Genomic DNA, 288,358 nt, shown 5'->3' on the forward strand with positions numbered 1-288,358 from the left:
CATGACTTAAGAGGAGAGACTAAGGGAACTAGGTTTATTTATAGTCTGCAGAAGATAAAACTGGGGGGGGATTGAATAGCAGCCTTTAACTACCTGAATGATGATCCCAGAGAGGATGGAGCTGGACTGTTCTCAGTGGTGGCAGATGACAGAACAAGGAGCAATGGGCTCAAGTCGCAGCCAGGGAGGTTTAAGTTGGATATTAGGAAAAAACTCACTCTCTAGGAGGGTGGTGAAACACTGGAACAAGCTCCCCAGGGAGGTGGTGGAGTCTCCATCTTTGGAGGTGTTTAAGGACCAGTTTGACAAAAGCCCGGGCTGGGATGATCTAGTTGGGGCTTGTCCTGCTTTGAGCAGAGGCTTGGACTAGATGTGACCTCCTGAGGTCCCTCCCAACCCTCATTTTCTATGATTCAATGGTTCTATCATATATCCCTCAACTTGTTTAGTATTCTCAACAGTCTATTTCTATCTTTTTTAAAGATACTAAAATATCTTTCAACATTACACTACATGCCAGTAGTATGTTACCGCATGTCATGTCATATGATTGACCACTTTGATAATCAGCCAGATAAGAAATCATCTAGCAAATATTATGAGGTTGAAAATTAGTATTTTTTTTTGCAAGAAATGCTGGTGTAAATCAAAGGCTTAAGGGAATGGCAGGCAGTACTGTCTTATTTCTATCACTGTATGATGGGATGGCAAGCAAATACTTTATTGTCTGTTGTTGTATGGTATGAATTGAACTGAACCAATGTGGTATGGATTGAACTAATGTGGATGGCTGGTGAACAAAAACTGTCTGCTTTGTTTTCTACTTTTAAATTAAATGATAAATGTGACCTTAATTCTGCAATATGCTCAGTCTCTTATGAAATCATGTAAAGCAGGGGTGGCCCACTTGCAGCATATGGGTGTCACAGGTGCCATGGGTAGCCTCTGTGTGTACCACGAGAATGGGGAGGGGACAGCACAGTGGCAGATAAGGCAGAAGCAGAAAGCAGGGAGCAGGGAGCAGAAAGGAAAGCAGCAAATTGGGCAGGGAGCATAGGGACAGATGCAAAAAGCAGAGCAGCAAATCAGGCAGGGAGCAGAAAGCAAAGTAGATCAAGTGGAACTTGAGAAGGGTTCAGGGCTGTTTTTTGGCACATCTGCCCAAAAGGTTGGCTCCCACTAATTTAAAGTGTGCACAGAACTGATTAAATCCAAACATAATTGCTGGAATTTAGGGTTAATTAACTAATATAGCCTTACTTACCTTTTCTAGCTCCCCAAGCTTCATGTTCATCATTTGTAATAAGGAAATGATCAAATACCAGACCTCATCTGTTGGAACGGAACAGCTATGGCCGCATGTACACGGCACGGGATTTCACGTAGACAGCCGCAGAATTTAAATGTGGCTTTTTTTTGGTGTGGTGCAGTTCTGTTTGCACGACATGGCGTTCGTGTTTGCACAAACAGCACTTTCGAGCGAGTTAAGCCCCTATGTGCCATTCCCCGCAGATGTCAATAGAGGGAGTCAAATACCAATATACCCCCTAGAATGTCTTTCCTAATGCATTACAGCAGGAGGCACATGTGAGCCACCTGGGCTCCCCAGTCCCTGGACTCTCACTGGGCAGTCCTGACTGTCTGGGAGTCTCCTCTGGTCACCGGCACCCCAAAATCCTTGTCACTCACACCCACCTATGCTCATTCGGTCTGGTCTCTCTCTCCATCAGTACAAGATCACAAGGACCCCGTACCACTCCCAAAAGACAAGCCACGTGGGTGAATCCTTCCCTCCCATTCATTCCTTTCCCTTTCTCTTTCCATTCCACCATGGAATTTGTCATTAATATAGCGGCTTAATAACTACCTATCATAAGAGTATTGGGTGGGTGGGTGTTTGTTGCCTCCTGGTTGACAAGCGATTGCTGCCTATATAAATGTTGGTGGTCTTCTGCCTATATGTTGGTGGTCTTCTGTCTTTTTTCCCCCATTTTTTTTTTTTTTTGGACTACATTCCCCAGCATTCTCGACCTTATTGATCTTCTTTACAGTTTCCAATGGGAAAGCCTCCAGTTTCTGGGCCAGGTGCACTGTCTGTTTCTGTAGTGCACATATGACTTTTTGTAGGTGTGTTGTGAATATTTTTTATAAATGTTTTTGGAATTTTTTTTCAAACAGCGGCTTGCTGTTCGGCTTGTCCCTTCCGACCCCCCACGCCTAGCCCAAGAGGAATGGGCTCATTCAGATGTGGTGACGGTGCATAATGTCCCCCTCCTGCAAACCACTGTAGTAGACAGACAAACATTTTTTAAAGTGTAAAAGAAAAAATAATTTAATTTGGAACAAAGCACTCCCTAGCGGTTGTTCCCAGCAATGTGTAGTGCAAGACAATGTCGCAGAAGGGCCACCCGACCAGCCTCTCCTTGAGGATATTTCCTCGGTCCCTGTGCTGCTGCCCCACGTCTCTGTTGTCTTTCCACCACCTGTCGTGCTTCTTGTTCCCAGGAGTCCTTGAAAACCTGTCCTCAGCTCTCGCAGATATTGTGCAGCATAGGAAAGGGTGTTAGATTTTCTTCATCCATGTTGAGCCGGCATATAAGCCCCCTCCATCATCCTTTCAGTCGTCCAAACGCACATCCTGCAACTGCTGAGGCGGTAGTTAAAAACCACATCTAATATGACTACAAAGATAGGAAAGCAGCTCAGTTACTTGCTTTACCCTTTCCTGATTGAGTTCTAGAGGGAGTGGTAAAAATGTTTACTTAAACAGTATATTTTCAGAGTTTTTCTGCCTTAAAAAGTGGCTATGAAAATTGCACTGTGTAGCTTATGGTTCCATGAAAGCTCAGAGAAACCTTGCCTCTCACATGTTTCCTGGATCATCCAGGTTACAACATGACTACCATCACTACCAAAAGTGAATCTGTTATTTACATCTCTGCCAACCCTAAAATTCACCCCAGAACCTGAAGGCCAGGCTGAGTTCTTTCCTATTTTCACAGTCAATCATACATTTGAGACAAGTTTACTATAAGTGAAGTTAAGGTACAACTGAGCATAGTGAATCTTAACTTGTGATAATGCTCTTGGGAGATTCTGCCCAGCTCTAAATCACATATATGGAGGCAATCATGGCACTACTTCAATAACTATGAAGGCAATGTTAGTCCCACATGAACAAGGATCTGGCTGGCAGATTCAAGCAGGTTACTGCCTCAGCTCTCCCAGATGGGGAGTGGGACTGAGTCCAGGATGACAAACTAGCCTTCATTCTCCCACATGGCATTACAGCACGCTACCATTAGGCAGCTTGTACACATGTTTATTAAATTGTGCAAACCACACACTGTACATACACGTGCTTGCAGACCTGCTAGAGATCAAGGCCAAAAACATCGAAGTTGCTCTATTTAAAAGTAGTGTCATTTGCTATTTATTCTGGTTTGCTAATTTCTGCCTGACTCCATTTGCCTTTGTATTTTGCGTTTGTAATATGTATGAGATTCCCATCTACTCTAAATAAAGAACATCTGTGACAATTTTGAATGCTATTTCAAAATGTATTGTAATAATATCTAATTTATTCAAACTAATCAATTGACAATATAACCCTTCATTGGAAGTTTAGTTACACCAAATCATAAATCTATCATGTAACAGTATCTAATTTTGATAATGACAAATCACTTTTTCCAGTAAATTGAATCACTAGAGTCACAGTTTAAACATACCACCCCCCCCAAAAAAAAACAAACAACAACCTAGAAAGCTGTAATTGAGCTCCTAGAGACTAAGATGCAAAGTTACAAATAATAAGTAAAAACATTTCTGGGTCAGCAGCTTTGTTATTTATAAAATCCAGGTTTGGAAACACCTCAGAACACTAGCTCCTTGTCTGGGAAAATAAAGGACATAAAACCAAAGTGATATGCACAGTCATTTGGAAAGAGCAGTTAACTATAAAATATACAACACCAATAACGTAAATGCTTCACTTCTAACAGAAAAAAAAATAATACTTTTCCCCACTGTGTTGCTTGTCTATTTGTCATCTATCTGGTCTCCTGTCAAACCAAATTTGACCCCAGCATAAATTAGTGCTAACAGAGCCAACCCTAGGGCATGCAGGACCCGGGGCATATCTGGCTATGCAGGGGAAGAGGGGGTGGCAAGCAGCCAGACCATAGAGCTGGGGAGGGTGTGGGTGCACTGTCTGCAGGACCCCCCAAAGCATGAGCCAGGGGCAGTCGCCCTGATTTGCAGCCCCCCCTCCCTGCCAACAGCTCTGGGTATGGTACAAATCTTATTGCGTAGCTGAGCTTGCTTACACTGGGGCTGAATTTGGTTTAGCATCTTTATCACGGTTTTGATCTCGTTTCGAATGGAAATTCTGTGGAGCAACACCATAATTGGCTATGATACTGGAGTATAATATAATAATAATGATAATGATTGATAGTAATCTCTTGGGAAGGAAAAGCAGAAGAAAGTGTTTGGACAAGTGTTTTTCCACTGTACTGTGATCAGTGTTTTCTTTACCTGGATAATCTACCCTCAAAAGACTTCTACAGTCTCAAGGTTTGGGACATTCCTGGCTAGATATTATTTCCTTGACATTCCTGGCTACATATTATTTCCTTGACATTCCTATTTTATTACTATCTTTAATCACATTGAAGAGCTACAACATAATTTTACTTTATAATCTGGACTTGAGGGTTCCTATTCCCTATCCAGCTCTTCATTTTAGCCATCTGGCTTTTAACATCTGGGTCAGGAATGTGTTTGGCTGGCTGCAGTCCTGAAATGGTATTTACCATATGTATCAGGAAGAGTAAGTGAGAGCTTTAAAAGATATATGTTGTGAATCAATGTTTTGAGGAAATACCGTGGTTTCCACTGGAGCAGGTTTACAACATGCCCCATCCCTTTTGTTAAATAACAGCAATCTGCTTGTCCACTGGACCATGTAGCTGTGATGAAATGGGAAAATGTCTGTTGTATTTCTTAATTAATATTATGTGTGGCTCTGTTTCCCTGTTCATTTTTATATTAAGGTCATCTGAGTGACTAGAGTGAAAGCAACAGAAACTGCAAAGAGACTCTAGAGAACTGAGCATGACGGGCAGACAATAGTGACAAAGATAGGACAGGCAGAGAGCTGCAGTAGAATCAAGATAACAATGGATGAGCTGTCAATTTAGGGGAGAAGCTACCTATTCAAGCTAGAATGGGCTGCCTTTTCCAAGGCTAAGCTTAGGATCAAACGAGATCTAAACCCTTAAAAGATTCTACACAAACACAGGAGTTTGGGTGAGCTAAGCAAGGCTGTCAAGGATGAGTTGCCGAAAAGCTCGCAGTCTGTCATCCAGAGACGGAGACAGATGCTGTGAGCAAGGGTCCCTCTAAGCTGTACGTGTGCATGGCCATGCACAAGAAAAAGCTTTGCCATGCAGTAACTTTAATGCCGTGCACCCACCCCAGCCTGGCCACAGGTTGTTGCAGGATAAGGGTGGAGTGGGCACACTAAGATACCCGCGCACTCCTGGCCAGGATCACAGCCACAGGCAGGAAAGTTTCACTAGCCTCGCGGGGGCCATTCACCATGAATGGGGCCCTGGCCGGGCTGGGGCAGCTGCAGCCCAGCAGTTCATCCAGGGGCGGGTGGCTGCAGCTCCTGCCGCTGCACGCCCTGCAGGAGAGAGGGAGCACATTCCCCCCCCCAACGCCATACCTCTGGATGAGGCACTGGGCTCTGATTGCCCCACGATCCAGCCCGGCAGCCCCTCCAGACGCATGGTGCAGGCAGCCAAGTGAGGGCATGTGGCCCAGCTTAGCCCCTGATCTTTGCGTGGGGCAAGGGCAGGAGGGATCAAGGTGCAGTCAACCTGGTACTACCATCAGGCCCTTCTGCACAGGCAGCCTGGTGCTGGCTGCCCCACAGATCCTCTGTGTAACAGCTCTGCAGGTGGGAACACCCGTTGCAGGGGTACTGCAACTGCAAAAGATACTACTATTTTTTTTTCAACCTAGAATCAGGATCCAGAAGGAGCAGTAGCTAATTATGTGACAGCTGAAAATGCTGGCATCCACATATAGTTTTGGAAACATAACAGATTCCCTTATTAGAGACAGAATTACCTGTGGGCCATCTGGGCCTAAAATAAGGGAGAGATTGCTGAGGGTATTAGGAAAGTATCTTCACGCCCCTTTGTAAATCTATGGTGTGTCCACACCTTAAGTACCATGCCCTGTTCTGGTCCTCATGCTTCCAAAAGGATACAGAAGAGCTAGAAAAGGGCAGGGGTGTGGAGGGGCTTCCAGATGAGGAGATAGTAACAAGGCAAGGCCTGTTCAATTTAGAAAAGAGAAGTTTGAGAGGAGGCATGAGGAGGATTTACAAAAAACTAAATGGTGAAGGTAAAGTCAATAGGGATTTATTATTGACTAGCTCTCATCAGCGAAGAACTAAGTCACAAAATGAAACTACCAGATAGTAAGTTTAAAATGAGCAGAAAGCAGTTCTTTTTCACCCAGTGTGTTATTAAAGTGGGAAAGTCGTTGCCACCAGATGCAATGGAAACTGGAGAGTTCAGACAGATTCATGAAGGGATTGGACACGTTCTTGGAGGAAAGGGGCATCAATAGCTATCAGTGTTCCCTCTAAGCGGCTCACAGATCGAAGCGGCACACTCACAGACCTAAGCGGCACGCTCACGGACCTAAGCAGCGTGCTCATGGACCATTACACCTTAGAGGGAACATTGGCTGTGAGCATGGTGGGACAGAGACGAAGATACCTGAGCTAAGTGAAAATTGCAAGCTTTACACAGGTGTGCAGGCCTCCTAGTTTGGTTAAGATGGTGGTGAGAGGCATTGCACTCTCCTCTAAATGCTTTATACCTTTTAGGGATGTTGGCTGTAGCCATGTGGGTCTAAGGACATAGGTATAATTACTTGTTCTAATAAAAGATATCACATCTATCCAAAGAACCTTGTTCGCCTTATACATTTTATGCTTTGCTCCTCTGCCTCTCCTCCTGCTGGAGCAGTGCAAGCGAGGCAGACTGTCCTACCTGAGTCTGACACTGCAGTATAATGCCCTTGCTCAGAGACGCGCAAGGAGCAGGGCTGTTCTCCTTAAGCCTGTGGTGGGACCTGGGAGGGTTCCCATCGAGGGAGAAAGGCCCCTATCTAGCTAATCAGCTGATTTGTGGGATGGTGGGGGTGGGAGGGGACATTCTCCCAGGGTTGGGACCCTCCTTGGACTGTCTATAGCAGCTGCTGTTTTTTAGTAGCTGCCAAGGGCCAACTGACAGTCTGCTCCCTTCCCAGGCACAGGAGAAAGCAGGCTGTCAGTGGGTGCCTCCTAAGAGCAGGGGTAGCCCAGGAAGCAGCTCTCTAGTGACCCATGCCTGGAGAGCTCACCCGTGAGCTGGCATGCATGCTCCAGCTCTTAGGCTGTTTTTCTACGAGTAAGACTTTCAGATAAAGTTTTAAAGGTAATAATGAATGCCTGGCTATGGCCTAAGTTACTGCAGAGTTAAAGGGCATTTATATACTTTTTTGGTGGGGGGGTGCTTTAATTAGAGCGGGTCTGAGATCTGCTCTAATTAAAGTGCCTGGAGCATCTCATGTATCAGTGTCCCCGTGCTGAAAAATGGCAGCAGGGGTGATTTAACTGAAGCTCATCAAATGAGCTTTAGTTAAAGTGCCCCCGCCGTCATTTTTCAGCACGGGGACACTGATACACGAGACAGTGGATTCTGCAGGAGCACAGTAATTACCACGCTCCAGAACACTCAATTAATCAAGTCTGCTCTGACATGCTGTAATTACAGTGCATAGGAGCAGTCTTGCTGCTTGTGTATAGGCGCCCAAGATACCAAAAAACAAATATACTGCTGCTTAAGTAGGTGTTTGCATGTTTTTCAAGTATGGTGGGCTCCGTAAGAGAACAAAGACAATCAATTATAAAACAAAATATACTTGGGAGATTGAGAAACAATAGAGATTATAGCAATTACATCTGTGGGACACCTTCCTAGTTTCATAGTTTCATAGTCTGTAGGATCGGAAGGGACCTGAGCAGATCATCAAGTCCTACCCCCTGCCATGGGCAGGAAAGAGTACTGGGATCAAACGACCCCAGCAAGGTATTCATCCAGCCTCCTCTTAAAGACCCCCAGGGTAGGAGCCAGCACCACTTCTCTTGGGAGTTGGTTCCAGATCCTAGCCGCCCTGACAGTGAAGTAGCACCTCCTGATGTCTAGTCTGAACCTACCCTCTGCCAGCTTGTGACTGTTATTTCTAGTCACTCCTGGTAGTGCTCGGGGGAACAGGGACTCCCCCAATGCCTGCTGGTCCCCTCTGACTAGTTTGTAAATGGCCACTAGATCCCCCCCTCAGCCTTCTCTTGTGGAGGCTGAACAGGTTCAGGTCCCGTAGCCTCTCCTCATAGGTCCTGCCCTGCTGCCCCCTGATCATGCGGGTGGCCCTCCTCTGGACCCTCTCCATGCTGTCCACATCCCTCCTGAAGTGCGGTGCCCAGAACTGGATGCAGTACTCCAGCTGTGGCCTGACCAGTGTTGCATAAAGGGGGAGGATCACCTCCCTGGACCTGCTCGAGATGCATTTGTGGATGCATGATAAGGAGTGGTTGGTTTTCCTGACCATATCCCCACACTGTCGGCCCATGTTCATTTTGGCATCAATAATGATTCCAAGATCCTTTTCTGCCTCTGTGCTGACAAGAAGGGAGTTCCCCAGCCTGTAGGTCTGCTGCTGGTTCTTCCTCCCCAGGTGCAGCACCTTGCACTTGTCAGTGTTAAAACCCATCCTGTTCTCATCTGCCCACCCCTGTAACCTGTCTCGGTCTGATTGCAGCCTATTCCTCCCATCTAGTGTGCCCACTTTTCCCCACATCTTAGTGTCGTCTGCGAATTTGAACAGGGTGCTTTTTACCCCCTCGTCCAAGTCGCTTATGAAGATGTTGAACAGCGCAGGTCCAAGGACTGAGCCCTGGAGGACCCCACTGCCCACTTCCCTCCAGGTCGAAAATGACCTGTCCACCACCACTCTCGGGGTGCGGCCCTCCAGCCAGTTAGCGACCCATCTGACTGTAGGTGTTGATGCCGCAGTCCCCTAGTTTTTTAATGAGAATGGGGTGAAAGACAGTGTCAAAGGCCTTCCTAAAGTCCAGAAAGACTACGTCCACTGCTGTCCTGCGTCTAAGGATTTTGTGACCTGGTTGTAGAAGGCCACCAGGTTGGCCTGACAGGACCTGGCTCGAATGAACCCATGGTGGTTGCCCCTAAGCATGATCTCCCCTGCTGGCCCCTCATGGACATGAGCTATGATAATTCTCTCAAAAAGTTTACCCAGGATCGAGGTAAGACTAACTGACCTATAGTTCCCTGGGTCCTCCTTCCTCCCTTTTTTGAAAATGAGAACCACACTGGCCCTTTCCCAATCCTCTGGCATCTCACCAGAGCACCATGAGTGCTCGTAAAGCCGTGCCAGGGGTCCCACAATGACCTCTACTAATTCCTTAAGCACCCTGGGGTGGAGATCATCAGGACCAGCTATTTAAATACGTCCAGTCCCTCCAGAAGTTCCCTGACTAGCCCCTCACTGACCCTAGATCTGAGTGCGCCTCCCCTGGGGCCTATGGAGGCTTAACAAGCCATTCTGAGTCCTGATAAATCCCCAAGCAATGAAACAGACTGAAAAGTGTGAAGTCAAATAAAATGTTAAAGAAACAGGTATAATTAACTTTGTAAGTATGCCAACTCTGCATAAGGATTTTGTCCTGCCTTAAGTTTAAACTAAAGTAACTATGGACAAACAAAAAATCTGCAAGAATGAAAAAGATACCAATTTGGCTGCTGTCAGTTTTGCTGTGCTGAGCAAAACTCTGCATAATAGCAATGCAAGAGTCAGATCTTCCACTTGGAAGAATGTATACATCAAAGCCTAGTTTGGGTTATTTAAATGCTTGAGCTTAAGTCAATTGGATACATTTTTGTTCTTGCTCATATGCATGCAACCACACTGATGTAAATAGGACTGTGCAGATATAAACAACTGCAGAAATTTCACTTATTTTGTCTAAGCTAGAAACAAGCAACTTCTGTTACATCACTTAATTTGCGTCTCAATCAAAGCTGTTGCCCAGGCTTATAAAGTGCAAAGACACTATCTTGCAAACCTGATCAGTTAATGAAAACAAATTTTCAACTATATATAAAACTCAGTTATATACAAAACTACAAGATGCTATGAGGTGCATTAATTGAAAGGAAATTGAGAACTGTCCACATTTTGAAGACTGTATGTATAGCTGTTCCCATGTATGTTTGTATTCCTCACAAGGGTATCTGCCAAAACAGTCAGGAAATTGCTTACTTTTTCAGGCAAAGAGGTGGTACATGCATTTTCTCTCATGTTCTATATCTGACTACAGTTTGCAACCTCTGGTTTGAGGGGTGGATTGCTACATATTCTAACAAAGAGCCAGAAAATGTAGTTGACCATGGTAATATTTACTATTTAATGATCATTTTAATATGACTTCGATGTCGCTTCACAATTACTTTATTGTTAGTCTGCAAAGAAAATGTGTTTTTTTTATCAAAGGTGTGTTGAACTTTTTAAACTTGCAAGCAAAAGCAGTGAACCTGGAATTTTTTTGGAGCTGCCAACAGTCATGGACTCTTGTCCAAAAGCTGAATTAAGATCCTCTTTGTTATAGTATATCTGGCCCAGTTTTCAGAAGTGCTAAGCACCCCTCGTTCTAGTGGCTGTCACTGAGTTGCAAGCACGGAGAACTCAAGGCAATGTGTCATAGTCCTATTAAAATGTAAACACTTGCAAAAAATTAAATAAAAATCAAGCCTTACAGAAGCTTCATGTGTTCGTGTAGCTTTTTTCTTCTTTGTGAAAGGGGGAATTCCCTAGAAATTGGCTTGGAGATTCCTATAACTACCACCCTAGAAGTAATGCTGGAAGCAGATGATTAATTCAGTCACAAAAAGTATACTAGTTTTCTATGAGGACCCAGTGCTGCATGGAAAGTGGAACTCCAATCTGCCCCAAAAATTGGAGTCCCAATCAGATATGTTAGTTTGAGATCTCTATCGGGGTTAGTTCTGCAAACTCTCCTGCTTTCTTAAGACTATTTCCTCCTCCCTAAATAAAACACAGTCTCTGCTTCTCTCTTCCTGTCCCCTGGAACAGAGCGAGAGTAAAACCTTCAAAAAGGAGGAAAATAAACACGGTCTACAGGCCTTTCTTCTCTGCAGAAGGAGGAGGAAATAAACCCTTTAATCAGGCAGAAAAACAAAACAACAGTCCCTTTCATCAACGGATCAGAAAGCAAAGGTTTTCCACTTCTGAACTAGGTTCTCTTAACTATTTCAGTCTTCATGGAGACCTCTCTTATATCCTGGGTACCACAAGGATAGGGTGACCATAATACTTTGGGGATAAGCCAGGATGGGGGGTGCCCTTCCACCCCTGCAGCTTCCAGAAGTGGGTGCACGTGCACACACGCACACAATCCCAGAGCTACCCACACACTCCCCTCCCTCCACCCCGACTGTACTGTGCAAGCAACTCCACTTACAGCCCAGCAGAGTCTAGACATGCCCAGCTCCTCAGTGAGAAGCCGGGTGCACGTGAGCGGGTTTACACCAATCCGGGACTTTTGCTCCATTTTCTCCCAAAGCCGGGATGCTGAGACAGCCCCCAGAATCTGGGCCTGTCCTAGCTAATCTGGGACATATGGTCACCCTACACAACGAGGGGTTGAATCATGTGAAGATAGGACCCCTCCCACATATGGATCGCAGGGATAAGAATGGGGTCTTCGATAGAAATGCTAGGATTTGGCTTTTAACACTACAAAGAAAACACTGAAGGGGGCAGAAGCCAATTTTTACCTGACACTAATGACATTTATTTTTAACAGGTATATCTCAGTTGCTGTGAACTATGTAAAAAAAATGAAAGATATATGCAGTCAGTGCATACGGATCATTCTGTTGAAATGTGTTTTTATAGGCTATAAAAATCATAAATGCCACTGTATTTATCTGCGTTTTTGGTTGTAACCATGTTGGTCTAAGGACATAGGCAGACAAGGTTCTTTGAGTAGATGTGATATCTTTTATTAGACCAACTGAGTAATTGGAAAAAAAAATTTGGCAAGCTTTTGGGTGCTGTCATCCTTCTTCAGGCATGAGGAGTCTCTGCTGCCCCATGCCTGAAGAAGGGTGACTGCGTCCGAAAGCTTGCCAAAAAATTTCTTCCAACTACTCAGCTGGTCTAATAAAAGATATCACATCTACTCAAAGAACCTTGCCTGACTGTATTTATCTTTAACTTTTTAAAATCTCCATAGAATCTCCACATTGTCAGTTAACATTTACCGTGACTGTATTTATACTTAGACATAAACCTTTGCTCTGAGACCTAGCTGGAAAAAAAGCAAATAATAAAAAAAATATTTTTGGTTTCTCCAAATGTTAATAAGCAAAAACAGCACAACATACAAGGTATGCTGTTAATATAAAGCTAATAATATGTACTTTTTTATATTTGTATATACGGATCAACTTTTCATTCTGTAAGTTACTGCAAAATCAGTTAAGCAAAAAGACTGAACAGTATTGCAATTAAAAAATCACCCCATGTAAAAAATATAGCACATGACATTGTCATTGTCATTAGTGACAATATTCTTTTTAAAGAGCAGAACAATTCTCAGCTCAATTATTATGCACCAAAGACCTTTTTAAACAATAAAAGTATTATGGGCAGGCAATTATGGATATTTACATTTTTCAAAACTTTTATCTGTTGCATGATGTTCCATGTACCTAACACAACCCAGATGTAAGAAAATGCCAAACACAAAAGAAGGGCTGATAGTGGAAGAGGCTAGGGGAGAGAAATGATGTGCATTTGCTCTGTTGTAATAGTAGGCAACACGGCAAAGCTGCAGGGAAGAAAACATTCCAGTTGAGCAACATTTCTTTTTCTCTTCTAAGGTACCAATGTATAAATAAAACACATATTTGTAGGTAAGAGGACAAAGAACACATCTGAGTTAATTTTTAAGTAAATCACCCTGAGATAGAGAAAATATTTAGAATAAAGTAAAAAGATGTTACTAATTTGACTAAAGTATTAGCACTGTATTTTATACCACTAATATAGTGTATCAGTAAATCATACATAGGTAAAATCTTGTGGCATCACGATAGAGGATGTCACCAACTGATTTTTTTTAATGCAAAATAGTTATATCGGCTTGTTATTACGCAGCTGTCAGGGGTGCACGATAGAGATTTTGGGGGCTGATATGGATAGCCGATTTCTAAGGAGGCATATTGGCTGATACCGATTTGAGTTCTCATACCAGCCCAGAAACTTGAAGAGCTGTGTGCAGCTGGTAAGTCTGGGGTGTTGGAAGGGGATGGGGAAGGGAAGGGGCATGGTGGGGCAGATCAAGACCCCCGTGGTGCGGGAGAAGTGGGGCTGGGGCAGGGGCTGGGGCAAGCACTGCCCAGCCGGGGTGGGGCAGGCGCAGGATGGAACTGCGGCCCACTTGGGGGAAATGGGGTGGGAGGGGGCGGCTCCTGCCACTGCACACCACTCATCCAGGAGGGCCTGGGGGGGGCGTGTTCCCCTTGATCTGCGCAGGGCGGGGTGGGGTGCGGTTTGAAATACTTGTAATTTTTTTAAGATTTGCAACAAGATCTAAGCAATCATTCATGGGAGCAAAATTTGCCTGTGAAAATGCCCAGGTAGCCCTATTCTGAAAACTATGTACAAAACTTCTTTTGACTTACAGCGCTACCCAGAGAGGCCCAACAGGGTAAGATCTCAAAGGTGTTGAGTCAAGTATAGATGTACTTCCTTCTGCAAATTCTGCTGGATACCTTGTTACAAGGACGCAGCGTTCTGTGTCCTTGTAACAAGGTATCTAGCAGAATTTGCAGACAGAAGTACATCTATACTTGACTCAACACCTTTAAGGAATTTCTGTCCTATTTCATGCAAAAATCCTACAAAAGATACCTATTTCTGAATGATAGAGGCCTGTAGCAATCGGAGAAATCCGTATCTTTAAGAATGATACTGATTTCATAAGATGTCTGTGTTTATGACTTTCAGCTACCAGCCTAACATGCATTTATGTCAGACACACCTGCAAGCTTAAGCCACCTGCATTCTTCCTTTCATGAGTCCATGAAAGAAAAACTGTCAAAGTTATGCAAACACAATAAAGCTAAGCTACTTAATGGTGTCCTTAAAATGTTTTCTTATAGACCTATAGTAAGATTTGGTAAAGAAAATCACCCATGAATACTTAACTGAATAACTTTACAACCTGAATTTAACTCACAACATCAGGCAATTTCTTCCCCGTTTCCTAAACATGTTGGTTCATGTTCCATGATTTAGCTTTCTTTTTTCTGTATTAATCCCCCAGGCATGTTATTAACACTGTCAAAAGAAACTAAGCAATGGAATGACTCCATCAACTCCCAAAGCTGTCATGGAAAATCATCTCAGTCAGGTTTCTAATCAATACCCAAGGAAGGTACTTCGACTTTTTCATAAGAAGAGTGCAGCTTGCCAGAATAAACTCCAGGTCTAAAACCAAATCCCCTTAGGGAAGCAGCTCCAATGTTTTTCCATACACCTGAACACTTTGCACAAAAGAAGATCCAGAGCTGTGGCAAAATGGATGGAAAATTTAAATCTTTATAAGTCTCTCTTCTGAAAGCAACTCCCCCCTTGGAAATCTCCAAAGGAATCTGGTCCAAATGCAATAGTAAGCACTTAGCATAGAAGAACTAACCACAGTTCATTAAGAAAGAGGATGAAGGAAATGGAGGGGGAAGCTTGCCAGGGGAAATGCTTGAGGCTGGGGAAACAAATGCATTGCTGATATCTTTTATTTATTTAGAACATATAGTAATAAACACTGCAAAGGAAGCTCTAAAAGTTATTTTTTATATTCAGACAGACACACCAGACCTCACTACTGTCTGCCTTCCACCCTGGATATATATTTAAATAGCTCCAGTACAATAAATCAGAGGGTTTCCTTTGTTATTATATGTCATCTAGTGAAATAAACTGCTTGATTTCTTTCTTTTTTTTCTTCTCAAAAATGTTTGTTTGGAAGGTGCAGATGTCATGAGTACTGACTTACTGGGTAATTTATTATTTTAATCTTAAAAAAATACAGGAGGAAGGGGGGAGGGTGGTAAAGGGGTGAGGGGGTGCAATTATATCCCTGGAAAAAAATAAGACAGATTGTTTGTTACCAATTTATTGGGAAAAATACCATCCAGAATCAGGCTAAAAATACTCACTTTTAATTATTTACTTCTTTATACTATCATTATTTCACAGAGATGTGATTGTTAGAGTAAAGAAGAGAATACTAAACAACTAGCATGTCCATAAGAAGTTAGAGAAATTAACCAAAATATCTCCATCTCTATATTCAAACTGCTCCTTGAAAATTCCCACACCACAGGCTTCCTTTGCTGCTGCCAACCATGCTCCCAACTACCTCGGTATCAGGAAAAAACTTTAATTGCTGTGGTTCTACTGAACTGGACCAATCTGAACTGAAATGAAAGCTTACAGCAAAGTAGCTTCCTCTCAGAACAACTGAGCCAGCATCCTCCTCTCAGAATCCAGGCACTGCGCTGGTACCCATTATAAACAGATATGAACGATTTCTAGACAATAGGAAGCATGTAAGCAAGGGACAGAAAATTGTACAGCTTAGAAAGATGGTCTGAAAGGTATGGGAGCACTGGCTATATGTTGACGATTAATACCTGACACTGCTCACTGAAAAGAACTTGAGGCACAAACTTTGAGTATTTATAATTGTTAAATGATAATTTAGTTCTTAGAATTAAGGCGGAAAACACAAAGACCTGCAGAAAAAAAAATCAGAAATTCAAAGACGCTTCTCTGACTTGCACTGGATGTCCATGGTCTCAAGAACCCACTAACAGGCAGAGCACAGAGATGCCACAGCGCATTCAGGGCAAGGGGAAGAACCATCTTTGCTCTTCACAACCTTGAAATTCTCCTTCTAGAAAGAATTTTCAGCTGACCAAGTAGCAGCTATTCAACTCCTTTCCACTTCCACAATGATTAAAAAAGGTCCAAATGGAAAATTGGGCTTGCAAACTATTTTCAAACTCAAAGTACTCTTGATACTATATTAACAGCATGACAAGTGAAAGCAGGGACAACAGATGCCATATTAGTCAGGGGGGCACATGCCCCACCTGTAACCAGTCCTGCTGATGGGTCCCCCATGGCAGATCTTGCTGCCCGGGGGGAGTTCCCTTGCGGCCAATATCTGCAGCCGCTTCCAGGAGTGGCTGCAGCTGCTTCTGGGAGTGACCGCAGCGATGTGGTGGTGGTTGCAGGGGGGGCACCGATGCTCCCGCCTGTCCCCCCGCCCATTGCCTAAGTGGCGAGTGCGGTCAGTCAGGGGGTGCACTGGCTGAAATCAGGCTCACACAGGGGCTGTGCCTGGGCTCAACTCTGGCGGCACGATGCAGCGAGAGAAGGAACCTGAGATGAACTAGTCCAGCCCCGTCAAAGCTTTACAGGTTAAGGCTAGCATGTCATGTTATTCACTGTGTGAGCGCAGGTACAGGCTGCGGCTAGGAGATCTAAGGGAACAGACCGCTGGAGATGTGTACAGTGGACAAGGTGTACAGTGGACGTGTATGGTGGACGTGCACAGGTGATGTGTACAATGGACAATGTGTACAGTGGACATGGACAATAGATGTGTATGGTAGACATATACAGTGGACAATGTATGGTAGATGCATATAGTGAACATGTAGTGGAGAAGGTGTACAGATGGATGCGGACGGTGCACAGTGTGTGCAGTGGGCATGTACCATGGACAACACATACAAAGGATGCATGCGGTGGACGATGTGTAGAGTGGACATGTATGGTAGATATGTACAGTGGACAATGTGTATGGTGGACACGCATAGTGAACATGTAGTGGAGAATGCATACAGTGGACGTGTATGATGGATGCGGGCGGTGCGTGCAGTGGACATGTACCATGGACTACACATACAACGGACGTGTGCGGTGGACAATGCGTACAGTGGGCGTACGAGGATTTCTCTCAGAAGCGCTGCACAGCTCTCCAGCCACGCCTGCCTGCCCACCCACCCACCCACCAGGTTAACAGCTTAGGAGGCCACGTGTGGCAGCACCCTGAGGTGACTCCCAGGAATACGACAGCCTCCTTCCCTGGGAGCTGTACCCGGGAACAGCCAGGCCATGCCGGGGCCTGTGCGCGTAGCGTCTGAGGGGCCGGGAACGCCGCGCCGCGCCGGGCCGGGCCGGGCCGAAGGGGACGGCCCGCTCCCGGCTAGGCCGCACGAAGCTCTACGACTCCGCTACGCAACCTACAACCTCCCCGTTCCCCGCCCTGGGGCAACTGAAGAGAGGGCCCCACCCCTGAGGTCACTCGGGGGAGGAGCCCGGGGCGATTCCAAGGCGGCAGAGGAGGGGGGTGTCCGTTCGAACCCGACGGAACCCTCTCCCGCCCTTGGCTTGGCGAACCCCATCCCCCCCCGTTGGCGTGAGCAGCTTGGTATTGCCCAAGGCCCTCCTCCCCTCTATTATTCCACGTGCCCATGGTCCTCCGCCTCTCCGCTGCGCGCGCAGGCCCCGCCCGCCGGTGGCTCCCTCCCACTACGGGCCCCGCCCCCCGCCGTGGTCTTTTCCCCCCTTCCCCTTCCCGAGCGGTCGGTTCGGTGCCGGGTCGGCTTTCAAGATGGCGTCCATCATGGAGGGGCCGCTGAGTAAGTGGACCAACGTGATGAAGGGCTGGCAGTACCGCTGGTTCGTGCTGGACTACAACGCGGGGCTGCTCTCCTACTACACGGTGAGGGGCCGGGAGCCCGTTGGGGGGCGGCGGCGGCTGCCTAAACACCGCGCGGCCAATGAGGAGGGAGGAGCGGTGGGGGTAGCCAATGGGGAGCGGGGAGACACAGGAGGCAGCCAATGGCAAGACGGGAGACAGTGGGGGCAGCCATGCTGTGAGACACTTTTGGGGGGTGAATACGCGGGTACCGTGGGGGGGGGGGCGCGGCCGGATGCCACCATGAGGGGGTCCAAGTATTGGGTGGTGCCACTCCCCGCCCCCCCAAGGGGGCCTCGTTCCCCCTTGTGTGTCCTCCCTGCTGTAGTTCAACGCCAGGCTGGCGGCCTGAGGGGGGTGGGCGAGCCACTGCCCCATCCCTAGGTGACTGTAATAATGGCATCTCGGCGACACAGGTTTGAGACAAGCTACGTGTGGGGGGACAGGGACATCAGGACACCGCAGCAATGGTTCCCGCCCTGCCCAACTACACCCCTGCAATCCCAGAGCGCTCGTTTTAATTAGCATTGGTGAAATCCAGGGCTGTCCCAGCCAAACCGGGGCGTGCATCCCCGCTCCAGTCGAACTCGCTGCCTCCGTGAGGAAGGGAGGACGCTTTTGTGGCTTTCTTCTGACATGGTTGTTCGTCAAGTGGGCGATTGGCCTGGACTCGACTCACCAGCCCGTTTCTATCCGAGAGATCCAATGCTCTGAAATCGTTTTCGGCACGGTTGCAGAAATAAGGGGGAGAATGATGAAGTTATAGGGAAGCGGAGTTGGAAGGGACCTCCAGAGGTTATCTAGTCCAGTGGTTCCCAACTTTTTTACCGTGCTGCAGATCGGAAGTGACCGGCGTACTGCGGACTGGCAGCCAACCCTTTTCTATACTTGGTATAAAAAAGGGTTGGCTGCTAGTCTGCAGTATGCCGGCCACTTCCAGTCTGGCAGCCAACCCGTACCAGGCCGCAGCCTGGGAGTTGGGAACCTCTGATCTAGTCCCTTCCTGAGGCAGCATCATCCCTTTCCTCACCGTCCCATACAAACTGTAATCTAAACTATACAAGGCTACCATCAGCCTTGACGCAATGAAGATATTACACCCTAACCTGCCACAGGTAAAGTAGGGGAACTGTGGGAGCCAGCGTTCTGCTTCCATGAAGTGTCAGTATATGTTTAAGAGAGCCAGCATGTCCCCTGCTAGAGAAAGGTAAAACCCCCACAGTCCATACCAATTTGACCACGGGGTAAAATTCTTTCCTGACGCCGAATATGGCGATCGATGTGTTCCTGGGTGGAGGGGCAGGACCCCCTAACCAGCAACCTCTGGCTGTAGTCATGGTTCATGTTTTATTAGGATCTGTGTGTGTGCATGTAGAAATGTACAGTTTGGACTCCTGTAGTGCATTTCATTTATGGGTCTCTGGCTTCATAAATATCTAATTCTTAAGCTTTGTGACACTATTAGGTAGGAATGGCAAAGTATCCCTGATTATGCTTTGACTAGTTATTCTCCAAAGTCATTGTGGAGTACAGTGTTTCTTAATAATGCCTCAAATCTGCTTGGTTGACAAGTAAAAGGATGACTCTTCTAACCACCAGCCCTACAAAGTCAGCCTAGCATTAGGAAGTCAAGCAATCCTTTCTGACTACTTGCACCAGTCATGAAGGTCTCCAGTTTACTACAATAGAATACCTAGAAACTTGAATCCAGCTCATTCTTGTAGTTTGGTTTTAGAGCAGGGGTGATCAACCTTCAGCCCTTGGGCCATGTGAGACCTGGAAAGCCTTGGTAAGTCCCATGGACCAGATGCTATGGTTTGGGAAATGTGGTGTTGGGGAAACTGTGGCAGTACTGCCACCCTCCCCTGTTGCTAAATTTTCTAGCCACCGGTGTAGCCATTTTGGAGCTCTTTCCCCCCTCCTCCCCCCCCCCCCCCCGCTGTTCCTGTTTGGTCTGGGTCACTGCCCCCCTCTTCTTTCTCCCCCCCCCCCTTTTCAGGACTGTGTTGGCATTGGGCCATGCCCCCTTTTCCCCATGTGTCTGGATCAGGGCCAGGATGCCCCCTGCCCCCCTCTGGGAGCTGGTATGGGATCATCTGCCAGATCCAGCTGCAGACAGACTAGGCACTGCATACCTCTTTATGGGAGAAAAAGGTTGGGCATCGCTGCTCTAGAGTATTTAACAGGATTAAGGGCTTGTCTACACAGGGAAACACTTTGCATAGCTCTGTGTTGACACTTGTATCCTGCCATAAGAAGGTTGTTTTGTTTCAGGCTAGAAATAATGTCACCAAATGAAGTGTATTAGCTGTGCCATGATGTGTCCTGGAACAGCTGACCTGCTTCATTGGGTGCAATGCACAGTGTCTCTTGATGCTGCAGGACAGCATGTAACACATTTTTCCAGGCCCTGAAGGTCCTGGTCCCACATGCCCTAGGAGTTCCTGCACAGGAGCAGGCCCTGGGAGTGTCTACCTGATTTTCCCCTGTTAGAGATGGGCCCCAGAGAATCTTGTTGTGTCTCTGCAAGTGGTTTCCTATGTGCAGAGTTGCACTTTTGCAGAGTGGACCACAGGAAATCCTGTGCAGGACCAGGCCCCTCAAGCCCCTTCACCTGTGCAGGGTGGCTGGAGAGTGTGGTCAGCTCTGGACTTCCTGAGCTCTCTTGCCACAAAGCAAATAGATATCTGTTGCTAAATAGTGGCACAAATTGAATACTGCCTTTGTTGTAGCCAGTAACTCTGGGCATTTGTGTTGCAACAGAGAACATGGATGTCTATTTGCCTGGCCTTTGTGCTGCCATAAAAGTGTTTATAGTGGCACAAAGTTGATGAAAGGCAATGTCTGTTTCCACTCTGTCTATCCCACTTCTGAAGTGGATTAAGATATACTGCAAAGATGATCTCTTGCAGCAGAATAAGTATCTGCACTGGGATTTTGTTTGGAATAGCAGTTATTTAGGGACCTCCCTAAGTTGTGGTGAGACGAAGGATTTTTTTATGGCCTGCTTGTGGCACAGAGAGCCAATTCTGCAGGCATTTTGCAGCGGCCATGCCCCTCGCTACTGATTGGTGGAGGGTGCCTTTGCTCAGTCTGTGTCGCTACTACTTTTTTTTTTGGTTGATGTAGCGGGAAATAGTGGCCAATGCTGTTTTTTGCTGTTTCTGTGAAATCTGTAAAACCCCACTTTAGGTCGGTCCCTAGCCATAGTGCACTGTATAAGCATGCCCTAGGACCAGTATAACTTGTTGTTGTTAAACTGAATAGATGATCCATCTGCTTCTTGTAAATTTTCAGGATTAACAAGTCAAATGGCACTATTTGGTCAGTTCCTTATTTTACCAACTCAAGCAGTGGTCAGAGAGAAGTTCTCAAAATGGGAGTGGCAGACATGGAACTATAATCTACCTCCACTTCTGTGCAGTAATTCATAGATCCACCCCTCCTCTCTAATGTGCTGTGTACCAGCAAACGCTAGCAGTGCCTCCTGGAAGTATGACTGCAAAATATTTTTTTTCCCTTATGCTTATTTCTCACATGTACATGTTGTCCAAATATTTATCTTTTGGAATGAAATATCTCACATTCTCTGCTTGAAAGTGAAATGTATTGTTTTTATGAGAGTTTGAGTAGCATTCCTTTGGCTGGTTGTTTCCAGTTATGGGGATGAAAACACTTTTCAGATTATTAAACATGAAATTTAACCTCAACACTTTTGGGGTGAATTAATACACAGGCATACAAATCTCCTGTGGTGCTCTTGCTTGGAACCTATTAAACATTGTTACCTTAATGCAGTAGGAACATAATTTTTATTGTGTTTTGGCAATATATCTAGTGGGAGAGTCCTGTGTAATGCTGACTTTTTTTACTGAAGAGCATTGGTGATAGTTAATTTTGCAGTCAGCTTTGAGTGAACTTTCAGGCTAGGATTTTTAATTAGAAGACACTTTGAAAAGGGGGAGTGAGCTCTCTGTGAGATGAATAGTGACCTGTTCTCACTTCAGAGATGTTTTATCTTTCTTTTTCTTTCTTTCTTTCTTTTTTTCAGACACTACTGACAGCATGTTCCTCCCACTCTTTTTGAGGGAAACCAGAACTACTTTATTTTGTCTTTCTTCCTCCTCCCCTTCTCCATGCCTATTTTATGTTCATACAACAGTACTTTGGAAGAAAATCATGTTTTGAAACTGCTATAAATAAATCTAGACATAACTACAATCACAGATTATCAGGTTTCCTTTCTTCTTCACTTTTCCCCCTCTTCCTTCCTCTCTATAAATGTTAGGTTAATAGCAGTGAAAGTCATTGGTTTACTCTGTGCCAAATTCCATTGACATTTAATATTTTTTTTTCTTGGTAATGCATGTGTGAGAAATTAGATTTAATTGTCTGTTCCCTAAAGCCCAGCTGTTAATTTATGCTGTTTCAGTTGCATTTCCTAAAATATATAGCAGTTTAGTTTCATGTCTTTTTAAAATCAGCTTTCTAGTTTAAATTAGAATGCATTTAAATTATATCATGCCACTTTCTGATTAGTTTATGTAATACTGGATTAAAAAGCCTAGATTTCAGTGCTTCCGTGTTAGATAGCTGATTTTTGGCAGTTAAACTTTTGAGCCAAGTAGCATGGATTCACTCACAAAAGTGGAATAAGTAGATGAAGTAGTAAAGTGACTTAATATTTTTTATGTATGGATCTTTAATCTGGATGTAATTTTTTAAAAGAATTTTTAGTAGTTTTATACCATGTTAACTTTGGTCCCAAATTCCATTCAGCAAAATAGAACCATGAGCATTTTAGATGCTCTGCATTATACTTCTTTCATGACCCCTCCAACAACATTTGTCAGCAATACTGAAATAAAACCCTTCACCACTGTCAGATGCCTAATCAAACAGTTCCCTTTCATAGTGAATGAGAGCCAAATTGGATGTTGGCAATTGGTTCTCAGTTGTCAGCATAGTTTATATGTGCATTTCACTTTGCATTTACATATGAAAGTTTAATTCAATATCTTTCTGTTGCTTTAAACTCTAACCACTGGCTAATCTGCTGAAGAATCCAGTTGAGGTGTATAGAAATTTTAAAGTGGGAACCAATTTTATTCAGTGACTATAAAATGCTTACTAAAGTTTTTGTCAAGTAATGGGAGTGGGTATTTCACATCAGGAATCTAACCATGTTCTATTTTCCCCTCTCATTTTTACCAAAAAAAAATAAAAAATTTAATGCCAAAATCTTATGCACTGTTAAGTGTCCAGGAGCATAAAGCTTTAGCCCCCAGTTGATACTATTATTTTTATTTGGAAAAAACACTTCTGCTGAGGGAAATAAATGCATGTGGAGGTGGCCAGGTTTGACTGGGGAGAGACTGAAGATGAGACTTCTGGTAGATTGCTATTGCAAGTGGGAACTCTGAAAGCAGAGATGTTGTTCAGATCTCCTTGGAAAGAGAGAGAATTGAATTGTTGGCACATGTACAGTTTCCTGCCCCTTCAAATGCAGTTTCTCAATCATCTTGCACAAATCCTAACAAAGCAGGAAAACAAAACAAAAGAAGTCGCAACCTACCCATCTCAGCTGACATAATAGACCTTCCCTTTCCTGTCAGTAATCTGTTTGTGCACGGAAAACTCGACTCCGAGAAGATGAATTGAATAACAGCTGATAAAAACCTAACTGACTGACTAGATACAAGATTCAGGAAGCAGGCATTTTTAAAAATACTGTTCCAATTCATGCAAATGCAAAATTAAATCAAAATAGTGAACAACTATGTTCTTGGTAATTTTGCTTTATTTTGTTAAATAAAATGTGTTCTTTCCCTTCCCTGATTTGCTGCATGCTATACATACAGGCTAGGCTGCCTGTGCCACTTACAGTATGTGCATTGCAGATTGGTCACTTTTGTTTTTTATGTACCTTTGTTAATTTTAGGGAAGACCCCCTTTTCATTATTTTATTTTATTATCTTTTTTTCCTGGTCCCCTTCAGCCTATGTTTATTCATCTTTGCTACACTCAAGATTGAGCCATCTCCTCCTTTATTGTTGTATTCAACAGTGATACAATATTCTTTTTTCATTTAAGAGTTGTTGTTTTTTTAAATAAATTTTTGTGGTATGCTTTGTTGAAGATGATGACAATGCGTAGTGTCTTCTGGAACTCCTGGGAGGACTCCTAGATTTCCAATTTTGAAACAGTTTCTGAAATAGCATGTGGTACATCCAGTGCTCTTAGGCTTTGTTGGCAAGAAGTTGGGGAATGTTGGCTAAGGTGCTAACCAACTCGGAGCAGAATTCTTAAGTGCTTGTTTTTTTGCAGGTAACTTCCTGTTACTTGCCACAGTAGCTACTATTGCAGATACAAATTAATTCTTACTTCTCCATCTTTCCATATGAATGCACCCTGTGTCAGTGATCAGGATTTCAGGGCTGTGATATTGGTATTTGTTAACTAATATTCAACAGCTCTAGTGTTGAGAATTCACATGTGCTAAAAAGTTGATTTAGTTTATGCTAGAGTTGTTCAGAATGTATATTAGCTAATTCCCCTTCAAATCCTAGTCCAGGCAGTGCCTTAAATTTCAGTCACAGATAGTATTTTGTACGTCTTTAGACTTTTATGCTTTTTTCCCTTGATTTTAATTATACATATTGACTTGACTTTTGATGTTTCCAAGTGGAGTAGTTTTGCTTTTTGAGTCAGTTCTGCTGCAGAAAGAAAACAACTTACAAACTTCAAGTAGGTATGTTAATTGTTGGAGACCTAAGTTGCAAAAAAATTCAAGATGTTAAAGTTGCGATAAAACAGTGTTTCTAGGTTAATTTTTAAACTATGGCTTAACACTAATGACTTGGCATTGTAGTTGCCTTCGCAGAAGCTGTGTTCACCTAAATAATGGAGCAATTCTTGCTTCCTGAAAGCAAATGTGGTTGCTTGTTTTTTCGTATGTTCTTTCTGCATATGAGGACAAAATGTGTTTTTTAGCAACCTTAGGATAATTGCTTTTTTCAGTAACTATGCAAATACAAATTGGTGAAGAATTTAGCTCAACAATAATTTAAATGGCCCAAGAAAAATATCCCAAGAAATTATTGCTTAACATTTTCTTGAGATTTTTACAAAAATCTCATCTGATCTGTTGCTGACCTTGATTTTTCTTGCTACTGTGTTTGTAAAATCAACATTGACAACTTTAAATTTTGCAAGCTTCCCTCTTCCTTCTACCCCCATCTCCCCAAGTGTGGGTGCATATACTTTTTAGAGGCAGTATACTGCAAATTTTCAGTCAGTGGCCCATCTTTTCCTCAGATGCAGTTTGAGGAGAGAGCTGTCAAGTTGAAGTTGCTTGTCTCTATGCATGGGTGAAGCAAGGATTATGAAAGCGGGTACAGATGGTGTGGTGCACCATCACATGCAACAGCGCATTTGTCTCCAACTAAAAAAAAAACTAGGTTTACTAATAAGCTAGGGGCCCAGGGGTTGGAACAAAAATGAATATAAATTTATTACAATGCACTTAAATTTACTAGAGTATATTTTATGTATTAAAACACAACAGACTAGGCAAAAATAATCAAAATATGTTAGTCCTTCTCCCGTTGGAATTAAATGGACGGGGGCTACAGTGGACAATAAGCTGAATAAGAGCCAACATTCCCTTGTTGCGAAGAAGGCTAACGGCATAGTGGGCTGCGTTAATAGGAGTGTTGCCTTAGATCGAGGGAAGTGATTATTCTCCTCTATTCTGCACTGCTGAGGCTACATCTGGAGTCCTGTGTCCAATTTTGGGCCCCCCACTACAGAAAAGATGTGGGCAAATTGGAGAGAGTCTAACAGAACAACGAAAATGGTTCGGGGGGCTAGGGCCCGCATGACTTGTGAGGACAGGCTGAAGGAACTGGGCTATTTGGTTTGGAGAAGAGAAGACGGGGGGATTTAACAGCAGCCTTCAACTACCTGAAGGGGGGTTGCAAAGAGATTGGAGCTGAACTGTTCTCAGTGATGGCTGATGACAGAACAAGGACAAATGGTTTTGAGTTGCAGCAAGGGAAGTTTAGGCTAGATCGGGGCGGGCAATTATTTTGGGCGGAGGGCCGCTTACCCAGGTTTGGCTGGCTGTTGAGGGCCACATGGGTAGCCCTGTCCCATGACAGGTGCCCCACCCCTTGACAGGTGTGCTGCCCCCTGGTCACCATCTTGGGACCAGCATCCCAGGGCCAGCACGGGTGGGGCCCAGAGCGGGGCACAGGCCGGCAGGGGTCTGTGGAGCTGGGCTGCGGGGACCTGGCCTGGCTGCGGGGACCTGGCCCGGGCTGCGGACACCTGACCTGGCTTTATTGAGCCCCTGCTGGCCAGGCCCCCATGCTCCTGCTTCCCTGCTCTGGGCCCCGCCAGCGCTGGTCCCGGGACACCGGTGTGGGCCCTGTGCTCCCACTGGCTCCCCGCCCACTCACACCCAGTGCCCCCCAGCCCTGTGGTACAGGTGGGGGGGCAGCGCTCAGCCCCGACCCGCTGCTTGCCAGCAGGGAAGAAGCTGGTGCTGAGTGTAGGGAAAAGTGGCTCCTCACCTGCCCCATGGCCGGTGCTCCTTGCTGCAGGCGCTCACAGCCTGTGCAGGTCTGTCTGGAGCAGGCACAGGCAGGCTGTGAGCGGCTGCAGCGTGGGGCACTGGCCATGGGGCGGGCGAGGGGCCACTTTTCCCCGTGCTCAGCACCAGCTTGTAACCCGCCCCACTGCCAGCCTGGGATGCCAGCCATGGGGCAGGCAAAGGGCTGCTTTTCTCCGTGCAAGGAAGGAGCCCAGGGAAAAGCTGTGTGTGGGGGGGGAAGGGGTTCTTGTGGTAGAAGCTGAATGTCTACATAACCTTAGTAACCATTGCATCTTAGCTGTACTTAGCTAGCTCTTGATTCTTTGCAGAAATGAGTTGGGGAGGAAAAAGACCTTGCCTCTATCTGGCACTGTCAAAGGTGTTTTGTATTTTGGGAAATGGATGGAGACACTGGTTTTCTTTGCAGATGCTTGAAATCACTGTAATCACCATGAAATAAAATTGTCAGGATTTGGAGATATGGGCCTTATCTGTGACTTTTTTCTTTTTTTTTTGCCTTGCTATTTCTCTAACTTCTGCATATTTTTGGAATGCTTCAGAGTATGACTATAATCCCCATCCACTCTGACAAGATGGAGGAAGAGAGAGAAGTAATTAAGAAATGCATCACAATCTTTTGATTAGCTGCAGTAGTATCCTAACTGTAGATGTACTTACCTACAGCTACCAAAATAATCACTTGACTTCTACAAAAAATACATCCCTGGTTTCTTAGCAGGAAGGGGAAACTGAATGACAAGGATCTTGGTTTTAATGCAGAATTGAGTTTTTGTAGTAAATTGTGCTTTTCTAGAGCGAGATTGGCAACCTTTTGCTGACCAGGACTGAATTTTGTGACCTGGCCCCTGTAGTGGGCCCTAAGTTTCACTTGCAGAGCAGCCAGCTACCTACTTTTACCCTCGCTGCTGACTGCCACCCCCATCCTCTCAACATCAAGGGTAGGCGCAGACAGTATAGCAGCAGGCTCTGCAGAGGGGATGGGCAGTATGGCACAACTGTCACTCATCCCTGAACCAGATTTCTTTGTGGGTCAATTTTGGCCTACAGGCCGTAACTTGCTGACCTCTGCATTAGAACAGAGAGTTCAGCAAAATGCCAGCACCTGAAAGCCAGGATTATCAGTCTAAACCATCCCAGCTAAGTGCTTGTCTAACCTGCTCTTAGAAAAATCTAAGGGTAGAGATTCCACAGTGTCTCCAGGCATTTGTTCCTACGCTTAACTGCCTTTATACTGAGATGGTTCTTTCCAATATCTAGCCTAATTTTTTTCTTGCTGCAACTTAAGACCCTTACTCCTTGTTCTGTCCCCTGTAGCCGCATAGAATAGTCTTCACAGCTGAAGGGTGGCTAGAGCAGGGGTTGTCAACCAGGGGTACATGTCCCCCGGAGGTACTTGGAAAGGGGCTAGCGGGTATGCACAGGCAGGCAGGGATGGAGCGCCACCACCCAGCACCCCATGCCACCGCTTCCCAGGAGCAGAGCTGGAGGGGGCACAGGGTGAGGGGCAGCGGCTTCCCTCTGGGCCGTACAGGTGCCACCTGGATGGCCGGACCCTGGGGTAGGGGGTGGAAGCTCACATGCGGGGGCCACTGCTGCTGTGTGCAAGCCCCACCTGCTCTGTGTCTGGCCACTGCCACCCCCTTTCCCCACCACCAGAAGTGTACCCAGAAGGGGTACACTCCTTTTTTTAAAAAAAAAAAAAAGTCTGAAAACCCCTGATATGGAGGATGTAGACTATATTATCAGATTTTCCCCACCACCAAGGTTTCTCTTTTCCAGACTACATAATTGCAGTTTTTCTAAACCTTCCTAACTTTCATACTTCCTAGACCTGTAGTCTTTTTCTTGCTCTCCACCAGACTTTGTTTTTTTTTAAATTTGTCTGCATTTTGAAGTGTAGTTCCCAAAACTGGATGCAGTACTCCAGGTAAGGCTTTATCAGTGTTGAATAGAGTGGAAAAATTACTTCTGTTGACTTCCAAGTTATACAACCCTTCATACACCCCAGTCTGCTATTGGCTTTTTTCAGCTTGCTGCTTTATGTTCAGTTTATGGTCCACTGTAAGCACTAGGGTTTTTCAGCAGTACTGTAGCGTACCCAGTGGTTCCTCAGTTTGTTTGTGCTTTTTTGTAACTTAAAAATTTGTGTAGGACTTGTCCTTGCTGAATTCTATTCAGTTAATTTCAGACCGTTTCTCAAGGTCACTCTGAATCCTGACCAGAGTGTGTGTAGATCCACCCAGTTTGTTCTTTGTAATGCTGACCTTTTTGGGTGATAGCCCAGATTTCCTGTAGCGCACTCTTTGCATGATACCTACTTGGAGATCTTACTTGTCTAACAGTTAGACATCTAGCCTTTGCCACAGGAGGGTCACCATATTGGCTAAGTTTGACAAGCTCTTCACCAGCAGATGCACAATTCCATCCTAATGCAATACTTGCATTTTAATTAAACATTCAATCTACAGACTTCTTGCTTGTCCCATCTACCTCCTAAAAAAACCCAAAAAACTCCCTTGATAGGAAGTCCCTGCTGCTGGCAGCATGTACAATGTGGTGCTGAAATGAGGCATATTTGATCTTGGGATAGACGTGTTCTTTAGATCATATTCAAAGGCTCCTTGTATCACCCCAGGAGTACAGCCTCCTAGAGGGCAGAGCAGTGATTCTGACAAAGCTAAGCTCCTCCAACAAATTGCTCCACCATTCAGTACATCTATGTGTAGCATAGTGAATGCAGCCAGGGTGTGCACTGATGATTTGCAAAGGTTACTTTAAGCAGTGTTGTGGGGGGTGGGGTCGAATTAAGATATGACAGCACACCCTTGGTTTAAGTTCTGATGAACTTGATGTTCTGGAGGAGTAGATGCTGGTCAGTGTTAACTGTGTTTGAATTTGACTTGCCATTAGATAATAAAAATGTACTTATTTCAGAAGAACATGACCAGATTGAAATCTGGTATACTAAGATGGGAGGGGAAAAAAATCGTAGCTTTGATTCCTGCATGAACGTCGGAAGCCTTTCTGCTGTTTGTTATGGTTTCCAATCACACTTGCATTAAAAAAAATACAAAACAAAAACAACCTGTTGTTAAACACCCACGCAAATAGGAGAAACTGTATACGGCTTCAGTCTTGAAAAGACGCCTGCGATTGCCCAACTGAAGTCATTAATGACTTCTAGATGCTTCAGGTTAATTAGATATTACGTTAGATCCTATTCGGCCAATGCACGTGTTGGACTGCTGTTGCTGAGTTCTGGTGAAATCCATCAGATTCTCACTAGTAGCAAAGCAATTTGCTGACTTGGGGCATTGCTGTCAATATAAATAAACTGGAAAACAGTCATAGATTCTCCCATGTCTTGTTGTATCACTAGTGGCAGGTGCTATAATAGCACAGCTGTGTGAATGGACTTATTCAAGAGTAAAAATCTGTATGACATGCATCTGTTATGCATGTTAAGTGTCTGCAGGATTGGGGCTAGTATGAGTTGTTGGATCCATTCCTTCATTAAAGGCATGGGCTGTCCCCTCCCCAGCCTGAAGCTTTAAGTTCCTCTTACTTCTTCCATACCTGCACCTTCCCTCCCGCACCCCCTTCTTTTTTTGACTTTGCCTGAGAAGGCCTGACTGAGGATTTGGCTGTCTGCTGCTGCCTCTTGAATCCACCAGGGGGAGCTGCATCCCTCTGTATTGCTCTTCTCTCTCTGGGCCTGTAGCTTATGAACCAATTTTCCATCTGGTATCAGTAAAGTGACCTTGAACAGTGACAGTATGTGTAAAGTATAAATGAATTGCTTCTGGAGAAAGCCACCATTTAGGCAGTACTAAAAATAGAGGGTCTAATGCAGCTTCTTCAGCGACTGACTTGTTATTTTCCTGTTATGTCCTCTTCCACGTGCCTTTTTTTTTCTGTTAGAGCAGTGCTGCTCAGCCTTTTGGTTTCATGGGCCAGGGGAATGGGGCAGTCCTGGGGCACAGGCTGGACTGAGCCCTGCATTTCAGGATTGGGCCCTGGGGTTGGCACTACCCCCTCCCTCTCCTGAGCACAGGGGGCAGGCTGTGGGGCCTGGTCCCACCCCTTCCCACTGGGATTGGGTCTGGCGGCCTGATGCTGATCCAGGGCGCCCGGCTTGGGGCTCCTCAGGGGTCTAGAAATTTAGCAGTGGGAGTGGCCCTTTTTTTCTGCCGCTAAAGTTCTGGACCCATGGGTTGGGTGACACAGTGCCACAGACCAGATCAGGTCTGCAGGCTGGCGGTTGAGCAGGGGTGCACTGATAAAGATTTTTTTGAGGGCTGATGCTCGATTATTAATGAGCCATATTGGTCAATACCAATCCGATTGCGGATATGCAGCCAAGCAGCTTGGAGAGCAGTGTCTGGCTGGTAAGTTTGTTGGGGTGAGAAGGGAAGGGTTATGGGGGACAGATTGAGGCCCCCATGGTGGGGGAGAGGGTGGGCCTGGGGCAGGTGCTGCACAGCTGGGGCAGGACACGCAAGTGACTCATCCAGGAGGTTCCAGGGGGTGGTTCCCACTTCTGTGTGAACCCCTGGGGGTGGTATGGGGGGCACGTGCCCCCTGGATCTGTGTGAGGGGTGAGGGCTGGTTGCTGCTGCAGGCTGGGGCTGGGAGATGACGCTGGACTCTTCCCTGGGTGGGGCTGCACTTGGGGCGGGTGGTGGTAGTGCTTGGAGAAGGGTGACTGCCCCGAGCACAGCCCTAGCCCAACCCCCCATTGGGAAGAGCCCAGCGCTGTCCCTGGCCCCAGCCCACAGCAGCAGCCTGCCCTTGTCCCATGCACAGATCCAGGGGGCATGTACTCCCTATGCTTCCCCCCAGGGGTACACGCAGCAGTGGGAGCTCCCCCCTCCCTCTCGGTGCCCCCCTGGATGAGCTGCTCACAGCTCTGTCCCATGCCCTGCCCTGCCCTGGATGGGCAGTGCCTGCCCCAGCCCCACTCCCTCCTTCACTGCGGAGGCCTTGATCTGCACCCTCCCCACACTCCTCCCCTCTGCCCCTTTCCCCAACAGATTTACTGGCTGGATACTGCTCTCCAAGCTGCTGGGTATGCCATGTGCATGCTACAGCTGTGCTCATGTATGTGGCATTTATCAAAAACGTTATTGGCCATCAGCCAAAAAAAAGCTGACTGCTGATTTTAATGTCTTATTTTCCTGTTGTTGGTGCCGACATGATGTAGACTGATGTATTGGTGCATCTCTAGGGTTGAGCACCGCCAGGCTAGAGCAGTAGTAATTTTAAGAGAATCTGCAAAGCAGTTAAGTTTAATATAATCTATAGATGCAATAGTGCTTTGCAAAACTAGTAGCAATTGGCTATCTTGGGATCAGGGGAGGAATAACCCCCACCCCCAAACTTCAGAATTAGTTTTCGTTAATCTCAGTTGCCATGAGATGAAAGGTGATTCTCTAAAGCTTTAAAGATACGTGCTTTTTCACTTTTTGAGACACCAATTTCCAGTTGTGCAAACTTACTAGTGATTTTTGTATGCTGGATGTTTTGTGGTCTAGTCTTCCTTCCTATTGGGTTTGGTAGACGTGGACATGTTGCTTGTTTAGAAATGTGAAGGCCATGTGAGAGCGAGTATTTTAATTAGTAAATGTCCAGCAATTGAACCTTTCTCTGCCTCAGTTGATATATGCCTGTTTTCTTAAGCTGAAGAACCAGGGTTCAAAGCTTGACTCTGTATCAGAGATGTTAATTAGAGGATTTGCTTCATTACCTACAGTTGCAACCACAAGCCCATTGTATTTCCTCCAAATATTCTGGTTTTTAATGCTTCCAGGATTTATTCCCACTGGTTGCTTGGATAGTCTTGTTTTGGTACACAAGTTTACTACCTGGGCCCTGCTTACTCCCACGGTTCTGTTTCTTTCAGTAAATTGATCTACTCAGATTGCATCACAATGTTTGAAACCTGGGTAGACACTGTAAATTGCCTCCTACATAGACTGATGCCAGGAGCAGTGCGGGTGTTGAAGATGTTGCTGCCTTAAAACTAGAAATGTGTCTGTCAGGGAGATGAAGGGGAGAGCCTCCTACTCTATCCAGTGCCCCCAGGCTGGGCTAGTAATCTACCACTTCAGAAGTTTTGGTGAGCTGTTGTGGGCTGGGTCAGCACCACAACTCTCCTGGCCCACAACAGCTTACCAAAACTCCCTAAATGACCCCCCAGCCCAAATAACTGTCCACCTGTCTTGGAGCCTCCTGGCTAATGTACTGGATTTAATTTTTTCACATCTGTTTGGGGAAGTGTAAAGTCAGGGAGATTTGATGGGTCAGGGTGCCCGGGCAGCAGTTCAGCAGCAGTGGCAACACTGGCAGCAGCAGCCAGAAGGAACCACTGCTGCTGGGGCTGCCAGGAAGCAAAGTCTGGCTGCAGCACTGCCCCAGTCCCATTGCGTGCCTGGGGGTGACAGGACTGGCTGCATGTGTCCCTTCCCCAGGCTGCCCCCTACGCCTGAGCTGGGTGAGGCTGAGAAACCCACTGCAGGCTGGAGAAAATCTTTTGGCGGGCTGTATTTTGCTTACCCCTGCTCTAAAGCTAGGAGTCCTGGGTTTCAGTGAGAAGTTTCCTCAGACTGTCATGACTTGATTGCTATACCGACAGTTGAGCGAAGGTAGACCGATTGTACCTGCCTGTATAAATTGGCTATTTTGGGAGCTTGTTAAAGGTTCTTCTACGCAGGTAGGCTGTAATTATGTAAGGTAAGGTATAAACTTAGTGCTCTGGTTTTACCAGCATAACTCCGGGTATAGGCTTTGGAAGAGGTCTAAGCTAAGGCAAAAATCCACTCATTCTAGAGATTTTCACATGGGGAGTTGTACTGATTATCAGTTTAACCATAATACATTAATTAAACTAGTCCAACTGTGACGCTTCTCCAATTTTGTCCAAAAAGATGGAGCTTGTGGTAGAAGGTAGAGAGTCTTCGCTGAGACTGGTGGGAGTGGAAGAGGCATAGTGCAAAGCCAGCGTTCCTGCCAGTGAACATTCCCAGCCCAGTTAAGCTTATGTCTGTGCATCTCCCTTGTTTCAGTGGAGTTGTGTACTGGACTCTGTCTCTTCCTTTGAGTGTTGTGTGTAGCTTGAGGTGCACTTTGTCATTTCCTAGATGAGCTGCAGCCTTACTCTGTGACATTGCCTGTATGCCAAATGCTCAAACAGCTAGTTGCATTTTATAGCTGCTGCTTTCTTCCTTTCTTTTATAGGGACTAACCATAGTGGGGCAGGCTGATTTCAACAACCATATAAAACTCAAATCAAGAATGCTTTACTCTTTCCCCAAAACTATATTAAGTACTTGATATCAGTACTAATTAAGTTTATTAATCCAGCTAATCTGTTTTCTCTTTCAGTCAAAGGACAAAATGATGAGAGGGTCCCGCAGAGGCTGTGTGAGACTCAGGGTAAGTATTGTCTCATAGTTTTTAACATCACGCCATGGTCACTGTAGCCCTTTTGGATAGAGCATGGAACTGGGGTTTTGAGATCTGTGACCTATTCCTGATTCAGCCACTGGGCTGGCAAGTTACTTGACCCTCTCTGTTTCTACATCTGTAAAGTTTCTTGTTCATGCAGTGCTTTATTGTCTTTCGTGAACAAGTAGGTTTGTGAGGTTGTAGGTGTGTTCTTGTACTGTAAATCACATTTTGGTTTTCACTTACTTTTTTTTTTTTAATTGGCTATGTGCCCCAACACTTTCTAAGCCTACAAAAAACTGATGCAGGGATGTTTTCTTTCTGATGTGTCCTGATGTCTATAACGGTGCCACTTGATCTACTACCTCTGGTCAGTAACTGTGCTACTAAATGTCTCAGAAACATCAAGTGCCAGGAATTACTGATTGGCATGAAGAAGAAGAAGTAGACAAAGATGAACAAAAAAGTGGGGGGTGGAAGAAGGAAGAACACACTAGGCAAAACCATACTTCACCTCATCAGTCAAGATTTCTATGAACTGGGGACAGGGAAATGAAGGTGGCTGCATTAGAGGAGTTGAGGGTGTCCATGAAGCACTTGTGTTTTGAAAGACTTGCCTGGACAGAGAAGAAGCAGTGCTGAAGGGAGCCTTTTGAGTATCTATATCTCTGCAGGCACACTGAAAGTACTGCAAGGTGGAGACATAACTAGTTGGATCATTATGCTCAATGAGCAGTCAATATCTAGCTGGGAGGAGGTGTCAAATGGAGCTCCCCAGTGCTCTCTCTGGGTTCCAATATTGTTCGACATCTTCCTAAATGATTTGGATGGTGAGATTGAGTGCTTGCTTAGCAGATTTGCAAATGACACCAACTTGGGTGGATTTGCAGACACTCAGGAGCATAGGGCTAGGATCCAGAATGATTTTTGGGCCATCTTTCCAGTCTATCCAAGTCAATCTGGTGAAATTCAGTGAGAACAAGTGCAGAGTCCTGCACTTGTGACAACATAATTACATGCACAAATACAGGGAAATGACTGGCCAGGATACACTACTGCAGAGAAGGATCTGTGGGTTACAGCTGCATATGAGCCAAGAGTGTGCTCTTGTTGCCAAAAAAGAGCTAATGGCATACTGGGCTGTATTAACAGGAGCATCACTTGCAAATCCAAGGGAGCTGATCTTTCCCACTCCATTTGGCACTGGTGAGGCTTCACCCACCTGGAGTACTGTGTCCATTTTCCGGGCTCTGCACTTCAAGAAAGATGGGGCAGATTAGAGTCTGGCAGAGTGACCAAGATCAGAGACAAGGGAAGCATGATTTATGAGGAAAGGCTGAAAGAATTAAGTTTTATTTAGTGTGGAGAAGCAAAGAAAGAGAGGATTGATTAATTAATAGTCTGCAAATACATAAGGGTGACTAATAACAAGATAGAGACCACAAACTGTTCTTGATGGCCATAGGGACAAGACTAAGAGCAATAGCCTGAGACTGCAGCAGGGGAAATGTTAGGTCAAAGATAAGGAAGAATTTTCTCACTATGAGGGTCTTTTTAAGCATTAGAATAGGTTGCCTAGAGAGGTGGTAGAATCTCCATCCTTGGATGTTTTCGGGTGCAGGTTAGATTGACAACTAGAAGGTTGAGAGGCGACCTTGTGGCTGCCTTTAAGTTCATCACGGGGGCACAGAAGAGAATTGGTGAGTATTTATTCACCAAGGCGCCCCCGGGGTTTACAAGAAACAATGGCCACAAGCTAGTAGAGAGCAGATTTAGATTGGACATTAGGAAGAACTTCTTCACGGTTCGAGTGGCCAAGGTCTGGAATGGGCTCCCAAGGGAGGTGGTGCTCTCCCCTACCCTGGGGGTCTTCAAGAGGAGGTTAGACGAGTATCTAGCTGGGGTCATCTAGACCCAGCACTCTTTCCTGCTTATGCAGGGGGTCAGACTCGATGATCTATTGAGGTCCCTTCCGACCCTAACATCTATGAATCTATGACACTTGCCTGGGATGGTGTAGTCAGGGATGATCCTGCCTGGAGCAGGGGGCTGGACTAGATGACCTTATGGGGTCCCTTCCACATCTTTTTTTGTCCTACAATCCTCAGAGTTCACCACATAAGTCCATTTCTCTCTCCTGCCAAGTAGAGTTGCTTCCCTGGTCCCCTCTATTTGTGCTTATCCCCATCCCTCACAGGACCTCTGGTACAAGCAGCAGTACCTTGAGGAGCTGAAGGGGCAGTGAGCAAACATGTAAAGGGATGTGGGTTGGGGAGAGTAGAAGGTGCAGGAAGTGGGCCATTTGTGAAGGTCTCTACTAGCATCAGTAGAGGTAAGAGGAGTTATTCTGCCTAAAGTGGCGAGCAGATCTTTGTTCCAGCTCATTCCTTGCTTCCGTTCTGTTCCCTTTATATCTAAGCTTATAGGTGAATGCTTGAGGGGCCTACACTTGAAGAACATTTTTGGATAATCTCTCAGGTCTCACACAAGGAGGCCACCAGTCTGAGATATGCATCTGTAGCTTAGTTGCATGTTTTGGACATTCTGGTGCCTCTTCTGGGCCGTTGAGAAATCCCACCCGTTTGTTCTGACTGACTTGGCATAAACCAGGGTCCTATAGATGAGGCAATGCAGCCCCGATCATGTGCCAGGAAGCGCATCTGAGGCATTGAGTCTACCAGTGGTTCTGGGGCATATACCAGGGGCTACTCTAAGTGGGCTGCGTTGCCTTGTTTTGGAGATTTTGTGCACACCTAGTGGGAGTGAACATGAAGAGTATGCTTCTTGGTTGCAGTCCTGTGCACAGAACATAGGTAATGTAGTACACAACTTATCTCAGCCCTATTGGTTTTTCTAATTCTAACGTTTTTAAAAGGCATTATGCATTTGAACCTCTGCATCATCAGCCAGAACTTGGTTCTTAAAAGTCCTCATCTTGAAATAATATGTGCCTGGAAGAGGAATTCCTTGGAAAAGCCATGTCTGCTAATTCTGTGTCCTTGGGGCAATCATAAAACTGTCAGTGAAGAGACCAGTCACAGCAAAATTGGTCCCTTTACAGAATGTCATTAGTTCACCTCCAAAGAGTGCTAGCAGTTTTTGCTCCATCTCACGAACTTGTAGTATCAGCTGTTCTAAAATAATGTCTTTCTATTATGCTTTTTTACCATTTTTTTTTTTTCCCCCCAAGGTCGCTCCTTTTAGAGTTTTCCTGAGTTACCATATTAAAGCAGTGTATTAATATTTTTCTTTCCCCTTTCTTTGTCAGTCAAACTTCTGTCTTGACAAGAGGCGAGTGCTTCATGATGCCAGAGGAAGGCTTGAGCAAGGGGAAAGGGTAGTAAATCTGTAGTTGAGTAATGTGAATAAAACCAAATGATTGATATTATTTTACTTTTTTTTTTTTTTTTTGAATCATGCAAAATTTTTCTCTTTGGATTTTACTTATTTTATTCTCAGTGAAGTAATTTTACATTTGTTCCAGACCTTGGGACAAAGTCAAACCAGGTCCAACTGCAAGGCTCCAGGGGAACCTTGGCGGCAGTCAGCTTGTGGTGTTGGTGTGCTGGAGAGATGTGTGTGTGTTGTCACACTTATTTCAGGCTTTCAAAATATTATGGTACACACTTTGAACAGGCACATCTAATCCACAAATGAGAGATTAAGGGTTTTGTCTAGTGGGACACTTCGCTAGATTTGTGCCATCCAGAGATTGACCTTGATTCCTACAGTAACGAGATGAAGCATCTTCTGTTCTGTGGAAGACCTTAGCCTGAGTTCCCTGTCTGCCGACTTTCTCTACGGACAGGGAAATGTCTATGCATCTTCCTGCCTACTCCTCTGGTTCCCAGAGTGTTATGCAAGGTGACACAACTTCATTCAGTTGATCCTGCTGCCTAAGGCATTTCTAGTCACTGAACCTACTTTTCCTGTCCCTGTTGCAGGGGTTATGGAAAGCAGCTGTGTAGCTGCTGATCACTCAGGACTCCAAGTACCCAATTCCACGTGAACTGGGTACTGCTTGAAAATTGCCCACATGGAATGTGCGTACGAATGTGAACTTGGAGGAGAGAAAGCAGCTACTTACCATAGCAACCAAAGTTCTTCAAAATGGGTGTTCATATGTATGTTCCGCTGCCCACTTTCTATTGCCTTTTCTCAGAGTCCAAGACCATTTTATTTAAAGAAAAAAACAAGGCCTGGAAGAGTCCTAAGGAAGTCATCTAGTTCAGAGAATCACAGGAAAAATAGTCATCTAGTTCAGCCCGTTGCTCAAGGCAGACTCATCCCTGTTTAAACTATCCCAGTCAAGTGTTAGTCTAAACTGGATTTAAGTTTCCAGGGATGGCAATTCCACAATCTCTGTAGGCAGTCCAATCTAAATTTCTCGTGTTTTTGTAATTCAGTATTGTTGTTCCTTGCCCTGTACCCTTCAGCTGCAGAGAATAGCCTGTTGCATCCTCCTGATAACCACTGTTAGGGAATTTGAAAACTGATATCAAGTTGGGTTCCCCTCCCTTACCCACTAGTCTTCTCCAGACTAAGTAGTTCCAGTTCTGCTAATCTCTTGCAAGCTGTTTCCTAGACCTCTGATAGCCTTTTTGTTGTTGTTTTCCTTTGAATGCATTCAGATTTTTCTTATGATAAATTTGTCCACGTCTTTCTTGTAGTGCGATTCCTAAAAACTGGATGCAGTACTCCGGATGAGGCCTCATCAGTACTGAATAGAGCAGAAGAGTCCATTCCTGTGACTTTCCTGTTTAACACATCCTAGTTGCTTTTGCCTTTTCTATCAACAATATTATATTGATCTCCAAAGTGTCTGCTCCCTACTCACCTCAGTGTCCTCACCAAATGTACTAGGGAGTACATTTGGACCTTCTCCAAATTAACAAAGATGTTACATGGTAGCAGACCAGGACAGATCCTTGGAGAACCCCATTTGATATCTCTTTTCAGTTGACATTTGAGCTATTGATGACTAATTTTAGAGCACAATGATCCATCCAGTTAAGTGCTCCCCTAAAGGAGAATCCATCTAGATTAGGGCTATCCAAATTCTGAGTAGCTAAGGGCACAGGGCAGGTAGCAGAAACTGGAGAAGGGATGGAAGCCCAGAAATCCCAGGGGCAGCAGCAGAAGTGGTAGCCAGGTTGGGAGCCCATGGGTTGGGTTTTAGCCCCTTGGGGGCTGTATGAGGTCTGTGGGCCACCAGTTAAACAGCATTCATCTAAGTCTAAACTGTGCTTCTGTAGCTTGATGATGATAACACTGTGGGGGACAGTATCAAAAGCCTCACTAAATTTGAAAGTACAATTTTATTCACAAGCTCATCACTTTGACATAGATGGAAATTGGTTTGGAAAGCATGACCTGCTCCTGATGCATGCATTTTGACTGGTTCTTGTCCCCTTGTTACCTTTATAAGTGCTTAGAAACAGATTCTGGGGCTTTGTAGTTGAGATGGAAACAAGGAATGGGAAATGTGCACTGTCCTTTATTGACTTTGCAGAGCATGAGTTGGATCAGGGTGTGGGCATGCCATCTGGTTACTAACGTGCTATGTTGCACATGAGCCCATAGCAGAAACATGTGCCTGGGCAGTGTGCTTGAAGTTCAAGTTAGTAAGGTAAGTATCTTCCCTCTTAAAACCAGATGTAAAAAACAAACCCAAGCTTGCCGTTGTCCTGTTTCCCAACCCAAAGTGATCATTCCCTTGCAATAGCTTTCAAAATCAGAGGGTTGGAAATGTTAGAACAAGTCAGGTAATCTGACTAGCTAATTATCCTAGTACTTTTGCAATATTTCAGATCCATCCAGAGAGTTGTTTAATCCAATCCAAGGTTGGATCCAAGGTTATATTTGAAACTGCACTCCATCTTGAGTGTCACAGGAGGAAAAATATTGTATTTGATATCAACAAACATTCATTCTTTATTCAAGTTGGTAAGAACCACTTAAAAAGCATGCTATGTGTGTACCTTATTCTGAAGGCAAAACTCCTTCTGCTGGGCAGTTAGAAGCTCTTGTGCTTTTTATTTCCGCTGTACAGTATTTGAAACTTGCAAGCTGTATTAGAATCATAAAAAAATAGAGTTGGAAGGGACCTCAGGAGGTCATCTACTCCCCAGCTATATAATTTCAGTCAAGTTTTTGTCTACCCAGGTGTCAAAAACCTTCAAGGATGGAGATTTCACAACTTCTCTGAGTAAACTGTTCCAGTGCTTTACTACCCTCCTAGTAAGAGTTTTTCCTAATACCTAGCTAAGCTTGTCTTGCTGCAATTTGAGACTGTTGTTCCTTGTCCTGTCATCTGCCACCACTTAGAGTCCAGCTCCATCCTCTTTGCAACCCCACTTCAGGGAGTTGAAGGCTGCTATTAAGTCCCTCCTCAGTCTTCTCTTCTCTAGACTAAATATGAGAAGAGGCTGAGGGAACTGGGCTTAACTCATGTGCCTCAGCTCTCTAACCGTTTTCATTGTCCTGCATTGGACTCTGACCAATTTGTCCACATCTTTTCTGTAGTGGGAGGCCCAAAATTGGACACAGTATATCAAGTGTGTCCTCACCAGTGCTGAATAGAGGACAATAATCACTTGCCTTGATTTTTTTTTCTGGCTACTAATGCAGCCCAGTATGCCATTATCCTTCTTGGCAACAAGGGTGCATTGTTGGCTCTTATTTGGTTTATTGTCCACTGTAACCCCCAGATCCTTTCCTGCAGAGCTGCTGCTTCCCCAGTCAGTCCCCAGCCTGTACCGGTGCCATGAGATTGTTCTATCCTAAGTGCAGGCATTTGCACTTGTCTTAACTGTAAGTCATGACATTTCTTCTGGTCCAATCCGTCAGTTTGTCTGAGAGGCTCTCTGAAGATGCCTCTCACATTTTTGCTTGGGTTTGATGTAAGCAGCATTTTGAAAACTAGCTTTCTAACCAGTTTCTATCCTTCTGTTATGCTAGTTGAAGACCTGAAGTTGGTATTCAGTCAAATGTTTAAAAGAGTAATCTGGTTAAAATCATAATAGTAATAGCAGAGTCCCAAAGCAGTGTCTCCTTTTGTGCCAAAAGGCTTTCAAAAAGGGAACTTGGCAGCATCCAGCAACGTAAGCCTTTCTTTCTAGGCATTCAGTGGTTTTGTAAAGACAAGTATGGGATATAGTGTAGAACTCTTGTAGTTTCTTCTGCACGTCTCTCTTCAGATGCGAGTGACTTCACGTCTGGGAATAGGGGGACAGGGTTCAAGGAATTTCACATGCTGACTATTTAACTAACTTTCTCTGTGGTCAGGCAGTTGGATGAGTTCAGTGAGTCTTGGATGTGGGTATTTTTGCATCTCTGGTTCTTGCCTCTCGCCACTACTGGCGGTGTATGAAAGGTGTATACTCTGCTGCTGCTCATGGTGTACTTCCCTTTTGGACAAAGCAATCCAAAGTCCAAACCCCCTTTCTGTGTTGAAATATCAGCTTCTAAACATCTAGGTGACTGGATCAGTCATTTCAGGGAAGGGGATGGGGGAAAGAGAGATACCTTTATTAAACCTCATTCTGTCCTTCAGCAACTATTTATAAAACCCCATATTTCGTCTACCCCAAATGTCACTACTATCAACTAAACTAAAACACTCTGACGTTAATTAAGACAAAGAGTTCCCCAACATAGGGCTTTCTAAATACATAATAAATATTCTCTCTCTCTTATATTAAACAAAAATCCATAATCCCACTATTTAAAAAAAAAACAAATTAACCCAGAAAACACGCCCCTCCCCCATCCCAAAACAGGTTTACCACAGTTGATGTTGCTGTGCAACTTCTGCTTCACTTACTAAAGTATAAATATTTATAAGTCACCACCTTACTACTTAAACAACTTGAGAGAGAGAAATTTGCTTAATCACGTATTGGGAGACGGAATCCAAGCTGAAGGGGTACAGCCAGTTCATGTGAACCTTCATGGCAGTGTAACAAAGTAGGAGTCAAGTACCTAGGTCCATCTTTTATTTTATATATAAAAAAAATAAATAAATATGTATAAATATTTATATATATTCCTCTCAGAAAGGCCCACCCAACTTAAGGTCAGTTCTAAGACCTTCCTTTCTGTGGCTCTATCCTCACCTGACTGTGTAGGGACATGATCTTGTGCTCAGGGCCACATCACCCAGCCTGCAGGATTCCCTGGGGTCCAGAAATTCAGCAGCAGAAGAGCAGTAATTAGTGTTGCCTCCACTCCCCTGCTGACAAATTTCTGGACCTGTGGGGAGACCCATAGCCTGGAGAATGTGGTCTTATGGCATGGGCTGGAGGTTGAGCACTCCTGGCTTAGCATGTTTAGTAGAGATGAGATTTGGAGGCTTCCCCCCTCCCCTCTAGTTTTTTGTTCCCTTTTAGCCTTTTTTCTAGCATCTCTTTTCTTCCTTCAAAGCAGTATCACTTCTCTGTCTTTTTTTTAAATTCCAGGTTAGCTAGCATTGACTGTAGGGATGGCTCAAAGGAGATGCAATGTTAGCAGAAAGAAAAGCTTCTGAGATCTGGATGTTGCCACAGAGGGATGGATTCTGCAGAATGAGGTTTGGAGGGCAGGTGCAAGTTTAGCTGCTAGACGGTTGCAGGGTAGGAAATGGTACATGACTATGACATAACCACTTTGCCTTGATCCACCTCTAAAGTGACTGCTATTTAAGGGCAGCCTTAGGATTAGACTCTTGAATGGACCATTTGCCAGCTTAGTCCAGGTTGAAGAGTGATGATTTGATTCTTCTTGCACTGCAGCTGGTTGTGTGGTGCTTGCCGTAAGCTGAAGGCATAGATTTGTTCCAAAGATTACTCACAAGGTAGATGCTTGAGGATTGTAACTTGATGGCTTTGGAGCTTGAGGGGAGATTTCAGACCTTGGATAGCTACTCATAACTTTCACTGACTTCATTTGGGTTGTAAGGTTACTGGCTGGTTATACTCCCATTTGTTGGGAGACTGATTTTGCTTTCTTTTTTAAACCTTATTCTTGGATTTGCTGTTATTGTGGAAACTTTAGTTTGTTAGACTATCACCGGAGACACAAAAGCTTTTGTATGTGAATGAGTTAGAAGTGGGTGATGAATGGTCTCTGCATAGTGATTGCTAAATGCTCCAGTGACAGTAGATCAATTTCCAACTTCATTTGCTTATTCTATAACTTAAAATGGCTAGATAACTTCCACAACCCAAGTTCTGCCCTTGAAGTGACTTGTGCTGTTTGGGCTGTGCCTTTTAAAGAAGTCTGTAGCAGTGTCTGTCTTCTCTCTCAGGATATTGGTAAAAAATAACTACATAAAATCATATGTGTGAGTTGGAAGGAAAAGCGTAAGTGTCTTATAATAAACTCGTTTAGTTAACTTTTTCTGCACACAAAATTCTCTTTTGTATTAAAGATGCAGACAGGGTTTGTGTTTCCAGGGTTGCTGAAAGTACATATATTGAATAATAGGCAGAGAAATGAAGTACTGATCAGAATGGATAGAAAAGGAAATCTGAGCTGTAATTTCAAGTGAAGGGGCATGTAAAAAAAATTAGATTGATCCAAATATAAACTTTAGAGGAGATGGTGCTGTCATCTACTGCAGTACAAGTGGAAAGTAAGGGCAAAGGACAATGTTAATCTACGATCCTTTGAGGAGGGAGAATGAAGGTTGGAGTAGATCTGTAGGTATTTCGTCGTCTTGTGCATTGAGTGGCTCCCACTACTCGGAGAACCAAGGCAGTGGTTCAGCCAGGCTGCTGAGAGAGCTCCTCAGGGGTGCCATGATGCAGGTGATGTGGTTTCCATGGCAGCCAGGTATGTGTCCACTCCTATATTAACCTCTGATGCCAGTCCCCCATCCTTCCTGTCCCTGCTGCCCCACATGCTCCTCCTGGGAATAGATGTGTTTAGGACAGTTTCATCTGCCCTGTGTGCCTCTGTTTCTGGCAGATGCTGTGCAGGGTCAGACCAGGGAGGGCTGCAGTATGACCCAGCTCTCCTGCTTGGTTTAGGGTTATCAGAGAACCATAATGAGGCAGGAGAGGGGGCATATGCTGCAGGTGCTCACAGCTAGGCTGTGCAGCAGGTGTGCATGGCACTTTACCTATTGGCAGCATCACCCAGTTGAGAACCGCTGAGGTAAATTGAGCCAGCGCAATGGTTGTTCTCAACTGGGGATGCTGCCACATGCCAAATGGTAAAGGTCTGCTCTGACTTCTAGTTGAGAACCACTGCACTGGGGAAATCTCACTTGGGGGGGGGGTGTATGTGTGTGCATAGAGGTGCAAGTAGTTGAATACATTGTAAATGGCTGAACAGGGAACTCCAGAAAAGACTGGGGGCAAAGAGAGATTCACAGGCAGTGGAAGCAGGGGGCAGCCACCAAGGAAGAATATATCTCCCTGGCGTGCTATTGTAGGGGATCAGTTAGGCAGGCCAAGGCAGGACTGGAGCTTAGGCTGGCTACAACTATCAAGGACAGTAAAAAGTCCCTCTACAGATGCATAGCAAACAAAAAGAAGGCACAGAGTAGCATAGGGCCCCTGCAGGACAAACCAGGGCAGTTGGTGACAGACAAAAGGGAAAAAACAGAGCTATTCAATGAGTTCTTCGCTTCAGTATTCCTAAGTAGTGGCCAAGACAGTTCGCCCAACTTGAACATAGATGGATGTTTGGGAGGCACTAGACTGCCAGCGGTTAGTGCTGACTTAGTTAAGGAGCACTTGGAGGGGCTGGATGGGTACAAGTCAGGAGGCCTGGATGACCTTCATCCAGGGGCGCTGAGGGAGTGGCCAGTGTCATAGCTGAGCTGCTGTCACGGCTGTTTGAGCACTTACGGTGCTCTGGCCAGGTCCCCGAAGACTGGAAAAGGGCCAACGTGGTGCCCATTTTTAAGAAGGGGAGGAGGGATGAGCCAAGTAACTTTTTAGGCCAGTCAATCTTACCTCTATCCTCAGGGGGAAAACACTGGAAAAAATCATTAAAGAGAGCATTTGTGAAGGCCCAGCAGGGGAAATGATGCTGAAGGGAAACCAGCATGGGTTCATCATGGGTAGATCCTACCTGATGAACCTTATAGCCATTTATGACCAAGTCACACACTGCCTAGACACAGGAGCCAAGGCTGATGTCATCTGCCTGGACTTTAAGAAGGCCTTTGACACAGTTTTGCATCCTTTTCTCATAAGGAAGCTAGCAAGCTGTGGAGTGGATGCTTACACAGTCAGGTGGGTGGCCAAGTGGCTTAGGCACCGCACCCAGAGAGTGGTGGTGGATGGGTCGTTTTCGGCTTGAGGTGGACAGTGGGGTCCCACAGGGTTTGGTCCTTGGACTGGTGCCATTTAATATCTGCATCAGCAATTTGGACAAGTGTGTGGAGAGCATCCTGTCCAAGTTCGCAGATGACACCAAGTTATGGGGCAGAGTTAACACACCAGAAGGCAGGGAGCAGATACAGTCCGATCTGGACAGGTTGGATCAATGGGCAGAACGCAATAGGATGCAGTTTAACAAAGACAAATGCAAGGTGCTCCACCTAGGGAGGAGGAATCCCCAGCACACCTATAGGTTGGGGGATGACCTCCTCAGCAGCACAGTGGCTGAAAGGGATCTTGGAGTCATAGTTGAGTCCAAGATGAACATGAGCCAGCAGCGTAACAAAGCCACTCACACCTTGTGCTTTAGCAGATGCATGACCAACAGATCAAGGGAGGTGATGCTTCCCCTCTATGCAGCATTGGTCAGGCCGCAGTTGGAGTACTGTGTCCAGTTTTGGGCACTGCACTTCAAGAGGGATGTGGAGAATCTGGAGGGGGTTCAGAGGAGGGCCACTTGCATGATTAGTGGCCTCTATGCAAGACCCTACGAAGGGAGGTTGAGGGATCTGGATCTCTTCAGCCTTCACAAGAGACGGCTGAGGGGTGACCTTGTAGCCACCTATAAGTTTATCAAGGGAGGACAACAGAGATTTGGAGGTGCCCTATTTACCAGGGCACCCCTAGGAATAATGGGTACGAAGCAGTGGAGAGTAGATTCAGGTTAGACATTGGGAAGAAATTTTTCACAGTAAGGGTGGCCAAAATCTGGAATGGGCTGCCAAGGGAGGTGGTACTCTCACCTAACTTGGAGGTCTTCAAGAGGAGGCTAAATAGACACCTGGCTGGGATCGTATGATGTCGGCGCTCTTTCCTGCCTGAGACGGGGTCAGACACGATGATCCTTTGTGATCCCTTCCGACTCTACAATTTATGAATCTATGAAAAATGTCTTTCTATTTTGCTAATTAATGGCTAGGATCAAATTGGAAGAGGCAAAGTTAACTAATTGTACTATCTAATAGTAATGCTGAGATAATTGGTCTTTATTAAAGGCTGAAGACCATAATTTAAGTTGTTAGCCTGCTTACTTTTAACATTTTTTTTTAATGCATCATAACCAGGGATCAGGGCTTTTTTCTGATTTAAAAAATTGCAAAATCTCTGATTTTTTTTTGAAGACCCAAAAATCCATGATTAAAATGAAAGGTTCCTCACTCCTTTTTCCCCCCTCCCCTCAGGCCCCAGTCCCCCCATCCCTGCCGGAGGGGCTCCCAGCTGCCAGGGCTACAGGGCCAGGGACCCAGGTCCACAGCCCCCTGCCCTTGGCAGAGGTGGCAGCTGCTGCATTGGAGTGGAGCCTGGCTTTCCCACCCTGCTCCCTGCCTGCTGTGGGTTTGAGTGGGGGGGTGGGGCTGGCTCCCCACTGCTGTGTGCACTTCTGGGAGGGCAGGGGAGACCTGTGCCCCCCAGATCTGTGCACAGGGCAGGGGTGGGCAGGGGCTGCCCGCTGTGGGCTTAGGCTCCGCCCTGCTGCCCTCCCCTGGGGTTTCCGCAGCCCAGCAGGTGCGAGGCGGCGGCACAGCAGGAAACACTGGAGCCTCGCAGGAAAGCTGCTGCTTCCTGCAGGCTCTGCGCTGCCCCAGAAACACGTCTCCTGCCCACGGGACTGCAGTGAGGGACACGACCCTGCTGCTGCCATGTGCGCAGGGGACACATTGCCAGGGCAGTGCAGAGCTTGCAGCGGCAAGGAGATCGCTGTGTGGTCCCACTGTGCCCTTCATCATTGGGTCATACCTGCTGGGCTATGGAAGGCAGAAGGGTGGGAGCCTGTGCCTGCACCCACCCCTGCCCCATGCTCAGATCTAGGGGGCAGAGGTCCCCCCTGCCTCCTGGGAGTGCATGCAGCAGTGGGGAGCTGCCTGCCGCAACCCCACCTTGGTCTCTGCCGGGCCCCAAGCCCCATGCACTGCTGGGCTGGACAGCAGCCCCAGCCCTGCCCAACTTCCTCCCTCCTTCCCCAAGGGGGCTTCAATTCCTCGCTGGCGTGCCCCCCTGCTGTGCCCACTTGCCCACGGGAGTTGCTCTCTAGGCTGCCAGGGGCCATGTGCATATACATGGCGCCACCTGCCTGACTGCTCCCCTCTCGCTTCCTCCCAGCCACTTCATCGGATGGCACCCTGCCAGCCTGCAGAGAGCTCTTTGTAAAAGTGCAAAATCTGTGGGTTTCTCGGCTAAAATGAGAAATCTGCATTTTGCTCCAGTAAAAGGGGAATTCATGTTTTTCTGTGGGCAACGGAAAACTTGGATCCCTGATTATAACAAGTGCTGCTGATGTATTGTTCCTTGGTTTGCTTTTAAAGCATCACTTGGTGTGCAGCACAAAACAGAACAGGGCTTATTTTGTTGTGCATTGCAAACTGTTACCGGAAGAGCAAAAATAGGTACAGTATATACTTATTCAGAAAAATTCTGACGCCTTTTTGTATATTAAAAACGCTTGCGTTTCTGGATTGAAGTATGGAGGTGTTTAATGTTCGGCTTGATTCCTTTAGTTGCAAATGGCAAATATTTTCTTTTACATTTTTGTCCTCTTGTTAGAAGCAAATCAGATATTCTAAACTTGTCAATGTGCTTTACATTCTGGTCGTGTAGTGATAGAGTGGATGCTGCTGATGTCACTGTTTGCCTTATCAGGATTTTTCCTCTTTGTTTCACAGGGAGCTGTGATTGGTATAGACGATGAGGACGACAGCACCTTCACAATAACTGTTGATCAGAAAACCTTCCATTTCCAGGGTAAGCTGAAAGAAGAGGTTCTCTTATTCTTATAATTGATCTGCCTGCTGATAGCTATATTGTTTTGTTGTTTGGATGATATGAAAAAAATGGCAATTGAACTGTTTGAATGAGCACTCGGGGAACATTCTGGATCTAGGGGTGCTGCAGGTTAGGCAAGGATTTAAATCTGCAGTGGAAACATATGTGCTAGAAAAGACTGTAGCTTTGGCAGGATCTGACAATTAAAAATTTAAAGGATAAATCAGTCAAGGGGGAGAGAATAATGGGTTTCTGCTGACGGGTTGTTTTAGCAAAACCATTGCTGATCTTCATTGTCAAGATATGCCTTCCTGCATGGAGGGAGTCATCAGACCGGTGTGGAAGGTTTCAGTTTGTGTTAATGTAGAACTTGAAACTCCATTGTGAGGAGAGTAGAGAGAAAATTTGACTTAAAGGTGGCGCTTTGCTTCAAGATCTACAAGTTTGCTTTCATTTCATCTGCATTTCTGTGTTTTGTCTGCCAGTCACCATTTCTCTGCTATTATCACTTTATTCACATTTACTAACTCCAATGCCATCTGCTACTGCTATGTTTCGTCATTGCATGCTATGGTTCACCGGTAGAAAGGGTAAGGTACTGTATAATCATTCTTATTGCTGCTGCTACAGAACCCCTCTATTATTTTTAACTGCCACATTTGGTAAATACTGTAATATTTTCTTTCTTCTGACATAAGGCTGAAATTGTAGTCTTGTCTGTCCAGTAGACTATCCTTCAACGAAATGTCTGTTTGTCCTTTCTCTTGTTCTACTATTTCTCTGAAATAGCGAGTTAAGAATTTTATAACCTCTATAGAGCTGAAATTTGTATATGACTCTCTCAGGGGAGGGTGAGAGGTGAACATTAATTTGGTAATATTCCAGTTAGTATAAATGATAAATTTACAGTGCTAAAGCATTTATTGTGCTATGTACACTTCTGCAGATTAATGATTGATTTGGGTTCACTAGCGCATATTTTGTTGAAGTAGAACACTTCTTATGTATTTCCATTATATCTCTAATGATGCACATTAATCATGCACCATATTATCACTGATATGTGTATTTCCTATGCTACAGTACCTCCTAAATAATGCTGCTGTACTCTGGTTTCTCACTGCATTAAACCTCATAAATGTTGCTTTAAAATGCAGTGCTGACTGCAAGACTTAACTCCTCTGTTCTCAAGGATGACTGATAAAATGCAAGGGTAAGCTAATTGCTTGTGCGGAAAACTATGTCAGTATTCTGGCAGTCTTTCAATGTTTATGAAGCTAAATACTAATGTATGAGAGCTTGATGCAGGTAAAAGCAGAAATCTGGAATTCTCTCATCTGCAGTTACTAAGGGAACACCTCTTCAGCATTTCCCTCATCTGCAGCAGTCCTTCCCTGTGGAAGGGGAGCAAACCCCTTGAGAGAGCCATTATTGCTTGATACAAATATTGTTGTCGTGAATATTCCTTCAAGTACAAACACTCTCCTGCATGCACTAATTTTGTCATTCATATCTGTGCTGTAGAATCGTAATGTCTTGACGTGCATGTTGATTTTTATATTATGTATTTTTATTCAGTTCAGGATCTGCATCCAGTACAGTGTTTTCTATATTGAAATTACTTTTGTGCTTGTCTTAGTTTTGTGAAGATAGTAATACGGTGAAATTTACTGACTAGACTGATGTAAGAGAAAATAATAGTGTATAGTCAAGATCTAAGTGCTGTGAGGTTAAAGAGTAAAACACAATCAACCTTATGGAAATAACTTCATTTGTTTAATGTTCACTAAAGAGGTGCAATTTTTTTGTAGGGGATAATGTGTGCATATACATGTCTTATTTAATAAATTAAATATTTTGGTATTTAAAGATGTTTATTTTAATTGGGAAAAGTTAAGGAGGATTGCATCACTTACGAGTTGTGAAGCCATTGTAATTATGTAGATTTCTCTAAATGAGTTCTGAAAATTTTTATAATACCATTTTTTTAAGCATGCTCACATGATACAGAAGAAATCTGTGCTATGTAAGACATGCAGTATTTATTATGTTGGCCATCCAAAAATTGCATGCTAGAGAAGATTTACTTCACAAGCTGCTTGGTTTTCATTTAGGCAAAAAAATATTATTCCTTGAATCAGGAAAAGGAGGAAAGAAAGCAAAGTAGCGGTTTCAATATATTAACATGTACTGTTTCTACTCTCCTTTTCCCCCCCCACAAACCCAAAACAACTTGTAAGTGTTAATTTCAAAGCCTGATCACCCAGATCTAATTAGGGAGTCTCCTGTTCTTAGTGGGATGAAGCTCTTCACTTAGGTGCTGAGTTAACAGACCTTACACTGGTGATGGAGCGCCATTCCTGTGGGCAAAAGAAAGAAACCTTTTTTTTTTTTCTTTTCCTTGTGTAGACTGGCTTTCTCATATGGTTAGGTACAGACATTCAAAACGCCTGAGGTGAAATCGATCTGTTGCGTGGTTTTCTGCAGTTTAGATGGGAAACGCACACATTTGCCCTTTGGTGGAGTGCCAAATCTTAGACTGGGTTCCGCCATTTTAAACCAGGCTGTGTGCCAAACTTCTGTTCTGTTACTGGTATAGTGATTGCAAACTGGTCTTACAGCAGTAAAAGTGCAAGTGAGGCAGGCAGAGGTGCATGATTTAATTGCAGAGCCTTGTGATCCATTATTTTTATATAGAGAGCTCTATATGATGGCATGGCGCTCCCTCTCACACCAGCTCCTGTCTGCTGGGCCATGGAGAGGGCTTCCCAGAGTAGCTGTGGACAGGCTGCAGCCCTGCATCCCACTGTGGGTACAGAAATCTGGAGGGGTATGTGTTCCCCAAGCTCTCCTGCTGCATCACTTGTACCCACCCCCTGTCCTTGCCTTGTTGCCTGTGCTCTGTCCCCACCCCCACAATAGACTTACCTGGAGGGAGCTGCAGGAGCTTCACCACCCTGCCTGGTTGCCATGTGCATGTGTGCACATGCACGTAGCATCCCACTCTGGCCAGCCCTTTGCAGGCTGGAACTCAGCCAGCCTGCAAGAGCAAACCTGCGATTTCCCAGGCTTTTCTCCTTTCAAGTAGAAAATTCACATTTTTTCTGTGGCAAATGACGAAAACCTGGATCCCTGATCATTACTCATTTGGTATAAAACAGGGGTGGGCAATTATTTGGGCCTGGGAGCTACATAGAGAGATTTGATGAGTTATCACGGGCTGGGTCAGCACCCCACTTCTGCAACAACTCACCAAAACTTCTGGCCAAGTGGATGGAAGGCACATGAGCTGGAGCTGGAGCCCTGCATGCTGGGGCAGGAGCTGCCTTGCTGAAGTTTCCTTTTCACCCGGAGCAGTGCAGCAGGAACAGGAGGAGACGAGCTGCTGCTGGAGACAAGGAGAGCAGAGCAGCACCCGAGAGCAGCCCTGCCAGTAAGCTGTGTGTGGCGGCCCACACCAGTCCAGCAGGCATGGGCTGGAGCACAGTACTGGCTGCCCCAGGTGGGGCTGTGCCCCACGAGCACTGCAGGGGCAGCTGTGGGCCAGATGCAATTAGCAGGCACCCCCTGTGGGCCAGATCTAATCAGCTGGTGGGCTGCATCTGGCCTGTGGGCTGTATATTGCCTACCCCAGTATAAAGGAATAAAATGAACTAAATAAATGTTTTGTGAAAGCATAAGGGGCTTGGCATTTTTTTTTCCCCAAGTGGCTTTGACATTGGGAAGGCACTAACCAGATTAGTTTCCTTTCTAGTGTGCCAAAAACTTTTTTTTTTTTGTTTTTTTTTTTGTTTCCTTTTCTTTTCTTAAATCATAGGAAAATAGGGAAGTAGGGCTGGAAGGGACCTCCTAAGGTCATATAGTCCAGATACTTGCTCATGGTGGGATCATCCCTGACTAACCCATCCCAATTAAGTGTCTGTCTAACCTGCTTTTGAAAATTTCTAGGGATAGAAATTCCACAACTTCTCTAGGTAGCCTATTCCAATGCCTGACCGCTCTCATAACTGCTTCTAGTCCTGTCCCCTGTGGCCACAGATAAAAGCCCATCTCCATCCTCTCTCTAATCACCCTTCAAGTATTTGAAGACTGTTATCAAATCCCTGCCTACCGCAATTCAGTTTTCTCTTCTCCAGGCTAAATAACTATTTCTTTCAATCTTTCCTTATAAGCAGGGATCCGGGTTTTCTGTTTCCCATTGAAAAATGGAGAAAACCATGGATTTCCAACTTTTATCGGAGAAAATGTGGATTTTACCTTTCAGCAGAGAAACTCGCAGATTCTCTGGTTTTGCAAAGAGCTCTGCAGGCAGGCACAGTTCCAGCCTGCAAGAGCTGATTGCAAAAGGGGTGAGAAGTACCCAACCCTGCCCAGAGAGGGGGGAAGCACAAGGCTTGAGGCTTTTTGTAGTCTCAAGGCTCAGCTCAGTCTCACTGCTCGATCCTGAAGCTTTTAAGTTTAGGTAAGTGGGGGTTGCTGGGGGGGAAGCTGGCTGGGGGCTGAGGGAGTGGGGAGGTGTTGGGGGAAGCCCTGGGGTGCCCAACTGGCTGCATATGAACTGCGAGCTCCTACTGGGCTCGGCGCCTCCCCATGCGGCCTCTCTTAAGGGCCGATAGCTCTGGTCATGGTCCATGTGTATCTGGCTGGGCACTCTGGTGGGGAGCGGGAAGGTGTTTAGGAAAGCCACTGTGCCTGTGTGGGCACAACTCTGCAGCTGCACGGCTCCTCAGACAAGTGGGGCATGGCAGTGGTGGGTGGGTGGTGGCAGCAGCTGCTTCATGCAAGCTGCCCACCCCCACCTCAGCCAGGTGGCATGTGTGCAGCCCATAGAGGGGCACCACTGCCCTTGCCCCCTCCCCTCCCCCAGCTCCTGGGAGCAGGCACAGACACAAACTAGCCCCCGCACATTCTCGGTCTGGTCTTCTCCCCCCAGCCCCTACCCTTCCCCTGCATACACATTTACCTGTTGGGGTATGTGTCTGCATGTGTGGGTGGGTTCTGTTGTGGGGGGAGTGAGGGGCAACAGCAGGGCTGGGGATGCTGTGGTGGGGAAGTGAGGGGGGAACCAGCAGGGCCAGGGGAGTTCTGGTGGGGCTTTTATCTTAATCATGGATTTTGAGGTTTTTATCAGAGAATTTGCTATTTTTTATCAAGGAGAATCAGGATCCCTGCTTATAAGGGAGGCCCCTAATCATTTTTGCTGCCCTTTGGTAGACTTTCAAACTTTATACACTTCTTGAAGTTCGGGGGCTGAATAGAGCAGGAGAATCGCTTCCCTTGATTTGCAAGCGATACTCCTCCAACCCAGGTTTCTGTTGGCTTTTTTTAGTAAGAGCACACTGGCTCATTCAGCTGATGATCCACTGTCACCCCCAGGTTGTACTAAGTCCATCTTTTTATTTTGGGCGGGGGGTAAGTAATTTCTAATCTCCCCAGTAGTACTTATTTGGCCCCCAATATAGCCTGTTTTTAAGAGTCTGGTCCAAAGACTGTAGAAGAAAATTGGAAAGAATCTCATGACACCCCATTTGGGGTTTTTTTGTTTGTTTTTTGTTTTTTTTCAGACTAGTTCTGTGAAAATATAACATCCTGAGAGAATGTGGTAGAAGCTGAACTAGTAGGGCTGCCAGTGGTGCTGTTCAAAGGGGCCATTTCTTAGTTTACTACATCTTGGTCTTGGGAAGCTTTCCCACCCCGGTAGTCTAAATGTTCCCTCTCCTAATTGTAATTCCCTTGTTCCATATTGTACAACACTTTCCCACTTTAAGTATTCACACCATTCAGTTATTTGTAAAAATGTTGCTCTGGCCACCATACCTTTTTGTGGTGTTACCTTTGGCCAAGCTATGTATATAAGACAGTCACTTGGAAGATCTGTTCTTCAAACCCCCATGTTACTTGGCTGGGTTTTTTTTTAATGCCTTCTAGAATGTCAGTGTTTTTGAGAAGAAATAGCAAGAGCAGAACACGGCGTTCAAGGTATGTTCTAGCCAGAGCAGTGCCGCCTCCTTGAAATATGACTTGTGACTGCAGGCTACAGACATCATTTGGTTTATGGGTTTTTCTGTTTTTGCTGACATGCCACCCTAGGTACAGCTTTTATGTTAAGTATTTGAATTGTGGATTTTAAATCTGGAGGAGGATCCATCAGTTGGCTCCCATTTCCTCTGAAATATATCAGCTGAACAACGGCTGCTACAGAATAGTTTCAGAGCTGGCATTTGCCAGATGGGCTTTGTTGCTGCTGTTTAAGTAAAGGGCTAGGAGATCAGAGACAGTCCAGAACATTGGTCCAAGCTGGGCCTTGCTTTTAGTTTTTACTCATTGGCAGGTAGCCAAGGACGGGGTCAGGGCTTAACCTTTTCCTCCTACAGTAATGATGTGCAACCTCTTCTAGTCTGCGAGTGGTATGGGGTAGGAAGGAAACGTACTGTATTTGTAGCTTCTTTCACTTGAGGCTATCTGAAGCCCCATTTGGGGGGACAACGGGGTGTACAGTGAGGAACCGTCTTAGGCTGTATATACCACTTCAAATGGTCTGGGAGAATTTTCCTGGTAGAAAAACATACCCAGAGATGCCTGAACAGATTTTAAAATTATGAGCCTCTGAAGAGCAGAGAGTTTGCAGTACTTATGCTGTGCAACCAGGGGGCCCTGATGCACACTTCTGGGTGTGCTCTGCAGGCTCCGTTGGTCTGCCTGGAGGCACACATGGCAGCAGTGCACAGGGTAGTCCTAGATGGCCGACCCAGACTGTGCGGGGTCAGCTTGTGTCTTGCTGTAGTGCAATGTGGGAATTGCGAAGGGGCTGTGTTCTGCTCCCTGCTTGGCTGGTGCAATAGAGTCAAGTGAGCAACAGTCTCCCTGGGGGGGTGGAAGCAAAGCATCCTGGGATGTTGGGAGACTGCTGTGGCTTCTCTGAGTGGAATGTGTGCAGGCATTTAGTATCCCAAGAGAAACTGTGTTGCAGGAATGATTTTTTTTTTTTTTAACCCTGGCTGTTGCCAAGCTTTTTTTTGCTGGAATCGCTACTTTTGCTTGGAGTGTGGGGAGAGAATCTAGAACATCTGTACACTTTTAGCTTCTCCTGGGAGAGCACTGATGTTAATATATGAATGCAGAGAACTTTTGCTACCGTGTGGCAGGGCTGGGAATCTCAATTTGATGCTTCTGGGAATTGTAGACCATGGGCTCATGGGAAGAGCATTTTAGGGATTAGGATACATCTAGCTGTTAATAGTAAAGCCTGTAGTTCTAGTAAATGAAGACAAGCTGAAGGTGTAGAGGTTTGAAATTCCCAGAAGAATCACTGAAGGCCCCTCTGTGCCAGTAAGGAGGGGAGGGCAATCCCTGCAGAGGGCATGGAGGGTTTTTGAAGGACCAGTAGGTGGCTTAAAGGGTGGGAGAGACGACTCCAGTATCCAAGTATGAAGGATGGAGGCAGTGAAGTCCCAGCAGGCCAAGGGAGTTGTGATGATTTTGTTCTCAGTTGTGGTCCATTGTGGAGGAGGAGGGAGCTTCTGGCATTCTTTTCCAGCATACTTGGCTGCTCCCAGCTTCTGCCTTTTTTTGTTACAAAAACCTGTGTTGAGCCCTGCTATTGAGGGATTCTGGTTCATTTGCCTCTTGGGCTCTTATCCTTTGAATATGTCATCATTATTACTTTATTTAACATTTTAGGATGGCTATAACCATAAGATGAAATGCATTCATTTCCAGATTTTTTTTTCCCATTGTTTTGTGAACTTTCATTATTCAGTGCTGATCAGTAGCATTACTCATGCTTGTCCTGGGGGAATAGATGTATGTTCTTCCTCTTCCCTTTTCCACCCATTCCCTGCAAGAAATTTAGCTGTTGGAGGAAACTTCCAGGGCTTGTGAGAAGGCAGACAAAGCTTTTTGTCCGTTTTTTTTTCTACTTAGTGATCTGTCGCCTGCCCTGTGCATTTCAGGGTGTGGTAGACAGGAAGTAGAAAGGAACATATGCCTAGCATTGCTGATTCCTGGCCATGAGTAGTGTTAATTGTTAAGAAAGTCATAGTGCAATGATAAGACCAGAGGTGTTGAAGGTATACTGGAGAGAGGTGAAAAGAAGAGCAGGAAGAAGGCTGGGGGAGGAGGGTTTGCAAGAAAAAAAGCTCAAGTAGAAGCAGAGACACCACAGTTGAGAGAGACTGGAACTGAGGAGGAGGTAGAAAAGATGTTGTAGGTACACAGAGCCATAAGATTATCTTCTGACAGACTGGGTGCAAACTCTTGGGTTCCATTTCCAGCTCATCCACAGACTTGATGCCTTCCCTTGAGTAAATTGTATGATTGCCATTTGTCTTGGTTTGCCCAGGAAGATAAATTATAACCATGGAATCAGGGATGATACTGAGTCACTTTAGAGGTAGAACATGTTCTGATTCTAGGCAGATGGGTAAAGACAGATTGAAAATGCTTGTTTGTTTTAAGCTTCCATCCCTGGAAATGTACTCAAGGGGCTGCTTAAATTTGAACACTTTGAAAGCCTTTCTAAATTCAAAAAGGGGAATTGGAAAATGTTATTGTTTTATTTTTTTTTGTCTTAATACTGGCCGCACTTCCTATGGGGGAGGTCTACTTGGTCACTTTGAGAACTGAAAAAAATGAAATCAAGTGAACTCTTTTTGGGTAAGGCATCTTCACTAGACATGCTTATTTATTCCAGTTTCCTTAGAAAGAAGATTTTTATTTTAGCAACTTTCGTAAGTTTCATTAGAACAGATCTCTTCTAACACGTGTTTTAATTTACTACTTGCATATGTTGAGTCTGTATATTTCATTTTTTCCCACATTAAGTCGGAGGTCCTGTTCTTCCTGGAGAAGTGATGAGATCTAGTAAACTGATGATCCAGATATAGGTACTGCTTAAGGAAACATCTGAAAATAAGTTTAGTCTCCTTTATTAGTAGACGCTTGTTTGCACTGCCTTTTTTGGTCCAGTTAAGTGTTCCAAAAGGCCCTGGCCTACCACAAGTACCAACAGCCGACATTACTAATTCAGCAGTTTGAGGAGCAGGATATCGTAGCTTAATTAAAATAAAACATTCAACTTCCCATAGCTAAACACAGTAAGTAGGACTACTGTTCAGTAGTAAGGCTCTTCAAAGAGATTAGTGTTGTTTATTGTAAGGCTTTCTGACTTCTTTTTTTCCCTCTCTGAGCTAGCTTTTCCATTTCTCAGTGTTTCTAGGAGGTTAGTACTTTACTAGTCGACTCTGGAGAAAATGTTCCATTTACTTTAAATTGTTCTCCCCTTCACTCTCAATCTAAACTTGACATTTTGAACTCATTCTGCAGCTGGTATAACTAAGTATGGGTGTGGGGCAGTGGGTAGGGAGGGAAAGGGAATCATAGGGACCTAAAGGTCGTCTAGTCTAAGTTGCCTGGACAGATTTAGGATTTGTTGCTCTTAAATCTCAAGACTGAATTCATTCTTGAGATTTAAGAGCAACAAGGAATTCAGTCTACTTACTTTGAATTACTGGCTCCATCTGTCTATCCTTACATGTCCTGATTCTCCTGCTGGAGTGCTAAGACGAGGGTCTCTTATTGGGTAAGAAAACTTAAAAATCCCCCAAACAAAAGCTTTCTAAACAAGAAGTATATCACCCAAAAATGTTTAAGCCTAATGGTGAAACTTTGTCAAAATTTAAGTTCTGTATGACTAGGACTATCTGGAGCGGAGCTCTGTTAACTTTTAACACTAAAATATTAACATGTCTCTGCCCTTCTTACTTTTGCGCTTAGACTATTAAAAATGTGAGAAAAGTTGCAACCAACTTGTTTTGGGCAACTATAAATAGGCTACCTACAAAAATAGTACTCTTAAGTGCTCTCTCCCATAGGAGGGAAATGGGGACTTACAGGTATTAGTTAGGGGTGCACCAATTATTGGTGGGCTATTGGATCAGCACCAATAAAAGGAGAAATGATGCTTTTGGCTTTTTTTTGGTAGCTAAGGCCGATGCGTTATGACCACATGCCCAGAGCATCCGGGCAAGCGTAGTCCAGTCTCTGTGCCCTGCCTTTGGCCCAAGCCTGAAGCAGACGACAGGTGGGAGGGAGCGCTGGGGAGTGGTCACAGGGTGCTGCACTCAGCAAGAAAAGGACCATTACCAGTTCCTCCTGCTGCTGCTGCCACTGCCTTTGCAACGCCGCTCATGCAGCAGGGGCCCGAGTGCTGGGGTGCCACGGAGATATTGGGCGCTGCACAAGAGCCATTCTGCTCTGCTGGGCACCTTTGCAAAAGCAGCTTCTCCCTGGTGGCCGCAGGAGCCTGGGTGCACGGAGACCCCCAGTGCTGAAACGGCAGTGTGCTCTGAGCTTCCAAATGCGTCTAGTGCTGCTGTCCGCATGAGGGTGCACCCCACCCACCCAGGATGGCAGCACAGGCTGCACGAGGAGTGGGGCTATGGGCAAGAGGGTAACGTGCATGGGGATAAGGCAGTCACTGCCTTCCTCATTGAGGACCGAGCAGGCAGGAGATGGGTGGGTGTGTGTGAAATGCAACTCAAACAAACAAAAACGTTTATTTATATCAGTAGTATACAATGCCTTGCACTATTACTAAATATCAGTTATCGGATCGACACTAATATGATTGGTTAATCATCAACTATTGGTATTGGCCAAGGAAATATTTATCGGTGCACATCTAGTATTAGTGAATAACTACTTGTCTTCCTGGAAAATCTGCCCTGTCACTTACTAATGCAAAGAATCTACTGATAGACGTAGCATTTAGAACAACAGATGTACTATTCTGAAGAATATTCCATTATTAAGCTGAGTTTCCAGAGCATAACGTTTGGTATGTGGCTTAACTATACATTCTTAAAGGAGAGTGGATGGATCTTAGTGACTGTTACTGACTTTGAAGAAGTCATAACATCTTCAATAAAATTTGCAGTAAAATTGTGGTAAACTGGGCTTATTGGAGAAAACATGCCTTTTTATACAGCATCCTGTTTTTAGACAAAAATATAGTTTCATCTTATACAATAGCTTCATAGAAGCTTCATTTTATAGAGGAAGGATTGTATCTTTGGAAATTAGTGCTCCCAAAGAAAGGGATCAACTTGGATAATGAATACGAGCTCCCAATACTGATGTGGTATCCAAGAGAGCAACTATGTTCCCTAGACTTAAGGCAGTGTTGCTGCCATTTTAAGTGAGTCCTTTAGTGGAGTATCATGGCCAGTTCAGGTCTTCACTACTCAGAATAAGTAACAAGCTGGAAAAAGCTCAAAAAAGAGCCAAAACTGATTTGGCTTCTGAATTACCATGGCTTAGCTTGCGCTGCCTGCAGGAGTGTGTGGGCTCGGAATGATGTTTAAACAGATCAACTTGAAGATGTAAATGAAAATATTGGTGGACTACTGCATTGCAATGACAACAGGAATATAAAAAAAAAAAATAAAGCAAAATGTTTGCTGCGCTGCCTTGTGGGAAGTTATCAGCCAAGCAGGAAAGGAAAGGGATTAGTGGTCATGATGTGGATAAGGAAGTGGCTTAAAGTGTAAGACTATTTTGTTGAAAGGGGAGTTAGCTGACAAGAGGGTGGTTACTAGTGGTGTTCCTTAGGGATCAGTGTTGAGACCTATCCTGTTTAATGAGCAGCCTTGTTATTGGAACTATAGGTGTCCTCATGAAATGTGTGGATGACCCTAAGCTGCAGGGATATTGCCAAAGTGAAAGACAACTGCTCTCTGGTCCATAGGAAGTTCTAGATCAGGGGTGGGCAACGTCTGGCTCCATTTCCCAGCAGCCCCTGCTTGCATCACTGCACTAGCTCTCCCCGGTGCTGTAACAGCATGGGGCCAGGGTTCCCATGGAAACTGGCCCCAGCAGCACCAGTGCTCTGCTGCACTGGGTGACAGTGTGGTCCGGAGCTGGGACAGAGCTGTGACCTGCCGCCCCGGGCTGGATCCGCTGTTTTGCTCACCCCGATCTAGATCATCTTGTGGAGTGGGGTATGAGAAATTAAATCAAATTTAGCAGTATAAAGTGTTAGAGGATTTTTTTAGCTTTTAAACTTTGGTTTTCTCTGCCACTCTTGCAGTCACTTTGTTGATTTGTGGTGAAAGGCAATTAAGGTTACTTCCCTGGAAGAAACAGTACAGTCTGCTAGCTTACAGAATGTGGGAGCTGAGTTTGAACAGGAATTGAGTTTTGTATAGGGGGAACACCCAAAACCCCTGCTCCAATTTAGAGCTCCTGGGCATAAGTGGTGCAATGTTGCCATCTATAACTTAGAACATGCTTAGAAAAGCAGTTGATCAGGTCCTGTGATACCGGTGCCTCGCTGTGAACCACACATGCATGCAGCTCCCTATAAACTGGAGTAACATTACCAAAGCTCCTGTGATGTACTGCACCTGTGGTGCCTTTGGGGCATGGTGAATAATGTATATTTAAAAAAGCATTGCAGAAAATCAAAGCAAATGTGTATTTAAAAAAGTATTAAAAAACAGTGTGTGTGTGGTATAAAAGCTTTGAGAAGCATCATGTGATGACCATATGGTCGTTCAGGTTAGCACGCAGCATTTGTCATTTGGCAGAGATGGTGCTGGCATTCTCATATGTTCACATGTGCTTGCACACACGGCTATGACCTGATGTGAAGGTCTGCTCAAAAGGCAGTGTCTAGGCCTACCAGTGTGGACTTAATAGTGGAACGGCTGCAAAAGCATATGGAAAGGAAACAAGAATATTTGTAGGGCTCCTACTTGTTTGTCTCTGTTACTGAATGTAATAACACGGGTGGGAGGAATGTGAGCATCTGTAGAAATACTTGCGTGGTCATTTGAATGTCTGAAAGTCTTGTTTTAGAGATTGGGCTGAGCGGCTTTGAGGCAGTATACAGTTTGAACATGGACAAACAAGCATTGCGACTTGGCATGGGCAACCTTTTCAGAATATATTCTGCATAGAAGAATATTGGATGGCCTGTTGAGATGCATACAGGCAGGCTTGTTTTTCTGTATGCGGTAAAACCCCTACGACATGGAGCTCCACCACAATTATGGCCATTTATCCCCTGCCCTGGCCTGCTGAGGGATCGGTACAATTCTTGGCCTGCTTTTAAATAATCTCCTTGCGTCCATTGTGACAAAACAAAGGAAAACAATCAAACAACCCCCCTCCAAATACCCTCAAATAAAAATTCACCCCCCTCCAAAAAACGAAGAGAAAATGCTCAAGAAAGCTAGCTGTTAATCCTTATGGAAGTTATTCTAGTGTCTTAAATGAGGAAGTGAAACTTTTTATTTACCATGCTAATTTGATCCACACTTCAATAAGGCACCAAGTACCTTTTTTAGAGTAAAAAGGTGTTTTGGGCATGACACCAAGACCAGTATAATGAAGGAGAATGACTAAGAATACCAAACTAGTATTGTTTTTGAATGTAGGTAGGAGGTTTTCATAGGTCAAGCTGCCAATACTACTTGATTTCTGTCCTTTTTCTGTCAGTGTTTCACAACTGTTCATCAGCTTCTGAACCCTAATATGTGTACAGTCTGTGAGCCTCTGCTTTGCATGCAAGAGCCCAGCTTCTGCGCCTCATTTTCAGGAGCTTTGCGTCTCCTGTTTCTCCTTACTGACTTTAACGGCAAGCAGATAGACTATGCTGGGGCATAAGGGAGCATACTGGTCATATAACAGGTTTTAATGTTTAGGGGACTGAGTTTTTTATCTTCAGCCTGACAACAGGCTAGGAAAGAATGGACTAAAAAGTTTATTTAGGCAGTGGAATTATTTTATTGTACGGCTGTCATAGTTACTTCAGTTAACTTTTTGTGCCACAGTTCTTTTGGTTTTAAAAAGCTTTTCTCCCCCTTTAATCATCCATCTGGGATGCCGTCACCATGAAACACAGCTTTTTTCTACCTTGGAGAATAAAATATTTTCAGTTGTGAGATCAGTGGGACTTTTGCCACCAACTTAAATGCAGGCAGCATTGTATCCCCGGCAGTGGAAGGGGATTTGTTTATAAACACGCAGCACTTGTTTGAGACCAGACTGCAGAAACTTGCAGAAAGATCAGTGGGAGTTATGCCTGAACAAAGGATGCATAATTGCTTCAGTTGACTCTCTGGGTGTAATAGGCTTCTTTCCTGAGTTGAGGAGACAGCATTACTTGCAGATAGAAAAGTCAGTTAGTAAGTAGGTCACAAAGGATTAAAATGAAACTTGTATGGGCACATTTACATGTTGCCGTGCTTTAGTACTTCCTTTTGGAAGTACTATAGCACTGCGCAGTATGGGCAGTTACTGCGCTGTGCACACAGCACATGGGTAGATCTCACCACTGTGGGAGTGCACCATCTGGTAATCCTGTGTAGACTCGTATGATCGCTGTGTTGCTATAGTGCGCCATACAGTGACATAGTGTGTTGCTACATTGCCATAGGGAGATGTGTAGAGGCACCCTATTTCACTCTAAGGGGCATTATGGTATTTATAAGATGCTTGTTAAAGAACTCATTTTTTTTTACTTTTTAATGATCACAGAGGTGCTGATTTTTGATATGGCATGTTTGTAGATCATTTCCCCAAGTGCCATCATGTGTGATCTAGAAATGCTAACTGGAAATGTTGTATAATCTGGGAGAGATGTTGGACTGATCTATCTGACCTTTGGGTACCAGCAATCCTGTGATGAGAAAAATATGCTGAATTTCTATATTCCATGTATTCATTGAATAGGTGCATGCCATCTCTTGACAAAATAAGCAGTAATGCTTGAGTTCTAGGGTGAATCTAAAAATGAGATCCACTCTGTGGTGTTCTGGAAATGGATACAGGCTGAGGGCATTTCATTGCTATATCTTGTTCTTTCTTGCTATCCCTCTGCATCTCTTATCTAGCTCCTGAACTGGGTAGGGGAAAAGCCACGCTTTTGTATTTCTCTTTGTATTTGACAACTCTTATATCTGCATTGCCTGCTAACTGCCTGAATTTGTGCGTGTGGAACAGTCACTCCTTCCTGTCTAACAGACGAGTCATGGTTTTTAATAAGGACTTTTTCTTTCTCGTTGTAGTTTCCATCCTTTTCCCTGTTAGAATCCTTGTTTCTTCCTTGTCCATCCTAGGGAGAAAAGGAAACGGCAGAGGGTGAATTTCAAATTGATTTTTATATACATATAAAAAAGATGGCTCCTAAATTTAGGTGTAATATATTGGGTTATTTATTGAGATCTTGGTGTACTTGAACTTGTAAGTGGTATGTCTTAAAAAATCTTGTTATGTTATGATTAAATTTGCAATTGCTTTACAGTGGATATTTTGTGCATGTGCTCCTCTAGAGTTGCAAATAGGATTGTGACTGACTTGAGTGCCCCGTGGCTGTGTGCCTGACACGTGCAAGATGTCACAATAGATTTAACGTGCCTCTTTTCATAGATGTTCTGTAGACACAAATGAGGCATGCTGAAAAGCCTGAGCATATTGAAACACATCTTATTCTGTTCTATAAATATTAGTTCCACTGCTGGGGGAGTTAAAATACTTTGATTTATTTCAAGTATTATGACTGAATCTCTCACTTTACTGCAGTGATTAGAAATTTGGAGATTGGTTTAATGTGGGTTTAGTAGGCTTCATATATATGCAATAGCATATCTTATCATGGTGAAATTAAAGTTAATATCTGTGGATGCTTAATGAGGTAAGCACATGCTAATTTCTGAACTAAGTCTGACTGTAATTTTTTTTTTTTTAAATGCCTGTGTGCCTAATATGCCTGAAAACCTATCAGACTGATCATGCCTATATTGTATCTACACACTATATTGGATTCTTAGGACATACTTAGTTTCCTTTTCAAGTTAGTCTAAAAGATTTATGAAACAGTTCATAAGTACCTGAACTAACACTTCAAATGATGTTTATTTTCATGATGATGTACTGATGATGCTTGTGACTTTTTTTTTTTTTTTTTTGACCTTTCCAATTATGCTGTTTGCTACAGACAGCTCAGTAGGAATCTTTTTTTTCCATGTCTGGAATAACTAGACATTGTTCACTCATTTTATTTTTATGATGCTTGATTACTTGTAGAGTTCAAAGATTAGCTTTGGGATCAGCTGTATTTAAAATTACTTATGCCAAATTCATAAATTAAGATAACAGGTATGCTAATGAATAACATGTTGACATTAAGTTAGATATTGTCAATACAGAAGCAGATTGGAATAGTGTTTCAGGAAGAATTGGATATCCCTGAAGACTACAGTAATAAAATGGGATGAAATTTCACCATAAAAATGCATGATCCTGAACTTGAGGACTAATGACAAGAATTTCTGCTGTAATCTGGGAGCTCAAAATTGGAAGAGCAGAAGAGAGATTTGAGTGTGAATTAGTGCATCACAGGTTGAGTATGTGATGCATCTGTGAAATTGAATCCTAGGACAGGTTGGATAAGGTATTTCATAACATAACAAAGTATTAATACCTTTGTACAAACTACTGTTGAGACCTCACTTGGAAAAATAGATTTCATAGACATTAGGGCTGGAAGGGACCTCGGAAGATCATCGAGTCCAGCCCCCTGTCCAAAGGGCAGGAAGTCAGCTGGGGTCATAGGATCCCAGCAAGATGAGCATCCAGTTGCTCTTGAAGGTGTTCAATGTAGGCGCTTGAACCACCTCTGGTGGCAGGCTGTTCCAGACCTTGGGGGCTCAGACAGTAAAGAAATTCTTCCTTATGTCCAGCCTGAAATGGTCTTGCAGTAGTTTATGACCGTTCGACCTAGTCGTCATCCCTTGGGGCGCCCTGGTGAACAAACGTTCCCCCAGATACTGGTGGTCACCTCTGATAAACTTATAGGTGGCCATCAGATCACCCCTGAGCCTGCGCTTTTCCAGGCTAAAGAGCCCCAGGGCTCTCAGCCTGTCATCGTAGGGTCTGCTTCCCTGACCTCTGATCATGCGCGTGGCTCTTCTCTGGACTCTCTCAAGCTTCTCCACATCCTTTTTGAATTGTGGAGCCCAAAACTGGACGCAGTACTCCAGCTGTGGCCTCACCAAGGCCGAGTACAAGGGGAGAACGACGTCCCGGAATTTGCTTGAGAAGCATCTATGGATGCAAGCCAGCGTTTTGGTCGCTTTACTAGCCGCAGCATCACATTGCAGGCTCATGTTCATCTTGTGGTCAATGATGACCCCCAAGTCTCTTTCTTCCACAGTGCTAGCCAACATAGCACTGCTGAGCCTATAAGGATGCTGTGGGTTTTTTTTCCCCAAGGTGGAGAACCTTGCACTTATCAGCGTTGAACACTATCAGATTCTCATCCGCCCACTTGCTGAGCCTGTCAAGGTCAGCCTGGATCACCCGCCTGTCTTCTGGTGTGGATGCTTTGCCCCAAAGTTTGGTGTCATCGGCGAACTTGGCCAGTCCGCTTCTGACTCCAGTGTCCACATCATTAATGAAGATGTTGAACAGTATGGGTCCAAGGACAGAGCCTTGGGGGGACCCCACTGGTCACAGGACACCACGATGAGTGACTTCCATCAATTACTACCCTCTGGGTCCAACCCCGGAGCCAATTTTCCAGCCAGTGGATCGTGGTGGACCCAAGGCCACAATTGGCCAGTTTCACCAAGAGGTGATCATGGGATACTAGATCGAAGGCTTTTTTGAAGTCAAGATATATGACATCAATCTCTTCTCCCTTGTCCAGGTGATAGGTCACCTGGTCGTAGAAGGAAATGAGATTGGTCAAGCAAGACCTACCCGCAACAAACCCGTGCTGGCTATCCCTTAAGATGTTGGCGTTTGGCCTGTCCATTAAGGATGGCCTCTTTAATTAACTTTTCTAAGATCTTCCCCAGGATAGAAGTCAGGCTAATGGGCCTATTGTTAGCCGGATCCACTTTCCTCCCTTTCTTGAAGATAGGCACCACATTGGCCTTCTTCCAGTCTTCGGGCACTACACCAGAGCGCCAGGAGTTTTCAAAGATCCGCGCTAGAGGCTGGGCTATGATGCTCGCCAGCTCCTTGAGTACCCTGGGGTGAAGATTGTCAGGACTGGCTGACTTGAAGGTATCCAGCTTCTCAAGATGTTCCTTCACGAGGTCAGCATTAATGGAGGTCACAAATGACCAACATTGTGTAATAGTAATGTTAAGAAATAATAATGCAAACAAGACTAGGTGCAGAGAAGGGCTCTTAAATGATCAGAGAAATGGAGAATGTATCTAACAAGAGCAGATTTAAAAGAGCTTGGCTAGCCTAGCAGAACGAAGGCTTAGAGGGTCTACTGTTGCCTTTTTATAAAGGCACTGAGGAGGAGGGGTGTGGCAAACCCTGGAAACCAGCAAAAATATAAGCTAAAGGACAAAAGTGATCTTGCGTTAAGTGTACATATTGATCATTGATGCTCTTGGGCTATAAAATAAAAGATTTCCTTTAACCTTTTAGATAACTGAAGTTCTGGAACAGCTTTTCAAGTAGGAGTACTAGGGGGAAAATAGCATAATTAATTTTAAGATGGCATTTGATCTATTTATGTCGGTGTATGCCATGAAATAGGACTGGAAGGTACCTCCTGGGTTCCCGAGTCCCATGTTCCTATCTGCAGTCTTGAAATACTTACCTGACACGCATCAATGCTGACTGAATTTTGTGTTGCAGTGTGCAGTACAAACTCATTTGACTAAATGTCAAGATTAAAGGTTTGACATCTTTGACAATTTCCCTCTTAAAAATTGGATGTGAATAATGTATCAAACCTGGCAGAATGATTGGCCATAAATTGTTGTCTGCTTTTTGTATCTAATGTACTTTTTCACATAAATTGTTCTGAGTGTATTAGTTAATCCCTCTTTGAATGTCTCCATTGATTGTGCTTCAGTGATCTTTTGGCAGCTGTTCCATCCTAAATTGCTTTTACCATCAGGAAGCTTTCGTTTGCATCCAATCTCGGAGGAAGCCATTTCGATTTGATTTGATATCAACTTTCTTTGTGCGTGTTCTGTGGAGAATTGAGTTGTTGAGTTATCTCCTGGTCTGTCGTAGAGGATGGTACAGAGGAAGAGGTGCTCATCTATCAGTCACTGTTGGCTAGAAAATATGTATGCAGATTTCTTAGCTGACACAGGGGTTTGTTCATAAGGCTGCAGAACGTAAGTAGTGCTAATCAATGAAAAAATGCCATTTGATGGCAGCTATTGCAAAATTTACAGTGGTAGAGACCTAATCTGTATTAACATCAATAAGTTTGACTTTTTTTTTGATTGAATTGCAGCTACAGTTCATATGAAACTGAGCAATCTTGATCAGCAACTAGTTGCTGGTGCTGGTGCTTGTCTTGCCGTGTCCATGCTGTATCCTATCCCTTTGTGAAGGGGTCCAGAGACACTAACTGTTTTTCCTGGTATACGAGGAGAAATTCTAATTTTCTTCTCTTCTCTTCTGTCTGAACTCTTGGTGCATGGTGAGGGGCAGGCCAGATAGAAGCAGGGATAGATGCCGCATGGGGAAGGCAGGACGTATGTTAGGAAAACTTTTATGTTTTGGACTGCATTGGTTATATATTTAAAGACTTTGCTGTCTTTTGTGGTTGCATGGGTTGTGGGGGTGGGGGGGGGGGTTGCCTCTCTTGCTCTGTGATCTTAGTGTCATGGAGTTTTACAGATCTGTGGCTTCATCCGCGATAAGATTTCCTAGACTGTTAATAAACCTTACATTACCTTGATTGTGGCAGAGTGACAGCTTTGTTAATGGTATGGAGGATACAACGAAGATTGCACCAGAAAGATGATCCAGTGGTATACCAGTTAAAAATGTTTGTGGGTAACAACACTTGGGGAGAAAATGCGTTATGAGCTTCTGTTAGCTTTATGTATTCAGCTGTCCAAAAGACGCACATGATCCCTTTTTCAAGGTGGGAAGGGGTCTGACTATACTACTTGGTCACTTTTTCTTATATATATATTTGATACTACAATTTAAAGCTTTGAGAAGTTCCCCACACTTGATGCTTTAAAGTATTGGGTAATTCTGCTGTTCAGTCTTTCTTGCCTAGCATGTTCACTAGGGTCTTGTTTAAGAAGAGTAAACTAGATGAACTTCTTGTCTTTTTTCCACCAGCAAGTAGGATTTCATTTTCAAAAGTGGGATACATTTTCAAGGGGATACATATACATATGTGTGAAAGGGGCATTGAAGGAAAAGCTTTCCATCAGTGGGTGTTATGCTAGAGAGGTGTGCTTTCTTTACTTCTACCCTTTTTCCTTGCATCCCACCCCCTTAATCCCCTCTTCTTTTTTATTTTCTTTCTTTCCAATTCTGATCACTGATGGTGCTGGTCAGCTGACCCAATTCACTAAAACAATTGGCAAATGAGCAATAAATTACAAGTTGAACTATAGGACTCTCAAAGCAGCTCCTACTCAACAAACGTGTCAATATTTATATTCCTATTCTTGTGTAATCCTGCTGAATTCCTCTCCCTTTAGTTTTTTGTTTGATAAGGGAAATAACTTGTCAGCATTTGCCTTCCGTGTTTTGATAGGCAAACTGCTCTGGATCTTCTTATGCTCCTGTCATACAATCTTGTAATAGTTCTGAGAACTTTTCAGAAGTCGTCCTTGCTAGTGGTGGAAATGATTTGATTGGGGTATCAAGCTCATGCTGCTGCCTTCTGCAAAGTGGTTTGAATATGTAAAGAAAGCTGTTATAGAGATTTAGTTTACTATCATTCTTGTATTGCATCTAGTTTAAATACAAATGAGCGCTGGCGTGCCAGTGCAAATGGCATTGCAACCTTTTCTAGGCTGTCCTCTTCTATTAAGATGCCTGTCCTGAAACAGTATGTCAAAGTTGTCAGAGTCCATTTTTGGTAAGCTGCTTATTAAACTGTGTAATTATTGTAAATAGTGTGTCTAAATCATCTGGGAATTTCAATAGGAAGCTAAAACTAGAAGCACGTGCTTGAACTTTTCAATGGCTGTGAGGCAGGAGATTTTATACCTAACAGTTGTTGATAGCCTAGTATTTTTGTATAGCCCCTTGTTCCTGTTTCAAAGAGTATAAGGGACTGCTAGCAAGCATACTCTAAATTAAACAGAAGGTAGGGCAGAGAGGTACCATACTCTGCCTTTTGCCTAACTTCAGATTAACATGGCTAACTATCTCTACCTCTGTAGAAGAAAGGTTGCTTTAATGAGCTTTCAAAGCATTGTACAGACAGCAACACACTCTAGCCTTTTAAAATTTTAAATCACTCCTGTACTGCTGCTATTACAAGTAGCACCCAATTACTGTAATAAAAAGATGCTTTTTTCCAAGTACTTTGTCCATTAGTGTACTTTGTGTCCCATTAGTTTCCTTTGTTTGTGTAGGCTGGTTACATTGTTAGGAGGGATACACATTTCCAAAATAGAAAATGTCATTAATACTTCCGCAGTAGCCAAGGGCTCAAAGTTGTGTGAAAAAACTGAAAATATTTTGTTTTGGCTGAAGTTCAAATTAATTGCTCTGTGGGGAAAAATGAAAGTTGCAGGGTAAAGCAATGATCTGATTCAGAGTTAAATTGGCAAACTGTCTAAAAAAAAGTCTAGATTTTTTTACTACTGTGCCATTTCCTGATTTTCTCTATGGCTGTGTTGATTAGCTAATGACTGTAGATACTGTCTTAACGGCATACCGGGCGAGTCTTGGTGCTGATGTGTCTGAGGACCTTAGACCTTTCCATTTGTAGACCATATGAAACAAATCACCCAGCATCTGATTTCTGCCTCCAGCTGTCACCTCTATAAACCGCTGATGTTCAGTAAAATTCTATTTGAGAAAGAAATAGAAATACACTTTGTGGAGAATGTGAGGTAGGATGAATAAATCTTTTCTATTTGGGTATGGCTGTGGAGGGCAGGAAGGAAACAGAGCTGAGGCCAGCCATCTTTGGCACGTTAATTCAGAGTTCAAAAGGGTGAAAACAATGAGAGCGTGGGGTAAGAATGGAACAGTGAGACTACAGCACTGTGCGGATGGAGGATTCGTTTTTATGTATTTTTTTTTTTTTTTTTTTTTAAAGATTGTGGGGTTTTTTGCAGTTCCCCATTCATTAACTGAAAACAATTGGAATTAGTTGCCATCATAAAATCTGCTGTTGCCTTGCTTTCCTTCTGTGCTTACCCTGACCCTTTCTTCCAACCAGAGGCTGCTGCCCCGCTGTCATCTCGCACAAGAAACTTTTTGAAGGTAGCACAGTAGAGGTCAGTCAGTACCAGAGAGGTGCTAATTACTGGAGACTAGGCATAGAAAAGGGAGAAGCAGCAGTTCAATATTTCTGAACTCTTGCCCCCCCCCCCCCCCCGATCCTTAAAGGCGTCCATATCCTTGTGTATTGCATACCACCCTTGCTTAACTCTTCTCACTTGCCATTAATCCTACTTCTTACCTCTCAATAAAAACATATGTAGCACTGTGTCCCTCACAGGACTAAATCGCTAGGTAGGGGCAGGGCACTGTGTGAATGGACCTATTGGTACATGAAGATTGTTAGAATATTTCATATTCAAGTAATTCCATTTAGTGAGTGATGTCCACAACTATTATTCTCGTATAAATCTAATAAATGGCAACTTATTCCTTGGGTACTTACAAAGCAGGAGAGCAAAATAATTGGTTTTTTCTCTGTATTTATCAGAATCTTTTAAAGTAATACTTTCTTACAGTTATAGTGTCCTGATTTGAAAAGCACAGGCGACTAAGTTCACCTATTGAAAAACTAGCTCGGGTCAAACTGATGCAATTTGATGTCAGCAATGCCTGAAGAAGTGCTGAAAAACAACTTCCTAATATAGGTTTATATGATGAAGCAGCAAAGTATTTTTTCCCCTCCTTTTTGGTTCAGATTCTGCTAACTGATCCTTTTATCCTGTATATGACCTTTCTCTTTTTTTTTTTTTTTAGTGTTTAAATAAGGAGTATTTGGAAAAGAGTGCAATCCTGATCCTGCACCTGGCAGTCTTCCCTGGGAAGACTCTTGCACATAACTAGAGTCCCAGTGACTTCAGGGCAACTCTGTAGGTCAGAAGTTGTGTCCATGTGGATCTGTTGCCAGATTGGAGCTTTAACGTTGAGCCCTATTTGTTTTTTGGGAGGACTGTCGGAAAAGATGTTTTAAAATAATTGGAATGGTGAACTTGCGAGCTTGTTACTATATTGGAAAATTTCAATCAAAATTAGTGTAAGAACTGAAGATATTTATGACCTGAGGTCAGGTTCAGCTGAAAAGCAGCTTCCATTGGGACCCATCAAGTGTCTTGTTTGAGTAACCATGTCGGCATCTATCCAACAGTAGGTACAGTGCCTATTGTTTCAATAGTTATGTAAGCCGGAAAAGCATGGGGTTTGAAGCTTGCTGTGAAATTCTTCTGAGATAACTATCTTAGATAATACATTGAGAACATCAAATGTGTGTGTTGGTTTTTTTTCATTTCTGTTTATAAGCCTTGAACTAGACATTGTCCTAAATGGAGTATATCTTGAATACTTTTGCAGCTCGAGATGCTGATGAGAGAGAGAAGTGGATTCATGCTTTAGAAGAAACCATTCTTCGTCATACCCTTCAGCTACAGGTAAGTTGATCATAATTCTTGAACAAGATCAACAGCATATGATTAGAAGGAGTTTTGGATCTATAAGATAATTTTTCATAAGCTGGCTGAAGGATGAAATACCTAGATATCTACTTTTAAATCTCTGTAGTAATAGATCATTTTGAGATTTTAAACTTACAGATTCAATGCTGGGAGGAGTGAGGGGGAATAAGGGATGCAGAAGATAATTGTGTAAAATCTCTGTATTTCTTTGACTTCATTAAGCATCTCTGAGATCTGATAAATATGACAGTTAATGCTTTTTTTCCTTATTTCAAATGAACCTGTTTGGACTGGATATTGGTGGTTGCATGCATACCTATATTCACTGCTTATCTGGGGAAATCTACTCGGATTTCCTAATTTATTATACTGTACCTTGAGTAGTTTGTGACGGTCTACCTAGACTGTATCATCTTTTCTCACATAACTGCACCTTTCCTCCCAGAACCAGCTGGGAAAAATTGGGGTATGCATTATACTTAAGGAAAAGGGCTCCCTGTGGATCAGGAATTTTTTTTGCGGTTGGAAAGGGGTTGGAGTGGTGGCAGCATTAATATTTACAGTTTTAGGATCCATGGCGACTTTTAATGCTGCCACTGCTCCATTTCCCTCTTTTGGATCTCCTGCCCCTCCACCATGTGGTTCCAGAGCTACTGTGGGACCTCAGAGCTGACACAGTGGGTCAGGCCATGGCTTTAGAGACCCCATGCCTCTGGTACTTGCCTGTACTCCAGGGTAAGTTTTTCCCCTTTCCTCTCTTGGGGCCTTCCAAAATAGGATGGATGTTTGTATTCAGGAGGCACATCTGTGTGTGGGGAAAATATTTCTCTTCAGTACCTAACAATTTTTGGTTTTCAGAAAAGAGGTGGACTTTAATCTCAAGAGCTAAAACTGGGTCTTGAGAGATCTAGGTTCAATTACTGGTGTTAGCACAAGTTTCTTGTGTCATCTTCGGCATATTGCTCAGTTGTTGTCTTGTCTTCATGGTTAAATTGAGTACAACATTTTATTCCAGCTCATGTTTACTAAGGCTGCAAGCTTTTCTGGATTTTTCTCTTATTGGATTTGAATGTTGCCTAGCGCAGGGGTGTCAAAGATATGTCCTTTGGCGTGGCCTATGGGGTCCTGAACCAGTCCTGCGTGCTGCATGTGGCGTGTGAGGCTGCTCTGGTGCAGTCTAGCCCAGGGATTGTCCCTGTGCCTGTCATCTGACCCATGGGGCTGAATGCATTTACCTCTGACCTAGCACAATGGCACCTAAATCCCTTACTAGTCTTCCCTCCTCTCAACATAAAAACATAAATAATACCAGTCATTTAAATATTTGTATATGATTTGTATGTCCCAGTCAGGAACTAGAGCAGGGTTTGGCAAAGTATGGCCTGTGGGTTCAATCTGGCCCACCAATTGATTTGTATCTGGCCTGTGGCTGCACCCCGCACACTGTGTGGGGCTGAGCCTTGCCCACTCCTGCCAGGGGCAGCTTGTGCTGCACTCTTGCCTGCACCCACCGAAGGCACCGCCCAGGCCAGTGCATACAGCTTCCTGCTGCTGCTACCCACGTACTGCTTGGCTCCCCCCACCGCGTGGCTCCTTCTCCTGCGGGGAGAAGAGTGGGGCAGTGGCAGTCGTGGGATGAGTGTGAGGCACCCCATGCCCAGCCAGGTGTGGGGGAAGCTGCTGCTGGGCAGCTCCTGCTCCAGTGCATGGGACTTCCCACCTTCTCTATCCACCTGGCAAAATGAGCAGCCACCTGTAGGCAGCTGGAGTGGTGCAGCAGAGTCAGGAGGAGTAGGAGCTGCCATTGGAGGTGGGGGGAGCTGAACAGTACCTGGGCGGCAGCAGCAGGAGCAGCTCCACAGGGGAGATGTGCGTGCTGGCTGGGGCAGTGCCATCCCCAGGCACAGGGTGGGTGCATGTGGGAGTGCAGGCTGCTCTTTGCAGGAGTGGACAGGGCTTAACTCTGTGCAAAGCGCTGTGGGGGCCACTGTGGGCCAGATGTGGGGTGGGGGCTGGAATGCTGCCTGCGCCCCTGGCCCCCCTTGCTCCCACCCCAGCCGGCTTCTGGGAGCTGGCATGCAGGCAGCCCCCCACACATGTACACGCCCGCCACAATATAGGAGTAAGATTTTATTTTGCACTATTATGCAATTGCCTCTTTATACACTATTCAAAAAAACATAAACTGTTTTTTGAAGTAAAATTAAAATATGTTATAGTAGGTGTTTGATTCACTTTTTAGGTATAATTTGTTAAAATTGTATCTTCTGAAAGATTTCTGTGTGCAGCCCTCCACAGCTCATGAAGAGGCCCACCAGCTGAAATAATTGCCCATCCCTGAACTAGAGCCTGGTGATGAGCACTGTTAAGAGTTTTATTAAAAAGGCTATTATGAAAAGGGGAAATTTTTATATGAAGATTGAGAGGAGAGGTTTCGAAGTCATCAGGGCAGTAGAAATAAATAGTCCCTAGCCAGAAGGTTTACATCTCAGGTAACGAGGGACAGCTTACGGGAGAGTGAAATCCCATAAATATTCAGTCTGTAAAACAAGTTTGTCTTCTCCACAAGCTTAACTGTTGTTTTATTGGCAGACTTTTTTTTGGTGTGGATGAGACCAAACTGATAAATGTACATTCATATTCAAAGGGTGCTTGAGATGAGCACATATGTAGTTAAGTTGGTAATCCATATATAAATATCTGGCGTGGTGTTTTTCCTCCTTACACTGACTGTTGGGAAATAAAGACTAGTTGTAATAATTGTTTTCCTCCTTCCCAAATAAGAGGAGGATTGCAGGTGATACCTGAGCACCGTGCACAATATCTCTTCTTTTCTAGCTTACTGGTAGAAACTCCTGTTTGGTACAGAAAAGTGAGCGTTTTAAACTCGTCACCACATAGTATAGATCTCAACATCTAAAACAGGGGCATCACGTTCATCTGGCCCTGTGGTGTTTGTGGTTTCATTTGGGGTTTTTTTGTGGTTTTCATCTTGTCCTCAAAAACCTTCTGGCTGTTTTTTAAAGGCATCACTGCCACTTCTGAGGTGCCAGGATAACCCGGACCTGGCTGTTTCGGTCTAGAAATGTTGTGTTGCTGAAAGGAGGGGATACGAAGAGCCAGGCTTAGCGTCTTTCTCTCCCGTGGCAAATTTTCTTTCTTCGCTTCCCATGTGGGGCCGGCGGCGCTGGGGCCGGGCGTGGACGAGGCGCTGGCAGCGCGGTGCCCGGCTCGCATCCACGTCCCACGTGCGCTCGGCTTGCCCTGCGGATCCCGGGGTCTCCAGCCCGGGTCCTTCTGGCCAGGGCACGGGGAGAAGCGCCCGAGGAGCCTCCGGCCCGGCCCAGCCTGGCCCCGCCACGTGCGGCCGGGACTCTGTCGGGCTCAGGCACGTGCAGCCCCGCGCGGGGCGTCTCCCGGGGGGGCGGGGCGGGGCGGTGGCACCTGACCCGCGGCCAATCGGGCGCCGCCCTGGTTGTGACGCGAGCGGCGGCGGCCTGCGGGGAGCGCGCGGGGCCATGGCCAGCGTGAGTGCGGGCGCGGGATCCCCCTTCTCCCTCCGGCCGTGCCCGTGCGGGGCCCGGCGCCTCCCCGGGCTCCGTCCCCGGCGGGTGACAGCGGCGCGGGACGGCCGGCAGCCCCGGAGCCGGCTCCCGGAGTCCTCCGCCTCGTCCTCTTCTCGCTTCCCCTTCCCCTCCCGCTGCCGGGCGGGTGTGGATGTGTCGGTGTCTCGTCCTCCCTCCGGGCCAGTGCCTCGCAGCGCGGCGGGCTCCGTTGCAACGCTAGACCTCGCTCCGCCGCCTGGAAATGGCAACTGGAGCCTGCTCCGGTGTCTTCCCGCCCGCCCTCGGCCCCTTCTCGCACCTAGGTCTTTTTTTTTTTAATTTGAAAACGCGCTGCCGATGGGCCGGGGTTGCGGCTGTTGCCACGCCAGCGTTCGCCTGTCAGTACTTTCCTTTCCTTTCTGGTTTCAGCTGCGTCCCAGGCTTGCTGGTCTGGTCTGGGGCTGCTCAGCCTCTGGCGGGTGAAGACGGGGAGTCTGCCCGGCGCGGCTCCCCACAGGGCAGGAAATTTAGGCAGTGGAAGAGCAGTGGCAGCGCTGCCCGCCCCACCCTGGCCAAAATCCCAAGCCCCTCCAGGTAGGAGCCATGACCCTCCCTCCAACATATGGCCAGACCATGTCCCTGTCCCTTCCCCATCCCCATTGGGGCTGGGTCATGCTCCTGCCTCCCCATGGGGCCAGGCTGGACCTGGCGCAAGTCTTGCCCCATGCAGCTGGATCGGGGCCAAGCTGCCTCCTGCCCCCCTCCATGTGCCGGGACAGGGCTGCTGCTGGATTGGGGCCACCGGTGGGAAGGATCGGGCAGTGCCCATCTGACCTGCTGGATAAAAATGTTGAGCACCCACCCCTGGTCTAGTCAAATGTTCCTGACCCATATATGATTGTTTGCACTTGGAACTGAGCCCGGTAGCAGCCCACTTCTCTGTTAAGGACGAAAGAGCCTGGAGGTGCCCAGAACTTCCCTTCTCCACGGCACCAGCTGCAGCTCGCAGTTCTCTTGATTTCTCTGCCACTTTCTTGCGCTGTTTATTTTTAGTCCCTTTTCTTCCTGGTACTTGTTCTGGTGGCCAAAGCCGAAGGGCCATTCTGTCAACTGTGTGAATCCCTACCCCCAGCTTGGCAGAAAAGTAACGGACAAGAGGCAAAAGGGGTGCTGTTGCTGAATAAGGGAGTGAGTCACGCGTGGTTGTATCTTCCGTGCTGTGCAGCTAACCAGCAAGAATTGTAGTAGGTAGCAGGGCATGAAGGCTCAAAGGAAAAGGGATGGTTGGTCTCCCAAACTATTCCAGGTGAGGGAAGACACTGAGGAATGTGGTAAGGCAGAGGAAGAGAATAAGAGACCTGTTCCTGTCATCAGATAGATTTGAGCGGGCCCAAGTCATCAGCCAAGCAGTTTTCCAGGAATTGTGTTCCTTTGAAAAAACCTGTCGGGAGTTCTGCTCTGGGTAAATGACCTCAGCTTTAAAATTGAGGTGCTAGGACAAGTAGAGAGAGCTATATTCCCAGGGCACCTTCTCATAAACAAAACTTTTGGTGATTAAAAAGATTTCATGGACGTAGCCAAGAAACACTAGAACCTTGCCCTTTTCTCTTCCTCGCCTGCTTCAGAAGCATGGCAATAGGCGTAATGCAATTCACAGAAGTGGGCTGCTGCTGGCTTTAGCTCTGACCATCCAAAGACATTCCTCTGTTCAAGAGGAGCTTGATTTCCGAAAGGCCAAAGAAACCCCAGCCTATCACAGCAGTCTTACTCCTGTGGGCAGATCCTGTCAAAGCCTTGGAAAGGTCTTTTTGAGAATACTTATAATACTGTTAAGCTATTGAAACAGTTCTACAAATGTTATCCAAAGGGCACGTAGCTGTGGCAAGCCATGTACAACTCTTATTTTTGAGTGAGGAACTTCTTTCCCAAAGCCTTAGAGTGCTGGTTTTCACCTTTTCTAGACTTGAGGTGCCTGGGAAAATTCAGCTCTTTGTTTTTGCTCTTTTTTTATGATTACAGAAGAGAGAGTAGTTTTCCTGTTGCAAAGAACTCAAAAGTTAGACCAGGTCAAAATGTTTTTGATGCTAAGGATTCCTGTTTGAAAACTCAGGACTGATTTTGTAAATCATGTTTGCATGCTTAATAATGCCTGGCATCCTGCAGCACTCTTGAAAGGATCTCGAGACACCCAGGATTCCCTGGCACCCTTGCTGAGAATCGCTGTGTGTGTGTGTGTGTACTTGATCAATCATTTTGTTTTGCGGATGGAGTTAGGAACTCCAGTATTGGGTTTAGATCCTTCTAGAGCAGGGATGGGCAACTTTTTCCAGCTGTGAGCTGAAATGGCCTACCTCAGGTTAGAGGTGGGTGGGTGTTAAGACCCCACGACTGCTGGCGCTTGTCCCTGTGGCAGTACAGAGAGAACAACTGAACACTGCCAAAGGCCCATGTCTGCAGGTGAGATCCAGCCACTGGTCCTAGATTACTAACCCCTGTTCTAGAGAGACATGTATATGTATGGTATGCAGTAGACTTGGATCTCTTCCTTAGCTTACTGGTAAACTCCTTTGTTTCATACAGAAAAGGTAGAGTTCTAAACTCTTGACCACATAATATCGATCTAAAATGGGCATCAAACTCATCTGGCCCTTTTAGGGTTGGTCCATAGGCCTGATTTTGTTTTTTTTCCACCCCCCTTCCCAGCATTCTGGATCCAGTGTGCACACAGGACCTGCTGCTGTGTCCAGGACTGCACTGCATGCACACAGGTCCAGGGATATGTACTGCATGCAGTGCTTGCTTCATCTGGTCTGGGACTTGCATACGGGTCAACTCTTGAGTTGGACAGGGAGTATTGGAGGTGCTGCAGGCTGGATCTGGCCCGTGCACTGCATCTTTGACATCTCTCATCTAAAAACATCCAAGTTCCATCCCTTTTTACTAAGAAGTCTTCACAATCTGAAGCGGTCTATAAATGGGGAAATAATCTGATTGTGCTAGGTTCCTAAAGAAAATCATATTTCTATCAGCTGTAAATATAGCACTTGGTCTATGCTTCCCTCCCTCTCTGCCCCCTCCACCCACAAAACAATCTTCTTTCCACAGTTTGTTGCCCGATAGGTAAATAGAGAAATAAAATAATCCTGCCGCTTGAGCCTTTCTTGTATGATCCCATCAAATATTGCTGGACAGTGGTCAAATCTGAAAAATGAATTTGTTTTCTAGATCTCTACAGGTTTTCAGTGGATGTATTCCTAACATTTTGATAATTTAAAATCCTTTTGTTTTTCAGTTTAAAGACTACCATCTGTGTTAACAATACAAGCTTACAATATTTCATAAACAAAATTAAATTTGCTCTGCAGATTGTCATATTTCATCTTAATTTTCCTTGTCCTTGATTTGTGTATCCAGTTTGGTGAAATACTACACTTTGGTACTTGTGTTTCTCCCCAGAATGACTCTAATTGAGCTTAATACTAGCGACCTTTATCTTCCTGTCAAAATGGTTTGCTGTTGATTTTCTTGGATTGATCCTATTCTTGGTTTCAGATTTTTTTTGCGGAACTAATTTGGTATTTAATGTAGATTTTTTTATTTTTTTTTTTGTAATGGTGACGCAACACCTGTCTTTTAATCAGCTTTCCTCTTAGCATTAAGAGGCTGGAAATCAACAATGATTTCTTACCTAAAACCATCACTATAAATATTAAACTGTTCACTTATTATTAGTATTTGACTCATGAGTGCAGTAGAAAGACCACACAATAACCTGTACTACATTTGTTAATAACTTAGCATCTTCAGCAGAAATCTTCCCAAGTTCATACAGTTTCGACGCAAACAAAGTCCTATTTGTACTGGTTTAGCAAAAAAAAAAAAAAAAGCTGATAAGGCTAGATCACTTGCTACAGTTAGTGTCATTGCTTGCTGTGCAGACAATTTTTGTTTCCTTTAACAATGCAGGAAAATACAAATTTTTACATAGCTGTAGCTATAGAATTGGACAGGTTGTATCCCAGCAGTGGAATTGCAAAGAGAGTGTTACTAGTGGCAGAGCTTACATGATTATTTCTAGTTTGTATCTTATTACATCAGAATATTATGAGTACTGACTTTTTTTTTTTTTAATTGGCACGATACAGGGACCTACTTGGGGATGAGGGGGGCAGCTGCCATCTTGTCTGCTAGCTTTCATGCCACCCTGCCAGCTCGTGCCTGCCTACTGGGAAGCCAGCATTTTACTTTTATGAAGGGCTTTTTTGTTATTATTGATTTTCATGGACAATCCCTTATTTTGTGGTTTCTAAGAAACTTTTAATTAAGTAGGTCCCTACTAATAAGGGTTTCCTTGATGTTTGTCTTTCTTCCCACCCCCCACCAAATTCTAAAAGCCAGGATCTGGCTGCATGCTGACCCGATCCTGCATGGGGTGATCAGTGGGCCTGATCTGGTATGCAGGGACATGATATCTGGCCTACAGGCCCCCTGAAAGTTTGGAAATTTCGCATTAGCGGAGTGGCAATTAACATTGCCACTGCTTCCCTTCTGCCAAATTTCGGGACCCTTGGGAAACTCCATGGGCCAGGGGTTTAGCACCCTTGGACTAGCTGATTCTGTATGAATCTTTCATATTCACTCATTCCCCAAAATGTTTCTTTTGAGCAGATCCTTTTGCCTTAGAACAGTTTTCTGGATCAGACCTCTAGTTTTTGGTTGAGTTCAAGACTTGACAAACATGATAAATCTCCTTCCTGAATCCAGTGTGTGTTTTGGCAGGAGAGAGTGGACCTGTGCACCATAACATGTGCAGCCTGTACACGCTAAACTAAAGGAGTCGTTGCACATTGTCCTCATCTTCGGAAGACCCACCAACTGTTGGTGTGTTTTCTGTGGCAGTCAGATCTTCAAAAGAGTCAACTTGTATTGACAGAACAATGCAGGAGGGAGAATTGCATTCTAACGTGAAGATTAGCATGCCAAAAGAATACATAAAAACATAATTTGAAACATATATATTTTTATGTCTGCAAATTAAGATGCTTTAAACTCATCAACAGTCGGGGCTCTGCTATTTAAACTTTCAAGTGTTTGAATATGTAGAGGTCTTCTCTTAGCATCTCCTTTTCTTTAAAAAATAAATAAGTAAAAAATCACTCTGGTTACAACTGAGCGGCCTTTTATTTTTGCTGTAGTAAAAATCCAGTAATGAGTGCTTACCTTCGTATTGTGCATCTGTTGTAACCGTTGTCTGTCTGTCCTTCTGTTTCCTTTCTCCAAGTTTTTACGTGGTCCTGCCACATATCTTTATCTTTAGGCAAGGAATTATGACTGATCTGTCAGTGAAGTGTCACTTGGATTCAAGGGCCAGTATAAATAATCCAGGAGAGATTTGATTTTTTCTGCATTAATTATGGTTAGATTGAGCTCCCTGCAGGCCTAACTCTAATCATTAGAGTTTTGTCTGTACTCTGGTAAAAAAAGAAACCAATGCTTTGCCAACCTGCTAGTCGGTTAAATGAAAAGTAAAAGGTTCACATCCTGCTGCTTTTTTTTTTAATTGTACGTTACATACATGGTAGGTACTCGGCTATTTAAACCGAGGAGATTCCTGTATAAATAGGAAGGGAAATGTTTAAATGCAAAAGACCGTGTCCATCACAAAACTTGAATTTAGACAACTTCAATGTACATGTGAGGGAAGGCATCTTGGTTCCCATGGGTTATATAATAGAGCAGGAAGGGAGATAACACTTCTACATGGTGAAATCATGCAAGTTACTATACATGCAGAAGACGTTAAAAACACTGAAACTAATCTATTTAAATTTCCCAGCCGCTGTTCTGATGTCTGTCCTTTTTTTTAACAGAACCGTTTCTAATAATGAGAAATAAGATACAATATTCATGTTGGTCCAGTCTTTGGCATCTTAGCTGCAGCAAAAGCTGTAGCTTTTGATTTGTCTAAGTACCAATTTGATTGTGAAAATGGCAGTCATCCAACTGTCGGGCTGCTTGACTCGTCTCTTAAGGTTAATAGTATTTTATAGCATTCTGTTTGGTCCCTGATGCTAGAGCATGCGGAGGTGAGCTAGTGTTGTGTTTCTTTTGTCCTTTGACTAACATAAAGGAAATAAGTTACTACAAAGTGATCTAGGGTGTGAAGGAACAGCACGTTTCATTACTCCACATTAATGGCTGTGTCTGAGGTAGGTCACTTAGTCAGGGGCAAGCTCCATCACAGGTAAGGATAGGGTAAGAGTGTGCAGACAGGAAGTTTCCACAGAGCAGCGAACATGCTTGAATTCACACCGTTGCTCACTTCACAGTAATTTGTTTGTGCAGCTGTAATAAAAGGAATGGTGGAATTATCTGCATAGAATAACTGACTAATCCTTTTGGAATCGTAATAAATGCATTCATTACCATGTGCCATAGGAGACGTGGCAGTTGGTGGATTTTGCAATGTTGTACACTGCATTACTTGCAAGAAAGTAGAGGGGATCATGTGGTTAGTGTTGCAAAATAATGCCTAGGCTCTCATAACATGCAGAGAGATCAGACTGCTTTCATTAGCAGTTATGAATACATTTGTCATTGCTTGAAAATGCTAATTATGAACTTGATTTTCTTTTTTTTTTTATATATATATGTAGGGTGTGGATTCAGGAGTGGTTCCCAGCGTTCACGATTTTGATAAGAAACTTACGGAGGCAGATGCGTATTTACAGATCTTGATAGACCAACTGAAGGTATGTTGAACTAACTTTTCCACACCTACAGAGTAGATAGTGGGAGCTCTGCTCTTCGAGTCTCGGGCCCTGTTCTGAGGACAGCTGTGGGGGGGGACTTGCCCAAATACTTCAGATGTACAGTGCAGATGCAGAGAGAACCTTGTTATGCTTCAGGAAAGGCAGGAGAGAGCAAATGAATTAACTGAAGAGAGTCATACTGTGATGAATCTGTCAAAAAAAAAAAAGAAAAAAAAAAGGTGTCAGTCACAGCTTCATCCTCTCCTCCTTGGCTTATGGTTGAACCATAAAAAGAGATTGTTTGGGAAAAGTATGGGCGATTCCCAGCCAAGAAGATAAAAGTTTTGGTAAACTGGAAGGGAAAACGCAAAATTTAATTTTTCTCATTTTTCTCAGTTATATAGTGTAAGTAAGATTTGAATTGGTAAATGAATAATAAGAAACTTAAGTGGTTTTTAAAAAGAATGTATTTTTTGGTAATTGGCAGAGAGATGTTAAATTGAATTTAAATTTGTAGTGGAATTCTTAGAATCATCATGCTGCCCCTCAGCTTGAGTTTTCTTGGATCCTGCCTCTGCTGCTGTTCCAGTTTATAGTGCTAACTATAGTTGCTATCATCTGAGGAAACTTTGCCCTGTTAGTGTGTATCTTGCTACGTGATCATGGGTAACTTGTAGGAGCAGAACACACAATCTTTTTGCTTCCCATTTTGTGGTTTGTTTTTTTTTGAGCTTGCGTGGAAAGATGAGGAATTACAAAGTTAACTTGCATAGCACCATGCTGTTGGAAGCAGCGGAAAACTTCTTGTTCCTGCATAGGGTATTTTTTCTTATGACCCAGGAGATTAAAGCTGACTTCAGATGGTCTCTCTTGCCGATTTTATTATTGGGCAAATCCTGTGTGGAATCATAGTAAGAATTTGGTTGGGTGCGTGAAGGGTACAAGTTAAAGGTGAACCTGGGTAGTTGGATGAGGTGCAGCCAGAACAGAGGGCTGGTCCAGGACGTGGCTTGGTTGCCCTTGTGCCAGTAGGAGCTCTAAGTGTGGAACAGGCAGCACTTGGTTGGGTTTTTTTTAAGGACAGGGCTAATGGAAGAAGAGATAGAGAGAGAAGACTGAAGTTGGGGCTTTTTAGTTCCTCTAATACCTTATTAAATATGGTACTGGAAATAAATATTGGGAAATAAAATGCTAACACTTTTCAAGCCCTCCTACATCATCTTTTTTTTTTTTCCTCTTGAAAGAGGTGTGGAGTGGCAGATACTTAAAAGTACATAGGCCAACTCATACAACATGCAGCCTGAAGACTAAAAACAGTTTTTTGGAAATACAAAAATACAGCCTTTTTCCATCTTCTCACTCTATAGGTTATGAACGAAGCTGATCACCCTAAGGTTTTTTTTGCTGGTGAATTTTTTTCCTGAATAATTTACATTCCTCCAGAGAGAGGGTGTATATTCAAATGACTTATACTTCTTACACTTTGGACAAGCTATGCTTGTTTAAGTTAGGGTTAGTTTAGAACTCTTGACAAGGTGCTCTTCTGAGTCCAAATGTCAAAAGATCAAGCATTATTTAAATGTAAATTGGATGCCTTAACGTCCTTTTAAATTAGCAGGAGCAGGTAAGTGTTAAGGCTAGAGTTGTGAGAAGGCAGGGCAGGGCAGCACATTGGAGATAGGTAAGTCTATGCATCTCTGAACTGGCTGTTTCATCACAAGTTATGATAAATGGGGATAAACAGAGAAGATCACCTGGGAAATAAAGCAGGATTACCTTTCGATAAAATCCCTTCTGAGCCATTAGTGCATCTTTAGATAGATTTCTGAGGTCTTCACTTTTAACCAACTAGATCTGGGATTTTAATAGCGCAAGTCCCTTTCTTATCTTGCATTTGACCTCGGTTGTGTTAAGAGTCACAGATGTTTTTCTTTAATTGCTTATGCCAACTAAAAATTAAATACATTCTGTACCTTTTGGCTGCTTTCAAATATAATCTACTGCTTGCCTCCAACAGCTGACTCCAGCTTGTCTAGTTATCTTTTTCAGCTTGATACCCTATCTCATTTTTCTTTTATGCTTAAAGGTAAAATTAAATTTGAGGTAATAGTATTTGGGAGACTGCTTCCCAATAGTAATTGGGACACGAGCCCTAGCAACATCAATAACGTTTGGTCCCTGTTGGGAGAGTGCTCAGCAGCCTAGGTTAGGATTGGGACTTGCAGTGTGTTAGGTGTTTTATAGACGTTGTGATGCACAGGTTCTTTGCTTTTGAAGGTACTTCAGTCCAAAATAAGAGTGAAAAGCATGTTGCCTTGTTGGAGTTGTTTTGAAGAATGTCTTTGTCCTTGGAAGACAATTTGCTCCTTTTATAGGATCCTAAATCACATCAGGCTTCATTGCCTAAGATGAGCTAGATGGGAATTCCCTTTTATTACTTTACTTGGCTTTTTAATCAAGCATGGAACAATGCCTGCCTGCATATTTAGGGGCTGCTCACTGGTAACTAATTTTGGTCTGTTGCAAGGCATTGTGAAATGTTAATTATCATAGCGCACACACTCTAAAAAGAAATTAATGTTGTAGATCATGTTTATGTGCTCACAGGTCTTAACCACTTGTTAAATATTTTGCGTTGTTTTCAGGATTGTAGTTTCAGCCTGATTGACATGCATGAAAAACAGCAGTCACATTATTTTTCAGAAATGTATCTTTTTCCCTTAGCTGTTCGATGAAAAGCTTCAGAACTGCAAAGATGATGAACAGAGAAAAGCAAGTACACTTTTTCTTATATATCGCTTTTTCCTTTTTGAATGTTCATTTGTTTTCTTTTTGTTTTTCTTCAGTCTGATATAATCATGCATTGTCTTAAAGCTTCACTTTGATTTAGTTTCTGTATCTTTTAAAAAGAACATAACCTATCTTTCTTATAACTGATTGATTGTTAGAAGTTACCTAAAGTAACAGGAACATTTTAACTTTTTAAATAGCATGTATATGGGATACTTTTATAACAGAAGTTTCTGAATCGTTAAAACCAGTTTTGGGCTGCAGTAAATGGTTTGGTTACCTTCTTAAGTGCATAAATGCCTTTTTTTTTTAATGATGAAAAATGTCACTAAAATTTGCTGAAATAATAAGATAATCTGTTTCAAAAGCAGATGCTGCATGACTACAGTGTATACCTGGCATGGTTTTCCACTGTATTAGCAGCACACATTTGGAGCTCTCCAAATTTTACAATATTAAGAATGACTGTGCCTTACCTTTTGATCAGTCTTAACGCATCCTTTCTAGTTACCTTGGTGGTTTTTTCTTTCTTGACCATACCTCAACAAAAGGGGTGTTTGGGGTAGTGAAGAGGGCTATATTAATTTAGTAATTGACATGATGGTATTTTTCATGGCTTTCAATTTTCATGCAATGTAGACTCTAAAAGAGATCAAACCCTGAGTTTGAAAAAATATCGAACCATGAGTTTGCTTGAAAATTTTCCTTAAACTGGCTTATATTCTTTACCCTATGAACTGTCATTCTGAAAGCAAGGGAGAAGGACTGAATACCTGAAGTCTCCAAATCTTTAGGAAAGATTGAATATATTATTCAAACTTCCTTTTTTTTTATAATGGTTAATTATTTTAAAGGGGGTGGGGGAGGATTGGAAACGTAATGTTTTAAAGTCTGAAAATAGGCATTTTAATGAGAAGTCATTATTCCATTATATTAATGTGGAATAATGTGAAAAGAGTCGGATTTTGGAACGTGTTTATTTTATCTCATTTTTCCTCTTACCCCAGTCTGAAAAACAAGCTGTTTGCTTAAAGTATTGTTGGCAATTTGAGTACAGTTTGATGCTTCTTCTGCAGGTAGCAAAGAAACTTGCTGACTCTGCTTATTTTATTTCTGGACATAATTATATATAAAGGATGTGACCTTGAATGTATTCTCCCTGAAGTCTGGTTTCTCATTATGGCAGATTATTTTTTTTTGTAAGTCTAGGTCTTCCTAAGATCTCTCCATTTCTTGGTGGTGTGTTGTTGTCTGTTTGTGTTGTGTTTGAGTAAGCGTCTTCAGTTCAAATATTCATGACCAGCCTCTGGACAGGTGACTGAAAAACCAGGACTTGAAGGTTTCCTTTTTTTTTCAAGTTTTAAGTAGAAAATGGTTCCTTCATTTTTTACCTGTATTGAGATGCCCTCCTGAATCTCAGGAAATGCGTTGGCTTTTCCTGGGGACATTAGAAGCATTTGGATCGCTGCTGATCCCTGGAGACTTCTTCACAGTTCGCTCTGTACTAAACGGATGGGATTTTCTTTCATCCCAGCAAGGCACCACTAGAACAGACATCTTTGTAATTCTAAAGATGAGGCTTGTTTGTCCTTCTTCAGTGTTAGTTCACTTAATCCTGTCTGACCAATGCTGTTACTTCTATAGATTGTTTCTTGCTCGCTTGAAACAAGAGAAGCACTAAAAACAAACAAAAAACCCTTCTATTGACTGTCTCTACTCTAAGCTAAAACACTAATTTTTTTTTGGTTGCAAGCTTAGTACTGCTTCAGCAGTTTGCCCCTCACCCATGCAAACTCAAGCCACAGAAGCCTATTATGATTGACATGACATTGTCCTGTGCACATTACAGCCTTCACGCCCATGTCACCCTCTGTAAGTATGTCGAGGGGCAAGGAGAAGTACCCTAGGTTTTTACCACCACACAAAATAGTCTTTATTAGACCAGACTTGTGGAACAGCTTTTTGCCTTCATGGCCCAGTGAATGAATATGACTTTAGCTTAGCTTCCTAGGTCCAGATGCTGTTTAGTAGGGCTGTTTTGCTATTTTTGTTTTGTTGTTGTCTTTTTTTTTTTTTTTATTCTAGTTGCCTGTTTTAAGTTGCCACCCTTCCCAACGAAGGCTCAGGGCACATAAACTGCACAAACAAATACCTTTCTGTGATACTCTTCTACCTCTGTCATCACTAATAACTACTTGTATTCCTGGACCAATCCATGGAGCCATAAGATGAGCTATTTTCGATTGTAGGCCATTTGGTTATGCAGTATGATACGATTTCCGAGATGCTTGATGATCTTTTGGGCATTTCTGAAGCATGGAGGGGTTTCAGCTTGGGGAGGAAAGATGGTCATGATGAGCATGGCAGTTGTCATATGGTCTCTATTAGCAGAAGTCCCCAGTATACTAGCACTTGTAGAACATGAAACTAGTGCTGTATCATCAGATCTCGCAGTCTTATGGGCAGGAGATGACAAATGACTAGAACAGCAGCTCCCAAACTGGGTTGCGACCCCAAGTGGGGTCACAACATCAGCAGGTGGGGGTGGGAGGCTGTGGATTGGGATTGAGGGGTCGTGCTGAGGAAATGGAAAAGTTTGGGAAGCACTGCTCCAGAATAACTGTATGGAAGAGAGGTTCATGGAGCTGTGAGAAGAGCCATGCCCATTGGAACCCAGTATTTGGGGCCCATACTGAGGCACATCTGAGTTGCTCTCACTGTAATCTAGCTATCCCAGACTTGCAGGTCTGTGGGCCAGCAGTTTGATGTAGGCAAATTGCTGACTTTAAGAATTGTACTGCAAACTTCCACCAAAGTGATTTATTCTCTAGTTGTAGAATAAGATATGCCTGAAAATTGTAGCTAGAGTTCAGAGAATTGCACTTGGGGCCACTAGTAGAATATATGCCAGGACATGGTAGGCCATTTATCCTATATCTTCATGGGATCTTTCGCAGGAAGGTGTCATAAGAATTGCCATTTACTGGGAAGGACCATAAGCCTAATGTCTATCTTGTGTCTCACACTGGCAATGCAGAGGCTGAGGAGGACAGTGACTAGGGCATGTCTGTAATCCACCACTGCCCTCAAAGCCTATTTTCAAGATCCACAGATTTTTGGCTGAAGAAATTTACAGCTTTTTAAGGAAAGATTTTAAAACAAACCTAACTACTGTTTCTCTTGGTACTTAATTTTAATCACCTGGTCAGCTGGAAAGCTGTCCCTAACTTCTCTCTCCCCTCCCTCACCCACTCCACCCTGCAAATAATTCTCTTCAGACTGAGATAATTTCAGGTTTGGGAACAGCATAATGATTTTTTTATAGTAGGCAATTCATGCATACCATCCTTAAAAATGGGGAAAGTTATCCTACAGGAGATTATTTCCTATCTCCCTTCTAGAGCAGGGATAGGCAACTTTTTTTTTCCAGGTGTGGGCTGGAATAGCTCATCTCGGATTAGAGGTGGGTGGCTACTAAAACCTGGCAGCTGCTGGTATTCAGCCTTGTGGCAGCACAGGGAGAACAGCCACAGCTGAATGCCACCAAAACCCCATGTCTGCAGGCAGGATCTGGCCACTGGAAATTTTGAATGAAGGTGCAGACCTCTGAATTGTAACTGTGGGTAGTCACATACTTTTGATCATAGTCATCTTTTGCAGACCCCTTAGACAGAGTCTTCAGATCCCTGGATCTGCAGACCACAGGTTGAAAACCACTCAATAGATCTAAAATCTAAATTGGGGGCATGAAACTCTTTGGGCCCTATTTTATCATTCAGTTTCTGTGGTATTCTCTTGTCAGGTTTCCCTGTTAACATTCCCTTGGGAAAGGGATACAAACATCTGGGCACAATGTTTACTAGATAGTTTAAAGCTTATCTGCCAAAGTCATACAGGTCATCTAAAGCGCGATTCCATGCTGGCAGTCTTTACTACAACTGCAGTATTTATGGCAAATAACGGGGTGTTTTAAATATTATTTTGTTTATTTAAATCAGCAGCTTCAGATACTGATGCTTGGGGGAAGCTTAAAGAGAACAAATTCTATTAAGGTGTACCAATTGCATTTCTGAAAGTGATGTTATGTTCTTTGAGTTTTCAGTCCCTTAGGTGCACATTAGCAATTAGCATATGGTGCTACTTGCGTAAGGATGCATAATGAGGTTGTTCTGAGACCCACAACACTGCATTTTCTGATTTCGTTGTTCAAATTTAATATGCGAGGTCTGACACGTTACATAATATGGCTGGATATATGATGTTCAGTTGCCCTCGTAGTTTTTGTCTCATTTATCTTGCTAGTTTAATTCACAGTTGGATATTTGTCTTGTCTGCTCCAAAAATGCATTTTTCTTTGTTTATACTACAGAAGCTTTTAAAATATTTAATTGCTATAATCTTTCCAGTACTTGGCTAAAATTAGTATTGTTCTAGCTTAACAGGTAATAAGCGAGAACTACAGACTAATAACTCTTCTTCTAACTGTGTTGTTAAAATATATTTATCTTCACAGAAAATTGAAAACCTCAAAGAAACAACCAATGTAAGTTAAACTTTTTCATCCATTATGTAGCTTTTGCATGTGAAAAATCGCATCCTTCATCTTGTTTAAATCTAAAATTAAGATGTTATGAAAAGAAGACACTGAAATTTCTTGCAAACTGAGACTTGAGGATATTAAAAATGATCAAATTTGGTTTTTCATGTTTTAACTTTTTTATATTACATTGCAATGAAATAAAATGGATAGTCATTTTCAAGTGGAAAACTGAAACAATCTGTGCCAAAGCCAAAGTGGAAAATTTTATTCTGGTTGAAAACGTGTTTCAATTTTGTAAGCAAAATTAATGAATTCTCATTGAAAAAACTAATAGCTTTTACTTAATTGGTATTTTCTAACAGGAAAACACTCTACCAGAAAACTTCCAAGTAGCTCTGGAATCTTTTAAACAAGGAACACAAGATATATCTTATATTAAGTTGGATATCATAGAAAATCCACTCTGTTTTCACGTCCTTCCCCACTCTTCTCTCGGACCTCTTATATGAATTGGTGATAACTGGAAACTGGAGTTGGGGACCCAGGAGGGTCCATTTCAGTCCTGTGCTCCCTCTCTGGTTATTAGGGGTGCACTGATTAAAGACTTTGGGGGGCTAATACTGATGGTTGATTATTGGCCAGCACTGAGCTGATATGCAGCCCGGCAGCATGGAGAGCAGTGTCCAGCTGGTAAGTCTGTTTGGGGGTGGGGGCTAGGGCAGGGGCAGGCACTGCTCAGCTAGGGTGGGGCTGGCGGCTCCTGACACTGCGTACACTCCTGGGGGAGGCACAGGGAACATGTGCCCCCAGATCTGTATACGGGCTGAGGATGGACTGCCTGCTGTGGGCTTGGGGCCAAGGTTGCTCCATCCTCTTCCCGACGGCTGCGCCCAGGACAGGGTGGGCATTGGCAATGCTTGGGGGGGAGCTATGGCAGATTTTGGGGTGACTGTAGCCTCCACCCAGTGCTGCCACCACCCATCATGGCCTGAGCACAGCCTCTGGGAAGCAGCTTTAGCAGCCCCAGCCCTGAGCATGCATCAGGTAGCCCACCCTTGCCCTGTGCACAAATCCAGGAGCACATTATCGTTCCATAGTTTGTAGGGTCAGAAGGGACCTGAACAGATCATCAAGCCCAACCCCCTGGCATAGCAAAAAAGAGTACTGGGATCAAAGGACCCCAGCAAGATGTTAATCTAATCTAGCTCTCCCCCATGCTTCCCCTGGGGGTGCAAGCAGCTGTGGGAACTGCCCCCCCGCACCCTCTGGATGAGCCCCATCCTGTGTCCTGCCCTGTCCCAGGCCCACTCCCTCCCTCACTAGCTGCCTTGATCTGCCCCCTACGCACCTTCCCTCCCCCACATTCCTTACCCCCAACTGACTTATCAGCTGGACTGTTGCTCTCAAAGCTGCCGGGCTACATGCCTGGCCACATGCATGCTGCAGCTGTGCACATGCACATGGCATTTATTGACGACATTATCTGCCATATCAGCCAAAAAAGCTGATTGCTGATAATGTAAATTTTCCTTTTATTGGTGCTGATTCGATGTGGACCGATGTATCAGTGCACCTCTACTTGTTGTTCCTCCAGCCTTTCTTATACTTGCTTCAGAAATTATTAGTTGATTGTTCCTCCCTCTAATTTTATTTCTATTCTCGGTTAGTCCATTCTTGTTATCCTCTGTTTTTTCCTCTTGCACTTGCCACAAATTACTTAAGTCTTTCATGATTGGGTCTTGTCACTTGAACTTAGGCCAAATCTGTGGGATTTTACTCTTACACTCTGCCCTGTCTACTTCCATCGCTTCCCACTACTAACAGTGCTGTCATGTTCTGTTGTTACTCCTGCCATCACATCAATCCCATAGTAACCTCTCTATTAGATGCAGCATCTTTCTTCTCATCCCCCTCCATCCTGTGCAATAACTGTTAATGTTTCTTTCCCCCCCCTCTTCATGTTTAGCTCCCCCTCTGGTACTACTTTCCTATTGTTGTATCTTTAATCTACTCAAGTTTATAAAAGCTTATATTATTTGCTCCTTGTATTCCTCCTATAACCTTTGTCCCTTCTTCCCTCTCTTATCCTGTCTGTCTGTCTAATGAAATTTGCAACGTCTTTGCAGGGTTTCCTCACCTTGCCCCTGCCTCCCAAATTGTGCATTTCCATAGATTCTTCTTCAGAACTTGATCTGTTTATAGTTTCTTGAAGGCTTGAAATTGGCTTCCATTTTTCTCCCCTTTTCTTTTGTTCCTGCTCCATCAGTGTTTTACTGTAAGCTATATTGCAATTGTTTCGCATGGCTTTTTTAACAGTAAATTTGTGTCCCTTTAACTCATTAGCCATACTCTTATAATGAAAAGTTCTGGCATCAATACATTGTTGATAATATTGTGTATGTACTGTTTGTGGTAGGAAGATACTGAATGTTTTTGTTCCTTCTCCTAGAGCATGGTAGAATCAATAAAACACTGCATTGTGTTGCTACAGATTGCTAAAGTAAGTATGCTGTTAGCTATTTTGAACTTGGAAGGGAAGCTCACAAAAGTTGCGTGTAGTTTTGACATGGTTTAAAATATTCTTGTACGTTGGTTCATACTGCTAGTTACTGCATACATAACTTGGTAATTTAGGTTAAATCCAACAACTTCAGTTACTCTAGCCCAGAGGCGGGCAGTTATTTTGGGCGGAGGGCTGCTTACTGAGTTTTGGCAAGCGATCAAGGGCTGCATGACACGCAGCCAGAGGCAGATAAAATTCATTTTCTAATTTTCGGGGGGGGGCCCTGCAAGCTGGATAGAATGGCCTGGCAGGCTGCATCTGGCCCGCGGGCCGCATTTTGCCCACCCCTGCTCTAGCCTTTGTGCTTTTAGTCGGTCAGTGCTAATTCTGGAGTTTTAAACATCTTTTGTTCCTTTTTAGATGCAAAAGTTTTATTTCATAACTTGAGCAAGTTCTCCAATAAGAGGGTGGTTTACTTTGTTGCAAGAAAAAAGCATTTCCCTAAATATGATAGAACCTTGCTCGTTGCTTCATGAAGCTTGCATTGCATTGTTTCTGGGTTGATTCTCAGTACTTTTTTGTTCCTTTTTTTTTAAAGGAAGTGGCAATGTAGTTTTAATTAAGGAGGTGTGTTCAAACGTTCTCCTGGGTACAGATTTCCTAACTGGTGTTGGAATCCTGGTGGTGACTTTTGCTCAGGTGTCTGCCATTGTTAGCTTATTGAAGAAGCTGATGGCCAGTCCAGTAGGAGCGGCTTGCTGTAAATGATGACTCGGTTATTAGAGTCATCTATTACTGTACCTGTAACAACCCCAGCTTTGTTTCCTGTAGGCTCAGTGTATTAACTTGCTGCTTCACCAGCTCCAGAGCTGCAGTCCCAGGTTACTCATTGTGATGCTGCTTTGAGCTTAGCTGCATACATGTTCTTTGTTCCTTATTCTTGGGATAGAGAACAAAGTGAACAGAAGTCTTCATTCAGCCTCTTATTTTCTTGAAAAGGCATCCATGGGTAACTTAAGTGAACATTTAGGTTTTGCAAAACTAGTCTTTAAGTTTAGTGGCATTTTAAAAATACAAGAATAGTTTTTGTTTTGAATTAAGCATCTTGCAGTGTTTGCAGTTGGGTTAATGCAGCCTTACTTGCCATGCAGATGATCCTGAAAGTAAGTGCAAGTAACAATGAAACCGACCCCTTTTCTTTTTTTATGTTCTTTAATGAAGTATATAGCAGCAGAGGAGAAAATTGTGATTACATTTTAATTTAAAACCCGACTTGGCAAACTTTTTAAGGCTTTAATGTTTGTTAATTGCAGAAATAAGATGGCAGTTTAAAATGATTTGTAGCTTGACGGCTTATGCTTTTGAAACTAGAAAATTGCGTTTTGTGAAAATAAAATACCAGGGGGAGAGGCTGGTATTCACATCACTTGCCAAATTATGCCTTGGACCTGTAGAAAGAAAGTTGTAGAGGTGTGTTTTGGTCTGCTTTTACATTATACTTGGACCTTGAATTTACAACAATTGTCTACTATATTGTCTTATAGTAAGCATATATTACTTCTAAATCCCCATTCAGCAAACATTTGAGCCTGTTCTCGAGTATATGTGTGATGGATGTTTTAACAACCAAATTATGCTTATTTTTCATGAAGCTCTTGGATGTTCTAAAAAAAAATAATTTTTGTGTAGAATAGGGCTGATGTTTCATCTTCAAATGTTCTGAACTAGTGCCGCTTCTGGGCTTGATCTTAGGTTCCAAGTGCATCTGGCAGTATTTGGAAAGTGGGTAGAATTGATGCACCTGAAGCTTCTTGGGATCAGAGCTTTTGTGTTTAAAATGAATCCCAACAAATGGGGTCAGTCAGTCAATCTGATCTCATGCTTGCAGTTTTTTTCATACGCAAGCATGAGATCAGATTTTATGTAGTGCCTTTATCTTTGAGGTGGCCCAAAGCACTTTCAGAATGAGATAAATGTCACTGAAATGGGCATATGCTGTACTGCAGTCATAAATATACCACAATGGAAAAGAGGACAAAATAAGCCTTTGCCCCTTTGTGCGAATGACCATTGCCGTTGCCAGCCTCTTACTACTGTATAGTGTATGTATAATGTAGCTCTGTAGCTAGCGGTCCAGCAACACCAGATACATTTACATTTACATTTACAGGGAAGCAGAGGTGTTTAATTTAATAAAAACCATGTTCTTGATGACTGAAAACTTAGACTTTTTTATATCTTTTAGCAGTGTCTGCTTAGGCTTGTCATTTTTCCCATCCTTGTAATGATGTTAGTTATGCTGGTATTTTGAAGCAATTTAGCAAGTTTCAAAATAAAGCACCCATATTGAATCTTGATTTAACCAATGTATCAGTGTGTTTTAGTTTTTAGAGACACAGTTGTTCGACTTGCCATTTGCTATCTCCTAAGATCATGTTTATAAATGAGTCCTTCATATTAATGTGTTTTTTTTTTTGTTGTTTTTTTTAAAACAAACTGAAACTAAATCTCAGTGGGAACAAATGACCTGTACTGCCCCCCTGTCAGGTTTGAAACCAGACATCTTTTCAGAGATGTAACAGGAAGATGCACGTCAAATAATATATGTTGAAATCCAGAAAGCTTATTGCTGAATAAAACTTTAAGCTACAAATGAGAAATACAATATTGTGACTGGTACTATGACTTGACACTAAAAATTAGAACTAAATTTATCTGGTTGTCTTGACTGATACTAGACTATTTGTTGGTAAATCACTAATGCCATACCCAACAATTGTGATTTTCCTTGCTTGTTACAGGTGACATTTTCAAAAACTCCGAAGTGTTACTTAAAATGTTCGTTACATGACTCTTTCTTCAACATTTTGTACCTATAGGCATAGTGCTTAAAGAAGCTAGTATGGTTCAGTGCCAAGCAGTTCGCCTGTACCATGTTCAGATGTCAGTAGACTTTTAACAGTGTGCTTGTCCTCTACACAGTTAAAGCATAGGCTTTTTTTCGGTGCAGAAGGACGTGTGGATAATGTCTTAGGATAAAGAAATAATATGTAGAACCAGTTTTCTAAATGTGTTAGTTACTAATAGAATGTTCCCGAGGAAACGTATAGTACGTGTAATTTTCACATAACATGACTGATTAATGATAAAAGATTCATGTGTTGATATTTTTAACGTTTTTCCTTAAGGACCAAAATAATGAGGAGAAGCACGCAGATGGACTGATAGTAAGTTTTAAATCTAAACTTTTATCTCCCTTTATTTCTGCAGAACATGTGAACAGAGACCTGAATTTCCACTCATTTACAAAATACTTTCTCCTTTCTCTTATTCACTGCTCCAGATGTCTTTACAAAAAAACAACCACCTGTTAATGTTTTTGCCTTTGTTGACCATCCATCATAGCCTCTAAAGGGGAAAAAAAAATTATAACTGTTCTGCTAATTTAAATGGCAACATTATGAATGTATCTGTTTACATTGATTTTTAAATATCTAGTGTGAACTGGTGTTATGGGAAATGATTGGGAAATAATTTGTTGTGAAATCTGACATTTTATACATAGTTGTTCATGGGCTATAGGAAGCTGGGTGTCTCTCTTTCAGTATTCTGCATCTGATATACAGCAGTGGAAAGAAAATGTCACATTCGTTTAATCCCAATCTCATTTTTAAAATAACTTATTTCACTTTGGTTTTAGTGGAACAGCAGACTGATTACACTATAGCTTGACTTTCTAAAATATGGAGTTTATTTTAATCACAGCTGACACTAATTTCAGAATCCTAATATCTTACTTCCTTGGAACCTACTCCTGATGTGTGTGTTTTTAACATGAAAAAATTCCAGTACTCAAGTGACAGGCATTCTGGTAACAGTTAAACTTGCTAAAGCAGCAGTGCAGCTGCAGTACAAACAATAAGAAAAAGTGTAACTTAAGGGTTGTTAATACAGCAGCAGAACACACCAGGCCTTTCTGCCTACATTTTCCTGTCTACAGTTCGGGACTATATCTGATTAAGACTGGCATTTGAATTAAGAGCCATGAGACCCTCGCAAGTAATTCTATCTGTTGTTCCTTCCCTGCCTGTTTCAAGGGTAAGAGGGGTCAGGCTTATAGTGCTGTCTACCATCTGTGTTGGCATGGCATGGGGGGGGGACAGGCCCTGGAGGCTTGAGCATCAGCTGTGAAACTTCCAAAACTTAGTTTGAGCTGTTTTAAAAGTGTATCGTTTGTGACTCTCTGTAGTCATGTTGGCATGTACAAGGTCTGATGAGCTTTAATACATTTCCAGAACTCTTGATGCTTTATTTGGAATTGAACTCATGACCATAAAGTAGATGCAGAACAAAACTGGTCACTTTAGTTGTTAAGGTAAATATTTGTCATCTGGTAGTTGGGAAGATGCAGTGTTAAAACGCAAATTAAGATATTGCCTACAAAAATCCTTGCCTCTCTTGCATATTTCTTCAGCTGCTGTGGCTTTTTCCCTCTTTTCCAACTTTTTCCCTCAAATTTAAGTGCTCATATGGGATAAAATGATTATACTGAAGCTTGAGATTTTCCTCATGGGCAAAACAATAAAGTTTGTTGGCCTGCTTCTCCTCTTAGCATGGAGAGAGCTCATTTTTGGGTAAGGAAGTATATTGGTTATTATGCTCATTTACTAGTTAATGATTCTGGAGCTGAGTGCTAGTTATCCAGGAAAGGAAACGTGTTGACCTGATCTTCAGAGTGAGAGTGTATGTATAGACTTTGTTTAATAAGTATTGTAAGCATAGCATAAAAAGAAATGCATGTAGCTGTACAGGGGCAAATCTTTCTTTTTCACTTCTATAGGGAAAATGAGTCGAATGTTGCAGAACAGGTTATACTTTATGGAGGAGATTAGACTGTGAAATTGTACATAACAGCATTGTCTGTCAAAGGCAAAGAATTGTTTAGAGACCTAGACAGTTGGTTTCCAGCTGTGCACCTCCGTGTGCTAAAACCTCCATGCAGGCATAACTTAGAGCACGGGTAGTCATGGGTCGGCACATGTTACAAGTGGAATGGGCAGCCTCTGTATGTTGCCCATGGCATTGGCAAGGGGGCAGGCAGCACAACACTGTCCTTTAACTGTTGTTGAGGCAAGTTTTATGCAAACAAAAAAAAAGTGGGGGTGTTAAATCGTGTTCAGGTTTGAACTTAATCTGATGACTTCACGTATGGAAAAATACTCTATTTCTGCTTAAGTTTCACTCTTGTCTTCCATCAAGTACAACATTCCTATCAAACCAGCAGTCTTACAGGGTAGTGAATATAGAGGTAGCCTCAAAACTAAGGTGTCTCATGAAGTACCTTTAAGATGTGAACAAATATAACTTGAAACAATTTTAAAATGAGAGGGCGATTTAGCATTCAGAAGCCAGAATTGGACACTATAGCAGTCAGATATAAGTGAGCTACATCCAGTGCAACTTCATACAGCGTTAAGCAGTGGTAGGTTTTTTTTTCCATTTAACCATAGAGGTAAATGTATAATAGATCAGAACATCTTATACTGGTATTAAGTCACAGCAGTATAACCTTTATATCTGCCCATACCCCTAAACTGTACTTGCCTCAGACAGTTGGTCCAGGGAGATGGTACCTGTGTTAGTTTTCACCTATACGTGTAAGCTTTCCTTTAGTAAAGTCCTACCCATGATCATGTAGTATCATTTTTTCTATACTTACCCGATTCTTCTTTGTAAGTAGGCAGAGACTCCATTAAGTGATTTATTTCTCAATCTCTTGAACTCTTTGGGATAAATTTTATAGTGTTACAGTTTTTTACTTTATTGTTTATCCCATCTAGTTTGTGATCTGTCAAAATGATGAACAGTGTATCACAGCAGAATGGAAGTAACACTTGTGATTGACTTAAAATAATTTTCCTTTATACTGACGAGTAATACCTAGTTATTGGTTGAATGCATTGTTCCTGTTTGTGCCACTGATTGGTAAATAATATCTGTTGTTAACGTAACATATATACACATGCTATCAGTAATACTTCTGCAGTCGTGTGTATGCAGTGAATGGGATCAAGTGAAGAGGGATTCTCAGGCTAATAGATGAATTTGAAAATATAATTCCCATAAACAGTTTTAACAGTGGGTATTTCTGAAAGTCATTACAAAGGACATTGTTACTAAATCCTGTCTATAGTCATTTTAAACTTCATAATCTCTGCATAGCTATAAAACTAAATGCCTACACAAAAGCCTTGTCTCATAAACACTAAAAATTTTTTAAACAATTTTGAGCATTATAATGGCACATTGTACTTCCATTCAGATTAAGACTATTGTAAGCCTATTGCTGAGTTTTAAAATCTTGGCTCTTTCAAAACAAGCGGTGTTGGCATATGATTCAGATTTTCCATGTAGGTGTGCAATTTTGTATACTCAATTTTTTCCGAAGAAAAAAAGCCCCATTTGCTGAGTTAGCAAATATTGAGTGTTCTGATCAGGTTTGCTTGAAAATTAGCATGTATGCAGCTCTAGGGGAGGGAGTTTTTGTAACAGTCAGGATATTTCACGTTGACTGTTTGGTATGGGGTGATTTAGCTATTGAAAAAGGACAGAGAGACACTGGAGTGACTGGATCAGTTTTTCTGCTTCCATGGCGTAGTCTCTTGAAAGTTCATGTTGCAGGTTTTAATTTTGATACAGCTGGTTTGAATGGGGAATTGAATTGAATATTGAATTGATTGCTATTGAGAAATTGTAAACTAGATGGAGGGAAGAGAAGGGGGAAGATAAAAAGAACTTGAATTCTTTTTAAAAAAAATAATATTTTTCCATATTACAATTGACTGCCCTGCCCACATACCCCCTCGGTACACTGGAGGACTGATGCATTGATTTCAAAACTTAAGTCATAGTAGCAGTTTGTACCTGCAGTGCTAAGAGATACGGATAACTGTCGTATCTTGAATTCAGTGACATTAACATGACTACTAAACATAACTAATACTCCTTGAATGTTTTTTAAATTTAGATGGGTAAAAAAGGGAGGAAGGGAAGGGACGATTTCTTTAGAGAAGGTTGGGAGAGAAGCCAAAGCCATAGTTGACGTGGATCTAAACATGAAAAGAAATAACCTTACAGGATATATAAAATCAAGATGATAGTTAATTACCTTGGAAGCTTATTTAATTTTTTTTAATCGGTTTCAAAACAAAATGAGTGATACAAAGTTATGCTAGGTTTAAACCTACACATAGTAAGGTAAAGGTAAACTTCTATGTTGCTTGCTTGGTTAAAAATAGGGATAGGATAGTTAAAACAGAAAATCAAAAAAAGGCAAATAAGCATCAAAAACTGCTATAAGCAGCAAAAGTAGAAGCATGTTGTTTCTTATCCTTAGTATTTCCTATCCTCAGCAGCAATTTTCCCTCTAAGGTGCACCTGTGCGCGACCACACACAACTAAAAGTGTGGCCGTGCACAGCCTTTTCAAGGTCCGCAGCAGGAGAGGAGCTGAAGCTCCTAGGTGAGGTTGGGGCAGGCTTCGCCGGCTCCGGGGAAGTGCTCCGCTCCCCCACATCAGGGCCGGGGAGTAGAGTACTTCCCTGGAGCTCGAGCCAGTCCCCTGCCCCAACCTCCATCCCTGCCTTGCCTTACCTCGGGGAGGAGCTGCTGCCTGCCCCAGTGAGACTCCGCCGGCTCTGGGACACTGCTCTGCTCCTTGGCCCTGACGCCACGTGCCTCCTCGCTCCCCGAGGCGATGTGGGGGAGCGGAGCAGTGTCCCAGAACTGGCGGAGCCTCACTGGGGCAGGCAGCAGCTCCTCCCCGAGGTGAGGCAAGGCAGGGATGGAGGCTGGTACAGGCTCCGCCGGCTCCGGGGGAGTGCTGCACTCCCCGGCCCTGATGGAGGGGAACAGAGCACTTCCCCGGAGCCGGCGGAGCCCACGCCAGCCCCTGGCTCCGGCCCCCAGCCCTTAGTCCCCTTCGGTAAGTGTCCCACATGGGACCGAGGCGGCACGCTCACAGACCACTACTCCTTGGAGGAAACATTGCTCAGCAGTAGTGCTTGCTTTGGTGAGAAAACGAATTAACCTAATACAGATTCATTGTGCGGTATTCCAAAAGTGTTTGCGACATGGACTGCCCTATGCACTTTAATATCTAATTAGTAACAAAAATCATAAGTCAAATAATGTGCTTCTAAACATTCAAGGAGTGCTGGCTGTTCTGTAACAATATTAGGATAGTAAAGCAAGTAAAAAAATCACAGAAGTTTGGCTCAAAATCCTTTCCGTTTTAGATTTTTTTTTTTTTTGTAACATTTATGGTGTCATCCAGTATCTACTCATGTCAATGGAAGGACTCCCAATGACTTGCATAGGCTCTGCATTGATGTCATAGCAATCTGGGTTTTCAGAGTGCCTGTGTTGATGAGGTCTGTAAATTCATGGAAAAATGTGTAATATCATGTCGAAGAAACAAAATTGCTGGACAGTTTGTGTTCTAAAGTGTTTCCTTTAAGAAGTTTGGCACTAAAATATCACTTGCTTTGGGGGGAAAATTAATTGATGATATTTAATGGCTATAGGTTTAGCTTAAATTAAATTATCACCAGATCTTAACACTTCTTTTATATTGCCTTAGTGTTGTCTAGAAAAGGCTTGTTCTTCTAAAAGTTTTCTCAAAAATAAGTAAACTACTTGGCTTATACACCTTGCTGTGTAACTAGCTCCATTTCCTCCTTTTACACACAGCAGCCGCTAACAGGAGTCGCTGAGAAGCGTAGACTTTACCAGACAGATCTATACCACATAGTTTAGTGTATTTTAATTGACAAGTCCTTGCACTAAATATTAACATGTCTAAAAATTTCTCATGTCTTCAGCTATCAATGTGTATGTCGTCTATCTGGGGAATGTGCTGTCTGTCTTCTGGGCATTCATGTGTGGATCGTGTTTTACTGTGCTTTTAAAAAAGGACTTTAATTTTGTTTCTTTATCTCAGAGTACTATTAACCCTGTTGATGCAGTGTATCAGCCTAGTCCTTTGGAACCAGCAGTGATCAACACGATGCCTACCCAGTCTGTCATACCTCCAGGTACAGTATAGAGAATGAAGCTTTAGTAGAGAGATTCACGAGCGGGCATATATGCAATTAGCTTACCTTTTAGTTTTATTTGATTTACTACTTTCTAGCATGTGTGGTCTGAAAAACTATTTGTTAGCAAATTACAGCTAACCTTTTTTGGGTGGGAACATGGTTCTGTCAGCCATGTACATCTTGGTGCAAGTTTGCAGGCTTGCAGACAAGATTATGGAATTCATAACTGTTGTGCTTAGACATCCTTAAAACAGACTTCTAGAAATACTCTCTTTTAACCAAGCTGCATCTTTAGCTGTATTCACTTCAGTTACAAAAAGATGGTCTCAAATGACTATTTTTCAATTTTTGTAAGTTGATCGTGTGATTTAGTTATCAATTTTGGAAGCTTATTTTCTTCTGTTTATTCCTTTCTTCCCTCTATTCTGTCCCTGTCTCAAACCAGTTTTGTGCCTAATTTTGATTAGTGTATTGTTTTTACAAATCAATATAAACATGTCAGTTATAAAGAAATTGTGCTTTGGGAGAAGTAAATAAACTGTGTAGACAGTTATTTTTATTGGCTTGTGAAGCTAATAAAAATGAAGAATGGAGGAAATTAATATAATTTTCCTTTTTGAAGTGTGGCAACTTCTGTTACAGACGGGCTGCTGTCAAAGTTGATGTAAAGTTGCTAAGAGTCTCTTAGCAAATCAGGGCAAGGGCTTTGGTGTCTGTTCAAGTGTTTGGGAGTTTTTAGCTTACATATTTTAATATCCTTTAGAACCTTCTCAGTTGTGCAAATCAGAGCAGCGACCATCATCCTTGCCAGTTGGGCCAGCAGTAGCATCACTAGGAAATCAGACTCCAACACCAAATAGTACAGGTAAAGTTCTGTGGTGACTATCTTATCTTGAGTTGCCTTTCCTTTTCTAAAAGGCAGTTGAATTGTGTAGTACTTCCATTTTTGATGTGCCTCTATAAGAAAGGAAGAGCTCATATTACTAGAAAGGTGTTTGTATTTTTTTTCCAAGTCTTTTCCTGTACTAGGTTACACTTTACATCTGCCTCACTGATCACCTTATCAGAACTTTCACATTAAACATCTCCAGCATTAACATTGTAATCAGTGTGTACCTTTTAAATTATCTCTGCTTGCCTTAACCAAATAGGCTTTTGGACTATTTTAAACTGCTTTCAACTAAATTTCTCACATGTGGCTTTCATGCTGGGAGTCTGCTTAGTATAAATTCATTTTCTCTGCTGCATTGTTGACTCAAGCTATTTGCTTCCCTTATTTGCTTCTCTCTTTCTCTCTACATCTTAATGCATCCATCTCTGTACTATTGCCTGACTTTATGGAAATAGTCAACCATGTCTTCATCTTTCTTCCCTTTCTGTGACCTCTAAAGTTTTTTCCTCTGCAGTTGTAACATTTCACAGAGCTGTTGTCTACACTTTATTTACTTTTTACATACAAAGGATCCTAACCAAATCACTGGCCAACTTTAAGTGACTGCATGAGATCAACATTCATTTCGGCATCCATTCAAATTGATGTTCCAACCTCTTTCAGGTCTCGCCATAATAACCTGCTCCTAGCTTGTTTTACCTGTCCCTAACTTTTCCCCTAATCTTGCCACTATTAACATGAGATTTCTACAGCACCTGTATCAGGAGCAACCTTTCCATATTATCTTGCTGATTTGTACTAGTCCCAAAAAAGTAATGGTTTTCAGACAAGTAGTGTATTTCTGATTTAGTATATAAAAGTCTTAACAATTCTGCTTAATTACTATATTCTAGACTTATAGTCAGGAATACCTAGAACTTCACAGGAGTGATACTCTTGAGTTTCCCAAGGATCTAAAAACTACCTGCTCTGTTGAAGGTGGAGTAGGCTGTCCGCAACACTAGTCAAAAAGGAGTTAAGAACGCAGCTTAATTCAGCACTGGAACAGCAGCTAACAGGAAATAAGATATGCTTTCTGTTTCCCATTTCTTAATGAATGAACTAGCCATTGGGATTTCAAAGTTGTGCCAGTATTCATTTTTTAGTTAAGTGTAATTGTGGTCTTTACAATATCTAATTAGACTTCTTTAAATTTGAAGTGGTAATATGCAAATCATTTATGATGTAGGCTGTCACTGACTTCATGAAACTTAATATTTAAGAAAAAATAAAGCTGTCTTGATTTGTTTTTGTTTTTTTCTTTCCAGTTGCCATTTGTTCTTCCCTATTTGTTCTTACCTCTTTTTGTCTCCATTATGATCAGAAACTGTAAGGAGTTGTCAGACCTGAGGTCCTTGTAGTCCAGGGGTGGCCACAAATAGCACGTGGCAAATCTAGGAGGAAGCAGGTAACAGCAACAAACAAGGCAGGAAGCATAAAGCAAATCAACAGATCAGGCAGGGAGAAGAAAGTAGAATAACAAATTGGGCAAAGAATAAAGCACGGAGCAGAAGGCAGAACAGCAGTTTGGGCAGGGAAGGGAATCGCAGAGGGGCTTACCTTGTGGCATGCCTCCCAGAAAGGTTAGCTAGCCCTGGCATAGTCAGTGATTCTACCCACTAGTTATCAGCATCAGTTGTCAGAGGAAGCTGTTAAGCATCCAGAAGTACAAAAATGCAGGATAATCTGCCTGTCTCCATCAGTTCTCAGCCTTCTCAGATTAGTTTGAGCTCAGAAGTACAAAGTTTTACTATCCCCTTTGCAAAATTGCTGTTAACTGTAATACTAGATATTCTTGATTAGTAAAGAAGCCTGAATCCTTCACCCCAATTGCTTCCGATGGTTGTTTATGCAACCCTGCAGTTACATTGTGGAAGAAAAATATTTACTTGTATTAGGAAACAGAACAAATGACAAAGCAGGAAGTTCCAAATAAATGCAAGAAAAAAGTTGCCTACCTTTTTTGGACCGTTCATTATTTTGTATGCTTTTATCATGTCCCCTCTTATTCATCTCCTTTTAATGAGAAAAGCACTAATCCTTTTTTAGTGTCTTTGACGTCTTTCTAGGCCTTGATCATTCTTGTTTTACCCTTCTCTGAATCGTCTACTCCTGTGGTGTCCATTTTGGGATGAGCTGGCCAATGATGTACATGCTATTTTAGGTGAGGCTGCACCATTGATATGCATCAAAGTTGTTAGGGTAATCTTAGACTACCATGTGCAGTTTTTGGCTCCACAATTTAAAAAGGACATGGAAAGGTTAGAGAGTTCAGAAGTGGGTGAGAAACAATAAAGGATTGGAAGGCAAGCCATGTGAAGAGAGGTTGAAAGAAAGGAGCATGTTCAGCTGGCAGAAAAGGCAATTAAGGGTTGGGGGGGTGGGGACATGATAGCAGTTTTCAAATATCTGAAGGGCTGTAATAAAGGAGAGAGCACACCTTTTGCTCCGTTGCTGTAGAGCAGGACAGCAGTAGCTTGAAGTTGTGACAGTAGGTTTTAGATTAGACATCAGGAAAAACTTCTTCAGCCAGGTAGTTAGGAGTGACAGCTTAGGAAAGTTGTGGAATCTCCCTCGCTGTAGGGAAGAGCAAGATGAAAGACTGGGACTTCCAGAGGGGATAGCATTACAGAAAGCTGAATTTTGGCTTTCCAGTTATGGGGTATGATGTGGGAAGATGTTTCCTGTCCCCAGAGCTTTGGCTTTTTCTCCAGGCAACGAGCAGAGCTCGGGTGCATTACAGGGCTGGGAAAGAACTACAGCTGGGGTAGGCAACCCCTGGCACGGGTGCCAGAGTGTGATGCTCAAAGGCATTTTGCTTGGCGCACGTGCCTCTGGGTGGATGGCAGGGAAGGGGCAACAACAAGGATCAGGCCCCTCTGGCTCCCCTGCCATCCAGCCCTGGCAACAACAACATCTCACAAGTTGAAGTTGCAGGTGTTGTTGATACTCTGCTCAAAAATGTTGCCAACCCCTGAACTCCAGGCATCAGGGTATCTTTGTTGTTTGTTTTTGGGGTTTTTTTGGGGGGGGCGAGGGGGGGGTTGTTCCCAGTCTCCCCTCCCCTCCCACCAATCCGCCTGAGGGATGGTCAGTCTTGGTTGCAGCCAAGGCTGGGCGTTTCGACTAGGACGTACCAGTGGTTCTACTGGAACAAAAACCCAGAGATTTCTGGTTAGAGGGCCTTGCCCCCTCCATGCAGGGTCAGACTAATTCTCGTTTTTGGGGTCTGGAAAGAATTTTTGCCCCAGACTGGCATGGATATGGATGTGGTGGGGAAAGGGGGAGCATTGTCCTTTTCCCCGGGTCTCGTGTAAGCACAGCTTTGACAACGCCCTCATCCCTCTGCTTCATTGGTGGCAGGTTAGGGTGGTTTTGTGTGACTTGTGTATGAGTATAAACATGGTGGTGGTGTTGCTTACTGCATGAAAGCCAGGCTTGCATCCTTCTTATAAATACATTTGCACGTGGAACAAGGGTTTTTTATTAAGCTGTCTACAATGTGGACAAGCTAGCTGGTTTCTTGATGATACAGTTTATAACCCTATGGCATATAATATTTTTTTCCTTCTGCAATGCTTTACTTTGCTTTTGTCAACCTGAAATGCCATTTGTCCTTGTGTAGCCCATTCATTCAACCTGTGCAGGTGCTTAAAGCTTCTCACAATGTTCTTGTTATGTTTAACTTAAATAATCTTGCTGCCTCTTTATAGGTTTCTATTCAGTTTCCACTCCAGTTTACTATTATGCTAAGTCCCATTAGACTTAGTCTGGGAAGCACCCCAGTGTTTCCATTTTTTCCATGATTAAAAAAAACCAAACAAACAAACAATTTAACCCTTTCCTTCCTGTTTCCTAGCTATGATTTGGATCCATGACTGGGTTTCTCATCCAGTGACAACTTAGTTCTTTTAGTAGCTTCTTGTGAGGGACCTTGGCAAAGGGCCTTTGCAAGTCTAAGTGATACTGACTGGTGTTTCTTTAACTACTCCTTTATTGGCTTCTTGGGGGAGGGGGAATCCAAGAGGTTAGCAAGACTTTTCCTTCATAGAAGCCATGCTCATTAGAGCCTACTATGTATTATGATCGAGGTAGAATTAAAAACTATAGTAGTATTACTTAAACCATTATGCCAGGTGCACTCGTAGGCTTTACTGACTTTTAATTCCCCAGCTCACCTTTGCAGGCTTTTACTGAACAGCAGGTAGTATTGGCCATTCCAGTCACCTGACCAAGTGGTTTGTGTAATGCTTGCATGTTCTTTTTTTATTGCGTATTGTTTGTCCCAGTATACCTACTTTGTCCAGGTTTTGTTGAAGGAAAATTATTTAAATTGGTACTTGACGGTAGACTCCAAGATCCATGTTTTGGGGAGTATACATGACCTGACTTCTTTTCAAGGAGGCTAAATACATGTAATTCCTTTAGACCCAGGGGTGCTCAACCTCTGGCCTGCAAGGCAAATGCAGCCTGAGGAGCCATGGCATCTGGCCCTGGGAGCTCCCCATTTGTTAGGAAATTTTGGCAATAAGGGAGCAGTGGCCATTAATACTGCCACCCTACCTCGCTGCCAAATTCCCAAGCCCTGTGCAATGTGTAGGAGCCTGGTCATGCCCTCTGGACCCCACACACCTGGATCAGTGCTGAGCCATGCCCCCTCCTCTCACAGGGCTGGGTTGGGACCAGGCCAAGCCCCCTTTCCACTGCATGGCTAGATTGGGGCTGGGCTGCCCTCAGCCCCCCCTGCGTAGCAGGATGGGGTGCTGCTGTGCCTGCCCTGATTGCCAGATCAGGTCAACAGGTAAATGGGGCACTGCCCAACTAGCCTGCCAGGGAAAGAGTTTGAGTACCGTAGCTTTAGACTCGCTGCAGATCAGGTCATGTGTCAAAGTTCAGAGTTGGATCTCAAAGGCTTAACTTCAGGCACACAGGCTTTGGAAAAACGTTGGCCTTCTCTCCCCCAGATGTTGTGTGTAATAGTACGTGCCGGATCCTTCTGTCACACGTTCTAGATTCTCTTAGTTGATCAGTCTCATTTGTCAGTTAAAACTGGCTAGGTTGAAAATCGGCAATCTCTTCCAATTTCTAGGAAGCGGACAGTCGGCACCTAGCAGCAGTTTAACTTCTCCAAGCCATGTCAACCTGTCTCCAAATACAGTTCCAGATTTTTCTTATTCCAGCAGCGAAGATGAATTCTACGATGCTGATGAATTCTATCAGAGCAGTTCCTCTCCAAAGCGATGCGTGGAGTAAGTAGGTGGAAGAGCACAGTGCTATATTTTGGGGGTTGGAAACCTGTGGCCTGTGGGTTGGATCTGGCCAGTGGAGCCATTCTGTCCAGCCCATGGAGCTAGAGGGAGGGCTTCTGTAACTTTTCAGTGGAGGGCAGGCACTGGGGAGAAGCAGCAGCCCTGGGGGAGGAGGAGCAGTGACTGTGGTTCTAGCAGCAGTGGTGCAAGCTGGGTGGGAAGTGGCTGCTAAAGGAGCCCACCAGTGCAACGTGTTGCTGACCTCTGCCTTATTAAATAAGTGTTGTTTTCAGATGTCAGGGTTTGCTGGTGTATTAGCAATCCCCAAGCCCTTCCTTGAGATTTGATGGTGTTTATAGTTTAAACCAGACTACCAGTGGAGTAATTAAACCAGGAAAGGAATTCCAGGCTGATGCCTTCGTTAATATTTTTGTCAGCTTAGTTGTCTGTTTAGGGGTTTAATATTTTTTCCACATTGCTAGCCAGCATAACCATACCCAAAACTTCCATGTTGACCAACCATAAATGTGAATATCTAGGAATGATTCTTGGAAACAAGGAGGTGTTTCATAATGATTAATGTATAATAGTTTTTACCAGTTGGGGTAATAGTTAACTCCATAACCTTCACCACTCATTTACTCCATTTATTCTTGCTATTTGGAGTGTTAATCAGGGTTAAGTAACTTCAAGAATTGTCACACTAAGAAATAAGCCGTGAAACCATCCCTTTTGGGCATTTAAATAGAGTTGCCTTGCAGGATACAACCTAGGGCCCCCTTTCTGACTTTACCCAGCCATTAGCTTGCGTTTCATTTGAGTTTTAACTAGCTTGCCAAGCTGCTCAGAGCACCACAGCTTCTCAATATTCTCATGTCTAAATTTCTCCATAAAAAATCTTTCTCAAGTAATTAAGCTCGATGTAACTACTTAAATTAAATCATAAGTGTCTGGCTTGAAATAAATTGTAGAATCATGAGAACTTGATATATCCTTTTGTAGTTCCTCAGGGTCTGCTGCTCTCCTCACTCACAGCAGCACGGGAAGTAGCCTAAAACGCCCAGACACAACAGAGTCCCTTAATTCTTCCATGTCTAATGGGACAAATGATGCAGGTAAGAGACTTGTTTTATAATATTTTTTATAAGAAAGCACTGGCACATGAATCTGTACTTAATTGAATGATTAATAGACTATCCTGCTGCAGCTATTTGCCCAGAAGGAGAGTTCTGTTTGTCTCCTGTTCTTGTCCTGTATTTACCTGCATGTATTCGATGATGGGATCTGTGATCTCCTCTGTGTCTTTCAACAAGGCCTTATCACATCTCATAGACTTCTTTATTCCTTAGACTGTGTTAGGACGTGGATCAGTTCTTTCTGAAGGTTGTATCTCTTCGCAAGGGAGGGGGGTTGGAATTTGTAGAAGTGCAATGATTGAGATCTGGTCTTTCCCTTTTAGATCTCTTTGATCCTCCCGATGATAGAGATGATGATGGTGAAGGGGAGTCAGTGGAAGAACATAAGAGTGTTATCATGCATCTGCTTTCACAAGTCAGGTTAGGAATGGATCTAACGAAGGTAAGACACAAGTGCAGTACTTGCACATAATTCAGGTTTTTCGTTACCATCATTACAGTATTTTACTAGCTGAGGGTTTTAATGATTGAGTCTTCTGGTAACATTAATGCTGTTGCAACTACGTTGTTCTGCTAACTAGCTAAACTACTTAAGCTTCCTACGCGTTACTTTTTTATGCTGTTTCTTTACTGAATTTGTCCCTCGTGTTTACCAGGTGAACTATGTTGGTATACCATTACAGAACTAGGGAGTCCCCGACAGCTGCTGATCACAAACCAGACTCGATTCTTGTTAGTTTTGCTGTTGCCCACCACACAACGGGGGGGAGCAGAGATGTGTGTTACCTTGGTAACAGTCTGGTCAGTTGTACCCCTGGTGAGACCGAGTTAACAAATCCCTGGTCTTGTCCACCCCTGCTGTTTTGTTGTGGGTAGCAGCAAAACTAGCAAAAATCAAGTCTGGTTTTTGTCAGCAGCTGCCCATACTTCCAGGATTCCCAGATCCCCAGCTGACTGTCAGGCAGGCAGCCAGCCTGGCGAGTTGCTTCCAGGGAGCCTGGAAGCGCAGGGGTGGTCAGAAGCCTTGAGGGTAAAGGAAAGCCTCGGGGTGCTGGCTCCCAACTTGCTGGATTCTCGCGGTAGAGGAGCTGGGGCAAAACCTTCGTTGCAGTCCTGTGAGGGGTCTTTTGGAAGTTGTAGCGGTCTCGCCTTGCATTCCTCAGTGGAAAGTTCTTGTTGGGATTTTTCCAACTAGCTCTCCATGATCTCTGGTTTTTAAATGATCCCCATTTGTGAGCCCCCAAAGTGCAGCACAGGGATACAGTAGGGAACAGTGTATCCTGAAATGATTTTATCCAAGCCTGATGTTTGCTTGTGTGTTCATGGCGCACACTTTGTGTTTCACAATAAGCTTGAGGAATAACTTGACTCTAAGAGCAAATTTGAAATTTATGTGCAAATACCTTTTAAACATGCACAGGCTACAAGTATGGAAGTGACTGACTGTTTACATTTGTTGTACAACTCTGGCTTTGTTTTAATTCCTTTTTGTGAAAATATTCAGTTATCTTTCTTGCTCAGTAACTCGTTAGGTTGGTTCATTTTTAATCCTTTAATTCCCTGTTTATGATGGGTTTTAGTGACACTTGTTTAATTGTAACATTATTTGAAAATGCCTTTCAGTTGGAAAGTAAGGGAGGAGTTGCCATCAGGTCTTCCAGTGAAGCAGTGATTAGCGCGGTTCTGCTTTGTCAGTGGACATTAGGGAACAGCTCCATCGTATTTCAGAGTCCATTGTCCAAAGCTGCTAAGCACTGAGCAATTTACTCTTGTTAAAGTGTTACTTCCCTTTGCTTTTGTTCATACTGCCAGTCACTAGGTAGACCACTTGTACTTCTTCCCCTTTTTCCAGAAGCTGCTTTTAGTTTTGCAGTGCCAGTATTGCTCCTCTTAACAGCACGAACAAAACATTAAGAGGAAAAGGATTTTTAAAATAACTGAGACTCCTGTTTCACTTGCCATCAGGGCACAGTAAACTAGGCAGGCCTTCAGACCCTCCTGCAGATCCTGTTTCAGTCTGGTTTCCCCTGAACAGCAAACTTTTTCCTTGACAGGCTGATTTTTTTTTTTTTCTGTTTTAAGTTGCTAGTGCATTTTTGTTCTCTAGCGTTGGCCCTCCCTGGCAAAATAAACCAGCTTTGTGTATGTTGCCTGGAGCCAGAAAGTAAACCCTTCCAAGCTAATAATTTAGCACTGGCTCTAACAATCGTAAGTATTAACCAAAAGGTAGTTAATTCTAGGAAAGGAAATAATGCTCTTTTTGTTTCCTCTTTACACCTGCTCTTCTCCCACTTCCTTCCCCATTAAATTAAGACAGAATATGTTCATGGCAATAACCAGATCAGACCAGTGCTTGTTAAAGATCTGCTCCAGTTGTCCGGATATTGAGAGCTTGTGTTTCTCATTTAGCAGCTGTGTGACAGTGTGGCTTCCTCATTCAGTCGTTACAGTGCAAACCCCTTGTGCAGTGTTTTGTCTCCCAAGTACTTTGACTGCCAGTGCAAGCCTTGGCAGTTGCAAAGCTGTCAAAGTTTTTGTGCAGACGCTAAAATACCTAACTTCTGACAGACTATTTTTCCCTTCTCAGGTGGTTCTCCCAACATTTATTCTGGAGAGAAGATCACTTTTGGAAATGTATGCTGACTTCTTTGCACATCCGGATTTATTTGTGAGGTATTTGACTTGTGTGTCACGTTAATTGATTCTGATACTGTTTATAGACTCCGCGGTATGTCAAGAGATCATTGACTGTGTTTGAGGAGCATATTTGTTCTCGATCCAAACTATACAAAACACTTGTAGGTATCGTAGACTCAGCCTGCTATTCAATAAAATAACTGCCCTTTTCAGCTTAAGGTTAAAAAAAATACTTAGAGCATGAACATTAGTTTGTGTTTCAGACAGCTTTGACTTTTTCTTGCTGACACTTTTTTTTTCTTTCTTTCTCCTCCCTTCTTTAGTATTAGTGACCAGAAGGATCCAAAAGACCGAATGGTGCAAGTGGTTAAGTGGTACCTCTCAGCTTTTCACGCAGGAAGAAAAGGATCTGTTGCTAAGAAGCCTTACAATCCTATTTTGGGTGAAATCTTTCGATGTCATTGGGTATTACCAGGCACTGAAAATGAGGATGACATGGTTAGTTTTGTGGTCAGTTTGTTTTTTTCTGCTTGGAACATAGTAGTAACTTCCACTCTTGGTTACCTTATGGACTAGAATGCCTTGTGCAAGAGGCAGAACTCGTACAATTCTTGGCTAACGAGCGTTCTCCCCTTCTCCTCCTGTAGGGCAGATTTTTCAGACGTCTCGCGTTACACACTGCATGCAACTCCAGGAGTTTTTCCTGAGAATCCTTTATCATGCAGGAGATGTTGTTCATTATTTGTCTTTGCTTAAAATGTGCATTCCTTGTTCTCTGAGACATGGCACTTAGGTCTAATCCCTTGTGGGCTGGCAGCAGAGGGTTGGTTTCCAGGAATGACTCCACTTGTACTTGAGCAAAAGCTGGTCCCCCAATTTTGTGACCAAAGCTGGAGCAAACTGGGAAAGAGCAGTCTGTGCCTGCTTTTTTCTGTGCACAGACCTAAGCAGGAGGATGCTGCACATGCATAATATTCAGAGGCCACAAGTGTCACCTTCTCAGATCCTTCACTCGGAGTCCTTCAGCCTGGGAAAATCTAAGCAGAGGGGTGCAAATACAGGGATTCTAGACAGTAAAATGTGATCTCTGAGGTTACTTGAGGTACTTACCTTCACTAGACTAGCTGAGACGCCTCCAAAACTTTTATTGCCACATCCTTGGTAGGGGAGTGTTGAGTGGGTCCATTTTACAGGTGGAGAGCTGAAGCTCTAAGACTGATGCACTCAAGGTTTTATGCAGGGAACTCTGAAAGTCTAGATCTCATTTCCCCACCCGCTGCTGAAGTCACAAGGTCCTTCTTTTTGTTCCAGTATGTAGCCCTCTTATATGCGTCAACAAGTATTATTAGGCGTGGTAACGAGACCTCTCAAGTAGAACTTAATGAGAAACCAAATAGGGTTAGAAGGCTGTTTAGAAATTGGGCTTTACCCAACTGCTTCTGTGTGTCTTTGGTTTCACCTGTCAGGTTTTTTTTTGTAGAATGATAACTCTAAATCTGATAGACTACAGAAATTGGGATGTCCTTCAGAATTCCAGGGACCAGTGTAAAATGTTCAGGCTGATTTGCGTAGATGCCTAAGATGGTGCCAAGTGCTGATTTTTATTCGTTTATTTTTTGTGGAAGCTGAAAGTGTCCAAAAAATGGTCCCCTGTGTCAAATGAAGTTAACTCTTTGCTTGTTTGCAGGAGCCTGTGTCAGAGGGACCAATCCCTTGGGTCAGCAGAAACACTGTAACATTTGTGGCAGAGCAGGTTTCGCACCATCCTCCAAGTGAGTTGATTTAAAAACTCGGTCTTAAACATCTGGCCAGGAACTGATGAACAGTGAAGCCAGTTTTGACTTTTAGCCTTGAACAGATATTTTTTGTTAATGATGGATGAGTTTCTTAAAACTGAAATATTCTCTGTAGATTATTCTTCTGGGGGAGTGATGAATTCCATACTGACAACTAGTATCTCGATGTAATATTCATGGTCCCAACACTAATTTTTGGTTATTTTAAATATCTTGCTCTGTTTTGTTAACGCTTTTCTCCCTCCTTAAGTTTCAGCATTTTATGCCGAGTGTTTTAACAAGAGGATACAATTCAATGCTCATATATGGACCAAGTCAAAGTTCTTAGGAATGTCTATCGGTGTCCACAATATCGGGCAAGGTATGTATGTGTATAATTGAAAAGCAAACTCTAGACTGTGAAGAAACTAATCCAAGAATGTTAATACATTTTGCTGGGAAGCTATAATCTTACCGGGCATGATGAGTATGCTTTATTTATCATTGCTCTCTTTGCATAGTATCGTTTGAATGCCAGTCTCAGTAAGCAGCCTGTGGTACTGGGTTCCACTCCATTCAGTTGGTCCCTGACTTGCTCAAGGCCTGGACTCCAGTGCTTTGAATATCCATGACTTACCTGTCCTCTGTCGTTTGTGGGCGAGTGCTTAAACACCTCCAAAATCAGACCATTACCCCAGTTTTTCTGAGATACCTGTTTGTTAGTGTTCTAAATCTCAATACTGAAAGTGCTGCTGGTCATAGTAAAAAAAAAAAATCTCATCTTTCGTAGGGTGTGTTTCATGCCTGGACTATGATGAGCACTATATTTTGACTTTCCCCAATGGTTATGGAAGGCAAGTAAATGCTGTACCTATTTTTCTTAAAACATTATTGGAATTGCATTGAGCCACTGGTTTGTGTGGTTTTTAACAAGGCCCAATTCCGCTTTATCATTGCAGATCGATTCTCACAGTGCCATGGATAGAGCTGGGTGGCGAGTGCAATATTACTTGCTCAAAAACGGGCTATAATGCTAGCATCACTTTCCACACTAAACCGTTCTATGGAGGAAAGAAGCACAGGGTCACCGCTGATATTTTGTAAGGCTCCTTTTCTTGTCCAGCTGACCTTTCTCTTTATGGAAATACTGACAGTTCTTTATAGAAAGGGAAGTTTAGATGGCTGTGTTCATTATGTAGCTGTAGCAAAAGATTGCTTCCAGTCATTGTTATAGCAGGGGTGCTAATTATGGATCACCAAACTCATGTGGGGATCTCAAGTTAGGGTGTGCTTTAGCATGGGGGAGATGCTGCATTAACGTGAATCTACTCCTCCCCTGCTCTAGAGTTGTTCCTGGCCACTTCTAGCTAGAATAAAAAGATTTTGGCCATGTTCTTGAATAGCCCTTTGTATTTTTATTTCTTTACCCTAGGGTTTTTGCTGCCATTGGGAGCATTTTTTTTCACTACCACTCCCTAAGAGAACTTGTATTTAATGTATACTGGTCTTTGGATTCCACCCAGATGCTAGTAAATGTTTAATTTGTAGTTGAATCTGGATTAAGATAGACTATGTATGTGAGGCTCTCTCTGTTAGTTTTTTCTATCTTCCTTTTTTCCCCAGTTTGAATCATAGCTGAAAAATTAATTTTTAAGCTCTTCACTGCAGCAACTGTCTTTTATTTTGTGTTAAATCAGAACCTAGTATAAGGAAGTCCACCATCTTGATTTGGGGCCCATACTATAATACAAATTGGAGGCAGGAGGTGAGTTTGACAGGGGCTGGGTTGTTAGTTTAGGCCATATTTAGCAGCTTGTATATGAATGAACTCTGTTCCAATACTGTCAGGCTGCAGCTGGCATTTTTAGAGAGGCCTAGGAGACTGAGATTTAGGTGCCAGACTCCCTCTTCAGCTTCTTGGCAAGTCTTCCCCTGGTGCTACTTTCCATCAGATGTTGGTTTTGTTTGTAGTTTTTTGGGAATTGCATTTAATCTCATTGGATGTGTAGATTGGGGCACTGTTGCTGACAAGCTGCATGCACAGTGCAAGTCCTATCTTTAGCTGATAGATCACACTTTCTCCTTGAGAGGGTAAGATGTGCAAGTACATTTCCACAAGTTAAAAAAAAGCATAGATTGTCTACTCACTCCTTTATCCTAGTAGCCTCTCCCATGGCTATTCATGCTACATGCTCTTCAGGCCAGAGACTGTCTGAAACATACTGTGTTTTTGTGCATACAACACTTCGCAAAATATAATATGCACCTTGTTTTTGAAAGGCAGAATGAAGAAAACATTCCAGTATTTAGCTGAAGATTAGGCTGTCCCTGCTCTATTCAGCTAGACTCGCCCTCCTCTCCCTGCTTAGGCTGTGAATAGGAGGGGAGAGACCAGGAGCAGCTGGCAAACAACAAAATTGCCATAAGAAAGGTTAGCTTGATTAGTGGAACATCAAGACCATTAGAGGAAGAGGGCTCTTAACACCTGTGGAGTAGAGACCAATGACAGGTTAAGTCAACTGACTTCCTCAGCTGCTGAATAGTAATACCAGCTTCTGCACTGTAGAGCAGGATCCAAAGCAGGGTGCTTCTCTCCTGGGTAGAAATCACTTTCCTTGCTTAACTCATGCACCTCCTTTTGGGCAGGCTGATTTCTTTGGGTGGGAGGGGCCAAAGGTAGGTGCGTGTTAGATGTGAGAAATAAGGGTATCACCTAGGCTGAGGCCCTCACCCTGGCTGGAGACTTCAGGTGCTACTGTGATATGAACAATAACATTCATCTTTCCTTCCATTTAGCTACCCAAATGACAAGAGATCCTTCTGCTCCATTGAAGGAGAATGGAATGGTGTCATGTATGCAAAATATGCAACAGGGGTAAAGCAACTTCTCTTGTTTTCATTGTCTCACAAGAACTGTGCTCCAGTATTTTCATGGATGGTAGACTGCAAAATGCAATGCAGTGTCCAGAGGGGCTCTTGCAGAAATTTCTCTTCTCCTCCTTCTATATATGCATTCAGCTTAGTGGGTGGAAGTGTGAGGAGCTGATGAACACTTCAGTATACCTTAACCACTGCAACAAAAAACTGTTTCAACAGAAGTAGTGGGACCCTCCTATGAAGGTGAGGAGAGATTGCAGGAGGTGCCAAATGGTTTTGCATCAGCTCTTCTAGAATACGTTACATTTATTCTTCCATCCAGGAAGAGCACACGCCAACTGCTGACACTTCCTTAGCCTGACAAAGGGTTTTTGAACTCGAAAGCTTGCTTAATAACTATTCTCCAACTATTTGGGTTGGTCTAATAAAAGATATCAAATTCACCCAAGGAACCTTGTCTGCCTATGTCCTTAGACCACCATGGCTACAACCTACACCCCTGCTTAAATTTATTCTGACACTTCCTGAAGGCAGCTGGGTCCATAGGGTCACGCTGGTGAAAACTTGTGGCACCATATTTGGCTGCCAACTCTCAATGCATCTATTGTCCAGTAGTCCCTGCCCATGGGCTGGCTCTTAACCCATGCTTGCCTCTGCAGAGTAGCTGATGCACTTCAAGTTCGTGCCCAACTATTTTGCATTTTTGTATTCATAATTGAGCTGTGGACCTTGCACATCCATCCTCTACCAAAAACCATTAAGAAAAGTGTGCACATCCAAATGAAACCTAAACAAGTACCCTAATTCTTTGTTTTGAACAACTTTTATCTTTAGGAGAATGTAGTCTTCATAGATACCAAGAAAATGCCTACAATTAAGAAGAAGGTAAGGAAACTGGAGGACCAAGAGGAATACGAGTCTCGCTGGTAAGCATTTCATAAAGCTGATGCAAAAGACTTCTGGCTAGTGCAGGGGCAGGCGATTACTTTGGGCGGAGGGTTGCTTACGGAGTTTTGGCAAGCCATCCAGGGCTGCATGACAGGCGACCGGGGTGGATGAAAATTAATTTTCTAAACTTTTTAGGGCCCCGTGGGCCGGATATAATGGCCTGGCAGGCCGCATATTGCTCACCCCTGGGCTAGTGTGTAGTAGACTAAGATTTTCTGAGAAATAAAACTATATAATGACCTGAGTCATGGACTAGATCAGACTAATCAGCACTATGGGACTTGTTCAGTAAAATGGAAATATTTAAAACTGGACCTTCATTTCCCTACTTAATTTAATTGCATCAATGCATTAAAAGGCTTTAGCGTAGAATTAAGATCCAGTAGTAATGCAGTAACGTGCCTTGTAGAACTGTTTCGTCCCATAGATCAACGTATTTAAAAACCGCTTTTTTGTTTAAGCCTATGGAAAGATGTAACTCACAACTTAAAAATCAGAGACATCGATGCAGCTACTGACGCAAAGCACAGACTTGAAGAAAAACAAAGAGCTGAAGCCAGAGCGAGAAAAGAGAATGAGACATCGTGGGAAACACGGGTGAGCTTTTTAGCAGTGGAAACTTTAAAGACTTGTGTTTGAATTAGTCATGTTTATTACATCATGACTTTTTTCCACCAAAAAAATCTTACAGATGTAATTTTCCCCTTCCCTTCTTTTCTAGTTATTCCATGAAGATGGAGAATGTTGGGTTTATGATGAGCCGCTATTGAAACGACTTGTTGCCAGCAAACACTAGGTGTTTTATAAAACCCCTAAAACATGCAAGCCTTGGCTTAGTGAAGTTTACATCTGATACCAGGATAGTCATCACTTATCAAGTATGGTCTTGTGGAGAACCTGTCCCCTCCAGTAACAGTGGTTCCTATCTCAGGGATACTGGACTTACTGATGCAGATGAACAATTAAAACAGAAAACTTCTTGACTTAGGACAGTAACTTATGTTGGAACTTTGCCATTCAAATAGTGCATTCAGACTTCAGAGGCAGGATGTCTGAGCCTTTTTTTTTTCCATGCTTCAGAAGCATAAATAATCTGGGCTGTGGAGCATACACTCTGTATAACCACTGTGAAGGACATGACGACATCTGGTATCAGTTGCATAATATTCCTGGGTCCTGCATATATATATAAATATATACAAAATGCAAGACTTCATTTAAATCCAGTTATGTTTGCAATGTGTAAATATGAGGATTCCTTTGATTTGGACAGTTTATTAGACAATGTTCCATCAATGTTACCTACCACCTGTATGATAAATCAAAACCCCCTTGGCATTCCAGTGTCTCACCCAAAATAACTTTGGTATTTTATTTTAGAGAAGAAAAATGTAACCATAGATTACAATTTACGCAGTGCATCTCAAAGCTTCATAAAATAGATTTTTCAAACTTCTCTTATGGATTTGTATTTATTGATTTCTTAATAAACCTTTACAGCAAGATTGTTTTGAAACTGAGCTATGAGTTAAAAAGACTTCCAACTATTCAGTATATGGCAAACAATTTTTGTGAAAAATTAGCATTGCTGTTTATATAGAGAGCAAGTAAAACTTCCGGAAGAACACAAGTCACTTAAGAATGGGATTTAAAGGAATTTAGCCTACAAAGTCCTCAAGGTGCTTTGAAAATGGTACTGAGCAGCACTTTGATTTTTTTACCCCTGAGCTTTGCTAGTGAAATGGAAAAGCTGGGCATTAAGTGTTTCACATTACCCCCTTGCACCTGGAGAAGACAGTGGGAGTTCCCAGCACCTTGGTGCTGGCCAGAAAAGCCACTGGAGTAATTCCAGTGCAATTTATTTAAGAGGTGAACAATATCAGAGTGACACTTGTTACTCTCTCAGCTAGTCTCTCCTCGTACAGACTAGTCTACTACTGTACAATGCTAACATGGTGCCTTTAAATGTATCCCCTCTGAACTCCAGTCTTGTCAAGTTGAAGCCATGCAAACGCTTCTGGTGCAGTAAATTAGTATTTAAGTTTACACTACTCTACATCTACCAGTTGGGAGCTTCGGCAAGGGAAGACTCCATCTTGGAGTAAGGGCAGCACCTTGCAGTCATGGGGGAAGTAGGACTGGGAGGGATGGCGGGAGGTCAGCTAGTCCAGCTGCACACTCGAGGCAGGATCATCCCTGACTAAGCCAGCCCAGGCAAATGTCTAACCTGCTCTTGACAAACCTGAGGGATGAAGATTCTGTAAGTCTCTAGCCAGCCTCTCCCCATGCTTGATTCCCCTTCCAGCTCCTACTCTGCAAGTTCTTCCCCATTTCTAGACTATACTTCCTCTGCTACATTGAGGTCATTGATCCTAGTCCTGTCCCTTATGGCCACAGAGAAGAGGCTCATCTTGCCAAATACCCAAGGATGATTCCCAATAAGATGAAGTACTTTTCCCTGCCGCAAAGGGAAATCTTAATCTCTTGGGACAAGAACAGTCCACCTGACTTACATTGAAGGTGCTTTCTTCCCCCCTGGTTGGTAGTGGAAGACTTGTAAGTGATGAACTGATTTGACCACACTCCTGTTCTGAAGACAGCTACTCATAGGTCAGGTAGTAGCAATAAAAACCAGCTTGTAACATGCATTGGTTTCACTTTTCTGTTCTGTAGCAGCAGTTGCCATTCTTTTAGTAAAATTCACTCTTGTCCATACTTCAAGGTGAGGACAGATTCCCATAACTAGACTGAAAATCTTACTTGATGGACGATCTCCAATCAAACAGCTCTTGGCCATGCTCTAAATGATTAACAAAGTTCACACTTACAATATGTTTTCTGCCAACATACCGCTAAAACTTCTCCCTCCACCCCATCTTCTTCCTTACTACTTAACAGGGAAAAGGGAGAACTGGCAACTGCTGCTACAGTTACATTCTAATGAAATTTAAATACTGCAGTTTAATTTGAGCTGAAAAAAAAATTCATAAATGTAAAATAAAGACACAGTGGTAGATGCACAAGTACCCTCTCCAGTCCTCGTAGCATGGTCAGAATCATGCACTGAACACAGCGGCCCGGACAGAAGAGGTTTTAAAGGTCACTGTATAACTTAGGGCAGGTAATTTGCTGAACTGATATTCTGTACTGAGAAGAAAGACTTGACTTAAGAAAAAGACACTTAAAAAAATGCCTATAGAGATGAGATTACTATAAGGAAAATGTGAGATCCAAAACAGTGGCTGATTTACAGCAACAAATTCTCAAGGAATTTAATTTTAGCAAGGGTGATCTTGCCTAGTGTTGTTATCAGTACAGATTCATTTGAGACCAAATGAATTCCCTCAAATTTTAAATAACTTAAGCTACACATAACTGCAGGGCAAGAGGACATTTATTTTAATATTTTATGGTACGGGAGAACAGTCAGAGTGGATGTGTAAGCCTTGATGTCCTTGATACAAGTGATGTTAGCCATCAAGGAGGATGGGGGTAAGAAAGCTAGCTGAGGTATTTCATCACATGAAGAGTTCTGAATCTCAGAGACAGCTGTCACTTCCGAGTCCCCTTCATGTTTTCCAAATCCAACCACCTGAAAAGTTCAAAGGCCAGAGCATTACAAAGCAAGACAGGGCTGGGGCTTAAAGCTTTTGTCACTTTTAATTTATGCTTCCTTCTCTTAACGTCCAAGGAAGATGGAATGGAATTGGGCTGTTGGCTGTCGGTGCCCATACGCTGTCTCTAGGTTTGTGTGCAACTATCACAGTACAAAAGAGTCAGTTAGCTTGCATGCTTTTTCACGGTCATGAGCTGAAAAACACAAGCGTAAGTCTAAAAATGGTTGCTGGAAGCCTGCTTCTAGAGGGCAGCAAGAAAAAGCTTCAACTAAAAGCCCAGCGATTATCATACATTGAGGCCCTGGAGGAAGCCAGTCCACTGTGGAAGAAAGTCCAAGCACATACTCACATGAACACTGAGCACTTTCCTCTCGCTCTTTCTGTGAGCCTGGAACCAGGCAACCAGATCTGATTTGGTAACAGACTTCAGTGCTTCAATCTAAACCACAAAAGTTGCACATTAGGTTGCTTAAGCAATTCCCAACACACTTCTGAACATCATCTTCAAGATCATCCTACCTGCACAGGGAAGGTTTATAAAAGCTCAGATGTTACCATTTGGATTATGCAGCGTTCATGCTGGAGCACAAGGGGTTTCAGGACCTGTGTGACTACTGGGCAGACGGAGCCTGGTGCCCAGATGCCCCCTCCCCACTCCACACAGTCTGAACTAGCTAGGGCTATATACAGCCACAGCAGTGGGCCAGCTGCTTACTACAGCTGCCAGAGGGTGCTGCTTCTCTGATCAACAGCAGATGAGCCCCCATTGGTCACAGCAGCAGCAAGTCCCCTTTGTAATAAAAAGCTGCAGCAAACAGCTGAGCAGCTTATTCTTAACTCAGCAACCCCTGCCACAAACTAATCCAGGTTCTACTGCACTGGTGACCTACAACGACATTAAAGCAATGCCTTCAGAAAGCAAGCTGAATAGGAGCCAACAGTGTGCTCTTGTTGCCAAGAAGGCTAGCAGCAGAGTAGGCTGCATTAGTAGGAGCGTTGCTGGCAGATGGAGGACTGTGATTATTCCCCTCTATTTGGAACTGGTGAGGCCCCACATCTGGAGCACTGTGCCCAGTTTGGGCCCCCACTACAGAAAGGACATGGACAAATTGGAGCAAGTCCAGCAGAGAGCAGTGAAAATGGTGAGGGGGGTGGGGGACATGACTTCTAAGGAGAGGTTGAGGGAATGGGGTTTTTTTTTTAGTTTGGAGAAGAGAAGACAGAGGGAGTGAATAGCTAGTGACCTGAAGGGTTGTTTCAAAGAGGATGGAGCTAGACTGTTCTCAGTGGGGGCAGACGACAGAGCAATGGGCTCAAGTTGCAGCAAGGGAAGTTTAGGTTGGATATTAGGAAACTCACTGGGAGGGTTGTAAAACACTGGAACAGGTCACCCAGAGACATTCTAGAAGCTCCATCCTTGGAGGTTTTTAAGGCCTGGCTCGACAAAGCCCTAGCTGGGATGATCTAGTTGGGGGTGGTCCTACTTTGGGCAGGGGGCTGGACTACATCAGTGTTTCTCAACCCATGGGTCACAAAAATACATGGAAAAGGTTGCGAACAAACTTTAAAAATGGATTCTTCTTTAAAAGGAGAAAAAGAAACCCCAGGTTTTCCTTGCAGGCTGGCAGAGTTCAAGCCTGCAAAGGGCTGCTTTGGGCCCCCCCTACCCCACAATAGGGGGCTGGGGCCAGCGGGTCAGGAGTGAGGGGCATGGGCCATCGATGTTTACAAATGGGTCCCAGTACAAGAGAGGTTGACAACCACTGGACTAGACAACCTGAGGTCCCTTCCAACCCTAATTTTCTGAGTCTGTTTAAACAGGCTTAGACTTTGCTTTCAAAGTTATGTTGACTACCTCACGAGCAAGCCTGTCGAAGAGATACTGCTGAGTCACCACTTCATGCCAGTTCCTGTCCACTTCTTCCCCCAGATGGGAATCTTCGCATTCTTTCAGCTTTATTAGTGCTGTGACCTGTATTAAATGAAAATGCCACTTCTCAGCAAATGAACCGAATTCAGATCCAGAAGGGCAGGTCCAGCTGAGGCTGCCATGTGCTGTATACTTCACAACAAAAGTGGATGTGCAAGTTAGAAACTCGGGACTGAATAAGGCCATTGCCTCAGCCCTGCCCAGGGTTTCCAGCAGGAGAAGCATCAAAAACTCATCAAGGAACTGAGGGTTAGTTCAGCTGCCAGCAGCATCTCTGCATCATTGCCACTTTCTCCTCCAAGCAAAAGTGACCCTAGGCACCTTCCCTGGTTATTGCTCTGAGTAGGAGATCTCCGAGTCATTTTACCTGAGTGCTGAAAGCTTCATCGCTTAAATGCTTAATCTTTTCTTCAAAGCAGGAAAGGAATTCTTCTATCTTCTTGTCAACCAATTCAGAACTGAAATAAAAGCAACAGAGAACGGGATTGAATCGTTTGGGGTGGAGGGGAAGCCAGCAATTGTGACTATTCGATGCCAAATCTTACAAAGCAAAGAGCAGCAGTTACTTGAGAAACATTTTGACCATTTGGTGAAGAGTGAAAATGTTGGACTTAACATCCCACCTCCTGGCTGAGGGATGCTACGCACAGAGCTTCCTCCTGAGCAGCGCGGTAACCTGGCTGCCAAGAAAAATTGTGGAGTAAAGCAACAGTTTCATCAACCAAGGGACTGATGATCAGTAGGGTATTATATCGGGGCACCTAGAACTAACTGCCCTGAACTCCTGGTGTTTGGATGTTCCCTGTCCCCAAGAGCTTACGGTCAAAGCAGCACAGAGAATGCAAGAGCAAACTTGCTAGACTACAATCTTCTGAGGAGGAAGATGCTGGTGTATTGCAAAGGTCTCAAGTGCTCCTCACCCTCCTGACACTTGAGGCCCCTCCGTCCCTTGTGAACTGAGCAACACCCTATTTCAGAAACTAATGATTACAGCACTTAGCTCCCTACCGTGGGGGCCAGGGGAGTGGTTAGGCTCAGACAGCCTGAGCCTGCCCTTACCCACTTCTCTCCTCCTCGCACCTGGAGCCTGAACACGCCTTTGTTTGCTTAGCTCCTCACTTCTAATGGCACCTTTAATGGTGGAGGTGCTAGCGTGAAGTCTAACTGCTCTTATAAGTTTGGGACTTACTTGTACTTAGTTGCTTGTGTTGCCACAGTAACAGAGAAACCAAGGATGCCTGAAGTATTTCTGCAGGTAGGGTACACGTGATAGCTGAAACCAAAAGGAGACAAAAAGTCATTTCCCAAGCACAGGCCATTTTATTTGCAGTGCCTAATGACCCAATGAGGCTCCTGGCAACACCTGGAGCAGCAGTTTTAGCAAGCAGGTGGCTGTTAACTATACTGACATTTAAGTTCTTTCAGCAAATGGACATAGGCGAGGGCACTCTCTTAATCCCTTTCAGAGCTCTGCAAATGTTTGGCAAGCAGGCAAGGGCAAATAGGCTGTGGGCACTCCCAACACGGGGATCTCTCACCCTGCAAGAACGCCCAGCAATCAGACTTCTGGGCGAGCAGGGTTACAGCAGCCACTTAGGACACGTCCGCACCCTGCTGGGTGAGCCTTGGCACACTGACAAGCAGGCAATGCCCACTCACACCCACAGCCAGACTAGTCCGCTGGCCCTGAGCACGCTGCCAGCAGCACCTCAAGCTCTTGTGCTACGTGCTTGGAGCTGCTCTGAACCAGCGACTCTGCAAATGCACAACGTGGGCACTGGCTCAGCCAGGAAGCTGCTTCGATGTACCTGCAGATCACCTCAAGGGGTGTAAATGGAGGATGATGCTGTTGAAGTTGTGAAGAAGTGCATACTATCCCAACAGCCCCCTTGGCTTGCTTCAATGATCGGGGAAAACTATACAAGTGGCTGCTTGGGAGAGCAGGAGGGAGATACCTTCAAGGAAGTCTACTAAGGAGGAGCGTGGCTGTGGAGCTCCCCACCAGGCACATCCCACTTACACTGATCACCTACCCTCTGACCATGGACTCTAAGCTAGAAGGACAAAACCCTGCTGACTGGAGCTGGGTGTTTTCGGCTGAGTAATCTGACCAATTCAGCAGCCTGGCTGGTCACAAGGTTGCAGTTTTTATAGGACAAAAACTACTAAGTTGAAGGGTGCTGCTGACTGTGGCTGTGATCCCCAAATCCCCCAGGAGATGAAGCTCACTACACAGGATAAAGCAGCTGAACTTACCCAAGGGTTTGCTTGGTTCGCAGGAAGTCAAAGCAAGGCTCCTCCATGTGCATCTGAAACATGGATGATTTCAGTCAGACCCATTTCTACCTGCAGCAGCAGTTATCATCAGACCTAGCACATAACTGATCAAAACGAGTAACAGAGGAAAGCCACTTAAATCCCAATGGATCCCCCCTTCCCATTATACCACAAGGGACAAAATGCTAAGCCTGGACGACAAAAGATCCTGGCACTTGAACCAGGTTTTGTAGGAAGCAGCTTACATCATCGGGTTCCTCAGCAAAACACCTGGCTAGTTCTGTCCTGGCACTATGTCACCACACAGGTGGAGGTGCTCACTACCCAGAAATCTAATTAAAGTGGGCCACAGCATGGATGTCACCTCTGTGCTGCGGCCTCTTGACACCAAGTGCTGTCTTCCTGGCAGGCATTATAAAAAGACGACTGCTGCTTGTACACATCACTAAGCACTGGACATTTCCTTGGATAGATCGACACTTACCACAAGCAGCTCCATGAGGGTGTATTCTCGTAAACTCCTAGCCCCAGACTGAAAAAAAATAGATATATATATTCAGTGAAAACAACAGGAATTATTTAGTGCAGCTAAGAGCTACAATCCAAATCCCAGTAGGGACCTTTGAGAAAGTGAGCCAGTACAGGAGGAGTGCAGCATTATGTATATTAATTTCGAACAGAAAGGCATCCAGATTTCAGGCCTTCCATGTATCCTCATTTGGTCCTGCTTTGAGCAGGGGGTTGGACTAGATGACCTCCTGAGGTCCCTTCAGACCCTCACTTTCTGTGATTCAACAAGCAAGGAGGAAGGTGACAGTGCTGCAAAAGGGTGTGGGGGGCACCCATAGGAGAGAGAGAATCACATGCATCAAGTGGTTTCAGGACCTTGGGCCGCCTCATTCATGGGGGGATAGCAAAATTCAGTGTGCTTTCTATAAAATCATCACCGAAGGACTGTTGTATACTCAGGACAAGCATCAGCAACTGCCACAGGGAAAAAACAAACAGACATGCCCATATCTTCATCCTAATACCTGATAGTAGACTGTCACTTCTGAGTTGGCATCACCTTTGTTGAGGGCTTTCACCTTACAGAGCAGGTGTGTGTTTGGCAGGTCCACCACCCGGAACTGGACAGGGCACGGGTGTGCGAGGGGAACGAACTGCAGCTTTCTGAAGAGAGTCCAAGCAGCGAGTGTCATACACCTGCCCATTCCTTGACCAAGGCAAACCACCAGTCTCACAACACAGATGCCCCAGGAGGAGTCAAACTAGTCTCCATCCCTCCTCAGGCCACAACAAAATTAATAACATGTCCCATTTCACCTGCCACCAAGTCTGAACCCCCAAGGCAGATTTGCAGAAACTAGTGATGATACAGTTACAATGTTTCTTCTTGAACAGGAAATTCCAAGTTTCCAACCATGTCCCCACCCAAAAGAAGAAACCAGTTAACCGAAGGGCATAACTTTGTTATCTGCTTCCCAATTGGAAAGAAGGAAAAAAAAAAAATAAAAAATCAGATACTCACTGAACAACGCAATTCAAAAAGTCCTTCGACTCCTAGGAAATGAAGCATAAACAGTTGAGGAGAATGGGTTTGTCAGCCCCAGTATGTACTCCACCTATGCCCCCACCAGCCCTGCCCTCCTGCTGTTACAGCACCAAGTCAGTCCCTTCCCTACAAGTCTAGTCCGTTATGCTGTAGAAGGGATCGGACATCTCCCATCCAGTATGTTACTCAGAGGTTTTAGTCTCTCCGTGTGGAAGCCAGAAAAGAAGAAATTAATGGGAGAGAAATGGCTCTCGGAGAGTGGGACTGTAAGCAGGTCGGGGTATGTGCAAAAAGAGCAAGAGGGAAGGGCCTGTCTTGCTCGAGAGGCTGCAAGTGCTTGGAGGGAGCATGCTGTGCTCCAGTGATGGGAGTGCCAGCCAACACGAGGAGGAGCAGCAGATCTTACAGCAAGTGCTGCAGGCAGAGAGTGTCCACAATGAATTTATTTCACTCCCATGCTGCCAGGCTTCACACAAACGCATGCAACAATGTCACAGCGCTGGCTGAACCCCAGCTGCCTCCACGATCCATGAGCCCACAAAGGCAAGTTGGTCATTAGAAGAATCCCTGTCCCCAACAGGACACTGGGAAGTTTCCCCCCCAGACTGACAGTCCAAGGACAAACATGACCAACTAAGGGAAGGTGACAAGTACAAAGTGAAAACGGGTTTGTTCAGGTCTTTCCTCCTTCCTAGCCACACAACAGCATGTGATACTGCGGGTGGGACTTGCCCTCGTCATACCTAGGTTTTAATAAAGGCCTGTTGGCAAGGTCAGACTCCTGGCTGGCCCTGCAGCTCTTGGGTAGAAGCCGTCACTGGCTTCTTCAGGAGTTTTGTGCAAGAGAAGATAGCAGGACTGGGTCTTGCACAGCTCCATTGCAGTCTGACCTTGCCATGGGCTGTACTTCCACTGGTGATTTTAGGGAAGTCATCTACAGCTGCACCAGCACAAAGGCACCCCAATGGTACACAGTAGGAGCACACTTGCAAACACATCAGGGGCAATGCCCTCAACTCATCCATTTCTGGAGCTTAGAGATAAGCTGAGTGTGCTTAAGCAAGCGGGTGAAGTCAACACTACCAATGTGTGCTATGCTGCACCCACAGCATTAATCAGGGAGCTGCACTTGGGAGAGAGATCCCCAGAGCTGCCAGTGCAGGAGGCCACAGGCTGGTGAAACGGCATCACGCCTGGAGTTAGTGGCAACTAAGCACAAATAATGTTATAAAACTTGAGCCCTGATCAGTGAGCAGAGTCCAAGCTTCATTGGCTGAGGTGTGTACTTACTCGGCTTGTGAAGTTTCCTTGTACCAGACCCTCTACAAAGAGCTGAGACTTGAAAGCCTTGACAAAGGCTGAGAGCGATTCAATGGAAAGGCCTTTCATTAGAGTCTCGTATTTATCTATCATTGACCATCTGCCGTGCTCCAAAATCAAGAGACGCACATCTCTGCAACACAACAGAAACAGAGTATGCGTCACCCAACGGGGATGCAGAGCTCCGCATACCTCTCATAACATGCCCGGCATGAATTCCAGCACGTCCTCGCCAGCAGCCCCAAGTGTTGGGCAGCCTGCCTCAAATCCCAAGTACCCCAGGTAACCTGAGATGAGACGCTTGCTGCGCCAGTCGCTGAGGATCTCAGGAAGGTTTTAAGCCTGCTCCCCAGGACAACACTCTTAAACTGCCCAGAATATTCCCATCACATTTATAAGTATTGTACTCCAGCCCTGGAGACCCCAGCATTCGTTTTCACCACTGACTGCAAAATGTAGCACAGCAAGTTGTCACTAAGGATGCACTCACTTGGCTGCTAGCAGGCCATCGTGACAACTGAGTTGAAGCGGAGAAAAGTCCATTCTTTACCACCACCCTAAGCCAGAGAAAGGCCCTGTTATCTCCCCATGGACACTTACTTGGCCAGCGTCTCCGGTTTGATGAGGACATTAAAGTAAGTTTTTTTCAGCTGCTCCGTTATCATCTCAAAAACAGCTGGAGTAAAACTGAAGTCTGACAAGTGGTCAATGATTAGCTGAAACAGCAGCTAGAAAGAAGAAGAAATGGTTTTGAGCAATTTTAGCCCAGTATTTTTTTTTTTGCCAGGAGGACTAAAGTGAATTCTGTCATACAAAACAATAATAGTTTGGGGACCAACACGGCACCCAAGGGAATCTACCATTTCCCTTGAGATTCTGCTAAACCAGAGGTAGCAAATCCCTGGCACGTGGTTACCAGCTGTGGCCATTTCCAAACTACAGAAGTATGGCTAAACAGAAGGCTCCAAAGCCTGTTTCTGAGTGACTGTAGGATGCAGCAAAGTTCAGGAAGCAAGGAACATGTCCAGCTACACCAGTAACATGATCCAATTAAAAACACAGCACGAGGCCTGAAAGGAGACATTCAAAAAGACGTTAAATTAAATAATCCAAATATCATAGCGATGGTTAGTAATACTGGCTGATGTAACCACATGCATTGAGCTGCTGCTTTCCTAGAACAGATGTATATTTTTGTTACATTTCTTAGGTAAGTTGTAAAAACAAAGCAACCCTGTCAGTGAAGACTATAAAGGAAGGGGAAGAGAAAACAGGATGGTGGATGCAGCATTCAATGATGGTGAAGAACAGAGTTAAGAAAGAAACCCTTCCTTCTACTTCCCCACAGACATAAACCCCAACTGACTGACACCTTCCAAATCCACAAGAGATCTGGTTCAGTCCAGTCCCAAAAGGTTTTAGTGAAATAAAGAAATGTAATATTTATTAGAATATTAGCACAAGTCAGCTGCAAATATAGGGCACAGGCTAGAGGGAAACTCAAGAACTCAGCAAATTCAAGATGACCTGCTGCCAACCCGTGTGCCACCCTTCTTTCCCCAGCCGGTACAGGTAAGAATCTATGAGCCATCACAGGCAGGCAGACTTTGGGATAAGTGTTGTTTTTTTGTGTTTTGGGGTGTACACAATAAAAGGTCAAGCCATAGACGTGTCTCTTTTATCGGTAGCTGACCTGCAAATTTACCTGTAATCCAGGCAACAACACATGCCGGAAGTGACATGGCAGCCTCCGTGAGGCACACGGCAGATCAGAGGAGACAGGCAGCACAGCAGCAGTCAGGGCAGGAAGCAGAAAAGCAGATTGGGCAGGGAGCACAGGGCAGGAAACAGAAAGCAGAGCAGCAGACTGGGCCGAGGAAGGGGACAGGAGTAGCACTCCAGAAGGGCGGAGGGCTAATTTGTGGCATGCTTGCCAAAAAAGGTTGGCTCCCACTGCTAGGCATTTCTCCCTGCGTCAGAGCAACAACACAGTAATGCAGTGGTGGCTTATGGAAGCTAACTGAATAATTTTCACGTTAATGCCCCAGCTACGTTCTGAATTTTCATGTTTAAGAATGCAGTGAAAGGTGAGAATTCATCTTTTTTCTGCGTTAGAAATTCAGACCATTTGCCCTACAGACACGTAGTAAGAAGGCATTGCAAAATAAGAGCAAGACCTGAACAAGTGAGAACGGAAGAGCAGCTCATGAGGGCTCCTTAAACCTGTGAGGTTTGCATTAACTGAAATGCCTGCTGAATAACTGAAAGAACTCTACTTCATGAAACACCCAACACTACAGCCCCCGAGAGGAAGGGCTGAACCAACAACCATCTCGGTTCTGTGGCCCTCAAAAGGAGCCCTCCCCCCCACGATGAAATAGTTCTGATGCTTCTGGAATAAAAGGCCCATCCAAGCATACCCCTGTGCAGGATGGAGTGAGCTACACGCAGGTGCACATGCGCTACGAGAGTGCAGATACAGGCTGCCTGCTATCGTAAAGCCCAGTCCCTTTGTTCTGCGGCACTGGCATGGCCCTGTGTTGGGGGAGGAAGGGAGCAGACATCTGGTTATGGTGACTCCTGTACAGTAGAAGAAAGAGAAAAAGCATTCTCCGGTGGAGGTGGAGAACACTGAACACGGCACAGATCAAAGAGCCCAGTGTGATGGGGCCCTTTTCTATACGTTTTCCTCTCCTTCACATTGAGGATTTCGCCAGATGACAGACCCTGGCCCCACCTACACACAACACCTGCCGTCAAGTCAGGGGAACCACTCACACTTTGTACTGTCCGGGGCTTTCACCTGGTTATGCCTGGTCTGTGTTTGACTCGAGTACTTGACGCAGGCAAGCCCTTCGTCTCCTTCCTGCCAGTATTCACAACAGCATTTCCAAGCCCATTTTGATACATAAAGGGGCAAGCACTTGTTAACCTCCTAAGAATCTTAGCAGCCACAAAACATACTCCAGTGTTGTCGCTGCTGTTTTTTCTTTTAACAGTTTGTTTTAATTCTACCTCCTCCTGCAATGTTCAACTAAAACAGTCCTCAGTGACAAACAGCCAGATAGAACAAGGTATTCTGGTTCATTATTTTTAGTTTATAAAAGACAAAAAAAAGGTTTTATAATTTAACCTGGAACAAACTGAGTGTTTCCCACTCTGTCCAACAGCTGAAAATGCAGGCACACAGAATGTACTCATCTTCCCTCCTATTGAAAACTGAAACCCAAAGGCAAGATTTTCAAAGCTGTTACGGTTTGCAAGACTGAGTTTTTATAGCAGAAGCCGGAGAAACCTTAGGTACTATTGAGAAGTAGCAGGTGTATGCTGAAAGAGGATGTCCAAAAGCACATTGGAAAGTATCTGCAGCTCCTTCAGGAGCTCCAGCAGTCAAGAGGGTGGGCGTTTCCCACAATGAAACTTCTCAACAGGTCTGACTCTGCTGCCGTAGGCAGGAAGTACAGCTGAATGTATGGGACTACGAAGAGCATATATAAACATATGCAGAAACAATATGAAAGTTGCCCTGTTTGGGGCAGAAAAGGTAGGAGGGAGAACAGCAAAGTACTGATGTTAAGTGTTTTACTGGTTTCTTGCGTGTATCATCAAATAGAGGATGCCAGCAAGGCTCCCCATTGCACCTGGATCCAAGGCTCTTCCATACAAAATGAAGCAATAACAGCAGAGCTTTTATTGGACTCTGTGATTCTCTAGCTCTCCTCCCTTTGCAGGCTAGCCAATGTTTTGTCTGCAGCAGAATGGTTTTGCTGGGTTTTACACCTGGGACTGGTAAGAGAAGCTGATGGAGGGAATGCTGTGATGGGAAGAACTAACAGGTAGGGCTACTAACACTGCAGTGTTTCCCGACGGTGGTTGGGCTGCGAACTCTAGTCTTGCCTGGAACTTTTACTTGCACCTGGATCCCCTCTGCCAAGAAAGCTGTATCCTCCCCTCCACTCCTCACAGCTGTACTTGAGGGTTAAGTCTCCGCCAAGAGCCATTCTTACCACAGTGCCTCCTGGGGGAGCTCACTTTGCTCTTGCACTCAGCAGGAAGACTATTATGTACATAAAACCGTTACTATGAGACTATCAATAATCAAAGTTTACAGTCAAGGCTGTGAATGGTTTCTCAGCAAAGGGTTGGTCTATAGCAGAGGGGTCAAACTCGCCTAGCCCCACCAGCTGAATGGAGGGACACAGGACTGGTCCATGGGCCAGACTGGGATCCGCACCGCATTCAGTATCCCTGCTAGCTGTTCTGGGATGTGCACCACATGCACTGGATCTAGCATGGAGGGGCAGAGTCTAGGGTCTGTGGGCCTACTAACCCAGAGTGGCTGGAACAGGCACTGCAGGCAGTGTGTGTCCTGGGCCCTGCCCGCCAGGCTGGTCTGGGTCAATTCAGACCCAGGGGCAGCACCGGGGGCCAGGTAATGGCTCTGTCGGCTGGATGCAGCTGGCAGGCTATACGTTTGACACACCCAGCCTATAACAAAGACAATGCATTGCTCATACTTACAGGTAGTTTGTGATTAAATCCTTTCACTCGAATGATCAAACCATGCTCTCCAGCTACCAGCTTGTATTCCAGTTGAGCCACATCCGCTTCATAGGCAGGTTCAGCAAGGTTGTGGGAAAGGATGTTTACAAATGTATCAAACAGCACAACACTGCATGGAAACAGGGGCATGAGTGGGTGCCAAAAGCAAGCAGGAAAAAATACAAAAGCAAAACCAGCCTCAAACTCATTGGCTTGGAGGGAACACAACAAGATGCCTAACGGGAAGGAACTATTTCATGGGATAACTTAAGACATTATTTAAGATTTAAACCATAAAATGCAATACAAAAACTCCTATTTCACCAGGAATTTAGCCCCATGCAACGTAAATAATCTGAAAAGCAAAGCTATGACCCTCTCTTCGTTAAGAAAACCCAGGGCTGACTACAGATTATTTTGGCAATAAACTAAAAGATATTTGCACCAAAAAGAAAAAACACTTGACTTTAAAAGTTGCATTGGGGAGCACATAAGTAAATGTTCTCCTGCAGCTTTAGTCATTAAAAATCTAATGAGAATAAAGAATGTATATTTTAAACAACATATCAGTTCTCAGTATAATTTGAGAAAAACACACTTTAACATTTTGTGCAAAGAAAGATTCACAGCTTTTGTCTGAAGGAGAAGTTGCTTTGATGGAGATTTGATAGCTATGTAGAGATTGTATTACGGTAAGAACGTTTCTTTTAATCCAGCTGTACATGCCACAGAAAACTAGCAACAAATGCTGTGGCTCTAACCAATACTTTCCCAACTAGGGATCTGGAAAAGTTTTTCAACAATAGATTCATAGATATTCCAAAAACACTGTCTGTGCAGATAGCTCCTCAGGGACTTTATTGCATAGCACTGCTCAACCTGATGGTTAGGACCCCACATGGAAGGACACAGCATTGCAGAGCTGTAATCAAAGCCTGTGTATAATTGCACATATTACAGCTAGGAGTCATGCCCCTTTCAACACAAAACTCTTTACAACAAAATTCCGCTCCAATGGATTCCCTGCTATTTCTGTGTCCCTTCCCTTGGTAAAGTCCCTTTTCCTCCGACAACCCCTGTCACACAGACAGGCTCCCCAAACTCAACAGTAAGAAGTGAAATGCACAGAACCTGGCGTTCTAGCTGCAAGTTGGGGGGTTTTGTTTTAACTACACGGAAGTTTTAGCTGCTCTGCAAGAGAGCGAATAAAAGGCAATCCTTACTTTTCTGCTGACTGCTGTATCATTGGAGAGATCAGATGGAAACGTACGTATGCTGAAATAAAGAGACTGAAATGAGCAACTGCTGAAACAATGGCAGTTGGAAGCAGAAAATGTCTTCACACCATTTTTCATCTCTCATCAGTACTATCCTGTTGCACTTAGAAGCTGACCCCACATTTTCAGGTTCAGTTCTAGGGGAAATGTTTTCCTGAATATAACATTGCAACAGACAGGCCTTGAAATGCACTACTGCCCTAACAAAAACCTCACAAGAAAATTAAACAACAACGAAATGAACCCATAGGAATAACTGTACTAAAAATACTAAAATTGCCCAAGGCTCACTGTACTGTCTTCAGACTAAAATCCCATGTCAGCTCATATTCAAGATAGACATTTTTTGTTAAATGGAAACTGTGTAAAGGGAGGCCCTTGCTAGAAGGGCAGCTTCGAACTAGTTTTCTGACAATGAATTAATGCCTGCCTCCCCTCCAGTGCAGCAGCCCTGGGAACCTTCCAGCCAGGAGGGAGCACGGTGGCACACTTTTTCATTGGGAGGAGGCCACGCTGCCTCCTCCCAATGAGAAAGCGTGCTACCCTGCTGACCCAAAGGTGAGCAGCCAGCAGGGCCCTTACAAGCACCATGCAGGGTCACTTGCGCTGGACTGAAGTTTGAAGAACATGTGACCTTAAGTGTCACCTTCCAGGCCCGGCCGACTGGCCCGTGAGGGTGTTGTGGAGGGTTATCTGCTCCATACAACAGTACCATACCGATCCAGTTACAGGCTGAACCCTGCGTAAAAGCAGACTGATTTTTATAGTTTTTGATAAAAATGAAAGTTAATTTATAATCAGAATAACGTGGTATTCTGAACCACAAAAATGTGGTTGCTTGGCTATGACAAATTTTTACCTAGGTTAACCAACATAAACCCTAATAAATCCTGCCTTTCCCAAAATGCCAAGTGCATGTTAAAAAGAAGCAGAAATATACATTACAAAAACATGCAATTATTTTACAGGAGTCACGGGCAGTGCGGTGCACGGTATAGGGACAGACAGTACCTAGTCACATGCAGCTGACTGAGACAGGGACGTGATGCTGCTTTAGAAGCAAAAGCGTCACAAGCTGCTTGCTCGCCAGAAAGTAATGTTCTGCATTTACTTCTGAAGTGTCAAAAGGTGAGGTACAACAAGAACAACTTCTAAAAATACACAGCCCCTATTTCAAAGAGCTTCCATCTTCAAAAGTTAAAAAGCTGTTCCACTCAAAAAGTCTCTCTCAAAACAGCAGCTTTCTTCCCTGGGTCCCAATGATCCCAGATGACAATTCTCTCACTTCATAAGAAAAACATAAGATTTTTCAAACTTGGGTGGGTTCCTTCATTCTTACAAACCAAACCAGATTTTGTTTGCCAAATTCTGCCCTCAGTTGCCGCTGTGATATATTTGCATCCCATTCTGAGCAGATTGCTACCATGTGACAGTAATTATGGATTTTAAAGATCACTGCATTAGAAGTATATTACTACCCTTAAGAGACAAAGTCAGGGTTCATCTACTAACCTAAATATTTCCTACAAAGAAAAACCCAAGACCAGTTAGTAAAACTGCCAGGTCCTGATAGCTGTCCACAGACAAAAAGGTGCTTGAAAATCTGTGCGTCTTTCCCTACAATTATGAAAAAAACCCGTTCAATTCCTTCTCTGCCTTCTAACACAGAACTCTGCAAGCTGCATTAAGCAGCAGTGGAACGGAAATATCTGAAACTGAGACAACGTAGCGTTATGTGACAAACTGCCTGAAAACTGTAAATCACAACTGAATTAGTTACTCGGGTGATTGACTGCCTTTTCAGGGTGCTTGTACAAGTGCTAACTGCCTAACAAATGGAACCCAATTCATGACTGCAGCCTCCAAGCACTGCCACAATACACTGCTCATTAGAATGACTGTAGGCAAGTGGCATTTAGATTTTACAGACATCCAAACCAAAATCCAGCAAATAGCCTAGAGAATTGCACGCCCTCAAAGTGTTACCTTTTGAAATACAGACACCAGCACACACTGAAACTAGGGGTGCCAGAAATGATGGAAATAAGCACATTTTTAACCAAGTAGCTCAGGGGGAATTGATACCACAGGCCAACCTAAAAGGGTTAACACAAAAGCTGCTGTTTGCAACTGAAATGGCAATTGGAGCAATGCTCTGTGCTGTTTCGGTTTCAGAGGAAAGGGAAACAATAAGCCTCCAGTCTGAAGAACATGCCAGCCCTATTTAAGACCGCACTGTTGCCTAGCAAAAAGCTTCCCTTGCTCATTACACAATAGAGCAGTTAACAAACATTACCTTTGGGAATTTTGAATTTATCATCCTTCCTGTACCACAGACAGCCTTGCTGCGTGCTCAGTATTTTGACTGGATATTCTGTCTCAGGGCAGTCGGGTGCCTTCAGAGCAAAATCGGTGGCTAAAGCAAAGAACAGCCGAGTTACTATATTTCATATCCACAGCCACTGATGCGAAACCGCCATTGTCAGAGGGGTAGGCAAACTGCTCTTCTCTCCTGCAGATTGCTAAAGTACATTCAGTAGCACTATCTGGGCCCCAATTTTAGATCCAACACCCAAACTCAGGCTCACGACCAATCCTGAAATGAAGTACAGATGGGCTACTATGTCCAATTCAAGAGATAAAAGTTTTTTATTCTTTTTACACCTAGTGACAGATGCAGCTATTTTAAAGAGTTTGTCATTGTCAAAAGAGCAGCAAGCCAAAAAATTCCCCCTTAGAGTAAACCAAGTTCTGGTACACAGCAAGCTAATACTGTTGGTCCAAAATTAAAACTTATAAAAGTCAGCTTTAAGAGGAATTCAGATGGATATTTCTGCAGTCTGACTTCAACAGAGGGAAAAAACCCTATAACACCTCATCTCCTCAAAATGACTACTGAGGAAGTGTGACAGTCCAATCAGATACTGGCATCTCATGTACCTATGTATTTGTTTTCTTCTGGAAGGTGCAAATCCTCATTTAACTCGAAGTCACTAGCCCATAGATCACTCCAGTATTTGTCAACATCTGTGAAAAACATGAATTTAGTCAATTATCGGGAGACAGGCGTAGCAAATCAGCAGCTCCTGCACTGACTCCTAGAAAAATTCTCTCCTCCTTTAGACAAGTCTGTCTTTGTGCCTATCTGCAGAATGATGGAAGCTTCTCTCCTGATGCGGTGTGGTGCTCCTTACCACCCTTCTGTACATCCCATTTTAGGACTCCCTCCACCCAGACTTAGAAAAAAGGAGTCATATTTAAAAGCAACTTTAGGGTGTGCACTTCAGCACTGCAAATTACCACAACTTGCCCTTGCCTCCACTGGCTATATTTTCATCCCTATTCAATAGTTATTTGGAGTGGGGAGAAAGGGAGGCTTTGTGATCCCCCTTCTAACACCCCCAATGCTCCAAAAAATATTTTAATAAAAGGATCTTTCAGAGGCAATGCTTCAAGGTGGAAAAAATAACTGTACAGTAGCATGAGGTACCCAGGTCTTTACTGCTCCATGCTCTGGGCAAGACAGCCACAGTCAAACGTGCACGTTCTCACTCCTGCAGGCTGCACACTGCACTGGCACATTTTTAACAGCCTTGAGGGCTTTAAATAACCTCTGACCCCTTCTAGGAAGGTCACTTTACCTTCCACATTGTATTGTGTGCCAAACCATTTCTCCTTTAAATGACACTGTCCTTCATTGGCAGCAGACAACAGAACAAGGTTGGCTCTCTGTGGGTACAGCTGGTTAAGGGCATCAGCAATGATCTACAAAGAAAAAAGGCAATACACCTCAGTTCTGATGTAAAACTTTCCCTGCACCTGCCAAAGTCTTAAACTTATTCTAAAAAAGTACAGGATACTCAAAGGATTCTTTTAAAACCAAGCTATTTGCTTTTGGATTCTAAAATTATTGGAAGCTACCCAAATAACCTATAAAACCTGTGCAATACAGTGCAGTTTTCTGAATTTCCCCATCTCAGATGCATTCAAAGCTAGATGCACCCCAGAGAAATACGCAATGATGTGCTTGAGCAATTCTGCGCATAAAAATGTGTGACCCTACATAACTTTATAATTTTGTATAATTTAACCTGGGCGGGCTCTATGCCTCCACCTCCACGGGGCTCCTGGCTCTCCAGCTGGGAGCCCCATGTGGAGGCACCTAGCACAGTAGTGCATGACTAGACAGCTGGTGAATGGGGAGGGGAGCTCCTGCCTGCAGGAGGGGGGTCTGTGGGTAGGCATGGGGGTGTGTGGGGGGTTTGGGCCCCTCTTCCACAAGTCCACTCCCCATCATGGTGGGCAGCAACAGCACCACAGCAGCAGCAAGTCCTCATGGCCACAGCAGGCAGAGCCCCCAGTGGTGTGCGGCTCCGGCTAAGTCCTGGTGGCTGCGCATGGTGGCATGGAGCCCATCAGGCCCAGCTCTCTGGCACGGGCCCACAGGCCAGACTAGGCTGACACTGTGCCAGCACGTGGAGCTCATAGCACTGCAGGCAGGAGCTACGCACCATCGAGCTGGGCTGGGCCAGCTCCGTGCCTCCATGTGGAGCTTCCAGCACTCCAGTGAGAAGCCCCATGTGGAGGAACCAAACCTGCCCGGGACGATGGTACAAGGCTCCCATCTGCAGTGCTGCAAGCCCCATGTGCTGGTACGGAGCCAGCCTGGTTTGGTGTGAAGGTACACTCCAGTGGACCAGGCTGAGCAGGCTCTGTGCCATCGCGTGCAGCCCCCAGGACTCAGCTGAAGCCACATGTTGCAAGAGGGCTCTGCCTGCTGCGGCCATGAGCACCCTGAGATCCACTGCCTGCTGCTGCCGCCGCCACCAGCAGTGGCAGGAGCTGTACACCATGGGGAGGATGGGGGACACGCACCTGTGGCTGGGGGGGGCCCCCAACACCACCCACAAATCCCACACCCACCCAGACAGGGTTTTTGGCACAGTTATTAAGGATATAAGATGAAAAGTAAAAAAAAAAAAAACAATTAATTTAGCATAATTTACAATTTTTCTGCACATAATTCCCTGGGGTGTAGCTAGAAGGCAACTCACTTCAGGCTTGTATTCAAACAGAAGCTGGTCTCCTGTCAGGAAGTCCTCCTTCTGAAACAACTGCATATTTTCACAAAGGCTTTCCACATAATCAACAGGATCAGTCTGCAAATAAGGAAAATCATTTCACACATCACGCAACTAACACAATGGTTTTTTGCAGAGCAGAGCTTGTCTGCTGTATTTGCTGAGCTTTACTTTTGGTTACTGAACCTAAAGGCGAGGCCAAAACTGCTCCTTCCTCATTAAGCTTCTCCACAGCACTGAAATGTTACAAAGATCATCATTTTTTTTGTTTAAAAAAGGATCCTCCAACTTTCCCAGAAGCTAAAAAGGAGGACCCATTAACCCCTTATACTTGGCTCTTTGGCTATCAGACTGGGGAATCAGTGTCTAGAGAGGGGTGGTTTTCTGTTGTGCTGGTGGTATGACTGCAGCTAAATTCTGAACAGCTGGGATGTAAGATTTGAAGGTCTTTCTTTCCCTTGTGTGTCATTTTCTTTCTGTATCTTATTGATCCTCCCCTATATTTCTCCTTCTGTTTTCTGTATAGGAATCTTAGCCAGCCAATTAAATTCTGCTATGCACACAACTTTTACATTTCAAATGCTTAAAAAAAATCTTTTATTAAGCATACAAAAGGAAAACAGTGCAGTGGTTGCAGTTACAATGAAGTAACCCAATCAGCAACTCGAAGTTCAAAGGTTTAACTATGCAACCTTGTGATCGTGAACAAGCGTTTTGTTAACACTTCATCTCTTGTTGAACAAGGTCATCCCTAACTCTCAAGATTACTCTTCTGCAAACTCCCCAAAGCACAAGTGTAAAGAAAGATCTGTTCTGCAGGTGACATAATGCATGTACGCCTAAAGAAACACTCTTCTTCTTCATATATACACCACAATTAATGGACAAAACCTTTATAGAAAAATAAGACAAGGTTTCTGCACCAAAGAATTAATCGCTCTAAACAGGGAGGCAGGGGGCATGATATTTTGCTTTTGTTAAAGGACATGTTCACAAGTCTAACATTATTCTATCTGTGATGTTAATTTTTCAGCTTAACCTTCTTGTTTTGCCTTATCTCATCTATGTTTTCAAAGTCACATGTTATCAGGGCCATGTAAATTCCTAAGCTAAGTTATGTAGCAAAAACTCCAGCAGCAATCTAAAAATTTAAGACTTTATCTTCATCAGATACTTTATAGACATGTACCTGTTCTTGATAATGAAATTCGTTAGCTTCAATCTTCTGTATCTCTTCCCAAATTCTGTAAAAGAAGAGTTTTTCCCATCACCTTGATACCTTTAACAAGTGACCAAGAAACACCATGTCTAGGTAAGACATCACAAAATGGAAATTAATTTAGTCAGTTTCTCACAATAATTATACATCTATAAGATCTGGAATCTGGTGAAAGTGCAGTAGAAGTACACACATAAATCCTTTTTTAACTGGAAATCTCAAAGCATTTTAATACTGTCAGTCAGCTATCATTACTGCTGCAAGTTCTTATCTCTTTTCATACAGAGATGGAGATATTAAAGCATAGAACAGTCAAGATTAGACAGCAAAACCAGTTAAAAAGCTAAGAGTAGCACACACGGAATTCCTGGCTTCTTGTCACCTGCCTTGACCACCATGCACCTCACTGCAAAATGCTTAAGGCTCAGGGTTTGGGATGGAGAGAACTCTACAACAACTCCTAAAGCAGAGAATTTTCCATTTTCCATCTGTCATTGTGGACACAGCTACATGCAGATTGATAAGTATTAGTATATATCAATTTAGTTAAACCAGTGCAAAAGGCTGTTATTTCACATTAAATGGGTTTAAGTCAATTAGGAACGGCTTTACATCGAACCAAACTAAAAAGTCCACGTAAACAGGGGTTAGCACAATTTTAACTGCACAAGTTTAAACAACAATTGAAGTTAAACTGGGACAAATTTCCCACATCAACAAGGATTACACTGCAGTCACTCACCTGGATATAATCTCAGCTAAAAGAGCTGTTCCCTGACTATTCACCCTTTCAATTTTGCTACAGCACGGCTGGCAAGACTTAGTGACATTTCACTGCTGTTCATCACACTGCCTTTTTATGGTGACCTACAACTCCTCCCTTTCCTTTTAACGATGATATTTTCCACCAGTGTCACACTGTGTTCACTTTTCTGATATGTACATACTAGAGAGGAGATAACACACACCTCTAGCAAATAGGGGAAAGCTCAGAAATTTCTGGTGCAACAATGCAGACCACTGGGTCTCATCCACGTACCTCTTATCTGGCCCTCTTTTCTGTAACATCTTCAGGTACTGAAATACAACATGTGCAACCTGAGGGCAGAAAGACAAAACTGATGAACTACTTTGATACTTGGAAATAACAGACTGATATGAAGTCCAAGCTGCAGTGAAACTTACCTCATAAAAGTGCTTGTAGCCTTCATCAGTCAAAGTAACAGAAATGCTGAACACAGAGTAGGTGGAATTCTGTTCAAATCCTGTCTCACCATTTCCTCCATATAATGCAAGAGCCCAAAACCTATTGTAGAGTTAAACCAACTATTTAACATTTGGTTAAAAACTTTTCTGAAGTTTAAGCAGCATGACTGTATCATTGCTCTAGCTTATTTCTGACCAGCTTAACAGCAAGCCCTTTCAAAGTGAACCCGAAACAACCTGTAACCAGGTGTCTTTTTACCAATTCATAAAGCACAGGTTTAAGCTCTCTGAAATTCAAAATAAGAAACAGACAGGACATTCAAGCAGGGTAACTCAACTTCATGATAAGTATTTGGTATGAACCAAAAAAAAAAAAAAAATCAATGATGCTGAAACAAACAATAACTGCCAGTCACCTGCTGGTACTGATTATGTGCTTCTGGCTTTTTTTTTTTTTTTGGCACAGTATCGGAAACCATTGCAGGGCAGGGAATTGCTCTGAATTCAGGCCTTTGCAGATAAGAGAACCTGATTTTTAATTGTTTAAAATACAAGTTGCAATTTAAGTATGCAGTGCCTATTCTCAAACATTTGAGATATTAAAAAAATATTTCAGCAAATTAAATTTCAGAATTAACTTTGCCAGACGAATTCCCTCCTCTGACAAGAATTGCTTGTGAAGCCTTCAAGTTTTCAGCTATAGGACACACAGCGCTGGTTTTCGATTCTGGAGATACAAACAGTCCAAGCACAGGAGTATCTGGCACTATGGAGAAATAAGGGTAAGCTCCAAGAGCATCTTCAGTATCTTGGCTCCTGCAAACTTTAAGCAGCATCACTGTAGAGCTTTGTCACTAAACCTTACTAGATCAGAGAACTATTTGCCTATCACTACTTTACAATAAAAGCAATATTTAGAGTATTCTTGAAGAAAAATACGTACTTTTTCCTAAGAAAGGAAAGAACACTGCCTTTGCCTTCATGACCTACCAGCCATGAAATGTAATGAAGTGGCTTCACCCTGTAAAGAAAAAAATAAAGTTAAAATTCCAAGAGGTAAAAGCATCTTTCATACAGAAATCCCAAATCACTACAAAAATAAACTTAATTATATTCCATCTTGACCTATGTTACCTTTAAACAGCAACATCAAGAAGATTAAATCTAACTGACTATACAAGGGAATTTAGGTTTACAGAATGCAGTGAGCCAATCATACATACAGGCTGGGGAGTTCCCCCCCTTGAAAGCACAGAGGCAGAAAGGGATCTTGGAGTCATTATTGACTCCAAGATGAACATGAGCTGCCAATGCCAGAACGCAGCCAGCAAGGCCAGCCATACCTTGGCATGCACTCAAAGGTGCATCTCAAGCCGGTTCAGAGAGGTGATCCTTCCCCTCTATGCGACACTGGTCAGACCGCAGTTGGAGTACTGAGTCCAGTACTGGGCACCGCACTTCAAAAGGGATGTGGCCAGCCTGGAGAGGGTCCAGAGGAGGGCCACCCGCTTGGTGAGAGGGCAGCAGGACAGGCCCCATGAGGAGAGACTGAGGGACTTGAACCTGTTCAGCCTCAGCAAGAGGAGGCTGAGGGGGGACCTGGTGGCTGCCTACAAGCTCATCAGAGGAGATCAACAGCAAATAGGCAGAGCCCTTTTCTCCCCAGCACCACCTGGGGTGATGAGGAACAACGGTAATAAGCTGACGGAGAATCGGTTTAGGTTAGAGATCAGAAGGCAATATTTTACAGTTAGGGTGGCCAAAATCTGGAACCAACTTCCCAGGGAAGTGGTCCTCGCCCCTACCTTGGGCAAATTCAAGAGGAGGTTGGAGGATCACCTGTCTGGGGTCTTGTGAACCCAGCATTCATTCCTGCCTGTGGCAGGGGGTCAGGCTAGATGATCTGTTCAGGTCCCTCCTGACCCTAGCTACTATGATACTATGAAACCAAAAACTAGACACGGATGTTAACAACCTTTGCATTGGTTCTTCCCCAGCTTCTCAGTTAAATCGATATAAAACAGAGTTAACAAATGTGACCTCATTTACAGAGAGGTTTGCATCACCTTGCTATATACACACTTTGAGTTAAAATAGTCTGAACTGTAATATAAATCATTTTGAAAGAGCCCAAGCTATTAGCAAGATGTATAGACATTCACTAAAGCCACAAGTGTGCCATCAGTAAGATGCAACATCATGTTACCTGTAATGCTGTTCCTGAGGGGGAAGTGCCCAGGTGATGCTCAGTGAATGAATTTTTCTGATCGGAACAACTGTACAGGAAAAAAAAAGTACTAACTGTAAATGCAAAGGTGTTAGAGAGAAGTAGGAGCAGCAACCTGCAATGGGCAAGAGATTTATTAAATGAAAAACACAACACTGGGGAAGTTATACAAAACTACTTATAGCAGAAGCTCAACAATGGTAAGTCAATCTTCTTAAAATTTCAAAGCAACAAAAATTCTGCACTGTGGTATATTCAATACTTAAAAAGAGGAACATAGTTCACTCACCTCTGTAAAGCTTGTGAAATTCTGGTGTGTCAAATGGTTGCGTCAGATGGCCAAAGTTTGGTTTGGAAAAACCACTAGTAAAACATAACAAAAATCACAGCACAATTACCACTCACAATCCAGGAGGACGAGAACAAGCCCCCATCATTGTTAAGTGATGGAAACCTTAAAACTTCACACAACAGGATGCAACTCTTACCAGGGGCATATTCCAAATACCACCGCATCCTGATTAAAAGTCAACGCAGTGTTCACTAGTCCCCAACGACCCCCAAATGTCCTTTCCTATTCCCCAAGTTACTGGGACATCATCTACTCCTCATTTTATCCACAGCACCAAACATCGCAAAAACTAGCACAACACCGGAGACTAAGGCAGGCCCCAACTATGTGGGCAGGGGCTGCTGAGAAATGGAGTCACTACAGTCACAGTCTTGCTGCTGGAGGTGAGGCCAAAGAGCTTTATAACCTTGACCTGGTCCTGCTGTCACAGAAAGGTAACAACTGAACAGTCTGGCTGATTTCTACCCACAGAAATAGTGAAATAACTGTGCTGGACCTGGAACCGTGTGATGTATGCCAAGCTGCAGAATTCACCAAAAGTGGGTTGCTTTATCAAGGGTGAAATGAAGCACATTGTACTTGTCTTCAAAAATACAGTTTGATATTTGAGTGGAAGCCACTGCGATGCCACGAGGAGGGCCATACAGAAGTAATCTTTGCACTTCAGCAATACTGAGGCCAACAATATCTGCATTTTAGGGTCTGGTGATTCTGATGTTCTGGACTGTCACTAAATCAGGGGTGGGCAAAATGGTGGATCTGGCTGGCAGCCGGACACCATTTTCCAGCAGCCCCTGATCGCGTGGCTGGGGCCGGTCTCCATGGAGACCCCAGCAGCAGCTGCACAGTGATAGCACAAGACTGGGGTTGCCATGGAGACCAGCCCCAGCCACGCTGTCAGGGCATGCATGGCAGGGCAGGGATCTTGTGGCAGGACCAGCCCAGTCTGGGGCCAAGGCAGAGCTACGATCTGCAGCCTGCATGCTCAGGGCAGGAGTGCACAGGCTCTGCCCCTGCTCCAGACCAGGCTGGCGCCGCTGCAAGGAGCCAGGGCAGAGCTGCAATCTGCTGCCTGTGTGCCCCTGCCCGAAGTGTGCAGGCTGAAGATTGTGGCTCTGCCCTGGCCCCAGATGGACTAAGGTGCCCCTGCCACATTCTCCCAGGGCTCCAGAGCAGCCCCCTGCCCTGCCACAACAGCTGGGGCCAGTCTCCATGGCAACCCCAGCCTCGCACTATGACAAGGCAGCTGCAGCCTCCATGGAGACCAGCCCCAGCTATGTGGGCAGGGGCTCCTGGGAAATGGAGCCCACTGACAGCTGGATCCAGCCTATGGGCTGCACTTTGCCCCTGCACTAAATCCACATTACTACCTGCATTCTGACAGCAAGCAGACAGCGCAACTTCACAAAGAAGTTTCCCTGTCTGTGACCAACTTCAGCGGTATACAGGCACTGTCCTTGATGGGTGGGATCAGCTGTGCTGAGATTTGTCCCAGCCCAGCTGATCTGCTTCGCTGGACAACACAGACATTGCCTGCTGTCCTGCAAGGTCAGACCCCTGCCACTTCTGGCTCTTCAGGAACCCAATCCTGTGGGACAACTACAAAAGGGGAAACCCTAGCTTCCCTCATTTGCAGGGGTGTGCCTCAGGAATCTCCCAGTAAGGGATTCTGCAGGTGCCTGTATTGTGTCCTGAATCCCAATTCAGGGTGCTCCTCTGCAAATGGACATCTCTCCTCCATTTGCACAGGTGGACTCCGAGTCAGGGTGTAGCAGTTCAATATATATGCTCAGGGAATCCTATGCTGAGGGAGTCCTGGGGTATGCCTCTACAAGCTACCATGGCTGTAGGGACCCAATCCTGTGCACCCCAAAAATTCCCCTGAAGGGAGCCCCTGCCAAAGGCAACTGGACAGCACAGATAGCTCTAGACTTAAGGCAAGCAGATGTCCATCACAAAAAAACAGCACAGATGTTTACCGCCTACTGTTCAGGCCACCATTCTGGGCATTTGTGGTGTGACAAGGGGCACAAATGTCTCTTTGCAACCTTCTACTTCCAGCAAAGTTAAACACTTGAGCCCAAATATGAGTAAGAGCACACTGAGAAAAGAGGAAACTCACATTTCAGTAGTTATCTATAAGCTATGTTAAGTGTAAGCAGCAAGAACTCATGTAAACGATTGCTACATTACTTAATCCCTCCTCCCCCACTGCCCCTTCAATACCCAGCAGGTAAAAAGAGTATCTTCATTCTACTGCCCCTCTCCCTCCAATAGACAAGTCAACATCACATCCTATAACTGATACATTATCAGTCCTTAGCCTATTACTACTGACAATTTTTTTTTTAAACACAGCATAAATCAGTTAGTCAGCAATCTATAAAACTCAACAAAACGTTTAAGGGGAGAGGGGGTTCTCAAGAAAATCTTCAGCCACAACAGGTCAATTCTGTTTAAAATCTGCTTTTTGAAGGGCCACTCTTGATGAGTTCAGCCATATTAAAGGTAACAAATTTTGGACAATGTCAATTTTAGCCAGCAAGCACAATGTAGTGACTCTGGGTTGCCTCAGTCTGAAAAACCACAGTCACTGGAAAATGACAGCGTCTATCCACTGCCACACCTGCATTTTGGTAATGATTCCTGACATTAAGTAAGTATACAAGGTTTAGAATCTTTCTAATACAGATTATAATTCTTCATCCAATCACATCAAGCAACAAGGTATAGCAAATGCCAATCAAGGCTAACACTTCACAGCAGTTTAAAGGCTAAATTCTTCCTAGGCAATGAGATTAGAAAGTTTGTATTTTGTTTAATGCCAACCTTTAACCTTCAAAGTTAAACGTTATCCTCAGCCAGGGAAGAAAATTTCATCAACACAGGTAGCAATACATTCAAGGAAGTCAACACTTCTGAATGCTGCATAAATGGAATTTCGTAAGTCTGCAGTATCATTTTACAACTTCACAGAATTATAGAAATTAAGGTTGGAACGGACCACAGCAGGTCATGTAGTCCAACCCCCTGCTCAAGGCAGGACCATCCCCAGCTAGATCAACCCAGCCAAACTTCTAATCAGGTAATCAGAAAATCTTACTTATTTGGGATCTCCGAGAAGATTTCTGTCACCCATTTTTCCAAAGTATCTAGAGTTTCTGTAAGGGAAGAAGAAATATAAACCTAACTATGGATCAGGTCTTGATCTTCATATGCTTCCTATAATCTCAGGCCAGATAGGACTGGGATTACAAGTAATGGTATCTAGGCTACACATAAATGATAAAACTTCAACAGCTTTGGAATCTGCAAAATCCATAGGATGCATTAGACAATCCTAAGCACTATACTTATACAGAAATGTGTGATGCAAGCCAATGTAGTCATGCCTTGGGTAACATAGTACTGTGTGTCAAGTGAGGAGCATTATTTCCCCTTTCTTCCTTATAGAAAAAGGAACATACTATTAAAAGTTAACAGCTCACAAAAATAATGGATTGGAGAAAGCCTGGCTAGCTACTGGTCCTTCCACCAATGCTTTAAGTGCTCTGGCTGAACTGATGCTAAAGATAGATCAATCAGGATGTCATTTTATAGTGCCTCACATCCCACAAGAAATCAGCAGTACAGGGTCATTTCACCAATGAAATGCTGTCATTTCCCAACATTCTTACATGCTAAGTATAAGCCAATCAAAAATCCCAAGGCTAAATCCATTCAATCTTTTCAAGTTGATCTAAGCTATGTAAATTGAACCGGCAAGCAAGTGAACAGACATTCACTTTTGATTCCGGAAATGCAACCACAGGCCTGCAGCAGCCCAGGCCAAAAACCAGGGGCTGCTAGAGCACGCCTCCCTGCTCTGCTGGAGCAGACAGCTTGGGCCAAGGCTAGCCCACCCACCCTGCGAGGTGGGGTTTGCAGGGGATGCTGGAGGGACTGAGAGTTAACTTGAATCTGGAGGGCATCTGGGACAAAAGTTCAATAAACCAAGTTAACCTAAATCAGTTGAGTCCAATACTACATCCATCCATGTTTATTTTAAACTGGTTTTGGTCCTTTTGAAAACAGTTTATGTGCACTTTCTGCTGTGTTACAGATTTGAACCAGTTTCTGATCATGTATAATGGTTTGTGTGTAATTTCTGTCCCTAGTCGCAAATAAAAACCCCAAAACCACAGAACTCCTAGCATCTATACAGAAGTAGAGCCTCCATATTAATATTTCACTGGAGAGAAAAAAATCTGGAAACATACAGGCCCTAAGGAGAGGTGAAACAATCAGACCAAGTTTCAACATTTTCATCCCTGAGAGCATTAATATTTCCACACCTGATATTTTCACAACTGATGTTACCTTTGGACTGGACAACCAAAGTCATGTAGTGAGCAGAGTAATAGTGCTGCCAGAACTCCCTCAGCCTGGTATAGGTATCAATATTATTCATTTTGGGCTTATGTTTGAGAGTTTCTGCATTACCTGTAAACATTTAAAAAAAAATGTTTAGGAATCTGAATTTGCTTATTCCAGAGCCTCATACACCTAGTTTTTTTGAACATGGGGCCCAGTGTAAGATTCCTTGTGCACCCAAACTCCCAGTTAAACTAATAAGAGTTCTATATATACAAGAGATGCAGATCAGGTTGAGTGTTTTAACGCCATGGAAATAGAAGAAATGTTAAGAATGTACAACCAAGGGGTATGAACAAACATACTTTGTAGTGGCTTCAAAAGGAGAGGAGGGAGCTGCTGCTAAGACTGTACAGCAACTGTTACGCAGTAATTAGTATCTGTGCATGAGCCTGTAGTGCTTCGAGTGTAGCAAAACCAATCCCTCTAAACCTGCCTTTTCCAGGGTCACAGCTGGGACCGTTTGCTTAGGCTCAAACAGCCTAACATTCTCGGCAGCATTCCCTGCCCTTCTGAAACCACTATAAATACAGGCTTGTCCATACCCAAGAAATTTTAGCATATCAAAGCCTTTGGGAAATTTAGGGTTAAGGGAACACAGACTCTGAAATGATACTTCTTTCTACTTTCTTACTGTTTATACAACACTTGAGAGTTTTACGAAAGGTCTGAAGAAAAAGCAATTTGGGCATTTTTCACGTCTACACTGTGTACTGGAGAACGCTTTGCGTAGAACCGGTTTTGTTTCTCCTGCTCACAATGACTTTCATAATAGGGAAGAGAAAAGCACTTGGAGAATAATAATAAAACCTACAATTCTAAGATGACCTGATCTACAACCTGCCCTGCCTTATAGTTTATGCAGAGCAGCACAAAAGGGGCTTGCTGACAATGGACTCTAAAAGGAACTGGACCATCTGGGAGGGGAGTGAATTCTCCCTCCGCCCATCCCACTCACAAGGGTGTGGAATGACAGTGAAGCCATTCCTGAGCTGCCTCTACAGATGCAAGGAAGATCACATGGCTTTTAAAAACTCTCCTAGAAACCATCCACAAATACATTTTTTGCATGTCCAAAATGCAAACTTCATTTTTCAAGGACTCTGAATGAAAAAAAACAACAAGTAAACAAAACACAGGTGCCTTCAAGAACAATCATAAGTTACCACAAATCGCAGCAATTTGATTTTTAACATGAAATGGGAGCTGAGCTAGAGTGAACAGCATCTTAAGTAGATGCAGCACTTTTTGTCCCAAAGTGTACTCAAAATAGTAGCACAAAGAGCTCAGAGCTAATTTAACTAATTTCAGCCAGAATTTGGGGCAATACCACAAACTGCCATCATTAAGACATTTTACGACTTTTTCCTGTACCACATATATTTATTTAACCTTTTAGCAAGGGAGAGCTTACCCCAAAAGAATTTCTTCATAGGATGCCCAGGTCTGGCAAGGCTTCCAAATAACATCTCTTTTCTGTTTGAATCAGAGGGCCTTGCTAGCTGATACTCTGTTCATTTAAATAATAAACACTGTATTAAACATCAGGATGCGAGGTAATATTCTAATGAAACAAATATCAGCATTCAAGAGGAGACGCAAAGTACATGGAACAGCTCTGGACAGGCTCTTTTAAAAGATGCACGAAAAAGCAGCAAATAGTAAAACCATATCACTGTCACTAAAGCTCAAAATAAGAAAAGAAAGACCCACTTGGTTATCAAGAAAAGCCAAAGAGAAGATAAAGGGGAGAGAGGGGAAGCGGCATTTAGTACCCAATTCTGTGATATCTTTAGTGCCCTCATCCCCCACAGAGCTTAGTGGCAACGAAGGGCCATCATCATCTTTCATAAATCAGGACACTAAGGAAAAATGACTACAGATTGTGTTAAATATAACTTATTTCTTTCAGTATATAAAAGTTTCTCTCTCAGCTACCCTGGAGCTCCAGTAGGGTTATGAATGGAGAACAGAAGAAATTCCTGAATTGTCTTTATTAACATTTATTAAACTCAAAACCCCCAAGAAACACTGAAAAAAGCAGTGCTTTGAAAGTTCCAACTGCCCCACTTAACCCTTCTTTTCAGTGAAAGAGATGAAAAAGCTTGGGTTCATTACTAGATTCAAATTTAAAGGTTGTTCTTTCTTAACGTGCCTTTACAAGTGTACGTACCCCTTTCAGACTTTCATTCTATGCCTCAGTATCAAGTGAAGGCATCAGACATTTTTGCTTCTTTAAAGAACATTGTTAAGGCTCTATTTCACTCTATACAACTGGCTTGTCTTGGACAACTGAATTAGCAAAACACTTCAGAAGTGTTTTTCTGGACTAGGCTTACTGCCATATTGATAGAAACTCAAACAACTGTGTCCTATTAGAGAACAGTTTGGACTTCATTACAATCATGCGGAAAAATCACAAATGAAATTAATTAGCTATGCTTAGGGAAAACAGCATCTACCTAAACTCAGCACTTACAGTAAGGGGTTTGGCAATTTTGTTACGCCCAGCTCCAAACATTTATTTTGAAGAATTACGATGAAAGCACATGCAGTTAAAAGACAATTATTCTTACCGCTGTCCACAGCCTCAACTTCCCGGTCAATCGCATCTCTGATCATTAATGGGTGAATGAAGAACTGTGCCCACCTAAGAAAGAAATACCAGGAAATTTAATTTTTCCCCTATTTATATATTAGCAGGCTATTTTCTATAACAAAACATATAGAAACAAACCACAGAAAAGCACATAGGTGACACACATTACCAATGCCCAAGATCAGATTTTTGCAATGATTCAGGAAGAAAATTAATAATCCTAGACTTTATCATCACTAGTTCTTTAAGCTTTTATAGGAAAATAATGCATATTCTTTCATCTTCTCAGCAACAAAGGCAATGCCTCTGCTCTTTGAAGTGGACTGACGGGGGGCAGCCCCAAGATGCAGGATTTTTTTTAACCTGCCTTAATATCCTAAGAATGATTCTACAAGACCAAACAAGGGATCTATCTAGTCTGGTGCCTATCTCCAGCAGTAGCTGGATGCTTCAAAGAAAAATGCAAGAATTCTTAACTCTTCATACTGGGGAAACAAAATGAGCATAGGGAAAGTTTACTCCTAACTCCAGGCAACAAATTGTTAAAACATGCCCTAAAAACATAAGCGTTTAAACTCATTAACGTTTTATTACCTGTATCTATGAATATTGCTAGCCAACAAATCTCTGCTCCCCTACACAGAGAGATGGATAATGGGCAGGCAAGGTAACAACATATGGATGAGTATCGGATTTTTAAAAATTACCTTTAACACATCCCCTTTCCCCTCTACGCGGCACTGGTCAGACCACAGTTGAAGTACTGTGTCCAGTTTTGGGCACTATACTTTAAGAAGGATGTGGATAACCTTGAGAGGGTCCAGAGGAGGGCCACTCATACAGTGACGGGTTTGCAGGCCAAGCCCTGTAAGGAGAGACTGAGGGACCTGGAGCTCTTCAGCCTCCGCAAGAGAAGGCTGAGGAGGTGATCTTGTGGCTGCCTACAAATTCATTATAGGGGGCAGCAAGGGATCAGAGATGCTCTGTTCACCAGGGCGCCTCTTGGGGTAACAAGGAACAAGAGTCACAAACTGACAGAAAGCAGATTGAGGCTGGATATCAGGAAGAACTTCTTCACGGTGAGGGCGGCCAGAATTTGGAATGGGCTTCCAAGGGAGGTGGTGCCCTCCCCTCCCTTGGTGATCTTTAAGAGAAGGCTGGATAGGCATCTGGCTGGGGTCATGTGACCCCAGTGCTCTTTCCTGCCCAGGGCAGGGGGTGGGACTTGATGATCTGTTGAGGTCCCTTCCAACCCTAGCGTCTATGAATTTATATATCAAAAGCTAGCAGGAGCACCTGTCTACTCCCTCTGTACATTTCATCATTCTATCGGGTTCTTCTTTCCTCTCCACTAAGTAGTTTGTTCTTTGCAATCTCTCCTCACGTGAAAATTCTTAATATTTGAGTTGCTTCTCTTTAGGCCCCTTCAAAACATCCAAAAGCCGAGCGGATAGCCATCCTTAAAAAGCTAAATCTTGTGCTGTTATGTATGCTTTAGGCTCTGTGAAACCAGCAATCCTAAGGGGTGCACATTCTAGGGCAGAATTCAGCTTAAGCACCATTTTAGTGGCTTTGAGAAAAATGCTTATTTGCAGGGTACTCCTAGGAGGCTTCTGGGTATCAGAACTATTTCATTTTCACTTCTTACCAGGGACTTTTCCCCTTGTGCAGGAAAACAATGTTTTCACACATCCCATGTCATTCAATGAGCAATCTGAATGATATTTCTTGTCACAGAATACATCATTTATTGAATAAACTGGAGCATGTTAACTCCATTTTTTGATGTTCTACATGACAGCATAAGAGTCCAGGCTTCCACCTCCTCCCATGGGATAAAAAAAAAGGTAAGTTTATACAGGAACATATTTAAAAAATACAAGTCACTGAACAATTCTAGGTAAGCTTCTTCTCTCCATAGTTAACAAAAGGAAAGAATCAAACACAAAAATATGAAGAACCATAGAATCCAAATTTTCTAGATTAAAAGAAGTGAGGTCTACCCTCTTCTCACAGGAGGTATGTATATTAAAAATACCTACAGTATTGTGGGAAACAGACGCTACCTCAAAAGGTTTCAAAATATTCAAAGCCAAGTCACGGACTCCTTGCACCCTAAGGATCCCCTGTTGCAGGAAAAGGATTTTAAAGAAGTGCAGCAACAGGAGGATCATTTCACTCAGGTCCAGATGAGGCAATGAAAAATTATACAGTCTTCTCTGACAGACAAAGACATCCATTAATCTATTTTAAACCAAACTATGTAGTTATTATTAGGTGTGATTAAGTTACCTGTCAAGAGCTTCTTTGAAGTATTTCCTTTGTACATCAAATTGAAAGACAGTCCTTTCACAGTCAGTGGAAGCATTGTCACTGCCCCCATGTTTCTTCAGAAATGCATCAAAGCCATTCTCATCTGGATACTTCAAACTGCCCATAAATACCACTGGAACAGAATCAGCCAAATTAGAGATATACACATTTGTAAATTACAACTACAAAAATGCACAGCTCTCGCTTAAAATGAGAAGTAATTAAATAGAGGTGACCTGCTCTTCCACTGCTTTGCACTTACCATTGCCATTTTCCTTTATGAAAAGTCAATTTACCGTGCAAATCGATCAGAATAAAAATATTTCAAGCCCAAATGGCACAGCTGTAAATAAGTACTCCAGGCAGGCTGTGGAGAAACATTTCTACAATAACTGCCCAGTCTAAGACAAGCTGAAAGAACGAAAAGCTTCAGAAATGAGGAACACACTTGGTTTTAGTAGTCTTTAAAATTGGAGCTTGACTGAATCTAATACCAATAATCCTGTATATAAAGTGCATCGATATGCCATCTGTGGGCTTATCAACCATTATATTATAGAGGAAGGCCAACTCCATTACAGCAAGCTGAGAACTTGCTACTCTAAAAAAAAAAAAAGTCACCATTTCTGCATGTGCAGCCTCTCAAGAGCAGAGGGACAGATAGAGAGGAATCTACATTTTGGATCATGCAAGCAAAGGAATAAATTCCCCCCCTGCCCTGCCCTATCTAAAAACGGAATAATTAAGTTCAGCAAATATTACCAACTTTTGTTAGGAATAAAGAGTGACCAAACCATGACTCTGATCATGATCCAAATTAAATGCTGGAGGCTGCAAGTGAGAACAGTGGAAAAAACCCTGGTCATACCCAATTCACTGTCCCTTTCAGCATCTACTGTGCCACTGTGTGACAGGATGCTGGGGGGCAAGATGAAACTATGGTTTGACCCAAAAAATGGCAGCTCTCATGTTATGTTCTTAGGTCTCTGTTACTTCACATTTAATTCAGCTGGTTCACTGCACCCATTTGAGAAAGTAAAGTGGAAAATGCAATTTAAAAGAAAGAATTTACCTTGGGAAAATGGCCCATGGCCTGCTAGGCACGTGCCTAATGCTCACATCATGAATGGCCAAAGTAGCTGAGAGGGTTTCAAGTCGGTCAGCATTCCTAAGAACCGGGTCACTCAAAGGGAAACAGACCAGACCTAGTACCAGCCACTGTCAGTTCAAATCAAACCTTGGGCAACACTTAGGCTGTAAGCTGCTACAATCTGCCCCTGTCAGAGGGGGTACTTCTTTTAATTTGTGAAATGTTACCCATGTACAGCAAAAAATTCAGGAGGGCATTTAAACAATTTCCATAAAAAATAATTACACATTCTTTGCTTGCTGGAAGGAACGAACGAAGTATGGAAGAGATGCAGGAATGGGATTTAAAGGAAAAGGAAGAAGGAATAGGGAGAGGAGTGAGGGGACATGGGAAAGGGGATGTAAAAGCAGATGACAGAGTGTGCCCAAGTCTCATATATATGTTCTTCATTAACCTTCAGTGCAATCACATTTGGAGCACAAATGGACTCTTTTGCAAAAAAGACACTGGTCCTGGAAGCCAAATTCTGGTGTAGCGTAAGTGAAATTGCTTACACTAGTTCTGAATTTAGTTGTAGAGTTCTGAAATAGCTGCTTTGCATCCATAATCTTCCACTGTCCCAGTCACTGCTGTCCAACAAGGAAGTCAACTACTCAATCACTCTTAGATGTGACTAGTTCCTTCAGATCAACATAAGCATTTTAGTAGCAAGCTGTATAGAACCTTGCACTACTGCTCCATCCATGTGCTGTGTGTGTGTTGTGTACACACTAACTTATCTAAGCAAATGGTAGGAAAGTGTCAGACACTGACTAGCTGAAATGGAAAGAGCAGTTATACATTTTAAAAATGCTGCTGCTTCTTACCTAAACTAAAAATCATACCTTTTACAGAAGTAGAAAAGAGTGAAATATAAGCAGATACATACTGTGCTCCAGAAAGTGTGCTAATCCAGGCAGATCTTCAGGATCAGAGAAACTACCAACAGCAACACAAAGGGCAGCTGCAGACTAGAGAAAACACAACATTCACAGTGAGCTATTTCTCCAGGAAAAGCATCATCTGACCAGTAAGGGGATATTTCAAAGCTATCATACATTTACTCTATTCCCCACCTGGTACAGAAGAAGTGGACATACAGGCCACTGACAACGTGAAGAAAAAAACCCAAAAACAAAACAAAACAGCACTTCACTAGAAGAGGAAGTGCATTAGTCTGACCCAGCTCCACAGTGTCTGTATAGATCAGGCGCTTCAGCGGGGCTTTTTGGCACTTTTATCTAATAGCTGATAGAATCAGCTTTAGGTTAAAGTGACAAAAGCCCCTGCTGAAGTGTGTGATCTATACAGATGTTGGGCAAGCTGAGTCCAACTAACACAGTGCCTCTTCTGGGCACGCACTGCGCTCAGTATGGGGGCATGCCGAGCTGAAACTAAAGCGGTTTATTGGTTGGTTTGTTTTTTTTTTGTCATGTCTGTAAGTAGTCACAAGGGCTACATTATATTCCATTCTGAGGCAATCACTGGGCAGGCCTTGCATCTGAGAAACAGCACAGGCTCTCCTCTGGGTAAGAAAGATAGGGTCTCTGCATAAAAGTGATAACGACCATAAAAGCTCTAAGACAGATTAGGTAGTGACACACAGGAACAGAGGACCATGTCAGAAGCAGCGCCCAACCAAGAGCTACAGAGTTTGTAAACGAGCAGAAGTTCTCCATGTAACCATTTTTCATTTTATAGCATTAATACATACCTGCTTTTCTGTACAGCCCCTCTTTCTTGTCTCTTCCTTTTCTACTAGTTCTTCTAATTCACTGTCAGGGTCATTGAGTTCCTCTCCATCATCATTTTCACCTTCTTCCTCTTCCTCCTCATCGTCACAGTCCTCATCATCATAATCCTCCTTGTCATCTTCAATTTCTGCCCCAGAGTCATCATCCTCATCACTTTCATCTTCTGATTCATCATCATCATCCTCTCCTTCTGAAGACAGTGCAGAAGGAGCACCATCCATGTTATTTAAATCCGAAATCAATAGTGCACTTAATCCATTTTGCAATTTGATGTACCTAGGAGAACAATTGTGTGAATACTTGGACATCAGTTGCTTCCTAAAACCTCTGAATGGCCAGATTTGGGAGTTTCCAGATTTACCATAACTGTGTGGGGCTCCTCAACAGAAGTAATAGAGGACAACCATGAACTCTGGCATAATTTATATCTGTACCATACACCAATACAAGCTATACCAAAGTATCTAACAGACATGTGGCTTATCCTAGGACAGGGGTGTCAAATATGTGGCCGAAGGAGCAGTTCTATCTGGCATACCAGGCCTACAGTAGAATTAAAAATTTTGGCCCCACTAGCTATGGCTGTTGGCCGTAAGCTTGGCTTGCCACTGCCCCGGACCAGTCCCTTACACCCAGGACCACCAGCATACCCCTCCTGCCGTCAAACCACTTGCTAACTCTGGACCCACTGCTGCAACCAAACCCCTTGCTGCCCCCAGACCATTCTTGTGCCCCAGGCTGGATTCAGCCTGCAAGAAGCCCCAAGGTGAGCTTGACATCTCTATCTGAAGGGATGCTACCACAGCACCTCAACACCAGATGGCAGGAAAACATGTAATAATAATCTGTTTGCCTTGAGAGAACTGCAGACAATCTATATCAGTAAGAGTTTCCTGATAGTTTTCAGGGGTAACACTCCAGCAGACCAGGTAAAGTCACTTGGTCTGAGGGTTTATATAATCCATATGGGACAATATTACACCAATATAATTCTGAAAACACTGATGCAAGACCAGGCCCTGAAATCACCTGAACAAGATGAAGTTTCATACTAAAAGTAATCTTGAGTTTTTTTGGAAGAGGAAGAGTCTCCCTGATATGTTTTTACAGCACCTATAACAATAGGCATCTTGTGGACAACCACAGCTCTTACATACTATGGGAATACAGGAAAAAAATTAGCCTACCCTTACATTTGTACCATTGACATGATGTGCCTTTGACTTCTGTAAGAAAGTCTCCCCGCACATTAATTCCTATAACATTAACTGCATTCAGCTGAGGATAAATGAGGCCCAACTCATTTATTGCAAAGCCTAGAAGGGAGGTGTAATATTATTAAACTTCACTGTGTTTTATTTTTAAGCGAATAAGCTCCTTTTATAAGCGAATCAGCCAGACCTTTTTGAAAGGTTTATGAAATATGGACTTGTCAGGTGTCCAATCAAGTAAAGGCAGAGCACATTATTTGGCAAACTAAAAGTGGAACCAAAGCACGAGACGAGTTTGACGAGCACTTTGAGAAAAACGGAAGTACCTAATAATATTAGTAGAAATCAGACTGATATTTTACTGTGAGGTAGAGGAAAAAAACTGAGCTTTTACTTTGCACAACTGTATCTGAACTATTACATGCTGCACGGGGGGTGGGGGCAGCAGGGCTTTACGAACAGAAGGTTGGGTTACCTTCCTTAGAAAAATACATCCAGAAAGAAATTGTTTCTATGCAGGCAGACCCATGCACCAGAGTCCCTCTAAAGAGGGATCTAACACCCTTCCAGGTGTATTAGGGTTTTCCAAGGGTCTGCTCACCTGTATTAGGAATGAGGCCATAACCATCCCTTTTTAGCAGCTCTTCCACAATCCAAGTCATTGTTTTCCTCTAGCATGTCTTATTTAAACAGTATCCACAGATATACAGGGAAAGTGAGGTTGATCTGTGTAAAATATCACTTGTCCCGCCACAACTTAAAACTGCCGCTGCCTCAATCCAAGTGAAATAATCATACTGGCCATCTTGCTATTCTAGAGGTGACAAATCTGTAAACTGCTGCCATGACACATCTTCTCAGTACCTGTGCCCTGGACAAGGCATCTTAAATTATACACTGTGACCAAGAAGTTTGCTTCTATATCTTTCCCAGATGATTCTCATGTTCTTCTGCTCAGTAGCCATAAGCCTTTATTGTGATTTAACATATGAAAGATCAAAACTAAACCTCAAAAGCCCAATAAGTTGCCAACTACAATTATTGTCAGTCTGGAAAGGGATTCAGCCATACTACGCACAGCCATGACAATGGTCCTATTTCTCAACAAATGGAGATGTCCATCCTTCATTCAGTTTAGTGGAGGCAGTCAGGAGATCACAGCAGCATGAGAGACGTTTTCCATAACAGAACTGCTTACAATAGTTTAGTCTGCTTGATAATAATGTCACATATATACAAATTTGGAAAGCTGTTTACAAAACTTTAACTATGCAACTGCTGACCCTACAGCATTTACTCAGAAAGCAAGCCTCATCAGAGCTTTGGGATGACTACAGTGCACCCCTATCTTCTTCGCTGCTGTAGAAAATTAGCTTCAGCTTTTTCATGGTCCCACAATGTGTAGCCATCTGCTTCCAATTATGTTGGTTTATCTTGAACAGCTGTATATTAGTTTTCAAAAGAATTGTGGAGTCGTGTTTAATAAAAGCCTGTTTAGCTACTGAAGCCTTTACATCTCCATTTTCTTGCTTTATTATAAATAAGTAACAAATGACACTTTTTTGTTACTCATGCCCTAACTCTCTCTAGGGACTGAAAAGATTATGTAAGAAGGCAGAGAAACAGCTTCCGTTAGCAGGGCAGCAGATAATTTAGGCATCTATTTCAAGGTGACTAGCTTTCAGACTCCAGAACAGAGTTAAGTAATGCTGAGTAGAGAGGACAGGCGAGACTGGTGTCCTTTACTTTTTCCACGTTTTACTCTGATGGAAAGGGACAGAAGTGTAATCAATACATGACTGAACACTAATTAGTATGCAGAGCATTGAGTAAAGCCAATCACTGAACCCAAAATAAAGAGCAAGGATAGCACATATTGGTTGCTTTTTAGAAGGGTTAGTTTTTCGGTTTTTGTTAGTGTCCACACAGAAAACAGATTAATAAATGAAAGTAAAGTTCTTGTTTTAAACAGGAACTATGGTCCTCCCCGTGATGTTTAAACTGGAAGCTGTGCTCTCATGACAAGGTGTTTCCTCAGGTCAGCCATACAGAAGCCGGCAGGCTAGAGCTGTTCCATGCAGAAAACTAAAATTCCAGCACCGATACAGGTTTCAGACACTTGATGTCTTGTCTGCTATTGCATTTCTTGGTAACAAAACAAAACATCCAAGTTCAAAGCATGTTAAATGTAACAAAGTAACTGCCTTTTTAAAGTAATGAGTAAACACCGAGATACATGTGAGTTTAAGTTAAACGTTTACAGAATGCTTTAAACATCCAAAAACAAGTCAATTAAATCCAGCAATAAGGCTAAACCGGAAAGCAAATCCTGAGGCATGCCATATACCAGAGCATGCAAACATGCCTTTTTTTCCCTCTCCCAGGTTAGATTAAAGTTTACTTTTAATAAACTCCACCATCATCAGAACTCCTTCTGTAAGATTAGTGTCAATGTAAGATTGAAAGGTGCAGTTTGATAAAGAGAACGGCAGACTCTCTTGGAGAAAAATTAATATTATGTTAGAAGGGCTAGTGTACAGACAGAAACACGAATGTCTGAGTCCAGCAATGAAGAGAGCATGTGTTCTGCTAAAACGTCTCAGATCCTTTGCTTGCAACACATGTTTGGCATAGCGGACGGAAACGTCAAGAGTTTTATTTATTAAGGGTAAAATTTCAGAAGTGCTTGGTACAGTCACCGTTCTTTCCCTGGAGGGAGAGGCAAGGGAAGCGCAGGATTTTCACCGGTGGAACAGCACATACATGGCGTTCTTCCATCAGACTTGCCTGACAATAAGTGGGACAAAAACTAAGCAGGAAGAAGGACAAGACAGAACAAAGCGGACTGGCAAGGGAACGGGCCAGCTGTTTTCCTACGCCAGATGATGCAGCCTCTCCATGCAGGCAGCAGGAAGGTCACTTCATTCGTTTTCATCGTCGCTGCAAATTCAGAACTCAGCCGAGAGTTTAGTACGAGCCTTTTTACTCATCAAAAGGCGACAATATTCCCTGACATTTTTTTGCCTCTATTCTTCACAGAAACCCATCCAGAAAAAAAACAAAAAAACACTCGCTAGCCGGCAACCCCTTATTGATCAACGGGGCTGCAGTCGCAGGCCGCTCTCCAGGCTGCTCTGACTGGAGCCACCTCATTCGGGACAGACGCCGGCTTCCCCCTATTCCCTCCGAAATCGGGAGAGCGAGCGCTGCACGGTAATTCAGCGGACGTATGAATGGTTCGAGACCAACTCCCTCGGAAAGGAAAACGACAACCTTGCTACCTACGCGGTCACCTAAAACGAGGAAAGGACGTGGGTTTCACATGACGTGGGGGCGTCCAACACGCTCGACACAACTCTTGACATTAGTTAAACCGTTATACTTGTTCAATCGCACCCACGTCCGACGCAGCGCCCCAGAGCCCCCCGGCCTGCTCTTCAGGAAAACTCTGTTCTGCTTTCAGAGGGGCTCCCGGAGCCCGCGCGCAGCGGCGAGGAGCGATCACGGCCCCCTCTGGACGGCGTTCGGAGCCGCTGCGGACAACTCACCTTGCCTCTCCCTCCCCTCGGGAAGGAAACCAGGCACTAATTCGCTCAAACGCCGTGTGAGGAGCCGGACCGCGTTTCAGCCTCCGAGCGCTTTGCTCAATCGGGGCGTGAAGCAGCTCCCACGCCCGTGCCCTCGCTCTCACCCGAAACCCGCGACTTGGGGGGAGGGCAGCGGGCACTTCTCCGGACGGGCTCCGCGGGGCACCCGTTTGGGAAGGGAAGGGGGCAAGCGCGGGGGGACTCACCTGTACTGCTTGGGGTCGCTGGGGGACTTGACGATGTCGGGGTCGCCCAGGCCGGGCCCGGGCCGGCGGTCGCCGCCCTCCGAGTCGGGCTCCGGGAGCAGCCGGCCCTTGGCGTCGCGGCCACCCTCCCCGGCCTGCGGCGGCAGCTCCGGGCAGCTGCAGCTGGACGCGGCCTTGTTCCTGCCGGGCATGGCGGGGCCGGGGCCGGGGCCGGGGGGCGGCGGCGGGTGGCGGCGGCCGGCGAGGCTGAGGGCCCGCCCCGCTCGCGCGCTGCTTCCCGGCGTGCTCCGCGCGACCACGGCCCAGAGCCTCCGCATCCACAGCGGAAGCGCCGCCCCCGCCGGCCGCCTCCAGCCGCACGTCCTGCCTCGCGCGCGCCTCCTGCGGCGGGTGCTGAGGTGCAACGGGGTCCGCCAGGCCCCGCCCGCCCCCGCCAATCAGCGCCCGGCCCTGCGGGTCACGTGCCCTCGCGGGGCCAATGCCAGCCGCCGCCGGGGTGTGCTCGGCCCCGATTGGCTAGCGAGGGTGCTTGTGACGTAAGCATGGGATGAACCATAGGGGTTCGGGAGCTGGGGGGGGTGGGAAATGCGTGACCTGGCTCCCTTTCAGGAACAGTGGGGCCGGGAAGAAGAGAGCAGAGAGCGATGAAGGGTAGGCTGCCCTCCACATCCTCACATTGGTCTGTTGTTTTTAAAGTTTATTATACCGCTCTCCCCCCCTCCCTGCCTTGTGTTGGGCTCGTCCAACCCCCGCTTGTGGGGGCGGGATTTCTCGCCCCAGTCTCTTTTAACTCATTGGTTCAAGGAGATGCTTGTCATTGGTCGCCGAACCAATCAGCTGACGCGAGGGCGCTAGCGAGGAAGGTTCCATGTGGGCTAGAAGGGGGAGGAGAGTCCCGCTCCCTCCCTCCCCCCCACGGCCCCGGCAACATGGATCGGCCCAGACTGCCAGGGGCCTGTGGGTGTGGAGGGTGCCTAAGTCACTTAGTTCCATATAGATAGGGGTCATCCATATCAAGTTTATACTAGAGGATATATATGACTATATATATATATAACTATATGGGTCATCCATATCAAGTTTATAATAGAGGAAGTATATATACAGCTATATTTAACTATATATAGCTATATAGGGGTCATCCATATGAAATTTGATAGGGGATGTATATAACTATATATAAATAACTATATAACTATATATAGCTATATAGGGGTCGTCCATATCAAATTTGATAGGGGATGTGTGTGTATATATAGATATATAGATATAGATATATAGGAGTCGTCCATATGAAATTTGATAGGGGATGTGTATATATAACTATATATAAATAACTATATAACTATATATAGGGGTTGTCCATATCAAATTTATTATAGAGGATGTGTGTGTATATTTATTTATTTATTTATTTATTTTCAAAACAAAACAAACACTCAGGCCCAGGTTCTCCGAAGCTATTTTGGTGCCTAACTTAGCTTGAAAACGGATGCTTTGCTATCCGAAAGCTTGCTAGAAACATCACCCTGCCTCCAAGTTGGTCTGATGAAAGATGTCAGCTCGAACCAAGAGACTCTCACTTCTGTCCCAGTCGTTCTCATTGATTTCGGTGGGAGGTGGGTGCTTGAGCACCTCCGAGGAGTCAAGATCTTTTCCCTGAAGAGCCGACTATCCAAATGGCGCCTTCAGAGCTCATATGTGACCACTGTGTTGGGTGGGCGTATGGGTGGGGTATTTATTTCCCCCCTTTTTAAAGGATTGTTCAGAAGTGTTTCCCAATCACTCAGTATTTTCAAGAGAAGTCTTAGCTGCGCAGTCTCATGCAGCCTTTGTGAAGCCTTCGAAGATGGCAGAGCTGTGAGAGCTGAACTAAGGGCTCGGGGGCTTTTACAAACAGGAGAATGCAGAAGATGGAGCGTCAACCCTAGAAGTTTTGGTTCAGAGATGATACCTTGTATTAGGCCAACTAAGAAATGGCAAAAAAATTATCTTTTTCTGCAAGCTTTTGGACACATGCACCCTTCCTCAGGCTCAGGGAAAATTAAAGATGGTAAAAAGTCCCCATAGGTAGAAAATAAACTTCATTTTTGCACAGAGGAAGCTGCAGGTGGAAGTCTGTTCCTCTGGGTCCACCCAAGTGTCTTTGTGAGTTGCTTTTTGATGTGCAGGTACGGCAGGAAGGGTGTGTGTGCCTGAAAGCTTGCAGAAATTTTTTTTTTTACCTTTTATTAGACCAACTAAGAAATCACACACCATCTCTGAGCCAAGAGTTCTAGAGTTTTGCATTTCTTTTTGTCACAGATCAACATAGCTACCAAATACATCCCTGAAACATGGAAGATGCTGAATTTTAGCCGATTTTGGATTAAAACTTCATTGCTGAAGAACAAGAAAGATGTCTATACCTCCCCACCTTTCTGCCATCTGACACTACCAGGGCGGGAATCCTGCCTGATCTGCACGTCAAGGAGCAACTCACAAAGAGACACTCTCATGCACCCAGAGGAACAGACTTCTACCTTCAGCTTCCTCTGTGCAAAATGATATTTATTTTCTCCCTATGGGAACTTTTTACCATCTTGACTATTCCCTGAGCCTGAGGAAGGGCGCATATGCCTAAAAGCTTGCAGAAAAAGATCATTTTTTTGCAATTTCTTAGCTGGTCTAATAACAGGTATCACCTCTGAACCAAGAGTTCTAGCATTTTGCATTTCTTTCTGTCTCAGACCAGTGCAGCTACCAAATACATCCCTGAACACAGAGCTCGGCACTTACCTTTTTTAGAAGGTTTTGTACTCAACAGTCTGCCTCATTTAACCACAAGGTGGAACCCAAAGCACATGTATAGCTCGCTACATCCATGACACTTTCAGCTTTTCAAGTAGGAATATGTATTAAGGGTGACAGTCCAGTACTATATAGTTTTAAGAAACCTCTTGAAAAGCTCTCGAGACATGAGGCAGCTCTCCTGTTTCTCACCTTCTGAGGCCACTATTTATTTAATCTGTATCATTATTATTCTATTCCGTAATTCTCATCCTTCTGTTGAGAGAGGTAGCTAGCCATACTAGCCTGCAGAAGGCAGGGCAGGGTGGGATCTTTGTAGTCTCTACAGTGCTAGCTTGACCTGCCTCCTGCTATTCTTCTATAGAGGTGGGGTGAAACAAGTCCACCTCCTCCAAACCCGGCTTGTAGTTCTAGGAGCATTAAAATGTTAAATTAATAATTTTTGCCTGGATTTCCAACCTGATGGAACCCCATTGGAACTGACTGTCCAGGTCCATGGCAGGGATTTGAAACAAAGCTTGAATATTTTCTGAACTGCACCCCTCCTTTCACAGTCAGCTGACCTATATCTTTAGGTCAGGGGTGTCAAAGACACGGTCCACAAGCCAGACCTGGCCCATACAGCCCTGTCATCCAGCCCCCAGTGCTGCCCTTGGGTCTTGAGTTGACTCATAGGCAGCAGGTGTTGTGTGCTGGACCCCCCCTGCATGCAGGGACACAAGCTGCACATGGTGCCTGTTTGGGATGGGCTGGGATCCACGTGGTACACAGAGCCCACCCTGGCTAGTCTGGGGCAGGTGCTGTGTACACTGGATCCACTATGCAGGGGGCAGAGGCAGGCAGGGGGGAACGTGGGTCTGATCTGGCCTGCAGGGCCAGTCTTCGCTCTTCATATGGCCTGTGGACCAGTCCTACACCATTCATCCAGCCTGCAGAGCCAAGCCAAGCGCGTTTGCAATCACTGCTTTAGGTAAGTTATAACCAGTGCTCCCTGGGTTTGCATTTCTTTTCCTCTTGCCAAGCACTGAAGACTTCACGCTCCTAGGACAGGTGCTCTCCAGAAGATCAAGCTCTAGCCACAGCAAGCATTGTTTTACTAAGTGAAGCATTGCAGCAGAATGTAGGGCAAGTCGGACCTCATAACTGTGCCTCAGCATGCTTTCAGGATGTGCTGTCCTGCTTCACCTGCTGGGTCTTGCTCTGAAGAATGAGTCTGTTCCTTCTAAGCTCAGAGTCCTGGGGCGCAGCTGCAATTCTTTTCTACGGTTTTCTGGAAAAAGGAAGCCTTTTAGAGGAAAACATAAATATGTTTATTGCAGAGGGTAGAAGGGGAAAAATGGTGTTTTTCTGTCTCTTCTTCCTGTTATCTAAGACCACCCTCTTTTCTCACCCAGCCTTGCCATGTTTCCCCTCCTTTCCCCCTCAAGATTTAAACTAGCCTATAAAGATGTCTTCCCAGGATGGACCATATAGTAGAATGTCCAAGTTTTAATTTTACCATTTTTCTCTAATCCAAAGGGAAAAATTCCATTTTGCCAGACAGAACAGGTAGGCTGATAAAGGAAAAAAATACCAGCTGCTGAGATCCTTGCTGATTATTGTAACTGCACTGTTGGACTTGCCATTCCAAAAAGCCCTTGTATGCTTCTGTCAGCCTTTGGCATTTCTTCATATTTTTGCCATTATCTAATCAACCACTATAGAGTTAGAACCATTCTGATAACAGTCAGAGTAATAAGAGCCCTACTCCTGCTCCCATTGCAATCAGCTTCCTATTGACTTCAGTGGGAATGGGCCCTTAATTATCTAGGAACCTTATTTAAATGCTCTATAAATAAAGTCTCTTGTGACCCTTGTAGCTCTTATTTGGAGAAACTGAAGATGGTCCAAAGCCAAAACCAACCAGACTGATTTCCAAAGGGAATTTATACATTTGATACAGCTTGGCACAATAATTCTCTTCTCCGCAGACAACACCACAAAGAATAGAGGATTGTACAAGCCTGGGGATGGGAACAGATAGCAGCAGGACACTATCTTGATCTTCACTGCTAAGGGACTTGGAACGTCATACAAAAAGTATGACACTTCTGGGACCTTCACTAAGGAAATTTTTTTCCATCCCATAAAACTTTGTTTAAAAATGTTCTTCTTCCAAATTAGGATGAACCTGGGACCCAAGAGAGAGCGCACACAAAAGACAGACCAACTTCATTAAAACAATTCCCAACAGCTCCAGATTCTACACGGATGCATGTTGTCTGCTGATGTCAGAGCCATGCCCTCTGTCTCCTGTGCCTGACTCAAACACCTCTCCATGGGGGAAGCTATGCCATAGGTGTGCCACAGGCTGGAACTCTGTAGGCATACCTTTTATCTTTTCAGAGGTTTCCTTGGTTGTATTCTACAGGACGCTGTAACAGCGATTCCTTTGGGATTTATCATGCTAGAGAAAAAGTGCCAGGCATATTGATAAAACAAAATATATTTTTTCTATAATAACCACAATAAATGTTTCATAGACTATGGGTTTAAGACTTTAACACATTATTTTAGGCTGATTATATTACTTAGCGTGTGAGCTGCCTGACGCACAAACATCTCTTTGTTCTGCGTTTATGCAGCACCTAGCACTGAGGTCTCAATCTGTGAACGTGGCTTCTGCGCCCTGCCAGACATAACAATTCAGGTGCAATTAATCTGTTAATTCTGCCATAAATGGTTACCCTGCTGCATGTCCGATGAATTAACGGCATAACAAAATGGGAAACCAGCCACAAAAATATTCTATAAAAGATGCGTAACAGTTTTTGGCTGATTCCCATTGTGCCTTGCATGGCATGGCAGAAGGCACAATTGTTGGGATCAAGGATCAGATCCGATCATACCATTAAATGAACATGTGAGGGGTCATAGGTACCATTGTAGGACAAAGTATTAAAAAAAAAATCAGCTGCTCTGGTAGCTCAAGAGCGGCGTTCACGTTCAGCACTCATGCTTTGGCTCCAAATACTTGGGACTGTTTGAGATGCTGCCACTCAAGGCTAAAAGTCCAACTTTTTCTTAAGTCCCTTCATACAGTTAATAGATCTACTCTTGGGTATTTGATTGGAGGTACAAAGCAACTGCAGATCAACATTGTGCAAGGTGGTATGTGAGGCACAGCTGGTGGGGTGTGTTCAGGTGCTGAAGGAAGCAGTGGCCACAATGCTTTACAGTCCAGTTACTCCATTTATGGAGCAGCCATGTGTAAGAACAGCTCCTGGAGGTGCTCTGGCTCAGGTGGAGATTGTACCGGACTCAAATTAGAAGTGCTGATGTGACTAACAGCCATTTTTATCCTCTTCTGCCTGGATTCTTAACTCCTTAGAAGCATGGCACAACATCTAGCCCCAATCTCTTGATTTTCTTGGTAGCCTGTGTCAAGCAGAAAGGTATTCCTTCTTGCTTCCCCAGGCCTGTTTTCTCACACAAAGCAGCAGAGTTCCTTTCCAGCTAGAGGTGCACCAATACATTGGTTGACTATCAGATTGGCACAGATAAAAGGGAAATGCACATGATCAGCTATCAACATTTTAGGTTGCTGTAGCTAATAATGCATCCTGATACCTGGACACCTGGGTTCCCTTTCCCCTGTGGGGCTGGGGCCCCCAGATGCCTGGGTTCTCTCGGGAACAGCAGATTTCCACTTGCAGGTGAGCAGCATTCTAGCCTGGAAGGGGTCCTGCTTGGGTATGCTGGGAGTGAGATGCAGGGGGTGCCACACACATGTCTATGGTCAGGAACACAGCCTGGTAGCATGGAGAGCAGCTTCTTGCAGGTAAGTCTATTGACGGGAAGGGGTGTGGGGGAGGGAAGGGGTGTAGGGGGTGCAGATCGAGGCCCCCACCGTGAGGGAGGGAGTGGGGCAGGGGCTGGGCTTGGGGCCAGGGGCACTGCCCAGCCAGGGCAGTGCATGGGACCTGGGGTCAGGGTGGAGAGAGGGATAGAGCCATGGGCGTGGGTGGGGGGCGTCTTCCTGCTACTGCATGCACCCTCCCGGGGAGGCATGGTGGGGCATGTGCCCCACCATATTTACGTGCAGGGCAGATGTGGGCTGCTTGCTGCAGACCCGGGGCTCTCCACTCTGCTGCCTTTGCCCTGGGAGCCCTGCACCAGCCATGTGCCCCCTGCCCACCCAGCAGCAGTGGAGGCAGCAAGTTGTGCCTCCTGCTGCTGGGCAAGCAGGGGGCATGCGGCCAACATGGGGCTCCCAGGGCAAAGGCAGCAGGGCAGCTCACAGTGAATGAGCTTTAGTTCAAGCACCGCCGCCACCAGTTTTAAGTGCAGGGATGCTTTTAAGTGGAGCAGAGCCAAGCAGGGCGAGGGCAGATGTGGACTGCTTGTTGGCGGGCTCAGGGCTCTCTGCTCTGCTGCCTTTGCCCCAGGATCCCCACACTGGCCACATGCCCCCTGCCTGCCTAGCAGCAGAAGGCACAACTTGCCACCCCCACTACTGCCAGGCGCATAGAGGGTGCGGGGCTGGTGCAGGGCTTCTGGGACAAAGGCAGCAGAGTGGAGAGCCTCAAGACCGCAGTGAGCAGCCTGCATCTACCCTACACACAAGTCTGGGGGGGCACGTGTGCTCCCCTTGCCTCCCCCGGGGGTAGGCACAGCAGCAGAGAGCCGCTCCTCCATGCTCCCTGGATGAGCCGCCCGTGGCTCAATCCTGCTCCCTGCCCCGCTGATTTAACTAGAGTAAATCGGTTATCAGACCAGCATTAGCCGATATAGTTGGTTAATAATCAGCTATCGGTATCAGCCAAGAAAATATCGGTGCATTCCTATTTCCAGTACATTGCCCTCTCCTGCCTTTAACTCCTTTAGGTAAATCACTAAACTCCTTGAAATCTAGGCTTTTGTGAATGTAAATCAAGATTCTGCCTCCTGCTCTGTCAGATGACACTGGGTTTTTTCTTCTCCTTCTAACTCTTTTTCTTCCTGATTGTTTTTTTAATGAACCCTGACATTTATCAGACATCGGGCTGCATGCTGGTGCAGTATGTATGCAGCAAAAGGATCTATAATAAAAGAACATGCAACCTTCTCTGCAGGAGTCATTTAAAAATACATTTATAAAACTGTTACTCAGTAGGGCAACTCACACAGTAACACTAGGTACACTTGCAATATTTATTATTTTTCACATTTTAGATGCATACAATATATCTATATATATATCTATATATATATAAAAAAAATAGAAAGTATGAGACTTTCCAGGACATTTCACAAACACATCCATTTTCCCACAAAGTTTCTGTCTTTAGACTACATAATACACCATCACATGTGAACAGATAACACGTGTTCAGAAAAGGTGGGGGGGTGGAGAGAGATTTCTCAGACAGAAAGGTCACTAGCAGGAACAGGGCTGCTGCACAGGGGGCAGGTTGTCTGTGAGTCGCATGTTGTTCCCAGAATAGCCTCGGGAAGGGTCAGAATCTATACTCTCTGACATCTTTTCACATATGACGTCCACTAGGCGCTCAAAGACCTGCCTCACATTGATGTTCTCTTTGGCACTGGCTTCAAAATAATCAAAACCTGCAAAGGAAGCCCACAAAAAAAAAAAAAAAAAAAAAAAATCAATGAGACTGATTATATCAAGATTACTTGAAGTAAATGTAATGAACTGTTTAAATCGCCAACAATTTGCGTGGTGTTTCTCCAGTAGCTGGGAAGCACTTCAGAGCAACAGTATGCTCAGGCAGATTTGAAGATGCTGGTGCTTAGCTGAGTCCCAGCTTGATGGCTGGAAATGGCACTGAGCCCATCAGCCTAATCAAGGCTCACAGGCACGAGAGTTTTTTTCCAGAGCCATGCTAAATACTTGTTCAGATCATTATGGATCTAAATGGATCTGGTTTTCCTCATTTGATGCACATGCAGAATTTCTCTGGATTTAAACTGAAGGTGAACAACGATGCTGAAAAGAAAAGGGACAAACTTGTGCTATCCGATATGTATGTGTACCTCAACTGGGAGGAGTGGAGGACATTTTTTAAGAGCATCTGTTGCTGTCTAGAGGCAGCAGAGGCCACCACGTGGAGCACTGGACTGCGACTCAGGAAACAGATGCTCACTCTCCCATTCTTCGGCTGACCGGCCTGTGTGGTTATTGGCAAAACATTTCACTTCTCTGTGCTTCTACTTCCCTTTCCTTACTATCTTTATCTGTTTATATCAGAAGCATCTCAGGACTGGGATTGTCAATATGGGTTTGTACAGCACCTAGCACTGTGGAGGGAGGTTTTAGTTGGGGTCTTTTAGCATTTCTCTAATACAAATGGTGATGATGCAGCTGACAGGGAATTTAAAACCTAACACTAGGAGCTTCCGACACAGAGCTAAGTAGCCTAAAATTCCCCACAGTATTACCCTTCCTGATCACAGAACAGCAAGGCTGAAATCCTATTGAGTTACTGGAGGTTTCAGGTTGTTATCCTTTTTTGTGTGGGTTTGTTTGGCATGTCCAGTTGACACCTTGAACCCAAAAAACAATCTTCCTCAACACCATTAAGATTAGCCTTCCTGTTCGTTCAGGAAATTCTGTTCCTGCATCAGGCCTCAGTGCGTTGCCCCAAAGAGCAGAATATTAAATGCACTGAACTGTGAAGTGTTACCAACTCCATCAGTCTGGACAAATCTCGTTTTCCTCTCCCTGGATCTTCAGACCAGCCATTAATTTAGAACAGCGAGGGCCAAACTTTTTGGCCATTGTGCCACAAATTAAGCTGACTCAATTTGGAGCTCTAGGAGCCTGGCTGTAGGGACACAGCAGCCAGCCTCACCCCACGCTGCTATGGGCTGGTCGAGAGCAGTGTGGGACAAGGTGGGTGCACTTCTCCGCAGTGGCAAAGCAGCCTGCCTCACCCAGAACTGCTCCAGGTCAGCAGGGCAGTGCACACAGCAAGAGGAAGCCAAGCCTGACTCCCAGCCTTTCCAGCTTTGAAATGGGAACTGGGCATGGAGACAGCCTTCACATGCCAGGTTCTGGCCCATCCAGGTTTTAAATCTCTGCCCCTGATGTTCAGCTGGGCAGTGAGGAGGGAGTGGGGGGAGCAAGAGGAAGCCAGAGGGGCTGCCAACTGGGCCATCTTTTCAATTTTTTCGATGCCCCCTGTTCAGTTGGACAGCAGGAAGGAAAGGGGAAGCAGGCAGATGGACAGCACTACCTGCCCTCAGCTCTGATGCCTAGGAGCCAAGCAGAAGGACCAGCATGGCAAGCCCTTGCCTGCTTCTCACACTGGTGTGAGAAGCAAAAGGGAGCAGCTCCCCTCCCCTCTCCCACCCGTCTCTGGGATAGCGGGGAGCAGCTTCCCTCGCCACGTCTTCCAGACCAGTGACCTTTTCCGTGGTTCCATTCCTCCTGGTCCCCAGGAGAAAGTAAGCTGGAGGAAAGTGTGAGACAGTCTTCCAGGAGAAACTCTCTTTGGAGACATTTAACCTGGTTGTTGCTGGGTTATTTTTCTCCCAGAGGGCATGGCCACTTGAACACACATGTGCATTTCCCCAGGGACAAATAGTAGTGGTACATAGTTGTGCTGCTGCTACTTGTTCCTGGGGAACACCCGCGTGCATGCATGCTCTGGTGCACAGCCAGTTGCCCTGGGTAAGGCAGGGAACAACAATTCTCCCACTAGAAAATGGACATCTGTACCTGGCCTAAGTTAAACAATGCTGACTTCTGGTCTCAAGCAAACACTGACCTCAGTCAACATACAGAAAAATGTCTTGATAAAGTCATGTTTTTCTCTTCTTCCTGAAGCAGACTATGTTTTTATATGTTGCAAGGCCTTAGCAGAGAACTAGACAGGGCCTTTCAAGAGCATAATTAGCTTGTGCTTTTCTTTGACATGTGGGATACATTTCTTCTTATTGCATTTGACAAGTTCAAGGGTAGGTCAAGAGGTGGGAGTATCGAGTCTTCATTAGTTTTGTACTGATGTAGTCAGTTGTTATGGAGACAGACGATGTGAGCATGTGTGCTCGCACGCACATGGTCATGCATGTGCCCATGGATGAGTTGACACAATGGACATTTGAAATCTCTCAGATGTAAAAGATTCCTGGTGTAGGAATCAGGAGCTTTTTGATATTGCACAGGTTGGCGGTGGTAGTGTGGAGAGGGGACCCAAACATTAAAATATGGGGTAGCAGCTCAAGTAGATCTCTGCATTGGAGTCTCAGGCATTTCTGATCTAACTTTCAGTCATCAACAGCTAAATTGCCCTTGCAAAATCTGGAGGCACGTATACATTAACAACTGCATGTTTTACACAATTTGCAAGATAGGTACCTGTTTTGGGAACATTCATATTTTCCCAATGCTGAGAAGGTACCGAGGCGCTAGAGATGAGAATTGGGCCCTGCTGTCTTTTGTGAACTAAACATGAATTTGTCTGTTTCATTACTACTGTAAATAGCGGTCTGCTGCTAATGTAATGATAATAATGGGGAAATACATTATTTATTATTTGTACGATGGCGACACCTAGACTCCCCAGTCGAAACTGGACTAACCACAGTACAGACAGAGAAAGAAGCTGGAAAGGATCCAAGGGCAAGCAACAAAGATGATAACGGGCTTGAAAAGCAAGCTGCATAAGGAAAGGCTGAAGGAACTAGGTACATTTCATTTGGAGAGAAGAGAATTGATGGGGGACATTATTGAAAGGCTTCCATAAGAAAGATGGAGAAACACTGTTTTACCCTACCACAGAGGTCAGGATAGGTGAGAGTGGTTTTTAACTGCAGCAAAGCAGATTTAGATCTAATCTGAGGGAAAAAAATCCTAACTGTAAGAGCAATAAGACAGTAGAACAGGCTGCATAGGGAAGTTGTAGAAACTCCTTTATTAGAGGTTTTCAAAAGAAGGTGAACAAATTTCTGTCTATGAGAACAGTACATCCTGCCTTCGTGCAGGGGTCAGACTTGATAAACCTCAAGGTCCTTTCTAACTCTATGCTTCTATATAAAGACATGGCCCCCTTTTCAAAATTATAGAGTTGATCATCTACCTTGTCCTGTAGACACATATATCCATGCTGAATTTGGCCGCTTCCACGCATACAATTAACTATTGTAAGTGTTTTTGGCAAAGACAGTCTTTTTGTTCTGTATCTGCACAGCTCTTAGTGAAGCAACATCCGTGCGTGGGACGTGTAGGCCCAACAACAATACAAATATTCATATTGAGGTTAGCTCATAACTGATAAGCTCGCTCAAGGGCACACATTATGCTAGCAACAGTGCTTGGAATACGACTCAATTCAGCCCCTGCTTCTAACAAAAATACGACACTCCTTCCAACTAATAACAGAACCCACATTACAGACCTGAGGATTAAGAACTGTATGAGAGTTTAATAAAACCAGGGATTACGGCTATTCTCGTAAGTGCCCTATGAACTCTCTCTTTCCTGCAAACTAAACAAATACCTTCTGCCCTTCTGCGAGGGTTTCCTGAAAAGTGTTAATTGAAGTCAGTTTTAACAGGGTTTACCAGATGGCAGGGACTTCACAGTGGCCGCTGACAGACGTGGAAAAAGAGAAAGGGAAAAAAAACAAAAAGGTGCTTTAATAGCTGATTAGATAAAAGCACCAAAAAGCCCTGCTGAAGTGTACAATCTATACAGATGTTGGGCGAGATGGCTCAGACTGACACAGCTCCTCTTCTGGGCATGTGCTGCACTTGGTGCAGGGGCATGAAGTAAAGCGCCATTTGTTTTTGTTTTTTCCACATCTGTCAGCAGCTGTCAGAGATCGTGGGCAGTACAGTTAAAAACTTCACACTCCAGCCCCAATTCCTTAGAGGTTTGTATACGTGCTGACCTTTAAGCATGGAAGTAGCTCCATCAAGCTCAATGGGACAACTTGCATGCTTTGAGTTAAGGTCATGCATTTGTCTTTGTACAACTCGGGCCTTACTGTATTTGATGCTTGCATATTTTACTCAGAATGCCATGTAGCATGTACTCGGGCACACACTGAAACCAATTGTTTGTGTTAAGCAGAGATATAGGAAACAATGCAAAATAGATGAGAATCTGGGCTGGATAGCCTAGGTTACAACAACGGAAGAGGAGAGAGGCTTTAATGTGTACCTAACTGATTGGCCAGATGTTTCCCCTTCTCCAGAGGAACAATTCTTTCATCCTCCATGTCACACTTGTTTCCAACCAAAATGACTTGTGCATTATCCCAAGAATAGGTCTTGATCTGAGTAGCCCTGGGACAGGAGACAGAGAAAACAATTACCTATTGTTGCTATTGCCAAAAGCAGGTTGTATACTAGAAACTAACATTTATAATAATTAAAACCAAACCAATAATCAGCCACAGAAAAAAAAAAAAGTTTGAAAAAAAAGTTTGAAAAAAAAGTTAACAAACAAACATATAGGGTAGCAATGCAATCTACCTGAGTTAGGGTGGGTTTTATTTTATTATCTCTAATTTTGTATAAAATCTTTCTATATTGACAAAGTTCACCTTTATATATTTAAGCATTGTGGAAACTGAATAAAAGGATTAAATAAATCATTTCATTTAGTACATTTTAGGGAAATTAACACAATTTGTTAAGGTAGTTCTTATCGTGGTTGTTTATGAAGCCACAGTGATTTATATCAGCTGAGAATCTAATCCCTAAAAGGCTACATAATAGCTACCAACCACCAATCAAACAGCCTCCCAATATATCATAAAAGCTATGGCAAAAATAACCCTATATTGCTTTAAAAATTCAGTATCTCTGGACAAATAAATGATATTTGCTTGCTACCACTCTTACTTTTTGATAAAATTAGTTAATAAAGGGAATGAGGTAGATGTAATTTTTTAAATTTGAGTACAGTATTTAAAACTGTTTAGAAAAGTTATGCTTGAAAATGCAAGTCATCTTGGCTTGAGTAGGAATCGCATCATACAGACTGAATGCTGGTTAGACATCTGTAAATTAACAATACAGAGAAATGTAGCATCTTGGAAGAAATGGGGCTCAGTATGAGATTATATACATCACACACACGCAAGATTACACAATCACATTATTATGCAAAGAGAGGTTGACTGTATTGTGCAAATTGCCTTAAATAAATAGTACATTTGATTTGCACCTGTGGAAATTAGTCCAACAAAGCCCAATGCTCAAGTTCAGGTTGATTTTTCAAAAAGCAAAAATTAAAAAGAATTATGCACTTTGAGGCTTATATGCTCTTCCTACACTGTAGGAAATCAGCATGTGATGTTTGATTTACATTTGGTTTTTACTGGCATCACCTTTTACTATCTTGACACAGGTTGTTTTAACCCTTTCTTTTAATTGTGTTCAAGGCTCATACAGCTGATTCTTAAACAGAACATGCATGTCACAGGATTAATACTAGTTAAAAAGATGGCCATGCTGATGTCCTCACTGACATAATGATGTGGACACAGGGATTGGAGAAAGAGGTACTGGCACTTTCTAAACACTTTGTTCTTGCATCTGGCTGGTAGTATGAAGGACTTGTTTACATTGCATCCTAAATTAATGCAGAGTCATTAAAACCCATGGGGACAGGCTCATTCAGAAGTAAAGTGGCCTTAGTTCATGGTAGCTTAATCCTCCTTGAAAGCAAACACTGACTTTACAAAGTTAGCTGTTTGGTCTTAATTTTTCAGAGTGCTCCCTTCTAGACAAATCCTAAAACAGAGGATCTTAAAAAAGGGATCTGTGCAATCTGTCTTGCACTTTTGTGCTTCTTACAGGCTGGTCACAATATTATCCCTTGGTGCTACTGCTTCAACTCCTGGTTTCGCCATGATCAGAGCTGAGGCTCAGTCATGTAAATAGAATTAAATGGGGAAAGAAAGAGTGGAAGAAGGCATCTGTCCTGTGTCGTAGCGTATGGGGTTGCGAAAAGCCCCTTGTACACATTTACTGGGAATTCTGTAAAAAGATATTTCCAAAATGGGATGTGCAAAAAACCTGTTCCTGTTAAAAAAAGTGAAGGAAAGAAATATAACTTCCTGTGCCTGTGGACTTTGTACCCATGAGCTGGTAGAAAAGCAAGAGTTAATGTAACTGAGATGTTTCAACCTTACTAACTATCTAATCCAGCACACCAGGGAAACATCTGTATTTCCATGATTTGAAAACTGCTGTGCTATATTTGTGCTGAATTCCAGAAATTAATGATGGAGCATAGTGCTATGCTTCATGCTTGGGAGAAAACGAAAGTCTCAGGTTCACGGTTGCGTTGATGTATCAGTAATCTCATTAGAGTTCCAGCTTAAGGAACAAAAGGTAGTACTTTTTGAACCTGGCTGTCATTTCCAATGTAAGTTATAGAAGACTAAGGATTTTTTCCCTTATCTAATAACATCTCGACTGTCTGAACCACAGTTTCCACAGCATTTGCCCTGCGCATAAAAAAGGTTTCTAATGCTATGACTCATTTGAAATGCCTTTTTTTGATTTACAGGTGCAAAGCACTAAATTTATCTACATATAAAACTAACAGGACAGTATCATCCAATTGAACCTCTCAGAAATCCTAAAATTGTGGCTGGAGCCAGGCAAAGAGATCCACCTGGTGAGTCCATCTCCCCCATTTTATAGGAGCTGCATTGTGCTATTCAGTCAGCAGCAGCAGCTCCCTTTTTTGGCATAATGGTTATTCCTGTTAACCAGAGTTACAACCTAGTTATTACTGTGGAAAATGGGTCAGTTGTTCCATAGCTAACAGCTCATCTGTATTGTTCTCATCCTGCAACAGATGAAAGCTAAGCGAAGGTAACTCTAGCAGACAAACCTGAGAAAGGATTAAGGGGGGCCTGGCCTACAGAAAGTAAAGTCTAGATCATTTATCCCACAATGTAGCATTGGTTTTTCTGTGCCATTTTTATTTTCCATCTGATTTCTACCTAGATGAAAAGTTTTCCTTAACATATCACTAATTCGTCTTGCACACCTCCTATCCACCAACCATGCACCGCTACAGCCTGGGGGCTGTCTGGCTGGGCAGCAGCTCTGGAGAAAAGTACCTGGGGGTGACAGTGGACAATAAGCTGAATATGAGCCAGCATTGTGCCCTTGTTGCCAAGAAAGCTGACAGTATACTGGGCTGCACTGGTAGGTGTGTTGCCAGCAGATCAAGGAAAGTAATTAGTTAGACCTGTGCAAAGCGGCAAGCATTTGCTTTGGATTTGGCCGACTCAGAGGGACAGTGATTCAATTCGGAGATTCAAATCGCTGTCCCGATTCAATTCAGCTGAATCAGATCCGAAGATGCGGCCATAGAAAAAACAGGCAGCAGTCCTCGACGCTGGACACGGCTGCCTCTAGCTCAGGGGCGGGCAAAATACAGCCTGCGGGCTGGATCCAGCCCGCCAGGCTATTCTATGTGGCCCACAGAGCCCCTAAAATATTTAGTAAATTAATATTTATTTGCCCTGGCTCTCTGTCAAAGCTGGCTGGAGCCAGGGGCAGTATGACCCAGAGGGAGCCCTCAGCAGGCTTGAGCAGCCCAGCCCCACCCACCCCCAGCTAGTTCCCTGCTTTCCTGCCCCAGCCCCACTCCAGCACCAGTGGCTATGGCTCCCAGCTGCATCCCCCAACCATGGAGCATGGGACTGCGCTGGTAGGGGTGTGTATTTATGTGCCCCATGCCCTCCTGGACTGGTGGCGGGAGCAGCTGCGAGAGCCGCTGGACAAGCCACCACATGAGCAGCTCCCAGACCAGCGGTGCGCAGTGGCATGAGCCACCTCACCCCCTCCCTGGGCAGCGCTTGCCCCAGCCCAGGACCCAGCCCAGCCCCAATCCTTCCCACACTGTGGAGGTGTTGATCTGCCCCCCCCAGGGCCCTTCCCTCTCCCTCCACCCACCACAACAGACCTACCAGCTGGAGGTAGCCGTGTCCTGTCCAGCGTGGTCAAGGACTGCTGCCTGTTTAGTCTATGGCCGAATCTCCAAATTGGCGCCAAATCTTTTCCAAATCAATTCAAAGGCTTCTGATTCGATTCAGACCTTTTAATGGGTCTCCTGATTCAGATTCAGCCACCGAATCGAGCCAAATCTCTTCCGAATCAAATCACTACCAAAGCTTCACACAGCCCTAGTAATTACTCCCCTCTTTTCAGCACTGGTGAGGCCACCTCTGGAGTTCTGCATCCAGTTTTGGGCCCCCCACTACAGAAAGGATGTGGACTAATTGGAGAGAGTCCAGCAGAGGGCAACGAAAATGGTTTGGGGGCTGGGACACGACTTACGAGGAGAGGCTGAAGGAACTGGGCTGATTTAGTTTAGAGATGAGCAGACTGAGAGGGGATTTAACAGCAGCCTTCAACTCCCTGCAGGGGGTTCAAAAGAGGATGGAGCTGGACTCGGTGGCAGATGGCAGAACAAGGAGCAATGGGCTCAAGTTGCAGCAAGGGAAGTTGAGGTTAGATATTAGGAAGAATTTTCTCACTAGGAGGGTAGTAAAACACTGGAACAGGTTACCCAGACACAGGTGGAAGCTCCATCCTTGGAGGTTTTTAAGACTCAGCTAGACTAAGCTTCAGGTGGGATAATCTAGTTGGGCTGGTCCTGCTTTGAGCAGGAGGTTGGACTAGATGACCTCCTGAGGTCCTTCCAGCCCTCATTTTCTATGATTCTATGTTCATGTGAGCAACTCAGTTCACATACATCTTGCAAGGAAAGCCTGCACGTAAAGATCCTTTGACTAGAAACAGTCTTTGCAAAGCCGTCAAACTCTTATCATAATGATCTTCAAGTGTATTCATCAGAGTCCATAGAAACTAATTAACTGAATCAGATAAAAGCATACCTCCTAATTTATAAGCTTCCAGTTTTCTTCCTTCAAGAAAATAAATTGCTTTTTTCCCAAGGACCTGCAACAAGCTTTATACAAAATCATTAAAACAAAAATCACAGTCTGTAGCAACTTGCACGCATCCTGTCAATCTTTGCTAAATCTTTTGAACAAAAAGGGAGATGCTAAAATCATAAACAGAAATAGCACTTCTAAAATAAATTAAAACACTGTTTTCAAAGAGGGTTACAGGGTTACCTGGATTTCAAGTCAGCTGGCTAGCAGAGAATTCTTGAAAGTTTTGGATTTATTCCCACTGCCTGAGGTGTCAGCCAACCAGCTGTGTCACACTGCCTTTATGGCAGAAAGTTTCATTTACATTACCATTTATTCACTGTGTTAGGCCATTGGCATCACTCCCCTGGCAGAGTATACATGGCACTTAGAGAAGATAATGTGTCCCTGGGGGCCCACTGCTACAACCTTCAGTGATTTCAACAGGGTAACAGCAGGACATAATTGGGGGGATGAATTTGGCTCTTTGCTTTTAAATGCTCTCTGGCACTTGGCTAGCTTCAATAGGAGTTGAAGTGCTCCGCCCTCACAGGCTACGAGTGTACATCTTCACTTTGCACAGCATCATGCCATAAGGAAGCGCTTTGTGTCCTTCTGGACACCACATGATGAGAACAGTTGATGAAGGTAGATGATGTCTTGGTCCTTAACACATTTAATTTTTCCCCCCTTTTACAACGTGTTAGTCGGAAATCCAACCGTCACATCTTTTTTGGCGGCTCAGTATTATGTGCACTCCTCATTCCCATGGCTTTCAAGTAACAGTCTAGTAAAGGGCAGAGACATTAGTTGGTAAATAAAAATCACTGGAGGGAGGCAGAAGCCTTGCACATGTCACCTTGGTCTTGGAGCTTCACCTTACAGGGGCAGGCAATTATTTTGGGCGAAAGGCCGCTTACTTAGTTTTGGCAAGCCATCAAGGGCCACATGACAGGCAGCCAGAGGCAGATAATTATTAATTTTCTAAATTTTTTAGGGGCCCTGTGGGCCAGATAGAATGGCTTGGGGGGGCGCACCTGGCCCACAGGCCACATTTTGCCGGTCCCTGCCTTAGAACCAGCGTGACCTCCCCGAAGCACCACCAGGCACAGGGCAAATCTCTGACTCAGTTACAGCTTACCAGCTAATGGCAGGAGGACAAAGCAGTACAATACTGATGTTTCCTGAGGATTCGAGTGCAACCTGAACTGAAGCTCTCTTTGGCAAGGAGTGAAGACAGTCTGCCAATAAGCGGAGCAATTGCAACCCCACATATTCCTCCTCTCTGTCAATAAGTCATGCTTCCTGACCGATATTGCCTGGCCTGGGTCCTCCAGACCCACTGGAGGCAACTACTTGGAAAATAGAAAACTACCAGCCAATGTAATGGAAAGGAGAGGCAGAGCAGAGGATCAGGAAGGAGGGGAATAGAGCAGAACTGGAGAGAGAGGACAACTGGGGGGTTATAGAAAGAGGCTTTGTGGTCCTCAATGGGTACAGTGGCACTCTTCTGTAACAGGGTGGATTTGATTTAAATCAAATCGATTTAAATCACTGGCCAGGAAGCCTCGATTTAATCACTGTTTTCTATAAAAAGTGTATTCTTGTTGTTTGATATCCTTTCTTCATTTAACTTCTTGAAACTTTTAACTTTTAGAGAGAGGTAAGGGCTTGACTGGTGTACACAAACTTGCAGAGAGACAACAGGACTGATGGGTAGGTAATCAGGTCTGTTCTCTCTCATCTCCATACACTGCTGTTAACAAGGATGTTATCTCTGGCGACATGAATCCACAGTTTGAGAACTGAAACTAAGCATCACAGAGACACTTAATGGCTCTTCTAGACTGAGCACTGAGTCCTATTGGGTGGGGTGGTTTTCTTTAATCTTTACTAATCTAGAGAGGAGCCTCTGGGAACTCCATAAGATTGGGCCCCTAATATAGACCAGGGCCTGTTGTAACCTACTTGTAAAATTTCTAAAAAGGTTACATGAATATATTGTCTCAAACAGTATATACAGTAAAATCTCTGTTATCCGGTACTTCACCAACCAGAATACCTTATTAACCAGAATTTCAGCGCAGCGCCATGCTGAGAGTGGCGGGATGCACATGGTGCTTTGCCATGCCACTTTGCTTCCCACTACGCTGCTGAAAGCAGTGGGACGTGCATGGTGCCATGCTGTGCTGCATTGCCTCCTGCTGCACAGGGGGGGTGAGGGGGGGAAGCTCGCACATGGCAGCTGCTGCCGCCACCCACTACCCTGTGCTGCCACCACTTTGGGTGCAGCCACTGCACCCTTCCCCCCTTGCCTGCGCCGCGTCCATTTGGAAATTCTGTGTCTCAGGTAACCAGCACTTTTAGCTTACCAGCACCCCCATTCCCCACTCATGCCAGATAACAGGGATTTTACTGTAATTAGAAGTTATAATCCCTATTCCATGATGATAACGTTGAGCTTTAACAAATCTTAAATTAAAACAATCTTTATATAGGTTTATTATTTTTAAGAAAAGCATCTTAACAAAAAAATAAAAAAAATATGATGAAATAAAAATAATCTGATTTAAATAAACCATCTGATTTTTTGTTAGTTTTTTTTTTTTTTTTAAATCGTTGATTTTTATCCACCCTGGTACCAAATCAAAGAAAGGGGTAGGCACCAACTCCCAGAAAAGAAACGTTTTTTGTTAGCTCAAGTGTTAGTGGCCCATGTGTGTGCAGTTAAAGAACAAGGGATCTAACTCTAGCTCTCTGTACAAGCACAAGCAATCTGTCTCTCAGCAGAAGCTGTCACTAGACTAGCAGGCAGCACCACTGACTTGTAAAACCTCTCAGACCAGGTCTTTACTTTTTGCTAGCATAGCTATGTCAGCTAGGCATGTGAAAGAAACTGACACCCTCTAGCTAACTTAGCTATTCCAGCAAAACCGCTGTCAGGAACACAGCTATGGAAGGGAGCTTTGGTCTACTTAGCTTATGTCATTTGGAGTGGCAGTATACCGCTAGGTATAACATGCCTGGTGCTCAAGTGGCAGAGTCGCCTCTCCTGGCTACTGCCTGAACCCCACCTTATTGCCACTCTGGCCCTTTTGAGTCCAACCCTGATATTTCTCCTGCCACACCTTGATGTTTAGATTTAACAGGGAGGCTGTCCCTAGAAGGACAAAGGGTTTGGGGAGGTAGGCCTTTGTCTAGGTGGAGGCTCCCCGGATGTGGCCCACTTTAGCTGGGTCCTTCTGCCTCAGGCCCACTGTAACAGGACTCTAGTCTCACCCCTCATGGGCCCTAGTCTCGTAGGCTTGTGCCCCTAGTCTTTGTTGTCTGGTACCACAGTCCTCCAACAAACAACAACCAGCCTTCTCAACTGCTTGGATTTCTGCCCCTATGCAGTCCACTGGGACCTCAATCCAGGAACTGCTTTATGCTGAGTGCCCCTACAGCACTCCTGTGGCCTCCAATCCAACCCTTCCAGATGTATGCGGTCCTCCAGTATTAAACAAAATGAAAAAAAACATAAGCATCCACTTCAAAGAAAGGACTATCCACCCAGCACTAATCCCACACCATGGCAGTATTGCCACACTGGCTCAAAGCACTTATTTTTCATTGTCCAGTGGTTCAGGGGCTTCCTTCGTGCTCTCCTGAGGAGCCAAGAGTCCTTTCTCCATGGGCAGCCCACTGGTCTGTTCCCTTGACCTCTGCTTGCTGTGGCTTGAAAGACCCAACTCCTAATCTTGCTGCAAGCTGGAGGCTAGGGCTGGGGGCTCTGTTTGAATCTATTCCAGGAGGTTTCATCACCTGATGTAATGACATTAATGACTGGTCTACTGTACTGTACTCAGGAAGGCAAATGTACATTACTATTCCATTTCAAAAACCCACTGGACTACTGTATAAATTGGACTCAACATTTAATAGTTATTTTAATGAATGCCCTATCATTTATCTATCATTTATCTCCCGGGTGAATCTCAGCAGTCTCCTGGAGATTATATTTAATTCCTGAAGACTCCAGGGCAATCCTGGAGGGTTGGCAAACCTAGAGCTAACCCCTGCCTGCTCTGGGATGGGCTTAATATTTGCCAGCCCAGCCACCTCTTGGTCATGTCATTGTTCCTTCTGCACCTTTCCCCTAGGGCCAGATGAAGCCAATTGCCTTGAGCTGCCTGACCCCTGGTTCTTCACCTAGTAATCAAGCCCTCCTAGTACCAGGGCAGAGGTTCCCAATTATACCAGGCTAGAAGAAAAATGTTTGCTGGCATATACCAAATCTACACCAGGGGCCATTGCCTACCATACCTAGCTACTGCCAGCATAGGTACAGTGGCACAGACCTAGACTAGACAATTCCCAAAGGAAGGGATGGAGAAGCTACCAGAAAGCAACCCCACCAGCCCTTGCTAGATCACTTAGGCTTGTGAACAGCACTTCATGTAGAACCACAGAAAGGTCAACTGAGCGAGCAAATCAAATCACCATGGACGCTTGACATTTGTTCCATGCCTTGTCAGAAGGAGCTCTGCCATCAAGCTACCACACACCAAAAATATAAAAGCTAGCTTCTTCCCTCTCTTTTCACCCTCAGCCCTGGCTGTTTTGCTCTGAAGAGGTGAGATCATTTCTGCCAGCAACGTCAGAGGGTTACGCTTTGCCCACACAACCCTCAGGGCAGAACAGAGTCTAACAAACTGCAATTCTGTGCACTTGGTTAATAAGCCATTTAGCTCTAAGTTGGTTTTTTTTTATATAAAAATGACTGATATTTCCATCCAAGAGCTATTTTTATCCAGAAGAGATGCAATAACAAGACATTAATCTTCTAAGCATACGTATTCCTCAGATTAATCAGCAGAGTGATTCGCATTAACTTTATTGTGTTTCAGGCTATACAGCAAAAGAAAAATAGAACAAAAACTATTTGAAAGTTAAAGGGGCATTCAAGATGAATCAGGTCTCTATTTAGGATTGGTAAACAAAAGATTTCAATTGACCTTGGGTTCCATAAAATGGTTCCAAGAATTAAAAAAAAAAAAATCTACTTTAAAAAAAATAAATCAGCGTTCTTCTCCAGTATGGAGCCCAAGTCTTGTTCTAGGGCACAAGGACCTGAAAGGGAAGTTGACAGAATCCTTTGTCTTTGATTATTTTACATTTTAGAGCTGGATTTTACATTTCATCCAGCTCTGAAAATCAAAGCAATCTAGTTATTTTCATTGGCTATCACCATTGTTTTAACTGTTTATCATCAAATTTTTGCCATATAGTAAAATCATTTGTGTGCTGCATATCCCACATTGTATTACTGAAGAGAAAAGAATCGTAAAGGGCCACTTTATCTTTAATCATATATATATGATTAAAGAGTTTGTGTGTACACACACACACACAGATAAATGATTAAAGATAAGCTAGGTTCCAAAATCCAGCTCCACATTCTTCTCAGTAAAGCAACAATTAAGGGTTTTATGGGTTTACAATGAATCTAACAGGGGGATGTGTGTGTGTGTGTGTGTGTGTGTGTGTGATTAAAGATAAGCTGCTCTTTTACAACTCTTTCCTCTTCAATAATTCAAAGTGGGATATGCAGCACACACACATGATTTTTACTATATGGCCAACATTTTCAAACATGCGCGCCCAAAGATAAGCACTTAAATAGAAGTGAACTGACTCTCAGAAAAACTGGATGCTGGCAGGCAGTTAGCATACGAGCCAACAGCTCTTGGTCACCACTGTCTTGAATTTTGTGCAATTATTCCCAAACGTGTATATTACCATTCCTAGGAATGAGTGGATGGGGATTTCAGATTTGGTGTTGTTTCACACTCACTTTGCACAGGTTAAAATAGCTATTCAAGACACAAGTTATATAAAACACAGTGAAGTCTTGTTAATCAGTCACTGGGGAATCCTTCCCTTCGATCTTATTAGTTGGAGCACTGAAACACAGCCAGTCTTACTGATTGTACACAGATCACTTTGGTTGATTCATCGTATGTTCAAGTGTAATTAGTCATTTACAAATGTAATTCTAAATGTAAATTATATATTTATCATATAGTGAGCATGGTGAATTTTTGTAATACATTTTTTTTCTATTAGGAATACCAAAAATCATTTACATCCCAACATGATCACCCAAAGACTGGAAGAAGGCCAATGCAGTGCCTATCTTCAAGAAAGGGAGGAAAGTGGATCTGGCTAACTATAGGCCCATTAGCCTGACTTCTATCCCGGGGAAGATCTTAGAAAAGTTTATTAAAGAGGCCATCCTTAATGGACTGGCCGACGTCAACATCTTAAGGGATAGCCAGCACGGGTTTGTTGCGGGTAGGTCTTGCTTGACTAATCTCATTTCCTTCTACGACTAGGTGACCTATCACCTGGACAAAGGAGAAGAGATTGATGTCATATATCTTGACTTCAAAAAAGCCTTCGATCTGGTGTCCCATGATCGCCTCTTGGAGAAACTGGCCAATTGTTGCCTTGGGTCCTCCACAATCCACTGGCTGGAAAATTGGCTCCGGGGTCGGACCCAGAGGGTAGTAATTGATGGAAGTCACTCATCGTGGTGTCCTGTGACCAGTGGGGTCCCCCAAGGCTCTGTCCTTGGACCCATACTGTTCAACATCTTCATTAATGATGTGGACACTGGAGTCAGAAGCGGACTGGCCAAGTTCGCCGATGACACCAAACTTTGGGGAAAAGCATCCACACCAGATGACAGGTAGGTGATCCAGGCTGACCTGGACAGGCTCAGCAAGTGGGCGGACGAGAATCTGATGGTGTTCAACGCCGATAAATGCAAGGTTCTCCACCTTGGGAAGAAAAACCCGCAGCATCCTTATAGGCTCGGCAGTGCTATGTTGGCTAGCACTATGGAAGAAAGAGACTTGGGGGTCATCATTGACCACAAGATGAACATGAGCCTGCAGTGCGATGCGGCAGCTAGTAAAGCGACCAAAACGCTGGCTTGCATCCATAGATGCTTCTCAAGCAAATCCCGGGACGTCATTCTCCCCTTGTAGGGAGCTGGAGTACTGCGTCCAGTTTTGGGCTCCACAATTCAAAAAGGATGTGGAGAAGCTTGAGAGAGTCCAGAGAAGAGCCACGCGCATGATCAGAGGTCAGGGAAGCAGACCCTATGATGACAGGCTGAGAGCCCTGGGACTCTTTAGCCTGAAAAAGCGCAGGCTCAGGGGTGATCTGATGGCCACCTATAAGTTTATCAGGGGTGACCACCAGTATCTGGGGGAACGTTTGTTCACCAGAGCGCTCCAAGGGATGACGAGGTCGAATGGTCACAAACTACTTCAAGATCGTTTCAGGTTGGACATAAGGAAGAATTTCTTTACTGTCCGAGCCTCCAAGGTCTGGAACAGCCTGCCACCGGAGGTGGTTCAAGCGCCTATATTGAACACCTTCAAGATAAAACTGGATGCTTATCTTGCTGGGATCCTATGACCCCAGCTGACTTCCTACCCTTTGGGCAGGGGGCTGGACTCGATGATCTTCCGAGGTCCCTTCCAGCCCTAATGTCTATGAAATCTATAATATCTATGAAATGACATACAAAATATATCTTACAGAAAGGTGAAGATCGCTAACTCCCGATAATTAGTCTCTCCCTGATAATTAGCCATTTTTATCAATCCTCCTGGAGTAACAAATAAAGCAGATTTTACTAGAAAGTGCTTCAAGAGCCACTGGAGTTCAGCTCCTCTAAAAATTAGGCCACTTTCATGGAGGCAGCTGACTACGGATTTAGGTGCCAAACTGCAGCACCAATATTGAAAAAGTTGGTTTAAGATTTTTCCCACCCCCTGGTGTTATCTTTTTAATTAAACTTGCATCTCCTCCTGATACTTTGTTTCAGGATGTTATAACGGTATCTACTATCACAGCACTGAAAAACCTAGGTAGCATTAAGGAGTGGAAAGATCAAATCATGGAGGGATTTTCGTCTTTTAAAAGTTCAATTATTGTATTTCTCTCTCTTGCTAGCACCATTCCTACCTGAGGTTTCATCTGTTAATAGCATATTATTATTTGACCAGGTGTGTGATTTGGTACTGGCTCAGTTAAATCACTGCCAGTCTGCGTGTGGACAGTTGATCAGGTTCAATTTAATCAAGTTTGCGTTGCTAGAGCTAGTGTGCCGACTGGGCTAGCAGTTTAACCGTGCTTGCTCCATAAAAGCATTCTCTCTCTTATCACAGATGGAATATGTCCATTTGGAGCACGTGATTTGTAGCTTAACAGTCAATATCTTTTAAGAATACTTAACGCACGAGGCATTTAACTTGGAGAACTGTTGAAAGCAGCGCTCTTCTGACACACTTAGCATTTGATAGTTTGCATTTGTGTGACTGATCTGGACATTTATAACAGAACAAGAAAGAAAGCTGCACGGTTCTTAGCTACAATCAACAAGACAAGTTACGAGGGCAGACATTCAGGTAGTGTTATAGCTGCTCTGCTCCTTGGCCAGACAGTAAGTTCAAGGTAGTTTTGTGTTCTCCTTAGATTAGAACAGGTGATCCTAAAGAACCAAATACTCCACACTAATGCACCTGCCTGTGTGCATTTTGGAAAGACATTAAGCACATTAAACTTACTTTACAACATCCTTACTTGACAGCAGAAAGATGTAGCATAGTAAAAGTATTTCCTGTCTAATGAAAGCTACATCTCGAACTCACACCTGCACTCCGGCATGCAAAGGTAACTGTGACTGAAGGAGAGAAGGTCACTGGCTGGGTGGGAAGTATCATACTATCATGTGAAAGAACTAGAGTTTTGGCAGAACCTGTGGATTAAAGCCCTGAGGAGCTGGCATGACAGAAGTGATGTTCAGCTGCAGGAGGACAGAGGATGGAGGGTCGTTGCGTAGGAGAGTGGCTGATGTTTCTGTACAGTTGTGTGCTGCGTGGGTTGTAGGCGTGGGTTGAGATATGTATGTCCTTAGCCAAGAGTATGACCGCATTCCAGGAATACCCCCATTCTTGTGTTTAACAGCCAGTCAGCTCTAGGGTTCCTCATTATTTAGACAAAAACCAAGCAATTAGTGGTTTTTAATAACAACTGTGTTTAAGGTGCCATTGCTGGAAATGCTGCTTCAGGGCTGAAGGTTGGATAACAATGTTATTCGTATGGGAACGTGATGTATCCCATATATCCCATATCTTCTTCCTGCATAATTATATTGACTCTGTGATCTCATCAATTAACATTTGAGAAAACTCGTGTTACCCAACAGAAAGCTGAACTGAGTTGATGCTGACAACTAATGCTGTACATGTGGTATTTTTCCTGCAAAATAATTCCAGAACAAGCTGTCCTGATGTTCTCTAATGGCCAACATTTAAGGGAATTTTAAGTCACCTACAAGCTATTATCACACCCTTTGGGAGTTATTAAAGTACAACACATCATTCCATTAGGCTTAAGAGAGTCTTTAAAATGCTAGATTGCCTTTCTTTACAAATGACCATACCCTTTTATTATACTGAACTAGAAGCAGGAAGAGAAGAAACAGGAATGAGTGCAGTAATCTCTATTCAGGATTCTTTGAGCTCGTTCTGTGGAAAAACACCACCCCTACCCCTTCCTATCATGTCCGATATTTCCCGAATAAAGTCTAGTCTAACAGCATGGTAACACCGACCAGCGCAGACAGACAGACACATGAAGACACACCCACCCCAGTATCAGGTCATGTTTCAAGCATTCATATGCAAGTCAGAAGTACAAATGAGCATTTTTCCCACAGACAAGTCCCATCCCCTCCATCTCCTCACTGCAAGAATCACAATATTTCCCGAGTTTGTAATTAAAAGACCAGAACTTCTGTTGGTGTAAATCCATGTAGCCCCACTGAAATCAGTGGAGCTGGACCAACTTCTTCCAGCAGAGGATCTAGCCCAGAGACTGTAGTTCTGGGGGAAAACCCTCCCTCTCCCAATGCTCACTGATCTGTAGTCCCCCTGCACCTCCTTCTCACACTGATTACAATTTTAAAAATCATCAGTTTAAAGAAAAGGAATTTCCCCTAGCTAAGCGTGAGCTTGCAGGTGATCTCCACTGAAGCCATTGCAGTAGACAGACCGACCAAGTGAGCCGCCGTGCTTGGATTTGCAAATCTGGCTCTGCCACTTCTGCAAACAAGAGGCCTTGAAGCAGCTCCTGAGGACCAGAAAACTAAGGAGCTACTTACATTGCTGCTGTCAATGTTCACAAATCACCGTTCACCCTTGCCAGACCCCAGTGGTGTTGTATGTAACTCGCACTGAGATTTTTACAAGGGATATAAACCCTCCTGTTTCAGGGTATGAACAAACCAATTGGATCAAGGTTAGCAAGAACATACCTGTATGCTCCTAGAACTGTCTGCCAAGATGCTTGCTGACCTTTCTACCGGAGCATCTAGTACTTGCCTTTGTCGGAGACAAGTTACTGGACTCGACAGATGCTTGCTCTGACCCAGCGTGACATTTCAATAGTCTTATTTACACAGCTTCCCCTCCATCTTCACATTACACAGTTTGGACAAGGAGTCAGCCTACCCATAGGGTCAGCGGAGTAGAAACAAACATTTCGAACGGGTGCAGAGAATGGAAATTTGTTTGCAGTTGCAGAACCATTCAGCATGTGAAGCAGCCTGGTCCTTCACCTAGCATGCTTTCCTGGCTGCAAGGCATAGCCTTGCTGCTCAAAAAGGCTGGTTCCTTCCCTCACCTTGATGCCCCATTACTGCCTTTTGATGACTGAGAGCTTAAAAGAGATAGCTGGTAGGTGACACTCAGCCAGGTGCACCTTAGGGTGTCCTTGAAGTGTTTTCACGGTCAATCGGTTCCTGCTCCTGCACTCCAGCTCACCGTATTGAGGCTGCTTAGGCATTTGTGCACTGTCCATCTGAGCCATGAGACTTCATGATAAAAGACTCCACAGATCCAAAATCAGCTTCTGTACTGCCTTATGCAGACTAGGGCGTAAGGATGCCTGTGGGGGAACTGTACCATTTGACAAACTTGCCTTCTGTACAGCATTCAGATCTCACAGCGGCAAATCAAACATGATGGCCTTCCTCACCTTTAATCTGATGAATTTTATCCCACAATGGCTCCATACTTGTACTCTAAGCAGTAGTGTAACCTGTAACCCTGGGCACTGATTATGAGCGGGCACCAGAATTGCCACCCACCAGGAGTCTTTGCCATAGCAGGGGCAACCCCGCGCTGCCCCTGCCCAGCCATAGGAGCATGGCAGCACAGCATCATGCCAAGCAGCATATCCGGGGCATAGGGGGGCAAGTGAAACGAGCAGAATGGTGCTTCCCTCCTCGCCCCCAGGGAATCTGTCACAGTAGGTGCAGCCCTGCACCCAGTATGTATGGATGGGGTTGTGGGGAGGGGAAGCTAGCAGGGCACCAGGTCCAGCTCCCAGGGAGCCTAGCCACAGGGCCGCTGCCCCCAGAGTGAAGCTGATGGCTACAGCAGTGGCAGCAGCAGCCCCAAGAAGGTAAGTCTTCCCTTCCCTACACCCAGGCCCCCTCCCTGCTCCTCCCCCTGTCTAGTTCAGAGGCAAATCGTGATACCTGCTTGAAGACTGAAATGACCTCGTCTAGCCCCACTACATAGAACAGCATGAGCAGGATTGATCCTAAGATGCATCCTTAGTTGACATTGCTTCCCAGGGGAGGGGCTGGGTAGAACGCCATCAACCTCGACTCTGCCCCGCATGCCATCATGGACCTCTCTCAAGAAGAGAAAGTTTCTTGGGCAGTTGACTTTTTATATACGGCTCCAAAGTCCAGCTCCACATTCTCAATAAAGCAACAATTAAGGCTCTGACGTGGTTACAACGCACCGAACAGAACGACGTGGGCACCATAGCGAAAACCTGATGACTAACCCCCTTTTAAGAGGCATCATAGCAATAATGTAGAGACCTCCGATGAAGTTTTAAATAGCACCCAAATCCCATTTTCAAAACTAACTTTGGCACAAGGCCCCAGATTACTTTAAAAATGTGATTAATGCGTTGGAACATTTTACCCTTACCCTTTTGATTTTCATCAAGCTTTAATGAGGCTTGGCCATGTGCAACCAGCCTGTCTGTATAACCACTGGTAAAGGGAGTTGTAGTGGCAGGAATATCAGTAACCCCAAGATGCCACGTGTCAACGAGAACCTTTAACTATCTACCCCTAGAGTTCATTAAAACCTTTGTAAGTTTAAAAAGGTAGTATTTAGTGAAGTTGTGCATTTTTTCCCCTCATAAGAAATTAAACATTGAAACATTTATTTTGAATTTCAAATGAATGATGAAGATTAACATAATGCAAAGCAACAAGGGGAGGGGAGGAGAAGGACGGAAAGGAGATGAGTTCTAACCCGTGTGAAACATCACCAAGCATTAGCAAAAAGACGACTGTCTAAAAAAAAGAAGACAGATGACCAACAATTGCATGTTCCCATACCAGTCTTGCACTGCATTGAACGAATCCTCATTGGTGATATCATACATGAGGATGAACCCCATTGCTCCTCGATAATAGGCTGTGGTGATGGTCCTGTATCTTTCTTGTCCGGCAGTATCCTAAAACAAACAAGAGCAGTTAGGTTTTGAGGCCCAGATTCTTAGAAACAGGAGCTATAGTTACGGGCCTACATTAATATTTAGGCACCTAAATAGCCTGGTTTTCACAAGACTCTGAGCATCTGTTTGATCCCACTGAAGTAAAGGATTTCTATTTATATTTCAGTATTAACTGCACTGTTGCATTAACTCTACTCTGCTAATTGTGTTTTGACATGTGCACTGGTAAAAAACAAAAATGAAAATATCAACCCTTTAATTGCCGTTCCCTGTCTCAGCCTCTGTGCAGCCACAGATGCGACAGGCATCCCTACAAGTCGGCACGTCAAGGCAGATGGAAACGGAGCGGCCGGCAACGACTGTTCAGCATGAAGAAGGTGCGTGAGAATTTAGTGCTGGTAAGGGGGGGAGGAAGGGCATCTTATGTTTAGCCACAGAAGAAAAGCTGGAGGCAATTCATTCCTCCCCTGGAGTGTCTGTCTGGAGGCAGGTGACAATAGCTCTTGGTTTGATGAAAGTTATTTTATATTATAGGGGGGAATATGGTTGACTTGGCTATTTCAGAATAACGCTGAGTGTGGACTCTCTTATTCCAGACTCCATCCACCTCCCCCACCCACCAGCCACAGGGTAAATCAGGAATACCTGTACGTGCAGACAAGCCCTCAGCCTCCACGGACATTCAGTTTTTGGCCTCTCTGTGGGGACTTCCAACACAGAGGAGAAATGCGGGCACACATTATCCTGGGGCTTAGGCAGACACCGGATTATTGGCACCTATTTCACAGAGGCCACCCGACAGCCACCGGATGTCAACAACTTTTGCTCATGACCAAAATGTCAGGGGGGGAAAAATGTCAAAGGTCCATCCACAATCTTAGTGGCCCATCAGGCACACCACTTCCTATGGCTAACAGCACGCAAAGGAGCAACACAGCCAGCATTACGTCTGGCCCCCTTTGACTTCCCAGGCCAAACAGCCACATATTGCTGGACTGATCGAGGTGGCCTTCAGCCCAAGGCTGGAATGAGGCCCACACTCAACCCCCTGGGTCTAAAGCAAGACCCTTTAACCTCAGCCACCATGCCTCTCTCCTGCGGAGATGGTTGGGTTTCAAACTGGCAACTTCAGGGTTGAAGGGATCTATATGTAATTATCAATCCTCCAAGGCAACCATTTCTCTTGGACCTGCCTGTGGATGGGTCCTATAATCAAGCGTTTAAAATATCTCACATTTAGTAGGTATTATCTATCATTTGCACAAACGTATTTCAGCAAATAGAGATGCTGCAAAATTGCTTTGGGGAGACAAGGGGCTTATCTTCCAAGCACACGCTCTGTGTAACATATTGATTGCTGCTGTTCCCCTTACGGATGAGCAGTTCTTAAAGGAACGGTTTGCCTGGCTTTCCAACTCCAGCTTTTTAAAAAGGTCTTTTAGTGCCACTGGTTTCAAAACATGATTAGGAAAGTTTCCTCCTCTTGGCCATGGAGGAAAATGTCCAAAAGGACCTTATCACTCATCCAGCTTCTGCAGAATATTCAGGGGCTGCTTGAAAAGGCGTCTGCACAAAATAGCTAAAGGCAAATAAAGCCCTCTGTTGAGATCTCCTTCAGGGATGTGGGACCCTAATCTCACTAGCACTGATAGAAATCAAGACAAGCTCCCTGCATTCAGTGGAGGTACATACCAGTGTGCAACGGGGGAAAGTGAGATCTGAATTAGGCATGATGTTTTAAACTTTCATTGTCTCAGTACATGCAGCACTGGCGTTTGATCATCCGCTAATGGCTTAAGACACTGGCTGTACAGCAACACAGCCTTACTGCAGAAGAGGAAGATGCCAGTAACCTCTGCCATACTGTACCAGGGATTCGCTGCAGGACGAAAGCTCATATAAACTAGGCTTCCTTTTTCCTGCAGCTTCCTAGTTACTGGCATGAGCTGGGATTAAGTCTTGAGCCCAGGTGACCACTCCTGTGCTGCTGGCACTAACACCATAACCGAACCAGCAGTGAGGACAAGGGACAACTTGATCCCAGGCCGTGGGGCTCTGCCAATGCTTTTTTTTGCCAGCCACAAGCTGTGTGATAATAGACAGAGTGCTCAGAGTATAGGAGCCACTGGATATGCAACTTATTACTCAGTACTGGCATGCCAGCATGAAGCAGCCTCACCAGGGACCAGGGTCCAGCCACTAGTATTTTATTATGCTAAATGAGAGCAGATTCCCTGTTGCCCATGTCTCCTAAAAACTACAAAGCAAAATAACCCCAACCAGTTTTATCTTCTGATCTATGAACCCCTTGATGCTGAATGGGTCTTGGCTCACATTTGTGTGTCACAAGAGCCTGTAGCTCTTCAGTCAAAGCCTCAAAGAGGTTTGCACATTCCTCTGAGTCATATTTCATTTGCTGGCGCATTCAACACCTTTGGCTGATCAGGGGGGCAACTCGTACATCGTGCCACAGCACGCTGGCACCTGCCTTTTCAGGTTAACGAAAAGGGGAGAAGAAAGCCACCCTGGATTTCCATGGTACACAGTTTTCCTCTGTAACTTCGCACTTGCAGTAAATTGATGCTAATACATGGATGTGTGAATCACTCTTCTGAATCATGCATGATGTCCCACTTGTCTTATAATGTAAACTCAAATAAAACGCTTCCTGTCTTTTTTGAAAGAGTATTTTCAGACAATGGGGGCCATCTGAACACCTACAAATGGGCCTAATTCTCCTCTGGTTCCCACAAAGTTTTAGACTGCCGTGATCCTACTGACTTTGAGAGAGAAAGTCCCAATTTTCCATGCTGTAAATAAGGGGAGACTCAAGCTTGCTGTTCCCTGAAGCGATCAGCTTCATTTCTTTTGTGTCTACCCTAACTTTCCGCCCAACTTAAAACTTAACACACGACGTCTAAGTTTCTCTAATGATGGAGAAAAATAATGCTCGTTGCTTCCCCCTCCCCACCCCAGATGCTTGCAAGACTTTCAGGTACAAACTGATTAAAAAGACAAGGGAAACATATAGATGAAGCTCAGGCAGAGATTGGCACAAACGCTGCTGCCGTTCTAATTAACGGCCTGGCCAAATGTCCTGGAAGAACATTTGAGCCTTCAGTGCCCAGAAACCTGCTTGGCTATCCCTAACAAGGAATCAGATAGCTTGTTTGCACACAGGCACAAAAGTGTCTTAGCAAGGTATATTAGCACTAATATGCTAGCATGTAATCTCACCTTTTAAATTACACGCACCGCCCCTTGACATTCAGTTTGTTATGCACAAAAAGTTAACAAAACCTGTATTGGATGGGAGTGTGTGTCTGTGGGGGGCGGGAACCTGAAACATCTTCCAGCACAGGAACCATCAACAATTCAGCATTTGTTACAAAGACAAGACCCTTCAACTCGCACCATCCAATTCTTAGCCATTTTATTACAACACTAGACTACATAGCATTTTTTTAAATAGTATTAGAAGAAATAACCAGCATTTAAGAAAAGGGCCACATAGGGTCTTGGGCCTCAGGGGAGTGCTTCTTGCTGTGGATGTACCCAGCATTATTTTGACATTGGTTCACAGCCACAAGTGCATTGATTAAAAGAATAAAAATACAACTGCAATTTCTCATCTGTGCCAGAAGGCATCATCCAAACTAAATGCACCCGCACCTTCCAGCCTAGTGCATGAGGCAGACAGGTACACTGAAAAAAAAAAGAGGGATCAGACTTCTGTTATTTGAATAACAGATTCATCTGCGGTTCAGCTGCTTGGATACAAGCTGTGATATATGTATATATTTTCTGCGTGCTAAGCCACTGCTTTCTCTTCATTTGGATCCCTCACGTTGATGTATACCTTTCATGGTCTATAATGTGAGAGACAAGTTTAGTTTTCAAATAGCCTCTGCGTTTCCCAGCACATCCCGTCTGCTCGGTGTCTGCCTTGCTTATACTGAAAAGACACAGGGGAAGGACTCTCTCATTTTGCAGGTGCTGTAACAATAATACCCAGCCACCACTGCTTCTAGGCATCAGAGGCACAGCACCTGGGGTGAAGACAGTTCCTCCCGCTGCACAGCATCACACAAAGGTTTATCCTCGGGCCTTTTACACATTCCTCTGCATGTTGGAAACGAGAGAACAAACTATACAGCCTAGTGGTCCCAGGGGCACCAAGTTATTGGTCATCTCTCTCTACCAGATTCAAAGTGTCCAGCTCTCTGCAGTTTGACTGATCAGCACCTTCTCCTTGCAAGGTCAATAAGCTGCATTTGGGCAAACGCTTTGGTGATTCCAAAAGCAGGGCAAAAAAGAATCAGGCAATTGGCTCATCAAGTCCCATTTCCACATTGCTCACTTATTGGCTCTATGTTTAGGCCCAGCAGGTCACATTCAGGCCTGTTGTAAGCTGGGGCAACTCCACCTGCAATGTTTCACTTGAATTTGGCCCAGATACATGCGCTGGCAGCATCCAGGGGTGGGCAAAATGCGGCCCGCCAGGCCCTTCTATCCGGCCCACGGGGCCCCTAAAAAATTTAGAAGGTATTAATATTAATAACATTTATAATATTATAAATTAATATTTATCTGTCCCTGGCTGCCTGTCGTGTGGCCCTCCACCCAAAATAATTGCCCGCCCATGGTCAACCTAACCCAGACACAGTCACGGTGACTCACATCTATCACAGAAGCGTTGAAACGCCAGCAGGAAAGGAATCCTTTCTAGCACTTCATGGAGCATTGAACCATGCCGGCACAGCAGTGTCTTCGGGCAAGACATTTCCACGTTCCTCCTTCTGGGATTGAATAGTTTTCCTTTCCAAGTTTTTCTTCCAAAATGTAGATGAGGGAGAGACCTCTGAGCACTGGGAGCTGCAGGCAGGAATGTCATCCACAACGCCTGCCAAGTGGCTTATGTGCTGCTGGGGATGTTCCTGAAAGTTTTCTTTGCTCAGACATTTGGCCCCACTACCCTAGATCCACACACTTCTACCAACCTGGTTTCCTTGCACAAGCCACTTTGCCCCCTGCAGAACTTCAGTCATGTGAATGCAGAGAGGGAAGTAATGGACTCAGGGCTGGAAGTGTCATATAGCTATTCCCATTCTGTGCTTTATTATTGCATTCAGGTCATCAGATGGGTGCTTGGCTCTTCTAATATAGATCTGAAAATCCTAGTCTTTGAAACATTTTGGATAGCAAAAGGTCCTTTGCACACTTAAATGTATCGCGGTGCTCTGGGAATTGCATATCTGTATGCACACATTTTTTTATAAATCTAATAGAAATATTGCCTGTGCTACACAGGTCACCACGGACAAGGGCCAACCCAAACTAAACAGGTATTTGGGTAATTTATCACATGGCTATCACCACAAGTTGTCATGCATATTAGCACTTACATAGGAATTTTAACCCACTCCAACCTAGCCCCCACCCCAAAGGGCTGCATCTGTATCTATGGCACCTATTATGGCCCAGTCTGGTATAATAGTCCCTTTCTCAACTGTGAGCCTTTCTGTTTGTTTGACTTAGGGACTTACCTGAGTAACATAAAGTTTCAAATCTAGAGGGTTGTATACTCAGCTTTGGGCCGCTCCCCAGTCTGAGGTTCACTAGCCCTTGGCCCCTTCACCTCAAGGCCACCATTTCCCTTCTACAGCGAAAAGGAAGTAGGAGTACAGGCAGCCCTCAGCTTACAAGGTTTCAAGTTACAACGTTTCGCACTTACAACGTTTATACATTGACACAGTTTCAACTTTATGACGTCAGTTTTGACTTTACAATGCTTGATCCGATGCGACGCCACACCAGTAAACACGTTTGGTGCATTGCTCATCTCCCTAGAGAACATCTGTCCGAACTTCCTTGGACACTTTCCTTAAGAAAGCAGACAGGACTCCAGAAAAACCTTCAGCCAGGACTCCTGAGAAGACTCCTTCAAAAAGTCCAACTGAGAGCCCTTCAAAAAGTCCAGCAAAGTCACCTCCAAGAAGTCCTTCCAAATCAATATGATTGCTATTTACAATATAAATATATTAATGTAGCTATATTACTCATCTATAATTGATTGAGTACAAAATTCTGGATTATTTTTGGTGAAAATAGGGTATCGGACCTTGGTTCAGGAACCAATCCCTCATTTATAACATTGTTTCTTATGAGAAAATCGGTTCCGAGTTGTAACATTTTGACTTAAGATGCGGTTTTCAGGAACCAATTGTGTCATAAGTCCAAGAACCACCTGTACTCAGATCCTGTGCTCCAGCTCAGGGGCTCAGGGTTAAGCAACGAAGGACTTGCCTTGCTGCTTCCTACCCTCAACATCCTTCCTCCCCACACTGCTCTCTCCACCACTTCTCTCAGCTGGTCTGAGGCCTCTCCAAAGCAGCAAGTGATGTCCATTCTACCTTGGCTGCAATCTTAAGATCAGTCGTTTCTACATGGCTGGTCATCATCCCTATCCAAAACCATTCCATACAAACCGTTATCTGAACTCTTTGCAAGACTACTTCCAACCCTGACACAACACACACCTAACACTCTAACCTGCCGCAGGTAAAGCAGGGAACCGCGGCAGCCAACGTCCTGATTCTATAAAAAGTTGTCAATATATGCTCAAAAGATCTCAGGTAGAGGGCAACACCCCCCATCACAGAGGAAGGCAAAACCCCCCCAGAGTCTGTACCAATCTGACCCTAAGACACTAAGATGTGGGCACGCTAGAAGGGAGGAATAGGCTGCAGTCGGATCTAGACAGGTTACAGGGGTGGGCGGATGAGAACAGGATGGGTTTCAACACTGACAAGTGCAAGGTGGTGCACCTGGGGAGGAAGAACCAGCAGCAGACCTACAGGCTGGGGAACTCCCTTCTTGTCAGTGCAGAGGCAGAAAAGGATCTTGGAGTCATTATTGATGCCAAAATGAACATGGGCCGACAGTGTGGGGACACGGTCAGGAAGGCCAACCACACCTTGTCATGCATCCACAGATGCATCTCGAGCAGGTCCAAGGAGGTGATCCTCCCCCTCTGTGTGGCACTGGTCAGGCCACAGCTGGAGTACTGTGTCCAGTTCTGGGCACCGCACTTCAGGAGGGATGTGGACAGCATGGAGAGGGTCCAGAGGAGGGCCACCCGCATGATCAGGGGGCAGCAGGGCAGGACCTACGAGGAGAGGCTATGGGACCTGAACCTGTTCAGCCTCCACAAGAGAAGGCTGAGGGGGGATCTAGTGGCTGTTTACAAACTAGTCAGAGGGGACCAGCAGGCATTGGGGGAGTCCCTGTTCCCCCGAGCACTACAGGAGTGACTAGAAATAACAGTCACAAGCTGGCAGAGGGTCGGTTCAGACTAGACATCAGGAGGCGCTATTTCACTGTCAGGGCGGCTAGGATCTGGAACCAACTTCCAAGAGAAGTGGTGCTGGCTCCTACCCTGGGGGTCTTTAAGAGGAGGCTGGATGAACACCTCACCGGGGTCGTTTGACCCCAGTACTCCTTCCTGCCATGGCAGGGGGTCGGACTTGATGATCTGCTCAGGTCCCTTCCAACCCTACCAACTATGACCCTGGGGTCAAATTCTTTCCTGACCCCAAATATGCCGATCAGTCTGACCCTGAACAGAGGGACAAGACCCCCCAGCCAGGAACCTTCAGCTTTGGTCCCAGCAGAAGCACTGGCACATCCCAGCCACAATCCCCAGCCTTGGCTGCAGTCAACACAATGCTTTTGAGAGAGACTTAAAAACCACTCTGACACATGTAGCAGAAAGGGGGAGCAGGGACCACCAAAGACTGGAGCTCCTGGGTTGCTGCAACAACACGTGACTGATAAAAAAAAATATTATATATACATTTTCTTCTCCCTTGCAAAGGATACTCTTGAGTTGAAGGCATCAGGAAAGGGGTGAACCAAAATGTCACTTGGAGAGAGAAAAAGGAAGTTTGGATGATCTTAGGTGGCAAGAGACGCTATAATCCAGATCTGCCCTGACAATCACTATGAAATTAATAACACAAAATAATAACCTTGATGAACACTGATCCTATTGTTCCTGTTGGCAGCCAAAAATAGATTTAAGCAGAAGAGCAAGATGAGTCACTGGCTACCATGGAAGAGACATGATGTCATGAAATACTTGAGAAGCTTAGCTCTTTCCAATTTCACCTGCTGGCAGGAGCAAATTAACACCAGAGCTCAGCTCTCAGGAAAACTTTCCAATTAACCATGTCTTTTCTTGCTCATTATCCAGCAATCTCACCAATGACCAGGAGCTACTATAACCTACTTGAACAAAACTAGATCTAATGCAACTCTGTTAATTATGATCAGCCAGGTTCAAGCTGAGTAATACTAGTGACTTGGAGCCAAGTGATTCTGTAGGAAAAACCAACTTTATTGAAAAACCCTGGCAGAGATGAGGCCTTACAAATTTCCCACTTGTGCTACCATTGTTTCGGCAGTGGTCAAGGTGAACCCCAAGTGTAGATCCAGGTGCCCACGACTGACAGCGGTTCAACCCTCCTGTTTCATCTCCCTGTTCCAGTTAGGGATAGGCCAGGTACCGTCAACTCCTTCTGCGCCAATGCTTCTACCCCGCTGCTACCATCAGTAACAAATTTTCGGGGAAAAAAAAATCTTAGAAGCCTGAGAGGGCTCTACTGTAGGGTGATGGTTAGGCTAAAAGTGTTCACATGGTTTTTCTCTCTATTATTAGTCAATCTGTCTTCTTTAACTTCTGTCTTGACTTCCTCTTTGGCATTTATATACTGCTTTTCTTCCCAAAGGATCCCAAATCATTTTTAAAAATGAAGCTGATGTAGAGGAAAAAAAACCATACTCCAGATTCACTTCACTCACCCCTTATGCAGTCATCTCCAGGAGTAAAAAAAAAAAGCAAAAATAAAAAAACTCCAACAACCCGTTTAACATCTCAACAACTACATCATTAAGGAGGAGTGAATAACTGGAACCATAAAGGGGTGTTTGGGGGTATATATAGTCCACTGGCCAAACTGGAATCAAACCAAAATACTGCTTATAATATATTAATTATGTTAAAATAAATAGCTTTCTTTTTCCTGCCTGCTTCTGAGATTGCAGTGAGGATTAGCAGCAATTGCCCTTTGCAGCCTGTAAAGCAATAAGTGGTCTTGAAATAAGACAGCTTGCTTCACAAGCATGTCACCCCCCTGCTTATCTCTTTCCAGGTTGGGTTTCTGTTCTGATAGATGTAGAAGTCAGTGGCTTCAGAAAAAAAAAATCACTAAGATGTATACTGCAAAAAAGTTTTAAGTGCATCATGCACTTTTTTTTTTTTTTTAAGAGAAATCTAGAACAATTTCATTTGTCAACACAGGGATTAAAATGCCAATCAGTATGATTAACTTTTCTTGACCTTGTTACCAGGGGAAGCAAAAACATCTTCCCCCCACTTCCATTCCTCTAGCAGCAAACAAACAGGGGAAGCCGACAGCCAACACAATCCAAGATGCAATGCAGTGCAAGAACCATACACTGAGTGGAAATGATGAAAATCATTATTGCCGCAGTAAAATAAATCATTTTAATGATCATACGGCTTGGAGATCCTTGAATCAGACACAATAGTGACATGTAATAATGCACTTATATAAACCTTTTCAACCTCACAGGATCCATTTGAGTCGGGCAAGAGAGACAGTAGAGAATCTTTCAATCCAACGCTGAAGGTTACATCTACATGGCCTAATACAGCGCCAGGTAGAAATACCTAAACTAACACGGATACCAAAGCAGTATAGCTGTGTTGGAGTGGCTTTACACATGATTTCTGAATGTTGGAGGTTGGTATGCATTTATTTATATATACCATATTTCCTTGCATATTCCCCCTCACTGTCCCCATGAATAAAGATGCACCTTGTTTTCAGAAGGCAAGGAGAAAAGGCAGCTGCAATAAGGAGGGAACAAAAACCTGGTGTTGCTCTGTTAACCTGCTAACCACAAGAAACACAAGGAAAGGAAACAAGACCAAGACATCCGGGGTCCAACCCTCCTTTAACCATCACCTGTAGCCTTTGCCAGAGTCTGCAGCTCTAGGATCGGCCTTCTTAGCCATCAACGGACTCATCTACAACCCTTTACTTTACCCTTGGGAGTGATGATCCTTGACCATGAGGAATTACCACTTGTAAGGGCTTCTGCTCCCTGCATTCCCTTATTTATGGCACGCTCCCCAGTTTCCAGTAGGTAATTGCTGGGGGGAAATGTGCATATGTAGGTGAGTAAAGATGGTGCATTACATGTACTTTTAACTTTTTCCTTAAAGAACAGCCACGCCGACAAGCTAGAAGGTCAGAAAGAACATTTGAAATATTTCTCAATCAGTGAATCAGGACTCGCAGTAGAGATATCTTTTATTAGACCAGCAAGATTTTTGCAAAAAAATTTCTTTAATTGCAAGCTTTTGGGTACAAACACCCTTCATCAGGCATTGGAAAAAAGATTGCAAAAGTTCTCCTGGGTTGAAATGAAAGTTCATATTTCATAGGATTTCACAGAGGAGTCAATAAGTGAAGGCATTTTTAAAAAATTGATATCTTACAAACAACCAAATCATGTAAATCTACATCTCAGCTGAGAATAAGGAGAGTTTCAACCCAACACAGAGCTATTTTTGTGTAGTTTTTAAGTACCTTAAAATAGAGGCTAAGAATTAAAACGCTCTGTTAACTATAGCCTTGTTAACGTGACGTCAGTACCGATGCAGACAAAACCGATAACCTCTTGCCATTTGTTATAACATTTTCTACTTTAACCAGAGTATCCAGATGTTCAGCCATGAAAGATATCACACAGCAGTTGCAATTGGCTCTACTGCACTCCTGCACTAATTCAGTGAGTGGCTCTAAGGTTACTTTTAGGTCTGTCACGTGATTATATGGCTTATGGGCTTTTGGGGATGAATTTGTCCTTTTCCATGCTATTTTAAGTCCATTCACCTTTGAGCTGATGCAATTTGTCTCTTTCTTTCCTATTTAAAAAGGGTCTTGAGCAAATAATTCTTGACATTTCTACACAGGCTTTTTCACTTTTTGATCAGTGGTATTTTCCTATGCACACATTTTCTGTAGAAAATTAGATTTGTGCCCTTGAGCACTCAGGCAGTGGCATGAGCTGTGCCCTCAGCCCAAACAGCCTGGAGTTCGCTCTGAATTAAGAGTGGAAACAGTCTGCCTATCAGCTAACATGCATATTTATTATCACCTTGCAAAGAGAAGGTGTTTCAGCAGGCGGCACTACGCTATACCCTAAGTGTACTTATATGACGCCTATATATTGGTATTTGGGGGAATATATTCAGCCACCAAGGGCTCCAATCCTGCCCTAATTATCTCGAGAGAGAGGTTTTGACCTAACAAAAATGGTGCAGTTCTGCCACAAAACAAACCTTGCTCTCCTTAGCAGGGCACTTCATGAGTGATCCTGGTACCCCAAGAAATAAAGAAGCTTCAGCTTCAGCGCTGGGATAGGGAGTAGGGCTGTGCAAAGCTGTGGGTGCTGATTAGATTCAGAGGAGATTTGGCCCGATTTGGTGGCCGAATCTCCGAATCCGAATCGAATCAGTGGACCAATAAAAAGGTCTGAATCGATTTGAAGCTCTCCGAATTGATTTGGAAAAGATTCGGCAAGCTTTGATGATTTGGGCAGTCCCTGCCCGCTGCAGAAGGGAGCTGGAGCCGGACTCAGAGCTGGTAAGTAGGGGGCAGGGGGGCTGGAGGAGGGGGGAGGGGACCATGGGGGGGCCCCTGCCTGCTCCCCCAGCCCCTGCCTGCTCCCCCAGCCCCACCCCCAGCTCCCAGACCTTTAAAAAAAAGCCCCGACTCACCGGGTGCTGCCTGGCGGGGGGCACAATCCCTGCTGCCCCATGCTGCAGTGGGGGGCTCTGCCACAAGCCCCCTTATCTCTGAATCAGACTCGGTCGAATTGATTCAGGACAATGATTCGAATCATCGAATCGAATCGCTGTCCCCCGAACCAGCCAAATCCGAATCCAAAGTGAATACTAGCCACTCCACACAGGCCTAATAGGGAGCACCTGATGGAGCCGTGACCTCAAAGATTTTGCAATCCTTCTCTGCAGAAGTCGGGAAGCCTCTCAATCACCTCTTGAACTACTTCCACATTACTGCTCTGTGGGAGAGGAGGCCTCCCTCCTACAGCCCTTGTGGGAGCCGCATCTTGCAACCTGGCTGGCCCAACACACCAGCCTCCAGCCCCAACGCCCCCCAAATGTTAATTGCTTGAATGTACTTTCTCTTATGGCTAAAAGACCCACTTTTCCCTCTTCCTCAAAAGTATGTATGAAAGAAGCCCCTCCAAATATGCCCATTAAGGGTATTGTGATATCAGAGGTGGCTGCAGGAATGACGTGAAGCCACACTGTCCAGGAATTCAGATTTGAATAGAGCCACGGTCCTAACCCAGCAACCAAACGCTGGCAACGAGTGGTCCCACCCAACCCAAGAACGCTGTTGCATATCATGCTGCCCAGAATCTTTTAAATCCACCCTTGACCCATAGTTAAGTTGGGGGAGGGGCTTTAAAGAACAGGAGACCTGGTTTCTTTCTTTTTGTTTTTTGTTTTTTTAAATAAAGTTGAGCCAGAAGGCTATGATTTGCTTAATTGCAACACGTCATAGACTGGAGGTCTGATTCTCGGTGGTGCTGAGCCCCTACAACAACCCCCAGTACTAATGAGAGGTCACTCAGTATCTGGAGATAATAGGCCACAAGACTCTACCCCCTCAGACAGCACGTTAGCACAACTGAGATTGCACAGACGCAGCTAAAGATGGAACCGGGCCCAGCTTATCTTAGCCTAACAACAAGCACGAATAGATGTTTGCTAATTCATGGATCTCTGTGAAACCAACCAAGATTAAATATGGACACACAAAATACCACTGATTTCTTTCATTAGACCAACTGAGTAGTTGGAAACAAGTTCTTGGCAAGCTTTTGGGTGCAGTCACCCTTCGTTAGGCATAGGGAGTCTGTGCTGGTCTAAGACTCCAAGGAACGAGAAGCTAAACATGTCCATGAAAGGCAGGGATAAGCAAGACAAAAGGTAAAGCAGCAAAGGGAGGGGAAGAAAGCAGGGGACAAAAATAGGGCAGAGGGGGACGTTATAGTGATAGACTAGACAAGATAGAAAAGAGTGTGAAAAAGGGAACAGTTGGAGATCAGGAAAGCAGGAATGAGAGAAACTAGCTTCTCTCATTCCTCGGAGTCTCAGACCAGCACAGACTCCTTACGCCTGGCGACAGGTGACTGTGCCCAAAAGCTTGCCGAGAACTTTTTTCCAACTACTCGGTTGGTCTAATAAAAGATATCACGTCTACCCAAAGCATCTTGCTTGCCTATGTCCTTAGGCTGACGCAGCTACAACCAAAACCCCAGTCAAATACCACTGAGGAATTTAACATAATTTCTAATGATGTATTAGTTAAGCTGAGGCTTAAAAGCAAGAGACCATATCAACTCAACTCTCTGTTAGATTAGTGTGTGCGCATGTATGTAGGAAGTGAAAGTCAAAGAATGACTATTGTCCCATTACCAGTGGAGGAGATGAAGGCAGTGACAACACCCAGCCTTAACGCGAAACAGAAAGGTATTTTGTTCTTGGAGGAAGTCTGCCCTTCACTGACATAATCATACCAGAGCCAGTGCTCTTGGACAAAGTACACAGAGGGGGAAAAGATGCAGCCTCCAGGATGGAGGCAGTGGAAAGAAAACACATTCAGCTAATTATAAGAAACATCACCTTCACTCTTAATACTGCACCCAGACTTTTCAGTCTTTATCCGGAAAAAAAATAGATTTTTCTGACCAGCCATTTCTCTTTAACTTGTGATTCAATTTGAAAATGATGCTGAAGGAACCCAGAATACTCTATCTATTTATACTCCTCTGATCTGATGTTCTCATTCATTATTTCCTCATCTTAGGATCTGAAGGAAGCAAAGCGTACTTTAAAGTGAATGTAGAAGATTTTATTTTATAAATCTTTCAAGCCAGCACTTTTGACAACCACAGCAGGTATGTCTACACAGCACCTGAGCTAGCCTGGTACCAAAAGCAGCAGAGCTCCGTTCATGCAGCTGAAAAACCAATGTGAGCATCTACTGCTTCCAATATAGGTCTCTCTTCACAACACGATATTGTGCTATATAAATATACCTCGAATTTACTTAGAGAGAGAAAGCACATGTCCTGAAGACTTTTTTAAGCTTAAGCTTCCTCTACTATAGTGAATCCTAGAGGATGCCTATCAGCACACCTGGCATTAATGTCATTTCTCTTTAATACTTCCAGTGGGCAGTAGAGAATCACTCTAAAATGCCTGTCTTTGAACATGTACCAGTGTCAGTAGTTACACAGACTATTCCAGCCTTCATGACAAACCACAGCTGGAAATTTCTTGAGCTTTAACGTTTCCCCCCACCCCTGCAGCAGCCTAACCTCAACATTGGGTGTAAATAAGGACAGAATAGAGATGAAAAATGCAGCCATTCTGATCTAGAAATGTGCTTTGACCTCAATAGAGGTCTCATCTCAAATCAGCCCTCTACTGATTAGGTTGCTTATATCAGCATGCTGCCAATCTTATGCAAAATGACTCAGATAAGGACAGGCACCGTGCTGGCCCATGCTTACTTCTTTTTAATTAAAGAGCAGACTTTCTGCAATAAACCCTTCCCATCTCAGGGAATGAGTTATAAACATAAACCACCGCCCCATCTGTCCTAGCATGCCGACGAGTACCCCCAACCTTATCCTCCCCATGGCTCTTCTAGTGTGTACGTGCACTTTATTTCCAGGCCTACAACAGGGACAAGAGGAACATGAGGGAAGCAGAAAAACCAACTCAAGTCCACAGTGAACCTGGCAAACAGGAAGTCCTTCATTTATGTGCCCATTAATGAAAAAGAGTGATCCTACTGGAAATAAAGTATAAGCTTGCCTAAGTGACCGCATGTCATTCTAGGCCGGGGCAGGCAATTATTTCAGGCGGAGGGCCGCTTACTGAGTTTTGGCAAACCAGTGAGGGCCACATGACAGGCAGCCAGGGGCAGATAAATGTTAATTTTCTAAATTTTTTAGAGGCCCCGCGGGCTGGATAGAATGGCCTGGCGGGCCACATCTGGCCCACGGGCTGCATTTTGCCCGCCCCTGTTCTAGGCACTTCATTACTGGTAAGATGCCAAACTGGAGTGAGTTCAAAGAAGAGCAACAAAAGTGATGAGTGGCTGAAAAGACTAATTTACTATGAAAAAAATGTGAACAAAGTCTAGATGGGTTAAGTGACAACGCAGGGGAAACAGACCACCATGATAACCTGTGAATAGTTGAAGGCTGTGAACAATAAAGAGGGAAAAGAATGATCAAGGTTAATATAAGTAGGGACAAGCAGCTATTACAGAAAAAAGATGAGAAAGGGAAAAGGGAGCCTTGAGTATCAGGACGGCAATATTAGGTGATGGGCAAAATAAGAAACAAAATCCCACCAGTGAATATATTTTAAAACTAGACTTGTTGATACAATAGAAGAGAATTAACAATAGTTCTTTCTCGGTAGCGAGGTGGATCATGGTCTAAAAGCTTGGTGCAGTTTCTAATTTATCTCGTTCCAGTGGAAGAGTAGGCAAAAGTTCTAACCCCTGTACAGTCTGGTATAGATTAAGGAGTTTGTTACACCATAATTTTGGCCAGTTTCTGGAGCGCTTAACGCTGGACTGTCTAAACATTAACATTTTCAAGGGGTTTTAAGCACTCGTTATGTGGCTCTAAGTTATGGCACTCCAGGGCAGGAGTCTCTCTGATCCTCACTACCCAGCTCCTGTTCCATTAAGGCAGGGGTGAGCAATTATTTCACACAGAGGGCCACTTACCAAGTTTTGGCAAGCCATCGAGGGCTGCAAGTGTAGCCCTGCCCCTTGACAGGTGCCCCAGCCCCTGGTTGCCATCTTGGGACCAGAAGTCCTGCCTCCTAACCCCTGACTTTGGCACCAGAAATCCCTCCCCTGGCCCCCCAGAAGTACTCCTTTCAGCAAGGGGTTTTGACATCTGAACCAGAAAAATACCAAATTATGTTCTAAAAATCAAACATATATTACAATATTTATTAATTTAAAAAAATATTTTTGTCCTGATTTACATGCATTTGTATAGTGTACATAGAGGTGATAGACAGTATAATAACTTAAAATGAAGTCTTAGTCTTGTATATTGTGGGAGGGTGTGGGTGGGAATGGGTTTGTGGGTATGTGGGGCGTGGGGGAGGGTGTGTGTGTGTGTGAGATTTGTGGGGGTGGAGTGTGGAGGGTATGGGTTTTGTGGGGGGCTGTGAGTGCATGGGGGGAGGGCAGCTGGGGAGGGTTTGCCCTCAGCCTGACCTTCCCCTGCAGCAGGCAGAGCCACCGCCAGGGCTCCTGCAAGCCCAGGCGCTGTGCTCCTGCCACTCCTGGCCCCGGGGCACGCAACAGTACAGGCCCCATGCTCCTGCTTGCTGCCACTTGCCCCTCACCTGCCACTGCTGCCCTTCTCCTGCAGCTTCCCCGTTCCCACCCCCCACCCGCCACTCCAGCACCATGTCCCAGCTGCTCCTACAGTCCTGGAACTGCAGCTGGGAACCACATGATGGCACAGCGCAGTGGGCAGGGGGGAAGTGGGGAAATGGCTATGGCAGGTGGGGGGAAGGGGCAGCGAGTGGGCGTGCGGAGTGCAGTGACAGCCGGGCAGGAACATAGGGCCTGCGCCAGTGCACCAGGGCTAGTGCCAGTAGGGCCCAGAGTGGGGCAGCAGGAGTGCAGGCTGCGCTGCTCAAGCAGGGAGAGAAAGGAGCCAGCCCAGCTCCATAGAGCCCCTCACAGCCCAGGCCCTGTGCTCCTGCTGCCCCGCTCTGGGCTCTGCTGGCACTGGCCCTGGTGCACCAACGTGGGCACCGCACTCCCACCCAACTGTCACTGCACTCCACGTGCCCACTTGCTGCCCCTCCCCCCGCCTGCCGCAGCCATTTCCCTGCTCTCCCTACTCGCCCACTGTGCTCCGGCACCACGCCGTTCCCAGCTGCAGCACCGGGACCACAGGAGCAAGCCCGGCCGACCCTAAGGACCAACGTGATTGCCCATGGTCCTTAGGGCCAGCCAGGCTTGCTCCTGCCTCCCTCCCCCCGTCCTTATCTGTATTTCCCTCGGCACAGTGAGGCAGGAGCAGTCCCAGGCCAGAAACCTCCAGCAGCCCCTGCTAGGCAGAGGCTTCTGGCTTGGGCTTGGGAAGGGAGGTGGGGCTGGAGGGTAAGGCAGGGCTGGGCCGGACTTGCTGCTGCAGCTGTTTAATTCTGCTGCCGGCTCCCCTGGGCCCTACTGCCCCTGGTTTCTGTCATCTTTGACAGGCAGCCAGGAGCAGATAAATTTTCATTTTCTAAATGTTTTAGGGGCCCCTGCAGGCCAGATAGAATGGCCTCACAGGCTGGATTTGGCCTGCGGGCCGGATTTTGCCCACCCCTGCATTAAGGTGTGGCCACTCCTCACAGATATGCCACCCAAGTTGAAGTCCTCCAGTATCCCATGATCTCTCACACCCCCACCCATAGAGCTTGGATAGAAGCCTGTTCTGGCTCGCCAGCCCTCTAGTAGCAACTCACAGCTACATTTCCTCATCCTGCCCCGCTCACCAGGCTTCTAGTGGCAATTCACAGTTGTGCAGGTGGGGGACAGTCAGAGAAGGTTTCTAGACTAAGAATCCAAACTCCAAGCTAACGCTAACACTGACCAACATTTGTACGGCTCACATCATACGGTGTAACAAGGCCCTAAGTCAGCGGTTTTCAACCTGTGGTCCGGGTCTGCGAACTATGTCTAAGGGGTCCTCGAAAGATGACCACGATCAATTAGAAGTATATGAATACCCACACTTACCATTCAAAGGGGTCTGCACTTCCATTAGAAATTTTTTAGGGGTAAACAGTCTACAAGAGGGGGTTAGGAAAACTGTGTTTTGGAAAGAAACAGGATCAAGCTAGACATTATTGAATTGAGTCACCTGTAAATAGCATTAAGATGCAGGCTTTCCTTTTCCAATGTAAAGGAAGTCTCACTGCTGAGTGACAGCAAGAGAGAAACATGATACTGCAGCTTTACTCGCGTCCAAATGGAGCAAAGAGCTAAGCCTGCATGACCAACCAAGAACAGAAGCTGTGGCAGGAGGAGGAAGGGAGGAATTCTTTGCACTTTTCAGCAAACTTTTCCCCCTTTCTTGTTCTCCTTTCATTATAAAGTTATAGGGCCTGACCCTACAGGAGTGCCCAAGTGTGAGCAGGACACAATGGTCTTCCTCCCTTGCAGACACAACATCCAGAGGAGAGCCACAATTTTAGTCCTTCCACTTGCATCAAAGCCATCATATGAAGCATGTCCTTTGCCCTACCATTCCTTTTGAACTTGCCAGCTACAGAGGAAAACACTCAGTGAACCTTTCTTTGTAAAGGATCTCCGGGGGGTGAAGGGCATTATATCCTTTGGAGCTCTCACTGGGAAGATGCGGCTTCATACTACTGTCAGCAGAGGCTTTAAGAGCACAGGTGAAATTCGTATTTCCTTTAACCTCCAGGCCTAAATCCTGGTCACCCTGAATTGGATGGCAGTACCCTCACCAATTTCAACTACAGCCACACTCCAACCAGTCTTTCTTGCTCCTTCTCACTGAATTCAGGAGTATCAGGCCTCACATGCTGGAACATCACCAGTTTTACCCTTGTCTACAGGATTCACGCTAGGTATCCTATTTTTTCAGAGGTTGGATTAACCCATTTCTAAAATGCCCCCATCAGAATTGTGTGACACAAGCTGACAAAACAAGACATTTCAAGTTAAGATTATAATATGCTTTTTGTGTGTTCTGTGTATGCCCCAGAGGACTCAGGTCAGACTACAATGTCTTGTGACACATGCCTACAGCACATAAGAGCATTCATTTTTTGTCAGCTCGTGACATGACTTACACGTCGCACACTTTCACAGCACGGTAACATAGGTCAGAGCACAGACTGCAATACAAAATGCTCCCTCGCTCCAGACGACTTGCCCATCACCACCTCTGAAAGTAACTGATGATTTGAGGTTACTTTTCTTACTGTAATTCTCAGATTGCAGGTGCAAACTTTGGGAATACAATTAATTAGTAAAACCAAGACTCACTTACAGACTTCATAATATAGGTTTTAATTAGGGTGTATTTAGGTCAGAATTATGAGGTGTTAACAGGATTCTTAAAGGCAAATCAAGAAGAGAAGGAAAAAAAACCCCAACCTGGCACAGCAATACGAGCGCTCACAATTAGAGTTGTTTTTTCCTCAATTTATAAAAAGCTTCGATAGAATTATAGATAATCATTACCAAGTTTTATAAAAAAACCCAATTATAAAAGGCAAACAAGTGATTCACAAAGAAACAGGCTATGTTAACACGATATTGCCATGGTAAACAGTTATAGTCTCGCAAGGAAGATTAAAAAGAACACCAGTTACCATGGTACCATTGTTCTTTCCAGCATTATGCTTTCAATGCGAAGTGAACAAATTAAAGGCAACACTGATCTGTGTTGTCGGTTCTGCAAAGTCATTCATCTTTTTCCCTGAAAATCCCTTCGATATCAGCACAGCTTTTAGATTTCCATATCCACAGCCAATCATCAACTTCCTATTCAGAAGTCATTGTGGTTTCCACTATTTGAAATCAATTAGTTTCTACAATATGTATTCACAGTTGCCCAGGTGAATTTTAGACAAAGGCTGCACTATATGGGTCAGATTTTGCCGGCGGTTATGCTGGTACGAAACCTGGAGCATTGCATCTTCCAGCTTCAAATTCTGATCTCTTTTAAGCTGCTGTAAATTTGTGCAAGTATCAAGTTGTTAACAGCAAATGCTCTTCACCAAACTGTACAATTTACTTCCCGTTTAACTTTTTAGCCGGCTGTATAGTGGTATAGGGAAAATCCATATTTCTTTAAAAAAAGGGGTCGGGAGGAGGAAATGTAAAGTAAAAGGGAGAGAACTTATTTTTATTTTAACAAACAAATTCAGGTCTTTTTTTTTTTTTACACTTTACCTAAAGAAGGAAAAATACTAAGCAACTATTTATTTTTATTTTTGACTCTACAGACCAGCTCCTTTGCACACTCTCCATAAGTAAGAAGAAACAGCAGCAATTCAGCTGTTATTTTTGTGACATCTGGATTATTTTTCAAAGACCACACATCTGGTCCTAAGCATGCACTCAAGCAAATATGCTTGGTTCACTGTGTTTGCTTGAGTGCATGAATACAGGTATGAAAGCACACGATTTACTCTTCAAACGCCACACCTATAAATTGCCCACAAAAGCAGCAAGGCTGTCACCTGCTACATCCAGGAGAAGTAGTGACCATGTTTTATTACAGGCATATATCATGCCACCAGTTAAATATCCACAAGCCTTATTTTTATCAGAAGAAGCATCCTTATATCTAGTGAGTGAGAAAGTAAAAATAGAAAAGCCTGTCCCCTCTAATGCTGAGCAATAGTGGGAAATTAAGTTGAGCTACTGAGAAGATTTTTATATCTCAAAGTTGTCTCCCCCAGCTGAACGCCACTTTACTGATGAGACAAACTCTCCTCTCTGCACATTATTTCGGCAGGAGGGTATGAAAAGTCCATCATTTCCAAACCTTATGAGTTTCCTCATTGTTATTGCATCCATGAGTCAAGTTCTTCCACTGGAGTAGGATGCTGGACTTTGTCATCTAAATCCACAGAGCCTCAGTATCCGGAAAAAGTCATCCAAGTACCTGTCTGCTTCCACTGGCCCTGGGATATTCTTATTCCTCCTGAAGTTGTCCTACCAAAAAGTCTCTCAACCATGGTTGTGTCTAGACCCCCACCTGGTGAGAAAGCAACTGCGTGCTCTGCATTACCGTGTGCTGCCTCCCCATCGGGTGCGAGCAAGGAATCCGATGCAGACTTTGAATCCAGCTGCCCTACTTGCTTTGGCCATCTTCCCTTCCTAAGCACACAGTGGGAATCCCAGAGTCTCCCCATTGAGGGACATGCATGGTAAAAGCAGAAGCCAGACGTGGAAGAGGAGCTTGCTGGGAGGGTTCAGCCGGGACATAGGCAGCCAGGCCTGCAGATAGGCTCTGAAGGACAACTAGGAGGTCAGCAGAATAGGGGCGCAGGTTACTGGATCGAGTCATGGCCCAGGTCAGCAGAGCAGAGAGCATGGGTCCAAATTCCAGGGGAGCCAAGAGGGGAGATTGAAGAGACGTAGTCCAAGATGTAAGCTGAGGCCAGGAGCCAGGGGTCAGAGAGGTGGTCATCCAAGATCAGGGGCAGGAAAGCCAAAGCTGGGCTCAGAAGCCAGGGGAACCAGGGGAGCTGTGAACACGAGGCTTGCTCGAGCAGGCTGAAGCTGTGTCAAAGTAAGCCTGCAGCCTGAGGCTGCGGGTGTGCTTATAAGGGGTGAGCAATCAGGACTCGCAGTAGAGATGATATCTTTTATTAGACCAACAAGATTTTTGCCAAAAAAAAAAAAATCTTTCATTGCAAGCTTTTGGGCACAAACACCCTTCATCAGGCATTAGAGAAAAGATTGTAAAAGTTCTCCTGGATAGAAATGAAAGCACTTCGGCAACCAATTTGGCTGCAGAGAACTGGGACAGTTGCTCAGGGGCATGTAGGGTAACTCAGGTGCTTGGCCCAGCCAGGTGTGCTTGATCTGAGGCCCTGATACTTGACTTTTCTGACAGGGCTGAATTGCATTAAATGTTACTTGACAGTATCCTGGTAAGGACCTGGGGTACAGGACTTGCGTTTGCAATGAGATACACTGGAAGAGGTGATACCCAGAACAGCACCCGTTTTTGATGCAGCATGAGTACTTCTCACAGCACAACTTGCACCCCGTAATGTAGAACAAAAGGTAAGACTGAATAGGTAGGGAACTTCTGTTTACTGTTACTTGTTTTAATCTAGAACACAATTGATCATACTTGTCTTGACCTTTAGAACGGCTGTGTGTATGAGAGGAGAAAATATATACAAGATAAACACATATTTAGTTATACCTTTGTAGAGGAGGCTATTTATTCTTCCATCCGAAGTAGCAGCTCGTGCCAAATAGGTTTTTCTTTGTACGGGGGAGTCTGTAATCATTATTGCAGATTCCCTTTGTTTCTTTTTCATTTGCTCACCTTGCTCACACAGGCATTGCTGTTGCCCACGTACTGCACAGAATGCATCATGCAGAGATATCTGGGGGGAGGGAGGAACACATTTTCTTCTGCTCCTGTAACAGCTGTGTCCATAATGCTTTGTTTGTATAAGTCATTGACATCTGTTGCTACTAAATGACTGCGTGGTGATCTATCACCTGAAGCTCTTATACAAATATAATATCCTTGAGGTTCTGGATGGTTTTGACTAGGAGAAAATGACTCCAAGCATTAGCTCCGACTTTTTACATAGTAAATATTCCACTTTTGATTTAACACTTTATTTACTATGCAGTTTGTGTAGAATTGTTAAAAAAACGTATTGTAACGTTCCAATGTTGCGGCCTGTTTTTGTTGCACTTCCCCTTGTAACTAAAGATCATGAAATATTTTGGACAGGCCAGACCCCAGGTATCCTGGTTTAGTCAATAAAGTCATAATGCTTTCATAGATTTCATAGACATTAGGGCTGGAAGGGACCTCGCAAGATCATCGGGTCCAGTCCCCTGCCCAAGGGGCAGGAAATCACCCCAGCAAGATAAGCATCCAGGCGTTTCTTAAAAGGTATCCAGAGTAGGTGCTTGCACCACTTCTGGGGGGAGTCTAGTCCAGACTCTGGAGACTCAGACAGTAAAGAAGTTTTTCCTTATCTCTAATCTAAAACGGTCTTCCAGCAGTTTGTGACCATTAGGCCTTGTCTTCCCTTGGCGTGGCCTCATGAATGTTCTCCCATTTCCTGATGCACACCCCTTAGATACTTGCAGGCTGCCACCAAATCCCTCCCAAGCCTTCTCTTCTCCAGGCTGGAGTCCCATGGCTCTCAGCCTCTCCTTGTACGGCCTGTTCTCCTGACCTCTAATAATGCACGTGGCTCTCCTCTGGTCTCTCTCAAGCTTCTCCACATCCTTTCTAAAGTGTGGAGCCCAGAACTGGATACAGTACTCCAGCTGCGGCCTCGCCAAGGACGAGTAAAGCAGGAAGATGGCTTCTTGGGCCTTGCTCGAGATGCATCGGTAGATACAAGCCAGAGTTTTATTTGCTTTGCCAGCTGCAGCATTGCATTGGTGGCTCATGTTTATCTTGTGGTCAATCGTGAACCCCAACTCTTTTTCGGTCACAGTGCTAGTGAGTGTAGCATTGCTGAGCCTATAAGTACGATGTGGTTTTTTTCTCCCAAGGTGGAGCACCGTGCATTTCTCCGTGTTGAATGTCATCAGGTTTTGATCCGCCCAACTTGCAAACCTGTCCGGTCAGCCTAAATTGCCAGCCTAGCCTCTAGCGTGATCACACTTCCCCATAATTTGGTGTTGTCTGTGAACTTAGCCAGTCCACTTCTGACACCCAAATCCAGATTGTTTATAAATATATTAAAGAGTTCTGGTTCAAGTACTGAGCCCTGGGGGATGCCGCTGGTCACCATGTGCCGTGCTGACTCGATTCCATCAACTATCACTCTCTGGGTCCGACCACGGATCCAGTTCCCCAGCCATCAGACTGTAAGGTTGTTAAGGCCTCAGTTCCCCAATTTTACCATGAGAACATCATGGGAGACCAAGTTAAAGGCTTTTTTGAAATCTAAATATATGACATCAACCTCTTCTCCTTTGTCCAAGTGATGTGTCACCTGGTCATAGAAGGAAATGAGGTTGCTCAGGCGAGACCTACCCACTACGAAGCCATATCGGCTGTTTCTCAGAACGTTGTCTTCCGCTAGCCTGTTGTTGACGGTTTCTTTGATGATATTTTCCAAGATCTTTCCTGTGATTGAGGTCAAACTGATTGGCCTGTAATTCCCTGGATCTTCCTTCCTTCCTTTCTTCAAGATAGGCACCACGTTGGCCCTCTTCCAGTCTTCAGGAACATCTCCTGATCACCACAAAATATCCTCGCCATTGGTGGTGCCACGATGTCAGCCAACTCTTTTAGCACTCTTGGCTGCATTCCATCTGGGGCAGCTGACTTGTGGATGTCCAGCCTCTCAAGCTGTTCCCTCACAAGATCTTTGCCAATTATAGGCATATGATTGCCCTTACCCTGGTAGTCCTACATCCTGTCAGGCAGCGTGATCCCTTTGGGCCAGTGGAAAACCAATGCAAAGTAAGCATTGAGGAGATCAGCTTTTTCCTGGGTGTCAGTTGTCAGCTGCCCCGTTTGGTTCAGCAAGGGTCCGATGTTGCCCTAGTTTTTTTTCCCTGACTTCCCACATATTTGAAGGACTTTTTTATTGTCCTTGATTCCCGTAGCCAGTTTGAGCTCAGTCTCAGCCTTGGCTTTTCTGGTCCACTCCCTGTAGGTGTGGGCCAGTGCTACATAATCCTCCTTAATGCTAGTTCCCGACTTCCATCCCTTATAAGCTTCTCTTTTCAGATCCAAGAGATCCATGAATTCCCTATTGAGCCAAAGGGGTCTCCTGGCCCTTTTGCTACGTTTCCTATGGGCCGGAACAGACTTTCCTTGTGCTTTTAGGATCACGTCCGTAAGGAGCGACCACTCATCATGGACTCCCTTCCCTGTCAGATCATGGTCTCAGGGCCTCAACAACCAACCTCCTGAGCTTGTGAAAGTCAGCTTTCCTAAAGTTGAGGTACATTGCTAACTGATTTGCTAGCTTTGCAATGGATAGAGAAAGTGATCAACTTGTGATCACTATCACCAAGCTTCCCTTCAATCCTCAGGTTGCTGACTAAATCATCCCCTTTGGCCAGCACCAAATCCAGCAGCACCTTACCTCTTGTTGGCCCGTAAACTTCTTGAGTCAAATAGATCTCATCAATGCAAGTGAGGAAGCTACGCGACTGATCAGATTTAGCTGAATGCTCTTCCCATGAGATGTCAGGGTGGTTGAAGCCACCCATGATGACCGTGCACTGAAAGCATGCTACCCCTGCCAGTTCCCTAGCAAATTCCTGGTCAAGCTCTTCCTCCTGGTTAGCAGGTCTCTAATAGACTCCTACAGTTATCATGTTCTCCCCGTATTTTAACCCAGAGGGTCTAAAGTCTCCCTCCTTGGATGCCAATCTCTGCTTGTACGGAAGCGTACTGCTCCTTCTCATAGAGAGCTACACCCCTGCCCTTCCTCCTAACGTGATCCCTCCTGTACAAGGTATAGCCATCAATACCTGTGGTAAAACATATAAGAATTTAATTGTTCCACTGAAGCCACTAAGACTGGTCATGTACTTAAAGGTGATCATATGCTTAAGGTCTTCCAGGATGGGGACCTAAACAAGCTGAGATAACTTCAAGGATTTATGAGGAGCATCTATACGGAGTAAGAAAGCACCATTTGTATAGTTACGTTTCTGAGGACACTACCTTGGGCCAAATCCTACCATGATTTAAACTCAAGCAACATGCCAGGAGGGGTTCACAGGACAGGGGTGTATGAAACCTCACAAAAGCAGAAGTCTCCGAATCACGTTTCTAGGGTGAACATCTGTGATTGTCAAATCAACATTTGCTTTCGCTCGGTATTCTCCAGCACAGAATTTGTTTTTAAGAAAAAGTCAGCTTTTGGGAATCGTTCATGTATGTCAGTGAACTCCTTGATGGTGCCTTTGTAATGCATGCTTAGGAGGTTAAAGAAACAAGACATTTAAAGAGAAATTAAAATTCAAGTTAAAAAAAGATGGATTATATGGAGTAAAATTTGGAGACCTGTAGGTTCGATAAGAACTGAGGGCTTTATTCTTATAGCCAGCACATCTGAGGTCGCTGCGGGAAGGTACTTCCTAGTGGGTGCTGCATGAAAAGAGCTGAGGTGGTGGATGCGGAGAAGCTGTGTTTTGACTCTATCATGCAGGATGCACTTTTCTTCTTCCACATGAAAGAAAAATGCACATTAAAAACTGAAAATGTTTTCTCAATGTCCTATAACTGTCTCTATACAAGCAAACAAAATGAGATCTTAAGCTCTCCCTTTTGATCTCTATGCAGAGAACTTTCATGCAGGCAGCTACAACATGAAAAGAGATTTCTTAATGGCTACATGAAAGGGAAACCTGGTTTGAACATCAGAAATACTGATCCCTTCATCTAACATTATTAATTGGTTTGTAGTTTTTCTAAATAGATTCTTTCCCATAAAAAAAAAAAAAGTAACCTCAAAATCAGATGCTGCAAAGGAATCCAATAAACATAGCATCACAATATGGGTAGGGACCCGTTTCCTAAGGTAGACATATTCTTACAAATAGTTATTTAAATATCTTTTTACTTGTTCTGGTTTAGAGTGGTGTGTTATCAAACTGCAGATGGTATAATGCAAGGTGTACAAGCGCATAGTTCAGTGATTACAAAAGGTACAGGATATAAGCTCTGGAAGTAACCAGATAACTACGCTTTAAAATATTCCAGTCCATATTTTATGTTAATTTTCATGCACATCACATTATCCCAATGCAGCAGCTGTGCTGTAAACCAAGACACACTTCTATACATGATGGATTGTTTCTCATTAATGTAGCCTCATCATCTTTTTAATCAAAACCAATCAAATTAAGTCAATCCAAACCTCCACTTGTTAGCTAAAACAGGATAACCTGTCTGTAGAAAGCCTGTGCATCTTGCACATCCGGCAGGAATGCTGGGGAAATTTCTTCCATCAAAGAATATCAGCATGTTGAGATTTTCAACTAAGACTGTGCAGCTCCCAAATTTCTTTTTATTTGCTGGCTTACATGGCCGTTCTGGAGATGAAACGTATTTTGCTGCCTCTTTTGTAGACAGTGCTATTTTTGTAGCCAAGACTTTACCCTGTGATTAGTTATGACCTGTGAAAATGAACTAACCAAGAGGCAAATCTGAGGTCTTTAGCATGGTTTGAGTCAAATAGACTCAGCCAGCCAGGGACTATCACGCCCCCGGAATTCCTCAGATCCTTTGTTTGCATCCTTGTGGACACTATTCCGGTACATGCAATTAAACATCTGACTACTTTGAACTTCTCAAGCTTTGTCAAAGTAAAAAGCACCTCCAAGCCTTTCAGAAACCACTGGAGAGGGGAAGGGAGAGGCATACAGTTAGGAACGGTGGCTAGGAGGGACAGGCAGTGGCAGTGGGGATGGGGGAGCAAATGCAGAGCGTAAGGAGGGAAGGCAGGCCAGGGTGGGGGTGAACATCACCAGAAGTGAGAAAGGGGCCAGTGTGGGACCTACACACGTACCGATGGAAAAGCAGAGAGAGGAAAAGGACTAGTGGGACTGTAGAAGGGTAAGGGTAACCAGGAAAGGGAAATGAAGCCAGTGGAGAAGGGGTGAGGAAGGAGGAGAGCTACTGAGATGCCAAAGAGGGACCAAGGTGAATGGCAGGTAGACAACATTACAACCCCCCCACCACACATATGCAGGTAGACTCCCAGCCCTGGTGCAGGGTCCGAGCTGGCTAGAACGTGCCCACGTCCCAATCCCGGCTCCTCTTGGTGGCAACTAACATGGTATTTCGAACTCCTGCAAAGTGCTGGGCAGGCAGCTTTGCAAATAGGCATTCTCCGATTTTAATCCACAGATGAGTTGCAGCAGAAGCACCACAAATGTCTACACACGGCTCAGCAAGTCGTCTGGAATTATTACCTCTGGGGGCAATAGGGCTGTGCAGTCAACCTTGCCCATTCAATCCTTGGCTTCTCTCCGGGAACTGCCAACGGGACTCACGGGTGAGCCCCTTGCGATCGTGCTTTTGTGAAGCTTTGTTGGAACTAGACTGAGACCACTTACAGATTTCCATTTTTACATCAAATTCACTTGAACTTCTTCAGCGCCCAGCACTAGCTCTATTTCAGACAGCAAGAAGTCCGAGTCTGTATCTCAGCTTCCCTTAAGAAAAGTCTCCGTTTGTATCTTGACTGGAAAGCGTGTTTCTTTTCAAATGATCACTGTCAGCGGCCCAACTAAATGTGTCAAGGAAACAATATTATAAGGAACTGATAAATGTTAAAACCTTTAAGAAGATTATAGGAATGAGAAGCATAATTGAGTATCACTGCCGCAGGCAGGGAAGTTGTTCAAGAATTCTGATCAGCATAAATTCAGCATGCATCTCATTTCTTCGCTGCACAACGAGCAAACAAGTGGCTTCAGGAAAGGAAAGGAAAAGCTTTCCTTCTGCCTCAGTGCTTGCTTACTGTGGAGTATGGAAATTGCCATACCATCTCAGATCAGTGGTTCATGGGGTTTGTTATCTTGTCTGAACGCTGATCGGAGCCGTTGCTAGAAAAAAAGATACGCCTGAGAAAGGTGCAAAAATCTCTGCAAGGTACAAATAATCGACTCTTTTGCTCGCAGTGGAAACAGGTTCCTAATTTCAGAAGCTTATCCACTGCAATTTCATAAATCAGTTTGTTTCAGTACCTCCTCGCTGAACAATATACTCTCATCTACACGCTGAGAGGCCGAAGTTCCCTTTGTCTAAATGGATGAACACATGGAAATAGAAACATTTCATGGAAAATGATATGCTCTTGCATATGTCTTGTCTTCAGCCTTTTTTTTAATAACCTGCATTTACCTTTAAGGATCTCTCTCTCTCTGTTTCCTACCTCACTAGTAGCAATAGATGCTGTAGCCATTGGACTGACTCCCCACTGTCTGCAACTCACAGCTCTCAGATTTGTCAGGGAACTCTCCTCCTAAACATTTCCAGCTATCCTTTACCTATTGTAGGGCTATCCAGCCAGCAGCCCTCAGGCTGCATGTGGCCCATAAGGGGTTGAGTTGAGGCCCACAGGCTCCTGCCCAGCCACCAGCTCCTCCAGTCTCAGGGCTCCCCCCTCCATCCTCCAGCTTCTGTATTTTGTACCAACCCCAGGGGGTGGTACTGCATGGCATGGTATGACATGGGGAGCTCAGGGTGAGGCGGGGACCACGTGGCACATGCGGGGCACCTGCGTAGGATCATTGCAGTGACAGGGGGGTGCAGCAGAGAGATGTCTATGAGGCATGTGGCCTGGGGACCCGTGACCCCCACTGGCGAGGCCTGCAAGGGCACGCAGACTGCAGTCGTTTAGAAATTGGACAGACCTGATCTATTATATACCCCGTCTATGACTTCCAAGCAATAATGCCATCTTCTGGAACCTCGATGCCACAGGAATGATCTGCCTGTCTTGAAAAGTGGGCCTAGCCTTCACTATACCTCAGCCTCTCCCTTCATGAGACCGGCTTCCACCACTGAAGGTCAGGAGCAGCCAGCTCTGAGGCGAAGCCACCCCACAATCTCCGATATTCTGCCTCTAAGTAATTCAGTCCTGTAGCTCTGGCCTCAAGGGGATGCACTTGGGCCCCAAGAGTCGGAAGCTCTGTACATGCTGCAAATGCACAGGTGGCTAAACCTCGAGCCAAGCAGTTGCCCATCCTGCACTCTGTGCAGCCAGGTGGATAGTCCCCACCTGGACCACTCTCCTGCTCATTTTCTACAGCCATGACTTGCCCTGAAGGCTACACTTTGCAGGTCTGTTAGTTTGGCTTAGATTAGTTCCAAGCTAAGGTTCTTTGCTTTTAATGTCTTGATCCCGGAGTCTGAAATCTTATGCGTGGGAACGGCTTGTGCCCACGACTTGTAAACTCATCTCCCCCAGGGAAATCTGTGGCACTTCTGCCTAAGCTAGATGCATCTGAAGGGCACCTGAACAGGGTAGTACTGCTGGTCTGATGGGGAGGATTTGCTTTCATCCACTAAGCAAGTCACCAAGCAGGCACAGCTCCATGCAGTCCAGACACCCATGGACTCCCTTCACGCCACTGACTCCTTCTTTGCTAGAGGCCTCTTTTTGCTCCACTTTACAATATTTAGTCTTGCAAGACAAAAAGCAAGAAAGGACCTGATGCTCTAAGGTGCAAGGCAACATAAACTCCCATTTAACTCAACAGGAGTGGAGTGCTGAGTATCTGAGGCCATTATCCAGAACAAAATCTGACCCAGAGTGTTCCCTGGGAAGACAGGGGTTCACATGTAGATCCCAGGCTCCAGCATAATATAGGAAAGAGCTTCTTTACCATGCAATTGGGAGAGTAATTAAAACAGGATCATAGGAAAGTAGGACCAGAAGCGACCTCATGAGGTTATCAGGGGTGACCACCAGTATCTGGGGAAACGTTTGTTCACCAGAGCGCCCCAAGGGATGGCGACTAGGTCGAATGGTCATAAACTACTACAAGACCGTTTCAGGCTGGACATAAGGAAGAATTTCTTTACTGTCCAAGCCCCCAAGGTCTGAAACAGCCTGCCACCGGAGGTGTTCAAGCGCCCACATTGAACACCTTCAAGAGCAAACTGGATGCTCATCTTGCTGGGATCCTATGAACCCGGCTGACTTCCTGCCCTTTGGGCAGGGGGCTGGACTTGATGATCTTCCGAGGTCCCTTCCAGCCCTAATGTCTATGAAATCTATGAAATCTAGCTCAGACCCTTGCTGAAGGCAGGACCATCCCTGACTAAACCCACCCCAGCTAAGTGTGCCAACTTGCTCTTAATTGCACACTCCCAGGTCTCCACACAGACCAGCCCGAGTGGTGCTGGCAAGGCAAGGAGCTGCTCTGGGGCCGGGATCTCGTGGCTGTGACAACACAGGGACACAACCGGGGGCAGAGCTGCAATCCGCTGCGTGCATGCGCCTGCCCACGGGACCCATGCTTGTTGCAGAGGTGTGCGGGAAGCAGATTGCGGCTCTACGCCGGCTTTGGCCCTGCACTGTCACCGCTGCAAGATCCCGGCCCCGGAGCATCTCCCTGCCCAGCTGCATGTCCTGCCAGTGCCACTCAGGCTGGGCTCCATGGAGACCCTGGGAGCATCCCGCCATCATAGCCCCGAGTCGTCACGAACACACCACTCCTGGGGTCTCCAGGGAGGGGATGCTGGGAGTCTGCCATGGGCCCGATCCAGCTCACAGGCCAGACTTGTCCACCCCTGCCCTACAGCCACAGAGAACAGTCTAATCTCCATCCCCTCTATAATTACCCTCCAGGTATTTGAAGACTTCTTAAATCCTGCCCCCCCCACCTTTACTCTTCTCTTCCCCAGACTAAATAACCTTAGTTCTTTCGGTTTTCTCCTAAGTCATGCTTCCCAGGCCTCTAATCATTTTCTTCACTCTCCGCTGGACCCTTCCCAATCTATCTTTCTTGCAGCATGGAGCCAACACTCGACACCGTACTCCAGGTGAGGCCTCACCAGTGCTGAATAAACTGGAAGAATCCACTAAATACCAAAGTATAAAGTCTCATCTTGGCATATAGTAACAGAAAAGCAAAGCATCAACATTAAAGCATGGGATCGGTTTCCTTGAACATTCACAGAAATTCAGAAGAAATGGTTCAAAGTGCAGTTCTGTCCACATAAAAATTATCCTAATTTTCACTCTTGTAGAAGAATTTTTGCATGTTCTGCTAGGGTATGGGACTCCCCCCTTCCTCTCCCCGTCCCTAACAGGAACGTGTGTGTGTGCACTCAGGCTGAAGCGCTCAAAAGGTCATGCAAGTATTTCAGCCATTTGTCATCTTTAATTTTCCAGGCTTGTACATATAGTACTGAGAAGATCACCAAATATGATCACATGAGCTCATCTTAAGGAAAGAAGCCAAAGGATTGACTTGTGGACCTGGGCCAAATCACGCCTTGGACAGACCCCAGACTGTGCAGGGGCTCAAACATCTGTTTGTAAGCACAGAGCCGCCCATGGACTTTCAGAGAGAACTCAGTTTGCAGATCAGTGATACAAGAGGTTTCTGTGCATGGGTTTCAGATGCCCAAGTCAAAAGACTTCATCAAAGAAGACTCAGCAGGAGACCACTTTAGGACTTTAAAGTGGACCTAGCACACTGTGAAGAGCTTTTACTCACACAAGCAATTTTACTCACTGGAATCACCTGCATTAGGGCTCTCTGGTATAAAAGCTCATTGTACAGTATGCCTCCAAATTATTATTTCTTCTTGACCATGCTGTTCAGATGGTGGTTCTTGGTGTATAGTTTGGTGTGTTGAAGGCCCCACTGTTCTAGGTGACGTACAAACAAAAAGCACATTACTCCTGCCCCAGAGACTGTTTTAGAGATTAAAATCTGTCAAATCACATACTATATCCCACTGCCTATGCAGATGGGTATTTACAGTACCTTTTCTGGTGCCTCACTAGCCATGTCTCATATGACATCTGTCAAACATCATTCCGCTTGCATGTTACAGCCTCCTCTGACTTTACCGTGCCATTCTGACTGGAAGCAACTGGGCCAAATCTTTAGTTGGCTTCGAGGCACCAGTGCAGTAAAACTAATCATACATTAAATGAATGTACAGGCAACAGGATCCGATTCTTACCTCGATTGCATCAGTAAAGAACAGAAGGAAAGCTCTGGATTTCATGGAGTCACTGAAGTACCGCGGAGCAGAATAAACGGTGTGATCAGAATACGGCTCCTTACAGGCACCCTGCGCCACAGCTAGCAATAGACTATCTCATTGGTCAAGTGAAATGTGTGTTAAGAACCACCTCGACTGTCCTATTATATTTCATCAACTATCAGCACAAAGACAACACCTCTTACGAAGAGAAATACCATTAAACTTTTCTTATTACTTCTCCAGGAAGATAATATCTGGAGCCTATTCAATCTATTGTGGTATGCAGCCTGCATACATTTCATTTCAAAAGCGAGTATTATCAACTGCTTTCCAAAAGCTAATTTTCATATTTCCAAAATAACGCTTAAGACATTGACTTTCATGACTTCCTACCATTCTCAAAAGCCAATCTCCTCCTGTGTACAATCAAGAAAAATCTCTGCATAAGTTCAGAGTCTTCAGCTGTTAAAAATGCTCTGCAGCAGCAACTTGAAGGACAAATTATAATAAATGTTGCAAAAGGAGATATAATAGGCTGAGTTCTGTGGTAAGTTGATGTGAAAATAGAAAATATGCCACCATTCATTCTTAGTCACTTCCCTGCAATGTTGATTGAATTTGCTGAAGGCCAATTTCAGCAGAAAATATGAAAGCCGAAGACCATCTAGTAATTAAGATGAACTTTTCTGTTAAAGCTTCAGTTGAAGCTACTGCCTTCGTTTATTAAAACAGACCTTGTGCCACCAACAGTATTAGCATAAGTGCCCTCACATTTCCTGCCTGTAAGATCCATCAGCTCGGACTTCCTTATTATTTCAAATCTTGTGTTGACATCAGTGCCATTCACAACCTTGTGAGAGTCCGTTCACCAGCTTTTTCCTTGATTTGTGTCTAAAGAACACTTAGATGACTCACAGTTCTCTGTGATCGAAGCTCAAGGGGACAGAGGTGGGAAGAGAAACCCAAGGGAAAAAAGACTGCACTTAATAAAGTAAAATAACATTAAAGTGAAGAAAAGTCAAAGAGAAAACGTAATAAGATGCTTTTTTGCTTTTTTTTTTCAGAAATGCTATGCAATAAAAAGAAAAACCCAACAATTTTCTGTTCTATTCATTACTGAAAGCGACTGAAGAGGTCAGTTATGAAAACCATATTAGATGGGGCTTCCTGTAAGTGCTAAATGCTTCCTTGGGACTGCCAACCCATATGAACAGACCAGCGCGCATCAAGGTAGAGAGCACTCTTCACAAAAGATTAATACGCCTGATTTAAGGATAAAGCACCCCTGGAGACAGAAGTAACTGCTGGAAATGAGTCCCATTTAAAAGTTCTTGCAAGGTATGAATGCAAAGTTTTACCTGTTCTCATTGTGTAGAAGTGTGCACCTTGGGAACAGCCGCTGGAGAAGGACAGGCAGGAGATGTCCTCAAATACTGACGGAGATTTCCCAAAAGCACATCTCTGCCCATTCATCTGTGACTTTACAGTGTCCCCACGCAATGGTATTGGGGAGATCCTCTCTAGAAAACTAATGACAGATCTCAAGGACTCTGCACTTTGGGATCTGCACCTTTCCACTGTCCTTCCAACTGGTGTGCCCTGCTACTACCCGGAAACAAGAAATGGTATATCACAGAGCACCCAGGGGTTCATAGGAAAAAACCCTTCCTCCTCAGCCATCTAGAGATTCCCAGAGCACAACTTAAAGGTACTTGGGTGTTGGCTCTAAGCAATTAAAGATCATTTGGAATATTTCCATAAATTCTGGTTCCAAAAGTAGATGGGGTCAGGGATACTCCAGAGATGATATCTCGTGTCTCCTAGGAAAAGAAAGTGAAATCACCCTCTCGCAATTGCTGAAGGCAGCTCAAAGTGCTACAGTGATCTGTGGTCAAAGGGAAGGTGGTCACTAAGAAGCAAAGCTTTTGACCCTCCGCAGTGGAAAGCCCCAGACCGACCTTCTTTGCAGGTCTTCAGACTCTGAGTATTTACAGTTCAGGGAGTTGCTCCAGGCAAATCACTGACATCCTAAGTAATTCAATACCTAGCAATTCTGAAGTTTTACCTTTCTTAATCTGTGGTTCTCTTCTGAAAAGTTAATTATAAAATGGCCCTGTGGCGGCCCATATCTAGTCTTTCAGGTGCCAGTTCATCAGCAACAAGACATTTAGCCACCTGCTTTCATGTTGGGTACAAGTTTAAGTGCTCGGCTGAGCTGGGGCCCTGAATAATTTCAAGATCCAACAGGGCCAATTTACAAATGTAGGCCAAGATTTTCAAAACTATTGACTGTGAGCATCTCAATTTTGGGGGGGGTCCATCTTGAGACACCTTAAAGAGACCCGATTTTCAGAGGGCTAAGTGATCAGATTAAATACTTGCTAATATTTTCCAGGTTTGGCAGCCAACACTTCAGGTCCTCCAAATGAATAACTACTTTTGAAAATCTTGGCTATTTTTTCTAATTAAGAGTGATGCAAACTCAACAGGGGATGTGAGAGTCCTTCCTATTTCTCACATTATAACCAGTAACGATGGCTCGAAAGCCCTCAAAGCATCTTTAGCGATACCCAATTGAAACCTAGTAAACAACTGCTTTGATGAATGAATTACAACTCACTCACTCATTGCTGTCCGGCTCTACAAGGCTAACAAGGCTAACAGTAGCATCAGAAATGTGTGTAATGTATTACTGAAGCTAGCCATGACTGAATATATGCGGGGAGCTGAGCACAACTGAATGAGATGCCATTTTATATTTAAAAAGAAATGCTCTCATCTGAAGCTATTAGGTCAGACAGCACTAACATACCCTTTCCTGCCAGATCACTATAAGCACAAGGCTTTACCATGCCAATGGCTACAGTCCAACCACTTCATCTTGCCAAACTTCAGCCTGTCCTTCAAACATTGTTTAAGTGCTACTGTCAATAGGTGCACGTGTGCAAAATAAGGTTTTCAAATTCTGCTATCGAGTTCAGTCAAAATCAGTCGACCGTAACACTCAAAGATACTCCCCCCCCCCCCCCCCCCCCCCCCCCCCAGCAGTCTCTCTCTTTTTTCCCCTCTCTCCTCACTTCAAAACTTCAGGCTGTCTTTGGCATCACAACTGAACCAAGCCACATCATCAGTATTCCCAAGATGGAAAGATTTAAAAAAAAAATCATAAGTCAGGTAGCCCCTGTAGTTCACCCAAAAAAACTTGAAATATGTCTGAGCTCCCCCTATTCACCCCAAGTAGGAGAGAGACAATTATACTGTTGGCACATCTCTCAAATGTCTAGAGGGATTTAAAGATTTCAGCTCCCGAAGCAGAAGCTGTAGTAGAGAACCCAACCTAGTTCAAATGACAAAGATTTGCATAAAATGCTATTGGCCAGAGCAGCCAGCATTTCTAACTAGTGAACTCTGTGCCATCCCCAGCCCAGCCATTAATTATGAATGCTGCAGCCCCAAATTCAGTACAGTCTCCCCAGCTTTCCATTTGTCCATGTGTCCCCTTGACCACACCTCTGCTACTCTGCCGCTCTGGGATTCTTCACTTCCTACAGATCTGGGAAGGAGGCAGGGTATCCCAAGGGCCGTCACATTAGTAACATCACCAGTAACGTGTTTTTGGCTGCAACACAAATCTCCAGCCCTCGTGAGAATTTAAACTCTGGTGGACAAAACACTTTGATTGGCTGTCTTCACACTCCCCTGCCCCCTGAAGTAGAGCTGCCAATCAGGGGGGTGGCAGGGACGTGCCAGAACCTTTTCTGTTTCCTTCTTTCTGCTCACTTTCCCCCCTTCCCTTTTCCCTGAAAGCCCAGCAGCTTTGCTTCTTCCACCCTTCAGTGAGAAATGAGGTTGATTTCCCAGCTTCTCTCTGCAGCACAGTGCCTGGGAAGGTGTATAAGAGATGTGAAGCAGGCCTGTGCAAAGCGGCAAGGATTCAAGTCAAATTTGACTGAATCGAATCAGAACAGTGATTCAATTCGGTGATTCGAATCACTGTCCCGATTTGATTTGGCCGAATCAGATCCGAAGATTCAGTGCTGCTTCAGAGATCCGGCCATAGACTAAACAGGCAGCAGTCCTCCACAACGCTGGACACAGTTGCCTCCAGCTGGTAGGTCTGTTGTGGTTGGTGGAGGGGGGAGGAAAGGGGCCGGGGGGGGTGCAGATCAATGCCCCCACAGCGAGGGAGGGATTGGGGCTGGGACCCAGGCTGGGGCAAGTGCTGCCCAGGGAAGGGATGGGGTGGCTTGCACCGCTGCACGCTGCTGGTCTGGGAGCTGCTCATCATAGTATCGTAGTAGCTAGGGTCAGGAGGGACCCGAACAGATCATCTAGCCCAACCCCCTGCCACAGGCAGGAATGAATGCTGGGTTCACAAGACCCCAGACAGGTGATTGTCCAACCTCCTCTTGAATTTGCCCAAGGTAGGGGCGAGGACCACCTCCCTGGGAAGTTGGTTCCAGATTTTGGCCACCCTAACTGTAAAATATTGCCTTCTGATCTCCAACCTAAACCTATTCTCCATCAGCTTATGACCATTGTTCCTCGTCACCGCAGGTGGTGCTGGGGAGAAAAGAGCTCTGCCTATTTGCTGTAGATCCTCCCTGATGAGTTTGTAGGCAGCCACCAGGTCCCCCCTCAGCCTCCTCTTGCTGAGGCTGAACAGGTTCAGGTCCCTCAGTCTCTCCTCATAGGGCCTGTCCTGTTGCCCTCTCACCAAGAGGGTGGCCCTCCTCTCAACCCTCTCCAGGCTGGCCACATCCCTTTTGAAGTGCGGCGCCCAGTACTGGACGCAGTACTCCAACTGCGGCCTGACCAGTGTCGCATAGAGGGGGAGGATCACCTCTGTGGACCAGCTTGAGATGCACCTTTGGATGCATGACAAGGTCTGGCTGGCCTTGTGGCAGAAATGCCACCGTCTGTGTCCCTCTCCAGAAGTCTGTCTCTGCCAGCGTGAGAGGCTGGTGTTGAATTCCTCAGGGCGGGGGATCTTCCTCCCTACCGACATGACAAAGCCTGGTGCCTCGGATGTGGATGCTCTGGTCACCTGGGGAGGGGGAGGGAAAAGCCCCACTTGGCCCAGGTGACCAGTGATGCTTTTTAAACTGGTTGGCTAGTGGCCAGCACTGGCAGCTTCGATTGGACCAGGCTGCTGAGGTCAGAAAGGTTATTTAAAGGCCCAGTCCAGGAAGAAGGCAGCCATTAGCCATGCAGTCATCGAGGTGAATCTGAAACTGGGAGAGGAGCTTCACCATCTGAAACAGGGTCTCTCCTCATCACCGCATGCTCAAAGAGTGCCCTGCCTCCAGAGGAAAACTCCAACCACCTCTGGACGATGCGTGTGAGTAAGCTACTCGAGATTCGACTACATATTTAGCTTACAGTAACTCAGATGCATGATCAAAAGGCTACCTCAGCCATACTGGTTTGCTGTATGGGATTCCTCTGATATTCCTCTGACGTTGCTCTACCTTTTACCTATTTCTGCCCTACCCCCTGTAATCAATAAAGTGCTCCTTTGTGACCGGTGTGGGAGACTTATTGAGGGGTGGGTCTAAGTTATGCCGAGGAGGCCCCTTAGGTCTGTGGACTAAGGGAGGCTTTCCTATTCAGCCCCTGACTTGGGAAAGTGCCCCAAGTGCCTGTATCAGGTCTAGGACCCATTGGACGATCAGGCCTGTGTTTTCCAAGGTGCGCAGAGCCAGAATTGAGTCCAGAGCCTTGGATGGTGGCAGCGGGAACCCCAGGCTAGCAGGTGTGCTCCAGGGAAGGGGTCGGCCGGACGGGAGGCACCCCAGGGAGGCACTCGGAGCCTGGAAGGTGGTCGGGCGCGGGGAGGTGGGCGGCTCAAGGCAGGAGCGCCCCCTACTGGCCTGCTATAGACCTTGCTGGCTGCGGTCTGGCATTGGCAGCTCATGTTCATCCTGGAATCAGTAATGACTCCAAGATCCCTTTCCGCCTCTGTGCTTTCAAGAAGGGAACTCCCCAGCCTGTTTGTACGCTGTGGATTCCTTCTCCCCAGGTGCAGCACCCTGCATTTGTCTACATTGAACCCCATCCTATTCTCATCTGCCCACTTTTGTAGTCTGCCTAAATCTAGTTGCAGCCTCTCTCTCCCTTCAAGTATGTCCACCTCGCCCCACATCTTAGTGTCATCAGCAACTTGGACAACGTGCTTTCCACCACCTTGTCCAAGAAGCTGATGAAGATGTTAAACAGTGCGGGCCTGAGGACCGAGCCCTGGGGTACCCCACTGCTCACATCTCACCAGGTTGAGTACAACCCGTCCACCACTACTCTCTGGGTGCGCCCCATGAGCCAATTTTTTACCCATCCAACTGTGCAGGCATCAATCACTTAATTTATTGATGAGGATGGGGTGAGAGACAGTGTCAAAGGCCTTCTTAAAGTCTAGAAAGACTATGTCCACAGCGACACCATCATCCAAGGATTTAGTTACCTGGTCATAAAAGGCAATCAGGTTGGTCTGGCAGGACCTGCCTTTGGTGAACCCATGCTGATTGCCCCTGAGCATGATCTCCCCTGCAGGCCCCCCACAGATAGGCTCCTTGATGATCCTCTTCAAGAGCTTCCCGAGCACCGAGGTGAGGCTTACAGGCCTATAATTACTTGGGTCCTCCTTCCTCCCCTTCTTAAAAATAGGGATCACATTAGCCAGTTTCATGTGGCAGCTTATCCAGTGGCTCTCGCCGCTGCTCCCACCACCAGTCTGGGAGGACATGGGGTGGGGACGCATGCCCCAGGATCTGCACAGGGCAGGCAGGGCTGGGGCTGCACCAGGTGAAAAGCATAAGGTGCTGGGAGTGGCGGCTATGCCCCCTCGCTGCTCACCCAGCTGGTGTGGGGCCATGCAAGACTGAGCCCCTGTGCTGCCTCTGGACAAGCAGTAGCTTCGCCCCAGCTGGGTGAGCGGCGGCAGAGCATGCGGGAGGGAGCAGGGGGGTGGCTGTGCTCTGCAGGGTGGGCAGAGCCAGGGCTGTGCTCCAGGAGGCTACTCCCAGTCGCCTGCTGCTGGGTTGTGCTCTGCGGGACACGTGGAGCCAGGGCTGCACTCTGGGCGACAAGCCCCCGCTGCCAGGCTGCACTCTGTGGGGCGGGTGGAGCTAGGGCTGTGCTCGGGGCTGCAGCTCCACCCAAAAACATGTTACTGGTGATGAAACTATGAAAGCTGACAATACTGCACTGGTGTATTTTGGAAGTTATGAGCCATTCAAAGCAGGGTCTTAGATTGGAAATACGCAAGACAATTTAATTTGCAGCAGTTGCTCCCACTTTGACAACAACAAAATAAATAGGGATTACCACAGACTTCATACACTGACAATGCTGCCACTTGCAGTTAGCAACAAAGTGAGAAAGTAAAAGTAAACAAGAATGGAAAGGAGCAAAAAAGCTATCATTTACTAAGAGTTTCTGAACAATCCTGACAACTTAAGGGAAACAAAGAGAAGGTTACTTAGGTATATCAAAAAATAGGTAATAGCTGCAATGTGAGATCTGTGGCTAAATTAATAATTACAAAACATTCTTTATGAGTTAGAAAGCTAAAGGAAAAATGTACCTATCATTTGGGCCCAGAATCAGCAAAGTGTTGGCTTCAGTGGGTCTTAAAAATATTCCTAGGGCCCCAATAAAACAGTACAATTATTGCCCTGTTGAACGGAACCTCGGATCCAGTGTTTCTGGGAATCCTAAAGGGCTTCAATCAAAGCACTTCATGGAGAAGGAGGTGGTTGTTCAAAATTCAAACTTAGATCTGGATCTGTATTTGAATTTTGCAAACAATTGTTAATTTTTAAATTAGACAAACTAAAAACCTTGCTCTGACAACTCCCCCAAATCCAAACCTAGAGGCAATCAGTGCAGCATTAACTCTTCTCTAGGGAAATCTGAATTGTTCCTTCAAGCAGGCTGCATGTCTTAGTCAGAAAAGTGATTTGGCCTGCCTAGGAGGACTGGACCAGCTGAGGAAGATAACCGGCCAGCCTAGAGGAAGTTAAAGGTTCCCAGAAAAGGGAGCTGGAGGGAGAGAGAGAAGGAAGGCTGCAAGGCTAGGGGTTGCAGTGCTGAGCCAGAGCACTCTTTCAGGATCTGGGAAAAGACCAAAAGTTTTGAGAGAATTGTTTATGTATGTGCTTAGTTTATCAGTTACGCCGTGTCCTGTAGGGCAAGTTTGCCCAGGGAAATATAAGACTGTATTGTGTAAACCGACAACCTGCTACACAAGAATGCGGGCAGCTTCAAGTGAACGCCAGCAATGGAGGAGACAGGAGACTGGGTGAAGGGGCTGGAGGGGCTACAGCAACAGTTCCAGCAGCTCCGACTACAGGTGCAGTGGTTCCACCAAGAGCAGCAACAGCACGTGAAGAAAGTGACAAAAGAAGTCCTGGAGAGACGGCTGATTTCCCAGGAGGAGAGCGAGGAGAAACTTGATGCGATAGAGATGAAGCTGCTGGGACCCACTGAAGAAAACACAGCTCACAAAGAGACTCACATCTAGCAAAACCCTCCTGGAAGCAGGCCAGATGTGGGGGGGCAGAAAAAGATGAAGGAGGACGGACCACTAACTGAGCAGAAGCAAGCCAGTTGCAGTTATAAAAAGCAGACTAAGCTCCCTTGTGGGAAAAGGAGAGGGCAGAACAACAGAAATAAAAAAAAATGAGGAATGGTGGGAAAGGAATAGGAAAGCCGTAGAAGACTTAGCTACAGCTGAGAGAGCATGGGAGGGAAAGTTGCTTTCTGCTGATAGAGCAAGGGAAGAGTCAGAGCAGCAGCTGGATGAGATCCTGGCTCTCCCAGAGCAGACATTGCTTTCTATTTTCCCAGAGGTCCTGGTCTCCTCCAAGCCAACCTACAGTGAGGGGCTACAAGAACTTAAAGAGCCAACTCTGGGATTGCTAAAGCAGCAGAGGGCAAGGATCAGGTTGTTTGATTCAGCACTTAGAACACAACACACAAAAGAAGCTCAGAGCATTTTACAAGCCCAATGTGAGCAATACCGAGCCACACTGACTGAGGCAGAAGGAATTCTCCAAGCATTGCAGGGAAGCGTAGAGAAGGGGGAACAGGCATGGACAGCAAAATTAACTGTGTCCAAAAGGAAACTTAAGAAGGCCCAAACCCAAGTGCAATCTCTAGAAGAAGCTGTGCAGAAGTTGAAAAGAGAGCTGCAGAATGCAGACCACTTAAAAGGCATATACCTCTCTCCTGGAGGCATAGCTACAAGTACACTCAGAGACAGCTGATTCTGAATGCCAAAGCTACCTGGGGGATGTAGGGGCATTGAAGCAACTCTTAGCTGAATCCTAGGAACAGCTGGAAGCAGTGAAAACAGAAGCCCAGCAGACCCAAGAGGTTCAAGAGTTGAACAGGCAATTGAGCCGGGAGCTTCAGGGGTTTGGTGCCAAGATCAATCAGGTGAAGGGGAGACAGGCAAGAGATGGAAAGCCTCAAGCTGAAGTTGGAGGACCCAGATGCTCAAGTCAACCAAAAAACAGACGGACTGAGTAAGGAGCTAGCAAGGCTCACCACCCAGGACGAGGCCTCCCAAGAGGAGAGACTTAAGTTATCAGAGCAGGAGAAGGCTGAGCACCACCACCACAAGCAGATGGAGGCAGAGGTGGCATCCTTGAAGAGCAAAATCTGGCAGTTAGAGGCTGAGCAAGAGGCCAAAGTGAGGTCAGCTCCAAGGCAAGAGACATAGAGTCCTCCTAAGGGAGGTGGGACAGAGACTAAGAGGGTAGAGGACTGTAACAGGGAGCTCCAGGCTCTCTGTTACGTTAAGAGGACAAGCAGCCCAACAAGGGTGCTCTGCAGGCTAATCAGAGGCAGCAGCTGCTGGTTGCCAGGGCAACTGGGATAATGAAGAAATTAGCAGCCAGCCTAGGCAGTCACCTGACTGGATGTAGGCAGGGTCCTGGGTGCATATAAACCTGGGGCTTGAGCTGGCAAGCCAGGCTAGCCCTGCTCACTGCAGGGTTAGGAGCTCCTGCCCAGGAGAAGCGCCCAAGGGCACTGACCAGACGGCTTTGCTGCCTGCAGGAAGACTTTGGCACAAGGAGCTCACAAGGAGCCATGCTGGAAAGTATGCTGGCCCTAGAATGAAAGGTTTGCCCTCTTAAAGGGGCAGAGGGCTGCTTACAGTTTTGCTTATGTTATAGCTCAGGGGCTTAGGTTATGTTATGTTTTCCCCTGGTGGATGGGGATGAGGCTATAAGGCTAGTAGGCGGTAGCCTCATTAGCCACAGCAAGGTCAGAGGCCCAGCAACTGGAAGAGACAAGTGAAGCTAGTGCCTTGAAGCCAAGTCCAACCCAGTGGGCCTAGGCTAGAAGGCCTAGCTAGACTAAAAGGGCAGAAGCCAAAGAGGCTGAATCCCCAACAGAGGGACAACGTACTGGTAACACCTGTGAGACATGGGGTGTGGTAAAGGGGAGGTTTTGGAGCCACACAATTAGCCCATAAGGCTAATTAGGCTACAGAGACCTAGCTAGGGGCTTGATGCTAAAGGCCAAGCCAGGAGCCTGGGACCGGTGGGACTGAGGCCCAGTGAAGGTCAATGGGCAGTCTCCTTATTTTATTTCCATCAAGACGTGGCAGGAAAGACAGAGGCGGTGCCCTGGGGCAGAGCAGGGCACAGTCGCGGAGCCATCAGGGGGAGTCATGGCTACCCCTGGGAGCCCAATGTGTTACAAAGACCAAGACCTGAGGAAGAACGTAGAAAGGGAAGACCCTACCTACACAAAACCACACCCATGGGGAAAAGTTGCGGGAAGCCCGAAAAACTGTGGGAAGAGTTGCCCACACAGGAGATCCAGCTACAGGAGTAGCACTTCTGGAGGTACCAAAGACGATACGAGTGTTAGGGAAGACCTGCCTTCATTGCAGCCTCAACGGGAAGGGCAACCAGGAGAGGAGGAAGAAATGACAGTGTCCACCACAGCCAAGAAGGGAGAGGAGGCCAAGATACACAGAATGAGAGGTGACAGCCCAACCACAGGGAGACCAGGTAGGCCACCCAAAGGCATGGGGTGGGGGCTTTACTGGTGAGGTTTATGGACAATGGCCAGGCAGCTCCACAAGGACTAATAACAATGAGCCTCCAATCTGGGGAGGTATCCCCCTAAGAATAAGGGAAAAGGTAGCACATTCCCAGGATAGTGGCATGAAGACTGTGTAAGGGGAAAATACTTAAGAAAGAGAGAAAGAGGGGAATAAGCCTCACTGGGCATGTATGGGGGTAGGGAAACTGTAGGGCACCAAAGAAGTCCTAAAGGTTCCTACAGAGACCAGCAGACCAGAGCAGGAACCGCCGCTAGAGACTGCAGACAGAGTGCCCACGAGCCAACAGAAGCCAGAGACAAGGATGGAGAAGTCTCCAAGGATGACCAAGAGGAAGATAGGTGCTGGCAATGACCTGCCTCAAACTGGACCAGGAGGGAACTGGGACCAGAGGAGACATTGCAGACAGCATCCGCAACAGCAATGCAGGAAGGTAACAGAAGGGGGCTGTTGTTTAAGGAACCACTGAGATAACTGTGGGGGACACAGGGTGAACCCCTAGCTGAGGCACCATGGACCACAGGTCTGAATATCCTGCCCAAAGGCCAGTCTAACTGGAGGGCCGACACTGTATTCATCAGCCTTGGCTGGGATGATATTGTGAGGGACAGTCCTGCTTTGAGCAGGGGTTGGACTAGATGACCTCTTGAGGTCCCTTTCAACCCTAATTTTCTATGATTCGATGAGAGAAAAGGAAGGCTGCAAGGCTAGAGGTTACAGCATTGAACCCAAGCCCTCTCTCAGGGTCTGGGAAAAGACCATAAGGTTTGAGATAATTATTTATTCATCATGTATGTGCTTGGTGTATGGGTTATGCCGTGTCCTGTGGGACAAGTTTGCCCAGGGAAATAAAAGACTGTATTACGTAAACCAATAACGCACTACATTCTTCCTTCTTTGAAAACCATAGAGCAAGTTACACAAATCCCTCAAGCCTTAAGCCACTATCAAATTGACACCTTTACAGTGATTAATAAAAACTATAATAAATGAGATCTTAAACCAACATGTCTTGGGAATTTCATCATTAAGAACTGAGATTCAGTGAATCATGATTCTGAATAAATTGCTGTACATCTCTCTTTTGAGAAACTATTTGGAAAGGGCGCTTTGCTTAGGAGACAGACTTTAGCAGAAGCTGTGTGACTCACCAGCAACATGAGGGCAATTAAATCTTTTATCAAATTTCTACTATTCATAAAATGCATAATCCAATTAGAATGGAAAATCCCTGCCTCCTATCTCCGGTAACAAACCAAAATATTTAGTAAATATAATATTCTGAGTTTCTAATAGAAATTCTAATAGAAATTTATTGCAAAAGTCCTTGGGCATAGAAATTAATGGCTGTCCAACTTAAGTGTCTGGGGGCTGCATACCCCATGCGCTGTGCAAGCAGGGGCCACATGTCCCACCAGCCACACCAGTGGGGGCTCATAGACTGCATGGACATCCACCCCCTCCCCATTGCAGCCCATGCAACAACCCAGTGTGCACCACATACTTGTGTGGCTGTCCCCCTACCATTGCACCGCATAGTTCCAGCCTCACCCAGAGTGCCCCACACTGTGCTAGGCCATGGTGTACCAGTCCCTGCAGTGGGCACAAAACACAAAAGCTGGAGGAGAGAAGCAGCTGGAGCAATAGAGGGAGCTGCAGCTGGGCAACTTAATCTCTCATGGGCTGCATGCAGTCTGCAAACTGCCAGGTGGACAGCCTTGATAAAGACAAAGATTAAAAAGTATCATCAGAAGGGAGGAAAATGTCATGTACAGTAAGCATCACAACAAACAGTGTGCTCTCTCTCCCTTTGTGTAGTGTGGGGGGGGGCAAAATGCAGCCCGCCGGCCAGATGCGGCCCACCAGGCCATTCTATCTGGCCCATGGGGTCCCTAAAAAATTTAGAAAATTAATATTTATCTGCCCTTGGCCGCCTGCCATGCGGCCCTCGATGGCTTGCCAAAACTCAGTAAGCGGCCCTCCGCCCAAAATAATTGCCCGCCCTGGTGTAGAAGATAGCGTGTGCTCTTGAGCTGCAATCTATGCTTATAACTGGATAGAGTCCACTGCCTCGCCCTCACCTCCAGCGTTACAGGAATGTTACATTTCAACTTGCATGGCAGATCCACAGCTGACAAATGTGGACAGCTCCAAAATTGTCAGAGCCTTAATGGAATGAATTTGGGGACTAAAACAAGCTTTGGAAATGGGGTGAAAGAGCAAACACACTTTTCTTGTCGAGTAAACTTGTGTGATTAATGCAAGAACACTGATGTCCTTAGCTACCGTACTCTCTCACACACATAAGCACCTTTCCCCCCAACCCTCCCAAATTGGGTGCATGTATTAAGTGAGGAAGCTAATTTCTGCCCAGGATAGAAACACCTGCTTCGATTCCTGCTCCACATCTAGCAGATGTGTTATTGGTATTCAGGCAGGCGGCTGCAGGAGTCAATTGACTTGATGGCTCATTGTTCTCCCCTCCACAGGTGTTAACAGCCATCTCTCCTTCCTAATGGTCTTGATGTTCCACTAATCAAGCTAACTTTCTTAGGGCAATTTTGCTGACTGCTAGCTGCTCCTGGTCTCTCTCCTCCAGGTTTTTCTCCTCAACCCAAGTAGGAAAAGGAAGCCGTGTCAGCTTGAGATGAAGTTCTTTTCCAGAGTTGTAACTGCACAGAGAAAGGAAAATATTCCCCCCCAAATTCTACCTTTCAAAAGGCATGTACTATATTCTGGGCCACATGTAGGTGAGAAAATATGGTATTCATTTAATTATTTTTCTATGTTTGGGTTTTGTAAAATTATATGAAAAATAACTATTTTGTCACTTAGCAACTTTAGTTTTTCACACAAATGGAACAACAGAGCTTCTTAGTGTCCTAGCTGTTTAAAGAGCATTTCTAAAGCAAATCCTACAAATGTGCGAACTGCCAAGAGGTGCATTGAGTTTGATTCAGTGACACAGGGGTGTTGCAGTGGATAGATGATGGACTGGCTCCTGAAGTCATTATTTACTCAGCCATAATCTCCACTGAATGGCTGAAGACCTAGAAAATGGCATTCCTATATTTAGGTGAAAAATTGTTGGAAATTATATTTTAAGAAAGGCTGTTCAGCAAAAAACTGAAGCTCATAAAATTGTTTCCCATTTAGATGCTTTTCTGTTAGGAATTAGGAACACAGGCTATGAGGAAGAAAAATGGTATACGGGTTGAAGATTTTTCTGAAAGAACGCCCCCAGTAAATGATGTACGAGACAAATGCTCCAATTACATTTCAGAGCACTGACACCCCAGGAGAGCTAAGCCCCCTTATCCCCGTTACCCCCATTTACAAGAGATAATTTTGCTCATATTTGCCAAAAATCCTAATAAAGAGCAGCTCAAATCCACCTATACCACTTGTTAAGAGGTAAGCAAGCTCTTAACAAGTACAGGTGCAGAGACAGAACGGTAATAGTGCAGTGCTTGGATGCACTTCAGCACAGACGCGTTGCTAGTTTTATCTCTTAGTACTCGCTGTCAATTAAACGGTGTCCTAGTGATACCTGCTAAATCCCTAACACACTTGAAACTATGGCCCATGTTCATAGATGCATCCCTTTTGGGATTGACTTGTCAGGAAGTGCTCGTAAACATCCACTGACAAGCTTTCCTGAAACAGGGCCTGAAGCCTGGCCCTCTTTCATCCTCATTTCAGTGGGCGTCTGCTTTTAGACACCGTTAATCCTGCAGGTATCCTCAGCTCGCAGCATCATGCTTTACCCAGGCAGATAACCAAACTTTTGCTGTGGTGGTCTCAGCCCTGCAGAACTTACCTCCCTCTAGAGTTACTACCCAGAGTATCCCTTTGGTACTATAAAAATACCGCTTAAGAACGGTAGAGTAACTAAGGATGGGTGAATAGCCCCAAATGCTGACAGAAGGAGCACAAGGCTGGCAGTCCCCAGGGCACCTGCACTGCTGCAACACCCTGCATGCAAAGAGGCACGTGCTGGGCGCTGCACCCTCTCCTGCAACACCTCTTCTCCTGATGACATCTCTCGTCTTCTCCAGTAGGGCTCTCCATTTAAATCAGTGTCAAGCCCCATGTTTATGGGCTCTCCTGCCCTGGCTCGACAGTACATTTCTAAAATGTTGCTCCTCAGTTGAGCTGTTCCTTATAAAATCCTGATGCAATACTGTTTCTACACAGGTCTTATACTGCAATCACTCTGCTGAGTTAGCCACCTGCGATTTACACCAAGGTGAGAGATTAGAATCAGGCCTTGGGTATTTTATGTTTTAATTATTTTTATAGTATTATTCTGAATTGCTCATGCAGCAGCCGTGTGGCTTGGAAGATGGGCAAAAGATAAAATTATTCAGCGTTATTTCATCTCATAGATAAATCTGTCATTTAAGTTTTGCTGTACACTGGCTACACACAGCCAGAAACCTCCTTAACAAATCACAAGCATTTCTCCCCATTCTTGCAGCCGGTGATTTCCCAAGAAGCCTAACTTTTCTGACAGCGCACTACAGAAGCCTTCAGCCCCTGGCACCCTCGATAGAAGAGTAACGCAGAGGAGCACTAATAAAATGCTAGCCACTTGTGTTAATGCCTCAAAAAGATGTCAGCATGGCTCTTTCTCCTGTATGCACCTGGCCAGACATGGCATTACTTGAGCCTGATTCACCTCCCCTGCAACTGCATCAAAGTCCGAGTTACAACAGGAATGACTTGGGATCCTCAGTTGAGTGCTATAAATCAAAAGAGAATCAGGCCCCTGGTCAGACATTCAATTATGATGCAGAGAGGTTTGGCTATTAACTGACTGGTGTGACTGCCATTTAAAGAAAATAAAATCCTTAATTAGCCCTGCCTGGCTGTACATTTCCAGTGCTATTACTTGGTGCAATCAGTTGACATGATGACGTGCTATCTTCCAGTCAGAAAATTTCCTCTACTGAAATGAAACTCAATTACAATCTGGCTAGAAATAGGTGCCTAAAATTACTGTCAAAACAACAGAATGAAAAGGATGAGTTGGCTTCCTCTCTATTTTTACCTCCATCTCGCTCACTCCTATGTAAGCTTATTATTACAAACCTTGCTACTGCCACTGTTTGTAGGAGCTAACCTTACAATTCAGGCAGCAGTGTTCACAAAGATGGTATAGCGTTATAGGTGTATATGTGTGTATCCGTATATGCTATATGTATACAGTTGCACAGAACGGTACTACAGTCCTGAGTAAAAGGTACAGGCAAGTAAAAAACTACAAATGGGTTTCACACACTGGAGGCGGGGATGCACAGCAACCAAGAAATTTGGCACTTGGTTACAAATTCAAATGGGAATTTTTGTCACCTCAAACAATGCAAGACAAACTCTAAACTGGAAAACATACATGACAGGGGTGTTCTCCCCCTCTCTTTAATTCTACAGATCACTTGGTAAGGAAACTGTTTTCACTGACCTGTCACACTCCAGATACCCCAGCCCATCACCATTGGGTTCTCAAAACATCTCTTTCCTTGCAAAAGGCAGAAAGACTGTGCAGCGCTGGGAGCCAAGAGAGCACAATTCAGTTCCCCTGGCATCAGCACTGCAGAGTGTCTCCTGCTTTGCTCAGCGCCCCACAGCACTCCCACCAGTCTATGGACCGAAGGAAAACAGCAGCAGCAATGCAATCCTTCTTCAAACAGATAGCCACTGGCAAAGCAGAATAACAAGAATATATTCATTCATATACAACTGTTTTTAAAGGAGATATAGTCATATAAACAGTCCTACACCCAAATCCCTTTTACATTCTATCCTATCCTGCCCTCCAAAAAGATGTACCGTATTCCTTCAACAAGGAGGCATGCTTTTTAAAACAAAATATTTATTCTAAAAAAAAAATAAATTTAAAAACGGCCTACATTTTAAAGACGAGTTAAAAAAATGAAAAGTTTTTTATATGCACCCTAGACGTTGTATCTTTTTAATGTGTCTTTATGTGATGTTTCCTTTTTTTTTCTTCTTAAGGTGAGAGTCATAAGATTTGGATTTCTTTAAATTCATGGTAGAGTAAGAATGATGTTGTAGACCTGATGGTCCAGAAGTTATGTGAAAGGCAAGGATTTCTTAGGGTGATATCCTTTATTGGACTAACTATATAGCTGGGATTCTTAGGCAAGCTTTCAAAGGCAAGCTATTCTTCATCACCTGAAGCTCTTGCATTTAAAACCTTGTCTAACTCTATGCCAACCACACAGTGGGTGCAATAAAAGATATCACCCTTAGAAATCCTTGCCCCTTATTTTAAATTCATGGGCATCTTAAACTGGAAGGAATAGAGAAGATAATGTTCTTTGATAGATGCTGGTAACTCACGTGACACAATTCCTTCTTTCCCATCGTCCTCCCCTACTCCTGCACAGAGAAACTGCAAAACGGTCTCCTTGCAGTGTTTGAGAAGCCAGCACTGGGATGACCGTCCGCCTCCTATCCTGCTAGCAGTGCTGCAGATCTAAACATTGTTTTGCCACAGTGCACAGCCAGAGTAAAGCTGTATGGCATAAAAAACCTCCAATACTATTAGTCTTCCTTTAGTAACACGGAGCTCAGCAGTGTGGCTGCTATGCAATATAAAGTTTCTTTCAATTAAAGAAACACCACAGCTCCCAAGCAAACACATTCCTCCGTTTTTCACTCAAATATACCTCCTTCTAAGGATTGCAGTCCTCCTGCTTTCTTTGCTTCACGTCAGCTTTCAGAATGGATCAGTAACAAGGCGCTGAGCTTTTGCAATGTGATCAGCAATGAGACGATGAGACTCACAGCCAAGGTGCTTCTGTCACAATACGTGATGCCAGATGCAAGATCTAATGTGTATGGGTCATGCAAACAGCAGTGCCATCTGAAGAGCAGAATTTCATGTTGGAAAATGTCTCAAGTGGGAACCTGACAAAGGCCAGGCTGTGACAGAAGCAGCAGAGAAGAGGATATAGCTGGGAACTTAATTGCAGCAACTACGTGTCACCCTTACCCCTAGGCCAGGTTGACACCCATGTCCTTGCGTGTCTACATCAGTGGGGAACAACCTTTTTGGCAGGGGTGCCACAAATTAAGCTCCACATCCTCCCCAAGTACCACTCCAAAACCCTTCCCCTGCCTGATCCACCATGCTGCATTGTGCTCCCTGCCTAAGCTTTCTGTTTCCTGCCCTGTCCACCACTGTGCTGCCTGCTCCCTCCCCGATCCGTCAAAGGCTGCCTATGCATGCCACAGGTTGAACACCCCTGGTCTGGGTGATAACAGTGATTTCACCGGACTGTCCTTGGATAGGAGGGACAGTTCAACCGTCTCCCAATTTTCCATGCAACAGAACACCCCATGTCCAGCTGCTCTTTGTCCACCTGCAGGTGCTTTCCCCCTCTCGATTCGCCACCTGTTAGTGCCACCCATTTTCCCAAAACACAAGCCAGTAGCGTGGGTGCGCAGAAACATTGAACACCTGCTTGTATAGTGAAACAGCTGCTATGTCAGCACAACTGAATTACCTGCGAGGATGTAAGACGAGAGACATCGTTATTACAAAAAAACCCCAACAAAGTAAAAAATACTGCTATAACGGGAAGCAGGGCCCAAATGTCAACAGAAGGTCTCTGCTCTTCTCAGCCAAGAGGAGGGTTTGGCATTGGAAGAGCCACTTCACACTATCATTCCCCCACGCTGGGAATTCCCATGTCCTTCACTTTCCACCTGATTGAAAATAGTGCTCTCTGACACAGAGGTAACAGAGGTGATCTGTGGAAGGTGTTTGGGGGTTTAGTTCATGTTGTAGTTCAATCCATTCTTGTTGGCATGTTAATAAATGGTGAGGCAACAGAGAACTAATTATTAAGTCTTGACCAGTGCACACAGTAGCAGCGATTCACACACACCACCATCCGGGATTGCTCCTGCTGAGCATACCCATTTTATCAGTGCTGGTTGTGTCAGCCTCAAGGTCCTATTACAAAAGGATATTTCTTTGCCACTAAGATATTTCTTTGCCAAGTTAACTTCTCCCCTTGTTTCATTCAGATAATCCGGTCAATAATGAGGATATCTTTACTTATAATTTGTGATAAAACTAGTAGATCAGACATCAGGAAGATGCAGATTGGACATCAGGAAGAAATTCTTTATGCTGAGGGTTGCCAAAATATGGAATGGGCTTCCAAGAGAGGTGGTGCTTTCCCCTACCTTGGAGGTGTTCAACAGGAGATTAGACAAGCACCTGGCTGGGCTTACTGGACCCCAGCGCTCTTTCCTGCCCAGAGCAGGGGGTTGGACTGAATGATCTAATAGGTCTCTTCCAACCCTAGAAGTCTATGAAATCTATAGTAACGTTCCTGATGTGACCATGAAGTTTACATTCAAATGTGAATTGTTCCAGGTATAGGGAGTTTGGGTTCTGGGGGTTCAGATGCACCCACCTCAAGAGATAACAATGGTCGACAATGACAGCATACTAGTTTTAGCAACTTAGCTGCTTGCCACCCAGGAGAGTATGGGGGCGGCAGGGAAGGAAAAGACAAAACTCTCTTTCACCATCACTTCCGATTTAGATCGTAGAAGCAGTAATTCCAGCGGCCGGTAGCCCTTTCGATCAAACGTCCCGTTTCAAAATCTAGTTGGCCAAGCGTAACTAGCTGGAGATTTTCACCTGGAATATTCTGAGTAGAGCTCTTCTCCTATTGAGCAAATGATTCACTTTGGCCTATCTTCGTTAGACAAAGTCTGTATATCTCACCCAGTGGCACTTCTTAAAAAATCAAAATCAAAAACACAAACGTACTGAAATCTGCATTCTGTTTCTGGGCTTTCACTCTCCTCTACTCCTAAATACAATATCCACGTTATTTAATTGAAGTGCACTAGAAAGAACAAGCACTCCTTTGCAAAGAGATTTGAAATATTATGCCTGGGAATAAGGCTAAATGCAACCTCAGTATACAGGAGTAACTCCACTGCAGTCAGTGAGACTTGCATCAAGGCTGAATTTAACCCAGTTCTCAGCACAGTGCAGACTTATAAGGAGATAACAATGGGATTGAAGTGATTAACTATAAACAGAAATAAACCTTTTATGCAAACTGTTTAACTGTGCAAACACAGAAGTGCTCTACTCAGCAAGCTTAGGTTGTCTGAATTAATTCAACAGCCCCAAGACTTAAGCAGATGTATATTTAAATAGTGAGAACAAGCACACAGTTAATGAAAAAACTGTAATCTACAGGTTTCCTATTGAAAGAAAGAAAAAAAAAAGGGGCATGGTAAAAAAATCCATGCCCTGTGCTCACTGGAGAGCAATATAACAAAGACATCAGTTATTTATGTAAGAGACAAGCTACTGTATTTGATTTACTGAAACACAAGAGATCATTTCTTCTTCAAAAAAATACAACCTACATATTTTTCGTAATGATTTGATATGAAATTACCTTCATCATTTGATTGAGCAGGATAGTGATACAACAGCCATATCGAATAATTGCATACCAAGATGGGGTAAAAATGAAATATCAAATATGAACCACCCTGAAATTTCAAGGGAGTTTGCTTGAAGTCCAGGAATCAAAATCCAATCTCTATAAATTTGGCTCCAAGTTGAAGGGGTCAAATTCCTGTTCCAGTCTGGCCACAGCATATATCACAGAAGGAAAGACTACAACGGCACAGGTTTTATAAGATGACTGTCAGATGACTTTATGACAGTTCCAGCAGTTTGAATGGAAAAGTCATGAAATGAGCCTGGATCAGTGTCAGAGCAATCCTATGCTCCAGCCCATACCCAATCCATTCAGAAGCCACCTTCTCTGCTTATTACCAATTGTGGGACACCCAGTATTTCCAAAGTACTGAACAGATGTGAACTCATCTATTTTTGCTAGGGGTAAATAGAAACATTCACAACAATTGACCCCAGACCCAGAGATTTAGACTTTCACCTACTGATTGGCTATACAAAGTTGTATGTCATTAAAGATTACAATACACCCTTCTAGGAAAAGTGAGCAAATGCATCACATGCTTACTGTATTATTGCCAGTTCTCAATTCTTACCATAGGCCTTGTGAGATTTGGTGTTCGTCTTAAAGCCCCATTTCCTGGAGTCACTTTATTATGCAACTTACTACTATTTTTCCTAATGAACGTTTCTAGCTTTCATGGCTACAGAGAAAAGCCAGAGAACCCCGACAATACAGACTCAAAAATCAGAGGGCAAATAAATAGAATCCCTTTTGTTCAATAATGAAAATACCAAAGATGTTGTTGGTAGTGTTGCAGTTGGTAATATTGGTGACTAAGAGAACCGGGGCTGAAACCCTTCTAGCCCAGACAAATCCACTGCTAAGCTGAGCCAGGGGAAGGACCTCCACTCTTCCTGCTCCACTACCGCAATTTATCCAGGAGCAAAAACAGTTACAAAAGTGAAGTTTGTTCAGCATATGACCCTCTACACTTACTTAACCTACTGCCCTTATCTTGCTGTGATTAGAGACAATGTTCAGAGACCACCAGGACAACATCCCGGCACAAATTTTAATGCAGTCATCTGAGGAAGCCACTGCTGACCACTGCATGTTTCTGGGCACTTGTTAAAAAACTATCATGATGGGTCATTGCAACAGGCTCCATCTCCCAGGATGGCCACAGCACCTGCTAGAGGCCACACTATGCCCATTCTCCTACTCATTCCCCCTACTGGGCTTCATCATTAGGCTGCCAGTCAGCTCATCTTCACAACCCAGCTGAAGCAGGGCTCTCACACTGTTGTCTGGGGCTCCCCTGGCCCCATCTCCGACTTGTCTGGGCCCATTAGACCTCCAGGCTTTGGCCCCTCTCCCTAGCCTTTAGCCCCAACTGTCTACCAGGTCCTGGACCCTGGCAGGTCTGTCTGGGCCTCAGCCCCTCACAATATGGGGTATCCCTGGGGCATCCCTGATCCCTGGGACTCCTTCTATCTCTGGTCACCCTGTTTGGGCATTGACCCCAGCCAAGCTTGTGCCTGCTTTGGGAGCACCGGCCTTTCTAGGCTTCCTCCTCTTGCCAGTCCCAGACCAGCTGCCTTTCAGGGGACCTACCCCTCCAAGCACGTGCTCTCACCCATCACGACTCGGATGCCTTTTAGGGTACCTACCTCTCCAGATCCTTCCACTCTTGTGCCTGTGCCCTGGCCCTCTCAGCTCTAACTCAGCTCACTCCATCTGCCACCTTAGCAGGGCTTAAAACCGCCTCTGGCACCCTGCTATGTGGCCTCCTCCTCCCCTAGAGCCACAACCCATTTGTCATGCAAGGCCATAGGTGGCCAGGTTTGGGAGTCACTTCAAGGTCAGGAGAGGCCAGGAAGTCAGAAGCCAGGAGATCTGTCCAAGAAACCAAACTGGCGATCTGGAGAGTGAGGCAGAGCACAAAGCCAGGAGGGTAGTTGGGTTAGGTATCCAGGAGGTCAAGCTAGAGTCAGGTTGAGTATCCAGAGAGTCAGGCAGAACAAAAGGTCAGGAAGGTAACTAGGTCAGATACCCAGAAAATCCTTCAGAACCAGTAGCAGCACAATCCAAGGGTGTAGCAGCCTAGGTGCAAGGTTGCCTGGACATTTCCCCTTCTGCATCGGGGGCTCTTATAGGAAGGGGTAAGAGGCCAGCTGACCTTGGCTGGCCACTCCAGTGGCTGGGAGTGGGCACAGGCCTAGGCCCAGATGGAATATTTTGGCCACCTGCATCTGCTACCATGTTCTGCTGGGAAGGTGGCAGACTGGGATAAGCTACTTTGCCAAGTAAGCCAAGACCCTGGGTTCAAGACTAGAGCCTGACATTGGTCCTCTGATTAACACAAACCCCAAACAGCAACAGAAATAAGACATAATTGATCTCCCTATAAGCCATGCCTGCAGAGCTTCTGCTATAGTGAGAAGCTGAGCCTTGACCCTGGGTTCAGGCTTATATGGCTGTTGCTCTGATCACCTGCCCTGGCTAAAGCCCAAGTACTGCAATGCTCATCCCCTTATTCAGCCACCCTGTGTTCTATTACCTGCAAGCGGGGTCCTGAAGCCTACTCAGCAGCAGGTACAGGTAGCTCAGCTCCTTTCTGGCAAGCTGCACTTGCTCCAAGTAACAAGAGGTCCCCTATTAAAGTTATAAACGTGAGAGACAAGGATTTCCTGCAGGGCTTCTCAGATCAGCTGGGACTAAAATCCCACAGAACCCAGAAGAGGCCCAAATACAAGGAAGCACCGCTGCTGCACCCTACGCACTCGAGTTCTCCCCCACTAGGATTTGACAGGCATGTCTGCCCAGAGATACACGTACCGATTCCTTAACAAGGAGCAGGAAGCTCTGGAACGCAGGACCCGCTGATACTTCTCCTGAATGGAAGATCTGCTGGGACACAGACAATTGGCATTGGCTTAGTTAATTATAGCTTTCCTTTGGGGATTAAAGTGGTAGGACCTTCCTTGAACTACAGCATGACTGAAACAAGATGGGTGTGCGGGCATCAATATTCTGGCCAACTGGTTAGTCCCAGTACAATCACAGTCACAGCATGCCCCAGAAAACAACCCAACACTTCTCAAACTCCTGTATCTCCATAGGCAGGGCAGCCACAGGTAGTCTACAAAAACCACTTAGGAACCACATTGAAGAGTCTTCCCCATTGTCACCATATGCTCTCCTACCCGGGTCAAATAGCACTACTTACATGCTCAAAACAATAAATAAATACATAATATTGACTGTGTTAGTAAATCCCACATGCATACTTACATACACTTTCTCTCAGCATCCTCTTTCAGTAAAATGCTGATAATATTTTACTTCCAGGGTGCATTGTGGGGTTGAAATAGGAAATGCTCGTACAGTGTTCCTAAGTGTGCTATGTAGTGTTCGGTTTTAATTGGCTTACCTTCTAGGCAGGATTCAAGGCTTCTCTAGATACTGGTTGTAGATGTAATCTCAACACCAAGTAGTATAGTCTGAATACTCAACACTATTGTTTGCCATTTTCCTTTTTCCAAAAAAAATATATAAATGTGCTCTTTACCTATGCATTCTTCCCCTTTTCTCATCTTGATTTTTTTGTTTTGTTTTATTTTGTTTTTCTGGTTTGCCTGCCATCTTAATTGGACTCAAGAACACTTCACCAACAGCCGGTTCTTTTTTGGCACTGGAAGTTATTTGGTAACTACCAGTACCATTTAGGTAAACTTTTAGCTTACTGGTTGCATTAAGTCTACTGGCTTGATTTATAATGAGTCAGGAACCCAGTTGTTTAACTCTTTTCTTCAGCCCAGGTATTCTAGACTTGGTTTGAACACACGAAGCAGCCATTTATATTCACAGAGCCTAGATGGTTTTCATCCTCATGACCCAATGAGGATTTGAAATTTCAGGGTGAGGTATACTTACAGAATCCTCCTTTCTGCTATGTGGATCTGATTTATTTTGATAATCTGGATCTTGGCCACTTTAATTATCTCTAGGTATCATTATGATTGGAACTAAATCCACTAACTTTAGGGCTAGGGGCAGAAATGACATATAAACTAGTATAAGTGATTAGAAACCAGTCTAAACCTGTAACAAAAGTTCAGTGCACATGGACCAGTTTCAAAATGGCAGAATCTGGTTTAAGACACACCTCGATGGATGAAGTATCAGATTTAATCAGTTTAGATTAGACCAGTCTATTGAACTTCTGTCCCAGATCCAATAGAATAATTCCTGATTTCTAGTGGTGTGAACCAAGCCCGGTCTCTCTCTCCCATCACAGCTGCATCTATTTGTTAAACTACAGTGTTATTTCTGAGAGAGAGAATAGTGGTACCAGCATTTAATCGAAAGCTAGGATTTATAAGGCATTCATCACAAATCTAATGGGGGAACTGAAGTTATGGAAACAGATGACTCTTTCATCGAAAATTCACTTCTTGGAAAAGTGGATAATTAGCATTAAAATATCGCAATGTAATTATATTAAGTACCATGATGTTCTAATTTTATCTCTTTGAGGAGAAAAAAAATAACTGAGTTATCAGAATTACTTCTTTGAATCCTTCCTACCTCAGGAGCACTGCATAGTAGCATCCTGTCATTCAAGTGCCAACTAAAGCAAAAAGGCTTTTTAAAATATTACATATTTGCCCGCTGGGCAACTACAGCTTGATTGATTTTTCTTACAAACAGAGCAGCTATTCAATATAATTAGTAGCTGTCAGGTTTCAGTTTGCCAGGATCCCTCTCAAACAGTGATGCTGCTTTTCACCATATTCGCAGCTGTGCACAAATGCTGAAGGAAGCGTGTCTCTGTAGCTTGCACCAAAGCTGTTAATACCCACTACAGGTCTAGCTAGTTAAGCAATGGGAACACTGTTAATGGAATAATCCTGTATGCTTTCTAGGAGCTTCAGAGTCTGCTTGGCAGCAACCTGTAGTTAAACATCTTTTGTTCACATGAACTTCAAATCCTTTTGCTGCTTAATCTAGCAAACTTCAAAATCAAATTGAAAGTCATTCCAGCCCCTTTCATAATGGCCAAATCCTCTGCTGGTTTTTGTCATGTTTACTTCTGCAGGGCCAAACAAGAACAGGGCTCCATTAGTTTTTGGAAGTAGTTACAAAATGTAGTGCGAAAAAGTCCTTGCCCCAACCAGCCTGTCTATACAGATACAGAGAAGATTGTAGAGAGCCAACAGGGTGAGATTCATGGGGCCAAACGTGCAAACAAGAGGCAGCGTGGCTCAGTGGTCCAGCAGAGAGATCACTCCCAGAGGGAGAGGGGAGTCCTGGGTCCTGGCCCCTGCTGCTAGGGTTATTTCTGATTTTTAGCCAAAGAGTGTCTAATGTAAAATACACACAGTCCAGAGAACAAGCGCCTGAGAGACAGCACTCCTAGGATCCAGTCCCCTCTGCCCTAATCGCCACTGCCACTGCCTTGGCCTGGATTGAACGAGGAGTGCTGGGCTTTATATTGTCACCTTGGCAGACACCGCCTCTCTAGCTGGTCCAGATCATCAGAGAGGACAGAGGCCCTTCTCCTGGGGACCCGTCTGTGTGCTCGGGATCCCAAGATGGCCAGGATACCTCTCCCCAGCATCCCTGAATTAAACACCCAGTTCCCAAGGAGGCAAGGGGAGTTCAGGCACACCGCCGTGTCTAGCACTCCCACAGGCCACCTTCCTGCTCAGCACCGAGCGACACTTTGGACTGCCCTGGGGCATTGCCATTCACAGCGCATCTAGTCCTACTGATCTGGCTCATCCCCTTGGGGTGAGGCACCCAGGAGGAGGTACTGACAAAGTCAGCTTGGATTTGACCCTTCATCTTTCTGTGGCTCAGATTCCCACATTTAAATGAAAATAACAGCCTTTTCCTCTCTTACTGGCATTCTGGGAGAACAAATCCATTAAAAAATAAATAGACTGCGAGGTACTCAAATCCAAGGGCAATGCAGACCACAACACAAGAGAGAGAAACAACAGCCCAGAAATCCCGAAACCCAACACTCCACTTCTGACTCGCATTTACAGAAGTCCTTCACCCCCTGGCAAAGTGTGAATGTGATTAATGTTCCCCTCAAAGGGTGACCCACAGAAGGCTTGCCTTGGGGCGACTTCTGCTACCAGTTAGTATTTTAGTTCAAATGCAAGGAGTCTGGACCAATGTGTGATGACGTGCAATGTGAGCTTTGGGCCCAGGCCTGCTGGAAGTTAATCCTAGTGCAAGTCAGAAGGACTGGTACATAATTTAGGAGACTTATTCCAAACTTTGATCAGCATGAGTTAGTGCGGTTTGGATCTTCATATTTATCTCTAGCATCATGAAGCTTACCGCTACATCAGGGGTGTACATCAAGGGCTCGGTGAACCAAGCTGTTCACCAGGGTGCCCTTGGGATAACCAGGAGTAATGGGCATAAATTCCTGGAAGACTGTTTCAAACTTAACATTAGGATAAACTTCTTCATAGCAAGGGTGTCCAGACTGTGGAATAGGCTCCCTCCAGAGGTGGTGCAATCGCCTCCCCTGGAAATCTTCAAGAGGAGACTAGACAGTCACCTTGCTGGGGTCGCCTGACCCCAGTTGTCTTTCCTGGTGGCTGCAGGGGCTGGACCTGATGATCTTCCGAGGTCCCTTCCAGCCCTAATGTCTATGAATCATGTTGATATTGAACTCTGTGGTATGTATACACACTGAGCACCAATATTCACAAAGCAAATATTAAACATGCAAAAAGCTATTTAAAAAAGTGTGTATTGAGGGAGGGAAATGTCATTTTGGTACCCTCCCAGCTGAAAATCAAAGTCACTTCCATTCAATTAGTCTGCTCCCCTCTGAATCTGCATAATATACCTGTTCCTGGCTGCTAGGCAACCTGAACATCGTATGGGGTAGCAGTTGTTAACACAATCATAAGGATGTACTAAGTTATCCTTAGAATTTTTTAATGTAATGAGAGACACCTATAACCCCAAATAGAAAGGCTTTCCTTTCCAATCAGTAATTAACATCTCTGGGAATACAGAGCTGTTTGTCAAAAGAAAAATAATCCTGACAAAGACACACACACACACTCAAAGAAAGATTATAAATTAGCTTCTTACAAGTGTACAGTGTACAGTAGATGAGATTCATTATGCAAGAGATTTTGTTTAAAAAGCCACCGTTATACATGAATATAATGTATAATTCAGTTCTAAGAGCCATGTTTACAAAGTCATCTTAAAAAGGACCCTAAAATGATGAAGCATAAAGAATGAAGCCATCCAATTATATACTAAAAATTCTAATTTAAAGCAATAAATTAAAATGTAAAACTATCATTCATATACCAAGCAGGAAATATATTAGAAAAGAAGGATAGTAACATTACAATGAGTACAACCTAGCAAAGATTTTGTTCTTCTTAACTGAATTTATTATATTGCTTATTCCCTCTCAGATCAGATTTTACTATTTTGCACTCTAGCTGCAGAACTCTTATAAGATAATTGTGTCTTAAAAGTCCTCTTATTGTTTTGTTTCTAATATCTTCTCCCCTCTCCCAATCCAAGAGAGAAATAAGAGACGCGTTAAATCTAAAATATTTCAAGTAATACATTTATTTGCTTTCTGGATCACTAGAAGAGCCAAGCAGAATCCTATTATGAATACTGAATTATAAGTAGGGGTCTACCCAAATTAAGGAGGCAGGCAAATGATTTTGCAGGTCCATCACAGGGCTGGCTGTCATTTTCCCCGGCTTATCATGGGAGCCTCCCCCACCCCATACTTCTAATTGGCTGAGGGATCCCAGTGTCCCCACCCCTCTCTGCTGATTGGTTATGAGGGTCATCCCCATAAAGCCCCACCTCTTGTCGCTGATTGGCCAAGAGGGCTGTCCACCATGTGACCTCACCCCTTGCCACTGATTGGTGGGGTGGCAAGGGGCAGCAGTCATCTTGGGCTCCCCTTCATGCTGGCAGCCCCCCTCCTGCCTTCCCCCACAGCAGGCTGCACAGCCACGCCCATTGTGCAGCCCACTGGGGAGCCAGCATTTTATTTTAAGTAGGGCTGTCAAGCGACTAAAAACTTTGATCGTGATTAGTTGCTTGATTAGAAAAATTAATCGCAATTGCTAGCAATTTTAATCACACAACTTAAAACTCAAAATTATGCAGGTACTTTGTAGGGTTGGGGGTGGTGTGCGGGAGGGGTTTGGAGCCTGGGAAGTGGGGGGGGTTCCCGCATGCCCTGGCAGGATGTGGGGTACTATGGGTCAGGAGTAAGGGGCAGCAGCAGGGCTGGGGGATTGTAGCTTGGGAGTGAGGGTCAGGGGTAGGGCACAGGCATATCACTGCCCCACCCCACAATCATATTACCTTCCGCCTCCCACAGGTGTCCTCTTTTTTGAAACTGGAAATATGGTAACCCTACAGGAATGCAACCTGGCGGTGTGTAGAGCAGCATCCAGCAGGTAAGTCTGTGGAGGGGAAAAGGAGGGGCAAGAGGGAAGGGGCAGGGGGACAGATTAAGACCCCCATGGTGAAGAAGTAAGTGGGGCAGGGGCTGGGGTGAATAGGGCCCTAGGGCCAAGGCAGGTTGTGGGACAGAGGCACAGGAGTCTTACCCAAGGTACAGGGGTGTGCAGCTCCTCACCACTGCATACATCCCTGGGGAAGGCATGGGGAGCATGTGTCCCTGGGACTTGTGCATGGGGCAGAGGCAGGCTGGGGCTCTGTGCCCTACTGTTTTTCCCCTGGGAGGCATGTGTGTGCTGGCCATGCCACACATCTCCTGCCCGCCCAGTGACAGGAGGCACAACATGGCATCATGTGGCTCCCAGGGCAAAGGCAGCAGGGCACAGAGCCCCAGCCTGCAGTGGGCAGCCCGCCTCCATCCCATGTACAAACCAGGGGGCTGCATGCCTCCCATGTCTCCCCCAGGGGTGTGCACAATGGCCATGCACCCCCTCCCCACCCCACGCGCTCCTGGACAAGACTCCCATGACCCACCCTGGCCCCAGAGCCCCATTCATCCCAGTCCCTGCTCCACTCCTGCCTCACTGTGGGATCCCTGATCTGCCCCTGCCCCTGCCCCTTCCCTCTCCCCTCACCCCTTCCCCACAGACTTACCTGCTGGGAACTGCTCTACACACCGCTGGGTTGCATTCCTGGCCACATGCATGCTGCAGCTGGTCTTGTGAGTGTGTGTCTGTGCCTGTGTGTGCACTCCCTGCCTCCCCCACCCCACCTGCCTTCCTGTTGCAGCAGCCTGGAGCCTGCATCTGGGCTGCCCTGAGGTCCTGTGCACTGCCACTGCTGCCCTGCTGGGCAGCTAGAAGGCAACAGTGATGGTGGCAGAGCAGAGCCTGGGTGCAGGCTCCAAAGCCCACGTTTTAAAAAGAAAACTCTTGCAGACTGTTCCTTGAGCACTGCTACAACTTCCGCTTGATAAAGCTATTTCATTTGAGCAGGTCTCCACGAACATCAAGCTGAAGGAGAGGGCAAGGTTCACAGAGCAGAGAACAATCAGGGATCCTAGCAACGTTGATCCCTGGAAGTCATATTTATTTTATATTATGCAGGTTGCATATATTAGACGTGTGTGTGTGTGTGTGTGTGTGTGTGTGTGTGTGTGTGTGTGTGTGTGTGTGCACATGTGTTTGTAATATATATGTTTTATGTAACGTGTCTAAAGGAAACCCAAGAAGTTTGTTTAAATATTTGCTTCAACCATAACAAAACCTTTTAAAAAAATAAATAAATAAAATTAATCCAGTAAGACTTGCCACAAAGTTTAACTGGTCCTGATTTTAAAATAATTAAGGGCAGCATAATCTTTGATGAAAAGCCTGAAAGTAAAACAAATACTGTATATTCTCTGATTAAATGAAATCTCAGAGTCTTCCAGCCCTACACACTGCATATTAAGCCAACATCAGTCCCATCATTCTTTACCGGCGTATTTCCACCAGGAACAGCAACTGTTAGCTTGGCAGGGTACAATCATTTTTAGCCACAGTGTTATCACACCCTCAAAGCAAGCCTGTCTACTATATAACTGTCATTAAAGCAATAGCAGTTAAATTGTACCAGTGTAGCGATCAGGTGTGACTTGTGCTAATGGAGACATTTCATTCTAGTGAACGCTCTACTTGCACTTTGGATTAAATTCATTCCCTTTCAGAAAGCCAGCACAAGAGCTGTGCACCCTTGAAGTTCACCTAAGCTCTCAAGAGGACCTAAGAGGTGCCCAACTCTTGTGCTGACCTTCTGCATGGGGGATGTTCCACCCACAGTTATCAAGTGGCACTTGGGGTAAAAAAAGAGAAAAGAAAAAAAGAAAGAAATTTTGAGGCTGAGTCTCAGGATTTGCATGCTGTGGAAAGATTTATACCCTCTTGCAGAGATATGAAATATTCTGCAAGAGAAAGCAACCGGAGAAGCAAGTCTCATATGGTTCAGAATAACACTAATGTATCCTAGCTTATTAGAGGTGAAAGAATTACCCAACTATTTTCAAGGTGTAGGCCGGTCGTTTCCTTCTAGTAGCCAAGTCCACTTTTATGCAGGCCCAGTCTCAGCCTCTGTTCTGCTTTTCATGCGTTAATGCAAAGGTATGCCCAAGCCAGCTACCTTTATTCATGCTAAGTAATATCTTTTTTCTGCACATAAGACCACAGGAATCAATGGGGAGCCATGCCCTCAGTTTATACGCAATATAGAACCCAGTGCAGGCTTCTTAAATCACTTTGTAAAAAAAGTAGTAGAGTAAAACTGGGAAAAAGCATTTGTAAGGAAAATTACTCCTTTCCTCCCTATAGGAACACTATTTTGGTCCATTAAGAGTCACTACTATTGCACTTAGCCTGATGCTTACAGACAAATTGCAGATCTGGGCTTTAAACAGGAATGGGGGTCAATAAACTCAGAAAAGACTGAAATATTAAATGGTTTTTAAAAATGTCTACTTAAAAATGTGTTAAATTGTTAAGCCATAGCACATATCATGGATCTAGGCATGAGCTATACAAGTAAATAGCACTTATTTCCTTAGAATTATCAAGATGAGTTAATTTCCCATTTAATATAATCTTTAATAACAATACACACAAATGCTGCTGATCTGCTAATATTTATATATTTTATAACCTTAGTGGCTGTTTTCTGAACAAGCAATCCTGGCATGTGATTTCCCTTCATTTTACCTTAACTCAGAAATCTTCAAACTTATTTACATCTTGATTAATTCAAAATGTTATTAAAAATATTCTTGAAAAATCCAGTATGTCTTTAAATCAGTTTGCCTTCCTTTTACAAACTATATTAGGACTTCATGTCCCTACTGTTAACAAAGTCAAACACAGGAAGAAAAACATATACAATCTGGTAATGACCTTAAACTTCAGAGATATCTTCATAAACCAAACACCAAATCAAATAATTTCTTGACTAGACCAGTGCCAAGTTACCAACAGTAGTTTTATTATAAACATTCAGCAACATGGCAAAACATTTTATTTTAACTCTCTTATGTCCCATGTAGTGAAGACATAAAATTAAATATTTCACCTGGGGGAACGTCTGTTCACCAGAGCGCCCCAAGGGATGACGAGGTTGAACAGTTATAAACTCCTACAAGATCGTTTCAGGCTGGACATAAGGAAGAATTTCTTTACTATCCGAGCCCCGAAGGTCCAGAATGGCTTGCCACCAGAGGTGGTTCAGGCACCTACTTTGAACGCCTTCAAGAGAAACCTGGATGTTTTTCTTGCTGGGATCCTATGACCCCAGCTGACTTCCTGCCCCTGGGGCAGGGGGCTGGACTTGATGATCTTCCGAGGTCCCTTCCAGCCCTAATGTCTATGAAATTTGTAATGAAAATGCTTTGCTTAAAATTTCCTTTGATTCGACGCCTGCTCTCAATTCAGGATGGCATCATTTTGAACTATATTATTTATAATAGAGGTGCACTGACATACCAGTCACATATCAGATCAACACCGATAACAGGAAAATTAACATTATCAGTAATTAGCTTTTTTTGGCTGATAATGTCACCGATAAATGCCGTGTACATGCATGCAGCTGCAGTATGCATGCGGCCAGGAATGCAGCCCAGCAGTTTAAAGAGCAGCATCCTGCTGGTAAGTCTGTGGGGATGGAAGGGGCAGATTGAGACCCCCATGGTGAGGAAGGGAGTCAGGCAGGGGCAGCACAGGGGCTGCTCAGCCAGGGCGGGGTGCGGGATGGAGCTGCAGGCAGCTTGTTTGGGTGGGACAGCTCCTTGCTGCTGTGCACATCCCCGAGGGAGGCATGAAGAGTATGTGCCCCTCAGATTTGTGCATGGGGCTCAGGCAGACTGCCTGCTGCGGTCTCGGGGACAAGGGCTGTGCCAGCCTCTTCCCAGTGTGGTGGCTGGGCAGGTTCAGCTGCATGGCACGGGCAGCAGCTCTGGGAGGGGTGGCTATAGCCCCCCCAAGACCCCTTCCTACTAGCGCCCCTGCTCGAGGCACTGCGCTTTGCTGCAGCTGAGCCTACCTTATCCTCATCCACCCCAAGTGCAACCCCGGCCCAGCCCCCCCACCAGGAAGAGGCTGGAGCAGCCCCTGGCCCCGAGCCCACAGTAGGCAGCATGCCCTCACCCCATGCACAAATCCGGGTGGGGGTCACATACCCCCATGCCTCCCCCAGCAGCAGGGAGCTACCTCCCCCCCATACCCTCCCCCCAGACAAGCAGTCTGCAGCTCCGCCCCATACCCCACCCCTGGGCAGTGCCTGCTCCTGCTCCTGCCCCACTCCCTCCCCCACCATGGTGGCTTCAATTTGTCCCCCTACACCTCTTCCCTCCCCCAAGGTTCTTCCCTCCCGCAGACTTACCGGCAAGACACTGCTCTCCAAGCTGCCCAGGTGCATTCCTGTAAATCGGCTATTGGATCAGTATTGGCTGATATGGTTGGTTAATAATCAGCCACTGGTATTGGCCAAGAAAATCTTTACTGGTGCACCTCTAATTTATAACATATTTTAATCCAGAAATTTAAAGGAGTAACAATCTATGCCTTGCTTGTGGGTTCTTTAGAAAGCTGTGCACATAGCAAATGGGAAAATGGTAGAAGTGCAGGGCAAAGGTTGATGCATTATTTCAATTAACCTTATACCCTACACCTATATTTAAATTGTCCAGAGACAGCTAAATAAAAACCTGTTTCATGCTGCTGGAGCTAGATTTCTGGAGATTGGTTACACTGACCTCTTACTGTTTGATGTCTGGGTTTTTGTGTTTAAAAACAACAGGATTATTTTTCTAACGAATTTCAAGTGGGTGCTGACATGATTCTTCAAGAGAAAAACTGAGTACAGTTTTCTGACATAGTTGTTCAAATGAACTAATTTTTTTTGCAGTATTTGAAAAATTAAACACTATGGGGATACATTTTATTGCACAAATGTAATTCAAGTTAGTTGCATCCTCTATAATAAAAGATTTTTTTTTTGCTTCAACATTTGCATTTCAGACAAGAAACGTGATGAACCACTCACAAGTGCTTAGCCATACCCTTGAATCATGCAACTCGGGAACCTGAAACCTTTTGGCCTTGGCCTGGCTGGAATCCAGAAAGACCAGCAGGTTTCTGAAAAAAAAGAAAGCTGCCACCTTAAGGGCATGGACATGACAACTGCCCTGAGCTAAAGGAAGAAGGATCTTACCACACCTCGGCTCCATCGCTCTCATGTGTCTGTTCCTGTCCAAGGATAAGCAAAAGCTAAACTGGGGCCTAGTAGTACATTCACCTGCAACAGTTGCAAATCACTGGATTTTAGTGACCTATGAAGGTGAGAGCGTGTTAGGAAACAGCCCTGGCCTGAAAAGGCACCCATACACGTGCCCGATGCCTGCTCCAAAGTATTTGAATTAGAATGTGTCGAAGCGGACTTCATTAACCAAGTCTGCTGGAGCTTGCTAATTAGCATGCTCCAGCAGCCTCAGTGTTGAGTGTGTTCAGCATCCCTGTGCTTCCAAATGGTGGTGGGGGCATGCGAACTAAAGCTCATCAAACAAGCTTAAAGTTAAACCACCCCCACTGCCATTTTGAAGCATGGGATGCTGAATACAAAAGATGCTACGGGCGTTTTAATTAGAGCGGCTCCCGAGAGCCGCTCTAATTAAAGCCCTCCCCCCCCCCCGAGCGCATATAAAGACACCCAAAGGGAACAACTTTGTAATGCCACAAGGGTACTTAACACACACTAAAGTGCCTGAAAGCACATCTGCTTGCATTTTTACAGTGCTTAGCGAGTGTTAAATTGGATGTGTATAAATGAACAGAGCTAAGCTACCCATCAGAACTTCCTCCGACCATGAGAGGGGAGTGGAAACACGAATTAGCTACCACACATTAGCTGAGATTCAAGCCTCTCCATTTTTAACTTGGACACATTTGTTTGTCTCTCCATACCCTAGCCCAGGGGTGGGCAAGATGTAGCCCACCAGGCCATTCTATCCGGCCCATGGGGCCCCTTAAAATTTTAGAAAATTAATATTTATCTGCCCCTGGCTGCCTGTCATGAGGCCCTCAATGGCTTGCCAAAACTCAGTAAGCAGCCCTCCGCCCAAAATAATTGCCCACCCCTGCCCTAGCCAGGCAAGTCTCACCTGCCGTTTCTTGGCTTGCAAAGAACTGGTTTTACTAGACAGGTCTCTTAGTACCCTTGTTCCTTGTAGTTATTATATATGGGTGGACCCTGCACAGTTGCGGGAAGTTGTCCTGTCCCTTCCCACCAAAACAGAATTGTAACAGGAAGATGTGAATATTAAAGGAAAAGAGCTGATCAGATTTATAGTCTCCAAAACCCCGAGCAAGTGGTATTGCTCCTACCTGTTCACTGGAAATTGTACTATATAAAGGCTTAAGGGAGGTTTAAAAACATACCCCTGTGACTCTTAGGACTCAAAAAGGAGCAATATCAGGTAGCTTAGCCCACAGTACAAAGAACATAGTTTCTTGTTCTGAAAGCAGCAGGATGTAGATTAAAGATATCACTAACAGAAAACAAAAACCCAAAAAACCAAAAACCACCTGTGACTAATAAATCCTGTAGTGACCCAAGATTTGCTTCTAAGGACAACCAATGTTTCAAATATTTTTGCTTTTGACACTTATGATCTTTCATGTTGCATTGCTGCCCAGATTTCAACCAAATACTTCGGAAATGACAGTGCTTACCCAAATCTGCAGTTTTACTCGCTTGTCGTTCCTACAAACCGTTTTCACTTTGAAGTCAATGCCGACTGTGCTCACAAAGGCTGGAGTGAAAGTGTCATCGGCATATCTGAAGAGGAAGGAGGTTTTACCCACGCTGCTGTTGCCAATGATTAGGAGTTTGAACATGTAATCAAAATTTTGGTCCGAAGCATCTTTGTTTCTGTATCGGGCATCTGCTACTGAAGCCATCTAAAAAGGGAACAACAACATGAGGCAAATTTCAGAAAGTTCAGTGTTTACTGCCTGGAGCTCAGCACCTTGTGCTCAGCTAACCTGTGCTCTCTGAAAATAAAAGCATTAGCTATTTAAGAAGGGAAATACACTTTGCAATCACCTATGTAGGGCCTCATTTTCATTCCTATTATCTATTTGTGCCTAGAACATAAATCTGATGCACTGATCTGGGTTCAAATAGAAAAATGGGTGGTTATTTGCAACTATTCAAATATTAAAGGAGAAAGAGCATTCTTACTTGAATGACAACGTGCAACTTAGGCTGCTTAAAGGAGTTGATTTGCTGCAGCGGAGAACTAAAATATCTAGTATGATGCACAAGTCCAGTAGCCCAGTCAGTTCACAAAGGCAACCATGGTGGCAGGTAGACAGAAACAGTTCCAATAATGACTCCTGAACAAAAATGTTAAACCCCCAAAATGGCCATTTTTTTATTGTAAGCAAAGCCTGCTTTTCAAGAGTGATAGAAGTCTTGGGGGAGGTGGGTGACGAAGGGAAACTTCTCCCTAAGTAAATGAATCACATATCTTCTTTCAAAATGATAATTAATATAAATGACGTTGCTGTTGTATGGGTGGTTCAGGGGACTGTCAGTGGCATTGTGAAAAGACAGAATATGCCTGTGGGTCATCAGGAGATGTGGAAAATGTAGCAAGCTGTAAAAAATCTCTGCCTCTTGGGTAATTCAACTGGATTCAGCGATCAAAAAAGAGTCCAGTGTCTAAAAAATTAAGATAGAACTCGTCTGCTGTGCTTTACCCAAATGCTTTAACAGACAAAGGTTTGTTCAGAGGAGAATGGGCCAAAACCTTATGAGCGTACAGGGCATCTCCTTCCCCTCTTGCCTTTTCTCTTGTTTGTAGACTGATAGGGGAGAAAGTTTTGGACAGAAGCGAGTTGGAAAGAGTTTACTGCATGATGGACACACGCAAGCTTTCATGCCTGGAGGGCAGTTTGAAATCTAACTTGAGCCGAAAGGTCACCGACTGCACCGGCATCTGGCAACAGCTTCATGGTTTACATGAAATGAGTCCGCACATGCCTTCTTGGCAAAATAAGTTAGGCCACGCGGATGTCTGTGCTGTCACAGCAAGACTACTAGCACCCAGCTTAGATTTTTCTGAAGTGCCTCTATGCTGAGCCGCACTCTGTAGTACCGACATACTCAGTCTCAGCACAGTGGCGATCCAGCAGGCATCCACAGCACTGAAATCAAGCACCATTAACTTTCCACTACTTGTTTCTGGGGTCCGAGGTGAAGGAGTCAGTCTCCCCATTTTGTACCCAAAGGCAGAGGAAGGAGCATCTTCAGGAGCAAGAGCCCTGTCGGCAGCGGGGTTGTTCGTAAGCTGTCACATGATATCCACTCTACCCTACCCGGGAAGCAGCAGAAAGGGAAGGCAGTAGAGGAAGATGCCTGCTCTGCTGCTTATGCACTGCGAAAGGGAGCCACGTACTAGAGAAAGTAAGCAGTGAAAGTAGTCTGAACCAGCTCAGGAATCCTAGTCTACGCCAAGCACAGACAGAAACGACAGTTTTCGCCTGATCTGGCCCCTGAAAGCGCTCTACAGCCGTGACCAAATAGAAGCGTACGGCTGCAGAGTGCTTTAAAAGGGCCCAGTCCTGTGAAAATCTGAACCCTCATTACATGAAGGTTCAGAGGAAGACGCTCCAAAATGGAGTGGCTTCAGTAAGGTCTGTCTGCGCAGCCCCTCAGCCCCAGCACCATTTTCAGAATGGGAAGAGGGAGTTTGGTCTGGGGCTTTTTCAGCCAGTGCTGAAGGGTGGGATGAGTGGACTGGAGCCCACCCAAAGCAGGGGAACACCAACCCACCCACCCCAGCATCCAGTGCCAGCCGGGGAACCCCTAGAATGAGCTCCCTCCGCTCCCTTTCCCCTCTCCCATTCTGAAAACGGAGCCGGGGCTGGGAGGGAGGAGGGCCGTTGTTAGGGGAAACCGGTTTCAGGATCAGCAGGCAATGCATAGGGGGTGCACGTGCACCCCCTGACAGCAGCGTTCCCCGCTTAGGCAATGGGCAAGGCAGGCAGGCAAGAACGCTGGTGCCCCTGAGAGCACCGGCCGGGGAGCAGGGGCACTAGGAGAAGTGATCCCTGCAGTCCCCCCACGACCGATCGCACTGACTGGGGGTGGAGGGGAGGAGGTTCCCTCATGGCTGGTCATGCTGGCACTTCTGTGTCGGAGAGATCAGCCATAGGGGGACCCCCCCTCCGGTCACTGAGTACCCACTAGGGGGGGCAAGTGCCCCCCTGACTCAGGAAGCACCAGTCGCCCATCATCCGGGTTAGCACTGTAACTCATGGCACTTCCTGTGAAGCACCACGATTTACAATGGGGAGCTGCACTTCTGTCTGCACCAAGGAAACTTGTTCCTGTACTCTGGCTACTGACTAAATTGAAGTTAGGGAATCTCTCTCAAACACTGCCTCCCCCCCCAACTTCAAGAGTGAAGTCATACACTTTAATTAGGACATTCCCTACTTTCCATGCATTTCTGATATTCTCTCACATTTATTTTCAAAAGTTATTCATGTCAGAAATAAAGATTTCTTGTACTAGTGTTTTAGTAGGCCTGTTTATGCTAACAAAGCAAGTTTTACCACATTATACTGTCTATGTAGGAAAAAGGGTGCGTCTGCTGTTTTGGACTGTGTTAGTGAAAAATCAGTTCAAAAACCAAATTAGTTTAAACTGGTGCCAGTGCGTATACAGGCAATCCTAAAATCAATTTAAACTAGAATTAAAACAACACAGTTTAAATCAGTTCCTTGCAGAAGGAAACTAAAATAAACGTATTTTAACCCCCCAAAAGGAGTACAGCCAGGAATTCATACAAGTTTCACTGAAGATACAATTCTAAATCAGTTTGTTACACTGATGCAACTTTCTGATGCAGACAAGGTTCTCATCCAGCATGGGCCACCTGCATTATAATGCATATGATCAAAGAGTACCTAATGCATAGATTCATAGATGCTAGGGTCAGAAGGGACCTCAATAGATCATCAAGTCCGACCCCCTGCATAGGCAGGAAAGAGTGCTGGGTCTAAATGACCCCAGCTAGATGCATATCCAACCTCCTCTTGAAGACCCCCAGTGTAGGGGAGAGCACCACCTCCCTTGGGAGCCTGTTCCAGTCCTTGGCCACTCGAACTGTGAAGAAGTTCTTCCTAATGTCCAATCTAAATCTGCTCTCTGCTAGCTTGTGGCCATTATTTCTTGTAACCCCCGGGGGCGCCTTGGTGAATAAAACCTCACCAATTCTCTTCTGTGCCCCCGTGATGAACTTATAGGCAGCCACAAGGTTGCCTCTCAACCTTCTCTTGCGGAGGCTGAAGGGGTCCAGGTGCCCCAGTCTCTCCTTGTAGGGCTTGGCCTGCAAGCCCTTAACCATACGAGTGGCCCTTCTCTGGACCCTCTCCAGGTTATCCACATCCCTCTTGAAGTGCAGCGCCCAAAACTGCACGCAGTACTCCAACTGCGGTCTGAACAGCGCCCGATAGAGGGGAAGTATCACCTCCTTGGATCTGTTCGTCATGCATCTGCTGATGCACGATAAAATGCCATTAGCTTTTCTGATGGCTTCATCACACTGCAGACTCATGTTCAACTTGGAGTCCACTAGGACTCCAAGATCCCTTTCCGCTCCCGTGCCCCCAAGCAGGTCATTCCCTAGGCTGTAGGTGTGCTGGACATTTTTCCTCCCTAGGTGCAGCACTTTGCATTTCTCCTTGTTAAATCGCATTCTATTGTTTTCTGCCCACTTGTCCAACCTGTCCAGGTCTGCTTGTAGCTGTTCCCTGCCCCCGGCGTGTCCACTTCTCCCCACAGTTTTGTGTCATCCGCAAACTTGGACAGAGTACACTTCACTCCCTCGTCCAAGTCGCTGATGAAGACATTGAAGAGTATCGGTCCAAGGACCGAACCCTGCGGGACCCCACTGCCCACACCCTTCCAGGTCGAAACCGACCCATCCACCACGACTCTCTGGGTGCGACCCTCTAGCCAATTCGCCACCCACCGGACTGTGCAGTCATCCACGTCACAGCCTCTTAACTTGTTCACCAGTATGGGGTGGGATACCATATCGAAGGCCTTCCTGAAGTCTAAGTATATAATGTCAACCCCTACTCCTGCATCCAGGTGTTTTGTAACCTGGTCATAAAAAGAGACTAGATTAGTCAGGCATAATCTACCTGCTACGAACCCGTGCTGGTTTCCCCTCAGCATAATTTTTCCTGCTGGGCTCTCGCAAATGTGAGCCTTGATAATTTTTTCAAAGACTTTGCCAAGGATGGAGGTGAGACTGACTGGCCTATAGTTGCCTGGGTCCTCCTTCCTCCCCTTCTTGAAAATGGGGACCACACTGGCCCTTTTCCAGTCCTCCGGGACCTAGCCCATGCACCACGAATGTTCAAATATTCCCGCCAGTGGCTGTGCAATGATGTCGGCCAGTGCCTTCAGCACCCTCGGATGGAGCTCATCCGGGCCTGCCGACTTAAAGGCATCCAGTTCCTCCAAGTGACTCTGCACCATCTCAGGGTCTACGCATGGCAGTCTGGCGCCCCGCTGCTGCCTCTCTACAACCCCAGTGAGAGACTTGTCCTGCCCCTCGCTTAGGAACACTGAGGCAAAGAACTCGTTGAGGAGTTCAGCCTTGTCTCCGCTGTCTGTCACCAATTGCTTCTACCCGTTTAGTAGGGGTCCTATTCCACCCTGGGCCTTCCTTTTACTCCCTATATAGCTGAAAAACAATTTCTTGTTATCCTTTACTTGGGATGCCATCCTCAGCTCCATGGTAGCTTTGGCCCATCTAACTGCCTCCCTACAAGCGTGAGAAGAGGAGGTATACTCCTCTTTGGTGATCTCGCCCTGTTTCCACTTTTTATATGCTCCCCTTTTAGCCCGTAGGCTGCTCTGGATTTCTCCAGTCAGCCAGGGAAGCTTTCTGGCCCCTTTCCCTCTTTTTCCTCGCATCAGGATCGTCTCCCTCTGTGCCCGAAGGATCATTTCCTTAAGGCACAGCCACCCTTCTTGGGCTCCCATCTCTTCAAAACTCCTACTCTGCAGTGCATCCTTGACTAAACGCCTGAGTTCATTGAAATCAGCTTTCCTAAAGTCTAGCACTTTCACCATACTAGTTACCTTACCCACTCGACATCTTATGATGAATTCTATTATTTGGTGATCACTGTCCCCCAGGTGACCACCAATCTGTAGGTCCCCTACCATGTCATCCCCCGTGCAGTAGCTAAACACTCAATAATGTCACTGAATGCAGCAGAAACCTCTCCACACTTGATTCCCCCTAGGAGATAATGATAGTCTATAACCACATACATTTCTTAATTTAAATTAATATTAAACCAGACTGAGAGGCTTAGCAAAATCACTGACAAAGAATAGATTTCCTACTCACCAACATAAGAGAAAAATATTCTTTTATTCATATTTCAATACAAAAGGAATTTTAGAACAAAAATCTAAATAGCAGTTCATACACACACACAGACTCATGAAAATACAGACACAGCCTTGATTTCAGATGCAAGAAATCTGATCAGTGGTACAGCTAGGAATAAATGTTTTCTTTGTCTCATTATTAGTGTGTTCCGTCCCTATGATGGAAAAGAATAAGAAGTTTCACATTTAAAACTATATCCTCTTCCTGGTATACATGTACCTTCCATTAATGTTAATGGCAACATATGCCATTTCTCTTTTCATTTCATATTCATTTATAACCACTTGAAAAACTAGATTTGCCATCAGGACAAAGTGAATTTAATGACCCAGTGTTTAAACAGGAGTCAGTGGGCGCATCTACATGTGAAATTAGCCTGGCTAAATAAACTCCAGCACGGTTCGCGCTGGAGTTTATTGCTCCCGGGCCCAGTGTCTTCACATGTACCTGGGACCACAGCATATTGAACCACAGAGGAGCAGCCCTGGCTGGTAGGGGACCCTGGGGGTCAGCCTGCCAGTCCAGGCTACTTTGACCCAGCTCAATGTGCTGCAGAGGGGCTGACTGGAGCACAAGGGAGCTTCAGCACAGGGCTAGCTGGCAGGCTAGCACCCTCATGCCCCAGCTAGCCCCAGTCAGCATCTGTAGCGTAGTACTTGTATCAGGCAGTACTAACCTACAGTGGGTTAATTAGTTTACCCCAGCCTAATAGCTCTGCAAGTGTAGATGGAGATGCTTTACTGCAGAGTTAATTAGGCAACTCCACATTAAGCATCTCATCTGGATGCTCCCAGTATCTCCTATACATCATCATCATCTTCATGGAATCTATTCCCAAGATCCAACATGGTTTTTAAAATAAAGCACTGATGCTTTCACCTGCCCCACAGATTGCTATAATCAAAAGGGCACCAGGCTACAAATGCTAGTTTCCAATCTCCGATAAAAAAGCAATTACAGAATGTGACCGGCCAATGTAGCTTTTACTTGACGCATAGTCTGAAAAATAAAAAGCCAGAGATTTTTAGATGGGATATGGTGCTATTGTCACAGATGAGCAACAATCAAGTGTGCTCAAGATGTGGTAGTGCAGGTCACTTAACCCTTCTAATGATTCTAAGTTGTGACCATGTCGGGAGGTCACAAAGTTTCAAAATCTCTTTCAAGTTCCATTTTCTTGCTTGAACTTGACTTTCCTCCCTATTTCTATTCAATACAGAGAAACTGAAAAAAAGGTAACACTGGTAACTTCTGAACTGTTAACTTTATTAACTTCCAATCTAGAAAAAAATGATGGAGGTGGTTAAGCGCTGAAACAGATTACCTACGGAGATCATGGAACCTCCATCCTTGGAAAATTATTCATACAGGTAGACAAACATTTCCCTGGGAAGGTTTAGACAAAAATGACCCCACACAAGCTGGGGCTGGACCTACTAAGGTTTCTTCCTGCCCTATTTTTTCCATGATCTGGTAACTTGAGATGAAACTGCACACATGGCTTGCACTAAGGCATCCTAAACTTTAATCTCATGGAGTAAAGATTCAATGGAACTTAATAATGTGTAGGCCTAATGTTAGACCTCTGCACAGTCCATCTTTGGCAGAGAAAGGAGAAGTAACGGTAGGTACAAACACTGGACAGCTATCACAGGAAAACATAGCCAAGCGAACCTGCAGAACCTGTTTTCCCAGTGCTACTATACCATACTGTCTGCCTGGGCCCAAATATAAAAAACCCTAATATACATCAACAAGATTTCAGAGTAATGGGGACCTTAGAAGTTTCATGTCTAAACCCAAACTTTACTGCTAACAAACTGCTTTAACTTCATGCCCACTAAACTGCACCCATTTTGTCAGGCATTGGTCAGGTATACCAAATCCAGAAAATAAATAACATAACATAAACACAACATGACATAAACAATCCCCTAATTTGCTACGGTATAATTGAGCAAAGGTATCGTTGGAAAATTAGAATAACAGTCTTGAATAAGATTTTTTTTTTCCAGTCAACATTAATAAATCTATTCCTATTTTATTGGAGGAGGAGGGAATTTTTCCCATCAGACCAGCGGAATTTGTTTCCCTTACCTAGCCTCTACATTTTTTGACAGATGCAACAACACTTGGTAAATTTTCAACATCAGTTCACTGTTAATTTGAAACCAACATGAAATCTCTCTAATCTACCCGTTTAGATTTTTAGGTCCATATATCTTTATAGATCCTTTAAAAAAAATTTTCTGTACTACCCTACATATCATCACCCTGAGGCCTTAAGACAATATTTCATGAGGTGTATCTACACACATTGCCATACAGTGACATTGCTAAAGTGCTGTGCTTTAGTACGTCCAGTAACCACCCATACTGCACCACGCATGCAGCACACAGTTAGTTTTTGACGCTACTTCCCCATAGCGGCATGCTAAAATTGGGAGGGGGGGAGCGTGCCGCTACAGCAAAGTAGCTGCCAATCATGTGTAGAGTCACATGATTGCTATGTCACTGTACCACATCATATGGCAACGTAGCACATTGCTACGGCAATGTAGAGCGATGTGTGGATGTGCCCATTTAGCACCAAGAACTCCCTCCTGAATGGGTAACAGGGGCTGTTGAATATGTAGTCTAAGGGTGGAGTGGGGCAGCGGGATTCATTGCTGCTGCTGCCAGGACCCCCGCACCAGTTGCACTGCCAGCAACACGAGAACTAACGGAAGAGGGAGGGGGGTCATGCTGCTCTCACCTCCTCCCACCGCCAGCCACTCGTGCACCAGGCCACAGCTCTATCTACCCCCCTGTATCATGGTCCAGCCACCCTGCTCTTCCCAGAGGGAAGGTGGGGGGGGGGGTAGCCAGCTCAGGTGGCCTGAGGGGAGTGATGGTGGCTGAACCATGGTGGTAGGGTACAGACGTGGCCCAGAGCATGAGTGGTTGGCAGTGGGAAGAGTTGAGGGCAGCATCTCCCCATATCTACTATTCCTCACGCTGCTGGAGGTGCGGCTAGCATGGGAGTCCTGGTGGTAGCGACAACAGCAGCAATGAGTTTTGCTGCCCTGCTCCGACCTCCCACTGGGTCCTGCCCACTGGGCCCTGCTCCACCCTCCCACACTGGGTCCAGCCCATTGGGCCGCTGAGGCGGCTCCTGCCCATGCTGGTCCGGCCAGGCAGCAACCCTGTGCCCGCTGCGGGCACACAAGTTTGGGGGGGGCACATGCCCCCCAAACCCACCCCACCCTGCTCCACACACTGGGAGGCTGGAGACAGGGGGTGTGGGTCAGGAGTCAGGGGTACCAGCAGGGCTGGGGGCATAGGCAGTGGAAGGCCGGTGCTAACGGGGCTTAGCCTCCCCAAATGCAGGGCAGTAGTGTCAGAACAGAGGGCTGCAGGGCAGCCCAGGCGCAGGCTCCAGGTGGCTGCAGCAAGAGACACGCAGAGACACAGACACACAGCTGCAGCCTGCATGCAGCCAGGATTTCAGCCTGGAGGCATCTGGAGCACTGCCCACAACAGCAGGCAAGTCTGTGAAGGGGAAAGGGCATGGGGGGGGCACAGATCGAGGCCCCCACAGTGAGGGAGGGAGTGGGACAGAGGCAGGGGCAGGGACTGGAGTGAATGGGGCCTCAAAGTGGGTTGTGGGATGGTCAGAGTCCCAGACGGCTCGTCCAGGAGCACAGGGGGGCTGCCACCACTGTGCGCACCCTGGGGGAGGGACAGGGGGCATGTGCTCCCTGGATTTGTGCATGGGGTGGAGGCAATGGTGGCAGCCCACCCGTGCCCCTGAACGAGCTGCCCAAGGCTCTGACTGTCCCATGACCTGCCCTGGGGTCTCATTCACCCCAGCCCCTGCCCCACTCCCTCCCTCACTGTGGGGGCCTTGATCTGCCACCCCCAAGCCCCCGCTCCTTCCCCTCCACAGACTTGCCTGCTGAGCAGTGTGTGCGTGTACTCGGCCCCCCCCAAATAATATTTTCTCCCTCCACCTATGGCTGGGGGAGAGGGACTGCGAGTCGGGAGTGAAGGGCACTGGCCATTTGCACAATGCAGCTTGCACAGTGATGAATGTCACTTGGGAGCAATGAAGAGCCACGTGTGGATATTGCTGTTCATGTTTTCCTGTTGACGTTGATTTTTGTCTTTAAGACTCTTGAGCTGCTTTAACTTGTAGTATGTAGTAAGTATTTGGGGGCCAAAACACTTGTGTGTTTTCTACTTAAACTATTTACTAGGCCAGGACTGACCATCAATGTTTACAAATGCGTCCTGGTACAAACTAGGTTGAGAACCACTAGACTAGATAACCCAGGGGATTCCTTTCACCTCTGGTACTTACAAATCTAGTAAAAATCTATAGGAGAAACATTATTCATATACATTTTAATCACTTTCTGAAAGAGTAAAATACTTATTCTCAAAATATCCAAATATTCACCAACACTATAGTTTAGATTATTTTAAAAAACAAGTCTTTTTTCTTCCCAATAACGTAAATTCAAATATTGTATGCAGTCTAATAACCACTCATTTTCAGGAATAAAATTCCTGAATTAAAATTCAACCCTAGTCAGATACTGCGTGGCAAGTTTTAATCAAGAAAGAATTTTTACAGCCAAGCTATAATCTTAAGAATAAAGTTCACAATAGAAATAATACCGTAATACTAAATCAGTTCATACAGATGCTAATACCATAAAGAAGATTTAGCACAAGCAGAAACCGTATCGTGAACAATTAATATAACTGCTAATAAATATTGCAAGCAAATGATAGTTACCAATTTAGATCTATAATCCATGAGACAGATGGAGGCTTTGCTGTGAGTGTATAGATCGAGTGGTCACACTGTTGAACCTGTGATGTAGAAGCAAAAGGATTACAATGTGCATGATGAAAACGGATAAAGAGAATATTACTTGAGTAAGGAGACAAAATATTGCTGTATTTGGGCCTAAACTTCTATCTCACTGAAATTAATAGAAAAATCCCCATTGTCTTCAAGTGAAGCATGTTCAACATCTCATCCTCAGACATTCAGTTAATATCTAACTAGATTTAGCAATTCATATAATCGATTAAATTAATATTACCTAGATTAGTGTAACCTAAACTGTGATCCTCTGGTTCAGTTTATTGAGTTAGGCACAACATGTACACAGGGAATCTTTGGATGCTTCTTGCAGACAGTTAGTAAAGTAAATGGGACCAAGAAGGAAATGGCACGTAAGACACATTCAGATGTAACTTTGTTTTGTACATTATCGGGGTCAAGGTCTAATCTCAGTTATGCTCCAAGAGCCAAATAGCATAGGATTTAGCCTGAATGGTTACACTTCCCCTTACAACAGGCCTATATATAGAATAATTATCTCAAAGTAAATAGGTTCTCCAGCTATATACCAACATAGCAAAAAAATTAACCCCTCACCTTCACACACACACCTCTAATACACCAGAAAGAAGTTTAGTCTGTACGCTGTAACTCCTGCCACTAAATTAAGTAACACCAGGCCCCTAAAGTCTTTTTATGAGTTTATACTGCACCTGTGCACAAAGGAAGTAATTCAGGGCAAATTCAGGCCGGAGGTAAACCCAAGTGAACTTCCACCCGGGTCTAAATATGTATATATGTACTAGTATAATTCCTTATTCTCTCATGCATTATTTTATACTTCTCTATATTTCATTTCACTTGCCATTTTTTATCCCAGTCACCCAACATCCCTTTCCTACTGAACCAAGTTTCACTGTTTCCTCTAATACACTGACCTCCAATTTTTGGCATCATCCAAATGTTGGAAAGTTTGCTTCAGTCAAATCATTTTCTTTCTCCTAGCATAAATAAAAATGTAAAAGGCTAGACACTGAAATATGCACAACTCAAAAGATTATCCACTTCCCTGTCATTTTATAAGGGATAACTTGCTGTATTAATTTGGTAAGGATACATGAAAATTAACTGCGCTGCCTGGTATTACATCCTTCCATGCATTAATAAGTCTGGAAGTCTTTACGGCTAGAAATTCTGTCTTCTTCCATTTGTTCTTGAATCTATGCATTATGCATGGCTCATAATTTACATTAAACCTGGAGGTTGGGAATCCACTACCCATGGGGTGCTGTTATATTTAATACCCTTCTACATTTCAGAGCAGTTTCAAATAACCAGTCATGAACTAATCGGATGTGGAACAGAATAAAGTCCAGGGTTTTTAGATTTCACATCCCAAGTCACCAAGTCTCCGACTTGACAGTTAAACCTCCATAGGCAGCAGATGAACATCTTGGGGTGGTAGAGATTCTTGCTAGGTATCTATTTCTATTGTTTTTCAGATACATAGGGAGTAAAAGGAAGGCCCAGGGTGGTATAGGACCACTACTGAACAGGCAAAAGCAATTGGTGACAGACAGGGGGGACAAGGCTGAACTTCTCAATGAGTTTTTTGCCACAGTGTTCCTCAACGAGGGGCAAGACAAGTCTCACAGTGGGATCGTAGAGAGACAACAGCAAGACGCCAGACTACCAAGCGTAGACCCTGAGATGGTGCAGAGTCATTTGGAAGAACTGGATGCCTTTAAGTCGGCAGGCCCGGATGAGCTCCATCCGAGGGTGCTGAAGGCACTGGCCGACATCATTGCACAGCCACTGGCAGGAATATTTGAGCACTCGTGGTGCACGGCCCAGGTCCCAGAGGACTGGAAAAGGACCAATGTGGTCCCTATTTTCAAGAAGGGGAGGAAGGAAGATCCAGGCAACTACAGGCCAGTCAGTCTCACCTCCATCCTTGGTAAAGTCTTTGAAAAGATTATTAAGGGTCATATATGTGAGAGCCCAGCAGAAAAAATTATGCTGAGGGGAAACCAGCACAGGTTCGTAGCAGGTAGATCATGCCCAAATAATCTAGTCTCTTTTTATGACCAGGTTACAAAACACCTGGATGTAGGAGTAGGGGTTGATGTCGTTTACTTAGACTTCAGGAAGGCCTTCGATATGGTATCCCACCCCATACTGGTGAACAAATTAAGAGGCTGTGACTTGGATGACTACACAGTCCGATGGGTGGCAAATTGGCTAGAGGGTCGTACCCAGAGAGTGGTGGTGGACAGGTTGGTATCGACCTGGAAGAACATGGGCAGTGGGGTCCCGTAGGGCTCAGTCCTTGGACTGATACTCTTCAATGTCTTCATCAGCGACTTGGACGAGGGAGTGAAGTGTACTCTGTCCAAGTTTGTGGATAACACAAAACTGTGGGGAGAAGTGAACATGCCGGAGGGCAGGGAACAACTACAAGCAGACCTGGACAGGTTGGACAAATGGGCAGAAAACAACAGGATGCAGTTCAACAAGGAGAAATACAAAGTGCTGCACCTAGGGAGGAAAAATGTCCAGCACACCTACTGCCTAGGAAATGACCTGCTCAGCAGCATGGAAGCGGAAAGGGACCTTGGAGTCCTAGTGGGCTCCAAGATGAACACGAGTCATCAGTGTGAAGAAGTCATCAGCAAAGCTAACTGCACTTTATCGTGCATCAGCAGATGCATGACGAACATATCCAAGGAGGTGATACTTCCCCTCTATCGGGCGCTGGTCAGACCGCAGTTGGAGTACTGCGTCCAGTTTTGGGTGCCACACTTCAAGAGGGATGTGGATAACCTGGAGAGGGTCCAGAGAAGGGCCACTCATATGGTTAAGGGCTTGCAGGCCAAGCCCTACAAGAAGAGACTGGGGCACCTGGACCTCTTCAGCCTCCGCAAGAGAAGGTTGAGAGGCGACCTTGTGGCTGCCTATACATTCATCTTGGGGGTGCAGAAGGGAATTGGTGAGGCTCTACTCACCAAGGCACCCCTGAGGGTCACAAGAAATAATGGCCACAAGCTAGCAGAGAGCAGATTTAGACTGGGCATTAGGAAGAACTTCTTCACAGTTCGAGTAGCCAAAGTCTGGAACGGGCTCCCAAGGGAGGTGGTGCTCTCCCCTACCCTGGGGGTCTTCAAGAGGAGGTTAGATGAGTATCTGGCTGGGGTCATCTAGACCCAGCACTCTTTCCTGCCTATGCAGGGGGTCGGACTTGATGATCTATTGAGGTCCCTTCTGGCCCTAACATCTATGAATTTCTATTGCTGATAAAGCAAGGAAAGGCAGAAGTAAAGTGTGCCTATGTTTTGCAGTCCTAAACTCCATTTGAAGTCTGGAACTCTTGGAACAAGTGTTCCTCTATTCTTACCAACGCTTTTATGATTGTTTAAGAAGCTCTTCATTGTGGTCAAGGAAGGATGGCTAAGGTCCCCATCTGATTCTACCTACGTGCCTGCCTTCCCACCCCAGAGGATGCTGGAGGGATTTAACACCCTTCTCCAACATCTCTGAGGAGTTGCTGACTTCTTCTTCTCTTCTTCAGCTCTGCCTCAAAGAGGTCTGGGAACCAGAAAGATTAAACCCACTCTGCTACTGCTACCAACATCTGGTTATCTGCCTTACCGCTCGCAAATGCTGGGACGTATAGAAATCTTATACGTCTTATGGTACTGAAATGCAGCTGTTAACCAAAGCTGCCCGCACACTTCATCTGGGAGGTGCAAAGACTGGATTCACTGTTTATTTTTTCACTGGGATTTTTTTCTTAGTAAAAATGAGTGTTTTAGTCTATATTTTTATTAGTGTTGCAACCCAACCTGGAGAGAGAACGAGGATTTGTTCACTGATATCTTAATCTGTTTGATGACCAAATAGCATACTTTTATGCTCCATAAGTTCATCCAGACAGTTTTAGAGGGCTCCGCACATCTTTCAGTGTCTCGCTGTAAATATAGATTCACGCTTTGCCTCGAGATGTCTGTTAAGCGACAGCAAAGAAAGAACAAGTGGGAATAAACACCAGACATGATCTGCTCCTGCAATCCCAACACGGCATAGAAAAGTCCCCGACTCTTCCTTTCCCTGCCGATCCATCCTTAGCTACACCTACCCAGGGTACTGCAAGTTTTGCTGAAAAACGCCCTCCCTGTCAGATATCTTTAAAAGTAATTTTCAAAATATGATTGAGATTTTTTTTTTAAATCCACAGATCCAACTCTGCAGAATCTAAATTAGATTTAGCTCATCCTAAAATTACTCAGTTAGTGAAAAGGGGGGTGTAGCTTAAATATATTAAACAGAGCTACTGGTGCAGAAAGGGGGTTTAAAAGCTACTCACTGGAGTTACTACAACAGCCAGCTCCCCACTCAGAGAGAGACTAATCCAGGGGAATAAATATAACATTTGTAATGTGCTCCAAGTATAGTTCCTCTCTTTTTAAAAATCAGCTCTGCCAACAACTTGTTGTACATCCCCAGGCCAGTCGGTTGCACTGTTTTGCAGTTGTAAAATGGAAATAACTTTCCCTGTGAACTACTCTGAGCAGCACAGATGAGAAATGCTGCATGAGAAGCATCCCTGAGCATCCTGAAACCAGCCCTTTGGATAAAGCAGCAGCAGCATTTGAGTTACAGCAGATGTTTAATGCTGCCTCAAAGCTGCCTCGGCTGGCAGGGAGGCGGTGGCTCAGCCGTTCTGCTGCGGTTCCCCTAGCACACAACATGAAGAAGGGCCAGAAAAAACAATCCATGACCCTGAGTGCCCTATGAGTGAAGCAATGGTTTTGTGGGCAGAGGCAGGTGCAGCAGCATGTAGCCTTTTCCTTTCCTGTTCTGCCACAAAAAAAAAAAAAATAGGGTGGAAAGGACTCGCTCCATACTAACCCCAGTGACTGTTCTGGGTCTGCTTGTAAAAGCAGGAACCTGCTGCATTTATCTCATCTCCCACCGAGTCTTCTGCTTAGGTGGCATTCGCACTGCCCTGCCAAAGTCATGGTCAATACCTAGCTCAGATGCAGGTCCTGCCTCTAGAAGCTCTTGTTTCAGGTTGTTCTCAGCTCAGAGAAACCACCGCGTTGGGTTATGGTGGTGTCTCCGTTGGCAAGACTGCCTTCACACTTCCGAGCTCTAGAAACTTGAGCTTAAAAAAAATGAAAGCAAACTAATATTCTGCCCTTGTGATGTGACTGGGACCTGGGGTATGGTCTTAAAGTATCTATGCTTAATCCAGTGTGGAAGGGAAGGTATTCACCAAACGGGACTTGTGCATTTGGAAAGAACAGACAGGCTAGAGCCACATTAGCATGGCAACTCCTGGCTTCAGCTGTTATCGCACGCGTACGCTAGCAACCATGCTCGGAGATAAAGTTTGAGTTTGTGCAGAGAGTTTTTACATCTGTTTAACAGCTGTACAAATTATAATCTAAAGAGTGTTTGAGGAGTTAGCCTGACAAGTATGTCTCTCATTGCATATTTCAAATATCTTCTCATTTTAGCCAAACATTTTCTTTAGTGGAGATGGGCAAGGATTGCTGTAGGTATAATCGTTTATTAGACTAACTCCCTGGTTAACATTGACTTAGACAAGCTTTGAATTCAATCAGTGGTTATATAACTTGGGAAACTGAAATAACTGCTCTTTATTTTTCCTGGCCCCGTTCCATGCAATCATACGGACTAACCACATTTTCCCCGTAACAACTGTAACAGAAACCACAGCGTTTAGAGAGGCCACTCAGAAACAGGCATCATGAACTTAGAAGGGTGAATGAAACATGCAGAGCTAAATACCAAACACCTGAATGGGTAGGCTACTGGAAAATAATTTTTGATAGATATTTGGCATTATCATGGGTTTACCCCTGGCCCATATGTGTTCTGCTATCCAATTATGGAAGAGCTTGGTGTGAATGCACAAGGACATCACAGACAGTTAAGGTGGGTTGTGGTACAGGGTCCTTTTCTTAATTCAGATAGAAAAGGTTCTGGCATCTCATACTACAGTCCCAGGTCTTCACCACTGCCCTAACCTGCAGCTTAGCCTGAAAGGTTTTTAATCTGTACCTCTTACCCACGAGCGGTGCAAATGGATGCTGTTCATCTCTTACCTTTGGCACTGCATTTGCCTTCCTGACCAGGAATTTAGGTAAATAGATCAAAAGAGCCACAGACAAATGATAACCTGCAATATTTTACTGCTTGCATCAGAGAGGGTGGTGAAGTAACATTAAGACAATGTAACTGGAAACCTATTAAGACACCACCTCCTCTGAAAGGCACGGAGTAAAACCTTTCATAAGGATATAGGCAGACAAGGCTCTGCGGGTAGATGCGAGATCTTTTATTAGACCGACTTAAACATTCTTGAAAATTTTTCTTGTGAACAAAAGACACTTAACTTTATTGCAAGCACTAAATCAAACCCTCCTGTACCTTCCCGACATGACTGCCCTAACGTTGAGTGCTTAACTTGACTAGGTGAGTGCAGGACTGGAAGCTCCTCGAGGTGAGGACTGTGACCAACTTAAGACCAGCACTGCTTACACAGGCATTGTATACTGGGACACGGGGAAATTAAATGACTTGCCCGACGTTCAGCAGCAAGGCAAGAGAAGAGCAGAACTAAAACCCAATGCCCCATCCTAATTCAAGTGGATAAACCAATACCACTGCTTGCTGCCAAAATCCAAATGCTTCCTGACAATGGACTACAAGAACCTAAAACTAATCACATTTTTGAAAGCATCTTATAAGTTCCCCCAGATTCTGGCTGCAGGGTATAGTTTTAGAGAGTGAATTTTGTTTAAATCACCAGTTCTCATGACTAATTTTGAGAAATGTTCCCAAATACCTGACAATACAGCATGTTCTCAGCTTGAAGCATTTAAAGACAAACTGAGAGGACAACCTCAGCAGAACAGCTTATTTTTTGCAACACGAGCAACCAAGTGCTACAAATGTTCAGGGACTCCTAGCTACACAGGCAATTTTTCCGGCTCACGTTTTATGTTGCGAACCATCAAATATTATTCCACAAGACAAAGTACGCTTCAGAGGTGCAGACAGGTACCACTGCCAGGTTAACAACTAATGGCACAGCATGCTAGTGATTCTTATTAATATATTACAAATCAGGTAGATTTTCAAACTAAAGGGCAAAGTGCATCTTTGTCAAAATGACAAGATAAACTTGATCATAAAAATGGGATTATCTGCCAATTACACTGATTTGGCTTAAATCATTATTATAAATTGACCCAGTGTAACAAGAAGAGGGAGTTAACATGACAGTCAAAGTAAATACATTCACAGACGTAATAAGCATGGATAATTAAATAGAAAAATGTTGTATTTAGTACCCTGCACCCTAGTACAGAGAGAGATATACAGGTTACAACTTGCACCCACTAAAATCCAACAGCAAGGTGCCAATTGTTCCTGTTGACTTACCAGATGCAGGTGCCGAGCCTCTGCCACGCTTACTGAAGTCAGTGAGATTTGAGGATCTACAGTACCTTAGCACCGTGCAGAACAGAGCTCTTCCTTTGTTCTCCCCATCAGAGAACCAGAAGTTTTGCTCACTGTCAGTGAGACATAGCCTAGGATCCTACAGCATACCCTGCTGTCCTCATAATAATTCCCTGGTGCTGCCATGCATGAAGATGTCATTAAAGCAACATGAACAATTGGAAAAATGCATCATCTCAGAGCTCATTTGGCTAAGGTAGAGATTCAGTTCTGATCGTGACAAGGGTTGGAAGAAAAGCAGATTTTTTATGAATGGAATTGGAATGATTGATCTGTTTGGTTTTATGAAATGCAGTGATTACATGCCACTGTAGACTGAAGAGGGTGGATGTGGCGCATGCAGGTTTGCACTTACACACATGTTTGACATGAAAAAATACAGTTATGTTTTGTAGACAGTAACAGAGAGGCTTCTTAGCATGATAGTCATACAAATTCTGTCCCCCTACAACAGACAAAGGATTTCACATCACTTAGTAGCCTGATGCTTTCCACTTCTATCTATATTTTTAAGCTGTGAGAGGACAAAGTTAAGCTTGACCAAGCAGTGGAAACAATGGTTGATGACAGGAAAAGCTGAATAACTTCACAACCGTGGGAAAGTGGCCAGGAATTTGAAAAGCAGGGGGGGGAAAAAGCACCTTTCTATATATATATATATTTTTTTTTTTTTTTTTTTTTTTTTTTTTGCAAATCACCTCTATTCCTGTCAACCTTGATTCTTTGGAGGTTTGTTGCTTTTTTTTTTTTTTAAAGGACTATAAAGCCACATGCTGGATCACACTTTACAGACCGATCCCACAATCCCTAATGAGCTCTTCCTTGTAACAGGCATTGCATTGGCAAGAAAGACTGCAGGACTACGATGATACTCGAGCCCCAAACCGCTCATCACTGATGATCATTATTACATGCATTCAAGTCCTGCCACGGCTCATTCGCAACCCCGCTCGTCCCACGGACCCTTGGTTCCCGGTACAGACCCCGGGAGTAGACTCGGCATCGGAACTTGTCCGCCCCCAGAGCCAGCCCTGCCCGGGGCAGGCAGACCCCTGCGTGCCGCGGGGCCCCGGGCAGGGCGCGGGGAAGGCGGCGGGCTCTTACCTGCAGCGCGGCCGGCGGCGGAGACGCGGAGCGGGTCGGGTCGGGGCAGCCCGCGGAGGCTCCCGGCGGGGCGGCCCCGAGGGCGGAGCTGGCGGGCGGCGGGGCGGGCCGGGCATGCCCCTGCCCCCGTGCAACATTTTGCAACATTTTTCTTGTTGGGGGGGGTCGAGTTTTTGCAAGGAAGCGGGTCTGCTCGCCTTGCACGCGCACACGCGGAGCGAGACTGTCCTTGGTTCTTCCTCCAAACTTTGCTCCTTCTTCTGACCTTTTACACCGGGGTGCACAACTCGAGTATGGCCAACATCGCCTCCAGCCCAGCTACAAAGCTAGGGGGGCTGAACCCAGTGCCACGCAAAACGCGGCATGCCAAATGAGTACTGGGGGAGTTCATTTTTTTTAATGGCACCAAATTTTTTGCCGTAGTTTTGAGAGGAAGAAGGGGCAAGAGAGTGTGTTGGGGTACCCGTGTACCTCCTGCCTGTGTCTCGCGTGCCCCCAGGAGTACACGTACCACAGGTTGAGAAACTATGGGGTAGAGGATGGGAAACGTGGCTCTCTCAGGCCGATTGGCATTGGGACCGCATACAGGGTGCTGCTCCTCTGTCCTCTATGGACACAAAACCCGACACCTTTATAGCCTCTGTTTTACTCTTCAAGACATAAAGACATCCAGTTTCATGTCCATAGAGGACAACCAGACTGTCCTCTATGATGGTCACCCTAACCTCATATGAAGGGCTGTGGAAATGCAAAAAAGGGAAAGACATTGCTTACATTGGTCCAGCCAAATGGCTGATTTACTATTTCCACCTCCCCCACAGCAGGGATCATACTGATGCCAGGAGCAGCAGCAGCTGGCAAACCAGAATCTGCCCGAGTGCTTGTCCATGCAGGGAATTACACCAGTAGAAAGCAAATTATTAATACAAACAGCTGTAGTTACACTGACATAGATCCCTACGTGGTCCCATCTCATGCTCCAGATTCTCAGCCTTCGTTTAGAGAATCAGGGGCTGAATTTTCTAAGGTAAAATGAATGTAATACCAAGATAGGCAATACAGAGGGGTGCCGAGAAGCTCCCGACCCCAGGAAAGACAGCCAAGGGGCTCTGCTGTATCCTTCGCAAGCCACCATCCATCTGCAGCATATAGGGGAGTGCAGCTATGTTTGGTGTGTCCAGAACCAGGGCACGGTGGAGCAGAGCCTGCCAAGTCATCACCCATCGGAGTTGCTGCCCTGAGGCTCTAATATGCACCTGGGCTGGGCAGCTCAGATCAGGGAGTCACAGAAATTTAGGGCTGGAAGGGACCTCATGAGATCACAACCAGGTCCGGTCTGCTGCTCAATCCCCAGGGCACTGAGTTGTGCTTGAATAGGACAGTGAACCTGCCCCAGTCACTAGCTCTTCCAGTTCCACAGAAAACATCCCAAAATGTGACCTGTGTGTAACTGAGGAGGTGATTTCTGGTGGAGCCTGTAGGTTTCCTGAAGTAGCTCCAAGTGGTATGAAGTGACCATTTCAGCTCAGTGGGTCTGTTAACCCTGAAGCTTACTGGTAATAATTCCCATGTCAACATTGTTAAATACTCCACTGACCATTACAGGGGACAAGAAAGAAAATGGGCAGCAAGCAGCAGACAAGGAGAGAGCGCGATGATCCAGTTTTGAAGAACTTTACCATGCATGGAGAGAAACATCATTTGGACATGTCAAGGGGGCCGAGCTCAGTTTGTAGGCAGAGATTAAGAGAAGTGTATGACTTTCCTTTTTCCAATTCAACCTCTGCCTCAAAACAGGGATTTGGATTATAATAATTTCCACATGTCTATGGCCACTCTTCTACTGTAGGATCCATAATGCTTTACAAAAAGAAATAGTTTGATCATTTACTAAGGTGCAGCAGTCAAAGGAACAACCAGGATGGACGAGACCTAGTAAAGCTTTTTAGCGAGGATCGTGAGCGCTCGCTACATGCATCAGCAATAGCTCAAGATGCTCGAGGAAGCAGTCCAGGTGGCCCAGTCCCAGATACCAGAGATGCTAGTTGACTCTCCTGCAGGCGCATTGCCATAATGTGGGAGACCTGCCCATAATTAGCCACTTTCAAGTTTTGTGATCGAGAACATCAAAGGAAAAATGTACTTTGTCATATTTTCTCAGGAAAAAAAAAAACCACCACCAAAAAGCATCAGGAAACATTACCTGCTACTGTCGACTCCTGGTTCTGCTGTAAACAGAGTACTCTGTTAATTGTGTGGGGAATTTAATCCATTTTCTTTTTGTTGTACAAAGTGCCGACATCTTTGCTGTATAATGTAGATGTTTGGTACGACTGGGACAGATTTGAGGTGTTATCTATATAAATACATACCTGGGGAAAACCATTGCAGCAGATTTAAAAACAACAGTACCTCTATCTGTTTGCATTAGGCGGAAGGACAGATTTAATGATCAAAGTGATCCCTTTTGGCCTTATACTCAAAGTGAAACGGTCCCCATTTAAAAGCGAGGAACCCTTAACCTAGTCTGTTTTGGAAAATTAAAATACTCTGTGGAGGAGAATCTTCTAAAAAGGTGAATTAAATTGATCAAGTATTTCCACCCTGCTCCCTCCCACCAAATCCAGTGCAAGTAACCCAAAACTACAGACTAGTCAGCCTCACCTTGATCCCCAGAAAAAATCATGGAGCAGGTCCTCAAGGAACCTATTTCTAAGCATTTGGAAGAGAAGAAGGTGATTAGGAACAGTTAACATGGATTCACCAGGAGCAAGTCATGCCTGACCAAACCAATTGCCTTCTATGATGAGATGACTGGCTGCGGGGAGAGCAGTGGACATGAAATACCTGGAGTTTAGCAAGGCTTTTGATACCATCTCCCACAGCATTCTTGCAAAGAAGCTAAGGAAGCATGGGCTGGATGAATGGACTAAAGTGGATAGAAATCTGGCTGGATCATCAGACTCAACAGGTAGTGATCAATGGCTCGAGGACTAGTTGGCAGCTGGTATCAAGTGGAGTGCCCCAGGGGCTGGTCCTGGGGCTGGTTTTGTTTAATATCTTCATTAACAATTTGGAAGATGGGATGGAGTGCACTCTCAGCAAGTCTGCAGATGACACCAAGAGTTGGGGGGTGGGGGGGTGGAGAAGGAGGTGTTGGGGATACCGTGGAGGGTAGGGCTAGGATTCAGAATGACCTAGACAAACTGGAGGATTGAACCAAAATAAATAAATACAATTAGGAAAAAAAAAAAAAATCTCACATGAGGTTCAACAGGGACAAATGCAAAGTCCTTTACTTAGGACTGAAGAATCCCATGCACCTCTATATGCTGGGGACCAACTGGCTAAGCAGCAGCTTTGCAGAAAAGGACCTGCAGGTTACAGAGGACAGATGAGATGGATGAAAGTCAGCAGTGTACCCTTATTGCAAAAAAGGCTAACAGCATACTGGGCTTTGTTAGTAGAAGTGCTGCCAGCAGGGCAAAGGAAGTGATTATTCCCCTCTATCAGCACTGGTGAGGCCCCCACTACAGAAGGGATGCAGACAAGTTGGAAAGAGTCCAGTGGAGGGCATCAAAAGTGGTTAGGGGACTGGAAACACATGATTTGTGAAGGGAGGCTGAGGGAACTGGGCTTACTTAGTCTGCAGAAGAGAAGGCTGAGGGGGATTTGATAGCAGCCTTTAACTACCCAAACGGGGGTTACAAAGAGGATGGAGCTGGACTGTTCTCAGTGGGGGCGGATGACAGAACAAGGACCAATGGGCTCAAGCTGCAGCAAGGGAAGTTTAGGTTGGATACTAGGAAAAACTCTCTCATGAGGAGAGTGGTGAAATACTGGAATGGGTTACCTAGAGAAGTGGTGGACTCTCCATCCTTGGACGTTTTTAGGACCCAGCTTGACCAAGCCTTGTCTGGGATGATGTAGTTGGGGCTGGTCCTGCTTTGAGCAGGGGGGTGGACTAGATGCGACTTCCTGAGGTCCCTTCCAGCCCTCATTTTCTATAATACATTTCTAAGCAATCAATAAATCCTGTGTGCTTTATAGGCAACCTTCACTACCCAAGAATACTGCTTTTTCCCCCCTGTATTCTTCCTCTTTACCCCTTCTCCTTACTTCATCCCCAGAAGTTTGTTTCCATTTTGATTGTGTTTTACTTTCAAATTTGCAGGCTCCTCAGCATTGGGACTAGACCCTTTTATCCACATGTACAGGTTTTTGTATGTCTATGGATCCATGTGAATAAAAATGGTTTAATAAACTTGATCCAAACACCTTTGGAGTGGATTCAACTTTGCAAAGCCCTTGGACCAGCAGCTTCAGTTTTGTAATAGTTAAATCGTTTTAAAAGAGAGATAGTAAGTTTTTGTTACAGTTATATTTTCCCCGAGAGTAATTTTGGCTAATTATGGTATTGAGGAAGCTCTTCAACCCAGACAATGTGCAAGTGAGGTGCAGATAGCCAAGGGCTTGATCCTTCACTTAGAAGCAATGGGAGATGAAGTCACTGTCCAAGGCCAGCCAGAGGTTATGGTTGTAGCCCCAGTCCCAGCCGGAGGTTATTGTTGCAATCAAATTCTGCTTCTATTTGTTCAAATTTAAATGTAATAAGCAACAAATACAAATCTAGGCACCCTGGCATACCATGAATACTATCACAAAGTCCCACCATCATTCAGTAACAATGCCAAAGGTGCTCTGCCAAGCCTGGCACCAACTAAAATCTCTTTTCTACCTTGTCGTCAGCTCTTTCCCAAAGCCGAGTTCCAGAGCAGCCACTGTACATAACAGGGACTTGCGGCTTGCCCCCATCACAGCTGGTAGCGTTGTTCTACAGTATTCCCTTCAGTATGCAATCTGCCACTGACTTGAATAAATACAAGGCAAGGGCCCAGATGCTCAGCTTAGGAGAACATCCCAAACAGCCCTGTGAAGCATCCACATCGAGAGGGTACTGGCATATACAGATGTCTACCTCTGCCTCCAGATGGACATATTCTGACCTAGTTTTCCTTAGAGCACTCACTCCATGTCTAACCCTGCTCAACATCCCAGGATTGCTCTCTTTATAGCACACACCAGTTATGTGCCACTGTGTAGACCAACTTCTTTTACAAGTCACACTGAAGAACAACAGAGCTTGTGGACGGCTTCTTATTCTGCAACCTATTTTACCTCTGAATAAGTGGGAAGGGATGGGGTGGGACTATACCAAACTAGGGGATGCGCAATTTATTGTGGCCAGAGTTTTCTCTCTCTTCTACAAGCTCTTCGCAGAGGCTACCCATGCTTTGGCTCTCATGTTTATATAGGCCAGAGGCAGGCAATTATTTTGGGCAGAGGGCCATTTATTGAGTTTTGGCAAGCCATTGAGGGCTGCATGACAGGCAGCCAGAGGCAGATAAGTATTCATTTTCTAAACTTTTTAGAGGCCTCACGGACTGGATAGAATGGCCTGGCAGGCTGCATCCGGCCCGCATTTTGCCCACCCCTGATATAGGCTATATTGTTGCTATAATTGAATGTATTATATTTCCTTTCACTTCCATGGCATCTTCCTTCTCTTCTGAGATGGGTCAGTACCATTACAGATGGCCAAACTGAGAACCATCTGGGCTGAAGGTTGAGCACCCCGGGTGTAAGGGATTCCATCAACACCTACATAGAAGGTCTGTCGGTATGAGTATGGACCAAGCAGAAGATATTAAATACATCCAGCTGCTCAACTACATCAATAGTTTTATCTACTGTATTATCACTTGTTACAGCCAAGCTTAAACAAAAAAAAAAAAATTATCTATTTTGAGATCGAGAAGCTGTTTATTACTATTCTAGCTATTACTTATGTTTGTAAAGTACCAGGGCCCCAGGGAGTTAAAAGCAGTATTAAGAATCATAGAAAGTTAGGGTTGAAAGGGACCTCAGGAGGTCATCTATGCCAACCCTCAAACTACTCCAACTACTCAAAGCAGGTCTATCCCCAACTCTCTCATCCCACCCATGGCTTTGTCTAGCCAGGTCTTAAAAACCTCCAAGGATAGAGATTTCACAACCACCTCTCTGGATAACTTGTTCCAGTGCTTTACTCCCCTCCTAGTGAAAGAGTTTTTCCCAATATCTAACCTCGACTTCCTTTGCTGCAACTCAAGACCATTGCTCCTTGTTCTGTTAGGTCTTGCTACTAAAGGACTCATAACTAAGGTTGTAACAATAAGCAACCAGTGAAGGAAGCAGAAGGTAGATTCATAGATGTTAGGGGCTGGAAGAGACCTTGCAGATCATCAGGTCCAGCCCCCCATCCTGCTCTAGGCAAGTAGATGCAGGTGGACAAGGAAACAGCCATAATAGTTATGTTTTGCACAAAAAACAAAGCCTGATTATTCTAGTTCACTGCTTGCCCACCTCATATCAGCTAGGCGCATGTACATTATTCCCAATATACTCATCGAGACAGCTTTGGGTCCCAGGGTGGCTGCAAGACTCCCTGGTGGCCACACAATGCCTGCCCTGGCTCAAACTAGGGGTCCTCACCTCCTTTACTCATCCATCACACCTTCCATGTTATTATTTGGAAAGGAGGGAGGCTACCTGAGGGACCAAGAATAAGCCTGCCATTTTTCCCTTGTTGAGCTTCAGACTTCTTGGCATCCATCCTTTTTGCTCTCACTGAGCCTGCTAGCTCTAGTCTACTGACCAAGCCAAGCTTCAGGGTTCCCAATTTTTTGGGTAGCCTTCCAAGGGTTTTGTCTATGCCTAATCAGGCACTGAGCCTCCCTAGTGTCCCCCTCTCTATGTGGGTCCCAGGCTCCATCTCTGCCCTGCTCCAAGCCTTGGGCTCTCTGGCCCCCAAGTCCAAGTCTTGCCCCTCTTGGGTTCTGGGCTCTCTGCCCCCCAGTCTGTGCCTCTCAGGCACTAATATAATTGCCCTTTACAGGCTCTATAGGATTGCCCCTCTGGGCACTATGGGATTGGTGCATGCCCCCTAGGTGCTATGGGACCTCCAATATTGCCCTCTCAGTCCTTCTAAACCACCAGGTCTTCCTTCAATAATCTAGTCCCCTCTAGTCTCCCCCTGGGCACTAGACCAAACTGAAACCAAACACAAACCCTTCTGGCAATAACAAAACTACTACCCAACCCCAGGTCTTAATCAGCTGCTAGCCTTCAACTTCTCTAGCTATCTCAGGAGCTAGCACGCTCAGTCACAGGCACCTCTGGAGATCTCTTACCTTTGCAGCCTCCATGACCATTCAGGTGCCTGCTAATTAACCTCATTAGCTCATCTTTATGGCAACCCGATCCCAGCTGCATCCTGCCTGTCCTGCAGGGCTCTCCCTGCGCTGCTTCTCTTGTAAAGTGGCAGAGCACCCCAGGCTCTCCATCACACCCAGGCACAAGGATGATCCAGCTAAAAGGCCTAACCACATGCTCAAAATGGCAGAAATGTTAGCTCCAAAGCAGCTGGTATCAAAGCAACTATAGACAATGTAGATAGATATAGACTCCCTACGCCTGACAAAAGATGACTGTGCCCAAAAGCTTACCAAGAACTTTTTTCCAGCTACTCAGCTGATCTAATAAAAAATATCACATCTACTCAAAGTACCTTGCCTGCCTATGTAGTATCTTACAGATCCAGTTTGCACAGCTCCTTGAATATTACACTGTGCCACAAGAATAGTAAGGGAAAACTTTACCCCCCACTGGCCAGCCTGGACTCTCAGCATTTTTGCTCTTTGAGAAATGTTCAAAACTCAGATGCTTAATCTCTGGGAGAGGGTTCATTTTAGGTAGACAAATTTAAACCCACAGCTTGAATCTTAGGACAGTGGGCTATGATCCAGTAGTGAGAGAATCAATTGGAGCTGGTCTCTTCGAAAGTGCAGCTGCGGACTATGGAGCACCATCATCTATGAAACACGTGGGTCCCTTGATAAAAGACAGCAGCAAATTCCTGGAGAGTGAGATCTCAGTATTTTTTATTCATGGTGTGGAGACAAAGGACCGAATTCATGCTGTGCATGGGGCACGTTAAATCCACATTGAGACCAATACAGACCCCTACAATACCACACTCTTTTATCAATGCAGGTTGCCCCTGTTTCACCTTATTGCCCCTCCCACTTCCCAATTTTAGGCTGTTATTCTTTCTTTACAAGTTGTTTACTAATAGGTGGAAAGCTCCTAGGACTCGGGATCTTGTCTGTCTTTTGCTAGTGTGAGGCACCTATTTCAGCTTTGGCCATTGTAAGAAGAAAAATTAGCTCATGGGACTACCATACTACACTTTTGCCATGTTTCTTTGGTTAGATTCTGCTCTTAGACCATTTAAAAAAGGGCTTCCTATGTTTCTGGCTGACAAACTTAAAAAGTCTGTTTAGCCCCAGATGTGCAGAGCACTTTCCATTCCAACTAGCCAGATGGTTAGCTGCCATGAGTCCCTGTTTAATTTACTTTTGGGTTCTCCTCAATAGGTTGCTACTTTCTATGTCAGCATGTTTGTCTAAAGATTGATCATGCCAGGAGCACTTGACTGGATCAGTACAAAGAGGCTTGGAGTTCTTTCTAGTTTTCCTTCGCCTGTAAGCGAGAGAGATAAAACTGACAATCGAAAGGGATTTCTTGCAGGGATCTAAGAAGCTACTAAAAAAGGGTCAAAACTTTTTATGAGTACCCCCAAAAAGAACATAGCACTGGATTGCAAGCAGGAGTATGCACAAAGAAACAAACACGACAGAGACAAGCAAGTGTGAGGACTTTGTTCTTGCTCACTGCTGAGCCAACCAAAACCCAATAATGCAACTTTAGTCCCGAATGCTGCAGCCATTTACAGATGTGAGCTTCCCCTCTACATTAAATGGAAATGCTCACGTGCAGAAAGTGACTCCTGGAGAAAGAAGTACATTGGGCAGCCTCTCCATAGAGTTTAGTGATGTGTACAGACCCATGCTCACATGGCTACAGTATTTCTCACTCAGGAGTTGGTGTGACGGTCATAACACAGCATTGCCTTGTGCCATATAGACACCTGCATAGGTACTTGCTCATCAGGCCCTTACACATGCCAGAATATATGTCTAATTGACTATCAGTGGCACAAAGAGGGTTAGAGGAAGGGATAAAACGACAACGTAGAAGCAGTAAAGAGCCAAGAACGAACCTTTGTGGATGCCAAGAGGGAAGGGTTTTGGTAAAGAGGTGCAGCCGCCACTGGAGACAATAGGTACAGAGCTACATAGGGTTACAAGCCTGCATAGGAGGAGTGCAGACCTCTGAAATAGCCATGCAGGGGGAAGGGAAAGGCGAAAAAGATAAGTGTCAGAGAAAATGGCAGAGGACAGAGAAAGGAGTCATTGACTGCAGAGCAAAAGCACTAGTTGGGAAGCCATTAAAAGCCCTGATGTATAATAAATAATGGGCACATTCCTCCTTGCTGTGGAAGGGATGAGGCCATCGGGAGAGTTACCAGGCCGAAAGAGGTTTGTTTAAGAGGCTGGATAGGGACAGGTGCAAGAAAGGTTAGAGCAGTGCCAGGGAGCAAGGTGTTGTTGACAGAGAGAGACAGAGAAACCAACCGAACAGAAGGAAAAGGATGAAGGGACAGTTTTTCTTAAGTAGCTGAATGATGATCGAAAGGTCTAATGTATGTAAAAGAAAGTCAAAGTATGGGAAGGATATATCAGGAGGAGGTAGAAAAGGGGTCCTTGAATCTTGGGGTACAGTCAGATAAAACAATGATGGTGCATTCAAAGGAGGAACTGCTGTAACTGTTGAGTGCATCTGCCATATCCTGTGGCAAGCAGAAGCTAAACTGCAGTAATTATCAGGTTTGTTCAGAGGTAAAATGCATGTGTTTAGCTTCGAGTTTGAGGAACAGAGCGCACACGCTAAAACAGAGGTGCTCACCCCCACTCCACAGGCAGATCTGGCCCCTGGCACCTTGTCGTCTGGCCCGCAGGTCTGTGGGAAACCCCCGACGTGATGGGCCCTGCATAGTAGATCT

The 288,358-nt window shown here is 44.7% G+C and overlaps 3 protein-coding genes across 9 annotated transcripts; 1 reads left to right on the plus strand and 2 right to left on the minus strand.

Annotated features, from left to right (window-relative positions):
* Window positions 1-17,783: 17,783 nt before the first annotated feature.
* On the plus strand, window positions 17,784-118,020 carry OSBPL9 (oxysterol binding protein like 9). 3 transcript variants are annotated; one of them, XM_014598646.2, is made up of 24 exons: window positions 17,784-17,971; window positions 33,948-33,998; window positions 48,043-48,121; window positions 71,684-71,760; window positions 81,986-82,081; window positions 84,806-84,853; window positions 89,385-89,414; window positions 91,861-91,911; window positions 95,103-95,141; window positions 100,915-101,008; window positions 101,775-101,876; window positions 107,032-107,191; window positions 108,194-108,306; window positions 108,651-108,769; window positions 110,915-111,000; window positions 111,288-111,462; window positions 112,652-112,736; window positions 113,011-113,121; window positions 113,530-113,593; window positions 113,699-113,839; window positions 115,536-115,614; window positions 116,451-116,542; window positions 117,026-117,161; window positions 117,286-118,020. In XM_014598646.2, exons 1-24 carry the CDS (start codon window positions 17,861-17,863, stop codon window positions 117,358-117,360), a joined length of 2,214 nt encoding a protein of 737 aa, XP_014454132.1. In that variant the 5' UTR covers window positions 17,784-17,860; the 3' UTR covers window positions 117,361-118,020. The 3 variants fall into 3 exon arrangements, with proteins under 3 accessions (XP_014454132.1, XP_014454133.1, XP_059583810.1); XM_059727827.1 differs by having other exon boundaries at window positions 17,843-17,888; XM_014598647.2 differs by lacking the exon at window positions 95,103-95,141.
* Window positions 118,021-119,940: 1,920 nt separating this feature from the next.
* Window positions 119,941-160,613, minus strand: NRDC (nardilysin convertase). The gene is made up of 31 exons (XM_006262236.4): window positions 160,380-160,613; window positions 155,336-155,651; window positions 154,511-154,592; window positions 152,472-152,625; window positions 150,157-150,230; window positions 148,995-149,090; window positions 147,527-147,649; window positions 146,271-146,328; window positions 143,105-143,178; window positions 142,795-142,864; window positions 141,532-141,609; window positions 140,568-140,688; window positions 140,422-140,480; window positions 139,353-139,407; window positions 138,137-138,241; window positions 136,724-136,847; window positions 136,023-136,109; window positions 135,379-135,498; window positions 133,029-133,080; window positions 131,785-131,935; window positions 127,864-127,991; window positions 127,234-127,396; window positions 125,920-125,951; window positions 125,423-125,561; window positions 124,873-124,920; window positions 124,368-124,420; window positions 123,301-123,384; window positions 122,479-122,569; window positions 122,037-122,153; window positions 120,531-120,620; window positions 119,941-120,156 (listed from the first exon to the last, which is right to left on the minus strand). Exons 1-31 carry the CDS (start codon window positions 160,568-160,570, stop codon window positions 119,959-119,961), a joined length of 3,333 nt encoding a protein of 1,110 aa, XP_006262298.2. The 5' UTR covers window positions 160,571-160,613; the 3' UTR covers window positions 119,941-119,958.
* A 7,709-nt stretch (window positions 160,614-168,322) lies between these two features.
* On the minus strand, window positions 168,323-278,438 carry RAB3B (RAB3B, member RAS oncogene family). Of its 5 annotated transcripts, none has more exons than XM_059727829.1 (7): window positions 278,353-278,438; window positions 269,644-269,720; window positions 259,105-259,332; window positions 246,710-246,781; window positions 190,551-190,669; window positions 173,317-173,441; window positions 168,323-168,755 (listed from the first exon to the last, which is right to left on the minus strand). In XM_059727829.1, the coding sequence occupies exons 2-7, from the start codon at window positions 269,662-269,664 to the stop codon at window positions 168,568-168,570; spliced, it is 753 nt and encodes a 250-aa protein (XP_059583812.1). In that variant the 5' UTR covers window positions 269,665-269,720; window positions 278,353-278,438; the 3' UTR covers window positions 168,323-168,567. The 5 variants fall into 5 exon arrangements, with proteins under 5 accessions (XP_059583812.1, XP_019334860.1, XP_019334859.1 ...); XM_019479315.2 differs by lacking the exon at window positions 278,353-278,438 and adding an exon at window positions 269,957-270,041 and having other exon boundaries at window positions 246,710-246,778; XM_019479314.2 differs by lacking the exon at window positions 278,353-278,438 and adding an exon at window positions 269,957-270,041.
* Window positions 278,439-288,358: the final 9,920 nt, after the last annotated feature.

Source organism: Alligator mississippiensis, chromosome 5 (assembly GCF_030867095.1).
Source record: "Alligator mississippiensis isolate rAllMis1 chromosome 5, rAllMis1, whole genome shotgun sequence".
Taxonomy (NCBI): Eukaryota; Metazoa; Chordata; order Crocodylia; family Alligatoridae; genus Alligator; species Alligator mississippiensis.

Coding starts and splice junctions, on each gene's coding strand:
- RAB3B (XM_059727829.1), bottom strand. CDS start 269,664: ATGGATTATAGATCTAAATTG. Junction 190,670..246,709: donor TGCTCCTTGTTAAGGAATCG/GTACGTGTATCT, acceptor TGTTTGTTTTAG/GATACTGCCGGACAAGAAAG. Junction 173,442..190,550: donor TTCAATGCAGTGCAAGACTG/GTATGGGAACAT, acceptor CTCCTGTCCCAG/GGCTACTCAGATCAAGACCT.
- NRDC (XM_006262236.4), bottom strand. CDS start 160,570: ATGCCCGGCAGGAACAAGGCCGCGTCCAGCTGCAGCTGCCCGGAGCTG. Junction 127,397..127,863: donor AAACCGGAGACGCTGGCCAA/GTAAGTGTCCAT, acceptor GTTGTGTTGCAG/AGATGTGCGTCTCTTGATTT. Junction 120,621..122,036: donor TCGACAGGCTTGCTCGTGAG/GTAGTCAACATA, acceptor TTTGTGGTTTAG/ATTGAAGCACTGAAGTCTGT.
- OSBPL9 (XM_014598646.2), top strand. CDS start 17,861: ATGGCGTCCATCATGGAGGGGCCGCTGAGTAAGTGGACCAACGTGATG. Junction 111,001..111,287: donor CATCCGGATTTATTTGTGAG/GTATTTGACTTG, acceptor TCCCTTCTTTAG/TATTAGTGACCAGAAGGATC. Junction 116,543..117,025: donor GAGGAATACGAGTCTCGCTG/GTAAGCATTTCA, acceptor TTTTTGTTTAAG/CCTATGGAAAGATGTAACTC.